Here is a 279497-nt window from a genome sequence, read left to right as displayed (position 1 = left end):
TCCACTCAATAAACATTTTTTTTTTGAGCTTCGCTCTATTGCCCAGGCTAGAGTACAGTGGCACGATCTTGGCTCACTGCAACCTCTGCCTCCTGGGTTCAAGCGATTCTCCTGCTTCAGCCTCCCAAGTAGCTGGGATTACAGGTGCCTGCCACCACGCCCAGCTAATTTTTTGTATGTTTAGTAGAGACGGGGTTTCACCACGTTGCCCAGGCTGGTTTTGAACTCCTGATCTCAAGTGATCTGCCCACCTTGGCCTCCTAAAGTGTTAGGATTACAGGCGTGAGCCACCGCACCCAGCCTCAATAAACATTTATTAGATATTCCTTGTACTTACCCACATTATAGTACTTACAGTATGATTAATAGCTTAGCATCTCATGAGCATCGAACATACAGGCATACAGTAGGTGCCTGTTAAGCAGTGGTCATTAGTATTAATGCATCAGAATGCTGTGATATAAGCCAGGCTTCTGTGAGAGTGGGGAGGAGGGAGGCGTGGCCACCAGAGAAGCAGGCACAAAAACGCACTCTAGGGGAAGGAGATCCACCTGGAAACGCAGCGTGTCTTTCTTTATTGACCCTGGAGGGCTGGACCATTGGGGATTAGGAGTGGTCGAGTGTACCATTTCAGGACCTTGTGTTACCTCCCCTTCCTCCGCTCCATCCTCCCTCAACCTTCTCTGGGGAATGACTGATAACTGATCCTCAACCAAGGTGCCAGTGACGATAACAGCCAAGTACAGGGCTCCCTGGGGGTGCAAAGTGCAACCTTACGTTGGAGAATGTGGGTATTGGTGAAGGTGAGGGGCTAGTTCTAAAGGCCTTGGGATCCCCTGCAGCCCCAGAATCCTCATGCTCTCGGCAGTTACACAGTTACTCCTGAAACAAGAGAAAAATCAGCATTATCTAGAACTTTCTCCCGTCAGAATGGAGGTAGCAGGTACGTGGAGCCCTTCTGAGATGATTTGGAGAAAGGAAGGCCCAGCCTCCAGGGACAACTCTCAGCCCACCTGGCAGGACATGGAGGAAGCCAAAAGCTGGACTGTGTGGCCCCCGCAGGGCTCAAGGAGGTGGAGGGTCTGGGGCAGCAAGTGCTTGGTGGTGGGTACCTCTGTCCTGCGTGGCATCCCTGCCATCACCCTTTGGGGCTATGGGAGAGCAAGTTGCTGCTGGCTGGCCCCCGATTACGGGCCTGGGAAAGCGAGCTAGGAGTCCTTCCTCACCGCCACTGTGTGACAGGTCTGCATGAGGACCCTGTGGGGCACAGAGAACACAGTTCCCACCAGGTCGTGGTTGGCCCACAAGCCTCGGGATCCCTCCCCAGGGTTCTCTGAAGCTCTCTCCATCCCTGGCCTGAGTAGCCAGACAGCACCTCCTCCAGGAAGCCCTCACTGATTTCCCTAGTTGGTGCCCACCCTCAGTGCCCCCTCAGTCCTCCATCTGGGCATGGGTGGTTCTGGATCTCCACTGCTGCTCACTTGTCTGTCTCTGGCCCTCAGCTGATCCATCTTAGAACCCCAGCCCTGGACCCACTCGACGTATCTCTGGCGCCTTGCACGTAATATGAGCTGAGTGGCTATGCAGCAACCAATGAACGAGTGAATGAGCGAGTGAATGAATGAGTCCCCTAGCTGTCAGGGCATGGATCCCCCAGCAAGGAGGGGGAGACCTGCAAGGGTTAATCAGGAGCCTGCCTGTGGTCTGAGGTAAGCAAGGAGTGTATTTGTTCAGGTAAATAAGGAAGGATTACTTATAATGGGAAATCAGGCCCTGGCCAACTCTTCATCTCGCGGCTGTCTGACTTCCTCCCAGCACATTCCTGCACTCTGCCGTGTCCACACTGCCCCACAGACCCAGTCCTCCAAGCCTGCTGCCAGCTCCCTGCAAGCCCCTCAGGTTGGGCCTTGCCACGGTGCCAGCAGGCAGCCCTGGGCTGGGGGTAGGGGACTCCCTACAGGCACGCAGCCCTGAGACCTCAGAGGGCCACCCCTTGAGGGTGGCCAGGCCCCCAGTGGCCAACCTGAGTGCTGCCTCTGCCACCAGCCCTGCTGGCCCCTGGTTCCGCTGGCCCCCCAGATGCCTGGCTGAGACACGCCAGTGGCCTCAGCTGCCCACACCTCTTCCCGGCCCCTGAAGTTGGCACTGCAGCAGACAGCTCCCTGGGCACCAGGCAGCTAACAGGTGAGTCCAACAGGAGGTGGGGGTACCCTGGCATGGGGTCTTTCCCTGCCAGCTGGGGGGTGGGCGACTGCAGGCAGGACTTGGAGGGGGCGCACTTTGCCAGCTCAGAGCTCATCTCCCAGTCATCAGTGACCCTGTGACCTGGATCCCTTTACCCTCAGAATTCCTTGCCCCCTCCTCATGCTCCCCAGACTGCCTCTCTGGGCCAACTCTACATGCTGGGTGAGCCCCCTTGCCCGGCAAGGCCTGGGGTCCCCCACACTGAGCCCAGTCTGCCCAGCCTGAGGGGAGGCCGCCGTGCAGATGCAGAGCCCCGGCCCCTGAGACCCAGCCAGTTCTGCTTGGCTGGAGAAACACAAGCGGCTTGCTGCTGCTGCCAACCCAGCTGCTCTGCTGAGGAAAGGGTCTCCCTGGTGCCAGGCCACCAGTGGGCAGGGGCTTGCTGGAGCTTGATGGGTCAGGGCTAAGTCTAAGGCCGGGTCCAGTTCGGGACAGGGGAGACAGGTCCAGAGCCCAGTAGCTGGGCTGGGCAGGGATGGGCACAGGAACCAGGGGGCTGGGGTCACCGCTGAGCACACACTCTGAGCCCTTGGACACTGGGGGAAGCTGAGAGCCTTGGGTCCTGGTCTTGGCACACAAGGAAAGCAACAGTAGCAGTACCTCGAAGGTGCTCATTTCTAAGATTTGCCAGATTTCTGCGGTGGAGAGAGGAAGTGGGTGGTGGGATGACAGGGTGGGAAGCTGAAGGGCCTGGGCGACTGGGTGCCCCTGAGGCTGGTGGAGGTGTGTGCGTGCGTGTGTGTGCGCGGAAGTATGTGTGTGTGTGGTGTGTGCATGTGCGCGTGCGTGTTGCATGTGCATGTGTGTGTGCGTGTGTGTGCATGTTGGGGAGGGGCAGGCCAAGATCCCTCACCTCACCTATCAGCTGGGGCCGCCCAGCAGCCCACACCCAGGCCATGAGCCCCGCGTAGCCTGTGTCCTTTATGATGGCCATGGGCTTTCTCCTCCTCCTCGGCCAGGGCTGGGACTTGCCTCATTTCCTGCCGCAACCTCCCCAATAAAGCTGCATCTCCCCATCACCAGCTGCTCAGCTGAGTAACAAAGCAAACAGGCGTCCAGGCTGCCCCAGGCCCAAGCTGGTGGGCAGGGATGGGGAGGAGACGCCCCACCAGACGGGCAGGCCCAGGCCATGGTTCAGCCAGGCCAGTTGGGCTGAGCTTCCCTCCACCCACCTGCAAGAGGGGCCAGAGCCAAGGACCCCCAGCTTGGAGTCCCACCACCCCAAACTCACAGACAAATGGTGGGGGGCATTCTCGGAGCTCCCAGGCAGGTGGGGCTGTGTGGAGGAGGTGGTCTCACTGCGTAGGGGACCCACCCTCGCCTTTGAGAGGCTGACAGTGCATGTACAAGCATTTCCTCTGAGTGAGGCCCCGTGGGGGTATCCAGAGCTGAAAACTACCAGACTTGCTTATTGCACACTGTCAGTTGTAAAACACTTTGGTTTTCACAAGGACCCTCTGAATTCGATAGGGCTTCTCTGTCAACCAAGTCTGAGGGAATAGGGCTGCACTCAGTAGGTGCTCAGTCGATGCTCAGAAAGTGTGATGCTGGCAGGAAGTGCAAAAACCGGGAGAACCCACTTTTTACCACTGAGGTCGTTGTGAGTATAAAGTGAATAGCCCTGAAACCGTTAGAGCAGTTTTGTGCTAAATGACTTGTTGCAGCCTGAGTATAACCCGGGGAAGTTAATTTAGTCTGACAGGGGGACACAGACCCTCAAGGTGGAGGGCAAGAAGGAACAGGTGAGGTCCCGCCATGTGGGACCGTGGGCGGGTCACTTTTCCTCACTGTACTTGCAACACCTTGTCTGTGAAACAAGGTTAGACAAGGCTATTGCCTGTTAAAGCAGGCTTCACGGAGGAGACAGCCTGGAGCAGGACCTTGAAGGCTGTGTAGGAGTTGGATTTGCCAGCCGGTCTCCTGGGCGTTGGGGGGTGGTGGCGGGTGCGGGGGCCGGGGGGAAGTGGGTGGGGCAGGAATTCTTGGTTCTGGTTCCTCCTAGAGGGCAGGGAGGGTGGGTGAAGCCTGCAGCTGCCTGGACTGGGCTAGAGAACAGGACAGGGCCCCAGCCTCCCTCACCACCATCCTCAGCTCCCCCCAGACTCCACTCTCTCGCCCACTCCCTCTACTCCCCATCACCTTCCGCTTCTTCCTTTGCTCCCCGGCTTCCTCACCCCATTCCCTCTCTCTTTCCTCTTCTCCAGCTGATCCCCTCACCTGTGCCCAGGGCCCCCCTCATGTACACTCAACCCATCATAAATGATTTCCATTCACCCTCCATCTCAATCTCCACAACCCCTTTAAGACATACTCTTGACAGCCCATTTAACAGACAAGAAAAATGAGCCTCAGAGGGGGCTGAGTCACTGGCCCCAGCCCCAGAGCTAGAGAGCAGAGAGTCAGGGATCAAACCTTTTCTGGGACCCTCCCCTGGTCCCCACCCCCACCCCGTTCATGCCCCACCCTGTGCCCCCAGCCAAGCGAGTGGCCTGTCAGGTGGAACAACTCTTCCCAAAGCAAACTTTGCACAAGCCGAGTTGCCCTGGGCTCTTCCTGACATTTAATGCCAAGCTCCTTCTCCTGGCTAGTTTGCATGTTTTCAGCCTGGGAGGTGCCCCCTGCCAGATTCTGCTCTCCCACCTCTCAGCAGCCGGGGTTGGGGGTGGGTAGAAAGGGGCCTCCAGACTTGGGGAGGGAGAGGCTCATCCTTCCTCCCCAGCCAGGGACCTTAGTGTGACTCTGCTGGGGGTCGGATGGGACCGGGACCTCCCCAGGATTATGACGGCGCACCACCAGGATAAAGACCCCCCTCCTTCTCCCTCTAGCTCTGGCACAGGGGAGACGTGGCTGGAGGGACTGCCCAGCCCGGGGCTCCAGCGCCTGAGACTGGTTGCGGGGCAAGGCCCAGGCCTCTCTGCTCCTGGGGTAGCAAGTTGCTTTGAGGGCTGCTGGGACCTAGCTCCTCCTGCCCCACCCTACCCTCTGTGCCAGGACAAAAGGGGGATGTGTCTCTGCTGACACTTCACAGGTGGGAACCGGTCCTGATAACCCCTTAATAACCCACTCCCACCCATCTCAACCTTGTTTGAAGCAATTTCTGTTCTTAGCCTGTCAGGACAGTTCTTTCTGGACTTTTCTCATCTGTGATGTTGGAGTCCTTCACTTTGTCCTAACACCCCTCTCCAAGCCTGGAGGTGTGCTCCAGGGCCTGAGGATCAGGGCGCAGGAATGTTTTTTCCCTTCAGCCCATCAAGATTTTACAGACCAACAACCAGGTGTGTGGAGGGCCTCTGCCTTCCCTGGCCTGTGCTGGGTCTGGAGGGGCCGCAGAAACACGGCAGATGGAGACAGCAGTCACCACTGTGGACACACACCTCTCGGGAGACAGTGAAGCCTTCTCACATCGCTGTCCTGCCTGGTGACTTCAAAATCCAGACACACAGCTGTCTTTATGAGTCCCTGTTTCACTGCTGAAGAGGCTGAGGCCAAGAGGATCGGCCAAGGGGCCTCAGGCAGGAGCAGCAGAGCTCCGGTGACATCCGTGTGTTCTCATGCCCTCAACGACCCTGCTGGGCAGGGCTGTGGGGAGCAAGAGACCCAGGAAACCTCACGACCCCTGTCCTGTGGCAAGCTGGGAGGTACGGCGTATGCGGGGCTGGAGGAGGGTAGGGAAGAGGGAAGGTACTGTGGCCGGCCCTTCAAGGAGTGTACCGGCGATTTGGGGGTGAGGACGAGACTGTGCCAGAGAGGGGCAGCCATGTGACCCGGGCTGCATCATGGCAAAGCGGGGATGTGCAGGTGGTGGGGGTATGGCAGCCTTGGTGTGGCTAAGAGGCCTGACGGGGGCACTGAGAAGTGAAATGTATTTATATACACATGGGCTCAACCAGGGCTGAAGGAAGACGTGAATGGCAATTTCTGGAAAGCCCTGAAGGTTGAGCGGAATTGTAGTTGCTATGGTGGGAAACTGGGTTCTGTCCCCGCCCCGTCAGCATGACTCACTGCAAGCCCCAGGTTTGTCTGGGCTGGGGTCCCTGCTGGCTGGAGGAGGCGGGGAGGCACTGCTGCTGGGGTGGGAGCCAGGCCTGATGGGCAGCTGGTGAGGTGCAGGACAGCCTGAAGCTGGCTCTGCTTCTTCAGAAGGGTGGGCTGAGTCTTTCAGAGCCTCCAGACATCAACTCCAGGGACAGCCACACCCCTCATCCTGCCAAAAGTGTCAGCTGTAAATGGAGTATGCCTTTGCTTACAAGGGAGCCCCAGGTGTCCACCTCTGCGTCCCCACCATCCTTCTTTAAGTCCCCAAAGCCAGGCTGATGGCAAGATGAGGGTCATGGATCGTAAAATCCAGGCAGTGCCAGGGCTAACAAAGTCCTCAGAGATGACCTGGCCTACAGAGCAGGAGACTGAGGGCTGGAGGGACCAGGGACTCACCCAGGGTCTCTCCTATGGAGGGAACAGGGCAGGGTGTCACCTGCACCTCCTGAAGTGGAGGTCTTCGTTCTTTCCAGTCCACATCCCCTTTTGGAGTAAACTCAGCCACGATGGTCCACTTGGGGCTGCGGTGGGCCTCTGTACCTCCAGGCTGCGGGCACCTGTGCTACCCACACCCCACTAAGGCAACTGCTGTGGGGCTGGGTTGGCAGGTGGCCTGAGCAGAGGCAAAGGGGATGGTCAACAGGGGCAACCTTAGGAGCTAGAAGATGCCGGGTCTGCCAGCACCAGCAGAAAGGAGGGTGGAGCCGAGTCTTGAGTTCGAGTCCCTGCTCACTCACGCATGGACAGGTGCCCCGTAGCAGGTCACAGCGCCCTTGTCCGTCAAGTGGGAATAATGCTGGCTGCCCCAGCTGGGAGGGCCCGGCAAAGCAGTTTATTCAGTTTGACCTTCCTCCTGTCCCAGAAAGCGCTGGAAGTAGTGCCAGTGAGGGTGTGTGTGGACACCCAGGCTGCCCATGCAGCAGGGCACAGAGGAGGCTTCACTGATGCAATGTGTTCCTGCTGCCCGTGGGAACTGTGGGAAGAGAAAAACCACTGGGTTCCCCTGGCGCTCCACTTTGGCTTCCAGTGCCCCGTCTTCCTGCTACGTGGCCCCGCCCCCAGCTTCCACCTGCCTCCCGCCCCACAAAGCCTCACCCACTCCCCTGTACTTCCCCCAACAGACCCCAGCTCCTGGGCCCACTAGCTGGCTCCCCAAGGTGAAACTCACACAGATCAGGGCTCCTGAAGAAGTTGTTAGGGGGACAGTTGGCCTGGACAGTTTTGTGCCCAGAGGAGGTGGGGAAAGCCCGGAGATCTAGAAGAAACCCACCTCGTCTACTCATGCTGAGTCCAAGACAGCAAGATCTCTCTCACTCAGTCACCTCCCTGCTCTCTTCTTCTGCCCTTGGAGACCCTGGGGAAGCAGGTGCTTGGAGATGGCCACAATGGGGTGCTTGAGAGAGGGCAGGAGCTGCTGGCCCGAGGTGGCAGCCTGGGCCCCCTTCCTGGGCAGCGGGGTGGTCTGTCCAGCGGGCAGAAGTGGTGCTCTGGGCAGTGAATGGAGGGCCGTAAGGAAGGGGTCTGGCACTTCTCTTGGGTCCAGCTAGTTTGAAGAGCAGTTTGAAGGGTGAGGTTGCAGCAAGGTCCTCCCTGTGGAAGGGTTGGAGGAGCAGAGAAGGGGTGGGAGGAACAGCAGGGCAAGAGAGAGGCTGGGGCCCCAAGGGGATGGGGCAGGGCAGGGGTCAGGGTGTTTGGAGAAGCCAGACATGCTACTGCGGCTGGGCCTGGTCATGGCTTTGGCTGGGACTTCCTGAGGCCTGGGTAGCCCAGCTTTTCTCCAAGGTGCTGACCAGGGCAGGCCCATGTGGCCCCTGCCCACTCTGCATGGCTCCTGGCCAAGACCTGGCCTCACCTCCACAGCCCCTGACTCCAGCCCATTTAAGGGGACCCAGGGACTTGGATGGATGGAGGGAGGGGCTGACAGACAGCTCAGTAGGCCACATGGGAAAGCCAGAGGAGGTCTGTTCCCCATCAGACCTCTTCCTCCTGCAGTGAGGCCGGCTGGGGGCTGAGCAGCAGGGCCAGAGTGGCCATCTCTGTCACTCCCTCAGTGCTCTTCTCAATGGGGACTAAAGCTGGGGTCTTGGGCTCTGGGCGGGCTGGCATTGGGTCTCAGGATTGAGGTAGGGGTGAGGATACATTTACCCCACACCACCATCTCCCCAGGAGGTAGGGCCTGAGAGCCGGGACCAAGCAGGATATGGAAGACAGGCTCCAACCCGCACAGCGACCTGGGTCCTTAGCAAACGCCTCCCAGGTGACTCCATTCCCGGAAACTGTGGTTCGGGAGCTGTCAGGGAGGGCATCTTTTGCTGATGCCAGTTGGGGTGTGGGAGTGAAAACCTGGGAGGCAAAGGGTTCAAGGGGCACATTTCTAGCCCCGAGGGGTGAGAGTAGGCAGGGTAGTGGCAGGAAAAGCTGCACTAAATCTCTCCTTTTGGGTCCCTCTGCTCACTTTCCTTAATCTTCCTTCCTGGGGGAATGGAAGGCGCTGAGAGAAGGGGCCCAAGGTGGCTAATCCCCCTGGCCGCCACCCCACCATTCTGCTCCTGTCTCTGGGCCTTGGCCTCCACCAGCTGTTACCAAACTTTCTTTGTCTGGAGTGGGATCTGGGGCCTCTGGAGCAGGAGGGAGCCAGGACACGCTGAGCCTTAATCCAGACATGTGGCTTAATCCAGAAGAGATCAACTCGAGGTTTGGGAGCTGGAGGCATCGCTCAGGAGACGGCAGCCCGTGGGACTGGCAGGCCAAGGCTGCAGGAACGCTGGGTCCTGCCATCTGAGGACCCTGGACATGGCAGACACCTGGCACGTCCCAGGACCCTTGGCCTACGGAGCAGTGGCCTGAGTGTCAGGAGGCCTCTGGTCTGGCCCTGGCTGTGCTGTGTGACTGTGGGCACCTCCCTGCCACTCTTTGAGCCTGAGCTTTTCCAGTGCACATGTGTCCCCATGGGTGGACCATCACTGATGGATTTAATCCTGGGCTGAATTGCATGGCACAGATGAGGCGAGCCTAGGAAGTCGCAGGAGGGAGCTATTAGGGAGGGCTCGCTGGGGCAGGAGGGCTTTGGGATGAATTGTGATGAGAAGGAAAGGGCATCTTAGAAAATAGCCATGTTGTGCCCACAGCACAGGGGCAGGTATGAAATGCCATTCTCATTAGAGCTTGGATTTGTGGTCACTATGTCAATCCCTGGTTCTGGTCCGGACCCTGCTGCTAATAAGCACATGAATCCCTTCCCCACTCTGGGCTTCATTGTTCCCATTCTATGAAACAATCACATAATATATGGCCCCTTCCAGCTCTGATTATCTGGGCCAGGTAGGAGGTAGACTCAGAGGTAGGCACCAGCCACTGGGATGGGGCAATGGGGAGCCATGGGAGATTCTTGAGCACAGGGGTGTCTGATGAAAGGGTGCTGCAGGGATATGAACAGTGGGGTGGAATGAAGAGCCAAGAGGTGGGGACAGACTTTAGAGCATCAAGGAGCCCAGTCAGGAGGTGGGCAGATCCCCTAGGAAGATGGGACTGGCCAGAGCATGCACCTCAGAGAGAATGTGGTCCAGTGAGCAGAACCCACACCTGGCCAGGAAGAACCCTGGACAAGCTGCACAGCCTCCCTGAGCCTCACTGTCCGCATCTATAAAGCAGGGCTCTGGAGTCCACGTCACCCTGGCTGTGGGTAGGAAAGCGGGTGATGTGGGTGAAAGCCTGGGCGTGGCACTGGTGCTCACTGCCAGGGGCTCACAGTGCCGTTCTCTCTTCTTCCCTCCTGAGGCCAGCCCAGAACCTTGAGACGCCTAGTTGCAGGTTGGGCACACCAGCCCTGGCTGCCTGACCAGTAAGCCAAGCCCCCCTACTCTAGGCCTGGGCTGCCTTGGGGACGGAGCATTCCCCACCACCCCTGATCTGCAGAGAGTCGAACCTTTCCTCCAACCACACAGTTAACCATTAACTTATTTTTCATCAGGGAAGTGTTGGAGCTAGGACCGAGGCTTGGTGGGGAGTAGATTCCTTGGCATTTAGGTATAGGGCAAGGTCAAGCTGGAATGTGGGGTATAGAGGGTGAAGGAGCCCGAGCCAGGAGTCAAAAGACCTGGATTTGGGGATTTACCTCTCTGCACCTTGACTTCCCCATTAGCAAAGTAGGGATGAGAATAAGACCTGGGCCAGATGAGGTAGCTTGTGCCTATAATCCCAGCAGTTTGGGAGGCTGAAGCAGGGGGATCACTTGAGCCCAGGAGTTCGAGACCAGCCTGGGCAACATAGTGAGACCATGTCTCTACAACAGATTTTAAAAATTAGCCAGGCATGATGGCACACACCTGTAGTCCCAGCTACTTGGGAGGTTGAAACAGGAGGATCACTTGAGCCCAGGAGGTCGAGGCTGCAGTGAGCCATGATCATGCCCCTGCACTCGACAGAGCGAGACCTTATCTCAAAAAAAGAGAGAGTAAGGCCTGTGCTGCCTTTCTCCTGGCAAGGGGATGGATGTGAGGGCTTCACATGCACTCAGCAAATGTGTCAAGGATGTGTCATTATATGCCTTCCTGGCAAAAGCTGCCACCTGCCCTGCCCATTCATCCCCACCGACCCCACACAACCATGCCTGAAACACAGCAGCTGCCTCCTGTCCTACCTGTGGCTGAGGCCAAGCAAACAGGAGGGCCACAAGGGAAGCGAGTTCTGCTTCTTGGAAAAGCTTCTGTCTCCCTGGCATGGCGCCCAGGGTGTTGGCAGAGACTGTCCTAACGTGGCAGGCATGGGGGCTCTGGGGATGTGGACGGGGCAGGAGGCAGGCAGGGGGTGATGAAGGAGGGGTGGGGGGCTGCGGGGGGGGGTCCCCAGGGGTGGAGCCACCTAGCGGGTAGGGCATGGGCACCAGGCAGGGTGGGGCCCAGGGGCAGAGCGAGCTGTTGGCACTGCCTGAGTAAATAATGTGGGCCCACAGCACACACGAGTGTTTGCACAGAAGGACTTGAAATGATTCCAGGTCTGCCCTCTGTCCCCCACATCCCCAGCCCCGCCTTGGTCTCTGCCCACCCCACCCCACCCTGACCTTTCCTTCCTTGTCACTTAAAGGAGCCCTTGAATGGGAGAGTTGAAATCAAAGGGAACACCCTTCCCTCCTGCTGGCATTTTCTCCACCACAGGAAGCTGCAGGGCTGCCATGTAACACTGGGAAGGTTGGGCACTGCACAAGGAGGGTGGGCAGAGGAAGCTGAAATTCTACCTAGGCTCCATTCGTCAAGCTATGCTATCCAGGGGGAAGGGATGTCATTTTCTGAGTTGTGTGAAATTGAATGGGCTAGCTGTGGCCCTACCGAAGTGGAGGTGTCTTCCAGACTGGGTTCTTTCCCTTGTCCCACCTGCAGAAGCAAATGCCAGCTGCATACGGAGGCTGCGCGGGTCAGTCTCACAGGGTAACTGGAGATGGATCAGGGAGCCCCCTTCCCCTCCTGCTGTCCCAGTAGGGCACCATAAATGTCACTGTTAGAGAGGATTTCAGTGCTTTGATTAAAGCCTTCCCCCCAACTGGCCAGTTACCTTTAAAGCAAAGATCCTCAAATTTGAACATGCACGAGAATCACCCAGAGGCCAGTTAAACCAGACTGCGGAGTCTCCCCCAGAGCTGCTGATTCAGTGGCTGTGAACTGCCTGAGAATTCAAGTTTCTAGCAAGCTCCGAGGTGGCGCTGGTTCTGCTGGCCCAGACGGCACATTTGGAGAACCACTGCTTGAAACTATAAATAACCCTCGAGAAAGGACACAAATTAACTTGCCCTTAACAGGTTTATCTGTTCCTTTCCTCCTCCCTAACTGGTTCTCTGTATTATTAGGAGCGTATATCTGTTGGTAATCTTCTGCCTCTGGCTTGACGTATTCTTTGTGTGTGTGTGCGTGTGTTTTGTTTTTTTTTTCGAGACGGAGTTTTGCTCTTTCACCCAGGCTGGAGTGCAGTGGCACGATCTCGGCTCACTGCAGCCGCCTCCTGGGTTCAAGTGATTCTCCTCCCTCAGCCTCCCGAGTAGCTGAGACAGGAGAATCAGGCACCCACCACCTTGCCCAGCTAATTTTTGTATTTTTAGTAGGGACAGGGTTTCACCATGTTGGCCAGGCTGGTCTCGAACTCCTGGCCTCAGGTGATCTGCCCGCCTCGGCCTCCCAAAGAGCTAGGATTACAGTCACGAGCTACTGCACTGAGCCTGTCTTGATGTATTCTTAAGTCTCAGGCCCCCACATCACTGCCATCCCAGAATGTCCTGGGGTTTCAGTGCTTGCGCACCTCTCCAGTCCCCCTTCTCACCCAAACTGTGCACTCTGCTATTGGTTTCAGGGAAAAGGGCCTGGGCAAAACCAAGCCGGGGCGGCCCGTGGGGAGCAAGGCCTCTGACTGCTTGTGTTGAGGCCAGATGGTTCCCCCGGAGGGCCTTGGGGCAGCAGTGAGGAGCAGGTGGCTGAGTTGCTAAGGGTTTTAGGTGTTCCCTGGAGCCCTGCCCCATCTCACAACCACCCTGGCTCCTCCTGGAAAGCCTGGCATGTGGCACTGCCTCCGGGTGGCCGCATGCTCCTCCAGGCATCGGGGAAAGTAGAGAGCACTGGGAGCTGGAAGGGGCCCTGGGGGCAGCACCTTCTGAGGGAGGGTAAGGGGAGGTGGGTACCATGCACCCAGCCTGGGGTATTGGGAGACACACACCTGTGAGCTCTTGCTCAGTGGCCACCTTGAGAGTGTTGAGTTTACTTAGATCCCCCAGATAGCCCTGTGGGAGGGCAAGGGCTGGCCTACTCCCCGGCGTGTGGGAGGGTTTCTACCCCGCCTTGTTCCTCTCGTCTTTCCCCTGCTGGTGAAGATGATAGCCACCTTTAGGATGGTGGCCTCTGCCTGCCACTTCCACTCCTATCCTTGTCAAAGGCAGAAGAAAAACAAGCTTTGCTATATCAGGAAAGATTTGGACACTGAGGGCCCCTTGTTCCCACCTCAGTTTGCTCATCCGCCAAATGGCGCAATCATGCCTTCCATTGTGAGGGCTGAATGAGGTCAGGAACCTCAGAAGGCTGTTTTAAGCACAGTACATGTGTGGAGCTTTGCTGCTCCCAGCCAGCCTGGCTTCCTTGGGGATTGAGGGAGCGATCTATTTCTAGTCCTGCACCCACTCCCACCTCGCTGTCTTTCCCAGCCAGAAGGCCTGTCTGCCCAACCATGTCGTGGCTGCCCAATGACCCGGAAGCCCCCAACTCTGTCCCAGGCCCAGCCCACTGTCCACAGGGCCCCTCATCCCCATAACCAGCTTAGCGGCCCCCACAGGGATGGAGAAGCAGTCAAACCTGAGTCCTCTTTCATTTCCGTAGACACAGCCGCCAGCCCAAACAGCAGCGGCATGGGCAGCGCCAGCCCGGGTCTGAGCAGCGTATCCCCCAGCCACCTCCTGCTGCCCCCCGACACGGTGTCGCGGACAGGCTTGGAGAAGGCGGCAGCGGGGGCAGTGGGTCTCGAGAGACGGGACTGGAGTCCCAGTCCACCCGCCACGCCCGAGCAGGGCCTGTCCGCCTTCTACCTCTCCTACTTTGACATGCTGTACCCTGAGGACAGCAGCTGGGCAGCCAAGGCCCCTGGGGCCAGCAGTCGGGAGGAGCCACCTGAGGAGCCTGAGCAGTGCCCGGTCATTGACAGCCAAGCCCCAGCGGGCAGCCTGGACTTGGTGCCCGGCGGGCTGACCTTGGAGGAGCACTCGCTGGAGCAGGTGCAGTCCATGGTGGTGGGCGAAGTGCTCAAGGACATCGAGACGGCCTGCAAGCTGCTCAACATCACCGCAGGTGAGCCCTCTCCATGTGCCTGCTTCCGTAAGATGGGTCACAGGCAAGGCTGAGGTCGCTGGGGTGGGTCGGGGCACTGCTGGATGGACTCTGGCCACCTCTGGCCCAGCCTCGGGCAGCTTTGGGGATGCTGGCACTTCTACACACAGTCAGCTGTGAGCCTGGGCCAGGAAGGTTTCTGTCCACCTCTAGTGTCCCAACCATGCCAGCCTAGGGTCCCCACTGGTAGGTGCTGGATGATATGAATTCAAGCTCTGTGTCCCCCACCTCCTCTTGGACTTCGCTCTCCCCTCATTCACTCTGCTCCCGCCACACTGGCCTGTTTGCTGTTCCCACAACATTTGCTACGCTGCTGCTTCTTCAGCCTAGAGCGCTCTTCCCCCAAATATCTGTGTGACTCACTTCCTTCAGGTCTTGGCTCAGATGGCACCATCCGCATGAGGCCTTCCCTGACCCCTCCATTAAAATTGCTGCCCATGAGCACAGGACATGGTAAAGAAAACAAACAAAAAAATGAAAAATAAAAGAAAGAAGAAAAATTTCTGCTCACATCCCTACCTGCTGTTCTCACCTGCTTCCTCTCATAGCACTTACACTCCTCGGACGTGCCGCACCATATCTGTTGATCTCGCTCACTCTCTGTGTCCTCCACTAGAATGTACACTCCACAAAGGCAGGGATTTTCATTTGTTTTGCTCATCAATCCATCCCCAGATGCTAGGATAGCACCTTGAATATAACTGATGCTCAATAGACAGTTGTTCAATAATAAGCATTTCTTTTTTTTTTCTTTTTCTTCTTTTTTTTTTTTTTTTTTTTTTTTTGAGATGGAGTCTTGCTCTGTTGCCCAGGCTGCAGTGCAGTGGTGCAATCTCGGCTCACTCACTGCAAGCTCTGCCTCCCGGGTTCAAGCCATTCTCCTGCCTCAGCCTCCCGAGTAGCTGGGACTACAGGCGCCCGCCACCACACCCGGCTAATTTTTGTATTTTTAGTAGAGACAGGGTTTCACCGTGTTAGCCAGGATGGTCTCGATCTCCTGACCTCGTGATCTGCCTGCCTCGGCCTCCCAAAGTGCTGGGATTACTAGCGTGAGCCACCGCGCCCAGCCTCTTCTTTTTTTTTTTTTTTTTTTTGACAGGGTCTCGCTCTATCACTGAGGCTGGAGTGCAGTGGTGTGATTTCAGCTCACTGCAACCTCTGCCTCTGGGTTCAAGCGATTCTCCTGCCTCAGCCTCCTGAGAAGCTGGGATTACAGGTGTCTGCCACCACACCCTGCTAATTTTTATATTTTTAGTAGAGACGGAGTTTTCACCATGTTGGCCAGGCTGGTCTCGAACTTCTGACCTCAGGTCATCCGTCTGCCTTGGCCTCCCAAAGTGCTGGGATTACAGGCATGAGCTACCTCTCTGGGCCGAAAAGCAGTTCCTAATATGCCAAGCCTTATTCTAGGACGGGGGAATTGAGTGGTGAACACAACACAGCCCCTGTGTTCGTAGGGCTGACATGATAGTGAGTGACACAGATCACAAATAAATAGAGAAATGTGTCACTGTTCTTGTGGGACGGAAGGCCCCGATGAGGAGGGGACCTCCTAGGGCCTGGCATACATGTGTCTGTCAGCCAGACCTGGAAGGCGTGATTATGGAGCTGATGCTGTGGGTGGCGGGGCTGCTGAGTCTCTAGTCCTCTGTCCTGCTGTCGCCTCTCCAGCTTCAGGCAGTCCTGACCCATGTCCCTCATCTTCAGGCCCTGGCATTGCAGCACTGAACTCTGTGCAGCTTTCCCTGGGAAGCAGGGGTCTTCATGCATCCCTCAGGCCCGGCCCCTGCCCCCAAAGCTGCCCCGTTGACGTCCTCATTTGAAGCTGCTCCTGCCGATGCCCCAAGTTTCCCAATGCCCATGCCAGGCCGACTCCAGGAGTTCTCCCACAGACCTCCTCCCCACCCACAGGGCTAGGGAGGGGAGGGCCCTGCTCCCTCAACAATGGGAACAGAAACAAATGGCTTTGACCTCAGGGAGGAAAATGGGCTTATTAAGTGGGGGCAGCCCAGCCTGCAGGTCACCCAGCTGGGACACTGGCTGGACCATGGTGTTCACTTGGAGGCCCCATTGTGACCATGCCCACCAGCCTATCCCCCACCTATAGGCCTATGAGGCTCACCCCAGAGCAGCACCCCAGGGGGACATCTAGGACCTAGCCAAGGGCTCCCCTCCTGGCCTCTGGGGCCTGTGGCTGCCCCATGGCCACCCTGTGCCCTGCCATTTACTTATTCAACACATGTGCCTGGAGCAGCTCCTGTGCGTCTAGCCCTTTATTCCGTGGAGGACAAGGGGATGGAGTGCCCTGTGCCTCAGTTTCCTCATCTGTAAGATACAGGGGCTGGAGAGAATGGTGGGGTTCTAAGACTAATTCCCAGGTAGGTGTTTCTCTGGTTCCTTGAGGGGTTTGGGAAAGGCAAGAAGTACCTGATGGAGAAGCCCAGGTGTTTCTGGTAGAGTGTCACTGTCCCTCTAGGGCTGAGGCTCCCTCGAAAGGTCCTTTGGAGAGGCTGGAGGGATCTGGGAGGACCCAAGGCCTGGGTGAGGCGGGCAGTACAGATGCACCAGGTTACCCTGCCCTGAACCAAGTTCATTTTTTAGGGCCCTGGTTCCTTCCTCTCGCCCCACTCTCTTCTTGGGTACCCACTTCCACAGGGGCCCTCAGGGGCCTGTCTGGGGCTGACCTATCCCCATCCCCAAGAGCACATGGTCTCAGGCCACAGGTTCCCATGGGTGCCCCATCACAGCAGGGTGGTGCTCTCAGGCCACCCCTGAGCTGAGGGGATGCCTCTTGCCCAGATCCCATGGACTGGAGCCCCAGCAATGTGCAGAAGTGGCTCCTGTGGACAGAGCACCAATACCGGCTGCCCCCCATGGGCAAGGCCTTCCAGGAGCTGGCGGGCAAGGAGCTGTGCGCCATGTCGGAGGAGCAGTTCCGCCAGCGCTCGCCCCTGGGTGGGGATGTGCTGCACGCCCACCTGGACATCTGGAAGTCAGGTAGGATGTGGCATGGCTGGGAGCAGCCCCTCCCAGGCTCCAAGCCAGGGACAGGATGCTGGCTAGGAGGTTGCCCTCTGCTAGGGCAGCAGCCCCTTGGCCCCCAACTGGACTCCACTCTGAATCTCAGCCCCAGTTTCAGCTGCCTCCTGGATCCTGGTGCACTCTTCACCCCAACCCACTCCCAGCCCTGGTCAAGGCCCCAGAGCTTTGGGACAGAGCACCTGGGAGGTTAAAAGGTAGAAGTCAGACTGTGAGGATGCAGGATGTCAGAGCTGGGGACAACCGTGGATACTAGGAAGTCCTTTTTCCTTTTAAAATTTTGTTTGTTTTTCTTTGTTTTCTTTGTTTTTTTTTATTAAAGAAGTAATAAATGTGCATGTTATAAAATAGACCACAGTGAAAAGTAGTGTACCATGAACAGTTTCCCCCTCCCGCTCCCGACCCCCAGCTTCCAATCCCCTCCCTAGAGGGAACCACTGTTACAAGTTTCTTGAGTATCTTTCCAGGGAAAGTCTATGAATACTCGAGCACATTTACATATATGCAGTTCTTATTCTTTTTTTTTTTTTTGACATAAGTAGTAGCAGAGTATTACACTGCTCTGCACACCACAGTATGTCTTGGGTATTGCCCCTGTCCGTGTCCACAGTGGCCCTGTTTTAATTTTAGTTTTTGTTTTTTGAGACAGGGTCTCACTCTATTGCCCAGGCTGGAGTACAGTGGCACAGTCACAGCTCACTATAGCCTCGACTTCCCTGTTTCATTGGATCCTCCCACCCCAATCTCCTGAGTAGCTGAGTCTACAGGTGCACCACCACACCCTGCTAATTTTTGTATTTTTTGGTAGAGACGGGTTTTCACCATGTTGGCCAGGCTGGTCTCAAACTCCTGGGCTTGAGCAATCCACCCACCTCGGCCTCCTGAAGTGCTGGGACTACAGGCATGAGCCTCCACGCCCGGCCTGCCCTAAATTTCTAATGGCTGCGTGTCAGCCCCTGAGTGTCTAAATTGTCTTGATCTCAGTGGGCACCCACTGCTGCCTGCACAGGGCCAGGTGCTTTGGAGGAGGTGGTGCCTGAGTCAAGGAGTAAGAAACAGGACCAACTCATAGGACCCTGTCAGAGACCAGTGCCCCGCCCCAGCCCAGGCAAGCCCCCATGTCAGATGTCCTCATCTGAACAAGGGGTTGCATGCAAGCCCTTTACGGCCCCTCCCAGCTCTGAAATCCTGAATTTTCTTCCAGGAAGCAGCTTCTTGTAACCAGCTTGCCTCCCCAGGTTGGCAGGAGGCAGGGAGCCACAGGGGCAACCCCCAGCCACAGAGGGGCTCCTGTGGCCCCACAGTCCCACCCAAACGCCTCCCCTCCTCCACCCTCGGGGCCTCTCCTGGGTCCCCAACCCCCTCTCCTTGCCCTGCAGCGGCCTGGATGAAAGAGCGGACTTCACCTGGGGCGATTCACTACTGTGGTGAGCCAGGCAGCGGCAGGGTGGAGGCGGGGGCTCGGGTGGGGTGGAGGGGTGGCTGCCAATGAAGCCGGGACTGGCCTCCCATTCCCACTCACCGCCACCCTCCCTGGCCACCCAGCCTCGACCAGTGAGGAGAGCTGGACCGACAGCGAGGTGGACTCATCATGCTCCGGGCAGCCCATCCACCTGTGGCAGTTCCTCAAGGAGTTGCTACTCAAGCCCCACAGCTATGGCCGCTTCATTAGGTGGCTCAACAAGGAGAAGGGTGAGCAGGGTGCCCAAGGGGCGCTGCAGGGCCAGTGAGCATGGAGGTTGTGGGGGCTTCTGCCAGGCACGGTGCATGGGGGCAGGGGCGGGCAGAGGGGTGAAGCTGATCCCCACCTTTGTCCTAGATGCCAAATATGCAGCTCTCATGGGACAGCCCTGGGGTCTGTGTGCAATCTGTGTCCACATCTGTCTCCTGCTAGACTCTGTCTCACTTAGGAGTTTTAGTACTGCACAGCACCTGGAACGAGCTCCAAATCCACTCTCCCTCCACCATCTCATATTAATTAATCCTGCCAGAGAGGGCTGCACAGGCCGAACTGCCTGAGAATAGCAAAGAGGTTGTTTCAGGCTTGGGAACTACAGAGACACCTGTAATGGGGAAGGGATGCTCTTGCCAAGTGAGCCGTGGGCACTGCTGGGAGCCACACAGGACTTTGCATTAGGTCATGCAAACCCCACACAGAAGCAGGAGTTGGCAAGGGCCAGGCCTGCAGGGCCCCAGGGAACCCACTAAGGTACACAGGCTCACCTGTACCGGGAGGTTTGTGACTCCAGAGTATTCTCTGCCATTCACTGGGGCCTGTGGCACCTGCTTTGCACACGTCTCTTTAACCTCACCGCAACTACACCTTGGGAGTAGGCATTTGGGCCCCCACACCCCGCCCCACCCGAGCAGGGGGAGGCCTCTGCACGGGGTCCCTTGGTTCGCCACGAGGCTGACCTGGTGGTCTGCGTCTTTCTCCTTCTTGCCACCTCACTCATACCACTGGCTCTCTCGGGGCCCTCCTGCTCTAGGCATCTTCAAAATTGAGGACTCAGCCCAGGTGGCCCGGCTGTGGGGCATCCGCAAGAACCGTCCCGCCATGAACTACGACAAGCTGAGCCGCTCCATCCGCCAGTATTACAAGAAGGGCATCATCCGGAAGCCAGACATCTCCCAGCGCCTCGTCTACCAGTTCGTGCACCCCATCTGAGTGCCTGGCCCAGGGCCTGAAACCCGCCCTCAGGGGCCTCTCTCCTGCCTGCCCTGCCTCAGCCAGGCCCTGAGATGGGGGAAAACGGGCAGTCTGCTCTGCTGCTCTGACCTTCCAGAGCCCAAGGTCAGGGAGGGGCAACCAACTGCCCCAGGGGGATATGGGTCCTCTGGGGCCTTCGGGACCCTGGGGCAGGGGTGCTTCCTCCTCAGGCCCAGCTGCTCCCCTGGAGGACAGAGGGAGACAGGGCTGCTCCCCAACACCTGCCTCTGACCCCAGCATTTCCAGAGCAGAGCCTACAGAAGGGCAGTGACTCGACAAAGGCCACAGGCAGTCCAGGCCTCTCTCTGCTCCATCCCCCTGCCTCCCATTCTGCACCACACCTGGCATGGTGCAGGGAGACATCTGCACCCCTGAGTTGGGCAGCCAGGAGTGCCCCCGGGAATGGATAATAAAGATACTAGAGAACTGACATGTCCCCAGTGTCTGCGCAGTGAATGGCACAGCCCCGAGGTCATCAATGGTCAAATGCGGCTGTGGTCACAGGGCCTGGAGTAGTCAAGGGAGGTTTTCTGGAGGAGGTGGCTTTGGGCTGAGCCTAAAGGGCAAGGGATAATTGATTGGTAGATGCTTCTGGGAGAGAGATAGTGAGGCTTCAAAATCAAGGAGGGGCTAGAACAGCCACCTCATCTTCCCTGTCGCTGTTCGGGCTGAGAGGCAGGCGGCAAGGCCGGTGCTAAAGAGGTGCTACATGCAGGACCGGAGTGGGGAAGGCATCTTTCGCATCCTTTTGCTCTGTTGCAGAGCAGGGCTTTGCAGCTAACAGGGTGGAAGAGAGGTTGGTTGGCTCCTGTTTATGTTTCCTGAAGGCCTCAGCAGTGCTGTCTGTGAAGATGTGAGCTCCTGTGAGTGGGTGTGAGACCCCCGTGTGTGATGGGAAGAGGGTGTGCATTGGTGTCTGTGGGCATGCTGGGGGTGACCAGGACCCACCACCCACTCTCCTGGGCAAAGCAACTCATCCAGCTTCCTCCCACTTCCCTCACATTTATCACCCGGCTCAGTGTCCTTATGGTCTACTATGGGCTAGGTGCTTTGTCATTTATCTTCCCAACAAAACTATGAAGTAGGGGCTACTCCCCCATTTTGCAGATGATGAAACCGAGGCTCAGAGTGGTTAAGTGACTTGCAGATGGTCACACAGCTGATTGACAGAATAACTCATACCTGTCTCTCCCCAAGGACAGGGCTCTCTCTGCCCCTCCAGCCCTCCGGCTTTCTGACCGCTCAGCACCCTTGGTCCTCTATCACCCTTATCCTCTGAGGCCTGGCTTCCAGGAAACAGCAGGGGAGCCAGCACTATCCAGACCACCAAGGGTTAAATGCTACCCTGTACTGCTGCCTTCTGCCCTCAGCAATTTTATTGTCTTCAGAAGAAAGTTTGCTCCTGGCAGTGAGCAAATAGCACCTTGGCATCTGTCAGCTGGGATTGTACTGCAGGGAGGAGGGGGCCCTGCCCCAGGCCTGTGCCTCGCTGGGCCCCTGCTGTGTCTCACTCCCTTGTAGGAGGAGGGTGGGGGGGAGACTGGGACCCTGGCCAGAACCAGGCTCTGCTGAACTGGTTTTGTCTCCAGCCAGCCTGCCCTGCTCCCAACTGAGTCCCTGCAGACACTTGCTTGTATGTCCCCAGCTGGGCCTGGGCCTGGAAAGGCCTCAGATCTCAGGCAGGGGTTGGACAGGAGGATAGGTATGGGGAGTAGAGGCTAGGAGTACAAAGCTGGAGCAGCTCTGGAAAGGGTAGATGTGGGGGCCTGGGTGAGGCAGCTCCCTGCCCATGAACCTTGGCAGGCACACGCCCATCCAGTGACACCTTGTGAGCTGGCAGCGATCTGCAGATCTCCCTCCTCCAAACACCTCCCCAGCAGAACCCCACCTGGCTGGGTATTCTCTGACCCTTCTCCATGGGACCCCACCCTCAGGGCTCCCCATCACTAAATGGAACAGCCTGTGCAGGTAAGACAATACAACAATCTTTTGTCTTTATTTGAAGATTTCTCTGTTTGGCTAAAAGCAGGGCTTCACATAGAGGTAAGTTTGGAGGAGTAAGGAAGATGGGGTGGCAAATAGATTCAGGAGGAGTAAGGAAGATGGGGTGGCAAATAGATTCAATCTCCATCTCAACCTTTCTCCCTGCCTGGCACACCCTGAGGTTGGGGGCAAGGGGTGTCAGGGAAGGGACAGGGGTATATTTGCCCCGAGTAATGGGCTTGTGTGACGGCCCTGCCAGGCTGCCAGGGCCAGAGGACCCTCAGAGAGACATCTCACCAGACTGGGGAAGCTGAGGCCCAGGTGAGGGTGGGAACACAGTGAGCTGACAGCGGAACTGGGACCGGCCCTGGGACTTCTGCGATACCCCGGAAGAGATCCCCTGGGGCTGGATGCAGGGGGAGTCAGGGAGCTAGAGCAAGGGCTGGGCTTGGGGCTGGCAGAACAGCCAAGAACCCAGAGCTCCGGTCCTGCCCATGCCCCTGAGAAATTCTCCCCAAGGAGCCCTCCCACGGGTCCCACACAGAAATGCATTCAGAGCCAGGCGAGACGCAGGAAGGCATGGCACAGCCCAACATCACCGCACAGGGAGCTTGGCACTGTGGACAGCCAGGAACCGTGGGCCTCAGCAGTCACTTTTAGAATTCTGCTTTAAAAAGCAAAACCTATTTGAGGACCTCATTCACTCTTGATCCATGAATGTGGAACCCTGAATGCCCCAGCTCTCCTGGTCAGGGCCTGTCACCAGGCACCCGGAACCTGAATGGGCCAGAGCTCCAGGAGCCTCCAGTATCACCCTCCCCAGTCCAGACAAGACCCAGGCCCCCGCAGGGCGAAGGGACCGGCTCTCAGTGGCCTAGTCTGTGGATGGTGGGCCAGGACAGCACCCAGTCCTGCTCGGGCACCACCCCTACCCCCCTGCATCCCAACCACAAATAGCTCTCAGAGGGCTCAGAAACCCCCAGGACTGAAGGTGCACAGACTCAAGATGACAATGCGCAGCCAGGTTGACACAGTTCTGGATTTTATCCACAGTCATACAATCACAACTGATATATATATATATTTGTATTTATATACCTTTAAATTACACAATCATGTACAAAACAGGTGCATTGCTGAGACCACAGCACTTCTCGGAGTTTCACAAGTGTCGGAACTAATGGAGTCAGGAAGCCTAGGGCGGCAGACGGCGGGCGGTGGGGCAGCCCTGGTTCCTTGCAGAACCAGGCCGCAGAATGGTGGTTAACTGGGGACAAAACACATTACTCGCCGAGCCCCACCAGGGCGGGCCCGTGCAGCATCGTGGGTGCAGGCAGGAGCTACAGGAGGAGGCCGTGGGCATGGCAAGGGGCGTGGCCCCCACACTCGGTGTTGAGTGCCCTGACACCAGCACTGGCAGGTAGGGCTGGGCCCTGGAGCTCAGGGGGACTTCCAGGTAGGAGACCCTCCCGCTCTGGGGCCCTGAGGACCTGGGGACTGAGAGAGTGGTCCCAAACAGGGCCCTGGAGGTGGCTGCTCAGGACGGAGGGGGTTTCGAGTCCCTGCCCTGGAGTGGGCAGCTAGAGTGCTAAGAGGGACAGGCTGGAGTCCAGCTGGGGCTGCAGCCCCTCCCAGGTGCTGGGAAGCCGCTGGCACAGAGAGGGGGAGCCCAGGCCCCAAGGTGCAGATTGCCAGCTTCCCACCTTTCCAAGGTAAGCGATGAGGGACAGAGGCCCCCAACCCCAACTCCTGCCTGGGGAAAGGCTGGAGAGAGAGGCTTCTGCACTGGAGCTGGGAGGACTGCAGGCTTCCAAAAGCTTGCTTCAGGCTCTGAGGAGCCCAGGACACACCTCAGGCTGCAGCCGAAGCTCGGAGACCAGACAGTGATAAGGAAGGGGGTGCTGACGGCAGGAAGGAGGTCTGCCTGTCCCCGGGGTGCCATCGCCCCTGGCCCTGAGGGAGGCCTGCCCCAGCTCAGGCCCTGCCAGAGTGTCAGGACCCTCTGTGCCCACATGAAGAAGGTCAGAGCCTTGAGGCTGGGGTCTACTACCTCCTAACAGTGGGCTGTTGGGAGAAGCAGCAGGAGCAAAGGAGGACTGAGGGGAAACAGGGCTGGGCTGGCTCTCTCTCTTTACCTGGAGGCCCAGGAGGCCAGGTGTGCAGGAGGGAGGAGGGCATCTGCGGTCCAGAGGCCTAGAAGTGGCATCCACTGTAAGCAAGTCTCACCTGGTGCTGCAGGACTTCTCAGCTCCTTGCCCCAGAGGTCCCCAAGAGACTTTTCTTCCAGCTCCCCGCCCTCATGGGGTTTTGTCCAACCCTGGTCTGCTTCCCAAGCCCCCGCACCCTCTCGTGCGGTACCTAGCACTCCGGCACCACTGCTTTCACCAACCAGCAGGTGGGCCCTTTGCTCCCACCCACCCCCAAAGGTCCTTTCACTCTGACCCAGGTTTGGAGACATGGAAGGGCTGCCAGCAGGGAGAATGTTGTTCTGGGGGCCGTGGGGACAAGGAAGAAAAACATGTGACTATCTTCTTCCTGAGGGCCAGGATTCCTCCTTTCTGCTGAACTCAGCTGCAGGCTCTCCCCTGATGTCTCAGGCTGGAGGCACCCGTGCGGCCTTCACGGGCTCCCCAGGCAGGCCAGAGAAGAGGACAGAGGAATGGTTAGGCCAAGAGCCTTGCAGGTACAAGGCTTGGCCTCATGGAGGCTGATGTGGAACCCAGTGATTTTATGGTTTTTGGATGGACATGGAGGGAGAGTGGGGGGCCAGGGGAACAAGATGATCTCCTCCCCAGCAAATGGGAGCAGGCTGCTACTGTTGCTGGCTTTGCCGTAGGTTTGGGGGTCCCCACCCTAGGCCAGGGGACTTTTGAGAGGGGACAGGTCCTCTGCAAGTTGCTGAGGGGGTTTGGATCTGCTGAAGAGCCGATGCTGAAAGTGCTGATAGCTGGAAAGAAGGGCCTGCGTAACAGCGTCTTGGTCCCTCAGATGGGCCTGGGGCTGGGAGGGCTGGCACAGCCCGGGCTGAGGGCCTGCATGCCCTTCATTCACCCTCCTGTACCCCAGTGACACCATGACTTCCTCCAGCTCACCCCTCTTTCATGTCTGGGGGACCCCTGGAAACCTCCATGGGGGAGGAGGGTGACCGTTCCTCCTCCAGTCCCACCGGTCCCAAGGGACGTGGCTAGGAGTAGAAGGGTGCTCCCCGGGGCAGAGTGGAAAACTAAAGATGGGGAAGCCTCCCTTCCAGGGGTCTGGAGAGGAGGCCTTTGAGAGCAGGGTGGTGGAGGAAGGGAAGCAGGGCAGGGGAGGAAGAAGAGGTTAGGAAACCAGGCCAGGGAATGGGGCAGGTGCCGGCAGCCTGGAGTGGAGTGGGACGGAGGGAGTGAGGCGGGGTGGAAGGGTCAGGAGACATCCATCCCTCAGGGCTCAGGAGACTCTTTGGTGGAACCCGAAGAGCAGATGTTGTGATGTTGGGCTAAGTCCTAAGACTGTTACCTACCCTGGGGCCACCCCAAGCCCCAGCACCCCAGCCTCCAGGTGGCCCTGCAAATGCTCTGTCTCTGCATACTTTGTTTTGTTCTGTTTTGACTTTTAAAAAAATAAAAGCTTGATCGGAAAATATGTCTGGAACTCTATGGCGAGGGGAAGGAGACGAGAGTGGGAGGGGAGGGGCGGCAGTGGGGAGGAGTGACGGGAGTATGGAGGGAGGGGGCCTCTAGATAGCCTCCACGTAGTTGGCAGGGTAGAGGCCCAGCTGCCCGCTGTCCAGCCGCCCACGGCACCAGCCCTGCTCATCCTCCTCGCCCAGCTTGGTGAGTTCGTCTCCTGGGAAAGAGAACACAGGGAGGGGCTCAGAGAGAAGGCTGCCCCTCCCTCAACGCACCGGCTGCTAGGGGAACCCTCCAATACCCACCTCCTGATTACTGCACTGGGTTTTAGATTCTTAGGCCCCGCCCCTGGAAACCAGCCCCAGTCCCACGCCAACATTCACGTGCCACCCTTGGCATAGGGGTCTTGGCCTACCTCAGCCATTCACCTAATCTGGGTGTCGGGTCCGTCCCCAAAACCAGACCTCGCATCCACACTATTCTCAGGTTCTGACTCCGCCCCTGGCACCAACCAATCTAAATCTTGCCCCCACTCCCATCCTGGGCCCAGGTCACGCCCACAACCCAGGCCACGCCCCATTTAGTTCCCTGCAAATCCTCGCAACCCGTCTTCAGATCCTGCCTCTACCCCACCACACACCCAATGCAGGCCCAAGCCTCTCTTTCAGGCACCACCCCTGCCCCACCACACACCCAATCCAGACCCAAGCTTCTCTCTCAGGCACCGCCCCTGCACCACCACACACCCAATCCAGACCCAAGCTTCTCTCTCAGGCACCGCCCCTGCACCACCACACACCCAATCCAGGCCCAAGCCTCTCTCAGGCACTGCCCCGCCCAGCCGTCCTACCGGCCTTAAAGCTGAGCTCGTCCTGCTCCTGGCCGTCATAGTCGTAGAGTGCCCGCACGCGCACTCCCTTGGAGTCGTCCTCAAAGGGGTTGGCGCCCCCGTTGGTCTCACTGCCCCCAAAGGGGTTCCCACTCTCGTCGTCTGACCACTCGGTGGCGTAGGGCTGGCCTCTGTCGTAGCTGCTAACACTGAGACGCGGAGGAAGGAGCCAGCTTCAATGTCTCCCCGTACCGCATCCCGAGGGCTAACCGCTCCTCCTAATCAGAGCCCTGATCCCGAATTCTACCAAGGCTAGAGCAAGGATTGGCCACATAGGAGGGGTGACCCTCATGAGCTCTTTAAACCGATGTTTAAATGCAGGACCATTTGCGTTATTATTCAGCCCTCGAGGGAGAGGGCATTGAAGGGGACCCCAGGGCACATCTGAGCCTTCATCCGGGAGGAGGAGTACCACCTAATGTTTAAGAGCAAGGATCCTGGAGTCAGACCTCCTGGGCAACATATCTGGCTCTGAGGTTTACTAACTAGCAATGTGATCTTGGGCAAGTCACTTAACCTGTCTGGGTTTCAGTTTCTCCATCTGTAAAATGGTAATATTTACGCACTTGAGCATGAATGAGTTAACATATGGAAAGTGCATAGAACCGTGCCACACACAGTAGGTGCTCTAGAAGGATATGCTACCACTATCTTTTAGAGAGGAGGCTTGGTTCCTGTGATCTGGACCGGGGTCCCCAACCCTGGGGCTGCAGACAGTCCGTGGCCTGTTAGGAACCAGGCAGCACAGCAGGAGGTGAGTGACAGGCGAGGGAGCATTATCGCCTGAGCTGCACCTCCTGTTAGATCAGCCGCGGCGTTAGATTCTCATAGGAGCGCAACCCCCCTATTGTGAACTGCGCATGCGAGGGATCCAGGTTGCACGTTCCTTAGGAGAATCTAACGCCTGATGATCTGAGGTGGAACAGTTTCATCCGAAAACCACCCCGCTCCCATCCGTGGAAAAATTGTCTTCCACAAAACTGGTCCCTGGTCCCAAAAAGATTGGGGACGGCTGCTTTAGAGTGATGAACTACCACTATCTTTTAGAGAGGAGACATAGTTGCTATGATCTAGACCATTTCTTGTCTTCTGAAGCAAAACTCAGCTGCCCCAGAGTGTGGGTCCCTCTTGGCCCCAGGAAGCTCCACAGGAGGCACTCACCTGCCGCGGTCCCCAGCCTGGGATGTGGACTCTACCGCCCCAGTGGCATTGGTCAGCGCCACTCCCTCTGCCTTCTTAGGCTGTTTCTCCTTCTTGGTGGTGGTGTGAGGAAGGTCTGGGTTCCACTCCTGGTGGGGCCAGTGGAGCAGTCAGGCTGGGGGACTATGCCCTGAGGCACCTTTCAGCCTCTTCAGGCTCCCCTTCCCATCCCCACATATCCTCACCTCAAACTGGGGCCAGTTCATGGGCATGCCGGGGCCACTGGTGCTGCGGAACCATCTGAGGTCTTCCTGGGCATCAGCCCCCCGGATGGCCTGCTCCAGCTCACGGTACACATGGATGTAGCTGTGCTCAGGGAGATGGGGGAGGTGGAGGGCACAGATTCAACATGGCCCCTCCTCAACCTTGGTGAGAGGCCAGAGTCCACTCAGGGAAGCAGGGTGCTGGGCATGCTGCCCAGCCAGGAATCATGTGGGCTTTGCAAGAATAAGCTCCGGGCATGCTCGGTGGACTCCTTTTCCCTCCCACCTTAGCCATTCACCCATCATCCAGCATGTGTTTCTAGAGTACCCAGTGTGCGTCAGCTTGCACTCAACAGCCCCTGTGTTTGAAGCCTCATCCTTCTTGACCCCTGCAGCTCTGCCTCCCCTTCCCGTCACTGTGATGGAGGGCTGGGATGCCCTGCATGCCAGTCACACCATCTGCTGGCTGTGCCTGTGCCCTCGGTGCCTGCCATGCCCAGGTACCTGCTGTTCTCAGCCAGGTTGAGGTGCCGTTTGATGTCCAGCAGCACCTCCTTGAGGAAGACCAGCCGCTTTTCCTCAAATTGCTGGCATTGCTCAAACACCTGCTCCATGTTCTCCATGTACTGGGGTGTGGTCTTGCCCACATCTTCCAGCACTTTCTCATACTTCTCCTGTGTCTGTGGGCACCAGAGTGGAGAGAGGGTGACACCTAGCCAGGCCTGCAGCTCCCAGCCACCACCCTCTGCAAGGGGCCCCCAGACCCCCTACTGCCATCCCTGCCCGCCAGCACCTTCTGCACATCCTGCTTGCACTTGTCCACTTTGTCCTGCAGCTTCTTTTGCTGCTCAGGTGTGACCGATTGCTCCGTCTTGCTGTTCATCTCCCGTGTCATGGCCAGCTTTTCCTCTTTGCAAGCCAAATGGTAGGCCTTCTTGGCTGCCTCCAGCTGTGGGGAGGGGGGAATAGGGAGTAGGGTTTTCATTTGTGACCAGCAGCAAACATGGTCACCCATTAACTCCTCCCCTGCCCACTCCCTGGGACCTGTGAGCCCACACTCTTAAGAGCCAGAAGGGATGCAGGCCCTGGCTCCAGGTGTTCGGGAGCAGCGCTCCTCCATTTGTGGCTGCGTCTCTGCTTGGCACTGCCTGCTCCCCTGCAGATACCCTCCTGTCAGGCAGTGCAGTGCCCGCCCCATCTGGGGACCCAGGGGCCAATGTGCTCTTCTGCCCCTGCTGGTATCTTTCCTGGGGACAGTGCCCCTTTTTGCCCATGGGTCTCCTTACCCAATGGGCACTGCCTACCCATCTGTGAATATTTTTTCCTGGAAGGCAGTGCTGCTCCCCTGTGGGCACAATCCCAGAGGGCAGTGCCCAGCCCACCCATCCATAGATGCCCTCCCTGGGATCAGCACCCTCTGATCAGACGGGCCCACCCCACCCCGCCCGTGGCAGCACCCACTGAGCACCTCCTTCATCTTCTTGGCCCAAGGCTTCTGGGCCTTGCGGAAGCCATCTTCAGCCTCCTTCGTCTCCTTGAAGCCACCCATGATCTGCTTGTGATAGGCGTCCTTCTGCCAGTTCTTCACCTTCTCCAGGTCCTCATTCAGCAGATTGTTCTTCACCTCCTGGTGCAGCTCGCTCACCTTGTCTGCCTCTGTCATTATGGCACCCCAGGCCCGCTCCAGGCTGCCATACTGTGGGCCTGAGGGAATGGCAATAGGTCACAAGAACCTCATTGCCCCTGCCCAGAGGCCCCCCCTCACATCTCCCTTCTCTGAGGCTTTCCCTTTCCTCTCATAGCAACAGAAATGCCCTCCTCTGCTCTACGTGGCCCCATCCTCTAGGGCCCACATCAGCCACCACCTCCAGGAAGCCTTCCCTGACTGCTCTGCCCTCCTGCCATGGCCAGCAGCCCTCGCTGCATTCTTCTCACAGTATCTGCGGCCATACCTCCCTCCTCCTTATCTCTCTTGTCAGCATGTGAGCCCCATGGAATGGGGTCGGAGGGGGGCAGCCTGGACCCTGTGAGCTCTGACAAGCCCAGCACAGCGCCAAGCACACAGTAGGTGCTCCAGGAATGTTAGCTGAAGCTTGTGACAGATGCCAAGAGGCCACTGGGGACCAGTCATTCCACACTGACTTGTTGTTTGTGTACTGGCACCAGCTCTGTGCAGGGCACTGTGTTAGGTGGTGCAGGCCCAGCCCCTGCTCTCATGGGGTTTAGAGTATACTGCAAGAGAATAACATGAACAAGTATATGTAAACCGCAACTTCAAACTGTTCTAGATTAAAGGAACCTGAAGACACAATGCATAGAGGCAATGTGCGACTGCACTAGATCCTGGACTAGCAAGCGCAATTGCCATGGTAAATGTGCGTATGGGTCGTATTACATGTCCCAAATTTGATAGCTGAACTCTGGTTACTTAAGCAAATGCTCTTGTTCTTAGGAGATACATGAAGAATTTAGGGGTAAACAGGGATAATGGCTCCAGCTTACTCTCAAATGGTTCAGAAAATATGCATATCAATAAACAGTCAGTGAGAAAACGTGGGGCCAGTGAGCCTGGGGGAAGGGTATGTAGGAATTCTCTGTGCTACTGTTGCAACTTTCACAAAGTTTGAATTATTTCAAGATAAAAAGTGTTTTTTTTTTTTTAATTCAACCTAAAATTGTACAAAATAGAGATGAACAGGTAGGCCTGGTTTGATCTAGGAGGGAACAGCGCCTGAAAATGTCCTGTGTCTGGTAGATGGAGGGCATGGTGCATGCAAGTAGCCGGGGCTCCTAGGACCCAGACCTAGGGGGCTCGTGACGGCCTGGGGGCGCGCACGATGTGAGCCTGGGGGAGCACCTTTCTCGATGAGCTGGCGCCAACGCTTGGCCCAGTCGGTGAGCTGCTGCCCGTACGCCTTCTCGATCTTGGCGCGCTCCTGCACGCAGTTCATCAGGTCGTTGCATAGACGGTGGCCGTCATCGATGCGCTTCACGGTCCGCTTGTAGTTCCCCACCTGGCGGCCAAGCAGCGAGCACCACTCCCGCGGGTTCCCAGCGTCCCCAGCCCCGCCCGCCGCATCCAGCACGGCCACGCCCACTGTCTTCCGCCCCGCCTCCCCGCTTACGGCCTCGCCGTCCCCGCCCCCGCCCCCGCCCCCCGCCCCGCGGCGCAGCGGCAACACCCCAGGGAAACTAACTTTCGGAGGCTCCAGCACCCTGCCTCAGGCCCCGCCGTCTACACGCACCCTCACCCCAATTTAAACATGATTTCCTTGCTGCCACAAAATGCAGAAGGATTTTTAGAATTTGGACTTGGGCTGGAATGAATTATTCATTTTGTTTTTGCGAGTTAAATCTATTATATTTATATAGAGTCATATAAGCGTTGAGTTGAGCTGCAGCTTCTTGACATAATATTATGTTTTGTCGACATCTCATTAAACGCTTATTAATTTAGGTTTGGCAGTTTTCGTCTTGGGTTTCCGGAGCCAATAGCAATTTTTTTTCTCCAGGTCTCAAATATTTCCGAAGGTTCTGAAAATGCTGGCTTCTGGCTGTGCCTCCCGCTCTGCGGCCCCGTGGGGCTCTGGGAGCTCACTCCCTCTCTCTGTGTCCGGCGCTCCACCCCTGCCCACCTCAGGATGGGGGGCGAGCGAGGGAAATAGGAACAGCTGAGAAAGGCTGTGCTGTACCTGCCTGATGGAAGTGCCACAGAGTCACAAAGGGCCTGTTCCCACATTGTGAAATGCCACAGGCTCTCTCTGGGGGCAGCTGTGGGGAGAGAGGAGCTCCTGGCTCAGTGGGCAGTGCTCTTAGCCACTTCATGGCTACCGCTGCCTGTTGGACACCCAGGGCTTTGGAGGGGCCTGGGGGACTGCGGAGTGGGGCCTGAGGTCATGGGGTGAGTGATAAGGGAGCCTGGCCTCCAAACAGCCAGGCTGTCTGGTCCCCGAACCTGGGGATCATGAGAGCCTCACCTCCCAGAAGCTGTCGGTGGTCTCCTCTGGCGCCAGTGAGGCCTCATCGTAGGAGCTGGACATGGTGTAGCCGCAGGGGGATGGACAAGTGCGGAGCTGCGGTTAGCAGGCTCGGCTGCTCATGCACTGGGAGGGCAGGAGAGAGATCCCTGGAGATGAGGGAAGGGCCTTCCACCCTTTGCCCCATTCCAGGCCTGGGTCCCCAAACCGATGGGACCCAGGGAGGCTTGCATTAGGATGCCATCTTCCTGTCCAGAGACTAACTCACCAGACTTAGGTAACCCCAAGAGTCGCCCTGTAGCACCCTCATGCCCAACTCCCCATCCCTCCTCCTTCCCCCTCCCTGGAATCCATCCTCTATCCAGTATGAGCACCTCCGTTCAGAAGCCAGCCCCAGCCCCCAGAGCTGGCTCTCTCTCCTGGACTGTTGGAGCCCAGGCTCAGCGCCTCCTCAGTTATCTGAGCCCCGGGACCCTGTAAATGCCCTTCTGTCTGCCCTTGCTCCCAACCTCAGCAGCCCCCATTAGCTTCTTACAAGTCTCCTGAGAGTCCCAAATGTGTGGTGTCCTGGCCCACAGGTCACACCACCGAGATCTATGGGAGCGTCTGGGGTGGCTGTGTCTGCCCTGGATCTGTCGGCAGGCATCAGGGTTATCCAATCTAGGCCGTGCGCTGCCCCAGGGCCGAGGTGGGTACTCCCCTCCTCCCTTCCCCCAGCCAGGCCTCACTGTTACCCCAGGCAAGAATGGCTCAGTAGTCAGGAGCCAGGACTCAGAGGGCCAAGGGCCTGGTTTTCAAAGAGGCAGCAGAGTCCAGGCTGCGCCTGGCCCTGATACAAGCTGCCAGCCTCTAGCTGGATCCCGGCACCAGGGGACACCTCCCTGCTTCTGCACTGCAGTCCCAGGACTGTGAACCCTGACAGTGTGGATGCTCAGGGAAGGCTGGCCTCTGTAAGATTCAGCCCAACCTGGGGGTCCAGCAGTTGGCTCTCAGGCTCAGGGCAGGGGCAATAACACGTAAGAATGGTTGGTGGAGGATGTCCCTCCCCCTAGGGCTCCCCATCTGTCCAGGGCCTGGGGCTCTTTCCCAGTAATAACCCAGTATTGCCTCTTGCACCCCTCAGGCATCTAAACATATTTTGTTCCCTCCCTTTTAGAAGAACCACAGACAGACTTTCCCATAAACTCACGCACAGTGCGGGTGGGTGAGAGGGAGGACGGCTGGATTTCATCAAGGGACAAAGAAATGAGTCTGAATTTTTCTTTTCTTAACTTGGCACTTTTCACTTATAAAGCAGTACTTGCTTCATAAGGAACGTTTTAAATTTAGATACAGAGAAGTGAAAAGCAGGGATGTTTAAGGAAGCATGGTCAGCCAGGTGAGATAGGTATCCCTGGGGCCACAGTCCCTTCTAGAACCCTTAATGTCACATAGAACTCTCCCGTAATGCATAGCTGCCAGGGGGCTGCTGGGGGGCGGGCAGGAGTTGGTTGGAGGCATTCCCTCATGGGAACAAAGGTAGAACCTGAGCCATTTGTCTCTCGCCCATGGTGATGGGAAAGTAACTTAATACCATACAATTGTTATTGATACAATTATGGGGTACACACCCTTCACCCGGGAACACCACTTCTAGGAATTTACTTCCAGTCAGTCAGCCAGATGATGCACAAGATTATTTACTACAGTACTACTTGTAAACGCAAAAGGCTGGAAACAGCCCAAATACCCGTCCACAGAGGGCTGGGTCAATAAGTTATGGTGCAGGCCTGTCTTGGAAGTTCTGCTCCTAAATGGAACCTTCCCCAGACCATATCACTAAAGCAAAAAGAGCAAGGTGCAGACCCATGTGGCTGGGGAAAATACATAAGTAGGGAGTGTTTTGGAGGACCACAAGAGAAACTGGTGATGGTGACCATCTTCGGGGAATGGGGTGGCCAGGGGACGCAGGGGGAGAGAGACTTTTCTCTGTAGGTCCTTTTGTGCCCTTTTAATTTTGCCTCATGTGCATGAATTTTTTAATGTGCCTCGTGTGTACATTTTTTAAACCCTCTGGCCTGTGCTGGGGGAGAGCTGAGGGAGCTGGAAACCAGGATGGAGTGTGCTGTCAGCATGGAGGGAAGGGACAGTACAGCTGAGACCTGGTATGTCAGGCCAAAATACCCAATGGCTGAGACCACTCTCTACCTCGTCCAGAAAAGGCCAGGCCCAGGGTTCTTGGAACTTGCTGGGGTCCACCCTTGGTATTGGCAGGTAACGTGTCTCTCCAGCTTCCAGATGAGGGAGCATGTGTAGTGAAACAGCTCCAACCTCAGGGTCCCTGCTCTGCTACCAACCTGCTGTGTGACCATGGGCAATTCGCAGGCCTCTCTGGGCCTTGCTGGGAAATGAGGACGAAATGACTGACTTAAGGATTAGATGAGGTGGTGAGTGTCCAGCCATGGCAGACCCTAGGCCCTCCCAACTCCAACCTCGGTTCTGACCCACACAGTGGTGGGCTCAGGAAGAAGAGCCAGGAGACAGCATGTGGACCCCCGTATCATGTGGCTAGACACACCTTCCCATCCTGCCTCTGCCTTTTCCAAACTAACCTCACACCCCCACCCTAGGGGCAGGCAGGAGGCTCAACTCTGGACAAACGCCATGTCCTTCCTGAAGGGCAGTCGGTACCTGCTGTCACTAAAAAGGCTGCATCTCTCACCATCAGAAAGGGATGTGGCTGTCACCTGGCACTCCCTGTGGGCAAACTCAACATGCTCTTGGCCTTCCTCAACCCTTCAAAGGGGCACCAGGCCCATCTGCCTTCTCTCACCAGTGGCTGTGAGGCTAGCTCAGCCCTGAAGACACTTTAGTGTCTCAATAAATGACAGCTGGCATTGATTGGGCACATACCATTCACATGTCAAGTCTACCTCCTCTAATCCTCACCACAACCTGACCAGGCAGATTCTGCTGTCACTCCCACACTGTAGCTGAGAATCCAGGGGCTCCGGGATGTAACAGGGACAGAGCTTGTCCAGGTACCACGGGAGAAGTGAGCCCAGGGCATCACAGCATCCCTGTGTGATCTTATGATTTAAGGCTATCACAGCAATGACAGTGGCCAGCAGGCAGTGAGGGCTGAATGTCCCATGCACGGTGCACAGCACTGCATGTGGGAGCTCAATGAATAGACAACGGCCAGGTGATGTGGGAACTACTGTTACACTGTTTTATAAATGAGGAAACTGAGTCACGGAGCAGCGAAGTAACCTGCCAAAGGTTGCTCAGTGTGATGATTAATTTCAGGGGTCAGCTTGATGGGATTAGGGGATACCCGGAGAGCTGGTGAAGCATTATTTCCGGGTATGCCTGTGAGGGTGTTTCGGGAAGAGGCCGGCTTTGCAATCAGTGGACTGAGGAAGGAAGATCTGCCCTCATGCAATGTGGGCGGGCACCACCCAATCGGCTGAGGGCCCAGAGAGAAGGAAAAGGCAGAGGAAAGGTGAGTTCTTGCTCTCTTCTGGAGCTGACGCTCTTCTCCTGCCCCTGGACATCAGATCTCCAGGTTCTGTGGCCTTTGGACTCGGGGACTTTGCATGAGCAGCCCCTGAGGTCCTCAGGCCTTTGGCCGCAGATTGAGAGTTACCCCATGGCCCCCCTGGTTCTCAGGCCTTTGGACCTGGAGCCATGGTACCGGCTCCCCTGGCCCAGCAGCTCACAGACAGCGTAACATGGGACTTCTTCACAATCACATGAGTCAGCTCCCCTAATAAATCCCTTCTCATCCATCTTTCTCTACCTACCTATCTATCCATCTGTCATCCATCCATCCATCCATCCACCCATCCATCCAATTGGTTCTGTCTCTCTGGGGAGCCTAATACACCCAGCTAGGGAAAGGTGCAACTGGGATTTGAGCCCAGGGTCTGGATCCAGAGCGCACACTCCTGACCACCACACTATCATTACATAGAGAGGTGTTGACATTAACATTGGCTATCACTAGCTGGCGTTTACCGAGTGCCTACTGTGTGCTGGGTACGGCTGTAGATGCTTTATGTGTGCCTTATTTTCATTTACAGATGGGGAAACTGAGGCACGGAGTGACTAAAATAGTGCACGCATGGCCTTTGAGACAGTAAACAGCGGAGCTGGTATTGAATCCTCGCTCCAGCCGAAGCCACTGCTGCGTGGCCCCTGCTGAGCCTCATTCCCCGGGACCCCTGAGGGAGAGCGGAAGCAAGGCTTACTGAGCACTTCCTCAGGACAGGCCCTCACACCCAGCACCTCGTTCATTCTCACAGCAATCCTCACAGAGAGGGGCTTCCTCTTTTTCTTCTTGCGGAGACCAAGACTCAGAGAGGTAAGCCAAGATCGCGCAGCTACAGGTGGCAGAGTAAGGACTTGACCCTGGGGCCTGTGCAGCGCAGAGTAGGATTACATCCCAGACTCTGGAGCCAAATAATCTGGATTCAAACCCTGGCTCTCTCATGTATGGGCTGTGAGACCGTGTGTGGCTCTCTCCCTCTTCCCAGGCCTCGGCGTCCGCATCTGTAAAATGGGCTGTTGCAAGGATTAAACGGAGCACTAGACCTCGGGCCACTGGACCGCGCCTGACACACGGCGAGCTCTCCACAGGTGTCGGCGCTTACTATCCATCCACCACCGCCGTTGCCTGTAGTGGAGCAACAGCTCCATCTCAGGGGTGGCCCTCTCTCTCTGTGGAGCCAGGAAGGGTCTTGCCTTTCTTGTCCATGAGGATGATGCAGCCTGTGAAGTGCAGACTGGGGGGTGCAGGGCTCTGGAGCCAGCTCACCCAACTACTACCAGTGAGATGTGGGCCAAGTCTGTAATGGCGGCCTCAGTGACAAAGGAGCCCCAGCGTGGAGGGCATCTCTCCTCAGGCCCAGGCATCTCCTGAAAGCTGCCTCTAGGAGACCCTGGAGGGCAGGGCCCTCAGCTGTGTTCCATCTACTCCTGGCTTGAGGAAGGGACAGAGGAATTAAGAGCAGGAGCCTGGAGAGGCCAGGCCTCGTGTGGACCAAGGCGCCGTGTGGATTCCTACCTCAGTGGTCACCAATCACAGGCCTGGGAGTCACCCAGCTGCTCCCAGCCACCAGCAGGTCCTGAGCCCCCACCTCCTCCCTGTCCTCTCCGTATTATTCTTCACAGCCCTCGTCACCACCGGACACGGCATCCACAGCACGGCATTCATCACGTTGCGTGTCCTCCTTCCCACAGGAATGTCACTTAGTCCAGTCAGCGGTGTTTATCTGTCTGGTTATCTGCCGTATTTCCAGCATCCAGTGCAGTGCCGGCAACATAGTAAGTGCGCAGTGCACTTTTGTTGAATGAATGAATGAATAAATGCCAAGGACCTTCTAACATTCACTTAATAAACAGCAGAAATGATGAATTTTCTATCCCAGAGCCAGACACAGTTACCTGCACACAGTGGGCGCCCAGCCAATGTTGACGATGATGATGATGACACAACCAGAACCAGGAGCCAGGAGCCAGGAGGGGGTCCCGAGTCCCACCCGCCCTCTGTCTCCAAGCCGGGCTTCTCCTGGAGAGCCCTTCCCTCCTCTTGGTCAGCCCTCAGGGCCCGGTTCCAGGGTCTCCTCCTCCCTGTGGTCCCAGGACCATCCTGCCCTCAGCATGGCTTCCTCCGTCCTCAGGGGTACTGCAGCACGCAGGCGGCATCAACAACACAACCATTTTTGAGCGCCTACTGTGTGCCATTGTGAGCGCCTCCTCACATGCTTTATCTCCAAACCTCACAGCCCACTGAGATGGCTGTTGCCTTCCCTGTTCTAGAGATGAGTACCTGAGACTCAGAGAAGTTAGATAACTTGTCCAAGGTCACACAGCAGGAAGGAGGCAGAGCCAGACTCAGACCCAGGGGTGGGTCCTTCCCCTGCCCCTGCTCCTGGCTGTCTGTGGGTGTCACTCCAGCCCTCCTGGCCTAAGGCCTTCTCCCCACGGAACAGGCTCAGCTCAGGGACAGGGACATGGGGAAACCAGAGCTGCCTGCCTATCCCCCAGGGTCTCAGGTCCTACAAATATTCCCAGCAGTGCCCCCCAACCCACTCCTCGCCTTACCCAGAGATAGACCGACAGGCTCACAGCGCCTGGCTTGGGGCCACACAGGGACTGACCCATCTCTGCTGGGGCTCCCAATGCAGCGGGGAGGATTTGAGTCAGCTGAGATGCACCGTGTCCACTAGAGCCTCTGCCCCTTTGCTCATGTCTCCCCACAACCCAGGCTAGGGCACATGCCATCCTCCCTCCCATCACTCACCCCTCCCCAAAAAACCTCTGCTTCCCTTCAAGGGCCAGCTCAGTCCCTGTCCCTCCAAGAAGTCTTCCCCAAATACCCCAGCCCTCGCCTACCCCTCCCCTCATCTGACACCAACACTGTGGTGCCATTCTTAGGCATGCCCTCCCCTAAACAGTCTTGCTGGTTCAGGAGTGGCAACCTGCTGTCCCAAAAAGCTGATTAGCACAATAGCTAACAGCACCAAGAGGCCAGACAGAATATCTGCAGATGAGGTTCAAATCCCTGCTCTGCCACTGACCTTGGCAAGTTAGTTAAACTCTCTGTGCCTCGGTTTCCTCATCTGCAAAAGGAGGTGATGATAGCACCTACCCCATGGGATAGCACCTACCCCCATGATAGCACCTACCCCCATGGGGTGTAGGAGGAAATGAGTGCCCAGTGCACAGAAGGCCCAGAGTTCACCTGCAGTATTATGGGTGTTAACAGCTACAGAGCCTTCATGACAGGAGCCTCATCTCTCTGGATCACCTGGCTCCCCTTCTCCCCTCCTCAGCTAATACCCCCAGAGCCCTTCCAGGACTGTTGGGCCTCACCTGGGACCTTCAGGTCTCCAGGTCCCCCATGAAAGGAAGATCTCAGGCCTGGCTTCCTCTTGCTTTCTCTTTGGGTCTGAAAACCAGTCCCCTGGACCTCCATCCCCTCTAACCTGGGGTGTTCCAGGCAGTCCCCAGGGAGCCTGCTCATTAGAAATGATGATCCCAAGTTGAGGAGGAAGGAGGAGGATGGAAACACAAATGGGGAGACTCAGGGAGGCAGAGCTCAAACCTTACTCAAGGCTGGAGGGCCCCAGAGAGGCCCAGGGCAGAGGGGACCAGCTGGGCTCATCCCAGCTAGGAAGGGGCCCAAGGCACCCCTTGGTGGCCCACCTGTGAGAACAGGCGAGCCTCAGACACAGCCTCAGGCACCCCAGCCTCTGTGGCTGGCCCCTCCTCCTCCCTAGCCCACTCCTGGTCTGACCTTTCACCCTTCACCACCCCTGTGCTCTCCCTTCCTCCTCCGGCCACCCTCTTAAGAGCCCAGACCCTCTCTCTCTCCTCCAGAAAATCACCCCAAAAGGCCCACATCCCTCCCCTGCTCTCAAGCCAAGTAGACAAGACACCATTTTGCACAGCCCACATCTTTAGAGGGCCTCTAAGCCTGTTTCAGGTGGGGCAGGCTCATCAGGGAGTAAGACCAGCCCTTCCCTCATGGAGCTTACATTCCAGCATGGGCAAAAAGCCAAGAAGAAAATACAATAAATATCACCACATTAGGTGGTGACAACAGTTCAGAGAAAATTCAGCCAGCGTGAGGGACAGGGCAAAGGGTGGTGGAGAGCCACTGGAAGGTGGCGTTTACATACCCCAGCTCCCCTGCCCTCCTGGACTGAGTCAAAGGTGTGTTCAAAACCCCTCCCAGAGCTCTCCAGCGGGAGTGAGCTGAATTGCCCGCAGTGGTAACTTGCTTGGTAAAGCACCCTTTTTTGTCTCCCTGTGTCATTTTCCCACCCTCAGTGTTTCTGTGGGCCACCTCCTAAATGAATCATATCCTTGTCTTGGGGTTGGCTTCTCGGGGAGCCCAAAGTGAGATGCCCACAGATGGGGAGGCAGAGACAGGAGCTTGTTGGGAAGGCAGGGCCCCCTCCTGTCTGCTCTGGGGCATCTCTTTTCTCAACACCAGTCAGCACACACTTGGCCACTCTGCAGGGGTCCGTCTGTCTGTCCTGAGCCCACTGCCTCTGTGGCCACCTGGAGAGCAGGGGCCAGGCTGCCTCCTCTGTGGGCAACACTCCTGGTGGGAGTGCGCAGCACGTTTTTGCAACACAGGGAACTCAAGGATGAGTTCTGACCAGGAAGAAGGGGCCGTGGCCCTCCCGCTTCAGTGGCTTGGGGTGGGATGCATGCAGCTTGCCCTCTTCCGGGGCCTGGCCGGGCAGAGCAGCTCTGGTCACAGCTGGATTGGAGAAAAGGAAGATGTGTGGACCCAGTGCAGGCCCAGTGTCCTGTCCAACCCAATGTCCCTGAGGCAATGGCTCAGGTAGGTGGGCATCATCTTCCCCTGTGAGGACAGAATCATAGGCCCCCACGACAGCACAGATGCTGAGCCAGCCCCCGAGGGAGACACTCCTGGCTTTACACTGCAGCCCTGATTCTCAGGGTGCAGAGCTGGGCTACAGCAGTGAACAAGACAGAAAACCCCCTCCCTTGTGGGGCTGACATTCTAGAGAGGCTGAGCAGGCAAGAAACGAGATAAATAAGTGGTAATCAAGGATGTTAGAAGGTGATAAGGGCTGTAAAGGAAAGCAAGGCAGGGGAGGGGACAGGGAGGGAAGATGGGGGCGAGGAGTTGTGCTTTTTTATGGAGGATGGTCAGAGAAGGTCATTCTGAGCAGGTGGCCTTGGAGCAAAGGCCTGAGGAAGGTGGAGAGGGAGCCAGGCAGAGCACTCAGGCAGCCTGAACAGCCCATGCAAAGGCCCTGGGGCAGAAGCCGGCTGCCAGGCTTGAGGAGCAAGGGGGTCATGTGGCCTGCGCAGATGAGGGAAGGGGAGGGGTGAGGCTGGAGAGGTTGGGGGAGGGAACTGGGGAGGGCCTTGTAGGTCAGAGGGAGGCCTTTAGCTTTTTCTGAGTGAGATGGGAGCCATTGCAGGGTTTGGGAAGAGGTGGGATGTGATCTGGCTTCTGTTTTAAAGGATCTGTGGCTGCTGGGGGAAGAGCAGACCATGGTGGGGCAGAGTGGGCAGGGAAGCTCTAGGAGGTGGCTGCAGTCCCCCAGGTGAGGGAAGATGGGGGCTCAGAATGAGGAGGTAATGTTAGAAGGAGCGGGAAGAGGCTGGAGTCTGGAAGTGCTGTGGCATTCCAGCCAACAGGATCTGCCGATGGTTTGGATGTGGCGGTGAGATGAGAAGTCAAGGATGGCTCCTGCCAGAGCAGCTGGCAGACAGAGCTGCTGTTTGCTGAGCTGGGGATACCGAGGGAGGAACGGCGTTGGGGGGATGGGAGCTCAGTTCTGGAGCCCTGAGATGCCCATGGACAGCCAGCTGGAGATACCTCCTCACCCTTGCCAGCTCCTGCACGGGGGTCAAGGGCAGTGAGGAGGGGCCAGCCGGGAGCCAGATTGTTCCTGTGTCCCAGGCCCCAGCCCCTGCTGAGCTCCAGGCCTCTCAGTGCTCCTGGGGCCTCCCTCAAGCTCCCTTTCACATGAGAAGGTCTGCCAGGGGAGGTCAAGTCTCAATCCGGCTTCCAGGCAGGTGCCCTGGGCTGTGGGCACGTTGTGTGCAATGAATTGGGCCAGGGAAATGTGTCCCAGAAGCCCATCCTGGCAGCCCCGAGCCAACCTGTGAAGCAGCAACCTGACAGGGAGGGGCCCGGGCCTAGAGGAGGCAGGCCAGGGGCTGGAGGTCGGGGCCAGGCCTGGAGGGCCTGCTGAGTGGACAGACGTTCCTTCAGCTCTCACCCAAAGAACCTGCCCTCCAGGCCTCACCAGCCCCTGCTCCAGTGGAGGTGGGGGCGGCCGCTGACGGGCAACTGAGGCCAGCAGGCCTGGCTGCAGGAGGTGAGGCAGGGCAGATATCAGCTCCCACCCTGGTCAGGAAGGAGGAGAGTGCGGGGTTCGGAGGAGCAGGGGCAGGCAGTGTCAGTGCGCACAGGCGAATCTGCATCCCGTTTCTGCCATCCCCGAGACCTGCCCTTCTCCCTCCTAGGCCCTTGATCCCAAAGTGGGAGCCCCTGAGTCCAGCACTCTGTGAATGTGCGTCTAACGTTTGCAGAAATGAGCAGAGCCACGCCAGCTTCTCAGCGTGTATGCCCCTACCCATCATGTGACCCCTCCTCAGCCCCTGCACCAGGCCCTCTGACCCGAGTGCCCATGGGAAGGGGACACCCCACACTGTGGTCCAGTGAAAGACCCAGCTGGGCTCTCAGGGGGTGCGGGAGAGAAAGCAGGTGGAGAAGGGCAGGACCTTAAGCACGCCCATAGTTGCACACATCAACCTTCTGCCCCTTGCAGGCTAGCATCTCCTCCCTATGCCACCCAAGGTGGCTCAGCTCCATTCAGGGCAAAACTGGACCAGGTGTGCCCCACCGTGAACTCCTGTGGGCCCCCTCCAGCCCCCTCCCTGCCCAGAGTTGGGGCAGAGGGCCCAGCTCCTCCCCTGCACCCCACCCTGCCCCCTCCTGAGCAGCTGGCAGAGGCTCCTCCGCAGTGGCAGTGCCCAAGAGCTCCCCCAGCAGCAGCGAGTCTGTCCCCAGGAGCAATGCAGCAGAGGGACAGGGAGCGCAGGAGGGAGGGCCACAGGCACTCCCACCCCATCAGAGGCCTGCTCCCTGGTACCCCAACTTGGAGACCCTGGGCTTGCTGGGGATGGGCATGGGGGTCCTTTGGGAGATCTGGGATTGGGGACAGTTCACTAAGTCTCCAGGGAGAACGAGGAAGGGGAAGGGCCTGAGGTTGGGGCAGGAGGTAGATGCCTCTGACCTGACCAGGGGGCTCTAAGCCCAGTGCCTGAGACCATCCAGGGCCAGCAGGGAGGCTCTGGTGTCATCGGGGGTGGGAGGAGAGTCTGCTTATCCCAAATGGCCAGAGCCTAGCAGTGCCTTGAGTGGGGCAGGGGCATCCTTACTCCTCCCTGCCCTCTGCCGCATACCCTGTCTAGCTTCAGACTGTGGGTCCCTGGAGGCTCCAGCCTCCCTCGGCCTGCTGCCCCAAGGAGGGGGCATGGCTACAAAGTCAGGACCTGTGGCAGTGGTGGAGACAAGAGGTACAGAGGAGGAAAGGCAACAGGGACAGTCCCCCTGATGAGGAGGATCAAGGTTCTGACGGTTCTGACAAGACCTCTCAGGATGCTGGCTGCGCCCCACACCCCGCTCCCCAGCCTGGTCCCTGGCCCGGCCCCTCCAGCTGGCCTGTTTGGCTCCTATCAGGTGCCGCTGGTAGGAAGGCAGGGCAGCCCCGTTCCCCACTCTCCACACAGCCTCTTCCAGCCATCGAAATGCCTACCTGGGCCCGTGTGGGCACCAAGCTGGGGGCAAGTAGGAGCTTACTGCCCCCGCTGGGCCAGGCCAGGGCTGGAGGGGCTGGCTGTCCTCCTTCTCCTCCGTGGTGGCGGGCGGAGAGGGGGCCTGCTGCCGGGCTGGGGGCTCTGTCCTCTAGGGTTCCCTCCACCGCTCACTCAGGAAGGCAGCAGCGCCAGAACTGCAGGAGCCAGCTCCCTCCACCGCTGCCTCCTCCCCACTCCCCGATCCCGACCCGCCTCCTTCTCCAGCCACCCACCTCCTTCTGCTCGTTTCTATGGCAACTGGGCAATGCTCTGCACAGACAGCCTCCCTCCCATGTACAGCAGGGGATGCCCGCCTCCCGCACGGCGCCGCATCAACATGGGCACGCATGCATACACTTCACGGCCACAGAGACGCTGGTGGGGACACAGGCTCGGCCGCCGCCCTCGACTGGGAAGCCCTGCTCCATCCCCTTTCTTCCCTTTCTCCCCAAGATCCCACCTCCCAATCGTCCTTCCAGACAGCTGCACCTTTCCATGCACTTTGCTTGGGTCCTTAAAATCTAAGCGCTTGCTGCTGGGTGAAGCATTTCTATTTGTTTAATCATTTATTCTCTCATTTGATGAAAATTCAAAATTTTGAGTTTTTTCTAGGCCAGGCTGAGTGTGAGAGATGCTCATGCACAACCTCGTGCCATAAGGCTTCATACCCATTTGACAGATTGGAAGCTGAGGGCCACAGCTGTAAAAGAATTGGAGAGTCCAAGGTTCCTGGGCTAGCTGTCGGCACCGAGACCTTGTGATGCCAGTTCCGACACTTCTCCCACAGGCCATGGCTGCCACACACCACTCAAGCGCACACATGGGTGGCCCTAAGCACTCGTGTGTCCAGGACATGTGCACCCCAACAACACACTTACAGATACAAACGCCCATTACATATATTTGCACACATGCATTTCCACAAGTCTGTGTATCTTCCTACAGTGCACCTATAACACACACACACGTAACTGTGACACTAATATCAGCATACGCACATCTTTAAGACACGTGCACACACATCTACATGGATTCAGAACCTGTAACACACAAGCCCTTCCTACACAAACTCAGTGCGGCACACACAAGCCCTGGTGCTAGCCTCATGAGCAGGGTTCAGGGATGGGAGTAGAAGTGTCAGGATCAAGGGGCTGAATAATGAGTGGCCTCCCAGGGGAGGATTTGCCTGTCTGCTCCGCCCCACCTGGGGATCAGGCACTAATCTGATCTCAGCAGTGTCTCAGCTCTGCTGCTGAAGGGGGATGGGGTGGGGTTGGAGACAGGGCCCACCCTCCCTCACTCTCATTCTGGAAAACCACACTAGATCCCCCCTAGAGCCCCCTCAGCCTAGGGGGCTCACACATATCCCTACTCACCCCTCTAGCATCGGTACTTGGAGTTATGACAGGGCACAGTAAAATGACTCTCCCAGAGAGGAGAATTCCAAGCTTCACACAGGCTTCTAGACTTCTGCCACCCCCAGGAGGGACAGTGTGGGTGGTGGGTGGCAGGAGACCAGAGTGGGGACTGGGGCCCAGGACACACAGCATGCCCCACAGGACATGCTATTCCCAGCCCAGCACCACTGCAGGGCCTCGGGCAAGGGTCACTGCAGCCCCTGTGCCCCAGGGTAATTCTCAGGGACCCCACACTCCCCAGAGAGGGAAGATACAACAGAAAGGAACCAGAAGCCACCACAAATTAAGCAAAAGGCCCTCTTGTAATAATGATAGCTCTTCCGTATTCATCACTTCCAAGACCCCTCTCAATCACAAGGCTGCTGCCAGTGAAACTCAAACATAGCTGCATGAAGCATTCCAGTATTAGAGATGCCAAGAGATAAGAGAAAAATCATCTTGAGATGCAGAAATGGGGCATTTCATCCATTCAACAGACACTGACTAGGCACCTACCATGGGTCAGAGATGGTTCTAGACACTGAGATACAGCTGTGGGCAAAACAGAGTCCCTGCCCTTGAGGAGATGATGAGCTAGTGGGTTCTCGGAAAGCCCAGGCCTGTCTCAAGGGCTCTCCTGCAGTCTTTGGCTGTCACAGGGCCTTGCATGGTGAGGCTACTGGACTGATTAGGAAATAGGCTCTGAGAGATGGAGCAGTTTGTCCACAATGACAAAGGCAGCCAGTGGATAGGCTGGGATTCGAGCCCTCGGTCTGCCAAGCCTTTTCCAGTGCCTCACATTGATTCCATTAAGAAAGATCTGATTGGGAAACACGGCACCAGCCACCCAGTTTCTAAAAGTTTCATAGTCAAGTTCGCTTCTATCCTTAGATCAAAGGCAGGATGAGATCGTAAGTACTCAAAGTCCCAGTCAAGTGGTGGGCACGAGGACCCCACAATCAACCTCAGAAGTGACTTCCAGCCTTGCGTTCCTTGGGCCAGAAGCCTGATGTCAGCCATTCCCAGGCCTGGAGGTCCTTGGCAGGGAGTTCAGGTCAAGGCCTAGGCCAGGAGGGTGGGGACTCCCGGCGCCCAAGAGCAGAGGCTTCCTAGAGAGTGAGGAGGCCTCAGCTGGGGGACAGGGAGGGATTGAGTTCCCAGGTGCTGTAAGCAGAGCCCCCTGCCCACCTGCCGGCCCCCAGCCCTGGATCATCTTTCTCTTAAAGAGCCGGGCTCCATCCAAGGATACCAAAGACAGCTGCCCTCCCACCCACCCCTCCGTCAGCCTGATCCAGCCCCATCTGCTGCCAGGCAGACCCCACGTCCTGTCCTCCCACACTCAATGGATTCCAGACAGGCCCTGTGGAAGAAGCTGACCCCTTCTGTCTCCCCCTCCTTCCCCAGCACAGAGAGCATCCACCCTCAGCCCACCCCCACTGTCAGCCTAATCTGGCCCCAACTGCTGCTGGGAATGAAGGCCCTCTACTCTCCCACTTGCAGGTCCCACGCTGGCACAGGGACACCCCCTACATCATGTACACACACACACAGGCACACACATACACACACACATGCACATACGCATACACACACACACACTCCATGCCCAACCTCAGCTCCTGTTCCTGGACCTTAGCCATGTTCCTGTCCCACAGGTGAGATCAGAGGAGGGTGTCTGGCCCACACCACAGGGCAGCGGCCCTCATGCCCCTAGGAGATGCCTACTCCTTCTGTCAGCCCCCTCCTTGCCTCCTTATCCAGCTCCCCAACAGCATTCATTGCCCCCTCTCCCCAGCTCAGCACAGTTATCCCACGTGTTCCCCAGAGCCAGGGAAAATGCAATCAGTGCTCATTAGCTGCTGCTTTGCATCTCATCTGCATAATATTCCCATGACTGTCAAAATGCCAGAATCCTCCCCAACCCCAGCCCACAACAGGCAGGGCTGGCCAGCTCTAGAGAAAGAAAATGGAAAGGCTTTAGTGGGATTCTGTGTAGGTGGCTAAGCATGTGGGGTGGGTACTTGGGAGGGGGAAGATCGGGGGTAGAAAATGTCCAGTGGCCCTGGCAGGCACCCGGAGGAGGAGCAACAAATATTACAATCACTGAGTCCCTGCTACATCTAGGCACTGTGCATGGTGCTTTATACCGTATCCAGTGTTTTTTCATAAAGAGCCATTATACAGGTGTGGAAACTGAGGCTCTGGGCAGTTAAGGCCTCGCTATCCAAGGCCCAGCAGCCTGGGCACCACCTGGAAGCTGGTCAGAAATGTGGCATTTCAGGTCCCACCCCAGACTTCCCACATCAGAATCTGCATTTTCACAGGATCCCAGGTGATCAGAGTGTGAGACTCCTAGGTTAAGGGGCTCGCCCCATACTGTAATACACAGCTGCAAAATGAAGCTGGTGTCAATACTGAGGTGTCTGACTAAATCCCATGCTAGTTTCTTCATGCATTTAACAAGCATTTCTTGACTGCAACTATGTGCAGCACTGCTCTAGGGTGGAACACGGTAGATAAACAGATGATGTCCATAACCTCAGGGAGATTTCATGCCAAAGGGAGACACATCATAAATATGTTCAAATGATGAGCAGTGCTACCAAGAAAAATAATGTGGGCTCAGTGCGGTGGCTCACACCTGTAATCCCAGCACTTTGGGAGGCCGAGGCGAGCAGATTGCCTGAGTTCAGGAGTTCGCGACCAGCCTGGGCAACACGGTGAAACCCTGTCTCTACTAAAATACAAAAAATTAGCTGGGCATGGCGGCATGTGCCTGTAGTCCCAGCTACTCGGGAGGCTGAGGCAGGAGAATTGCCTGAACCCAGGAGGCGGAGGTTGCAGTGAGCCGTGATCGCATCACTGCACTCCAACCTAGGTGAGAGCGAGACTCTGTCTCAAAATAACAATAATAATAACGTGGGTTAAAGAGACAGAGAGTATGAGGCAGGAACATTTTAGAATCCTCCTTTGAAGAGATGACATTTGAACAGAGATCTAAAAAGAGGGAGAAAGGGAGGTATGTGATGATTTGAAGGAAGAGTGTTTCTGGCAGAGGGAACAGCAAGGGCAAATGTCCTAGAGGTGGGAGTAAGCTGAGCGCATTGAAAGCAGCCCACAGCTGAATGGTTGGGTGGGTGGATGGGAGGGCGGATGAATGGATGGTAGGTAGAGCAAGCCAGACAGAGAGAGGTGGCAAACGAGGTAGTGATAAAGAAGAGGCAGGCAGGGGCTGGCTCCCAGAGGCCCTTGTAGGCCATGGTGAGGACTCTGAATTTTATTCTAAGTATGAAGGGAAGCCATTGGTATTTTTTAGCACGGGGAGAAAGGGATCCAAACTATGTTTTCAGAAGATCACAGTGGTTTTTACGTGGAGAAGTGATTAGGAGACCGGGGTGGAGGCAAGGAGACCAGTTAAGAAGCTTTTGCGATATTTAGGGCTAACAGCCGTGAAAACGCACGTCCAAGAATGTTCATAGAAGCTTCGTTCTTAACATCTCCAAATTGGAAGCAACCCAAATGCCCACCCACAGAGGGGCTGCAAAACAAATTGTGCAGTTTACTGCATATAGTTGAGGTAGTTTGCTGTGTAGGATATCATTGTATAAATTCTACCGTGTGGTTTGTTCACATAGTGGAATACTACACAGCAATGAAAAAGATCCCACTACACATAATCACATGGATAAATCTCAAGACATCAAGCTGATTCTGTACACTAATAACAAAGAATTTCTGACAAATTCTGAAAGTTTTCTAAAATTTCTGAATTTCTGAAAAAAATTTAAGAACCCAATTCTATTTATAATAACATCAAAAAAGAATAAAATATTTAGGAATAAAGTTAACCTAGGAGATGAAATACTTGTAAACTGAAAACTATAAAAAATTGATGAAAGAAATTAAAGAAGATACAAACAAACAAAAACATCTCATGTTCATGAATTGGAAGACTTAATATTCTTAAAATATCCATACTACTCAAAGCAATCTACAGACTCAATGTAATCCCTCTTAAAATCTCAATGGCATTTTTATAGCAATAGAAAAAAAAATCTTAAAATCATAGGAACCACAAAGGTCCCCAAAATAGCCAAAAAATATTGAGAAGAACAAAGCTGGAGGCCCCATACTTCCTGATTTCAAAACATATTACTAAGTTGCAGTAATTAAAACAGCATGGTACTGTCATAAAAACAGACATATATGCATATTATGGTCACCAGCAATACATAAATAAATAAAGACATACAGACCAATGGAACAGAATGAAGATCCCAGAAATAAACCCATACATATATGATCAACAGATCTTCAGTGAGGGTGCCAAGAATACACAGTGGGGAAATGATACGAAGGATAGTTCTTCTTCAACAAATGGTGATGGGAAAACTGCTTTCTACATGCAAAAGAATGAATTTGAATCATTATCTTACACCATAGACAAAAATCAGCTCAAAGTGGATTAAAAACTTAAACATAAAACCAGAAACCATAAAATTCCTAGAAGAAAATATAGGGAAAAACTTCAGGACATTGGCCTTGGCAATGATTTCTTAGATCTGACATCAAAAGCACAGGCAACAAAAACAAAAATAGACAAATGGGACTACATATCAAACTAAAAAGCCTAAGCACTGCAAAGGAAACAGCAGAGTGAAAACGTAACCTGCTGAATGGGGGAAAAAAATTGCAAACCACATATCTAACAAGGGACTAGGATCCAAAATACATAAGAAACTCCTATAACTGGATAGCTTAAAAAAAATTTAAAAATGAGCAAAGGGCTTGAACAGACATTTCTCCAAAGAAGGCATACAAATGAACAACTGGTATATTAAAAAATGCTCAACATCACTAATCATTGTGGAAAGGCAAATCAAAACCACAATGAGATATCACCTCATACCTGTCAGGATGGCCATTATTTAAAAAGTAATAATAATAAAATAAGTGTTGGCAAGGATGTGGATAAATTTGAACACTTGTGCCCTGTTGGTGGGAATGTGTAATGGTGCAGCTGCTATAAAAAACAGTAAAAAGGTTTTTCAAAAAATTAAAAATAGGCTGGGCACAGTGACTCACGCCTCTAATCCCAGCACTTTGGATGGCAGAGGCAAGAGGATTGCTTGAGCTCAGGAGTTCAAGATCAGCCTGGATAACATAGCGAGACCTCGTCTCTACTAAAAATAAATATAAAAATAAAGAAAATTTAAAAAATAACTACTGCTGGGCACGGTGGCTCACACCTGTAATCCCAGCACTTTGGAAGGCTGAGGCGGGTGGGTCACCTGAGGTCAGGAGTTCGAGAACAGCCTGGCCAACATGGTGAAACCCCATCTCTACTAAGAATACAAAAAATTGGCCAGGTGTGGTGGCGCATGTCTGTAATCCCAGCTAATTGGGAGGCTGAGGCAGGAGAATTGCTTGAACCCAGGAAGTGGAGGTTGCAGTGAGCTGAGATTGCGCCATTGGACTCCAGCTGGGGCAACAAGAGCGAAACTCCGTCTCAAACAAACAAACAAACAAAAAAAGAACTACCATACGATCCATCAATACCACTTCTGGGTATTTACCCAAAGGAATTGAAGTCAGGGTCTCAAAGACAAATTTGTACTCCTGTGTTCATCGCAGCATTATTCACAGTTACCAAGATGTGGAAACAATCTAAATATCCATCAATGGATGAATGGATAAAGAAAATGTGGTATATACACACAGTGGAATAATATTTAGCCTTAAAAAAGGAAATCCTATCCCAAGCCACAACATGGGTGAACCTTGAGGATATTATGATAACTTAAATAAGTCAGTCATAGAAGGACAAATACTGCATTATTCCACTTACATGAGGTATCTAAAATAGTCAAATCCACAGAAACAGGAAGGAGAATGGTGGTTGCCAGAGGCTGAGGGGAGGAAGAAATGGGGAGCTGCTATTCGATGGGTATAAAGCTTCATCTTTGTAAGATGAGAAAGTTCCAGAGATCTGCTGCACAACATTGGGCCTGTAGTTAATATTGTACATTTAAGATTCTGTTAGAAGGGTAGATCTCATGTTATGTGGGTTTTTTTTTTTTACAATAAAAGTTTTTTTGAAAAGACATCATGCCGAGCAAGAGAAGCCAAACTTAAAAGAGCACACACAGTAGATTCTATTTATGTGAAGTTCAAGAATAGATCAATCTGGACTTCTGATTCTGAACAAGATGGAGTATACACACTTCTCCCCATTCCTCCTGCTAAAACCACCCCTATATATAAAACAAACAGAAGAAGACTCTTAAAGGCAGAGAGAAGACAGACTGACTAGAGATCTCAAGACCAAACAGTGACAGAGCAGTGAGTTCCCTGGGTTTTCTTTTTGCCCAATATATGCCAGATTTGGAGCTGGAAGAAGTCAGCAACCCAGAAATACCAATAAACATAGACAAAAACAGCCCCAAGAAAAACCTGCTCTTTGCTTCCTGCTGATAGGTCTAAAACATAATAAAAAAGAATAAAACAAAAACAAAAAATAGAAAAAACCTGCTCTCTTTAGCCAAAGGATCAGCAGAGACCCAGCCTAGCAAGACAAAAACCTTTAAAACAATGACGTCCCTACTGTAGCCAAACACCATGGAAGAAACTACAGCCCCAGGCCCATGCTCCCCTGTGAGGAAAGGCCGGGTGGGGAGCCTTGCCTGGCCGTAACTAGGAGCCCCATCCCCCACCGCCAGGGTGACAACAGTGAAGAATGAGGGAGAGCCAGGACTTCCACTGCACCCAGCAATAACAAGGTGCCCCTCCCTCTCCATGCTGGGTTGACCTTCACCCCCACCCAAGAGTAATCAGGTCAGTGGAGACCACATAGGAGCAGTAACAAGGCACCCTCCCTTCCCACGCAGGGAGGGATCACTGGTGCCAGAACTCCCACCACTGCCCAGAAGTAAGGAGGCACCCCTGACCCCCACCAGGGTGTCAACCAAGGTCAAGTAGGGGACCTGGATTTCTACCCCCACCTGGCATTAATAAGGCCCAGGGTTAAAGGAGGCCTGCTGAAACAGATTTCAAGAAGATCCGGCATCTCATAACATAATACCCCAAGTGTCCAGGGTATAATACAAAAATAATCTGTGGCCATGAGCAATGGCTCACGCCTGCAATTCTAGCACTTTAGGAGACCAAGGCAGGAGGATCACTTGAGGCCAGGAGTTTGAGACCAGCCTTGGCAATATAGTGAGACCCTGTCTCTACAAAATGAAAAAATTAGCCTGGTATGGTGGTGCATGGCTGCAGTCCCAGACACTTAAAGGCTTAGGTGGGAGGATTGCTTGAGCCCAGTAGGTCGAGGCAGCAATGAACTGTGATTGTGCCATTGCACTCCAGCCTGGGCAACAGAGCAAGATTCTGTCTCAAAAAAATAAAAAAGGAAAAATTTTGTCACACCAAGAACCAGGAAAATCTCAACTTTAATGAGAAAAGGCAACCAACAGATGCCAACAACACCAAGACACAAATACTGGAATTATCTGACAAGGATTTTTAAAGCTGCCATCGTAAAAATGCTTCAGCACGCAATTATGAACATGTTTGAAACAAATGAAAAATAGAAAGCCTAAGCAATTATGTAGAAACTACAAAGAAGAACCAAACTGATAGAATTTTAGAAAGCTCACTGGATGGGCTCAACGTCCAGTGAGCTTTCTAAATAGAATGGAGGCTGGGTGTGGTGCCTCACACCTGTAATCCCAGCACTTTGGAAGTCCAAGACAGGCAGATCACTTGAGGCCAGGAGTTCGAGACCAGCCTGGGCAACATAGTGAAACCCCATCTCTACTAAAATTACAAAATCAGCCAGGCATGTTGGTGCACACCTGTAATCCCAGCTACCGGGGAGGCTGAGATACAAAATCGCTTGAACCAGGCAGGCAGAGGTTGCAGTGAGCCGAGATTGTGCCACTGTACTCCAGCCTGGTGGGTGAGAGAGTGAGACTCCATCTCAAAAAAAAAAAAAAAAAGTATGGAGGTAAGAGATAAAAAAAAGTAATTGAACTTGAAGATAGAACAATAGAAATTACCCAATCTGAACAACAGAGAGAAAATGGCTTGAAAAAAAAAAAAAGAAAGAAAAGGACAGAACCTCAGGAACCTGTGGAACTAAAATAGAAGCTCTAACATTCATGTTTTTAGAGTCCAAGAGGAAGGGGAGAAAGAGTCGGGGCTGAAAAAACATTCAAAGAAATAGTAGCTGAAAACAATCCTGAACTTGGCAAAAGACAAACAATGGATTTAAGAAGTTAAGTGAACTCCAGACAGGTAAAACCCCAAGAAATCCACTCCAAGGCACATCATGGTCAAACTCTTGAAAACTAAAGACAATGAAAAAATCTTGAAAACAGAGAAAGAGAGAAATGACACTTTATTTAAAAGGGAAAAACAGGCCGAGCAACATAGCAAGACCCTATCTCTACAAAAAAAAATTTTTAAATCAGCTGGGTGTGGTGGCGTGCACTTGTAGTCCTGACTATTTGGGAGGCTGAGGCCTCCTGGGGCCAAGGATTACTTGAGCCCAAGAGCTCAAGGCTGCAGTGAACTATGATTGTGCCACGACACTCCAACAGAGACCTCATTCCTAAAAAAAAATCTAAAATAATAATAATAATAATAATAACAGGGAAAAACAAATTACAGCAGATTTTTAAAATCAGAAACCACAGAAGCCAGAAAGAAGTGGCAAAACAGTTTTCAAATGCTGAAAGAAAAGAACTGCCAGCCCAGAACCATATATCCAGAGAAAATATCCTTCAAGAATGAAGGAAAATCAAGGTATTCTCAGATAAAGGAAACTAAGAATTTTTTATTAGCAGACCTACCCTAAAAGAATAGTTAAAGGAAGTTCTTGAAACCGAAAGGAAAGATACAAGAAGGAATCCTCCTGGAACACTGGGGAGGAGGAAAGAAAAATGGAAAGAGTAAAAATACGGGTAAATATGATCAACTTTCCTTCTCTTGAGCTTTCCAAATTATGTTTGAGGGTTGAAGCAAAAATTATAACATTACGGCCTGTTGTGTGGCTCACGCCTGCAATCCCAGCACTTGGGGAAGCCGAGGCAGGTGGATCACTTGAGGTCAGGAGTTCGAGATCAGCCAAGCCAACAGGGCGAAACCCTGTCTCTACTAAAAATACAAAAATTATCTGGGTGCGGTGTTGGGCACCTGTAATCCTAGCTACTCGGGAGTCTGAGGCAGGAGAATTGCTTGAACCCGGAGGCAGAGGTTGCAGTGAGCCTAGATCGCACCACTGCACTCCAGCCTGGGTGACAAAAGCAAAACTCCGTTTAAAAAAAAAAAAAAAAAAATATATATATATATATATATACACACACACACACACACACACACATAACATTGTCTGATGTGCTTCTCAAAACATGCAGAGGAAATATTGATGACAATTAGATTATAAATGGGAGGGTAAAGAAACTTAAGGGAAGTAAGTTTTCTGCACTTCACTTGAACTGGTAAAACACTGACACCAGCAGGCTGTGAATGGATGGATGGATGGGTAGATGGACATGGATATAGACAAATAGATATAGGTATGTAGATATATATGGTAATACCTAGAGCAACTACTAAAAAAAATCTATACAAAAAGATACACTCAAAAACACTACAGATAAATCCAGGACAGGCAAATCTAAATTCATAGAGATTGAGGTCAGAACAGCAGTTGCTTCTGGGAGATGTCAACAGGCAGGAGCACACCTCTGGGGCACTGGAAATATTTTCTATTCTGATCCGGGTGGCAGTATTCACAGGTGTAAAGTTCATTGAATTGCATGGCTAACATGTGTTATACTTCAATTTTAAAAATATAACATTATAAGTTACACTTCAATTAAAAACAACAAAAAAGAGGCTGTTGCAACAGTCCGTGAGAGCAATGATAGTACAGTGGCAAAGGGTCGATTCAGGGCACCCTCCGGAGATGGAACCACAGGGCTTGCTGTAAGGTGGACTGAGTGACTTCTGTGAGCACCCCTAGCCCACATTCTCACCTCTGGTACCTGAGGGGAATTAAATAGGGCAAGGGTACTCGCAACCACAGTCCAACATAGCAGCCTGCACCAGGCTGGGCATGCAGCAGTGTTCAATGCATGCTCCAGTGTGGCTAACGGTGCTGACGATACTCACTCTGACTTCCATCTGGTGTTTCCGATTCACAAAGCACTTTCCTCCCCATTGCTCTCTGGAGTCTTTACTCATCTCACACAAAGCATTGGAGTATGAAAGATGCTAAGGAATTGTCCAAAGTCACATAGCTCCTGGGAATTTCAATCAGGCTTTTTTTTTCTTTTTCTTTTTCTTTTTTTTTTTTTTGACAGGATCTCGCTCTGATGCTGAGGCTGGAGTGCAGTGGCACAATCATAGCTCACTGCAGCCTTAAACTCCTGGCCTCAGGCAATCCTCCTACGGACAGCCTCCAGAGTAGCTGGGACTACAGGTGCAGGCCACCATGCCGGGCTAATTTTTGGGTTTGTTTTTTTGTAGTGATAGTGTCTCACTATGTTGCCCTGTGCCTGGCCTGAATCAAGCTTTTGGATTCCAAATGCAGTGCCCCTTCCAGGGGTCTTCAGACTTTAGTAAGCATCGGGACCAACGGGAGGTTTGTACAAAATGGAGATTCAGGCCACAGCCACAGAGATTCTGATTCAGCAGGGGTTTCAGTTGTCTATTGCTGCCTAGCAAAGCTCACCAGATTTTAGTGACTTAGAACAATGATGATTTATGATGACTCTGTGGATTGACTGGGCTCAGCTGGGTGGCTCTTCTCTTCCACATGCCCTCAGCTGGGGCTAAAATGTCCAAGATGGCTTCTTCGGCCAGGCGCGGTGGCTCACGCCTGTGATCCCAGCACTTTGGGAGGCCGAGGTGGGCAGATCACAAGGTCAGGAGATCGAGACCATCCTGGCTAACACGGTGAAACCCCGTCTCTACTAAAAAATGCAAAAAATTAGCGGGGTGTCATGGTGGGCGCCTGTAGTCCCAGCTACTCTGGAGGCTGAGGCAGGAGAATGGCGTGAGCCCAGGAGGCGGAACTTGTAGTGAGCCGAGATCACGCCACTGCACTCCAGCCTAGGCCACAGAGCCAGACTCCGTCTCAAAAAAAAAAAAAAAAAAAAAAAGATGGCTTCTTCATTTACATGACTTATCCTCAGCTGGGATGGCTGCAGTAGCTGGCAGTTGGCTGGATGCTTGTCCCTGTCCCTTCCCCTGTTTCCCTCTGTTTCTCCTTCATTGTGGTCTCTCCAGCACAATAGCTGGACCCACTTAGATGGTAACTCAGGGCTCCAAAAGTGAGCATTCCAAAGGACAAGTTCCAGTGTGTGAGCATTTCTCTGTCAAACCTCTACCTGTGTCATGCTTGCCAATGTCTTACTGGCAAGACCAAGTCATATTGCCAAGCCTAGTGTCACTGTGGAAAACGCTGCACCAGGGTGTGAATACCAGGAGATAGTGTTCACAGGTGGGTGTGAGAAACACCAATGTACTTCTCCATCCCAGCAAGTTTGTAGTGGGCCCCAATAATTTGCTTTTTTTTTTTTTTTTTTTTTGAGACAGAGTCTTGCACTGTCTCCTGGGCTGGAGTGCAATGGTGTGATCTCAGCTCACTGCAACCTCTGCCTCCTGGGTTCAAGAGACTCTTCTGCCTCAGCCTCCCGAATAGCTGGGATTACAGTTGTGCGCCACCACACCTGGCTAATTTTTTTTGTATTTTTAGTAGAGATGGGGTTTCACCATGTTAGCCAGGATGGCCTCGATCTCCTGACCTCTTGATCCACCCTCCTCGGCCTCCCAAAGTGCTGGATTACAGGCGTGAGCCACCGCACCCAGCCAAATTAGCATTTTTTAATAACCTACCTTTCTGAAAGTTCCCCATGCTGATATTGGTGTTCTATTGACTACACCTTGAGAACAGGTCCTATCTTATCACGCCACCATCAAAGAGACTTTTAAACCTCCCCACCTGTTCTGGTCACTGATCAAAAAAAATGCTAAAGACACTGTCACCATCCTGGGGGAGCTGACAGCTTGGGGCAGACATGCACACATTGGGACCCAAGAAACCTGCCCAGAACTGGCTTCTTCAACAAGCCCGGGTCCTGGCTTCTAGCCCTGACCTCGTCTGCTCCTAGCTAGGCTGCCTGGTCCAGGTGCCTCCCCTCTCTGGGTGTAGGTCTGCTCCCCTCAAACTGAGGGGGTTGGACCAGATTAGCAATTTCTAACCCCTTCACCACCATGGGACCCTTTAGGTATTTCTTCACCCAAGGAATCCCCTGTCTTGAAAAAAGATTTTTGTCTACCAAACTATACACGCTAAGTAATTTTTTTAAAAATTGGAGGCCAGCCTCAGTGGCTCATGCCTGTAATCCCAGCACTTTGGGAAGTGGAGGCACCCAGGCTGGAGTGCAGCCAAGTGTTAATGCAAAGAAAAAGTTCTTGAAGGAAATTAGAAGTGTTCCTCCAGTGAACACACAAATGATAAGAAAACAAAACAGCCTTATTGCTGACAGGGAGAAGGTTTTAGTAGTCTAAATAGAAGATGAAAACAGCTACAACATTCCCTTAAGCCAAAGCCTAATCCAAGACTGCAATGCTTTTCAGTTCTATGAAGTCTGAGAGGGGTGAAGAAGCTGCAGAAGAAAAGGTTGAAGCTAGCAGAGGTTGGTTCATGAGGCTTAAGGAGAGGAGCCATTTCCATAACAGCAAAGTGCACGTTGAAACAGCAAGTGCTGATGTAGAAGCTGCAGCAAGTTATCCAGATCTAGCTAAGATCACTGTGGAAGGTGGCTACACTAAACAACAGATTTTTCCATGTCCATGAAATAGTCTTCTACTGGAAGTAGATGCCATCTTGGACTTTCATAGCTAGAGAGAAGTCAATGCCTGGCTTCAGTGCTTCAAAGGACAGGCTGACTCTCTTGTTAGGGGCTAAAGCAGCTGGTGATTTTAAGTTGAAGCCAGTGCTCATTTACCATTCCTGAAATTCTAAGGCCCTTGAGAATTATGCTAAATCTATTCTGCCTGCGTCTGTAAATGGAACAACAAAGCCTGGAAGCCTGGATGACAGCACATCCAAGTTGACGGCACAGTTTACTGAATGTTTTAAGCCTACTGTTGAGACCTACTGCTCAGAAAAAAAGATTCCTTTCAAAATATTGCTGCTTATTGACAATTCCACAGTGGCTGTACCAGTTTACATTCCCATCAGCAATATACAAGTGTTTCAATTCCTACACTTCCCTGCAACACTCGTTTTTTAATTTAATTTTATTATTTTTATTTGCGAATCAGGCAGCCTCCCAAACCAGAGTAGGCTCAGAGACTCCCAACACTTGTTATTTTCTGTTTTTATAATGGCCATCATAATGGGTGTGAAGTGGTATCTCGTGTTTTTTATTTGCATTTCCCTAATGATCAGAGATGTTGAACATCTTTTCCTGTGCTTATTGACCAACTGTATATCTTCTTTGGAGAAAAGTCCTTTACCTGTTTTTTAACTGGGTTGTTTGTCTTTTTTGCTATTGAGTTGTAGAAGTTCTATACATAGTCTGGATATTAACCCCTCATTAGACATAGGATTTGCAAATATTTTCTCCCATTTTGTGGGCTGCTTTTCACCCTTTTGATAGTGTCCTCTGATGTACAAAAGTTTTAAATTTTAATGAAGTTCAATTTATTTTTTTCCTTTTGTTGCCTGTGCTTTTGGTGTTATATCCAAGAAACTATTGCCAAATCCAGTGTCATAAAGATTCTTCCCTATATTTTCTTTTTCTTTTTTTTTTTATTGAGACGAAGTTTCACTGTGTCGCCCAGGCTGGAGTGCAGTGGCACCGTCTCAGCTCACTGCAACCTCCACTTCCCGGGTTCAAGCAATTCTCCTGCCTCAGCCTCCTGAGTACCTGGGATTACAGGTGCCCGTCACCATGCCTGCATAATTTTTTTGTATTTTTAGTAGGGATGGGGTTTCACCATGTTGGCCAGGCTGGTCTCAAACTCCTGACCTCAAGTGATCTTTCCGCCTCAGCCTCCCAAAGTGCTGGGATTACAGGCGTGAGCCACTGGGTCTAGCCTGTCCCTATATATTCTTCCAAGAATTTAAAAAATTTAGTTCTTATATTTATGTCTTTGATTCATTTTTGAGTTAATTTTTGTATCTAGTATAACAGGAGTCCCCAACCCCTGGGCCACAGATTGCTACTGGTCTGTGGCCTGTTAGAAACCAGGCTGCACACCAGGAGGTAAGTGGTGAGCAAGGAACCTTGTATTTAGCCACTCCCCCTCACTCACATTACCGCCTAAGCTCTGCCTCCTGTCTGGCAACATTAGATTCTGATGGGAGCGCAAATCCTACTGTGAACTTGTGAATGCGAGGGATCTAGGTTGCACACTCCTTATGAGAATCTAATGCCTGATGATCTGTCACTGTCTCCCATCACCCCCAGATGGGACTGTCTAGTTGTAGGAAAAGCTCTGGGCTCCCACTGATTCTATATTATGGCCAGTTGTATAATTATTTCATTATATATTATAATGTAATAATAATGGAAACAAAGTACCCTATAATTGTAATGTGCTTGAATCATCCCCCAACCCTCCCCTAACCCTGGTCTGTGGAAAACCACCCCCCAACCCCAGTCTGTGGAAAAACTGTCTTCCACGAAACCAGTCCCCGGTGCCAAAAACGCTGGGGCCCACTGTGGTACAAGGTATGGATCCAATTTCATTCTTTTGAATGTGGATATCCAGTTTTCTTACCTGGGACACTTTTTTTTTTTTTTTTTTTTTGAGACAAAGTCTTGCTTTGTGGCCTAGGCTGGGGTGCAGTGGTGCAATCACAGCTCACTGCAGCCATGACCTTCCCGGGCTCAGGTGATCCTCCCACCTCAGCCTCCAGAGTACTTGGGACTACAGGTGTGTGCAACCATGCCTAATTTTTTTGTGTATTTAGTCAAGACAAGGTTTTGCCATGTTGCCCAGACTGGTCTTAAACTCCTGGGCTCAAGCAATCCACCTGCCTCGGCCTCCCAAAGTGCTGGGATTACAGGTGTGAGCCACTGTGCCCAGCCGGGACACTTTTAAAACTCCTCAAGACCAGGCTGCTGCATGGGAAAAAGTACTTGCAAATCATATATCTGATGAGGGATTAATATTCAGAATATATACAGAACTTCTACAACTCAATAACAAAATACCAAACAACCCAGTTAAAAAACAGGCAAAAGGGCCGGGCGCGGTGGCTCGTGCCTGTAATCCTAGCACTTTGGGAGGCTGAAGCGGGTGGATCACAAGGTCAGGAGATCGAGACCAGCCTGGCCAATATGGTGAAACTCCGTTTCTACTAAAAATACAAAAATTAGCCAGGCGTGGCGGCGCGCACCTGTAGTCCCAGCTACTTGGGAGGCTGAGGCAGAAAAATCACTTGAACCCGGGAGGCAGAGGTTGCAATGAGCCGAGATCGTGCCACTGCACTCCAGCCTGGTGACAGAGGGAGACCACGTCTCAAAACAAACAAACAAACAAACAAACAAAACAAACAAAAAACAGGCAAAGGACTTTTCTGCACCCCAGAATCTCTGTGGTGGGGCACAGGCATCAGAACTCAAGGTTCTCCAGGTGATTCCCATGGGCAGCCTGGAATGAAACCGTTGTCTACTACACTGAAATCTTAGTCCCAATTGTATTAGTCTCTGTATTCTCAGTTTCTAGCATGAGGCGTGGCCCATGGACACATAGAATAGGGTATACACTGGGCCCAGTGGGGACTTTGGGAGATTCTAGCCCTAGAAATTCTCAAATAAATGGGCCTCCCAGCACCATGCCATGCCCATTGCTTTGACAGGTGCATTCAAGAAGATGAACAAGAACTGACCATGGGTTCAGCCCCAGCAGAGCGTGGGAGGGATCGAGAGAGACCACAGAGTCGGATGGCAACAGAGTGATGGACAGTGTGGGGCAGGTTGTCTGTTCACAGAATCAGAGAGGTGTGGCTGCCTGGGGGCAGGGCTGGGGCACGCACACCCTTGGAGGGGATTCCAAGAAGGAGGAAGAGCTCAAGGTGAGCCTGCGAGGAGCCTCGTTGGAGAAGCTTCCCAATTGTTGCAGCAGCTGACTTCTGCGGAAAGCCTATCTGCCCAAGCTTTCCACGGTGCCTCCTCATCTTTAACCGCGGATGATAGCAGCACCTACCTCACAGGGCAACTGGGAGGATACCTGGGCTAAGGCATGAAAAGTACCTGGAACAGTGCCTGACACACAGGAAGCACTCAATAATGTCAGTTATATATTCCATCATTATCTCCTTTAATCTCAACAACCCTAAGAGATGCACACCATTGGCTGGGCGCGGGGCTCAGCCGGTAATCCCAGCACTTTGGGAGGCTGAAGCAGGAGGATCACCTGAGCTCAGGAGTTCGAAACCAGCCTGGCCAACATGGTGATACCCTGTCTGTACTAAAAATAAAAAAAATCAGCCAGGTGCGGTGGTGGGCGCCTGTATTCCCAGCTACTTGGGAGGCTGAACCATGAGAATTGCTTGAACCCGGGAGGTGGAGGATGCAGTGAGCCGAGATTGCACCATTGCACTCCAGCCTGGGTGACAGAGCAAGATGAGACTCTGTCTCAAAAAAAAAAAAAAAAAAAAGAGAGAGAGAGAAAGAGATGCATATCATTATCTCTATTTTTTTTTTAAGTTGAAACTGGAGCTCAGAGAGGTAAAGTCAATTGTCTAATGTCACACAGCAGGAATGAGCCAGGATTCACTCTATTGTATCCAGCTCCAAAGCCTATGCACAAATCTTCCACAAAACTTGGGGACCACAGGCTGGAGTCCTGGAATCCAGGAATCCAGAGTTGGAAGGGGCCACCCAAAGCCATTTTGTCTGGTCTAACCATTTCATTTGTACAGAAAGATGACCAGAGAAGGGAGCATGTCAGATGGAGTAGGGTGTGCAGCTGAGGCTTCTAAACAGACTCACAGACAGGACAAGCCACGGCCTCAGCCTCAGCATCAGTCTTCCCACGAGTCAGCAAGCTCTGCCTCTCCCGTCTCCAGCCAGCGCAGCTGAAGGAGCACTAAGGAGCTGGGGTACCATCCAGCAGGAGGAGGCCGAGCAGCCTCTGCGCCAAGAGCTCACCCATGTGCCTCCCGCCTCAGGCTGGCAGAGATCACCCCAGAAGACCTCAGCCCCCACCCCCCTCAGCCTGGGCCTGCAGCCCAGTGACCCTCTGACAGGCCCCCACCGTAGCCTCCTCCCCACTGTAGGGAGGAAATCAGGCAATTACAGATGACCTTTGCAGGAGAGCAGAATGTAAACTAGAATCCATTTGCCTGTGCAATCTTCATAATTACCGCAGCAATTATCCCCAATGAGCCATTGTGACCAAGGCTTCACTCAGCCCAGGTGCTGGGCCTCTCCAGCCAGGTTTTGGTCCCTCACCCTCCCCACCATAGGCTGCCTTTAGTCCTATGGCACAATCACCTGCATCTGCACAACTTGCTGCCTCTCTGCTCTCCAGCTACAACCACACAGGGGAGCAGCAGGCAGCTGGCTTCATCCCTGTTGTAGGGATGGGGAAACTGAGGCTCAGCTTCACCAAGGATAAGGGGCCTGTAAACAGTTGAGTTCTGATAGGAGTTAGACCTTAACACCTCTCCTATGCCCCATTTCTTCCCACTCTACATTCTCCTGGGCCTGGGCGAGACAGAGGGACCCTTTGAGTAATCTCTCCTTTAGAAACGGGGGAGATGGAAACACAACTGGTATGATTTAGGGAAGTAGTTTCTAAACCTGTGTGTGCAACAAAATATCCTTTAAAAAATACACATTCCTGGCTGGGCACGGTGGCTCACGCCTGTAATCCCAGCACTTTAGGAGGCCGAGGTGGGCGGGTCACCTGAGATCAGGAGTTCAAGACCAGCCTGGCCAACAGGGTGAAACCCTGTCTCTACTAAAAATCCAAAAATTAGCTGGGTGTGGTGGCGCGCGCCTGTAATCCCAGCTACTCAGGAGGCTGAGGCAGGGGAATTACTTGAACCCGGGAGGTGGAGGCTGCAGTGAGCCAAGATAGTGCCACTGCACTTTAGCCTGGGTGACAGAGTGAGACTCCGTCTGGAAAAAAAAAAAAAAAAGGATATTCCTGATCCCCACGTTGGAGATTCTGATTCTGCTGATCTAGGGTAAAATCCAACTGTCCCTGTTTTAGTTTTGACTTGTAAAGTTCCTTCATGTGATTCCAATCATTAGCCCATATATGGGAAATGTTAGGTGGTAAAGGAAAGAATTCCTGAATATTTCTTGTTCTTTCCCTCACTGTCACCATTTCCAACAACCAAAAGCTCCTTTTGCACATCTAAATAACCACTGGGAGAGTTAAGGGAAGAGATGTGAGTCATTCACACCTTAGTATAAATAAGCGCACTCAGCTAGCTTTTTGCCTAATGCCTAGCTGAGATCCTGCCCATTTTGGAGGAGGAGAGGGTAGGAATTAGGAGTGTTGATGGAGGAGGAAAGACAAGCGAGCTGGCAGAGGGAGGGAATAGAGGTGCTTCTGAGAGAGGTGTTAAGAGTGAGGCGCCTTGAACTGAGCCAAATGACTTGAATGGTAAATACCATAATGGGAAAACCAGAGAGAGGCTTGGACTTACAGTAACTAGCACTGGTGCCAGAGTTCAGACAGCAACCAACCAGTGTTTGCCTGAGCTCTGAGGGAGAGGATGAGCACAGCATAAAAACCTGCCTATACAGCCGATAGCTGGGGAAGTGATCTAATGCCTCGATACTCAAAGTATGGTCCAAGGACCAGCAGCACTGGCATGACCTGGGAGTTTGTTAGAAATGCAGGCTGTGGCTGGGCTTGGTGGCTCATAGCCTAGCACTTTGGGAGGCCAAGGTAGGAGGATTGCTTGAGCCCAGAAGTTCAAGAGCAGCCCGGGCAACACAGCCAGACACCATCTCTACAAAAAATTTAAAAATTAGCCAGGCATGGGGGGTGCACAACTGTGGTTCCACCTACTTGGGAGGCTGAGGTAGGAGGATTGCTGGAGCCCAAGATGTTGAGGCTGCAGTGAGCTATGAATGCGTCACTGCACTCAGGCCTGGGCAACACAGCAAGACTCTGTCTCAAAAAAGAACAAAGAAAAGAAATGCAGGCTCTTAGGACCACCAGACCTACTGAATCAGAATCTTTTTAAAAGGCCCCCAGAAGACACCTGTGTGCATTAAACTTGGAGAAGCTCTGGTCTAACATTTAAGCACAGAGAGCTCTGGGAATGACCTGCTTCTAAGAGGACATTGATGAGCAAGAGGTAGGGGCATACCATGAAACAAAGAATGGGGATGGGCACTGGGGAACTGGGCAGAGCAGGGTAACTCTACCAAGGAGCCAGCCTGAGTTGCTTTCTAAAGGAAGGGGAGGGTAAGATAGGCCAATAAAACTAACAAGTAGGTAAATTTTGTGTCCCAGACTTGGAATCTACAGCTTGGTTTCAGGCTCACTTTTACTGATTTCTGTGTGACTTTGCCCAAGTAACTGGCCTCAGTTTTGTCTTCTGTCAAATAGAGCTGATATTCTGTTCTCTTGCTGCCTTTAGAGCTATTATGAGAACCAAAGGAGCTAAGATGAGAAAGTGCATTGGAGGCCATGAAATGCTGGACAGGGCAAGTCAAAGCAGCTGCTTCCTAGTGTCCACAGAAGCCTGGCCTTCCAGGCAGCGAAGCTTACCCCTGCTCCCTTCCCACATCTGATAGCTGGAATCCCATGCTGAAAGGAGCTGGACAAGCCTGGGCACTTGAGGATGTTACGATCTGATAATACTCTAATGTGTCTGCCAGGATTTGGTTTTGAAGACCCTTGGTATTAGAATCAGGTAGTCAAGTGGGGGTGGTCCAAGGGCTCCCCACATCTCACGTCCTCCTACCCATTGGGGAGCACTGGTTCCCCACCAGGGTTCACAACAGAATCAGTGATGTCTGGACCATCAGGGTGGCTAAAATGAAAAGACAGATAATATCAAGTGTTGGCGAGGATGCAGAGTAATCACAACTCTCAAACACTGCTGGTGGGATTGTAAAATGGGATCAGCCATGTTGAAAACTATGCAGCAATCTCTACTGAAGTTTGGCACACATATCCCTTAGACCAGCACTTCCACCGTTGGGTTTACATGCAGCAGAAATGAGTGCCCAGGCCACCAAAAGACACGCACATGAATGCTTGCAGCAACCATATTCATAGTAGCCCCCAAACAACCTACGTGTCCACCAATAGCTGAAAGACTAAGCAGATATACTGTGTACAATGTTATGCCCTGTGCCACCCCAAAGTCCAGCATCAGGGTGAAGACACTCCATCCCCCAGCTGCAGGGGATATTCACTGCTGACAATTCTGAGAGTTCTTTTCCAAGAATTGCCCTCCTCTTGCTGGCCCCCTCCCAGGGGCAACTCATATCCAACAAGTGCTTGACCCAGGCCTGGATCCCTTGCTTGATTTGGGACAACTCTGAAGTGTCCTCCCAGCCCCAGCGCTCCATATGGGATCAACTGAGGCCTGTGTTAAAAGGGCATCTTAGCTCACCCTCTCCCACTCTTCTGCCCTGTTCCACTTCCCTATGCTCTTTTCTCATGTGTGTGGTTTTTATTTATTTCTAACTTTTATTTTAGATACAGGAGTACACGTGCAGGTTTGTTACATGGGTATATATTGCACCCAGGTAGTGAGCATACTATCCAGTAGGTAGTTTCATGACCCACAGCTCCCTCCTTCCCTCCTCTAGAAGTCCATGGTGTCTACTATTCCCATGTTTATATCCTTGGGTGCTCAATGTTTAGCTCCCACTTACAAATGAGCACGCACTATTTGGTTTTCCGTTCATGCATTAATTCACTAGAATTATGGCCTCCAGGCCGGGCGTAGTGGCTCATGCCTGTAATCCCAGCACTTTGGGAGGCTGAGGTGGGTGGATCACTTGAGGTCAGGAGTTCGAGACCAGCCTGACCAACATGGCAAAACCCCATGTCTACAAAAATACAAAATTAGCTGGGCATGGTAGCACGTGCCTGTAATCCCAGCTACTCGGGAGGCTGAGGCAGGAGAATCGCTTGAACCTAGGAGGCAGAGGTTGTGGTGAGCTGAGATCGTGCCATTGCACTCCAGCCTGGGCAACAAGAGCGAAACTCTGTCTCAAAAAAAAATAAAAATAAATAAAAATTAGCTGGGCATGGTGATGCGTGCCTGTAGCTACAGCTACTAGGGAGGCTGAGGCAGGAGAATTGCCTGAACCCAAGAGGCAGGAGGCAGAGGTTGCAATGAGCAGAAATTGTGTCACTGCACTCCAGCCTGGGCAACAGAGTGAGATTTTGCCTCAAAAAAAAAAAAAAAAAAAAAAAAGGTCAAAAAAGAACAGATGCAGGCAAGGCTGCAGACAAAAGGGAACACATATACACTGTTGGTGGGAATGTAAATGATTTCAGCCACTATGGAGAGCAGTTTAGAAATTTCTGAAAGAACTGAAAACAGAATTGCCATTTGACCCGCAATCCCATTACTGGGGTATATACCCGGAGAAAAACACATCATTCCACCAAAAAGAACATGCACTTGTATGTTCATCTTTACACTAGTCACAATAGCAAAAAAAGGGAATCAATGTGGTGGATTAAAGAAAATGTGGGGGCCGGGCGCGGTGGTTCACATCTGTAATCCCAGCACTTTGGGAGGCTGAGGCGGGTGGATCACCTGAGGTCAGAACTTCAAGACCAGCCTGGTCAACATGGTGAAACCCCGTCTCTACTAAATATACAAAAATTAGCTGGGCATGTTGGCGGGTGCCTGTAATCCCAGCTATTCGGGAAGCTGAGGCAGGAGAATCACTTGAATCCAGGAGGCGGAGGTTGCAGTGAGCCGAGATCACGTCGTTGCACTCCAGCCTGGGCAACAAGAGCGAAACTTCGCCTCAAAAAAAAAAAAAGAAAAGAAAATGTGGTGCATTTACACCATGGAGCACACAGCCCTCTCCTCTTATACGTGGTGTTCTAAGGGGCACTTCCCAGCAGCGACCCTCCTGCACACAAGTCTCCAAGTCAGAACCTAACCTACCCCAGTTGGTGTCAGGACTGATTCTAGGAAGCAGCCTCTGAACACTGGGACCCAGAAGCTGGGTCGCCCACTGTCACTGGTGCTAGGAGAGCTGGAACCCAGCAGGTAGCAGGGAAGGGACCGCACTGCAGGGACAAGAGCTCCCGAATTGGAGAGGCTGGGGGAGTGGTAATTAATTATAAAGCCTGTGGAAGGAGACGGCTGTGCTGGGGCCCGCGTGCACTAGAGAAAGACAACGCAAGGCTGAGTGTGACTCATCACTAATTTAAGGCCAAGTGAGAAAGCCAAGGGCCTCTTTAGCAGCAAATAGATCCTCCTCTCCTGCAGCTGGAGAGGAAAAAGCTGAGGAGCGGGCCCAGGGCGCAGTTATGAGGGGAGCGTAAAACAGAAGAAGTTCAATGCTCAGCCCACGATGAGTCGGCTGCGTCAAGGTCAGAACCTGCTTGGGAAAGAGTGAGGTGCAGAAGTGACCCCCGGCGAGCACTCCCCCTGCTCGAAGACTATGCAGAGGATCAGGGGCTGGCCCAAGGGCGGGGGTGGGACATCAAGTGGGATAAAATAGAGTCAATCCCATAATACGAGAATTAACACCCTGGCAAGAGGGCCTTAACATGCTGCTTGGAGAAAACGAAAGCCCACAGTAGAAGCAGAAACGCCAGGGCTGCCGTGTCAGGCAGTGGAAGAAAGGATCCAAAGGCCTGGAGAAGGGGGGCATGCTTGGGTTTCCGCCATGTCTGGCCAGAAACCCACTCACTATCTGTCTTCTTCAGGAAGGCCGGGCAGGCACCTCATTTACCAGGGCCAACGGGAAAGCCCCTAAGAAGCTCAGGTGAATGTCCTCTGAAGACCTGCTAGTTGGAGCTGCAGTTACAGAACTGGGTGCCCTGACAACAGTGCGGATGACAGGATCCTGAAGGAAGAGGCCAGGTGGCGGCGCTCGGTCATCAGAAGGGCAGGCTCAGGAGTCATGAGATGGAGGCAGTTACCACCGCTAGCAGCTGGGTCAGAGCTGCCAGACCCGCCAAGCCATGGAAATGGTTCATAGACTCTGTGTCCCAGGGCAAGCCAGAAGGGCAGCAAACAAGGACACTGCCCACTTGATGCAATCAAAAGAGTCCAAGAGCTGGGCATGGTGGCTGACACTTGTAATCCTGGCACTTTGGGAGGCGTAAGTGGGAGGATCCCTTGGGCCTAGGAGTTCAAGATCAGCCTGGGCAACATAGGGAGACCCTGTCTCTACAAAAAAAAAAAAAAAAAAAAAGTTTTTAAATTAGCCAGGTGTGGTGGTGCATGCCTGTTGTCCCAGCTACTCAAGAGGCTGGGGTGGGAAGCTCACTTGAACCCAGAGGTCGAGGCTGCCATCAGTGAGCCCTGATCACACTACTGTACTCCAGCCTGGGTGACAAAAAAAAAACAAGAGAGAACATCCAAGGCTTCATGATGGGGGTTAAGGGCAGCAACCCAATGGAAAGTCCTGGTCCTTTGAGAAGTTTCCAGATCTGAGTAAGGTTTCAGATCCAACTGACTGAAGGAGAGACCAGGTCCCCAGAAGGAAGGACCCTGCAACCCCAGAATCAGCACATGTGATGATGATTCCATCAGTCCCTCCCAAGAAGGGCTTACACGCTTTTTATGTGAGTAACTATATGTGGGAGAAAGATGAATACCCAGGCATTTCAAAGACTGTCAGACATAGGGTCCACATGGACATTGGTCTGGGGACCCAAAGAGGCATCGTGGCCCCCTGTTAGGGCGGAAGCATATGGGGGCAGGTGATGAGTGGAGTCCTGGCCCAGCTTCGGCTCACAGGGAGTCCAGTGGATCCACAGGACATCCAGTGGTAGTCTCACTGGTCCCTGAGTGTATAACTGGAATAGACACACATTGCAGAACCCCCACACTGGTGCTTTGGCCTGCGGGGCAAGAGCTACTATGATAGCTCTTGGAAGCCTCTGAAACTGTCTGCCTCTGAAACTACCTGCCATTGAAGGAGGTGTGGCTGTGGGTTTTCGACGTGGAGGCCTGCGGGTCTCACCATACACCGCACCACCCAGCACTGCTGCTGGATGGGGTGATGCAACAGCCTTTTGGATGCAGCTGACCAAGAGCTCTACTGTACAGGATGGTGGCTGTAATTCATGACAACGTGCTGTATTGTTGAGCATTGCTACAAGAATAGATTTTAAGTATTCTCACCATAAAAATATGTGAGGTCATGCATATGTTAATTAGCTTGATTTAGACATTCCACAATTTCAAAACATCATGTTGCACACCATAAAAATATACTTTTTTTTTTTTTTTGAGACAAACTCTCACTCTATCACCCAGGCTGGTGTGCAGCAGTGGCACCAACTCGGCTCACTACAACCTCCACCTCCCTGGCTCAAGCGATCCTCCTGCCTCAGCCCCCCAAGTAGCTGGAACTACAGGGGCATGCCGCCACACCTGGCTAATTTTTGTATTTTTAGTAGAGACAGGGTTTCACCATGTTGCCCAGGCTGGTCTCGAACTTCTGGGCTCAAGTGATCCACCTGCCTCGGCCTCCCAAAGTATTAGGATTACGGGTGTGAGCCACTGCGCACAGCCAATATAGTCAATTTTTATTTGTCACTTTAAAAAATAATAGGCCGGGTGAGGTGGCTCACGCCTGTAATCCCAGCATTTTGGGAGGCAAAGGAGGGAGGATTGCTTGAGCCCAGGAGCTCAAGACCAGCCTGGGCAACAAATCAATCAATCAAATAAATAATAATAAAAAGATGCAGATGAGGTGCCAGCTTGGAGCTGATCTCCTGCAAGGATGGTGAGCTGTCTTCTGGAACATGGCACACACTCTAATGACTACTGTATGGTGCTGAGTCCCTAATGGGACTAGAATACATGCATCTAAGAACTATGGGGTAGAAGTAGGAGCAGCCCCATTCACCACCACACCCAGGGACAACTCTGGGCACTGCAAGTTTAGAAATCCTGGTTCCCAAAGGGGAAATAGTTCCACCAAGAGACAGCAAGAGTCACATTAAACTTTCAGCTGTAACTGCCACCACTTCCCTTCAGGCCCCTTGTGGCAAGAAACCAGCAGGGAAAAAACAACAACACAGAGTCACCATCCTGGCAGGAATAACTGGCCCTGATCATCCACTTGGGCCTTCTGTACAAGCCTCACACTGTTTGTATGGCAAGGGGCAGGGAAGAATAATAGCCTTGGCAGCCAGGTAATTCCCTGGGACATCTCTTGGTGCTCCCTTGCCTGGTATTGATGGGAAATGGGAAAGGGCAATGGTCAGGGTCTGAGGAGAGCAGGATGGCCAGAGACTCAGACTCCCTCAGACATGAGGGGCCAGGTCCCCTCAAAAGGGAAGCCACCCAGACCAACAGAGGTGCTGGCCAAGGTCAGGGTCATTGAAGAGGGAGAGTGCAAGTGTCTGTTGTGGCCCAGAGTCCTGCTGCAGCAGCGGGACTGTGGCTTATCTCACTGACCTTCCCCTTATAAGCCTCCCCAGGAAAAGAGACCAACCAGGACCCTGAAGAAGCTGTTCCCAGGTGGGATGAATTATTATAAGGGCTCAGATTTCCAAGTAGCATGAGGGGCAGGCTGCAGTGGATGCTGTAGGTTTGCCACCTTCCCAGGGTGAGGTCACTTTTGACCCCAGCTGTTGGGAGTGTTGCCTGCTCATGGTCCACGGCTGAGTCCCTCTCTGGGCATTGCCCTTGGCTGAAGGGAGCCACCTCGTCAAAGGTTATGCCTCCTCCCCAGAGACAGCCTGCGTCCAGTGACTGGTCAATGCGAGGGTGCAAAGCCCTGGCCCCTTGTCTTAATATGGTATGATGTTCAAGAGTCACCCCAGCTTCAGGGTTCCATGTGGGGTCAGCTGAGGCCTCTACTGTGACTTCTCCTTCAGTCCAGTCCTCCATCCTTCAATCCTGTTGATTCCGAGAGCAACCTCCTGCATCCAAACCTCCTGCATCCAAACCTTCAGCTCAGAGTATTTTCCAGAAACTAGACCTACGCCAACTACACAGTGGTAGAGAAGGGAAAACCACTCAGCCCACCGGAGCACGGGGGACTCTCACAGACAGAGCACTGAGCACCAAACAGCACATTCCACGTGATTCCATGTCTGTGAAGTTCCATAACAGGCAAACCTGATCCTGACAGTCAGAAGACTGGTTACCAGGGGCAGACATTAACTGGGAAGGAGCAGGAGGGAACCTTCCAGGATGCGGGAAGTGTTCTATATCTTGTTCTGTGTAGTGGCTCATGTTCACTGACGTGCACTTTGTACTTTAATTAATTGATTAACTGATTGACTGATTGAGACAGGGTCTCACTCCATCACCCAGGCTGGAGTGCAGTGGTGCAATCATAGCTCACTGCAGCCTCAACCTCCCTGGGCTCGGCTGATCCTCCCACCTCAGCCTCCTAAGCAGCTGGGATTACAGGCATGCACGACCACGGCCACCTAATTTTTTTTTTTTTTTTGGTAGAGATGGGGTTTCGCCATGTTGCCCACGCTGGTCTCAAACTCCTGAGTTCAAGTAAGTTGGCTGCCTCAGCCTCCCAAAGTGCTGGGATTATAGGCGTGAGCCACCACACCCAACTATATCTCAATTTAAAACAGGCCCCAGCCCAGTTAAATCAGAAAATTCTAATGTGCAGCCAGGGTCCAGAAGACCCTAGGCTGGGGTCTACTGAAGTGGGGAAGAGGCACTGTCCCAACTCGCAGAGCAACTGAACCAAGGCTCCAAGGCAGGAGGAAAGAGAGGGGCCCACGGAGGAGGGCCCCGGAAGGCAGCCCTGCAGGGGTGACAGGAGTAGGGGTGGGAACAGAGTGGCCCAGGTGTGTTGTGCCCATAGAGCTTAGGGGAGGGAGGAAGAGGACCAGCGATGGCAACGTCACCTTTTTGCTGTCTGGCCTTGGGACATCACTTTCCCTGTCTGGACCCCAGTGTCCTCCCTGCTAGTGCAGCACTGGACTGAAATGGGAAGCGGGAGGGGCAGGATGTAGTTGAATCCCAGTTCCATACCCCGTGGCCTCCAGGCCCCGTTCAAACCTCAGTCCTGCCCTAGCTGGCAACTTACCTGGCCCCCTTCCTGTTTTCTCATCTTCAAAGCGGGGATGATGGCACCTACTTCACCCCATGGCTGTGAGAACCACATTGGAGACAAATATTTTACAACACCTCCTCCTCCCTCCCTCTCAGCTGACAGCTGTGCTCTGAGAAAAAGGGAGGCACCTAGAGACACTGTGGCCCCAAACCCACCTCACCCCACCCCTAGGCCCTGCCTCCCTCTCCCTGGGTTCCCAGGCCCCCTGTCCCTCCACCCCTCACCCCCTAGTCTGGGCACTCCTGCTGCAGGGCTGGGATGTGCTCTCCCCTCTCCTGAATGATCGGTTTTCCCTCACATGAGAATCTTTCCCACCCAGAGAGAATCATGCTGTTGTTTCTCTCATTTAAGAGAAAGTCAAAAGGGCCCCCTAGACCACCCAGTGCCGCCCACGTTGCGGGCCCATGTGTCTCCTCCCTCTGGTGGCAGAGGACACTCCTGGAAAGGCCTGTCCATCCTCCCCATCTCCACTCCCTCCGAAGCCTTTCCAGTTGGCCTCTGGCCCTCCCCAGCCACTGCTGACCCCCATGGCCAGTCTCCAATCCTCCTCCTTGGCAGCATGCTGTCCGCCTCTGGGCTCCTCAGACACCACACTCCCACTCTGTGTCACAACTCCTTCTCCCTGGGTGGGCCCTCACAGGGCCAGGGCTCAGGTCTGGGACCTCTTCTCTTCTCCACTCAACGTCTACTCCCTCTGGGATCTCATCGGGGCCGTGGCCTTAGAGTCCCCTGAACTCCAGCCTCACAAATCTACCCACCTCCTCAACGGCCCCACCTGGATATGGGACAGGCCACATGTCCCCAGATGACTGCCCCCTAGCCTGCTCCAACGCTGGCCTTTGCCATCTCAGGACACAACACCACTGTTCACCCAAGAACTCAGGAATCTCCCTCACCCCACACCCCGCTGACTCTCCCTTCAAAATATACCCAGAATCCAGCCACCTCTCACCTGTCGGCCACAGATGCCAGGGTCTGCCCCAGCCCCCTGTCCCACTCGGAGGGCTACGTGGCCTCCTAATGAGCCCTCCTGCTTCCACCCTCACCCCCTACTGTCTATCTGCCAGACGGCAGCTGCAGTCATCTTTTTAAAACATAAATAATGTCACTAAAGTTGATACACAACCCCCCACTGCTCAATTTGACTGGCTTTTTTTAAAATTGAAAAATAAAAACATAAATATAATTTTGACACATCACACACCTGCTGAAACCCTCCAGCGAGTGACTCACCAATCTGAGAACAGGATCGCTGTGCCTTTGGGCCCCAACCTGTTGACTCATCCTCACCTCCAACCACTCCCCACGCCTCACTCCACTCCAGACCCCCTGTGCTTCCTCTTCCCTGAGTCGGGGCTAGCACCTGCGGCTTCCTGTCCCAAGATGCTCCTCCCTTGACATCTGCAGGGCGCATTTCCTTTGCTTTAAGTCTCTGATTCATGATCCTGACCCCCACTTTCGCCCCATCCAGAACAGCCAGCCCATGCCCCTCACCCCTTACTTAAACCCTCACCCCTGCTTTATTTTTCCTTTGTAACACTTATCACTTCCTAATATATATGTGTGTATGTGGATATATATATATTTTTTAATTAATAGATTTTATTTTTTAGAGCAGTTTTAGGCTCCTAGAAAAATTGACCAGAAAATACAGAGAGTTCCCATACACCCTCTCCCACCCACATAGTAGCCACCCTTATTGTCCATACCGTGCATCTCTGTGGTACATTTGTTAGCACTGATGAACCTACACTGACACATCATTATCACCCAGAGTCCATAGTTTACATTAGGGTTCACTCTTGGTGGTGTATATTCTATAGGTTTTGACTCATGTTGATGACATGTATCTACCATCATAGTATCATACAGAAAAGTTGCCTGCCCTAAAAATCCTCTGTGCTTTCTACCTGTTTACCTCTCCCTGCCCCACCCCAATCTCTGATAACTACTGATCTTTTTACCATCTCCACAGTTTTTCCTTTTCCAGAATGTTATCTAGTTGGAATCATACAGTGTGAGGCCTTTTCATATTGGCTTCTTTCACTTAGTAAAATGCATTTAAGGTTCCTCCTTGCCTTTTCATGGCTTGATAGCTCATTTATTTTGAACACTGAATAATATTCCATTGCCAGGATGTGCCACAGTTTATATAACCATTTGCCTATTGAAGGACATCTTGATTGCTTCTAAATGTTGGCAATGAAATGTCTTGACATTCACAGGACACAGCAGCATGTTAAAGGCCCTGATGAGGCCTACCCTAAAGAGCACCCTTTACCTGGGTTGAACCCAAAAGTAAATTTCCCAAATTTGACCATGGACAATCTGTCCAGGTGCCACCTCCCACCTCCTGGGTGCCACAGGAGCTCATACTAGGAGGACAAGTCCCCTCTCTCAGCTGGGGCAGCCCATAAAGTCCTTGAAGGGGCTGAGCGCGGTGGCTAACACCTGTAATCCCAACACTTTGGGAGGCCGAGGCAGGTGGATCACCTGAGGTTGGGAGTTCGAGACCAGCCTGGCCAACATGGAGAAACCCTGTCTCTACTAAAAATACAAAATTAGCCGGGCATGGTGGCACATGCCTGTAATCAATCCCAGCTACTCGGGAGGTTGAGGCAGGAGAATCATGTGAACCCGGGAGGCGGAGGTTGCAGTGAGCCAAGATTGCACCATTGCACTCCAGCCTGGGCAACAAGAGTGAAGCTCTGTCTCAAAAAAAAAAAAAAAAAAAAAAAAAAAGTCCTTGAAGGAGAGAGACTGTGGCTAAGAGCCACAGAGCCAGGCGCCAGAAACCACGTAAAGGGAGCGGTGGAGTTTGGAGGTTTGGAGCTCATGTGCCCAGCTGGGGTGAGGACCCCTAGAGGAGCAGTAGGAACTGAACTGGGACCCAACTCTGGTGCCCACCGGCTACGTGGCCCTGCGCAAGCCACTCCCCTCCTCTGTCCCACAGCATTACAGTAAGATGAAGGGACTGGGCAAGGTTGGTCCTACATCCCAAGGTCCTTTGTCCAGAGCTTCAGAGACTATTGGATGGGACCTTAGGTTGACTTCTAGAATTCAAAAAGTCTGGGCCGGGCGTGGTGGCTCACGCCTGTAATCCCAGCACTTTGGGAGACCAAGGTGGGCAGATCACTTGAGCCCAGGAGTTCAAGATCAGCCTAGATAACATGGCAAAACTCCGTATCTACTAAAAATACAAAACATTAGCCAGGCGTGGTTGCTCACGCCTGTAGTCCCAGCTACTTGGGAGGCTGAGGTGGGAGGATCACTTGAGCCCAGGAAGTCGAGGCTGCAGTGAGCCATGATCGTGCCACTGCACTCCAGCCTGGGCACCAAGAGTGAGACCTTGTTTCAAAAAAAAAAAAAAAAAAAAGTTAAACATGGAGTTGGCTGGGCGCAGTGGCTAACATCTGTAATCCCAGCACTTTGGGAAGCCAAAGTGGGCAGACCACCTGAGGTCAGGAGTTCAAGACCAGCCTGGCCAACATGGTGAAACCCCGTCTCTACTAAAAAAAATACAAAAATTAGCTGGGTGTGGCGGCAGGCGCCTGTAATCCCAGCTACTCAGGAGGCTGAGGTAGGGAGAATTTATTGAACCCGGGAGGTGGGGAAGGTTGCAGTGAGCCGATATCATGCCATTGCTTTCCAGCCTGGGCAACAGAGTGAGACTCTGTCTCAAAAAAAAAAAAACAAAAACAAAAACATAGAGTTACCATATGACCCAGCAATTCTACTCCTAGGTATATATCCAAGAGAAATGAAAACATATGTTCACACAAAAACATGCATATAAATGTTCTTAGAAGTATTATTCATAAAAACCCAAAAAAGTGGAAACAACTCAAATGTCCATCAATGGATGAGTGGATAAACAAAATGTAGTATATTCATGCAATGGAATATGATTCAGCCATAAAAAGGAATGCACTAGTTACTTGCTACAAAGGGGGATGAACCTTAAAAACATTATACTAAGTGAAAGAAGCCAAGGCTGGGCGCAGTGGCTCACACCTGTAATCCCAGCACTTTGGGAGGCCGAGGCAGGCAGATCAGCTGAGGTCAGGGGTTCAAGACTAGCCTGCCCAACATGGTGAAACCCCATCTCTACTAAAAACACAAAATTAGCTGGGCATGGTGGCTGGCGCCTATAATCCCAGCTACTCAGGAGGCTGAGGCAGGAGAATCGCTTGAATCCAAGAGGCAGAGATTGCGGTGAGCCGAGGTCACGCCATTGCACTCCAGCCTGGGCAACAAGAGTGAAACTCCATCTCAAAACAAAAAACAAAAAACAAAAAACAAAAAAACAAAAAAAGAAGCCAGTCACAAAAGGCTTATATGATTCAATTTATATGAATCTTCCAGAATAAGCAAATTTATAGAGACAGAAGGTTGTTTGGTGATTTCCAGAGCTGAGGGAGGGGGAATTGGGAAGTAGCTGTTAATGGATATGGAGTTTCTTTTTGGAGTTATGGAATATTCTGGAATTAGATAGCGGTTACCCAACTTTGTAAATATACTAAAAGCCACTGACATGTACATTTGAAAAGAGTAAATATTATGGTATATGAATCGTATTTCAATAAAAAATGTGTTTATATAAAAGATCCACAGCTCCTTGGAGAGCTGGCTGAGTCCAGCTCTGAGGAACGTAGAACATCTTCACACCAGAAAGCAAGGGTATTTTCTTTTTTCTTTTTTTTTTTTTTAGATGGAGTCTTGCTCTGTCGCCCAGGCTGGAGTGCAGTGGCACGATCTCGGCTCACTGCAAGCTCCACCTCCCGGGTTCACACCATTCTCTTGCCTCAGCCTCCCTGGTAGCTGGGACTACAGGCGCTCGCCACCACGCCTGGCTAATTTTTTTGTATTTTTAGTAGAGATGGGTTTCATTGTTGTCTCAATCTCCTGACCTCGTGATCCTCCCGCCTCGGCCTCCCTAAGTGCTGGGATTACAGGCGTGAGCCACCGCACCCGGCCAAGCAAGGGCATTTTCAAAAACCCGTGTGAACGTATGAAAAAGATGTCAGAAGCCAGGCGCGGTGGCTTGCACATGTAATCCCAGCACTTTGGGAAGCCAAGGAGGCTGGATCACTTGAGATCAGGAGTTTGAGACCAGCCTGGCCAACATTGTGAAATCCCATCTAAAGATACTAAAGAAACAAAAATTAGCCAGGCATGGTGATGCATGCCTGTAGTCCCAGCTCTCGGGGGGCTGAGGCAGAAGAATCACTTGAACCCAGGGAGGTGGAGGTTGCAGTGAGCCGTGATCACACCACTGCACTCCAGCCTGGGCAACAGAGTGAGACCTTGTCTAAAAAAAGAAGAGTCCACTTGAAGAAGTTCCCACTGGCCAAAGATGAGACAATTTGAGCATTACTGAGAATAATGACTGCAAGTGCTAAAACACATCAAATTTATAAAAATCCATAATGATAATGAAAACTAAATTCTAAAAAAAAAAAAAGAAAAAAAGTCTGCTAGTAACCACATACCTGCAAGAATGTGGACCACTGGGATTCTGCACACACTGCTTTGTGCAGGTATGATTTGGTACAAGCACTCTGGAGAACAGTTTCACATTATCTATAAGATTGAAGATCACATACCCTATGACCTAGTGATTCCATTCCTTTGCATAAACCCTGGAGAACTGCATGCATATGTTTACCTGGGGATATATATAGAGCAGAAACTTTTTTTAAAGTACTTTTTATCTTATCCCTTCATGGAAGCCAGCAGAACTTTTCACAGTAGACACAAATCAGAAAAAAACCCTGATGTCTGTAAACAGACTGGACAAGTATATCATGGTTTATTTACATATTAGAAACTATTATATATGATGAAAAATGAGTCAGGTACAGTGGCTCATGCCTGTAATCCCAGCACTTTGGGAGGCCGAGGTGGGCAGATTGCTTGAGCCCGGGAGTTCAAGACCAGCCTGGGCAAAATAGGGAGCGCCCCATCTCTACAAAAAATTTAAAAATTAGCTGGGTGTGGTGGTGCACACCTGTGGTCCCAGCCACTCGAGAGGCTGAGGTGGGAGGATCATTTGAGCCTGGGAGGCAGAGGTTACACTGAGCCGTGATGGTACTACTGCACTCCAGCCTGGGTGACAGAGTGAGATCCTTTCTCAAAAAAAAAAAAAAAGAAAGAAAGAAGGAAAAGAAAATGAAAGGACTGATGCTACAAATAACAACCTGGATCCTGGTAAAAAGAAAATGTTAATTTAAAAAGAGAACAAACTTTAGTTGCCAGGAGTGGTGGCTCATGCCTGTAATCCCAGCACTTTGGGAGGCCGAGGTGGGTGGATCACCTGAGGTCAGGAGTTCGAGACCAGCCTGGCCAACACGGTGAAACCCCGTCTCCATTAAAAATACAAAAATTAGCTGGGTGTGGTGGCATATGCCTGTGGTCCCAGCTACTATGGAGGCTGAGGCAGGAAAATCACTTGAGCCCAGGAGGCGGAGGTTGCAGTGAGCTGAGATTGCACCACTGCACTCCAGCCTGGGTGACAGAGCAAGACTCTGTCTCAAAAAGTAATAATAATAATAAAATTAAAAATAAAATAAAAAACAACAGACTTTAATGAATACATAATTCATTACTTAAAATTCAAAAAAACCAAGTGTGGTGGCTCCTGCCTGTAATCCCAGCACTTTGAAAGGCTGAAGCAGGAGGATCACTTGAGCCCAGGAGTTCAAGTCCAGCCCGGGCAACAGAGGGAATCCCCATCTCTCTAAAAAATAAAATAAAATAAAAATAAATTTAAAAGATAGCTGGGCATGGTGGTGCACTCCTGTGGTCCCAGCTTCTCAGAAGGCTGAGGTGGGAGGATTGCTTGAGCCCAGGAGATTGAGCCTAAATGGGCCAAGATCGTGCCATTGCACTCCAGCCTGAGCAAGACCCTGTCTCAAAAAAGAAAGAAAGAAAGAAAAATCAGAAAATTCAAAAAGAAACAGAACTCTTTGGTTTTGGATGCATATTTACATGGTAAAACCAAAAACAAAGCAGTGAATAACCCTAACTGTTTAGAATGGTGGGTTCCAGTGGGGGAGGGAGGGGCTTGTGATGGGGAAAGGTCTGAGGGGGTCCTTTGGTGCTGTGGCAATGTTTTGATTTTTTTTTACCTACATGATGGAGACATTGGCTTTATATTAAATTTGTTAAAATGTTGCTATGGTTTGAGTGTGTCCCCTCCAAAACACATGTTGAAATCTGATTCCCAATGTGGCTGTGTTGGGAGGTAGGGCCTAGTGAGAGGTGTTTGGATTATGGGGCACTGCCCTCATGACTAGGTTAATGCCACCTTGCTGGAGTGCTGTGGGAATGGATTAGTTCCCATGAGAGCAGGCTGTTATAAAGTGAGCCCAGCCTCTCGTCTGTCTCTTTTGCACTTGCCCACTTGTTGCTCTGGCACCTCCTCTTGCCGTATTAGAATGCAGCCAGGTGGTCCTCACCAGAAGACAAGCAGACCCGGCGCCATGCTGCTTGGACTTCTCAGCCTCCAGAATTGTGAGCCAAATAAGCTCCTTGTCCTTTTAATTTACCTGGGCTCAGGTATTCTGTTATACAACACAAAAAAGACTAAGACAAATGTACAACCTATTTTATATATGTTTATATTTTTAAAAAGGAAAAAATATTCACTGGTCACCATTGGAGGTTGCTACAGCACCAACTCATTTCTTTAAAAATGGATAAATAGGCTGAGTGTGGTGGCTCATGCCTGTAATCCCAGCACTTCGGGAGGCCGAGGCAGGAGGATCACAAGGTCAGGAGTTCGAGACCAGCCTGACCAACATAGTGAAACCCCATCTTTACTAAAAATACAAAAATTAGCCAGGTGTGGTGACGCATGCCTGCAATCCCAGCTACTCAGGAGCCTGAGGCAGGAGAATCACTTGAACCCAGGAGTCGGAGGTTGAAGTGAGCCGAGATCGTGCCACTGCACTCCAGCCTGGGTGACAGAGCGAGACTCCATCTCAAAAAAAAAAAAAAAAAAAAAGAAGATAAATAGGCTCGGCGTGGTGGCTCATGCCTGTAATCCCAGCACTTTGGGAGGCCGAGGAGGGTGGATCACTAGGTCAAGAGTTCAAGACCACCCTGGCCAACATAATGAAACCCCATCTCTACTAAAAATACAAAAAATTAGCTGGGCACTGTGGGATGCGCCTGTAGTCCCAGCTACTCAGGAGGCTGAGGCAGGAGAATCGCTGGAACCCGGGAGCCGGAGGTTGCAGTAAGCCGAGATCGCGCCACTGTGCTCCAGCCTGGGCGTCAGAGCGAGACTTTGTCTCAAAAAAAAAAAAAAAAGGATAAAGGGGCTGGGCATGGTGGCTCATGCCTGTAATCCCAGCACTTTGGGAGGCTGAGGCGGGAGGATTGCTTGAGCCCAGGAGTTGAAGACCAGCCCGGGCAACATGGGAAGACCCTGTCTCTACAAAAAAAAAAAAAAAAAGATGGCCAGGCTTGGTGGCACACAGCTGTAGTCCCAGCTACTGGGGAGGCTGAGTTGTGAGGATAGCTCAAGCCCAGGAGGTTGAGGTTGCAGTAAGCCAAGATCATGCCACTGCACTCCAGCCTGGGCAACAGAGTGAGACCCTGTCTCAAAAAGCAAACAAACAAACAAAGGATAAAGTGAAGGAATGGAGCCTTTATCCTCCAGTATGCACCATGTTTCAGAATAACAAAATAGGTGAAGAGGAATAGTTCTTTGTAGAAGTCTAGCTCATAAATGCAAACAAAATGATCAAATTAGAAAAAGAAATAACCATCTGGAGAAGAGAAAATATGATGGAAATTGGACTTGAGCTTGCAGTAAAGATGAGATGGCCAGAGCCCTCAGGGGCCCTCATCTTTCTGTGCCCCTGGTCCCCCAGCTGTTGCAGGGAATGCCTGTTCCCTGCAGACCACAGCACCTCAACAGGCCACACCCACAGTGAGATGGACATGATTTTCTTTCTTTCTTTCTTCTTTTTTTCTTGATTTCTTTCTTTCTCTCTTTCTCTTTCTTTCTTTCTTCTTTTTCTTTTTTCTTTTTTTTTTAAATAGAGACAGCATCTCCCTATGTTGCCCAGGTTGGTCTTGAACTCCTGGACTCAAGCAATCCTCCCGCTTTGGCCTCCCAAAGTGCTGGGATTACAGGCATGAGCAACCATGCCCGGCCTGGACATGCTTATTTGCATATGTTTTGCAAACAAAATTCACACAAAGATTCCTGAAGTTCTGCCAACAGAGGCACAGTCCCTCAGTGCAGCCCCTGGAGGAAGCCCTCAGGGCTGAGGTTTGGAACAGAGTGCTGGCCTCCTCTGCCACAGCCCAAATGAGCAATGGTCAGAGAGGCCTGAGGGCCAGGGAACGAGGGGGTCCTAGGGAGAGAAGGGAAATCCCGAGCTGACACAGGCCTGGAGTGCCCACCCCCGAGCTACTGCCTCATAGATGCCCATTACCAAGGCAGTCCTGGGGGGTGCCCTCTCCACCCTTACATTCCTCAGGTGGCAATTTTGTGATTTGGTTGCTCCCTGTCAGGATTGTCTTGGCCCTGTTTGGCAGGAAAGTAGGAAGTCCCCTGTGATTTGCCACCCGCCCCCGGCCCTGTCCAGGGGCCCCCAAGCCAAGCCAAGCCAGCTTTGCAGCTTACCAGGCCAGCTGGTGCAAGGGGGAGGGGCCACCAACACCCAGGCCATGCTGGGGCTGGCAGAAAGGCCCACCCAGCTGTCAGGGCCAATGACAAGGGGCTGGCAAGGCGGCAGAGGCAGGGATCCTGAGCCCTGTAGTGTAGGGGAAGCCTCCTATCAGAGGTGCCCCATCTGGGGCAGGGCCAAGTGGGGCAGGTGAGATGGCGGCCAGTCATCCAACACCTGGGGAGCAGGCAGCAGTGGCAGCCCAGTGTCCGATGGAGCTGATGATAGAGGTGACACCAGATATCCTGCTGGTGGAGGGGGGAGGGAGTGTGGGGAGGGCTGGGGAAGGGGCTGCAGGAAGCAGGAGAGCCAAATTCAGCCCCATGCTTTCGAATCCCAGCTCTATCACACGCTTGGCGAGAGACATCGGCTGGGAGCTGCAAGTCCCTCTGTAGCCTCAGCTTACCCATCTGAAGATGGGGTGCTGTGAAGGTGAAGGGGAGCCTGGCACAGTGCTAGCACATAGTTCATGCTCAACAGACATCGTGTTGTCATTATGGAAGCTGGGACTCATGAGGGCTCAGTAGGGGTAACCACGGTGGTGGCGGCTAAATACTGGGCAGATCCACTGACTGGCAACTCCAGGGACAAGGACAAAGTGTGTGTCATTCACTGCTGAATGGCCTGGTGCCTAGTTCAGCACACAGCACACCACACGCAATACATATTCATTTAACATTCAAAAGGATGAATGCTTGAGAGTAAAACTACAAACCAGCAGCCACTAAGACGATTTGTCCGCTAATCAGAGGATCCTGAGTAAGAATTTGAGCTTAAATCTAACCCCTTCCTGGCTGTGCAACCTCAAGCAAGTCATTTCAGCCCTAAGAACCTCAGCTTCCTCCTCTAGGAAATGGGAATAATTATCATTAATAAATACCATCCCCACAGGCTTGTGGCAAGGCTCAAAGCAGAAATGGATATGGAAGTAGAGGGGGTACTGCCAGTGTCCTTCTATCAGGTGGGGTACCCATCTCTCAGCAGCTGTGGGTGCTGGCTGCTAGCAGCTCACAGCTGCCCCCTTCCCCTGAGAGCTGCCCTTGGCTTACAGGAGCTGCCTCATCTGGAGATGCAGGGGGAGGCTAGGCCCTTCCCCGGGAGCAGCTTGCAGACAATGACCACCAGCTAAGGGGCTACAAAGGCCTGGCCCCTTGTCTGGAGGAAGGTAACCCTGGGAGACTGGCTGTTCATAATCTAGAGCTCTCCGTGGGATCCTAGCTGTAAGCAAATCTTTTCCCGCTCTAATATGAGCATGCCTGCAATAAATCATTTGCCCGGGAATCCTTGTCTCAGCTCTGCTTCTAGAAGACCAGACTTGAGACAGGAAGTATTTTGTAAACAATGACACACTAGGCACAAATATGTGTTTTTTTAATTTTTTTTTTAATTTTAGGAAACATTGAAAGTAGAGGAGCTAGCAATGTGAGAGGAGGAGGCGGTCAGCTCTGTGGGCAGGGGTGAGGGGTAGGGGAAGCCCAGTCATGCTGCTCTGCCCCCACCCAAACCCTGCCTTCATGGAATGCTTGGGCAGGTAAGGGGGACAGACAAGAAACCAACAAGAGCATAATGTCAGGGATAAGTGCTATGAAGATGATAAAGTAGAATCAGGAGATGGGGGACAACGAGGGCTGTTTTTGATAAGGTGGTCTGGGAGGCCTCTCTGAGGGGGTGATGTGGGTGGAGATGTGAACATCATGAGCCATGTAGGCCTTTGGGGAAGAGAATTCCAGGCATAGGGAATAGGAGTGCAAAGGCCCTGGGGCAGGGTGTTTGATGGGTCCAAGAAATGACCTGGGGATCAGTGAGGCTAGGATGTATGAGAGAAGGTCTGAGGTATTGGGCAGCCGGATCACATGGGGTCTTGCAGGCAATTATAGGGCTTTTTTTTTTTTTTTTTTTTTCTGAGACAGAGTCTTGCTCTGTCACCCAGGCTGGATGCAGTGGTATGATCTCAGCTCACTGCAACCTCTGCCTCCCAGGTTTGAGGGATTCTCCTGCCTCAGGCTCCTGAGTAGCTGGGACTACAGGTGTGTGCCATCACACCTGGCTAATTTTTGTAATTTTAGTACAGATGGGGTTTCACCATGTTGGCCAGGCTGGTCTGAAACCCCTGACCTCAGGTGATCCACCTGCCTCGGCCTCCCAAAGTGCTGGGATTACAGGTGTGAGCCACTGCATCTAGCCTGTTATAGGATTCTGGGCTTTATTCTGAATGGGAGGGGAGTCATTGAAGAGCTTTAGCAGAGGAAGGATGTGATCTGATTTAAGTTTTAAAGGACCTTTGGCTGGTGAGGCAAGGACGGGGCAGGAAGACCAGGTAGAGGCTGCTGCAAAGATCTAGGAGAGGATAGTGGAGGCTCAGAAGGGAAGGCAGCAATGGAGGTGACAAGAAGTGGGTGGATTCTGGGTGTTTTGAATGTAGAATTGAAGGACTTGTTGATGACTAAATGAGGTGTCAGGGACAGACAAATGCAACTCCCAATTTACAGAGAGGACAGAAGAACATACTAAATAACACCACAGGGATGCAATCAACAAAATCCAGTCTGCAGGAAACACAGCAGGACAAACCACCTGCTTCCTCCCATAGATAAACTGCAAAAGAATAAGAAAAGATGGAGAGGAGAACTGTGGATTGAAAGAGACTAAGACATATCAACCAATCATAACGTGTGAACTTTACCTGGAACTTGATTTAAACAATTTAAAAAACAAAAAGACATGTCTGAGACAACAGGGAATGTGAATACTAAGTGAATATTTGACTATATAAAGGAATTAATACTTCTTAGGTATAATAATGGTATTGTGATTGTGTTAGAAAAAGTCCTTATCTTTTAGAGAAATATCTTGATTGAGATGAGATTGGACATGTGTTGGTATCTGTTGATGCTAAGCCATGAGTATATGACTGTTATATAACATTTTCTCTACTTCTGTAAATGCTTATAATATTTCACAATAAAAAGTTTGCAAATAAAAGACAGAAGAGGAAACAGAATCCAAGGGAGGGGGTTGAGTGGCCCTAGGCCCCTCAGTGAGTCAGTGTCAGGGCCAGGACCTCAGCCTGGACCCCCAACCCCCAGCCCTCCAGCCCTGCCTCGGCTGCCCCTCTTGTCCTCAGTGGCTGGTCAAGGCTAGACCCCGGGAACCCAGTGATGAAATGTGTGACCTCAGGGAAGGCCCAGATTAGGCAGAGTGGGGCTAAGGGATGCAGGGTCTTTGCCAGGCCCTGCAAGGAGAAGCAGCCCTGGGCCACCTGTCCCACAAGGTCCAATGAGGCTGATCATTTAAAGTGCCCTGCAGCAGCAATCCAAGCTGGCTGCCCCACCAGCCTCACGACCCATGTCCTCTCTCGTGTTCCTATGCTGATTTCCTCCCCAGCCCCTGAGACCACCACTCACATTCCAGCCTTTGCATCTTTGTCCCTGCTGTCACTCTGCCTGGAATGTACCCCCCCGCCCCCCGCCCCGTCTCTGGATCTGACCAGCCTTTCCTTCCAGGTCTGCCTTCTGCAGAAGACAACCCTCCTTCAGTCTTCCAGAACACACCTGCCTCCAGTCTCTGAGACAAGAGATTATCCCCATTCCTCGACGACAGGTGCTGAGGCAGAGAGGCTCACAAGCACAGCTTCTGGAGCCAGACTGCATGGCTGTGAATCTGGCTCAGCCACTTACTGTGTGACCTCAGGCAAGTCACTTAACTTCAGTTGCCCCATCTGTAAAATGGGGATAACCCCATGAGCTTACTAAGAGGACTAAATGAGTTATAAATATGGATAAACAAAAGAGCGCCTGGCACATGTCAGGGATCCCCGGCCCCTCCTTTGTGCCCCTACAAGACTCCCCAGTGCTACACAACCACCACTTTGCCAGATACCCCACTTCTGCCATACTCCTTCTACAGCCCTCCTGATACCCAGATGTTACCTTACCTTACCCCCTTTCCCATCCCGCCAGGTTTCAGGCACCACAGGCCTGGGAGGAGGGAGAGGGAATATAAGCCCATGAGGGGACCAGTTAGGAACCAACCACAGATAAAAACTCTCCAAACACACGTGGCAGCATGTGACTCACATGCCATCAGATTAAGGGGAATGGAGTTTACGTGCTCATTTTTTTAGGTTTCTAAGAAAAAAATTCCCAGTATCATCAAGTGCAGTTTTAATTGTTTTCTTCATGAGTAATGATATTTGTTTATAAAATGCAAACAGCACAGAATGGCTGAAATAAAGAGGACGCATTCTCCCTCCAGATCCCTGCGATAGGCCTCAGCCCAGAGGCAAGCTCTAATCACAATCAGGTATGCAGCCTTCTACACATTGTTATGTAAATATGAACAGAGAAGAACATATGTACATGTACTTTAAAAATTGTATCATACTACACACATTGTTCTTTTTTTTTTTTTTTTTTTTTTTGAGACAGAGTCTGGCTCTGTCTCCCAGGCTGGAGTGCAGTGGCCCGATCTCGGCTCACTTCAACCTCCGCCTCCTGGGCTCAAGCGATTCTCCTGCCTCAGCCTCCTGAGTAGCTGGGACTACAGGCGTCCTTCACCACACCCAGGTAATTTTTGTATTTTTAGTAGAGACAGGGGTTTCACCATATTGGCCAGGTTGGTCTCGAACTCCTGACCTTGACTACACACATTGTTCTACAAAGCCACTTGCTTTAACTTATCAGTACGTGATGACCATCTTTCCACACTGGTAATAAGCTCCGCCCCATCTTGTCTCAGTGTCCCCAAGCACCTAAAGTGGTGCCTGGCAGGCAGCGACATTCAGAGATCCATTGATTAAATCCCAGAACGAACAACTGCCCGAAATCACAGCGTACAAAGAGGTCTTGACTTTGTCACTGGTCCTCCTGACAGACATCTAGCTTTGCTACACTGACTGTCTCTGCCCAGCTAATCTTTGCACCCTGCTCAGAGTGTACCTGTGGAATAAGTCCCAAAAAGTGGAATTGCCAAGTCAAAACTGTGACCACTGTTGCCAAAAACACAGTGCTAACGTATGCTCCCCGACTGACGTGAGAGTTCTAGTTTCCCACGCCCTCCGCCAAATGAGAGCTTTCTTAGGAGGACTTTTATTTCTCAAATGGATTACCCCTATTTAGTGATTCCACCCTTGATCACCACATCTCCCTTTGTCCCACCTGCATAAATGAGAAAACTATTGTTTTATTATTTCTCAGCAGCACTAAGGAGCCAAAATCCACAAATAAGGGACTACTCTCTAGCCAGTATAGAAAGTTAACAGATGGGAAATTTGGAACATCTCACCTGTTTCTAAAAATGGATGTGTTAATGTTTTAAAACTGTCAACTTCAAACAAGTATCTATTGATTCTTCCCCCACACTCAAGAACAGAAAATTCTCACCCTCTCTCTCCACTCCTCCCTACCCCAGCCTACAGTGGCCACATTTAGTCAATAAAAATTCAGGGCCAGGCGCGGTGGCTCATGCCTGTAATCCCAGCACTTTGGGAGGCTGAGGCGGGCAGATCACTTGAGGTCAGGAGTTTGAGACCAGCCTGGCCAACATGGCGAAACCCCATCTCTACTAAAAATACAGAAAAATTAGCTGGGTGTGGTGGCCGGCACCTGTAATCTCAGCTACTCAGGAGGCTGAGGCAGGAGAATCACTTGAACCTGGGAGGCGGAGGTTGCAGTGAGCCTAGATCGCAGCCTTGCACTCAAGCCTGGGCGACAAGAGCAAAACTCCATCTCAAAAATAAATAAATAAAATAAAATAAAAATTCAGGACACCTAGTTAAATCTGAATTTCAGATAAATGACAAATACAGTTTTTTATTAAAAATATGTCCTATGCAATGTTTGGGACATACTTAGACTAAAAAACAACAAAAACACATTTGTTGTTTTTCTGAAATTTAAAATTACCTGAGTATGCTGCATTTTATATAGAAAGACTACCCTAGCCCCTACCCAGCATTTTAATATCAAGTTATTTTTAGCCTGGGCAACACAGTAAGACCCCATCTCTACAATAAAATTGAAAAATTAGCCAGGCATGGTAGCACTCAGCTACTCAGGAGGCTGAATGGGAGGATCCCTTGGGCCCGGGAGGTCGAGGCTGCAGTGAGCTATGATGGTGTCACTCACTCCAGCCTGGGTGACAGAGCAAGACCCTGCCTCTAAAAAGAAAATAATTATAACAATATCGAGTGATTTTAAAATAATAGCCAAGGTAGGCCAGGTGCGGTGGCTCACACCTGTAATCCCAGCACTTTGGGAGGCCGAGGCGGGTGGATCACGAGGTCAGGAGTTCAAGACCAGCCTGGCCAAGATAGTGAAACCCTGTCTTTACTAAAAATACAAAAATTAGCCGGGCGTGGTGGTGGGCGCCTGTAATCCCAGCTACTCAGGAGGCTGAGGCAGAGAATTGCTTGAACCCGGAGGTGGAGGTTGCAATGAGCCAAGATCGCGCCACTGCACTCCAGCCTGGGTAACAGAGTGAGACTCCGTCTCAAAAATAATAATAATAATAATAATAGCCAAGGCCTCCCCTGCCCTCCCAGTTTTCAGGTATCCTGCAGCCCCTCACACCCAAGGTTGAGGTCTTCAGAGACAGCACCCAGGGGAGGGTGGAGGGGAGCCCCCGACCCCAGTCTCCAGCCCAGCCCTCCCCTCCAGGCCACCCTGCCCCTGGCTGGAAACCAGCCACAAAGTGTCCCCAGCAGGTGGGTCTGAAGTGGCTAATAGGTTTTCTTCATTTGGCTTTCCAGTACATTCTAAATTGCTCCCCACAGACACGCTCCTTTTCTGGAAACGGCACCAGCAACTTCCCTGGCATTAGAGGTCCTGTCTCCCCAGAGCCAGCTGAGGCCAGGCTCCGGTTGATCTTGTCCCTTCAGCCCACCTCTGGGTTCCTCCCAACCCATCTTTCCTGGTGGTGAACACTACCTGTTGCCCCAGGGGGTGGGTGCTGTCAGCAGGCGACCTCAGTGGGCAGATGCTTCAGGGACTGCTGCTACCACAGAGCCACCTGCAGGAAGGCACACCCAAACCCTGTGCCTGATGGGCGCAGGATGCTGGGGTCTAGGGCCTGACTCTCACAGGCAAATGGACATGACCTGAAAGGCCACTCTAGCCCCAGGGCACCCTGTTGCCTGTTGGGCTGCATCAGAGTCCACTTCCCCTTCATCCAATCCCACTTCCTTCCCTGCTTTCCACAGTGAAGCTCCGGGACCCCTCCTCTACCTGCCTGCCAATCCTCACGGCTACTTCCTGGGACCCTGACCTGCCCGCCAAGTCCCCAGCCCAGACCTCCCCTCCGGTCCATCCTGCCCCTGGCTGGAAATCAGTTACGAAGTGCCCATGGTGGGTGGGTCTGATGTGGCTAATGGGCTTCCTTCATTCGGCTTTCTAGTACATTCTAAATTGCCCACAGCAAACCTATATTACTTTGGTAATAAGAAAAAATAATAAAAGCTATTTTTCTTTAAGAAAAATGTAAAACCAAACCAAGCAGCATCCTTCTTATCTGGTATACCCACTCGTCCCCCAACCCCTCCACCTGGTTCCCCAGGGAGGGCCCCCCAAATCAGTGAATGCCCCCACCCCTCATGTCCTCTCCTGTCCCTTCTGTCCTTCCAGACCTGTAGCCAGTTTCACTTCTCCAGGGAAGGCTTTCTACCACCAACTCATTCTTGCTGTGGGGATACGTGCAAACTTCTGAATGGGTCCCTCATCTCCTAATGGGAGACGAATGCAAAATATGTCCTGATATTGGTGAGGAGAGAAAGTAGATGATGGGACCAACAGTCACTCACTCCACAAGCCAGAGCTGGGTCTACTCTGTGCCAGGCCATGGGGCCACCGGAAACAGCACACAGACTCTGCCCCCACAGACCCCACAGCCCAGCAGGGAGAGGACACTGCATGATGGGAGGGTTCCCAGGGGAGGCAGCCAGGCTGTGGGGAGGGGATCATGGGTGGGGTTCCCAGCCCAAGCTGGGGAAGCTTCTGGAGGAAAAAGGAGTCTCAGTGGACTCCCGAGGGTGAGAGATTTGGGTGGGAAGGAAGAGGGAGAGGAGGAGACAGGAACAGCCTGTGCAAAGGCCTGCAGGTGACAGAAGCCCCACTTGCTTGAGGAACTGAAAGTAGCTCAGGGCAGCCAGGGGGCAGAGGGAGGGCAAGAAGGGAGAGTCAGCCTGGGTGTGGGAATGGTGGCAGAGCCACGTTAGGGAGACTGCATGGCTGTCAAATAGCAATGCGAGCCATTGTGGAATGAATGAATGATTGAATGACTGAATGTCAACTCTGGAAAATAGCTGGCAACCTGAGGGAGGGGGTTGAGTCCCTTCTTGGGCTTTCCCTCTATTCCCCAGGACCAAAGAGCCACCCAAACCAGACAGTTCTCTTTAGGCCCCTCCTAAGCCTGGAAATCTTGATGTCCTTCATAGACACAGGCCTGTGGCTAAGCCAGAACCCTTGTTGGCAGCCTCTTCCTCTGAAGTGGGTTTGCTCCTCCACACACTAGGGTCATGAGACCCCTGAGAGCTTGCTATGAAGACCTTAGAGGCTGAGGAAGGCCTGGCTTGGGCCTTCCCAGCTTCCCTGATGTTGACCTGGATTTTCCCAAGGGCTGGGACAGAGGCAGAGACTCTGGTCTAAAGTTGGCACCCCGGGAAGAAAGTGCCAACCCAGCGGCCTGAGGAGAGCCAGACCTTCACATCAGGCCTTCCCTCAAGCCAGGACCAGGCCTGGACACTCAAACCAGGGGCCCATAAGACCCTCTGGAGCCAGCAGGTTGCAACACTATCTCCAAAAGGCATAGCTGCCCATCAACTCCAGGCTTAGGAAGGGCCTAGCCGGGCATGATGGCTCAGGCCTGTAATCCTAGCACTTTGAGAGGCCAAGGTGGGCAGATCACCTGAGGTCAGGAGTTCGAGACCAGCCTGACCAACATGGAGAAACCCCGTCTCTACTAAAAATATAAAATTAGCCGGGTGTGGTGGTGCATGCCTGTAATTCCAGCTACTCAGGAGGCTGAGGCAGGAGAATCGCTTGAACCCGGGAGGCAGAGGTTGCGGTGAGCTGAGATCGTGCCATTGCACTCCAGCCTGGGCAACAAGAGCGAAACTCTCTCTCAAAAAAAAAAAAAAAAAAAAAAGGAAGGGCCTACTAAAGAGAACCACCTGGTTTGAGTGGAGTGGCTCTTTGGTCCTGGGGAATAGAGAGAAAGCCCAAGAAGGGGCTCGACCCCCTCCCTCAGGTTGCCAGCTATTTCCCAGAGTTTACATTCACTCATTCAATAAGTCATGCATTCCACAAGATATTTTCTTGGTGCCAAACCCTGCTTTGGTGCAGGGGCAATGACAGAGATGAATCAGATTCCCAGCCTGAAGGTACTTCTGGTCTAGAAGGAGATGAACAAGACAAATAACCCAGCCACAAGGCAGTCCAAGAACATAGGGCAGGGGGCAAGGATCTCACCTGGGGTATCAGGGAAGCTGCTGGAGGGTGATGATTTGGACTTGTGATAGAAAGGCCAGGATGGAGGATGGAAGCAAAATCACTGACAGACAGTCCTGTTTGCACCCCAGCTGTGCCAGGGGCTGGGGCAATGTGGGTTATTTATGGTTGTGCCTAGAAATAAGCGGCCATATGTGTCACTGCCTATGTGGTGCAGACCTGGGCTGTTGTGGGTAGGGGCAGCTGGGGCTTGAAGCTGGGTCTGGCCAAGCTCCCGGGTTTGCCACCATGTCTCCTACACCCTGATGACCCTTTAACCTTTTCATAGCCTCTTGTAAGGTGAAAATAAGGGGCAGAGGCAGCTCCAACAGGCAGCAAGTGGCCTGGGGCTTGCAGGGGAGGGCAGTGCCCAGCAGCCCATGGCTTCTGTATCTGCGGGGCCTTTTAGCATTATCGCCTCCTTCTTGCCTCCTCCCCCCTCCCCGCTCCCATCCCAGCTGTGGGGGAAGGGGTAGGGGACAGAAGGAAATACCTTTAACCATAAGCCAGACAGGCATCAGCTGCTGTGTTTCTCCCCAGCCCACTCTGATCCATAAATAGCCTATGCACCAAGCTGGCACCAGCCCACCCACCCCTTCTGGTAGCAGTCCAGAGACCCGGACCGCCCGGGCCCAGGCCCCAGCTTCCCAAGGAACCTATTTCCGGCGCTTTTCCTGGGGTAAGGGCCTCCGATGCCAGCTCGCTCCCCCAAGGGACCCAGCGCAGTGGCATCCTGGCACTGCCTGGGTGATGCCCGCGAACTCCGTCCCCTGAAGGCATCCCCGAACGCGCACCCGCTTCTCTCCAGGCAACTGCCCAACCCTGCCCGGGCTCTGGCCCAGGGAGATGTCAGTCCCGGCGCCCACTTCCAACACGCACTCCCTAACTGGACACCCGCACACACAACCCCCCCGCCCTCTATTCAAGGGCCAGACCTCCTACCTGGGGGCAGGAGCTCCGGGGACCATCGGCGGCGACTCGGGGCGAAGCGGGACGTCTGGGGCCCGGCCTCAAGCCCGGCCGACTTCCCGGGGGAGGAGGGGGCTGGCGCTGCCGCCGCCACCGCGTCGCTCTGGGATCTCGCCGGGGCTGCGGGAAGGAGGAAGGTCAGAGCTGAGGCGGAGAGGGGGGAAGGATGAGGAGGAGGCGTGCACCGAGCAGAGCAGATTAGAGAGGCATTTTTAGCGAGCCAATGGTAGCGCGGGCAGGGCGGCGCGGTGGCTGCGCAGGTGGACGCGCCGCGGCTGCCGGGGAGGCAGCAACCAGTTTGGCAGGCGCCGGGGGTGGCGGGTGGCGGGTGGCGGGTGGGGTCCGGCTCCCCGCTGCTTCAGCCGACCCCTGCCCCAGCAGTCTTGCCTGGCTCCCTCTTCTGGGGGCTGCCCGCGGCCCCGCGCGTGCCGGGAGCCCTCCGGTGCGCCCTCCTCCCCAGCCCTCCCAGCTGGCGCGCTCGGAGCCCGGGATGTTGCTCCCTGCCTCTCTCCCCATCTCCCCATCGCCTTGGCCTTTCCTCCTCTCCCGAGCCTCGGCGTCCCTTGGTGCGTGCGGGTGCCTGTGTGGTGGGTGTGTTGAAGACGTGCGTGTGAGCTGACTTGGGAGCGACACCCCCTGCACCACCGCCCCACTGATGCCCACCCCTGCCCGCAGCTTCTGCCCTGTGACCCCATGGGGCGGGATCGCTAACCCTCATGTCCTAGTTCCAGCAGGACCGGCTGTCGCCAAAGCAAACTCCAGGCCATGTCGTTGGAGCTCTCTAGGGGGCTTGGGGCCTAATAGGGGACCCTCAACGGCCTTCACTCTTCCGAACTTGAGCCCTGAATGCTGCCTGGAGCCTGGACGCTGCAGGGAGGAGCGGGGCACATACCTATTGAAGGCCTGTTCTGTATCAGGCACTGATGAGGGGCTGGGCTGCAGCAGAGGACAGAACAGACCAAAACTCTGCCATCTCATAGTTCACATGTGTGAGGGAAGATAGATACTCAATATCAGCAGCTAAGAGTGTTTTGTTTGGTTTTTGTTGTTGTTGTTTTGTTTTGTTTTGAGACGGAGTTTCGCTCTTGTTGCCCAGGCTGGAGTGCAATGGCACGATCTCGGCTCACCACAACCTCCGCCTCCCGGGTTCAAGCGATTCTCCTGCCTCAGCCTCCCGAGTAGCTGGGACTACAGGCGCGAGTCACCACACCCAACTAATTTTGTATTTTTAGTAGAGATGGGGTTTCTCCATGTTGGTCAGGCTGGTCTCGAACTCCCGCCCTCAGGTGATCTGCCCGCCTTGGCCTCCCAAAGTGCTGAGATTACAGGCGTGAACCACTGCGCCGGGCCAAGAGTGTATTTTAAAGTGGTATGCACAGAGTAGAAAAATAAAGCGGGAGCCAAGAGCGGTGGCTCACGCCTGTAATCCCAGCACTTTGGGAGGCCGAGGCGGGCGGAACACGAGGTCAGGAGATCGAGACCATCCTGGCTAAAACGGTGGAACCCGGTCTCTACTAAAACAAAAAATTAGCCGGGCGTGGTCGCGGGCCCCTGTAGTCCCAGCTACTCTGGAGGCTGAGGCAGGAGAATGGCGTGAACCCGGTAGGCGGAGCTTGCAGTGAGCCGAGATGGCGCCACTGCACTCCAGCCTGGGCGACAGAGCGAAACTCCATCTCAAAAAAAAAAAGGAAAGAAAAGAAAAAAATAAATAAATAAAAATAAAAATAAAGCCGGAGGAAGGGAAAAGAAGTGAGATTGCTCAGGACCAGAATGGGTCCCTGCCCTTTACATGTGTAGGGATTGCGGGGTGGGGGTGGTGGCTGAATTTGAATGTGAGCCCCTCAGGTAGGCATGCAGACTCTAGTTTGCCACAGAGCTCCCTATTGTTTGAGCCTGGGATAATCACATGTTTATATTTCCTGACTTCCCTCTCCACACACTTCACGAGAGGCACTGAAATTCATGCCCCAGTGACCCAGGGCAATGCCTGAATGCAGTATTTATTCGTGCAATAAGAATTCTCTGAGCACTGACTGCATGTTAGGTGTTGGAGCCTGGGGGAACTCAACACCTAGCTGGGGAGGCCAGATGGTAGTATGTACGTCAAGGCTGACCAGTGCGGCTAAGTGAGTGGACAATGTTCTGGAGAAGGTCAGTATAAGGCTCTGGTTTAGGCCATCCAGGAAGGCTTCCTGGAGGAGGCAGCATTCCAACAGGGTGCCAAAGGTTTACTGGGATTCTGATGAGCCAGACAGGGCAGGAGGCAGGGATGGATTGCTGGGAAAGGTCAGCAAAATGCCAGGGGACATTTGGCAAGTGGCTAGGACTGGGTCGTGGAGCACTGCTGGACACCCTCTGTGCAAGGGGTATGCTGTTTGTTTCAGGCTGGTGAAGCCCCACCCCCCACTCCCACTCCAGCAGCTCCTGGTCCTAGCTGCCCTTACCTCAACCTAGAATTTCCCAGTAGCCCCAGAAGGAGGTGTGACAAGCATGTGGGTGGGTGGGGGGAACATCGACTTCACTCAGTTGCTTGCTTGCTGGGTGAACATGGACAGGTAACTCAACCCCTTGAGATTCAGCCTTTTCATCTTAATAGCTGTGTGGCAAGTTGCTTACTTGATCTGTTCCTTGGTTCCCCGGCTTGGAAAATGGGCATGGCAACAGCACCTACCTCACAAGACAATTAGGTGAACTGCTTAGCACATACGTACTCAGTTAGTTTTGTTGTATTGATGATGATGATGATGATGATGATGATGATGGTTACACTTGCCTCATAGGGTTATTGCAATTAGACAAAGAATGTTAAGTCACCTAGTATAGTGCCTGGGACTTAGTAGGTGTGCCAAAATAATGGTATTATTATTATCATCAACTACATGCACCCCAAAATTTCTCCCTTTCTGGTCTACCACAGTGGTATGAAACACCCCTCTTTAGACAGACCTTTTTTTTTTTTCTTTTTTCAGACAGGGTCTTGCTCTTTCGACCAGGCTGGAATAAAGTGGTGCAATCACAGTTCACAGCAGCATCGACTTCCTAGGCTCAAGCAATCCTCTTTCACCTCAGTTTCCCGGATAGCTGGGACTACAGGCGCATGCCACCACACCTAGCTAATTTTTAAAAATTATTTGTAGAGACAGGGTCTCCCTATGTTGCCCAGGCTGGTCTCGAACTCTTGGGCTCAAGTGAGCCCCCCACCTCAGCCTCCCAAAGTGCAGGGATTACAGGCATGAGCCACCGTGCTTGGCCTACGAGGACTTTCTTAATGTAAAGAAGCTAATTCCCCAAGAGGCTCTTAAAAGACAATCTAGGATGGATGGACTAACAATTGGCCCCTCCCCTACTAATACATTAGCCTGGCTCAATGTGTCATCAGGAGCTTTGATGTAGACGGAATGAAGCCCAGGCCTGGAAGGTTTTGAAAAGGCAGTGAAGTCCAGAGCACAGGACACTGACTGAGAGAGGACACTCGATGTTCCTCGGCAGCAGGCATTCGGTGGAGGATGGCAAGAGCAGGAAGAGGACGTTCACAGGGGACAGGGTGTAATGCAGAGGGCACAGGGAGGACTCTGCCTTCCCAGGGGCGGAGCCACTTGGGGACAGTGTGGAAGGGCAATGGCTGGTCAGACCTGATTGGGCAGAGGTAGGGAGAGGGAGGAGGTGGGTGGGGAGAGGGGTGAGGGAGAAGACTGAGCTGGGCTTACTCCTTTAGGAGTTGAGGCTTCCCTAAAGCTGAATTCAGACCTTAGCAGCTTCAAGCCCCGAAAAAATGAGAGTGGAACACACACACACACACACACACACACACACACACACACACACACACCCCTGTCCTGTGTAATCTAAAATAAACTGTTATTTTAGGAATTGACACAACTTCCATGCTTCCTAAAATTAAACTAGCTTTCTTCTAGATTTTCTGTCGGTAAAACTTAACGTTCATCAAAGATAAACTTTCTCTCTCCCTCTCTCTCTCCTCTCACCTCTTTCTCTTATTGTTTTGTGCCCCGCTCAGAGAATAAGACTTTCTCCCTTTTGCACAGCACTTTTCACTTTTCAAAGCACTTTTCACATCTTTTTTCTCCTCAATGCACTTTTTTTTTTTTCTTTTTTCCGAGACAAAGTCTTGCTCTGTTGCCCAGGCTGGAGTGCAGTGGCACAATCTCGGCTAACAGCAGCCTCCGCCTTCCAGGTTCAAGCAATTCTCCTGCCTCAGCCTCTGGAGTAGCTGGGATTACAGGCACGCACCACCACGCTTGGCTAATTTTTGTATTTTTAGTAGAGATGGGGTTTCACCATGTTGGCCACGCTGGTCTCGAACTCCTGACCTCATGATCCGCCCACCTTGGCCTCCGAAAATGCTGGGATTACAGGCATGAGCCACTGTGCCCGGCCTCAGTGCACTTTTTCTCAGTCCCATTAAGATCTGACCAGCCTCAGTTTCCATGGTACCTTCTTTCCCACTGAGAGCTTCGAGCCCTCCCTCCATCAGAAGCCTCCTCTGTTAGGCTGTCTGTACCATAGAGGGCAATGAGGCAGGCCTACAGACCTCCCCAGAGGAGTTTTCACATGCAGATATAACTTGTGGAAAGGACAGACCAGCACTGGACAAGCCTGTGAAATCAACCAACCAAGAAATGAATAATGGATGCTAATTAATATTACATGTTTAGCCTAGGAGAACAGGAGGGTGGTGGTAGCGCTGTGGGTTCCCTTTTGTTCCATCCAACATGAAAGGCTTCAAGGAGGAGGTGGGGTTTTGAGGAGTTTCTCTATTCTTACCACATCTCTGGTTAAAAAGAAAGGACATGGATTTTTTTCCCGAATTTTGGCAGAGCAGGACTCTGAAGCCCAGAGAGGGAAAGTGACTCATTCAAGGTCACACAGCACATCCGTGACAGAGCTGGAGCCAAAAACAGATCTCCTGACTTCTGGTCAGGTGCCGTCTTTGCCACATGATTCCTCCCCTGCAAACCTGCATGGAGGTGGGCAGGTCAGAGCGTGGAAAGCAATTGGCCCAGTCACCCATTGTGGTGTTTTATTTTATGAGTTGCCTTTCAGCAGCACGCAGGGACCTGAGCAGGACACCCCTGAGGCACAAAAGTACTTTAAAAACAGTCTTACAGCTCCTTCTGCCCTTGCCTTATCCTCCCACCAGCTGGCTTCACACTTGCAAATTGAGTGCCATCACCTGCCTGGTGGACAGAGGCTGTTGCCAGCTGTGTCCTGAATCCTGAACCAGCATGTCAGGAGCCTCAGAACTGGGCCTTCCTCAGTCCATGACTCATGCCTGGGAAGTTAAAAACTCCCTGAAGATGACATCTCACCTTGACAAGGCCCTCAGTCTTGGAAGGTGCCCAGAGTTAAGACCCAGACCCAGCCTATTCACCCCAGGACATACAGACACTGTGGCAAACATAGCACTTTTCCTGGACCAGGTACTTACTTTCTTTTTTTTTTGAGACAGAGTTTCACTCTTGTTGCCCAGGCTGGAGTGCAATGGCATGATCTCAGCTCACCGCAATCTCTGCCCCCTGGGTTCAAGTGATTCTCCTGCCTCAGCCTCCCAAGTAGCTGGGATTACAGGCATGTGCCACCACGCCCAGCTAATTTTGTATTTTTAGTAGAGATGGGGTTTCTCCATGTTGGTCAGGCTGGTCTCAAACTCCCGACCTCAGGTGATCCGCCCACCTCAGTCTCCCAAAGTGCTGAGATTACAGGCATGAGCCACCGCACCCAGCCTTGGTACTTTCTAAGCTTTACACATGGAAACTACAGGGATGGGTCTGATTACCAGGCCCCATTTCACAGACAGGAAAATGGAGGCCCACAGAGTTTAGGTAACTTGCCTGAGGTCACAAAACTGGTAGGTGGTAGGAGCTGGGATTCAAACCTAGGCTGTCTTGTTCCAAAAGCCATGTTCCTAATCATACAGCTAGGAAAGAAGCAAATATTTACTAAAGGCATTACTATGCACAGGAGGAGTTTACTTACTTGCCCTCATGTAAGTACTCTTATCCTCATTTTACAACTGAGGAAACTGAGGCTCATTGGGTCCTTCAGGGGTGCCTCTCTCCAAGTATAAAAAGAGAGGACACTTGAGATTGTCCTGGGGTAACAGCTCTGGAACAAGCCTCTATGGCCTAGATACCATTGCCACCTAGTGGCGTTGTACCTTAAACGCAAGCAGAATACCTAAGTGAAGGCTGGCCGGCAGGTTCAACACTTGACAGATTTTGTAATTTTTGTTTGCTTGTTTAGGATGCCAGTTAATTTTAACTTTCTTTTCTTTTCTTTTCTTTTTGAAAAGAGGTCCTGCTCTGTCTCCTAGGCTTGAGTGCAGTGGCACAATCATGGCTTGTTGCAACCTTCGCCTTCCAGGCTCAAGCAGTCCTCCCACCTCACCCTCCCGAGTAGCTGGGACTACAGGCATGCACCACCATGCCCGGCTAATTTTTGTATTTTCAGTAGAGACGGGATTTTGCCATGTGAACCAGACTGGTCTCGAACTCCTGGCCTCAAGCCATCCACCCGCCTCAGCCTCCCAAAGTGCTGGGATTACAAGTGAGAGCCACTGCGCCTGGCTGATAATCATCTTTTATATTTAAGATGTGGTCTTGGGCAGAGTTCATCATTAGTAATGTCATCCTCAAAATTAATGGTGGGGGGCAGGCAGGGGAGAATCTGTACAAAGTATTGATTTTTCATTTTTCCAAGAGCCTCCACATGCATTGTTTCCTTTGACTTTTACCATGCCAAACATTACTTTGACTCCTACTTGTTTTTTTTTTTTTAATGAGAAAATGACTCATCCAAGGGGCATCAATTGAGCTGGTCTTTGAACCCAAGCCTGGTGGCCAGAACCGGTATCTTGTAACTGGAGAGGTCCCACTGGGTCAAGCTCCCATATCCCAGGCCCAGAGAGGCTGGGTGAGCTGCCCAAGGGTCCCAGTGAGTCCATGGCAGGCTTAGGCCTCAAGCTCTGGTCTCCAGAATTTTAGGGCTGAGTTCCTCTCCAATCCTGGGCTGTGTTTCAGCTTCTACTTCGTCCAAAGCAAATGCACCCAAGAAGAAGAGTTAAGCAGAGGCACTGCCATGAGGCCGTTGGGCTGAGCAAATGATACCCCAGAATATGACACATTGGCAGGTTAAGTACTTTGAACTAAAGGAAAGGCCTCCAAAGCAGCCTCAGAAACAAAGTCTCTTGCCCTTCTCTCGTGAGCTCCTGTCTCTCGCCCCTCTTTCTCCCCTGAGGGAAGTCATAGAAACCAGAATTTCTCTTCTCCAAGGTGAGACATAGAAACTAGAACCTCTTTCCCCCAAAGCAAGCCGTAAAACCTAGAAAAGTCACTCTCTCCCTTCTTTCCTGAAGACCCTCCTTGCGGAAAGGTCCTGCCCCAGACCCTGGGGGAAGGAAGGCTACACAGAGAGACCAAGATGAATCTGAACAGAAGGGCCTTGCTGGGCCTTGCTGGGCCTTGCTGGTGTTACAGGATCTTTGGGATGTCGATTTTCTGGCCAGACACGGTGCCTTTGCCCGAGTTCTCATCCTGCAGTACACAGACAAGTGAAGGGTGAACGAGACGAAGATGAGTGTTGCAACAGCTCAGAAGAGACCCGCAGTGGGTAGCTCCTCTCTGTAGGCAGGGCATCCCTCAGTCAAGTGTTCAGTTCTAAGCAGAGAGGAGGCCCTGGAGGGGGTGGCAGCTTTCAGCAGAGAGAGGAGTGCCTCTCTGCAGCTGGTCATCGAGTCATCTCCAGCTATCAGCAGAGAGGGTAGTTCCTCTTGTCTCCAGCTGTAAGTAGAGAGGGTAGCTCCTCTCTGCAGCTGGTTGTGTCCCATCATATCTCTACCCTCTTTGTTCTCTGGCTGTCCTCTGCCCTGCTCTGGCTGAGCCCAGGGCTTTTATGGACCTCAGAGGGGAGGAAGCGCCTGCCGATTGGTCCAAGGGTGGCCATGGGCGGGCCAGAAGAGGCACCATGAGTCCCCACTCCAGTTTGCCGGGACTGGCAGCCTGGCCTCCAGCCTTCAGGCCCTCCCTAGCCTGAAGGTAGGGCCTTACCAGGAACCTGCCCCCTTCTGCCCAGGCCTCCTGCTGCCATTCATGGCCCTAGGGCTCAGCCCCAACCCTGCTCTGAGATCAGAGGAGGTGCTGAGAGAGGAGAGAGGCCAGGCAGTGGAAGCAGCAGACACCTTCGAGCCTGCAGGGACAGGGCAAGGTTGGGGGGGCCTTCCTGGGGCCCCTGAGGGTGCAGGCTGCAGAGACTCCCAGGTCCTGTGCCTGAGAGGGCAGCAGCTGCAGCTGTACCCTGGAGCTCCCACCCCACCAACTCGGAAGGGGCGGGGCTCCTGCTTGTCCCCAGCTCCTGCCTGCTCCATGGAGTGGGAGGCCCAGGTCTGCAGCTGTTGGTCAGGGGGCTGCAGCTGCACCCAGGAGGGCAGATCTTACCTGCTCCTGACCCCCTCCAAGAGCACAGGGAGGCTGGGATCCACAGCCACAGTTTGGGTAACTGTAGCCCTGCCCAGGAGGACAAGGGCTCCTGCCTGCTCCGTAGAGCAGGAGGCCTGGGTTTGCAGCCATGGTTTGGGCAGCTGCAGTGTCACCCAGGGAACTCCCGCCCCAACTCAGAAAGGGTGGGACCCCACCAGCTCCATGGAGTGTGCAGCCCCAGCCACACCTCCCTGCTGCAGCCAGTGTGAGGGCAGCAGCCACTGTCATCACTGGGCTTCCCCTTTCAGTCTGTTACCACTAGATCATGCTCCTTTGTCCAATCCCATTTCTACATGGCTGTCCATTTTTCAACCTAAGCTTAAAAACAGACCATTTTCCAGGGGTCTTTGGCCCTTCATTTCTGAAGGCTTTGTGACTTTATGTGACAAAGTTTTATGTCACATAAAACCTTGATTAAATAAATGTGGTATGCTTTTGTCTTGTTAACCTGCCTTTTGTTATAGAGTGTTGGCATGATCCCTAGGATGGGTGAGGAAAGAGATCACACCTGTCTGCTCCTACAAGGCTCACAGCTGCAAAGCACCCCTTCCAGCCCACAATCTCTTTGCTGCTTTTCAGTCTGGGAGCACAGGGTCTTCTTTCCAGCTGGGCCTCTTTCATCATGCAGCCAAGCATTAGGCCAAGGAGGAGAAAACCACAGTTCAGGCAGATCAGCCTGCTCATGCCATGGCCCTCCTGCCTTCTGTCCCTTTTTCATGCTCCCCCTCTTCTCAGAGCCAGGAGGGCCCAGCCCAGATGACATGGAATACATCACAGAGTTTAGAGCCAAGGGCTGCATCTGATTCTTGTTCCGCCGCCAACTCACCACGTGACCTGGGATGGGACATCACCTCTCAGCCTTGGTTTCCTCACCAACGCAGTGAAGGTGGATTGCAGCATGATATGTTGGAGCTGAAGCCCGAAGACCACCTAGGGACAGGCATGGTGGCTCAGACCTGTAATTCCCAGCACTTTGGGAGGCCGAGGTGGGCAGATAACCTGAAGTCAGGAGTTCGAGACCAGCCTGGCCAACATGGTGAAACCCTGCCTCTACTAAAGATACAAAAATTGGCTGGGTGTGGTGACACACACCTATAATTAATCCCAGCTCCTCGGGATGCTGAGGCAGGAGAATTGCTTGAAACCGGGAGGCAAAGGAATTGCAGTGAGCTGAGATCATGCCATTGCACTCCAGCCTGGGCAACAAGAGTGAAACTCGGTCTCAAAAATAAATAAATTCATTAACTGATTAAATAAAAATAAAAATAACTCACTTTGGGCTGGATGTGGTGACTCATGCCTATAATCCCAGCACTTTGGGAGGCCGAGGTGGGTGGATTACCTGAGGTCAGGAGTTGGAGACCAGGCTGGTCAACATGGTAAGACACTGTCTCTACTAAGAATACAAAAATAAGCCGGGTGTGGTGGCACGCACCTGTAATCCCAGCGACTTGGGAGGCTGAGGCAAGAGAATCGCTTGAACCCAGGAGGCGGAGGTTTCAGTGAGCCAAGATTGTGCCACTGCACTCCAGCCTGGGCAACACAGTGAGACTCCGTCTCAAAAAAAAAAAAAAAAAAAGAGGAGGGTCTGTTCTCCATCCCTTTCAAGTAGGGTGCTGTGACTACTTTGACCAACAGAAGATGGCAGAGTGATGTTGTGCTGGTTCCCAGCCTAGCCCTTAACCAGCTGGCAGTTTCTGCTTCCTGCCTCATGTGGATACTCCTTTCAGCAGCCCTCTGACAGCCACCACCAACCAGCAGCTGTGACAGAGAGAGGGCTGTCCTAGACTTCCAGCCCCATCAGGCCTTCAGAGACTCCAGCCCCAGCAGTAACCTAACTGCAAAAACACAAGAGACTCCACCCAGCTGAGCTGGGTCAACCCACAGAATCAGGAGAGATACTCATACATTGTTGTTTGATGCCACTAAACTTTAGGGTGGTTTGTTACGCAGCAAGGGACAGCCCAAATGGAGGCTTTAAAGTGAAGTGACTTACTGGGCATGGTGGCTCGCACACGTAATCTCAGTTACTCAGGAGGCCGAGGTGGGAGGATCACTTGAGCCCAGGAGTTCGAGACCAGCCTGGGTAACATAATGAGATCTTGTCCCTAATTTTTTTTTTTTTTTTTTGAGACAGACTCTCACTCTATCACCCAGGCTGGAGTGCAGTGGCACGACCTCGGCTCATTGCAACCTCCGCCTCCCAGGTTCAAGCGATTATCCTGCCTCAGCCTCCTGAGTAGCTGGGACTACAGGCACACGCCACCATACCTAGCTAATTTTTGTATTTTTAGTAGAGATGGGGTTTCACCATGTTGGCCAGGATGGTCTCGATCTCCTAACATCGTAATCCACCCGCCTCGGCCTCCCAAAGTGCTGGGATTACAGGTATGAGCCACCGCACCCGGCCACCTAAATTTTTTTAAAAATGAGATCACTCATTGTGGGTCCCAGGTCTTGGCTGTGGTTCTGTTGGTTAATGGTGTTCAACTGGGCAAAATGGTGGGAGAGAAAGCAGAGACCCCAGCCAGGCTGTTCAGTGTCGGCCTCCAGCAACAACAGCTATTGTAAGGTGCTGGCTCAAATGTTGTCAAAGCTCCGCCTCCTTGTCTGTTTTGGTCTCTCCTTTTGCCCTGATGGTCTGTGTAGCGCCATTAACACCATTTCTGGTCGTACTGACAATGTTCTCTGCTGCCCTTAAGCCATAAGTCACCATTTTGTAGCATCAGTAAATCAAATACAAAAGCTGAGGCTGCTCTGCTGGCTACCTGTGTCTCCCCAGCAAAACTGGAACTCCTAGGAACTTGCCTCATCCTCAGTGTGCAGTAGGATGGCTTGGCCCCATCATTTGGGCCCTGGACCCTTCTCTGTCTGGCATTGTTTCTCTCTGTGTGTCTAAGAAGTTTCCTCGTGATTTTACCCATGGACCAACCAAGGGACAAATTCAGACCATCAGTGTTCTATTCAAGTCATTCAATTCAGTACATTCTTTTCATGTACTGAGAGCCCACTGTGTCCCAGGCACTGTTCTAAGTGCTGGGAATATGGCTATGAACAAGACAGACAAAATCCCTGCCCTCATGGGGCTCACAGACTGGGAGGAAAGAAAGATGATAAGCAGATAAACAAATAAATATAAAATAACATCAGCTGGTGATAAATGCTACAAAGCATAACAGGGGTTTGGAGAGCTAGAGAATAATAGGAGATATTCTTTAGAGGGAAGTCAGTGAATGCTCCCAAGAAATCATCAATACAACATAAAAATGACCGGAAGAGCCGGGAGCGGTGGCTCACGCCTATAACCCCAGCACTTTGGGAAGCCAAGGCAGGTGGATTGCCTCTGAGCTCAGGAATTCAAGACTAGCCTGGGCAATATGGTGAACCCTCGTCTTACTAAAATACAAAACATTAGCAGTGTGTGGTGGCACACACTTCTAGTTTGAGCTACTTGGGAAGCTGAGGGACAAGAATCGCTTGAACCTGGGAGGTGGAGGTTGCAGTGAGCCGAAGTAGCACCACTGCACTCCGGCCTGAATGACAGCACGAGACTCTGTCTCAAATAAATAAATAAATAAATAAAAACATTAAAATTGAAAATGTCCAGAAGAAAGAATTAAAACATCTCAAATTTGAATCTGCAAAATTTGATTAGAGAAATGATACCTGGTAAAAATAATAGCCACAAAAAATACTCACAGTTAGAGGAAATTTAAACAATGAAACTTGCTGTATACTCTCCCCTCAGGCCCCCCAAAAAGTCAATAAGTCACATGGGATTTTAAAATTTGTTAGAAAAGAATTGATCCCAGTGATAATAATCTCAGCAAGGTAAAAATCAAAATGGAAAAAAGTTACTGCATGCTATAGAAAATTACTTAAGGAATGATCTTGTTTAATACTATTCACTCCAGAAAATATTTTCTCAATGAAAATTGATAATGAAAATAAATCTGATTAAAATTATATATTTTTAAATGGGGTCAATAGGCAAATCCATAGAGACAGAAAGTGGATTCATAATTGCCAAGGGCTGAGGGGAGGGGTGAACGGGAAGTGACTGTGAATATGGGGTTCCTTTTGGGGGGATAGAAATATTCTGGAATTAGGTAGTGGTGATTTTTGCACAACATGATGAGTGTAATAAATGCTACTGAATCGTACACTTTTTTTTTTTGAAACAGGGCCTCACTCAATCACCCAAGCTGGAGGGCAGTGGCGCCATCGTGGCTCGCTTCAGCCTCAACATCCCTGGCTCAAGCAATCCTCCTACCTCAGCCTTCTGAGTAGCTGGAACTACAGGTGTGTGCCACTACGCCCAGCTAATTTTTCCCTAGTTTTGGTAGAGACGGGGTCTCCCTGTGTTGCCCAGGCTGGTCTCAAGCTTGTGGCCTCAAGAAGTCCTCCCCATTGGTCCCCCAAAGCACTGGGATTACAAGCGTAAGCCACCGTCCTGGAGAATTGTATGCATTTTAATTTAATTAATTTTTATTTATTTATTTATTTTTGAGATGGAGTTTCCTTTGTCGCCTTGGCTGGACTGCAGTGGCACTAATCACGGCTCACTGCAGCCTTGATTTCCTGGGCTCAAGAAATCCTCCCACCTCAGCCTCCCTAATAGATGGGACCACAGGAGCCTGCCACCATGCCTGGCTAATTTTTTTATTTTTTATTTTTGCAGATACAGGATCTCCCTTTGTTGCCCAGGCTGGTCTCAAACTCCTGGGCTCAAGTGATCCTCCTGCCTCAGCCTCCCAAAGTGCTGGAATTACATGAGCTAGTCACCACACCTGGTCCTGTAGTTTTGAAATCAGGAAGTGCGGCTGGGTGCTGTGGCTCACGCCTGTAATCCCAGCACTTTGGGAGGCCCAGGCGGGCGGATCATGAGCTCAGGAGATAGAGACCATTCTGGCTAAGAGGGTGAAACCCTGTCTCTACTAAAAATACAAAAAATTAGACGGCGTGGTGGCACATGCCTGTAGTCCCAGCTATTCAGGAAGCTGAGGCAGGAGAATCGCTTGGACCCAGGGGGCGGAGGTTGCAGTGAACCGAGATCACACCACTGCACTCCAGCCTGGGCAACAGAGCAAGACTCCATCTAAAAAAGACAAAACAACAACAAAAAAAACAAGCCAGACCAGAGGTGTGCTGTGGCTAAGTTCCCAGACCCATCAGACCCCACTGTGCTTGACTGTGCTCCCATCACAAGCACCAGGAGCAGGCTTGCAATGACAGTGTCCACCACTCCAGATGCACCTCCAGAAGTGGGGCCTCTGATTCACCCTGTTCCCACCCCATTCCTCCATGCTGTGGAGTGAGCCTCCCTCCCGAGGCCTCCCCTCCTCCATCCAGGGGGATATACTAAGAAGCACAGGGACCTCAGAGTCTAAGCATCATTCCCCAAACTCATGCAAAAAATATCCATCGGCCATCTTCACCTCTGATTGCAGTTCCCTCATTTGACAGCCTCTATCATTGCCCCTACTTTACAGAGGAGGATGCCAAGACTCAGGGAAGTAAAATGCCTTGCCCAGAATCAATACTAGTTGGCAGTGACCTGAGGCTAGAATATAAAATGACCACCCGTTTCACCTTCCTTTTTGTTAGTTCCTGTGCAGTGGGCCAGATGGTGACCCCCAAAGATGTTCATGTCCGAATCCCCAGAACCTGTGAATATGTTATGTTGCATGGTAAAAAATTTTTCCATACGTGATTAAGTGAAGGATTTTGATATGGGGATTATCCCAGATTATCGGGGTAGTGTAATCACAAGTGTAATCACAAGTGTCCTCATAAAGGGTGCAGGGGGAGATTGAGTACAGAAGAGAGTATGGCAATGTGACAACAGAAGCAGAGATTGGAGTGATGTGGCCTGTGCCCAAGGAATGCAAGAGGCCTGTAGAAGCCAGAAAGTGCAAAGAACAGATTCTTCCCTGGAGCTGTCAGAAGGAGCCAGCCCTGCTGACGCCTTGATTTTAGCCCTGTAGGACTTATTTTGGATGTCTGTCCTCCAGAACTGTAGGAGAACGAATGTATGCTGTTTCTAGCCACTAAATTTGTGGTAATTATTGTAGCAGCAGTAGGAAATTAATACACCCTGCTAGACTCTAACTCTTGCATCAGCCTTGCAAGGTAATGGTTATTTCCATCTAACAGATGGAGAAACCAAGGCTCAGGGAAGCTAAGTGGCTTTCCCAAGGTCACACAGGTGGTGAGTAACATAGCTGGGGTTTGGACACAGGCCATTCCAATAGACCTCACTGCACCCCTACTCAAGGTAAAGATGGAACCAAACCCAGGCCTCAGGATGCCGCCCAGGCTTATTGCACTTTACCAGCTTTATGGCTTGGTGTGAATTGGTTAAATTCTTTGTGTCTCAGTTTCACCATCTGTAAAATGGGATTATAACCATAACAGAGCTGGCATATAATACACAGGCAACCTGTTCTGTTATTGTTCTTAGTGTTATGCTAAACTTTCCTTAGGTTGCATTTGTTTGTACAGTTATTCCACAGGACCAGGGAGCCTCCCAGAAGGCTGTGCTCCATATACTTCTGTACCAGTGCCATCCCATGCTGCTGACACCATCCCTAGTAGCCAGGACATCAGGCAACATACCCACAGCACCTCCAGCCCCACTGCCAGTGTCCCCGACTTTCCTAAAGTAAGCCCTTGCTCTGTCTGCCAGGGAAATGGGCTAATGCAGGGTTACTTTGGAAACATCCTGGGGAAAGGCAAGTGAGTTCAGTTTGTGTCTTTCTGCAGTTTGTCATTGTCACCACCCAGTCCAGGCTGGGCTCTGAGGGACTGAGGCCCAGGACAGCATACATGGCAGGTGAGCTGGGCACCTGACCTGGGTCTGGACCCTCCTCTGACTCTGGCACCACATTGATGAGAGAACTTAGATGGGCACAGCCCCTCTCCTGGCCTCCTCCTTCCGCCTTTGGACAAAACAAAGTGCTTGATCATTATAATGATAATATATGATTGTTATCTACATTTAACCCTTACTACACTGTGGGTAAGTGCTGTTATCATCCCCATTGTGTAGATGAGAAAATTGACACACAGAAAGAACAAGTTGCTTTTCTTTTTAAAATATATATAAAACTTATTAATTAATTAATTAATTTTTTTGTTTTGTTCTTGAGACGAAGTTTTGCTCTTGTCGCACAGGCTGGAGTGCAATGGCACCATCGAGGCTCATTACGAACTCCGCCTCCTGGGTTCAAGTGATTCTCCTGCCTCAGCCTCCTGAGTAGCTGGGATTACAGGTGTGCACCACCATGCCCAGCTAATTTTGTATTTTTAGTAGAGACGGGGTTTCACCATGTAGGCCAGGCTGGTCTTGAACTCCTGACCTCAGGTGATCTGCCCGTCTTGGCCTCTCAAAGTGTTGGAATTACAGGCGTGAGCCACTGCGCCTGGCCTATTTATTATTATTATTATTATTATTATTATTATTATTTTGAGATGGAGTTTCGCTATTGTTGCTCAGGCTGGAGTACAATGGCATGATCTTGGCTCACCACAACCTCTGCCTGCCGGATTCAAGCAATTCTCCTGCCTCAGCCTCCCGAGTAGCTGGGATTCCAGGCTTGCGCCACCACGCCCAGCCAATTTTGTATTTTTAGTAGAGATGGGGTTTCTCCATGTTGGTCAGGCTGGTCTCAAACTCCCAGTCTCAGGTGATCTGCCCGCCCCAGCCTCCCAAAGTGCTGGGATTACAGGCATGAGCCGCTGCGCTTGGCCTATTTATTATTTTTTTTAATGGAGACAGGGACCTCTGTATGTTGCCCAGGTTTGGCTCAAACTCCTGGACTTGAGCAATCCTCCTGCCTCGGCCTCCCAAAGGGCTGGGATTATAGGCATGAGCCACCCGGCCACACTAGTTGCTTTTCTAGGCTGGTTTGCGTGCTAGGCAGTTTGGTTTTGGAGCTCATTTTCTTAATGCCATCAAAGACAAGAAAGGTTAAGGAATCGCCAGAGGGCTTGTTTAAAATGCAGCTTCCAGCACGCCTCTTCTCTAGGGATTAGGATTTATCAGGTCTTGGAGAAGCCCAGGAACCTGCCATTTTTTAAAGCTTCCCCCAGGTGATTCTCAGATGGGACCCAGGCTACACTTTGACAATCAGAGCTCTAAAATGTTTTCCTGTTCAAAAAAATGCAGTGACACCGAATACAGGGAGAACGGGGACTACAAGATGCCAGCAGCACAGAGCTCTTGACTTCCTCCCTCATCCTCTCTCATCTTTGCGCCCTCTGATCCGCTCTGGCTCACTGGGAGCCTGACAGCAAAAATATCTGGGGAGTTCTGGCAGGTGCAACTCCCTGTTTCTGCTTCCTAAGGATAAAAGGGACAGCCTGTGGAATTTGACCTGAGGCAGAAAGTCAAATCTCCACCTTGAAGGGAGACAGTCAGGCACAGAAGACAGCAGGAGTGAGGCTCAGCGCCTGCTCTCCAATTTGCAAAGATCCAGTTCCATGGCTGAGGAAGTGGAACCGCCATATGGCATCAGCCTTGCCAGTGCTCCTAGCCAGCCCCAGAAAAAGAGCTGAGGCATCAGAGAGGAAAATGCCTGCCCTTCGGTCCATCAGAATGTCAAGTCCCCAGGCGATGGCTCTTCCCCACATGCACCCATGCACCTCCCCCCAGCCAGGAGGGAATAAAAGAATGGCTTTTGGAGTGGCCTTGATACGTCACATTATCTGCCTTCCCACCGCAGGCTGCAGGGAGCCATTATGCCAAGCAGATTAAGACTTTCAGGCCAGGCCGGGCGCGGTGGCTCACGCCTGTAATCCCAGCACTTTGGGAGGCCGAGGCGGGCGGATCACGAGGTCAGGAGATCGAGACCATCCCGGCTAAAACGGTGAAACCCCGTCTCTACTAAAAATACAAAAAATTAGCCAGGCGTAGTGGCAGGCGCCTGTAGTCCCAGCTACTTGGGAGGCTGAGGCAGGAGAATGGCATGAACCCGGGAGGCGGAGCTTGCAGTGAGCTGAGATCCCGCCACTGCACTCCAGCCTGGGCGACAGAGCGAGACTCCGTCTCAAAAAAAAAAAAAAAAAAAAGACTTTCAGGCCAGAGACAGGGAGGGCTGAGGCCCTGACACTCCATGCTGATCAAATGGGTCTGCAGAGCTGCCACCCACACCCAGGAGCATTATTTATGGTGCCGGCCACAGGGCTGAGTTGTGCTTTCCTCCTTCTCCATCTGGCCCTCCCTGGCAGGGCTCCCGGCTTGACTTACCACCGATAGGGCCGTATGCCCTGCCAGCCCTGGGAGAGCCTGCAAGAGACAAGGGTGGAGAGGAAAGATGGGAGTTAATTCCTTTCCACATTGCCAGTCCTGTGCCAACCCCTGTGCTCCCTATAGCCCCAGGTGGAAACTCCATACCTACGTGGAATCCCGTAGTGGACACACCAGGAATCCTTTCCCTCCCTCGCCCCACCCCTTAGCAACAGCTAAGGTATAGTATTCATTTGGCCTGCAGCAAGCTTCCTAAGGGATGGCACCTGCTTGGGCTCTGGGTCAGACAAGGCTGAGCTGGCATCTCTGAAGATGACACTATACACCCCTTTCTGCCTATGTGCACCTGCGGCTCCTCCCACTGGGAGGCGGAGTCTGTGTCCCTGCCCTTGACTCTGGGCTGGTCTTGCCACTTGCTCTCAGTACCAGAAGGCAGTGGGAGTGACCGCCTGACTTTTAGGAAACCTAGAAGCTTCTGCTTTTGTGCTTTCAGGGAAAGCCACCGCCATGCTTTTAAAAAGCTCAGATTACTGCATGACAGGGAAAGCTGAGTGAAGTTTTTGTGGCCCTTCCAGCCTAACCCAATGACCAGCTGAGTGAATGAGCCTAGCCATCTCCAGAAACCACTGGACAAGGTTTATAACACAACTGGTGACAAGCTATGTCCGCAAAGCCTAAAATATGAGTGAATGAGGACAAAACACTGACAGTCACAAGACTTGTGGGGGAGGAAGGAGAGGGAGGCAACCAGGGTAGCATCAGGTGGACCTGAAAACAGGAGGATCCTAAAATAGGCAGCAGACATTCAGGAGAAAGCTGGGCAGCGAGTTTGAGAAGAGCAGCTGAAACTGGGTGCAGCCAAGCGCAGGCAGCTTGGAGGGGCTGAGGCAGCATATGGGGTTGATCAAGCTTCTCTACATCCTGAAACAGACCCTCCAGGGCTCCCTGTTCTGTGCAGACAGGACCCGGCAGAAACCGCTGGCCATGGAATAAAATTAAGTAGCAGAACGGGGACCATAGAAACGCAGGCCAGAAAGGCCAGAAAACAGTGGATGTGTCAGTTATTTATTGCCTCTCGGTTTCAACCTCTCCCTCTTCTTCCTCATATCAGATGAGCTCCCAAATAATTACATCATATATATTTCCTACTTTTTTTTTTTTTGAAACAGAGTCGCCCAGGCTGGAGTGCGACAGTGCGATCTTAGCTCACTGCAACCTCTGCCCCCCCGGGGTTCAAGTGATTCTCCTGCCTCAGTCTCCCAAGTAGCTGGGACTACAGGTGCACGCCATCACGCCCCACTAATTTTTGTATTTTTTTCGTAGAGACGGGTTTCTCCATGTTGACTAGGCTGGTCTCTAACTCCTGACTTGAGGTGATCCTCCCACCTTGGCCTCCCAAAGTGCTGAGATTACAGGCATGAGCCACCGCGCCTAGCCTATATTTCCTACTTTTGTCCACCAAAAAGGCTAACCCAATGACAGTAGCATCCTCAGAGCCTGGATTGTAGTCTTGAAATATTGTTTCAACTGGGGGCTGGGCACAGTGGCACGCCTGTAATCCCAGCACTTTGGGAGGCCCAGGTGAGAGGATTGCTTGAAGCCAGGAGTTCAAGTTTGCAGTGAGCTATAATGTCCTAAAGCCTGGGCAACAGAGCAAGATCCCATCTCTTAAGAAAAAAAAACAATCAGGGCTTCTTGGCAAAATGCTTTGCTTCAAGTCTAGAGCAGGATCACCTTTACATACCAGCTTGCAAGGCAGCTCTCAAAGACTAATAGGATAATGTCAAAAAGACTCAGAAGCCAGTTTGAAGAGGCTCCCATTAGACCATGTGAGCTTTAATAAGGACAAGAATTGCAATGAGTTCAAATCAATCAAAGAGGTTTAAATCCATGGGTTCACAATGCTGTTAAAAAACAACTGGTCACCAATATATTTATCTTGAAAACTGGTAAATAAGTGAATCAAACATTTATCCTTCCTTCCCTATATGAACTAGACTTAAATAATAGATGAAGGAAAGCATCATCTTATAAAAATATTACAGGCTGGGCACAGAGGCTCATACCTGTAATCCCAGCATTTTGGGAGGCCGAGGCGGGTGGATCACCTGAGGTCAGGAGTTCGAGACCAGCCTGACCAATATGATGAAACCCCATCTCTACTAAAAATACACAATTTAGCCAGGCGTGGTGGTGTGCACCTCTAGTGTCAGCTACTTGGGAGGGCACCTGTAGTCCCTGCTACTCACGAGGCTGAGACAGGAGAATTGCTTGTACCCGGGAGGCAGAGGTTGCAGTGAGCCAAGATCACTCCACTGCACTCCAGCCTGGGTGACAGAGCGAGACTCCATCTCAAAATAAATAAATAAATAAATAAATAAAATGAATAAAAGAAAAAGAAAGAATAGAATTAGAATACCATAATTTTGCTGCCCCTAGTTAATTAATTAATGTAGGCATTAAGTCTCAATAGCCACTAACATCACCAAAAGACAGATGCTATGTGCCTCCTGCGTGAAGACCACACACCACCACCTAAAATGTTGCTAACAGGATCCAACCTGAGCCTGATCAGATCTCTGTGTCCAGCTGCCAATTCACCAGAAATGCAGAGAACAGAGGAACATGCTGAATTGCACCGGGAGTGTACAATTAGCAAAATCCAGACTATAGGAAACTCTACAGGTTATACAGCCCAGGTACTTTGACAAATCTGTTGTAAAGAATGGAGGGAATGAAGAGTGTGACCAACACACCCTAACTGACCCCCAGTGGATCCTGCCCTTGTGTAATCCCTTCCTCTTGAGTGTGGGCAGGAACTGTGAGTTGCTCCTGGCTCACAGAGTAGGGCATATGTGATGGGATGTGACTCACGTGCTCACCTTTTTTTATAGATTTCACCTTAACCGACTGTGGGGAGAGAAGCTCCTGCTAGTCTTGAAGAAGCAAACAGCCATGCCATGACCAGCTTATGGGGAGGGCCATGCAGCAGGGAACAGTGGGTGGCTTCTAGGATTCTGGGACCTGAGGGTAGCCTCCAACCAACAGCCAGCAAACATCTGGCTGTCATCAGTCATCCAACCACAAGGAAATTCATTCTGTCAACAACCTGAATGGGTTTGGAAGTGGATTCTTCCCCTCGTGAAACCTGTAGATGAGAATGCAACCCAGATAACAGGTTAATTTCAGCCTGTAAGTTCCTGAGCAGAGGACCTAGCTAAGCTGTGCCACAGCTTTTTGACCCACGGAAGCTTTGAGATGACAATTGTGGTTTGTTTTTTTGTTTGTTTGTTTGTTTGTTTGTTTTTTGAGACGGAGTCTCGCTCTGTCGCCCAGGCTGGAGTGCAGTGGCGCGATCTCGGCTCACTGCAAGCTCCGCCTCCCGGGTTCACGCCATTCTCCTGCCTCAGCCTCCCGAGTAGCTGGGACTACAGGCGCCCGCTACCACGCCCGGCTAATTTTTTGTATTTTTAGTAGAGACGGGGTTTCACCGTGTTAGCCAGGATGGTCTCGATCTCCTGACCTCGTGATCCGCCCGCCTCGGCCTCCCAAAGTGCTGGGATTACAGGCGTGAGCCACCGCGCCCGGCCTGTTTTTTTTTTTAATTCAGACAGGGTCTCGCTCTTTTGCCCAGGCTGGTCTCCAACTCCTGGGCTCAAGAGATCCTTCCACGCAGGCCCCACAAAGTGCTGGGTTTACAGGCATGCTCGGCCTTGTGAATTTCGAAAACTTTATTTGAATGACTTTTTGTTTTTTTGTTTGTTTGTTTGTTTTGAAACAGAGTCTCTCTCTGTTGCCCAGGTTGGAGTGCAATGGTGCGATCTCGGCTCACTGCAACCTCTGCCTCCCAGGTTCAAGTGATTCTCCTGTCTCAGCTTCCTGAGCAGCTGGGATTACAGGCATGTACCCCACACCCAGACACTTTTTGTATTTTCAGTAGAGACTGTTAACCAGGCTGTCTCCAACTCCTGACCTCAGGTGATCCACCGCCTTGGCCTCCCAAAGTGCTGGGATTACAGGTGTGAGCCACTGTGCCCAGCCTGAGCTAGTTTTTAAGTTAGAGAAAAGTTGCAAGCATAGTAGAGTTTCCTTATATCTTTCAACCTGCTTGCTTAGTATTAGTATCTAGTATCTTATATAACCAAAAATAGGAAGTTAATATTAGTACGTTATTATTATTATTATTATTTGAGACAGAGTCTTGCTCTGTCACCCAGGCTAGAGTGTGGTGGTGTGATCTCAGCTCGCTGCAACCTACATCTCCCGAGTTCAAGTGATTCTCCTGCCTCAGCCTCCCGAGTAGCTGGAATTACAGACATGTGCCACCATGCCAGGCTAATTTTTGTATTTTTAGTAGAGATGGGGTTTCACCATATTGGCCAGGCTTGCCTTGAACCCCTGACCTCATGATCTGCCTGCCTTGGCCTCCCAAAGTGCTGGGATTACAGGTGTGAGCCACCGTGCCGGGCCAATATTATTATTATTATTGAAACAGGATCTCGCTCTGTCGCCCAGGCTGGAGTGCAGTGGCACGATCTCAGCCCATTGCAACCTCTACCTCTCAGGCTCAAGCCATCCTCCCATCTCGGCCTCCTGAGTAGCTGGGATTACAGGCATGTGCCACTATGCCCATATAATTTTTATATTTTTTGTAGAGATGGGCCCTCACTATGTTGTACAGGCTGGTCTCGAATTCCCAGGTTCAAGCAATCCTCCTGCCTCAGCTTCCCAAAGTGCCAGGATTACAGGCATGAACCACTTCTTCCGGCCTCAATATTATTTTTATTTTCAAGACGGGGTTGCTCTGTCGCCCAGGCTGGAGTGCACTGGTGTGATCTTGGCTCACTGCAACCTCAACCTCGTGGGCTCAAGCAATTCTCCCACCTCAGATTCTCAGGGAGCTGGGACTACAGGCACAGGCCATCGTGCCTGGCTAGTTGTTTTTTCTATTTTTTCTAAAAGAGACAGGGTTTCACCATGTTGCCCAGACTGGTCTTGAACTCCTGGACTCTAGCAATCTTCTCCCCTCATCCTCCCAAAGTGTTGAGATTATAGGCATGAGCCACTGCTCCTGGCCAACAATATGATTAATTAAACTGTAGGACTTACTTGAATTTCGTGAATTTTTTACTAATGTCCCTTTTTGGTTCCAGGATGTGATCCGGAATCCCACTTTGCATTTAGTTGTCATTCCTCATTAGTTTCCTTCAATTGTAAGTCTTTGTTTTTTAATGACACTTAGCAAGCTTTGGGTTTTTGTTTGTTTTTGTTTTGTTTTGAGCAAGCCAAAATGATTTCATGATTTCTTAAAAAGAACAAAGTTGGAAGGCTTATACCACCTGATTTCAAGACTTTCTGTAAAGTTAGTGTTAAGAAACTGTGCTATTTGACCAGACGCGGTGGCTCACACCTGTAATCCCAGCACTTTGGGAAGCTAAGGCAGGTGGATCACAAGCTCAGGAGTTCGGGACCAGCCTGACCAACATGGGGAAACCCCATCTCTACTAAAAATACAGAAATTAGCTGGGTGTGGTGGCATGCGCATGTAATCCCAGCTACTCAGGAGGCTGAGGCCAAAAATAGCTTGAACCCAGGAGGCGGAGGTTGCAGTGAGCAGAGATCACACCATTGCATTCCAGCCTGGGCAACAAGAGCAAAACTCCATCTCAAAAAAAAAAAAAAAGAAAAGAAAAAAAGAAACGGTGCTATTCGTGTAAGGATAGACCCGTAAATCAATGGAACAGAAAAGGGAGTCCAAGAAGTAGATTCACAAATTCATGGTCTGTGGTGTATTGATTTTCAACAAAAGTGCCAAGCTAACTCGATGTGGTAATTCAATGTCTTTTCAACAAATGATGCTGGAAAAACTAGGTATCCCTTTTTTTTTTTTCTTTGTTTGAGACAGAGTTTTGCTCTTATTGCCCAGCTGGAGTGCAATGGCAGGAGGCCGAGGTGGGAGGATCACTTGAGCCCTGGGAATTTGAGGCTGCAGTGAGCTGTGATTTTGCCACTGCACTCCTGCCTGGGCAACAGAGTGAGACCCTATCTCAAAAAAAACAAAATTATAATAATAAAAAATAGTAAATTTGGCGAGGCGCGGTGGCTCATGCCTGTAATCCCAGCACTTTGGGAGGTCAAGGTGGGCAGATCACAAGGTCAGGAGTTCGAGACCAGCCTGACCAACACGGTAAAAGCCCATCTGTACTAAAAATATAAAAATTAGCCAGGCATGGTGGTGCACGCCTGTAATCCCAGCTACTCAGGAGGCTGAGGCAGGAGAATCGCTTGAACCCGGGAGGTGGAGGTTGCAGTGAGCCAAGATCACACCATTGCACTCCAGCCTGGGTGACAGAGTGAGACTCCATCTACTAAATTAATAATAATAATAATAAATTAGGCTTGATCAAAATGTAAAACCCTGGTCTTCAAAAGACACTGTCAAGAAGATGAAAAGCCACAAAGTAGCAGAAAATATTCATAATACATATATCTGAAAAAAGAACGGATATCCAGATTATATAAATAACTCCTACACTCAACAAAAAGACAAATGGCCCAGTTTTTAAAATGGACAAAAGACTGAAGAGTAGGCTGGGCGCAGTGGCTCACACCTGTAATCCCAACACTTTGGGAGGCCGAGGTGGTTGGATTGCTTGAGCCCAGGAGTTCAAAACCAGCCTGGGCAACGTGGTAAAACCCTTTCTCTACAAAAAATACAAAAATAGCAGAGTGTGGTGGTATGCACCTGTAGACCCAGCCACTTGGCGGGTTGAGACAGGAAGTTTGCTTGACCCCAGGAGGTCGAGGCTGCAGTGAGCTGTGTTCATGCCACTGCACTCCATCATGGGTGACAAAGTGAGCCCCTGTCTCAGGAAATAGAATGAGAGGAAGAGAGGAAGAGAGGGAGAGGGAGAGAGGGAGAGAGAGAGAAAGAAAGAGAGAGAGAGAGAGAGAAAGACTTAAACATGATTAAGATGGTACATTTTGTTTTATTTTATTTTTATTTATTTGTTTTTTATTTTATTTTATTTTTGAGATGGAGTCTCGCTCTGTCGCCCAGGCTGGAGTGCAGTGGTGCAATCTCGGTTCACTGCAAGCTCTGCCTCCTGGGTTCACGCCATTCTCCTGCATCAGCTTCCCAAGTAGCTGGGACTACAGGCGCCCGCCTCCACGCCCGGCTAATTTTTTTTTTTTTTTGTATTTTTAGTAGAGACAGGGGTTTCACCATGTTAGTCAGGATGGTCTGGATTTCCTGACCTTGTGATCCGCCCACCTTGGCCTCCCAAAGTACGGGGATTACAGGCGTGAGCCACTGCACTCGGCCTTTATTTATTTATTTATTTATTTATTTATTTATTTATTTTGAGACAGAGTCTTGCTCTGTCGCCCTGGCTGGAGTGCAGTGGTGCGATCTCAGCTTACTGCAGTCTCCACCTCCCAGGTTCAAGTAATTCTCCTGCCTCAGCCTCCTGAGTACCTGGGATTACAGGTGCGTGCCACCACTCTAGGCTAATTTTGTATTTTTAGTAGAGACGGGGTTTCACTATGTTGGCCAGGCTGGTCTTGATCTCTTGACCTCAGGTGATCCTCCTGCCTCGGCCTCCCAAAGTGCTGGATTACAGGTATGAGCCACCGAGCCCTGGAGCTCTTATATATTGCTGGTGAGAATGTACAATGGCACAGTGTGGTGTCATTTTACATATATATGTTAATATGCATTGGCTTCCTCCATGGTTCTGGGTTTGTAACTCCCACAGCCCTTGTTACAGTCTTCTGTTATAACGATGGGTGCTGTAGGCCAGGCGCGGTGGCTCACGCCTGTAATCCCAGCACTTTGGGAGGCTGAGGCGGATGGATCATGATGTCAGGAGTTCAAGAACAGCCTGGCCAACATGGTGAAACCCCATCTCTACTAAAAATACAAAAATTAGCCAGGTGTGGTGGCAGGCATCTGTAATCCCAGCTACTCGGGAGGCTGAGGCAGAGAATTGCTTGAACCCAGGAGGTGGAGGTTGCAGTGAGCTGAGATTGCGCCACTGCACTCCAGCCTGGGTGACAGAGTGAGACTCCATCTCAAAAAATATATGTATATAAAAAAAATAATGCTGGGTGCTGTAGGCCTCAGAAGCAGGCCTTAAGAAACAGAATCTCTTTGATTTTCTCCTGCCTTCTTTCACCTGCCCCAAGGCAGAACTCTAATCTTCCTCCACCTTTCTGACTGTAGGATTTAGGACTCTCATTGCAGAGAGGGTCCGCCCTATGCCCTGGAGGCCTTCATTTCAACAAGGTTGTCTATAAAAACCCAAGAGGACAGGGTTCAGAGAGCTTCTGGGTAGCTGAACACGTAAAGATTCCTGGAAGGTGCTGCACCTGGGGAGGGCCTAGAAGCTCTGTGCACCTTCCCCCAATACCTCGCCCTATGCATCTGTGTCTGGAGTTGGTTTCTTCTGGTGGGTTCTTGGTCTTGCTGACTTCAAGAATGAAGCTGCGGACCTTCGCAGTGAGTGTTACAACTTTTACAGGTGGCATGGACCCAGAGTGAGCAGCAGCAAGATTCATTGTGAAGAGCAAAAGAACAAAGCTTCCACAGTGTGACAGTGTGGAAGGGGACCCAAGCAGGTCGCCGCTGCTGGGCGGGGGGGGGGGGGGGGGGGTGCAGGCGGAAGCAGGGCTGGCAGAGGCTGGGGGGGGGTGGCGTAGCTTTTCTTTCCTTCTTTGTCCCCACCCATGTCCTGCTCATTGGTCCATTTTACAGAGTTATTGGTCCATTTTACAGAGTGCTGATTGGTGTGTTTACAATCCTTTAGACACAGAGTGCTGATTGGTGCATTTACAATCCTTTAGCTAGACACAGAGCACTGATTGGTGTGTTTTCACAGAGTGCTGATTGGTGCATTTACAATTCTCTAGCTAGACACAGAGCACTGATTAGTGCATTTACAATCCTCCAGCTAGATGGAAAAGTTCTCCAAGTCCCCAGTCGATCTAGGAAGTCCAGCTGGCTTCACCTCTCATCTTCAGTGGTATCTTTTGTAATAGCCTTTATAATGTTACTGGAAAACCAGACTCCATAAAGTAGTTTAAAGAGGTTTGTCCTTAGCCATTATGATTGTTCCCCAGGGCCTGTGGAAAGTGAGGAAGTGTACCCAAGGTGGTCAGGTTAGTGATGATTTATACATTTTAGGGAGAGGAATTGTAGGTAAAATCATAAATCAATGCACGGAAGGTGTACATTGGTTCAGCTGAAAGAGGTGGGACGTCCTGAAGGACAGATGAGCTTACAGGTCAGTGTGTCCAGAATTGGCTCCTTCTGGTGGGTTCTTGGTCTCGCTGACTTCAAAAATGAAGCCACGGATCTTGGTGGTGAGTGTTACAGCTCTTAAAGGTAGCACAGACCAAGCGTGAGCAGCAGCAAGATTTATTGTGAAGAGAAAAAGAACTAAGTTTCCATGGCACACAAGGCAACCCAAACAGGTTGCTCCTGCTGGGGCAGAGAAAGGGAGGTTGTGGGAGGCGGGGGGGTGTTCAAGTTTTATTCCCTTATTTGTCCCCGCCCATGTCCTGCTGATTGGTCCATTTTGCAGAGAACTGATTGGTCCATTTTACAGAGCACTGATTGGTCCATATTACAGTGTGCTGATTGGCACATTTTGCAGTATACTGATTGGTGCATTTTACAAACCTCTAGCTAGCCACAGAACACTGATATGTGCGTTTTACAATCCTAGCTACAGAGTGCTGATTGGTGCATTTTACAATCCTCTTGTAAGACAGAAAAGTTCTCCAAGTCTCCACTGGACCCAGAAAGTCCAGCCAGCTTCACCTTTCATTAGGTGGATTCAAAGATTTTTCTGATTGGCAGTTGGTTGAAAGAATTAAAGCTTTGTCTAAAGACCTGAAGTTAGCAGAAGGAAATGACTGAGTTCAGATAAGGGGGATTGTGGAGGCCAAAGTTTTTGTTTTTTTTTTAATATGGAGTCTCACTCTGTTGCCCAGACTGGAGTGCAGTGGCATGCTCTTGGCTCACTGCAACCTCCACCTCCTGGGTTCACGCCATTCTCCTGCCTCAGCATCCTGTTCAGTTGGGATTACAAGCACGTGCCACCACACCCAGCTAATTTTTGTATTTTTAGTAGAGATGTGGTTTCGCCATGTTGGCCAGGCTGGTCTCGAACTCCTGATGTTAGGTGATCCTCCCACCTTGGCCTCCCAAAGTGCTGGGATTACAGGCGTGAGCCACCGCGCCAGGCCCAAACTTCTTGTTATATCAATGAAGCCTCATAGGTAGCCCCTTTCAGAAAGACTAGATGGTAAATCTCCTTTCAGAACTTAAACGTGTCAGGTTCTAATTTAATCTCTCATAGGTCCCAGAAAGGCCTAGAAAGGGAAGCCTGGCTGCATTAACGGAGATTCTCTAAAGATGCAAATTTCCCCCACAAAAAGATGGCTTCACAGAACTATTTCAAAATATATCAAAGAAATATATTTTGGGGTGAAATATTTTTATTTCCTTTAGGGTCGCTATTTGTCTCATGATGCTACACCAGAGTATGGTTGTAATTTGGTATCCTATTGCCCTGAAGAGTCTGTTCTGTCAGTATTATTTTAAGTCTTATATCCCTATTTTCATGTTAATGCTGGTCAGTTGTGCCTAAACTCTAAAAGGGAGGGAGTGTGACCTCTCTTCCAGTCTTGGTCAGGAATTCAGTTTTTCAGGTTTCTCTGGGTCCCAGAACGGGTCTGTTCAGCTGTTCAGTCAGTTGGGGAGCTTAGGATTGTATTTTTTTATTTACAGTAATAAATCAGTAAACATAAGTAAATGTTTCCCTGAGTTCTGTGAGCTGCTTCAGCAAAGTAATTGCACTCAAAGATGGGGTTGTGGGAACCCCAACATGAAGCCAGTTAGAAGTTCCTGAGGCCCAGACTTGCTACTGGTATTGAAAGACGACAGCGTGCTAGCAGCCCTCATTCATCCTCCGGGCCTCCTAGGCCTCGGCGTCCACTCTGGCTGCAACTGAGGAGCCCTTCAGCCCGCGGCTGCACTGTGGGAGCCCCTCTCTGGGCTGGCCGAGGCTGGAGCCGGCTTCCTCCGCCTGCGAGGAGGTGTGGAGGGAGAGGCACAGGCGGGAACCAGGGCTGCGCTCGGGGCTCGCGGGCCAGCGCGAATTCTGGGTGGGCGGGTGGGCACAGGTTCTGCGGGCCTCGCACTCGGAGCGGCTGGCCAGCGGCGCCACTGGCCCTGGGCAGTGAGGGGCTTAGCATCCAGGCCAGCAGCTGCGGAGGGTGCACCGGGTCCCCCAGCACTGTGCTGCTTGAATTCTTGCCAGGCCTCAGCCACCTCCCGAAGGGGCAAAGCTCGGGACCTGCAGCCCGCCATGCCCGAGGCACTCTGTGTCTAGCTCAAAGTTTATAAATACACCAATCAGCATCCTGTCACAACGGACCAATCAGCTCTCTGTAAAATGGACCAATCTGCTCTCTGTAAAATGGACCAATCAGCTCTCTGTAAAATGGGCCAATCTGCAGGATGTGGGTGGGGTCTGATACGCGAATAAAAGCAGGCTGCCTTAGCCAGCAGTTGCAAGGCGCTTGGGTCGTATTCATTATTGTGGGAGCTTTGTTCTTTCCTTGTTTGCAGTGAATCTTGCAGCTGCTTACTCTTTGGGTCTGGGCTGCGTTTATGAGCTGTAACGCCACGAAGCTCTGCAGCTTCACTGCTGAAGCCAGTGTAGACCAAGAACCCACCAGAAAGAAAAAACTCAACACATCTGAACATTGGAAGGAACAAGCTCCAGACACACTGTCTTTAAGAACTGTAACACTCACCGCAAGGGTGTGCAGCTTCATTCTTGAAGTCAGTGAGACCAAGAAGGAACAACTCCGGACGCACTGCCTTAAGAATTGTAACACTCACCATGAGGGTCTGTGGCTTCGTTCTTGAAGTCAGACCAAGAACCCACTAATTCCAGACATAGTATCTGGGGGGGTGGCAGGGGCAGTGTTGGGGAGTGAGCTCCAAAGCTCCAAGTCTGTGGAATCTGACACTAACTCCAGGTAGATAGTGTGGGAATTGGTGCCCAGTTGGTGTGTGCTGCAGAATTGATAACTTGCTTGCTGGTGAGAAGCCCCCATATGTGTTGGGATCATGGAAGTCTTCTATGTTGATTGTTGTATTGGCCCAAGAGGGGAAGAAATACTCAGTTTGAGAGTTTTTCCTGAATACACAGCCATTTTGGAAAACAGTTTGACAGTTTTGTATAAATTTTAACACATACCTCCCATAAAGCCTAGCAATCCACTCCTAGGTATTTATTTACCCAAGTGTATGTCCACCCCCAAGCATATGTCCATACAGAAGCCTGTAACCTGATGCTTCTAGCAGCTTTATTGGTGATAGCCAAAAACTGATAACAACTCAAATGTCCATCGAGGAAGAATGCATAAACTATTTTGGTATATTCATTCAGTGGAATACTTCCTGGCAATAAAAAGGAAGGCAGGCTGGGCGCGGTGGCTCATGCCTTTAATCCCAGCACTTTAGGAGGCCGAGGTGGGCAGCTCAGCTGAGGTCAGGAGTTCGAGACCAGCCTAGACAACATGGAGAAACTCCGTCTCTACTAAAAATACAAAAATTCGTCTGGTGGGGTGGCATGCGCCTGTAGTCCCAGCTACTTGGGAGGCTGAGGCAGGAAAATTGCTTGAACCCAGGAGGCGGAGGGTGCAGTGAGCCGAGATCACGCCACTGCACTCCAGCCTTGGCAACAGAGCAAGACTCCATCTCAAAAAAAAAAAAAAAAAAGGAAGGAAATATGGAACAGGGATAAATTTCAAAACTATTAGTGAAAGAAACTGTACCGAAAAGAGGATATAACATGATTTTAGTTATATAAAATTTTAGAAAAGGGAAATCTAATCTATAGCAACAAAAAGCAAATTAGTGGTTGCCTGGGCCCAGGACTAGGGGAAGGGGAGCAGGTATAAAGGGGTACAAGGGAATTTTGGGAGTGATAGAAATGTTCTTGTATCAGGATTGGTTGTTACATGATTGTCTACACCTGTCAAACTCATCAAAATTGTGTCCTTAAAATGGATAGATTTTATTAGATGTAAATTATACCTGAAGAAAGTTGTTTTTTTAAATGGGTAAGACTGAAGTATGGTGTCTAGAGATGCACTCTTGGATGAGGAACCCCGCTGGAAGCGAGTCCTATGAGTCGGGATGGTGGGCTCAGTTGGAGGGAGCCAGGGACTACACTTGGGATGTGGTACGGAAGGGCTTCTATGGGGGGAGAGTGCGGGGGATGTCAAGGTTCTAGTTCTTGACTTGGGTGGTGATTACAAGGGTGTCTGCCTTATAAAAGTTCACTAAGCTGGATGGGCATGGTGGCTGACACATGCACTCCCAGCACTTTGGAAGGCCAAGGGGGCCAGATCACCTGAGGTCAGGCATTCGAGACCAGGCTGGCCAAACATAGTGAGACCCCGTTTCTACTAAAAATACAAAAAATTGGCTGGTGGTGGTGCACGCTTGTAATCCCAGCTATCTGGGAGGCTGAAGCAGGAGAACTGCTTGAACCCGGGAGGCAGAGGTTGCAGTGAGCCAAGATTGTGCCACTGTACTCCAGCCTAAGCAACAGAGTGAGACTCCATCTCAAAAAAAGGAAAAAAAAAAAAAGCGGGGGAGGGGGTGGGCGGGGGGGCCAGGCACAGTGGCTCATGCCTGTAATCCCAACACTTTGGGATACCAAGGAGGGTGGATCACCTGAGGTCGGGAGTTTGAGGCCAGCCTGACCAACATGGAGAAACCCCATCTCTTCTAAAAATACAAAATTAGCTGGGCATGGTGGCGCATGCCTGTAATCCCAGATACTCGGAAGGCTGAGGCAGAAGATTCACTTGAACCTGGGAGGCGGAGGTTGCGGTGAGCCGAGATTGAGCCACTGCACTCCAGTCTGGGCAAGAGCAAGAGCAAAACTCTGTCTCAAAAAATAAAAAATAAAAAAAAGTTCACTAAGCTGTATCTTTGTTTTTTGTAGTTTCTCGTATCCGATTTTAGTTTATAATTAAATGTTTACAGATAAATTTTAGGCTGGGCACGGTGGCTCACGCCTGTAATCCCAGCACTTTGGGAGGCCGAGGCGGGCAGATCGCCTGAGCTCAGGAGTTCGAGATCAGCCTGGGCAACACAGTGAAACCCCCGTCTCTGCTAAAGTACAAAAAATGAGCCAGGCATGGCGGCATGTGCCTGTAGTCCCAGCTACCTGAGAGGCTGAGGCAGGAAAATTGCTTGAACCTGGGAAGTAGAGGTTGCAGTGAGCCAAGATCGCGCCTCTGCACTACAGCCTGGGCGACAGAGCAAGACTCTGCCTCCGAAAATAATAATAATAATAATAACAAAATAATAATAATAATAATTGTGGCCTGGCATGGTGGCTCATGCCTGTAATCCCAACATTTGGGAGGCCAAGGCGGGTGGATCACCTGAGGTCAGGAGTTCAAGACCAGCCTGGCCAACATGGCGAAATCCCTCTACTAAAAAAATACAAAAAATAAAATTAGCTGGGTGTGGTGGTGGGTGCCTGTAATCCCAGCTACTTGGGAGGCTGAGACAGGAGAATTGCTTGAACCCGGGAGGTAGGGTTGCAGTGAGCCGAGATCATGCCATTGCACTCCAGCCTGGGTGATAATAATAATTATTATTATCATATGTCTCAAAAGAAAAGACAGTTAAAAAGAATCCAAGAAGTAGGATAAATGCTCAGAGGTTTATACCTTGAGCATAGACATTGACAGCAACGTGATGGCCTCCAGTATAGACCACCTCCACAGCAATGTGGATCATCTCCTCAAGAGTGAGGCCCAAAGCAACAGATCCAACAGGCTATAAATATGTGACATTCCCTGGACTCTGTTTTCACTTTGACACTGGTCATAATCAAATAATTCAGGAAAATAATCACAGCAGCACTGGGAAGGTGAGGTCAGAGGAGCTGCGCCAAACCACAATAGGAAAAGAGGTGGCCCACCGAAGGGGAGGGGACATCCCATGTGGAGAGGAGCAGGTGCCATTTAGAGGAGAAAACAGCCCTTCAGCCCATGGCGTCAAGAGTGTGTGTGTGTGTGTGTGTGTGTCCGGGGATGTATCAGTAGCCATCTACCTACATCCGCAAACTCACATATGCCGTGCGAGCTACAAATGAAGATTGCAGCACAGATGGCTCTTTTGAAGGGGTTTCTGGATGAGTGGGAAGAGATAATGTTCTACAGGATTAGGAACCTATTTTAGGTGTGGTGCCAGGAGATGGGGGAAGAGGTGAGGCCCAGGGTGTCTCTTGAGGAATGTCTGTTTTAGTGTTCTTACAGTCAGTGCATTGCTGTACCGGGGCCATGAACTGGTATCCTCCACCCTATCCCCAGAGCCCAGGAAATAGAGAAATCTCCTGGCTGCAGTGCTGGCCACAGAGGGCACTACTCCTCTAGGTCTCCCTCCACCCCTGCTGTGACACCAGAGATTTTATAAAAGACCCAGGAATCTCAGAAGGCAAGGGACTGAAACTTGAAAATCTTTAGAAACCACAGTTTACTGTTTTCCAACCTGAGGAGGTCCCTAGGGTCGCTGGGGACCTAAACCCTGGCTTCCCTTGGTGTTCATAGGTTCCTCAGAGTCACTGGTTCACAACTTTGGCTGCTTTAGAGATAGTCATTTAGGCCGGGTACAGTGGCTCACACCTATAATCCCACTTTTGGAGGCCGATGTGGGAGGATCACCTGAGCCCAGGAGTTCAAGACCAGCCTAGGCAACATAGTGAGACCCATCCCACGCCCCTTGCATCTCTGTACAAAAGTTTAAAAACTAGCTGGGCATGGTGGTGCACACCTGTAGTCCCAACTGTTTGGGTGGCTAAGATAGGAAGGATCACTTGAGCCCAGAAAGTCAAGGCTGCAGTGAGCTGTGATCACACCACTGCACTCCAGTCTGGGTGAAAGAGGGAGACCCTGACTCAGAAAAAAAAGAAAAGAATAAGAAAAGGCCACGCATGGTGGCTCACGCTTGTAATCCCAACACTTTGGGAGGTCAAGAAGGGGCCGATCACCTGAGGTCAGGAATTCCAGACCAGCCTGACAAACATATAGTGAAACCCTGTCTCTACTTAAAAAAAATACAAAAATTAGCTGGGCGTGATGGCATACACCTGTAATGCCAGCTACTTGGGAAGCTGAGGCAGGAGAATCTGTTGAACCCAGAAGGCAGAGGTTGCAGTGAGCCGAGATCATGCCATTGCACTCCAGCCTAGGTGACAAGAGTGAAAGTCCATCTCAAAATAAATAAATAAATAAAAGTAATCTCTTTAAAAGATACATTGAATCCTGTCACTACTGCTTGAAACCTTTCCACGGCTTTTCGTTGCACTTTGAATAAAATCCTGATGCCTTCCTGAGGTCGATGTGCGGTCCAGCTTCACCTTGTTACCATGTCCTAATCATCCTGGCTGCCTTTCAGCTCAAGCTCTTTCCTGCATCGGGGCCCTTCAGAGGCCCTGTTCCCCCTTCCCAGTTCTCCTCTCAGTTCTCTGTAGGTTTCAGATCAAACATCACCTCCTCACTCCCCATTACTCTCCATCACCACAGGCTGATCATTTTCTCCGTAGCTCTCAGCACATGACAGAAGTATACATTGCTTGTCATGGGATCCCTGTGTGCTCATGTCCCCAGTCAGCCCCATCATCTGGCCCAGGGCTAGGGACCCAGTGCCTAAGTGCGGAATGGAATTCGGCGAACTCCATGAAGTGCTGGCATCTCAGAAGGCTTTGGTAATGGCAGAGATAGTATTATTCCCTTCCTTCCTTAGTCATTGTTGGGAGCAGGCCCCCCAAAATCTGGCCATAAACCGGCCCCAAAACTGGCCATAAACAAAATCTCTGCAGCACTGTAACATGTTCATAATGGCCCTAGCACCCACGCTGGAAGGTTGTGGGTTTACGGGAATGAGGGCAAGGAACACCTGACCCGCCCAGGGCAGAAAACCGCTTAAAGGCATTCTTAAGCCACAAACAATAGCATGAGCGATCTGTGCCTTAAGGACATGCTCCTGCTGCAGTTAACTAGCCCAACCTATTCATTTAATTTGGCCCATCACTTTGTTTCCCATAAGGGATAATTTTAGTTAATTTAATATCTATAGAAACAATGCTAATGGCTGGTTTGCTGTTAATAAATACGTGGGTAAATCTCTGTTCGGGGCTCTCAGCTCTGAAGGCTGTGAGACCCCTGATTTCCCACTTCACACCTCTATATTTCTGTGTGTGTGTCTTTAATTCCTCTAGCGCCGCTGGGTTAGGGTCTCCCCGACCAAGCTGCTCTCAGCAAGTCATCATCTTTTGTTTCCTCCACTTGCCGTGAGGTTACTGTTAATTTTGAAACATTTATTAACGAACATATGAGACACCATGCTAAATGCTAGAAAGGACACTGAGAGAGGGGAAGCCATGGTCCCTGACCTCAGGGAGGTGCCATCCAGGATGGAGACACTAAGGGAACCCTATCATTCCAGGGTGAGCTGGGCAGTGCTGTGGAGCTCCTCCTTGTCTCCTCCTCACTCCTTATCCTTTCTAGGTGACCTCAGAACCTCACAAGGTCTTAGATGATGCCCTTTCCTCATCTAACCCAGCTCTCTTCCACAGGACACATTCAGAACCCTTTATCTAAAATTATACTGTGCATTTGCACCAGTGTGTCTCATGGGAACCTCAAATGCAACAAAATCTAAAACTGAATTCATCTCTCATAAACAATTTAGTGGTATTTCAGATAAATAGAAGCATAGCTCATTGGGGAAATGGTGTTGAGATACTGGCTAACCCTTTGGAGGGAAAATGTTTTACATCAGAGAACATTCCAGGAGGATAAAAGATATATATAAAAAAAGGAAGTCAACCAAGCATGGTGGCTCACACCTGTAAACCCAGCACTTTGGGAGGCCGAGGTGGGCAGATCCATTGAGCTCAGGAGTTCAAGATCAGCCTAGGTAACATGGAGAAACCTTGTCTCTATTAAAATACCAAAAAAAAAAAAAATTTAGCTGGGCTTGGTGGCACATATGTAATCCCAGCTACTTGGGATGCTGAGGCACAATAATTGCTTAAGCTGAGATCATGCCACTGCACTCCAGCCTGGGTGACAGAGTGAGACTCTGTCAAAAAAAAAAAAAAAAAAGGACTGAGTATTTTTTCAAGTGAGCTGGGGAGCCATTAGCGGGATTTAAACAGGGAAGTGACATGGTCTGATGTTGCAGCAGGATCGCCATGGCTCTAGGAAGAGAAGAGAATCTGGGAGACCATATTTCAGTTGACTGCATCCCATCGTTGCTGCTGGGAAGTGGGCAGTCATACCTGTCTTTTCTTACTGGCTGCTTTTAAGATCTTCCCCAGAGTCATCCCCCTGGTCAGGTGCAAGGGCTCATGCTTGTAATCCCAGCATTTCGGGAGGCCAAGGTGGGAGGATCACCTAAAGTCAGGAGTTCGAGACCAGCCTGGCCAACATGGTGAAACTCTGTCACTACTAAAAATACAAAAATTAGCCAGGCATGATGGTGCATACCTGTAATCCCAGCTACTAGGGAGGCTGAGGCAGAAAAATCGCTTGAACCCCGGAGGCAGAGCTTGCAGTGAGCCAAGATTGTGCCACTGCACTCCAGCCTGGGTGACAGAGTAAGACTCTGTCTCAAAACAACAAACAAAATCAAAGTCCTCTCTCTGGTCACTGAGATAAATGCGTATCTGACTGTCTCCTTCCGAAAGGCTAATCAGAAACTCAAAAGAATGCAACCGTTTGTCTCTCACCTACCTGTGACCTGGAAGCCCCCTCCCTGCTTTGAGTTATCTCACCTTTCTGGACCGAACCAATGTTCATTTTACATATGTTGATTGATGTCTCATGTCTTCCTAAAATGTATAAAACCAAACTGTGCTCTGACCACGTTGGGCGCATGTCATCAGGACCTCCTGAGGCTGTATCATGGGCGCATCCTCAACCTTGGCAAAATAAACTTTCTAAATTAACAGACCTGTCTCAGATTTTCAGGATTCACATTGTCTTCCAATAATTCTGGAAAATACTCTGACAGTGTTTCTTTCCTTTCTCTATTATTTTCTTATAAGACTTCACCTAGACATCTATTAGACTTTCTAACTCTATCACTCATGTCTCATCCTTGCTTTCAAATATTCCATCTCTTTAGCTGGGTGTGGTGGTGTGCACCTGTAGACCAAGCTACTCGGGAGGCTGAGGCAGGAGGATGGCTTGAGCCCTGAAGGTCGGGGCTGCAGTGAGTCGTGACTGTGCCACTGCTCTCCAGCCTTGGCAAAAAAAGGGAGACCCTGTATTAAAAAAACAACAACTAAAAATCAATCAAATATTCTCTTTCAGTCTCTGGACTACATTGTGTCTATCTGTATATATATTTTCATTTCTACTTTTAATCTCACTGACTTTTCAAGTGTGTCAGTATGTCAAATCTATTGTTTAGTCTTGTTGTCTGTTTTTTTTTTTGTTTTTTTTGTTTTTTGTTTTTTTTTTTTTTTTTTTTTTAGAGAGGAGGTCTTGCTATGTTGCCCAGGCTGCTCTCCAACTCCTGGGCTCAACCGATCCTCCCACCTCAGCCTAAAGAGCTACCTTAAGTAGTTAGGACTACTACAGGTTCACAGCACACCTTACCTGGCTATTTAGTCTTTTTGTTTGTTTTTGAGACGGAGTCTCGCTCTGTCGCCCAGGCTGGAGTGCAGTGGCGCCATCTCGGCTCACTGCAAGCTCCGCCTTCCGGGTTCACACCGTTCTCCTGCCTGAGCCTTCCGAGTAGCTGGGACTACAGGCACCTGCCACCATGCCCGGCTAATTTTTTGTATTTTTAGTAGAGACGGGGTTTCCCTGTACTAGCCAGGATGGTCTCGATTTCCTGACCTCATAATTCGCCCGCCTCAACCTCCCAAAGTGCTGGGATTACAGGCGTGAGCCATGGCGCCCAGCCTTTTTGTTTGTTTTTTTGAGACGGAGTCTCACTCTGTTGCCCAGGCTGGAGTGCAGTGGCGCGATCTCGGCTCACTGCAATCTCCGCCTCCCGGGTTCACGCCATTCTCCTGCCTCAGCCTCGCGAGTAGCTGGGACTACAGGTGCCCGCCACCACACCTGGCTAATTTTTTAGTATTTTTAGTAGAGATGGGGTTTCACCGTGTTAGCTAGGATGGTCTCGATCTCCTGACCTTGTGATCCGCCTGCCTTGGCGGATCCCAAAGTGCTGAGATTACAGGCGTGAGCCACCGCGCCCGGCCTTTTTTTTTTGACAGAGTTTTGCTCTGTCACCCAGGCTGGCCAGGCAATCTCGGTTCTGCAGCCTTGACCCACGGGCTCAAGCAATCCTCAAAACTCAGATTCATGAGTAGCTGGGATTACAGTCACCCGCCACCATGTCCGGCTAATTTTTTTTTTTTTTTTTTTTTTTTTGAGACAGAATCTTGCTCTGTCACCCAGGCTGGAGTGCAGTGACGAGATCTTGACTCACTGCAACCTCTGTCTTCCAGGTTCAAGCGAATTCTCCTGCCTCAGCCTCGTGAGTAGCTGGGATTACAGGTATCCACCACTATGCCCAGCTAATTTTTGTATTTTTAGTAGAGACGGGGTTTCACTATGTTGGTCAAGCTGGTCTCGAACTCTTGACCTCCGGTGAACCGCCCACCTCGGCCTCCCAAAGTGCTGGGATTACAGGCCTGAGCCGCCGTGCCCGGTCCACTTTTCTTTTCTTTTTTTTTTTTTTGAGACGGAGTTTCGCTCTTGTCGCCCAGGCTGCAGTGCAATGGTGCAATCTCGACTCACTGCAAGCTCCACTTCCCAAGTTCAAGTGATTCTCCTGCTTCAGCCTCCCAAGTAGCTGGGATTACAGGCGCCCGCCAACATGCCTGGCTAATTTTTGTATTTTTTTTTTTAGTAGAAATCGGATTTCGCCATGTTGGCCAGGCTGGTCTCGAACGCCTGACCTCAGGTGATCCACCCGCCTCGGGCTCCCAAAGTGCTGGGATTATAGGCGTGAGCCTCTGCGCCCGGCCCCACTTTCCTTTCTTTCTTTTTAGACGGAGTGTCGCTCTGTCGCCCAAGCTCTGGAGTGCAGTGGAGTGATCTCGGCTCACTGCAACCTCCGCATACGGGGTTCAAGCGATTCTCCTGCCTCAGCCTCCTAAGTAGCTGGAATTACAGGCGCACGCCAACACACCTGGCTAATTTTTTTGTATTTTTAGTAGAGATGGGGTTTCACTATGTTGGCCAGCTGGTCTTGAACTCCTGACCTCAGGTGAACCGCCCACCCTGGCCTCCCAAAGTGCTGGGATTACAGGCTTGAACTGCCGCGCCCAGCCTCTTTTTTTTTTTTTTTTTATTTAAATAGAGCCAGGGTCTTGCTCTGTCACCCAGGCTGGACTGCAGGGGCACGAACCCGGCTCACTGCACCCTCCACTTTCCTGGCTCAAGCGATCCTCCCGCCTCAGCCTCCTCAATAACTGGGACTACAAGCGTGCACCACCACAGTCAGTTAATTAAAAAAAAAAATTGTAGAGATGAAGTCTCACCATTGCCTAGGCTAGTCTGGACCTCCTGGGCTCAAGCAGTTCTCCTGCCTCAGCCTCCCAAAATGCTGAGTCAATTTTTTTTTTTTTTTTGAGACAGAGTCTCACTGTCGCCCAGGCTGCAGTGCAGTGGCATGATCTCGGCTCACTGCAACCTCCACCTCCCGGGTTCAAGCGCTTCTCCTGCCTCAGCCTCCCGAGTAGCTGGGACTACAGGCGCCCGCCACCACGCCGGCTAATTTTTTTTGTATTTTTAGTAGAGACAGGGTTTCACCATTGGCTAGGCTGGTCTCGAACCCCTAACCTTGTGATCTGCCCACCTCGGCCTCCCAAAGTGCTGAGATTATAGGCGTGAGCCACTGTGCCCGGCCTCTGTTTTTTATTAAAAAAAAAAAAAGTCTACTTGTGTGAGTGCATATGAATTTGGAAAAGTGTATACCACAATGTTAATAGCTATTTTCTTTGGTTGATGGGATTATGTTTTTAGTCTTTTATCGTCATCTGATTTATATGTTCTCTCTCTTTTCTTGCTCCAAGAGCATATATCACTTGCATAATAGATTTTGGCCGGGAAAAAAAGAAGAAGCGTTTCTAAAACGACAGCCCAAAATAAGTGACCCTGTACTGATAGAGCACGCAAGCTCAGAAGTTCCCGGCGGCGGTTTCCTAGTGCGTGCGTGAGTCCCTCAGGCGGTCAGGCTCCGTGGTCAGATCCGCCAGTTCTTCAGGCACCGCCGAGGCCACCCCAGGCTCCCCGCGGGTCCTGGCGGGGGGCGGGTCCACGCCAGCCCGGAAGAGACGCAGCACCGCGCATGCTCCTTCCTTTCCAGCCCCGGTACCGGACCCTGCAGCCGCAGAGGTGAGTTTCTGTGGCGTTCGAGTTCCATCGGCTCCCATCCGGGCTATCCTGCCGCCTTAGCGGCTGCTTCTCCCCAGGATGCGGGCAGGGGGCCTCTCTCCCACTCCCCACACACCGATTTCTGAGTAGCGATAGGGGCTGGAGGCTTATTTTATGGGGTAGGGGGCCGCTGGTAGGCGAAGATTGTCCGAGGGAGAGGGGGAGGATGAAGCCAGTGAGTGGCGGAGACTTGCCAGGTGAGACTAGCGAGACGGTGTCCCACCGACACGCTTTTTTCTTGGGAACAGGACTCCCCCGACTGCCTCCTTGCCTGGCACTGGAGCTCTAGTTTGGGGGAGAAGTGGTAGGTAGGAGACGAGGGTGCGAAGGCCTTAGCCCTTTGGTTTGGGGTCTGCCGCCTTCAAGAAGCCGGGGCTTTACCCCTCCGGGCCTTCCCTGCGTACCTTATGGTACAGCCGCGAGATTCCGCGCTGGGTACGGTCGCTGATGGCCTCCAACTGCTCCCGATAATACAGGGTTTGCTCCTCTCCCCCCCATTGACCTTTGTAATTGATGAGAACTTAAGGAAGTTTGGCGCGAATGTGCACCACTATCCTGGTTTTAACATACTGTCAACTTTTCCACCTGAATTGTGTTTGGGGGTGGGGACTGACGGAGCTGGCCTCTGCCGAATCTGTTTTGTGGAGTTGAGTCTTCCCACCAGCATGTTGTCTACGGTTTTGTGTGGGTCACTTTAGGATCAAGAACTTGATTACCGGGCCCCGGCCTCGTTACTCAGAAGTGCTCTTGACAATCGTCTCCTTCTTGCAGATGTTGATGCCTAAGAAGAACCGGATTGCCATTTATGAACTCCTTTTTAAGGAGGGAGTCATGGTGGCCAAGAAGGATGTCCACATGCCTAAGCACCCGGAGCTGGCAGACAAGAATGTGCCCAACCTTCATGTCATGAAGGCCATGCAGGTAGGAGGGTGAGGAGGAAGATGGGATGGATCTTCCTCCCCGGGATCCCATCCCGGGATGGGATGGAATGGGATGGAGGGATCTTCCCCTAAGGTTCAAGGCAAGTTCAAAAAGGGAGGTCAGGACTGCGGGGGCTGCTTGCTAACTTGAAGGGCTGGCTGGGACTGGAGACTTGCCTAGGATGATCCAAGCTTCTACTTAACGCCTTAACAGTAGTTTTCTGCCTTACAGTCTCTCAAGTCCCGAGGCTACGTGAAGGAACAGTTTGCCTGGAGACATTTCTACTGGTACCTTACCAATGAGGGTATCCAGTATCTCCGTGATTACCTTCATCTGCCCCCGGAGATTGTGCCTGCCACCCTACGCCGTAGCCGTCCAGAGACTGGCAGGCCTCGGCCTAAAGGTATGGTTCCCACACAAATCCCTTCAGCTATTTGAAGATAGTTTCTTTTGTGTAAGGGACAAAAGCATTCTTAGCTGATGTCAGCTTTAGAGGGCTCTGGCCTGCAGGCATTTGGTCAAGTGCTAGAACCTTTGTCCCATGGCTTGGGACTTGGAATAGAACTAGACTCAGTTCTTCAGGCCATCCATGAGATGGCCTTAAGCACAGATAGTCTGTCACTTTCTTCACCCACACCTGTACAAACATCCAGATACATGTGGTATAGAATATTGAGTAACTTTTCCCGCAGAGTGCGTTGTACTATTCCCGAGAAGTCCAAAGCAAAGCCATTTACCACCTCGAAAGAAACAAGAGTGTTGTAGTTTTCTTGCCAACAGGAGAAGAAATTAGAAACTGGAGTGGAGAACGGATGGTGTATACCACGATGTGAAAGGATATGCATGCATGTGTGGTGTGAGGAGAATTATCTTCTGATTCTTGGGATCATTGCTAGCTCACAGTTGCTTTTTTTTTTTTTTTTTTTTTTTTAACGGAGTCTTGCTCTGTTGCCCAGCCTGGAGTGCGGTGGTAAGCCACCGTGCTTGGCCTGTATTTTATCTAGGTTATGGTTCTTTGTTACAAAACTCTGTAGGAGCTGCAGAGAGCATAGGTTGAGGTGAAAAAATGCGCAGATTCCTAAATGTGATCATCAGAGGGCCCAGGTTCCCCTGGAGAGTTACCTTATGGAGCTCAGGAATTCGTTATGAAAGCTCCCCAAGGGATTCTGGTGATTAGGTAGACATAATTTTTTGAGACAGAGTCTCACTCTGTTGCCGAGGCTGGAGTGCAGTGGTGCGATCTCAGCTTACTGCAACTTCCACCTCTGAGGTTCAATCAATTCTGTCTCAGCCTCCCGAGACTGGGATTATAGGCGCCCAGAGCGACACCCAGCTAATTTTTGTATTTTTAGTGGAGATGGGGTTTCACTCTGTTGGCCAGGCTGGGCTCGAACTCCTGACCTCAGGTGATCCACCACCTCAGCCTCCCAAAGTGCTGGGATTACAGGCGTTAGCCACCGCGCCCAGCCCATAATACGTCTTTTTAGCAAAAGTTGTCTACTACATCTTGGAATCTCCTGGGAGAAAAAAATACCAGTGCCTATCTGTGCTTGATATATTCTGATTTAGTTGGGCCTGACATTTGTTTTTGCCACTCATTACATGATTAATTTATTTCTGCTCTAAAAGGAGTTCATTCTGCCTGAGTGCAGTGACTCATTCCTGTAATCCCAGCACTTTAGGAGGCCAAGGCAGGAAGACTACTTGAGTCCAGGAGTTTGAGACCAGCTAAGGCAGTATAGTGAGACTCCGTCTACAAAAAAATAAATTAGCCAGGCATGGTGGTGCACACCTGTGGTTAAGCCCAGGAACTCCAGGCTGCATTGAGCTGTGATTGTGGCCATGGCACTCAGCCTGAACAACAAAGCAAGACACTGTGTCAAAAAAAAAAAAAGGAGACATAGTTCATATTCTAATCATATGGACTCCGGGTAAGTTCCAGGGTAACTGGCTAGAGAAAATACTTGATTAAATTGTTACTGATTGTGTTTGTTTGTTTGTTTATATTCTGTCACCTAGGCTGGAGTGCAGTGTCACGATCCCAATTTACTGCAACCTCTGCCTCCTGGGTTCAAGTGATTCTCCTGCCTCAGCTTCTTGGTAGCTGGGATCACAGGCGTGCACCACCACACCCGGCTAATTTTTGTAATTTTAGTAGAGACAGGGTTTTACCATGTTGGCCAGGTTGTTCTTGAACTCCTGGCCTCAAGTGATCACCTGCCTTGGCCTCCCAAAGTGCCGGGATTACAGGCATGAGCCACTGCGTCTGGCCATTTATGATAATTTTTTTAAGGTAGCTCTTAAAGTTTGTGCCTTAGGGTGTGGTGGCTCACACCTGTAATCCCAGCACTTTGGGAGGCCAAGGCGGGAGGATCACATGAGACCAGGAGTTCAAGACCAGCCTGTCTAACATGGTAAAACCCTGTCTCTACTAAAGATACCAACCAAAAAAAATTAGCCTGGGCGTGGTGGCTCGTGCCTATAATCCCATCACTTTGGAAGGCCAAGGCGGGAGGGTCACTTGAGGTCAGGAGTTGGAGACCAGCCTGGCCAACAGGTTGAAACCCCCTTTCTACTAAAAATACAAAACGTAGCCGTGCGTGGTGGCACGTGCATGTAATCCCACCTACTGGGGAGGCTGGGGTGAGAGAACTGCTTGAACCCAGGAGGCAGAGGTTGCAGTGAGCCAAGATCGCGCCACTGCACTCCAACCTGGGTGACAGAGTGAGACTCCGTCTCACAAAAAGATAATAAATAATAAAGTTTCTGCCTTAATATATATCCCACAGCCTAACAGGTATGTGAAGAAGCCCAAGAGGAACTCAACGATTCTTGGTAACCCCTAGATTATGTACTTAATATTGGAGTTGGGACTTTCAGCTTAGGATGCTTCCTTTTCTGTTTGCATATACTAAGTTTTCCACTTAACGTGGGTCAGGTTCAAAAGTTTAGCTATTCAGATGTTCATAGAAATAGCTAGATACCTAGATTGGTCCAATAATTGGAAAATAGTTTTATGTTGAAACAAAATGGAAGCCTTTTTTTTTTTTTTCAGATTTGCAGCCAAGATTGTCAATAAGTTTCTATGGAGAAATAATTATTTCTAGCTGACATTGTAGGTTTAAGGAGTTCCTGTCCCCATTAACCCATCTTAACCAAGTGGTTGCTGAGAGTGACAACAGGAGAGCAATGCCAGTTTTCTTGGCTTTAAGGGACAGAGTTCTCACATTGCCCTGTGTTCACAGTGTGGTTTGATTTACATAGGTCTGGAGGGTGAGCGACCTGCGAGACTCACAAGAGGGGAAGCTGACAGAGATACCTACAGACGGAGTGCTGTGCCACGTGAGTAAATGCATCACCTATATTAGGGGTGTTGGGGTGAAATGTCTGGATTCTCACAGCTGGCTCTGGCTGGGTGGGGCTCAGCCCTTGATGATGACAAAATGACCAGGAAAGATTCTTGGTTTCACTCTGCAGAGCATCAGAACAGCTGGAGTCCTTTGTGCTTCTTTCTTCATGCAGTGATTTCATAGATGAGAATTAGGAGGAGGCTGGGATTTTTTAAAAAACAAAACTCAGGCCGGGCTCAGTGGCTCATGTCTGTAATCCCAGCACTTTGGTTGGAGGGGGGGGGTCGAAGTGGGCAGATTACTTGAGGTCAGGAGTTCGAGACCAGCCTGGCCAACATGACGAAACCCTGTCTCTATTAAAAATACAAAAATTAGGGCGGTGTGGTGGTGGGCGTCTGTAGTCCCAGCTACTTAGGAGGCTGAGGCATGAGAATTGCTTGAACCTGGGAGGCAGAGGCCGCAGTGAGCCGAGATCATGCCATTGTATTAGATCTATGGCTCACACTGGGCACGAGGATAGGGGGAGGAAAGCAAATGCCAATAACAAATATGGTTTCAGTAATTGTTAAAGTTGTCACTCCAGCCTGGGTGACAGAGCAAGACTGTCTCAAAAAAAAAAAAAAACCTCTTCGGTAAAATGTGGAGCTTTTGTTAGTATTTTTGCAAAGGAATAATAGGATTCAACTTTTTTTTTTTTTTAATTTTCTTTCATTTTTGAGACAGTCTCGCTCTGTCACCCAGGCTGGAGTGCAGTGGCAAGATCTTAGCTCACTGCAAGCTCTGCCTCCTGGGTTCACGCCACTCTCCTGCCTCAGCCTCCCGAGTAGCTGGGACTACAGGCGACCGCCGCCATGCCCAGCTAATTTTTTTTGTATTTTTAGTAGAGATGGGGTTTCACCGTGTTAGCCAGGATGGTCTGGATATCCTGACCTCATGATCCGCCCGCCTCAGCCTGCCAAAGTGCTGGGATTACAGATGTGAGCCACCGCGCCCACCCGGATAAAGTCACTCGTTGTTGATTGTAATACAAAAGCAAGGTGTACAAGAAGAGTTTTTACTAACTTCTACCACTCTTAGCTTTTTTCTGTCATCTTTTGGAGAAGTGACCACTTGACCTGAGTACCATACAGGGTAGTAGAAGGAATGAATTTCTCCAGCCCTTGGTTCAGAGGAAGTTGGTGATACTGGAAGTTTAACGATTATGGGCCAGGCACAGTGGCTCATGCCTGTAATCCCAGCACTTTGGGAGGCCGAGGCAGGTGGATCACTTGAGGTCAGGAGTTCAAGACCAGCCTGGCCAGCATGGTAAAACCCCATCTCTACTTTAAAAAATTAGCTGGGCATGATGGTGTGTGCCTGCCTGTAATAATCTCAGCTACTCGGGAGGCTGAGGCGGGAGAATTGCTTGAACCTGGGAGGCGGAGGTTGCAGTGAGACAAGATCATGCCACTGCACTCCACCCTGGGCAACAGCAAGACCCTGTCTCAAAAGAAAAGAAAACGATTACTGAAACCATATTCGTTATTGGCATTTGCTTTCCTCCCCCTATTCTTGTACCCAATGTGAGCCATAGATCTAATACAAAATTTCCTCGTAGCCACACTTGAAAAAGCAAGTGGAAACAGGTTATTTGAGTACTAATGTCTTTTATTTAATCAAATATTTGTAAAAGTGAGTTGGGAATGGTGGTATGTGCCTATAGTCCCAGCTACTTGGAAGGCCAAGGCAAGAGGATTGTTTTGAGCCCAGGAGTTTGAGATACAGTGAGCTATGATCTTGTTGCTACATTCCAGCCTGGGCAACAGAGTGAGACCCTGCCCCCCGCACCAACTCAAATAAATCAGGGCCGGGCGCGGTGGCCCACTCCTGTAATCCCAGCACTTTGGGAGGCCGAGGCGGGCAGATCACCTGAGGTCAGGAGTTTGAGACCAGCCTGGACAACATGGTGAAACCCCGTCTCTACTTAAAATACAAAAAATTAGCCAAGCGTGGTGGTATGCACATGTAGTCCCAGCTACTCGGAGCATGAGGCAGGAGAATCGCTTGAACCCAGGAGGTGAAGGTTGCAGTGAGCTGAGATTGCATCATTGCACTCCAGCCTCAGGGACAAGAGTGAGACTTCGTCTCAAAAAAAAAAAATAAGTAAATAAATACAAATAAATCGGTTTAAAAAATATCTAAACGTGTTAATTTAACATGTAATCAGTATAAAGAGTAGTGAAATATTTTACATTCTTTTTTTCTTAAGTCTTTGTAATTGGCTGGGTGCAGTGGCTCACACCCGTAATTCCAGCACTTAGGGAGGCTGAGGCAGGCAGATCACTTGAGCTCAGGAGTTCTAGACCAGCCCGGGCAACATGGCAGAACCCCATCTCTACAAAAAATATAAAAATTAGGGCTGGGTGCGGTGGCTCATGCCTGTAATCCCAACACTTCAGGAGGCCGAGGTGGGCGGATCACTTGAGGTTGGGAGTTTGAGACCAGCCTGGAGAAACCAACATGAAGAAACCCCATCTCTACTAAAAATACAAAAAAATTAGCCATGCATGGTGGCGCATGCCTGTAATCCCAGCTACTCGGGAGGCTGAGGCAGGAGAATCGCTTGAACCTGGGAGGCGGAGGTTGCAGTGAGCCGAGATCGCGCCATTGCACTCTAGCCTGGGCAACAAGAGCGAAATTCAGTCTCAAACGAACAAAAAATATAAAAATTAGCTGCCTGTAGTCCCACCTGAGGTGGGAGGATCGCTTGAGCCCATGAGGCAGAGGTTGTAGTGAGCTGAGATCGTACCACTGCACTCCATCCTGGGTGACAGAGTAAGACCCTGTCTCAAATAAGTAAAAGAAAACTGGTGAATTTTGCACACGTCTCCATTTGAACTGTGACTGGGATATAGGACCGGGCAGCATCTTGTCTGCTTTTCTCCCATGGTGGTAATTAAGGCTTTTGTGGGCCCTTCCCTTTACATGTTAGTTCTTCCATAATTACACTCCCTTTGTTATCTAGATGCTGCTGTGAAGTGGGTAAGTCAGTCAGTGTGATAGGAAGTAGGAATCCTTTGGGAGGATTTATAGTTTGGGCTGTGAGTATTGAAGGGTGACATAAGGAAGGCTGAGAAGGGTGCCCCAGGAGAGACAAAGGTGGCTCAGAAGGTATTCCCCACCACTGGTGTAATTTGCTTATATTTAACGGAGTGGTACTTGGCTTTTCCTGCAAGATTGGAGTCAGTGAGTTGTCTTCCCTTGTTCTATAGTAGATTAGATCATATGATGATTCTAAATCGATGTTTCACTTTCTAGCTGGTGCCGACAAGAAAGCCGAGGCTGGGGCTGGGTCAGCAACCGAATTCCAGTTTGTGAGTATCTTCCTATTTGTTTTCCATGAGCCATCACTTGTTCTGGCCTCAGTCTGGTTGCTCTGCAAGTTGTGGGGATGTCATATAGTATGGGTGGGTCCTGTCAACCAGTTCCCTCCTCCCACTTTTTTCCAAATTCCAAATTTTACATTGAGTTGTAGCATGCAAACTTTTGTAAATACATAAATTACTGAAATGAGTCTCAGAAATCAGTACATGTGGCCTACTAGTATTTTCTGTTTCATTAATGCTTGACATTGAACTAAACACTGGAAGGTGGGTGGGCTTAAGAACCAAGATGGTATGAAATCAAATCCTCCATCTTTTTTCAGTTGATGTAATGTTAGGTAGGTTCCCCTCTGCCTCAGTTTCTCCATCTATAAAATAAGGTGATAATTACAGCTACTAAGGTAGTTGTGAGATTAGTTAATCCAGGCATAGTACTGGCATATCATTTTTGTCCTATGGCAGGTCCTCATAGCACACGATTGCTCTCAGATAATGTCATTTGTAAAAAGGAAGCATGTACAGTAGAAACGGTCCAATCCTGGTGCTGGATGCTTTCATAGGAGTATGTATGAACACACTCTGGGTGGGTGGCCATACTCCCACTTTACCAATGAAGAAATGGGCCTAGATGTTAGATATGGCCCCACATCCAGTAAGGGGCAGTGCTGGGATTTATAGCCTGTACTCAGCTCTCTCCCAGCTGTTTACATTTGGGGGCCTCTGGAGTTATAATGAGGCCTGAAAGTTAGCAAAACCTCCAAAGATCAAACCAGAGTGCCGCTCATGCTGATGTGATGTGCTTTCTCTTACAGAGAGGCGGATTTGGTCGTGGACGTGGTCAGCCACCTCAGTAAAATTGGAGAGGATTCTTTTGCATTGAATAAACTTACAGCCAAAAAACCTTAATCTTTTGTCCATTTTGTTTGCATTGTGCAGCCTGAACAGGAACAGTTTAAGTGTCAGAATGTAAATGGGGCAGTACAGGCTTGGTTTGGGGAGTTGTCATTGTCCTGGGTGACACCGGCTGCTGCTGTACTTGGCTTTGGCGTGTGCCCTGCTTTCTCTAGGCAGTGCCTCCCTGCAGAGTGGTGTCCCATATGGTGCTGCAGTTGGAAAACTGGGTCCCTTCTTTAGACCAGCCATGCTGCCTCAGCTCAGCATGGTGGGAAAATTGCTGGTTGGCCTGGAGTCGTGATTTGTGCCTGCTGTCAGGAACTATAAGAAGTACTGGGGAGGGAGGATGAAAGGTAACGACCAAGGAAATGGTGCACTTGGAATCCTTCAATTTATGGAGAAGAAGCACAGGAATGGTGTTTAGGCCAACGTTACTAATCTAAGTCTTCAAGGCTCAGCGTTTGTTGACAAGAATCAAGGGAGAAAACAATGCACAAAAACCACTGTTCAAAGTGGCTAACGCCTACTCAGGAGCCTGAGGCAGGATTGCTTGAGGCTAGGAGTTTGAGACCAGCCTGTGCAACATAGCAAGACCCTGTCTCAGAAAAGGACCAAAACATTTGAAAGTCATCTGAAATTCTTTTTTTTTTTTTTTTTTTTTTTTTTGTGATGAAGTCTAGCTCTTCGCCTAGGCTGGAGTGCAGTGGCGTGATCTCAGCTTATCACAACCTCCGCCTCCCAGGTTCAAGCAGTTCTGCCTCAGCCTTCCGAGTAGCTGGGATTATAGGCATCTGCCACCACGTCCAGCTAATTTTGTATTTTTAGTACAGATGGGGTTTCCCCATGTTGGTCAGGCTGGTCTTGAACTCCTGACCTCAGGTGATTCGCCCACCTTGGCCTTCCAAAGTGCTGGGATTACAGGCATGAGCCACCGTGCCCAACCAACATTTTTATGTCTTAACATAATAAGGATAAATACTGGGCAGTAGGAGCTTTGCTATCCAGGGTTCCTTTAAGGAAGGAATGAGTTGTAGTTTTCCTTGGACTCAGAGTGGTGATCCGTCATCTTATGGCATGACTAAATGGACTAGAGGTGTGTATACAGTTTTCCGGTGATCAAGTGTGATCTTACCATGGTACAGGAAAGGGACTGCAAACATATACCTGGCACAATGCCAGTGAGAGCTGTGACAATCCTGTGGACTTTTGCTGGGCAGGACACCAACCTTGGCTTGCAGATCAGTCACCATGACTATCTGCTTGCAGTAAATACAAGTTACTGGGATGGAGGTGGTTAAAGCATTTGAGATACCAGCTCTGAACCAACCAGTGGCTCAAGACAGGCCCAAGGTAATGTTTTCAGCCAGAAAAGCTGGTAGCTAATTGGAAGTGCATCTTATGGGTTCCGGGGACTTGGGAATCATATTTGTGTAGTACTGTGGGGTAAGCACTGTGTACAAATGGACAATAATTGGTTAAATGGGGCCTGGCATGGTGGTTCACACCTTTAATCCCAGCACTTTGGGAGGGCAAGATAGGCGGATCACTTGAGTCCAGGAGTTAAAGACCCGCATGGGTAACACAGTGAAACCCTGTCTCCACAAAAAAAAAAAAAAAAAAAAAAAAATCATCCATGCATGGTGGTGCTCACCTGTAGTTCCAGCTACTTGGGAGGCTGAGTCAGGAGGATCGTTTGAGTCCAGGAGGTAGAGGTTGCAGTGAGCTGAGATTGTGCCCCACTGCACTCCAGCCTAGGCGACAGAGCAAGACTCAATAATAATCACTGGTCTCATGAAGCTGAGCACCGTGGCACACACCTGTAGTCCCAGCTACTCAGGAGGCCGAGGCAGAAGGATCACTTGAGCCCAGGAGTTCGAAACCATCCATTGTGAGACCCAATCTCAAAAAAAAAAAAAAAAAAATTTAAAAAATTGGTCAAATGAGATTGATGATAATTCTAAACAACACAGAATTCTAAACCACCTTCAGTATTGATAGGCAGTTGTAATGTAGACCACGAGGTGGCAGCTGATGACAACTCCAAATATGCACTTAACTGTTAGTCCTGGGAAGTGAACTTTGGAGTCTGAGCCACCAATAAAATAGAAGCTTGCTTTGGCAGAAAGAAGCAGTGTTTGGGGAAGCTTGTTTCAGCACGGCCTTGGCTCATTTCAAAGATTGCTTTTTATCCAATTTTTCTGCTGGCTTGAGTGATGTCAAGTGGTTTGCCCATGTTCACACGCTTTGTGATTGTTTAACCTGGATTCCACTGTGAAATGTTAGTAGCTCCTGCCTTTCTGTTTCCCACTGAGGCCAGCTAGTCAATAGGTTTCCTCTACGATCTTAGTGATTTTCTGGCCCTAAAATGTTACTTTTTCAGCTAGGGCTCTTTGCCAACTTCTTTCCTCGTGATTCAAATTAGTTCCGTAATACATACTCCAAGATCACCCATGGACTCTGGGGAAACCCGAGGAATCTATAAAAGAGCATGTGAATAAAAACATGCAGGTAGAAGTGGATCTTGGTGCCTGCCAGCTCTGTCCCTACCTTGGTAGGTTAAAACATACCTTCCAATCAATAATCATTCATTAGCTGCTCAAGGATCATTGCTAATAAGAGCTCTGAGAAACAAGGCTCAAAGTTTGCCCTTAACCACCTGACAGTCGAGTTGGGAAAACAAAACCAAAGCTATACATTGAATCCAGAACAACAACTATTCCATAAGTGGTAAATCGTGTCCAGACTGAATTCTAGGGAAGTGTAGGGCAAGAGAAATGAATGAAGGCTCAAGTGGCCCAGAGGTGAGTTGTGGGGTCAGGGAGGGGTGAGACTAGTCAGGGCATCTTGAAGAAGTTTTACTGGAAAATAAAAATGTCAGGTTATGAAACTGGCTGATGTCAAAAAATTAAGTTCTTTTATTTTTTCAAGTGAAGCTAAAAAGGAACATTTCAAGTCCCACTACACGTGCCTGAGGAGGTCACTTGGAGAAGGTTAAAAGGGACAGGGGTGGCTGTATGGGCCCAGCCATCACTCAGGGAAAGCTTTGAAGAGGTTTAACCCATCTTCCAGGGTTGGTCTCCAGGTGCACCATAGCCTCGAATCTACCCACCAGCCCAATGGTTCATCAGATAATCCCGACCACCACTACTACTACCAAAGGGTTTTTCAAGGGATTTTGGAAGCTGCTGGCTGAAGATACCTTTTCCTAATTTAACAAACTTCCTGATAGGGACACAAATCCCCTTCCCTGAAAACCAGAATCCCCTTGCAGCCAGTGCCAACAACAGTTTTAAGTCTCAGTGACTTTCTTGAAGCACCACTTCTGTTTTGATTAATAAACAGACCAGGAAACAGCTATCATGTAGGCATGTTAGATGCTTGCAGACAAGATAGAGCAGCTTAAAAGATCCCATAAGAGGCCGGGCGTGGTGGCTCACGCCTGTAATCCCAGCACTTTGGGAGGCCAAGGCGGGTGGATCACCTGAGGTTGGGAGTTCGAGACCAGCCTGACCAACATGGAGAAACCTGGTCTCTACTAAAAATACAAAATTAGCTACACATGGTGGTGCATGCCTGTAATCCCAGCTACTCGGAGGCGGAGGTTGCAGTGAGCCGAGATCGCACCATTGCGCTCCAGCCTGGGTGACAGAGCAAGACTCCATCTGGTTAAAAAAAAAAAAAAAAAAAAAAATCTCCTAAGAGGCCGGGCACAGTGGCTCACGCCTATAATCCCGGCACTTTGGGAGGCCGAGGCGGGCGGATCACGAGGTCAGGAGTTCGAGACCAGCCTGGCCAGCCTGGTGAAACCCCGTCTCTACTAAAAATAGAAAAAATTAGCCAGTCATGTTGGTGCATGCCTGTAATCCCAGCTACTCAGGAGGCTGAGTCAGGAGAACCACTTGAACCCACGAGGCAGAGGTTGCAGTGAGCCGAGATCACGCCACTGCACTCCAGCCTGGGCGATGGAGTGAGAGACCCTGGCTCAAAAAAATAATAATAATAATAAATAAATAAATAAAAAATAAAGATCCCATAAGAGACTTGTTTTTGAGGAGGTAGCCCTGTAGACATGTAGCCCTGTAGACACAAGGGCTCACTAGAACACTCCTTACTTGGTGCCTGGCATGGGTGGGCCTCCTGCAGGGCAGTGTGGGCCTATTGACGCTAGGCATTGTCAGGATAGTTTGCATTTTCTAGAGTTTTATATAAATGGAATAATACGGTATGCATTCTTTTTAGTCCAACTTCTTTTGGCATAATTGTTTTGAGATTCATCAGTGCTGTGTGCATCAGTAGTTCCTTCTTAGTGCCGGGTAGCATCCCATTGTGTGGCTATACCATGATTTGCTTATCCATTTACTTATGCTTGGGCATTTGGATTGTTTCCAGTGCTTGGCTATTGTGACTAATGTTGTGAACATTTGTGTACAAGCTTTTGTGATGACATGTGTTTTCAGTTCTCTTAGGTATATACCTAGGAGTGAAGTTGCTGGGTCATGTGGTAACTCTATGGTTAACACTTAGAGGAACTGCCAAATTGCTTTCCAAAGTAGCAGCATCATTCTACGCTCCCTCCAGCAGTATGTGAGTTTCAGTTGCTTCTCATCTTCACCAACACTTGGTCTGACCAGTCTTTTCATTTTAGCCATTGTAATAGGCATGAAGAGTTTGGATTTTATCCCACAGGTGATCATGAGCCAGTGAACAATACGAAGGTGGGAGGCACACAGTGGACGGGGAAAGGGGAGATATTAGTCAACGGGTACAAAGTTTCAGTTAGATAGGAATAAGTTTTGGTGTTTGATTGCATAGCACAGTGACTCTAGTTAATAATACTGTATTGTATACTTCAAAATAGCTAAAAGAGAGGATTTTACATGTCCTTACCACAAAGAAACGATAAATATTTGAGGGGATGGACATGCTAATCAGCCTAATTTGATCATTCTGCAATATGTACATCACACTGTAACCCGTAAACATATACAATTATAAATAAAACTTAAAAGCAATATGGAGGTGAGGACTGACACAACCAAGAATGCTGGATGCTTGGGCAATACTTGACCCCACACTGCAGAATACTGTAGGCTGGATTGGGTCTGCGCAGTGATCACACCGGGGCAGCGAGTGCTCATGGGTAAGCCACTTGGTCAGTGGTGACTACAATACACATTCAGGCTGCTACCGGGAAAGGGAGGGGACAAAAATCCATCATTTGATTGCTCAGTTTTTGAAAGGGAAACTAGGACAGAATCAGGGCAGTAGGGGGGGAAATGAAAGGAATTGTTTAAGAAGTTACAGCCCATAGAAAGCAGGGAGCCCATTTCTATTGAAAAGTGCTTTATTGGAAGCCCGTGATAAATGCATGGCACCAGACCAAGAGAACAGTCACTTGAGAAATAAGCCCTGCATGGTTTACTGACATATCAAAGAGCCCATTGTGAGGAAAAGGGCATCTTTAAAAATGAAGAAATATTAAATGAGAGAGGATACCCAAGCTGAGGGAATTAAGGAGGCCTCAAAATGGGGCAAAATGTATGAAAGTTACAAATCAAATGAGAGTAAGAAATTCTGAAGAGTATCTGCAAGAAATGTCAAAGGAAATAGTTTAAGTTCTAGTTAATTTAAGTGTGTGAAAAGCAGAAGGTCAGTTTGAGAATCTACGGGCATCCATTTATTAATGTGTAAAAAGTACACTGGGAGGCTGAACAGTCAACTGACTCTTTGACATCTTTGCCTCCATCACACAGAGATTTCCCCTTCCACTAAAATAAAAAATATTTAGTATGGAAAACTTCAAACATATAAAATAAACATAAAAGTATAATAAACCAAGGTCAGGCATAGTGACTCACACCTGTAATCCCAGCACTTTGGGAGGCTGAGGGGGTGCGGATCACCTGAGGTTGGGAGTTCGAGACCATCCTGACCAACCTGGAGAAACCCCGTCTCTACTAAAAATACAAAATTAGCTGGGTGTGGTGGCACATGCCTGTAATCCCAGCTACTCGGGAGGCTGAGGCAGGAGAATCACTTGAACCCCAGAGGCGGAGGTTGAGGTGAGCCGAGATCATGCCATTGCACTCCAGCCTGGACAACAAGAGTGAAACTCTGTCTCATTAAAAAAAAAAAAAAAGTATAATAAACCATAGTGTACCCATCACTGAGCTTTAATAGTCATCAGCATTCTGCCATTCCTTTTTTGTTTGTTTTGAGATGAAGTCTCACTGTATTGCCCAGGCTGTACTCAAACTCCTCACACCTCACCCTTCCAAGTAGCTGGGACTACAGGCACGGCCTCTGCCATTCTTGTTACATTGATACCTACGTCCACTCCCCACCCCTAATTTGATTATTATTTTAAGTCAGGTTTATTGAGGTATAATTTACATACAGTAAAATTCACTTTGCTTTCTTGAGACAAAGTCTCACTCTGTCATCCAGGCTGGAGTTCAATGGCACCATCATGACTCACTGCAGCTTCTACCTCCCAGGCCCAAGTGATCCTCCCATCTCAGCCTCCCAAGTAGTTGGGACCACAGGTGTGCACCACCATGCCTGGCTAATTTTTTATTTTTATTTTTGTAGAGATAGGGCCTCTCTATGTTGCCTAGCTGGTCTCAAACTCCTGGGATCAAGTGATCCTCCCACCTTGGCCTCCCAAAGTGCTGGGATTACAGGCATGAACCATCACATCTGGCCAAAATTCACTTTTTAGATACAGAGTTCTGAGTTTTGATAAAAAGATATACATCACAGCGAAGCAATGGAGCTTTCCCATCACCCTAAAAAGTGTCACATGCTGCCCCTTTGTGGTCAACCCCCTGGCAAACACCCTTCTTGGTCTTTAGTATAATTTTGCCTTTTCTAGAATGTCAGATAAGTGGAATCATATCATATGTACTCTTGGGACTGGCTTCTGTTGCTCAGCATGGTGTTTTGAGATTCATCTATTATGTTGCATGCATCAATAGTTTGTTCCTTTTTATTGCTGAGTAGTATTATGTTATATGGATATATTACAGGGTTTTTTTGTTTGTTTGTTTGTTTGTTTGAGATGAAGTCTCACTCTAGTTCAGTGATGCGATCTCAGCTCACTGCAACCTTCGCCTCCTGGGTTCAAGTGATTCTCCTGCCTCAGCCTCCTGAGTAGCTGGGATTACAGGCTCCCGCCACCACGCCCAGCTAATTTTTGTATTTTTAGTAGAGGCAGGGTTTCACCGTGTTGGCCAGGCTGGTCTCGAACTCCTGGCCTCAAGTGATGCGCCCACCTTGGCCTCCCAAAGCGCTGGGATTACAGGCATGAGCCATTGCATCCAGCCCACAGTTTGTTGATTCTTTTTTTTTTTTTTTTTTTGAGACAGAGTCTCACTCTGTCGCTCAGGCTGTGATGGCACAGTCTTGGCTCACTGCAAACTCCACCCCCTTGGTTTGAGCAATTCTTCTGCCTCAGACTCCCAAGTAGCTGGGATTACAGGTGCCTGCCAACACGCCCAGCTAATTTTTGTACTTCTAGTAGAGACGGGTTTCACCATGTTGGCCAGGCTGGGCTCAAACTCCTGACCTCAAGTGATCCGCCCGCCTTGGCCTCCCTAAGTGCTGGGATTACAGGCGTGAGTCACCGCACCCGGTCTGTTTATTCATTTTTTATACAGGCATTTTTGAGTCAAACTGACATTGAAATACACAAATTTTAACTCTACCCTTTGATGATGGATACAACCATGTAACTCATACCCCTGAGAAAGAGAAAAGCAGCTCCTAATGTCAGGAACTGGCCTGATCCTTATAGCTAGGCCTTGGCATGTTTGAAGCTGGCCTGGTGCTTACAGCGAGGCCGTGCCATTCTCCCGTGGACATAAACAACATCATCAAACATCAACAATCAGACAAGGTCGCTTTGTGACCCTGATAAAGTGCACCAAAAACATCAAGACTGCCGGGTGTGGTGGCTTACGCCAGTAATCCCAGCACTTTGGGAGGCTGAGGCAGGTGGATCACATGAGGTTATCCAATCCAGAGCAAAGCCTCAGTCCCTAAGCCTTCCCCAAAACCACCTAACACAAGTCCAAATCCTATATCCTTCTTATCACCCTCTTTGAGACACCCTATGCTTTTCCATGATACGTATTCTCTTTCATGACAACCAGCAAAAAACCAACTTTGTTCGGCTACAGTTATGCTTCTAATCTTTGCCTGGAAGGCATTGATCACTGATGTACCTGTCAAGATACAAAATATTTCACTTTTTTTTTTTTTTTTTTTTTTGAGACAAGGTCTCACTCTGTTGCCCAGGCTGGAATGCAGTAGCATGATCTCAGCTCACTGCAACCTCTGCCTCCCGGGTTCAAGTCATTCTCCTGCCTAAGTCTCCAGGTAGCTGGGATTACAGGCACATGCCACCACACCCAGCTAATTTTGTATTTTTAGTAGAGATGGGGTTTCACCATGTTGGGCAGGCTAGTCTTGAACTACTGACCTCAAGTGATTCACCTGTCTTGGCCTCCCAAAGTGCTGGGAGTACAGGTGTGAGCCACCGCACCGGGCCAAAATATTTTACTTTCCCGTAACATTCTCTCCTCTCTCTTCTCAGTTAATCCCCCCACCATCACAGACAGACATGTATGTTGTTTGGCTACTATGAATAAAACTGCTGGCCAGGCACAGTGGCTCATGCCTGTAATCCTAGCACTTTGGGAGACTGAGGCGGGCAGATTACCTCAGGTCAGGAGTTCAAGACCAGCCTGGCCAACATGCTGAAACCCCGTCTTTACTAAAAATACAGAAAAATTAGCCAGGTGCGGTGGTGTGTGCCTGTAATCCTAGCTATTCGGGAGGCTGAGGCAGGAGAATTGCTTGAACCTGGGAGGCAGAGGTTGTGGTGAGCCAAGATCGCACCACTGCAGTCCAGCCTGGGCTACAGAGTGAGACTTTGTCTCAAAAAAAAAAACAGAAACAAAAAAACAAAAACAAAACAAAACAAGCAAAACAACAACAAAAAACCTGCTATAAACATTTTCCACATCTTTTTGTCAGCATATGTTTTCATTTTTGCTGGGTGCATTCATTTCCTATTGCTGCTGCAACAAATTATCAGAAACTTAGTGGCTTAAAACACTTATTTTTTTTTATGACAGAGTCTTGTTCTGTTGCCCAGGCTGGAGTACATGGTGTGATCACAGCTCACTGCAGCCTCAACCTCCTGGGCTCAAGCAATCCTCCCACTATAGCCTCCCAAGTGCTGGGACTATAGGCACATGCCACCATGCCTGGCTAATTTTTTAATTTTTTTGTACAGATGGGGTCTCACTATATTGCCCAGGCTGGTCTCAAACTCCTGGGCTCAAGTGATCCTCCCACCTCAGCCTCCCAAAGTGCTGGAATTACAGGCATGAGCCACCATACCCAGCCTATTACGCCATTTTAAAATTGAGTTGTCTTTATTATTATTATGTAAAAAAATTCTTTTGTGTCAGGGTCTTGCTCTGTCACCCAGGCTGGAGTGCAGTGGTGTAATCATAGCTTACTGCAGCCTCAATCTCCTGGGCTCAAGCAATCCTCCTGCCTCAGCCTCTCAAGTATATGGGACTACAGGTGTGAGCCACCATGTGTGGGCAGTTTTGTTTTTTTTTTTTGAGACGAAGTCTCGCTTTTGTCCCCCAGGCTGGAGTGCAATGGCACGATCTCGGCTCACTGCAACCTCTGCCTCCTGGGTTCAAGCAATTCTCCTGCCTCAGCCTCCCGAGTAGCTGGGGTTACAGGCGCCCGCCACCACGCCTGGCTAATTTTTGTAGTTTTAGTAGAGACGGGGTTTCACCATGTTGGCCAGGCTGGTCTCGAACTCCTGACCTCAGGTGATCCGCCCGCCTTGGTCTCCGAAAGTGCTGGGATTACAGGCATGAGCCACCGTGCCCAGCCAGTTTTTAAAATTATTAAATGGCTAAAGTCCTTTATATATTACTGGTTATAAGTCCTTTGTTAGTAATAACTCTTGTGAATGTTTCCTCAAAGTGTGACTTGTAACTTGGTTATTTATTTATGTATTTATTTTGAGATGGAGTCTCACTCTGTTGCTCAGGCTGGAGTACAGTGGCGTGATCTGAGCTTACTGCAACCTCCTTCTTCCAGGTTCAAGCGATTCTCCTGCCTCAGCCTCCCAAGTAACTGGGACTACAGGCATGTGCCACCACACCTGGCTAATTTCTGTATTTTTGGTAGAGACAGAGTTTTGCCATGTTGGCCAGGCTGGTCTTGAACTCCTGACATCAGGTGATCCACCTGCCTTGGCCTCCCAAAGTGCTGAGATTACAGGCTTGAGCCATCGCACCTGGCCTATTTGTTTTCTTAAATATATCTTTTGATTAGCAGAATTTTAAATTTTTGATAAAGTCTAATTTATCATATTTCTCTTTTTTTTTTTTTGAGACAGGATCTTGCTCTGTCACCCAGGCTGGAGTGCAGTGGTGCAATCATGGCTCACTGTAGCCTCCTGGGCTCAAGTGATCCTCCCACCTCAGCCCCCTAAGTAGATGGGACCACAAGCGTGCACCACCACACCCAGCTAATTTTTTATTTTTTGTAGAGACGGGGTTTCACCATGTTGCCCAGGCTGGTCTCAAACTCCTGGGCTCAAGCGATTCACCGATATTGGCCTCCCAAAGTTCTGGGACTACAGACGTGAGCCAACGGGCCTGGCCTAATTTATCGTATAGTTTTTTTTTTTCAAGATGGAGTTTTTGCTCTTGTTCAGGCTGGACGCCTGCAATGGCGTGATCTCGGCTCACTGCAACCTCCTTCTCCCGGGTTCAAGTGATTCTCCTGCCTCAACCTCCCGAGTAGTTGGGATTACAGGCACCCACCACCAAACCCACCTAATTTTTGTATTTTTAGTAGAGACAGGGTTTCACCATGTTGGCCAGGCTGGTCTCGAACTCCTGACCTCAGGTGATCTGCCCGCCTTGGCTTCCCAAAATGCTGGGAATACAGGCGTGAGCCACCGTGCCTGGCCCGTATTTTTTTTTTTAATTGTTATTGTTTTCTGAGTCCTGCTAAGAAATCTTTGCCTACCCCCAAGTCCTGAAAATATTCTATGGTTTCTTCCAAACTCTTCACAGTTTTGTTACAGGACCAACAGTTTTCTGTGCCCACTGTACAATAACATACCCATTCTGAGACAGCAGAAATGCAACAGAGAGAGAGCTTAATAATCACAGGGTGCCGAGGAGGAGATGGAAGCAGACGCTGAAATCCAACTCTCCAGGGAGTTCTGGGTTGGGATTTTTAAGGGGACGATGGCGGGTGAGGGGCTGAGAAACTGAGGTCGTTGATTGATCAGGGCAAGGGGATGAAATTATCAGGATGTGGAAACTGCGTTTTTTGGTGAGTCAGTTTCTCATGGGGTTCTTCAGACCAGCCGTGTCAGTAATTTCATTAGTATGCAGGACCTGAAGGAATATCTCAAAGGGAAAACTTAACATTTCTTTTTTTCTTTTTTTTTTTTGAGACAGAGTTTTACTCTGTCGCCCCGGCTGCAGTGCAGTGGTGCGATCTCGGCTCACTGCAACCTCTGCCTCCCAGGTTCAAATGATTCCCCTGTCTCAGCCTCCTGAGTAGCTGGGATTACAGGTGCACGCTGCCACACCCGGATAATTTTTTTTGTATTTTAGTAGAGACGGGGTTTCATCGTGTTGCCCAGGCTGGTCTCAAACTCCTGAGCTCAGGCAATCCGCCCACCTCGGCCTCCCAAAGTGCTAGGATTACAGGCATAAGCCACCGCGTGCACCCAGCCAGCATTTCTTAAAGTTCAAGTTGTTATCTATAGAGCAGGGGAAGGCAACTGCAATCTTGTAACAGCATCTATGTGATTCTAAGACAATAGGCACCAAATAACCATGAAGAAGCAGCTCAGAGAGCAAGCTGACCTTGTGATTAATAGTGAATGTGCGGCAAGCTTGGCTGATTTGCATTTCTCCCTCCTTCTTCTCTGATTAATTTTTTAAAGTTTAAAGGGATGTTTTCAGTTTTAACTTTTATATTTATATTTATGATCTATCCCAAATTAATTTTTGTGTATAGTGTGATGCATGAGTCAAGGTTCATTATTTTTCCACATGAATATCCAGTTGTTCTAGCACCATTTTTTGAAATAGTTTCCCTTCCTCATTGATTTGCTTTAGCATTTTTGTCAAAAATCAATTGACTATGTAAGTGTGGATCAATTTTGGACTCTATTCTGTTTCACTGATCTATAATCTATATGCCCATTCTTAGACCAATATCACATTGTCTTGATTACTACAGCTTTAGAGTAAGTCTTTTTCTTTTCATTTTGAGACAGGGTCTTGTGCTGTTGCCCAGGCTGGAGTGTGGTGGCATGATCATGGCTCACTGTAGCGTCAACCTCCTGGGCTCAAGTGATCCTCCTACCTCAGCCTCTCAAGTAGCTGAGACCACAGGCGCACACCACCACACCAGGCTAATTTTTAAATTTTTTGTAGTGACAGAGGTCTTGTGCTATGTTGCCTAGGCTGGCCTTGAACTCCTGGGCTCAAGTGATCTTCCTGCCTTGGCCTCCCAAAGTGCTGGGATTACAGGTGTGAGCCACTGTCCCTGGCCTAGAATAAGTCTTAAATACAAGTCAAGTCTCCAGCTTTGTTCTTATTGGAGATTGTTTTGGGTATTCTTTTGTTTGCGTGTGTGTGTGTGTGTGTGTGTGTGTGTGTGTGTGTGTGTGTGTGTGTGTTTTGAGACAGGGTCCTGCTCTGCCTCCCAGGCTGGAGTGCAGTGGCTCACTGCAGCCTCGACCTCCTGGGATCCCTTGAGATTAAGCGATCCTCCCTTCTCAGCCTCTTGAGTACCTGGGACTGCAGGCCCGCGCCACCACACTTGGATAATTTTTAAGTTGTTTGTAGAGACAAGTCTCACTATGTTGCCCAGGCTGGTCTTGATCTCCTGGGCTCAAGCAATCCTCCTGCCTCAGCCTCCCAAAGTGCTGGGATTACAGGTGTGAGCCACTGTGCCCATCTTCAAGTTAATTTTTATTTAAAATTTTAATTTAAATTAAATATATGTATTTTTTGAGACAGGGTCTTGCTCTGTCACCCAAGCTGGAATGAAGTGGCTCACTGTAGTTTCAAACTCCTGGGCTCAAGTGATCCCCCCATCTCAGCCTCCTGAGTAGCTGGGATTACAGATGTGCACCACCATGTCTAATTTTTTTTTGACACAGAGTCTTGCTCCGTTGCCCAGGCTGGGGTGCAGTGGTGTGATCTTGGCTTACTGCAGCCTCCATCTCCTGGGTTCAAGTGATTCTCCTGCCTCAGCCTCCCAAGTAGCTGGGATTACAGGCACCCACCACCACACTCGGCTAATTTTTGTATTTTTAGTAGAGACGGAGAGATGGGGTTTCACCATGTTGGCCAGGCTGGTCTCGAACTTCTGACCTCAAATGATCCACCTGCCTCAGGCCTCCCAAAGTGCTGGGATTACAGGTGTGAGCCACCACCTCTAGCCCCGATTTTTTTTTTTTGAGATGAGATTTTTGAGACAAGAGCTTACTCTGTCACCCAGGCTGGAGTGCAGTGGCACAATCTCAGCTCACTGCAGCCTCCAGCTCCCCTGGCTCAGGTGATCCTCCCACCTCAGCCTCCTTTTTTTTTTTTTTTTTTTGAGACAAGGTCTCTGTTGCTCAGGCTGGAGTGCAGTGGCACAGTCTCAGCTCTCTGCAATCTCTACCTCCCAGGCTGAAGCGATCCTCCTACCTCAGCCTCCCGAGTAGCTGGGACTACAGGTGCATGCCACCACACCTGGCTAATGTTTGTATTTTTTGTAGAGATGGGGTTTCACCATGTTGTCAGGTCTGGTCTCGAACTCCTGGGCTCAAGCAGTCCTCCTGCCTTGGCCTCCCCAAGTTATGGGATTACCTGTGTGAGCCCTTGGGCCTGGCCACTGATTTTTAAATTTTTAGTAGAGGTGCGTTCTTCCTATATTGCCCAGGCAAATCTTGAACTTTTGGCCTCAAGCAATCCTCCTGCCTCTGCCTCCCAAAGTGTTGGGATTAAAGGTGTGAACCACGATGCCTGGCCTCATCTACCTGTTTTTTGGAAGCAAGGTCTTTCTGTTGCCCACGCTGGAGTGCATTGCTACAATCATAGCTCACTGCCCACGCTGGAGTGTAGTGGTATGATCATAGTTCATAGCAGCCTCGACCTCCCAGGCTTGAGTGATCCTCCCACCTCAGCCTTCTGAGTAGCTGGGGACCGCAGGCATACACCACCATGGCCGACTAATTAAAAAAAAATTACTTGTAGAGACAGGGTTTTCCTATGTCCTCCTCTACCTTTTAGTCATGAAGACGGCCTATGTTTTCCACAGAAGTATTGGTTTTGGTTTTTATGTTAAAGTCTATAGTCTAAAGTCTTTAGTTTTATGTTAAAGTCTATAATCCATCTCGAATTAATCTTTGTGTATGATGTGAGGTAGGAGTCATGGTTCCTTTCTGTCCATATGGATACCCTTTATTCCAGCACCATTAGTTAAAAAGCACTTGTCTTCATTGGATTGCTCTGGTGTCTTTGTTGAAAATAACCACGAAGTGTGGGTCTATTTCTGGGTTCTCTATTCTGTTCCATTGATCAATTAATGTATACTTACACAAATGTTACACTGTCCTGGTTACCATTTTTTTTTCTTTGAGACAGAGTCTCCCTCTGTCACCCAGGCTGGAGTGTAGTAGCGCAATGTTGGCTCACTGCAACCTCCGCCTTCTGGGTTCAAGCGATTCTCGTGCCTCAGCCTCCCAAGTAGCTGGGAGGAGGCGAGTGCCACCACACACTGATTGCTGTCATCTTATATTAAATATTAAAAATAGGTTATATAAATCCTCTGACTCTGTTCTTTTTCAAGTTTTTTTTTTTTGCTATTTTACATCCTTTTCATTTTCATATGCACTTTAGAATCGTTTTGCCGACTTCTTTCCAAAAAACTGCCAGAATTTTTTTTTTTTTTAAGACAGAGTTTCTCTCTTGTCACCCAGGCTGGAGTGCAGTGGCATGATCTCTGCTCACTGCAACCGCTGCTTCCCGGGTTCAAGTGATTCTCCTGCTTCAGACTCCCAAGTAGCTGGGACTAAAGCACCTGCCACCATGCCCGGCTAATTTTTGTATTTTCAGTAGAGATGGGGTTTTACTATCTTGGTCAGGCTGGTCTCGAACTCCTGACCTCATGATCCACCCAACTCGGCCTTCCAAAGTGCTAGGATTACAGGTGTGGGCCACCGTGCCTGGCTGAGAATTTTTATAGGAATTGTGTTGAATCTATATGACAATTAGGGAGAATGGATGTCTTTTTAGTACTGAGTTACCTAAACCATGAATATAGAGTATGTCTCCATTTACTTAGGTCTTCTTGAATTTCTCTCAGCAACATTTTGTAGTTTTCAATATGCAGATCTTACACAATTTTTTTTTAATTTATTTTTTATTTATTTATTTTTTTTTGAGACAGAGTCTCGCTCTGTCCCCCAGGCTGGAGTGCAGTGGCGCGATCTCTGCTCGCTGCAAGCTCTGCCTCCCGGGTTCATGCCATTCTCTTGCCTCAGCCTCCCAAGTAGCTGGGACTACAGGTGACCGCCACCATGCCCAGCTATTTTTTTTTTTTTTTGTATTTTTAGTAGAGACGGGTTTCACCGTGTTAGCCAGGATGGTCTCCATCTCCTGACCTCATGATCTGCCCGCCTCGGCCTCCTAAAGTGCTGGGCCTTTCTAAATTTTTTTTTTGAGATGGGAGTTTTGCTTTTGTTGACTAGGCTGGAGTACAATGGCATCTCGGCTCACTGCAATCTCTGCCTCTTGGGTCCAAGCAATTCTCCTGCCTCAGCTTCCCAAGTAGCTGGGATTACAGGCGCCCACCACCATGTGTGGCTAATTTTTGTAGTTTTAGTAGAGACGGGTTTTCACCATGTTAGCCAGGCTGGTGTCGAACTCCTGACCTCAGGTGATCTGTCTGCCTTGGCCTCCCAAAGTGCCTTTTTTTTTTTTTTTTTTTTTTTTTTGAGAAGGAATTTCACTCTCGTCGCCCAGGCTGGAGTGCTACGGCACAATCTCCACTCACTGCAACCTCCGCCTCCTGGGTTCAAGCGATTCTCCAGCCTCAGCCTCCCGAGTGGCTGGGATTACAGGCGCCCACCACCATGCCCGGCTAATTTTTGTATTTTTAGTAGAGATAGGGTTTCACCATTTTGGCTAGGCTGCTCTCGAACTCCTGACCTCAAGTGCTGGGATTACAGGCATGAGCCCACCTTGGCCTCCCAAAGTGCTGGAATTACAGGCATGAGCCACCGTGCCCAGCCTTTTTTTTTTCTTTTGAGACAGAGTCAGGTGGGCACGGTGGCTCACGCCTGTAATCCCAGCACTTTGGGAGGCCGAGGTGGGTGGATCACCTGAGGTCAGGAGTTTGAGACCAGCCTGGGCAACATACGGAAACCCCATCTCTACTAAAAATACAAAAAATTAGGCCAGGCGTGGTGGCTCATGCCTGTAATCCCAGCACCTTGGGAGGCTGAGGTGGGCAGATCACCTGAGGTTGGGAGTTTGAGACCAGCCTGACCAACATGGCGAAACCCCCCGTCTCTATTAAAAATAACAAAATTGGCTAGGCGCGGTGGCTCACACCTGTAATCCCAGCAATTTGGGAGGCCGAGATGGGCGGATCACGAGGTCAGGAGATTGAGACCATCCTGGCTAACACGGTGAAACCCCGTCTCTACTAAAAAATACAAAAAAATTAGCCGGGCATGGTGGCAGGTGCCTGTAATCCCAGCTACTCGGGAGGCTGAGGCAGGAGAATGGCATGAACCTGGGAGGTGCAGCTTGCAGTGAGCTGAGATCGCGCCACTGCACTCCAGCCTGGGCAACAGAGCGAGACTCCATCTCAAAAAAAAAAAAAAAAAAAATTAGCTGGGCATGGTGGTGCATGCCTGTAATCCCAGCTACTCAGGAGGCTGAGACAGGAGAATTGCTTGAACCCAGAGGCAGAGGTTGCAGTGAGCCAAGATTGTGCCATTGCACTCCAGCTTGGGGGACAAGAGCGAAATGCCATCTCAAAAAAAAAAAAGAAGTTAAGGTGAAAGGACTCAAAGTCATACATAAAAATAAGGTATATTTGTATACACTAGCAACAAACAATTGCAAAATTAAATTTAAAACAGAATGCTATTTATAATAGTATCAAAAAATATCAAATACCTAGGAGTAAACCTAACAAGAATTGTGTAAGATCTGGCCAGGCATGGTGGCTTATGCTTGTAATCCCAGCACTTTGGGAGGCCGAGGCAGGCAGATCACCTGAGGTCAGGAGTTCAACACCAGCCTGGCGAACATGGTGAAACCCCGTCTCTACTAAAAATACAAAAATTAGCCAGGTGTGGTGGTGGTTGCCTGTAATCCCAGCTACTTGGGAGGTTGAGGCAGGAGAATCACTTGGACCCGGGAGGCAGAGGTTGCAGTGAGTCAAGATCATGCCATTGCGCTCCAGCCTGGGCAATAAGAGCAAAACTCCATTTCAAAAAAAAAAAAAAAAAAAAGTGTCTGGCTCTGTCACCCAGGCTGGAGTCCAGTGGCATGATCTCAGCTCACTGCAACCTCCACCTCCCAGGTTCAAGCCATTCTCCTGTCTCAGCCTCCCGAGTAGCTGGGATTACAGGTGCCCACCACCACGCCTGGTTACTTTTTGTAGTTTTAGTAGAGACAGGGTTTCACCATGTTGGCCAGGCTGTTCTCAAACTCCTGACCTCAGATGATCCATTCACCTTGGCCTCCCAAAGTGCTGGTATTACAGGCATGAGCCACTGCGCCCAGCCTAATTTCACTTATTAATACTACTATTTTGGGTATTTGGCTAGTACCTGCCTTTGGATTTTCTACTTAAAAAATAGGTTGTTGGCCGGGCACGGTGGCTCATTCCTGAATCTCAGCACTTTGGGAGGCTGAGGCAGGTGGGTCACCGGAGGTCAGGAGTTTGAGACCAGCCTGCCCAACATGGTGAAACCCCTTCTCTACTAAAACTACAAAAATTAGCTGGGTGCAGTGGTGCACGCCTGTGTCCCAGCTACTTGGAAGGCTGAGAAAGGAGAATCGCTTGAACTTGGGAGGTGGAGGCTGCAGTGAACCAAGATTGGGCCACTGCATTCCAGACTGGTTGATGGAGTGAGATTCTGTCTCAAAAATAAATAAATAAATAAATAAAAATAAAAAATAGGTTGTGAATAGCAACAATTTTACTTCTTTGCTAGTCTTTATGCTTTCTATTTATTTTTCTTTTTTTTTTTTAATTTATTTTTTTATTGATAATTCTTGGGTGTTTCTCACAGAGGGGGATTTGGCAGGGTCATGGGACAATAGTGGAGGGAAGGTCAGCAGATAAACAAGTGAACAAAGGTCTCTGGTTTTCCTAGGCAGAGGACCCTGCAGCCTTCCGCAGTGTTTGTGTCCCTGATTACTTGAGATTAGGGATTGGTGATGACTCTTAACGAGCATGCTGCCTTCAAGCATCTGTTTAACAAAGCACATCTTGCACCGCCCTTAATCCATTTAACCCTGAGTGGACACAGCACATGTTTCAGAGAGCACCGGGTTGGGGGTAAGGTCACAGATCAACAGGATCCCAAGGCAGAGGAATTTTTCTTAGTGCAGAACAAAATGAAAAGTCTCCCATGTCTACTTCCTTCCACACAGACACGGCAACCATCCGATTTCTCAATCTTTTCCCCACCCTTCCCGCCTTTCTATTCCACAAAGCCGCCATTGTCATCCTGGCCCGTTCTCAATGAGCCGTTGGGCACACCTCCCAGACGGGGTGGTGGCCGGGCAGAGGGGCTCCTCATTTCCCAGTAGGGGCGGCCGGGCAGAGGCGCCCCCCACCTCCCGGACGGGGCGGCTGGCCGGGCGGGGGGCCGACCCCCCAACCTCCCTCCCGGACGGGGCGGCTGGCCGGGCAGAGGGGCTCCTCACTTCCCAGTAGGGGCGGCCGGGCAGAGGTGCCCCTCACCCCCCGGACGGGGCGGCCGGCCGGGCAGGGGGGCTGACCCCCCCCACCTCCCTCCCGGACGGGGCGGCTGGCCGGGCAGGGGGGCTGACCCCCCCCACCTCCCTCCCGGACGGGGCGGCTGGCCGGGCAGGGGGCTGACACCCCCACCTCCCTCCCGGACGGGGCAGCTGGCCGGGCAGAGGGGCTCCTCACTTGCCAGTAGGGGCGGCCGGGCAGAGGCGCCCCTCACCTCCCAGACGGGGCGGCTGGCCGGGCAGAGGGCTGACCCCCCCACCTCCCTCCCGGACAGGGCGGCTGGCCGGGCGGGGGGCTGACCCCCCAACCTCCCTCCCGGACGGGGCGGCTGGCCGGGCAGAGGGGCTCCTCACTTCCCAGTAGGGGCGGCTGGGCAGAGGCGCCCCTCACCTCCCAGACGGGGCGGCTGGCCGGGTGGAGGGCTGACCCCCCCACCTCCCTCCCGGACGGGGCGGCTGGCCAGGCGGGGGGCTGACCCCCCCACCTCCCTCCCGGATGGGGTGGCTGGCCGGGCTGAGGGGCTCCTCACTTCCCAGTAGGGGCGGCCGGGCAGAGGCGCCCCTCACCTCCCGGACGGGGCGGCTGGCCGGGCGGGGGGCTGACCCCCCCATCTCCCTCCCGGATGGGGTGGCTGGCCGGGCTGAGGGGCTCCTCACTTCCCAGTAGGGGCGGCCGGGCAGAGGCGCCCCTCACCTCCCGGACGGGGCGGCTGGCCGGGCGGGGGGCTGACCCCCCCACCTCCCTCCCGGACGGCACGGCTGGCCGGGCGGGGGGCTGACCCCCCCACCTCCCTCCCGGATGGGGCGGCTGGCCGGGCGGGGGGCTGACCCCCCCCACCTCCCTCCCGGACGGGGTGGCTGCCGGGCGGAGACGCTCCTCACTTCCCAGATGGGGTGGCTGCCGGGCGGAGAGGCTCCTCACTTCTCAGACGGGGCAGCTGCCGGGCGGAGGGGCTCCTCACTTCTCAGACGGGGTGGTTGCCAGGCAGAGGGTCTCCTCACTTCTCAGACGGGGCGGCCGGGCAGAGACGCTCCTCACCTCCCAGACGGGGTCTCGGCCGGGCAGAGGCGCTCCTCACATCCCAGATGGGGCGGCGGGGCAGAGGCGCTCCCCACATCTCAGACGATGGGCGGCCGGGCAGAGACGCTCCTCACTTCCTAGATGTGATGGCGGCTGGGAAGAGGCACTCCTCACTTCCTAGATGGGATGGCGGCCGGGCGGAGATGCTCCTCACTTTCCAGACTGGGCAGCCAGGCAGAGGGGCTCCTCACATCCCAGACGATGGGCGGCCAGGCAGAGACACTCCTCACTTCCCAGACGGGGTGGCGGCCGGGCAGAGGCTGCAATTTCGGCACTTTGGGAGGCCAAGGCAGGCGGCTGCTCCTTGCCCTCGGGCCCCGCGGGGCCCGTCCGCTCCTCCAGCCGCTGCCTCCCGGGCGGCGCTCGCCGGCGCGGCGGCAAAGACTGAGACAGCTCCGCTGCCAGCTGAACTCCATCCTCCCGGCGGTCGGGCGGCGGCGGCTGCCCTGATTTTTCCTTAGGGAATCACTCTTTCCTTGTCATTAGTCCATGTGGTTCTGGAGGGATTATTTCACCTCTGACTCCAGAGGGTGCCATAGGACTCAGGAGTGGCCCATGAGATCAGTGCCTTCTATTTATTTTTCATGTCTTATTTCACTAGCTAGGATCTCTAATACAATACTTAATAATAGCAGTGAGAGGAGATATTCTTGCCTTGCTTTTGATCTTAATGGGAAAACATTTATTCTTTCACCATTTCACCTGTTGTTCATAGGTGTCCTTTATCAGGTGGTGAATGTTTGCTTCTATTCCTAGCTTGCTGAGAGTATTGACTGTGAAATAATAATTTTATTTAAAAGTCAAGTGCTTTTCTAGGATCAAGACAATCATATAGTTGTTCTCTTTTATGATGTTGATGTGGTTTATTTCACTGATTTTTGTAAAGTTAAACTAACTTTATATTCTTGTATTAAATTTTTGGTCATAATATATTTCACTGTATATATTGCTGGATTCTATTTATTGATATGTTCTTCATGATTTGTGTGTGTGTGTGTGTGTGTGTGTTCATGAAGGATACAGGTCTGTAACTTTTTTCTTGTAATTATCAGATTTTCATATCATAATTATTTCAGCTTCATAAAATAAGTTTAAAGTATTCTTTCCTCCTCTGTTTTCTGAAAAAGCTTGTGTAGAATTTGTATCCCTTCTTTCTTGGGTTTTTGATAGATTTCACCAATGCTACCACCTGGCACTGGAATTTTCTTTATGGCAAGTTTTTTTGATTAGACTTATTTTAGAATAGCTTTAGGTCTATAGAAAAGTTGTGAAGATAGTAGAGTTCCCATGTGCTCCACACCCAGTTTTCCTTATTGTTGACATCTTACATTAATATGATACATTTGTCAGTATATTATTATTATTATATTACTATTATTTTTGAGATAGGGTCTTGCTCTGTTGCCCAGGTTGGAGTGTAGTGGTGCAATCTTGGCTCACTGCAACCTCTGCTTCCAGGGCTCAAGCTCTCCTCCCACCTCAGCCTCCCAAGTAGTTGGGACTACAAGTGCACACCACCATGCTTGGCTATTTTTATTTTTTACAATTAATCTTTTCAAAGAAACAACTTTTGGCTTTGTTGTTTCTATTGTTTGATTTATATTTCATTGATTTCTTCTTTTATTAACTTCTTCCCCTACTTAATTTGGGTTTACTTTTTTCTAGCTTATTTTATTTATTAGTTTGTTTTGAGATAGGGTCTTGCTCTATTTCCCAGGCTGGAGTGCAGTGGTGTGATCTTGGCTCATTGCAACCTCTGCCTCTCAGGCTCAAGTGATCCTCCTACCTCAGCTTCCTGAGTAGCTGGGACTACTGGTGCCACCATACCCAGCTAAGTTTTGTATTTTTCATAGAAACGGGGTTTCACTATGTTGCCTAGGCTGGTCTCAAACTCCTGGGCTCAAGTGGTCTACGTGTCTCAGCCTCCTAAAGTGCTAGGATTACAGGTGTGAGCCATTGCACTCAGCCTTTTCTTGCATCTTAAGGTGGAAATTTATAATATTGATTTTAAGCTTTTCCTCCTTTCTAATACTAGTTGAATCTATTTATATCCTTCTAAGCACTGCTTTTTTTTTTTTTTTTTGCAGCGATGGGGTTTCACCATGTTGTCCAGGCTGGTCTCCAACTCCTGGACTCACGCAATCTGCCCCTCTCAGCCTCCCAAAGTGCTGGGACTACAGGTGTGAGCCATTGCGCCCAGCCTCCTTTAGTTAAGCCTCATAAATACTGATATCAGTTAGAAACATTTTATCTTTTGTGACTTTTGTTTCATGGGTTACTTAGAAGTAGATTATTTAATTTACAAATATTTGAGCCTTTTCTAGATATCCTATTATGGTGTTTTCTAATTTAAGTCCTTTTCCCCATGAACATATTCTATGCAATTTCAGTCCTTTAACATTTATTGAAGCTTATTTTATGGACATGCTTATGGTCTATGTTGACAGATGTTCTTTCAGATGTTCTTTTTTTTTTTTTTTTTTTTTTGAGATGGAGTCTCACACCGTCCACCAGGCTGGAGTGCAGTGGCACGATCTCAGCTCACTGCAACCTCTCCCTCCCGGGTTCAAGCGATTCTCCTGTCTCAGCTTCCTGAGCGGCTGGGATTACAGGCACGCACCACCACGCCCGGCTAATTTTTGTATTTTTAGTAGACACGGGGTTTCACTGTGTTGGTCAGGCTGGTCTCGAACTCCTGACCTCAGATGATCTGCCCACCTTGGCCTCCCAGAGTGCTGGGATTACAGGCTTGAGCCACTGCGCCCGGCCGAGTATAATTTTTTAAAACAAATTTAAATGTACTACTTACCCATTATCTTCAAGGAAAGGACAGAATCCCTTGGTTAATGCTCCCTGAACAAAGACAAAGTAATTATTACTCAGTCAAGGGATCTGGGAGTAATCTTGTGGGCTCTTGAAACTAAACATGCCCATAGGCTGGGAGCAGTGGCTTATGCCTGTAACCCCAGTACTTTGGGAGGCTGAGGCAGAAGGACTGCTTGAGCCCAGGAGTTCGAGGCCAGCCTGGGCAACATGGTGAAACCCTGTCTCTACAAAAACATACAAAAGTTGGCTGGACGTGGTAGCACTCCAGGCTGCATGACAGGCGCCTGTGGTCCCAGTTACTTGGGAGGCTGAGGTGGGAGCATCGCTTGAGCCCAGGAGGTCTAGGCTGCAGTTGAGCTGGCTGAGATTATGCCACTGCACTCCACCTTAATTGACACAGCAAGACCCTGTCTCCAAAAAACAATCAATCAAACAAAAAACCCCAAACAAACAAAAACATGCCCATAAAAAGTCAGGGTAAGGAATTAGAAACCAAAAGAAAACCTCCATCTATCTATTCATTCAACATTTACTGAACTCTAATTTTCTTTTCTTGAAGAGAGGAAAGTTTAATAGGCAAACAAACTATTAATAGCATCTGGTGTGCCCTGAGTGCTTGCTATGTGCCAGGGCCAAGTAGGTCTCTATTTTGCGGAAGTTAAAATATGATGTAATCGGGTGGTATGAGCATTAAAAAAAATGTAATTGAGGTTACAACCAAGGTGTATTTGCTTTCAAATCCAGATCTTTTTGACTATGCTAAATACAAGCAAATTCAAAAAGGGGAATTAGCCGGCTGCTGTGGCTCACACCAGTAATCCCAGTGCTTTGGGAGGCCGAGGGTGGATAGCTTCGAGGCCAGGAATTCCGGACCAGCCCGGGCAACAAAATGTTAAATAAAAAAATTTTAAAAAATTAAATAAAAAAATTTAAAAAACAAAAAAGGGTATTAAACAACTCACAGACAGATACTGCACAGGATTTTTGGTACGTTTAGGGCATCTGCATGGTACTTGGTTTGTTCTGGGTTGCTGAGAACATTCACAGGTCATACACCAGTTTTCCTTTCTGGAGAGCTTCTGTCTGTATATCTTTTCCTGGAGAATCTGTTTGACATCCACAACACACACTCCTCATTTATTGCCAGAAACGATGATGTTTTATGATTTACATTATGTGTGTACACACGCACGCACGCGCGCGTGTTCCTTTCTGGCCCTCTTGTTTACCATAAGAGGAAGCAATTACCTTTAGCATCAATAAAAGATTGCAGAATAAATATTTGTTCTTTGTAATGGGCGACATGCACCAGCCCCTAAGACATCCTGAGGTTCAGGCTATCAACGCAAAGTGCACACGCCTCCCATGCGCCGTTTCCTTGCAGTTCCAAATCCCAGATGTCTCAGGCTGCAGCTTCCGTTGCCTTTAACTACATCCTCCTTTTTCCAACAAACCTTCCCCCTCAACCCCTTCGAGACCGACCGGCAGGGCCCAGGGGCGGGTGGCGTGACCTTGGTTCATCCTCGGCCGCGGAGACGCGGCGTGACCTTGGCCAAGTCCCCGCTTCCCCATCCGCAGACTTGCGCGGCTGGACCGCTCGGTCTCCGCTCCGGCCGCTAGGCGTCCTGCGCCGCTGTTCTTATCTCCCCCGGCTTCCTCCGCGCACCCCACCAGTTCTACGCCTACGCTGCCGGCGTAGCGGTCGCCTGGAGTCGCGCGTCCCTCTCCTTTCAGATGCTGGTTTCCACCGCGCGAACTGGGAGGGCGCGATTCGCGAACGCGGCCTGCGCTGCGAGCGCGCGGCCGTCCCGCAGGCCGGTGCAGCCTTACGCCGCTGACGCATCGCGCCCAAGATGGCGGCGCGGTCGTCGTCGGGGGTGGCGGCGGCAGAGGGGGCGGCGGCCCTGGCGGCAGCGGAGACGGCAGCCGTGACGGTGGCAGCGGCGGCGCGGGACCTGGGCCTGGGGGAATGAGGCGGCCGCGGCGGGCCAGCGGCGGAGCCGTGTAGCGGAGAAGCTCCCCCTCCCTGCTTCCCTTGGCCGAGCCGGGGGCGCGCGCGCACGCGGCCGTCCAGAGCGGGCTCCCCACCCCTCGACTCCTGCGACCCGCACCGCACCCCCACCCGGGCCCGGAGGATGATGAAGCTCAAGTCGAACCAGACCCGCACCTACGACGGCGACGGCTACAAGAAGCGGGCCGCATGCCTGTGTTTCCGCAGCGAGAGCGAGGAGGAGGTGAGGCGGCAGGCTGGGCGGGCCGGGGTCGCCGGGTCTCCGGCCCCTTCGGGTGGAGGCGCGAGGGGCGCGGCCGCCGGAGGAGGGTGTGCCAGGGCCGCCCCGCTCGGGCGGAATGAAGTTCCGATGGAATTTCCTGAGGCGAAAAAAGGGGGAAGGAGAAAGGACGTTGGGGCTGAGGGGAAGCGGGTTTGAGTGCGGCTGCACAGGGCGCGCCGGGCGGAGGGGGTAGCCGGCTTGTGGCCGGAGCGCTTCGGTTCCGCCGCCTGTTACCGGGGAGAGCGGCCGCGGGAGAAGGCAGTGGGCTGGGAAGAGTGCGGCTTTCGGTCCAGGCCAACGGCTTTGATCCTGGAAGGGCCGCTCCGCAGTTGTCAGCCAGGCACATGTGTGCGGAGGCCGGCGTGCACGAGGCGCGGGCCGGCCTTTGTGGCAGAGAAATAGTGCACTTCATTGGCAGGTTTGGGGTTTGCCGAGGGATTATATGTCTGTGAGCCCAAAGCTGAGGGGTGGGGGTGGGGTGTCTTCGGAAGATTTAGGGCGTTGTGCATAAGCCATAGCCAGCTGTTTATTTTACAGTGCGCTGGGTAGCCTTTATGGTGTAGTCTGAGAAGAAAAGACATTTGATATAATAATCTTTGTGTGCTGAAAATGTTTCATGTTAATTGGGAAGACCAAAAGCGGTATTTAACATTTTTGCCCTGACGTTCCTCCACTGCCTTGTGGGAAGACTCTTAGGATTAAATTAGCTAGGAAAATAATGTTTTAGAATCAGTTTCTTTTTATAATAGGTAGGGTACTTTAAAAAAAAATCTCGGCTTCCCAAAGCCGTTTCTGTGGTGATGAAGGGAATTCAGAGAAGCACATGTTTTGTAAATCCACAAAAGAGTAGCTGCTTTGGAAATTCATAAGATGCCTGTGGGAATGCATTTCTCGTGTGCATGGTGGTAAAATGGCAGTTAAACTGGAAACAATGAAGGACAGTGAAATCCAATATGTTATATTGGATTCAGCAGTGGGCTATGGTGGCAGGGCCGCAGTACAGTGCAGTGTCGAAATGGGGAAAGGAACTTGACCCGTTAGTTATGAAAAGAAGCTGTGGCGAAAGAGACAGATGGATTGCCAGGAGTTGCTGTCCAGAGGTATTTAGGAGGAAGTGGGAATTTGAATTACTGCCTGAAGAAAATTAGTTAGTGAATTGTGTTGTTAAGGGATCCCATGTGTGCTCCCTTTCAGCAAAACAGAACGAAAGGAGATTTGGAAACGTATGCTTTGTATCCTACCATATATTGTAAAAGTCCCCAAAACAGATGCATTGTAATAGCTAACCAGGGCCATGCTGTAAATTATATACTGTTTTGGAATGCATATTTGAGTAAAGTAAAATTATTGGTGGTGCTTATTGCTCCAGAGCCTTTATTCTCCTCATTATCATATCATGTTATGGGAAATCAGATGGGATCACAGGCTCTTAACTGAAGGGAAAACTAATTAGCATAATAGCATGTCTTACTACACTAGTATGCATAAATCTGTGAGCACCCCAATTATAAGTATAATTTAGTTGTACGAATGATGCAAGACTGTTTGTTTTAAAAAAATCACACCAGGCCGGGCGTGGTGGCTCACGCCTGTAATCCTAGCACTTCAGGAGACCAAGGTGGTGAGGCCAAGAGTTCGAGACCAACCTGGCCAACACAGATCCCCATCTCTAAATATAAAAAAAAATAATAATAATAAATCATACTAGAAATAGAAAATGTATTTTTGATAAATTGAAAACTATAGATCATAAGCAAACTAGCAACGGCTTAATTTTCCATTTTCTGTTAAATGTTTTGTTATGCACTGACATTAGCAACATTAATGTTGAAAGCTTACTTGTCTGTTTAGGCTACCTCACGGCATCTCACAAGTCAGACCAGGCATAGGACTTGCCTTCTAGGAGCTTACTTTTTTTCTTTTTTTTTTTTGAGACCGACTCTTGCTATGTCGCCCAGGCTGGAGTGCAGTGGCCCCATCTTGGCTCACTGCAACCTCTGCCTCCCAGGTTCAGGCGATTCTAGGAGCTTGCATTTTTATTTTTAAAATTTTATTTATTTACTTATTTTTATTTATTTATTTATTTTGAGACGGAGTCTCGCTCTTTCGCCCAGGCTGGAGTGCAGTGGCGTGATCTCGGCTCATTGCAACCTCCACCTCCCGGGTTCAAGCTGTTCTCCCTGCCTCAGCCTCCCGAGTAGCTGGGATTACAGGCACCTGCCATAATGCTTGGCTAGTTTTCTGTATTTTTTTTTTTTTTTGAGACAGAGTCTTGCTCTGTCGCCCATGGTGGAGTGCAGTGGCACCATCTCGGCTCACTGCAAGCTCCGCCTCCCGGATTCACGCCATTCTCCTGCCTTAGCCTCCCGAGCAGCTGGGACTACAGGTGCCCGCGACCACGTCTGGCTAATTTTTTTGTATTTTTAGTAGAGATGGGTTGTTACCGTGTTAGCCAGGATGGTCTCAATCTCCTGACCTCATGATCCACCCGCGTTGGCCGCCCAAAGTGCTGGGATTACAGGCGTGAGCCACTGTGCCCGACCTTTATTTATTTATTTATTTATTTTGAGACAGGGTCTTACTGTGTCACCCAGGTTGGAGTGTAGTGGTGTGATCATGGCTCACTGCAGCCTCAACCTCCTATGCTCAAGCAATCCTCCCGTCTCAGCCTCCCAAGTAGCTGGGACTACATGCACAAGCCACCACATCTGGTTGATTTTTAAATTTTATGTAGAGACAGGGTGTATTAGTCCATTTTCACACTGTTATAAAGAAATACCTGAGACTGAGTAATTTATAAAGAAAGAGGTTTAATTGACTCACAGTTATACATGGCTGGGGAAGCCTCAGGAAACTTACAATCATGGCAGAAGGCAAAGGGGAAGTAAGAACCTTCTTCACAAGGCAGCAGGAGAGAGAGAAGGGAAGGAGGAACTCCCAAACACTTGTAAAACCATTGGATTTCGTGAGCATTCACTAGCATGAGAACCGCATGGGGGAAACTCCCCATGATCCAGTTACCTCCCTCACTCAACACATGGGAGGGATTACAGGTTCCCTCCCTCCACAGGTGGTGATTACAAATCGAGATGAGATTTGGGTGGGGACACAGAGCCATAGCATATCACAGGGTCTCCCTTTGTTGCCCAGGCTATTGTCAAACTCCTGGGCTCAAGAGATCCTCCCATCTCAGCCTCCCAAAATGCTGGGATTATAGGCAAGAGCCACTTTGCCAGGCCAGGAGCTTAAAATTTTAAACTGTTAAAATGAGTTTCTTTAATGCATTGAGTTTCCTTTATTGAATTTCTTTTTGAACGTTGGCTAATGAGCCGAGGAATCATGCAAAGCTTTAAATTACAGATTCAGTGGGTGTTACAGCTAAAGCCTGGGAAGAAAAATAAAATGAGTGAAATACGTCCATTTTAGATTTGTTCAGTTCAACAAACATGTATGAGAAACAACAAAAAGCATGTATTAAAGAGCCTGCTATGGCTGCAGCGCTGTGTCATGGAGAATCTAAATATTAGCATCCCTTCTTGCAGACAGAGTTGAGTAGTTTTAGATGAGATTCCTTAATTGGGAGGGATTTTGGACCACAGAATAATCTCTAGGGTGCTTTTCAACTCTCAGATTATATAATTATGTTGGAAGGGAAGTAATTTGTTAGTTCCAGGAGAACTTTTATGTTCTCAGTAGATGTGCCAGAAGCATTAGCTGCCACACATTGTGGGAATGTAAAATTCCAACCGAATAAGGCATTCAACCCAATTAAAAAAAATTTTAATGGGCACTAATGGCCTTAATCAAGATAGAATAGTTTACAGAATATTATTAGCATTAATACAGTAGTAATATAAGTATAAATAGGACCTTGATTTATAAATTTAAGCAATGTCAAGAAGCATACATGGAATGTGAAGAAAAAGAGATGAAAATACAGCCATGTGTCGCTTAACGTTGGGGATACGTACTGAGAAATGCATCATTAGGTGATTTTGTTGTTGTGTAAACATCATAGAATGTACTTACACATACCTGGATGGTATAGCCTACTGCACATGTAGGCTATATGGTATAGCCTATTGCTCCTAAGCTGCAAAACTGTACAGCATGTGACTGTACTGAATAAATAGGCAATTGTAATGCAGTAGTATTTGTGTATCTAAACATATCTAAACAAGCAAAGTACAGGAAAAATACGGTACAAAAAATAAAAAATGGTTCACCTGACCAGGACACTTATTATGACTGGAAGTTGCTCTGGGTGCATCAGTGAGTGAGCGGTGAGTAAATGCGAAGGCCTAGGGCATTACTGTACACTACAGAAACACTGTACAGCTTAGGTTGCACTAAATCAAAAAATTATTTTTCTTCGATAATAAATTAACCTTAGCTTACTGTAATTTTTTTACTTTATAAACTTTTACATTTTTTAACATTCTGACTCGTTTGTAATACTTAGCTTAAAACACATTGTACAGCTATATAACAATATTTTTCTCTTTCTTTCCTGTCATACTAAAATCACTTTTTTTTTTTTTTTTTTTTTTTAAAAAGAGATGAGATCTTGCTCTGTTCCCCAGGCTGGTCTTGAATTCCTGGGCTCAAGTGATCCTTCCACCTCAGCCTCCCAAGCAGCTAGGACAACTGGTGTATGCCGCCATGCCTGGCTAATGTTTTCTTCATTATATCTTTATTCTAGAAACTTTATTTAAAAATATTATTTAGTATTTGTTTGTTTTACTTTTTGTTCCTCTGGCTACCCATATTTTACTTTTTAAGCTTTTTCTTTGGTTGAAAACAAAGACACAAACACACATTAACCTAGGCCTACACAGGGTCAGGATCATCAGTATCACTGTCTTCCACCTCCACATCTTATCCCACTGGGAGGTCTTCAGGAGAGTAACAGGCGTGGAGCTATCATCTCCTATGATAACAATCCCTTCTTCTGAGACTGTTTTACAATTAACTTTTTAAAAAAATAGAATACACTCTACAGTTAAACAATAAAAAGTACAGTATAGTAAATACAGAAACCAGTAATAGTCATTTACTATCAAGTATTATGTACTGCACATAATTGTATGTGCTACATTTTGTTGTTGTTGTTTTGAGACAGGGTCTTACTCTGTTGCCCAGGCTGGAGTATAATGGTGTGATCACAGCTCACTGCAGCCTTGACCTTCTGGGCTTAAGCGATCCTCCCACCTCAACAAGTATCTGGGGCTCCAGGCACATGCCACCATGCCTGGCTAATTTTTGTATTTTTTTGTAGAGATAGGGTTTCGGCATGTTGCCCAGGCTGGTCTTGAACTCCTGGACTAAGGCAATCTGCATCCTCAGCCTCCCTAAGTGCTGGGATTACAGGCATGAGCCACCGTGCTCAGCTGTGCTAGACTTTTATATGACCGGCAGCACAGTAGGTTTGATTGTGTACTCACCATAAACACATGAGTAATGCATTGTGCTGTGACACCACAGCTATGATGGGATAGGAATTTCTCAACTCCATTATAATCTCTTGGGACTACTCTTGTATATGTGGTCTGTAGTTGACTGAAATGTTATATAGTCCATGACTATATTAGAAGGTAATAGATCATGGGTAGCCAAACCTATCATTCTAGGTTTTTTTTTTCCCCAGCCCCAGAAAACTTTATTTATAGACCAGCAATGAGAGGCTGAAATTCTGATCCAGGTTAGGATGTGTCAACATAGCAAATTTATTGAACACTCATTGAGTGCCAAGTTCTGTGATACTGTTATGAAGGAGACAGACATGCAGGGAGCTTAGAGTCTAATGGGAGAGATGGAAGAACAAACAGACCAAACAGCATGATGAAAATGATTACCTTTTCTTTTTCTGGCTTCTCTTCTTGTTGACAAACAAAAATTAACAGGAAAAAACTTCCCACTTAAAAAGTTGTACTGATTGTTATTGGTATGTTGATAACATCTTTAAATTGGGTATTTGTGGTAACTAACATTTATTACAGTAGTTTGAACCTGATATACAGTTTCTTAACCAACCACCACTTTAACCAGCTTGGTACACTGAATGCTTGGCTGTTACACAGCAGGCTGCTGGGTCTGGTGTACCCCAACCAGGTGGCCTCCCAGCTGCCAAATTGTGTGATTACAATTAGTTACCTCTATTCCTTTATCTGTTTATGTTCATTGTACTTGTTATTGTAATTGTGCAACTTAACCAGTGAACTTTGAGTTCAGAAAAGAACAAGGCTCAGCATGGTGGCTCACGCCTATAATCCCAGCACTTTGGGAGACCAAGGTGGGCGGATCACATGAGCCCAGGAATTTGAGACCAACCTAGGCAACATGGTGAAACCCCCTCTTTACTGAAAATACAAAACTAGCCAGGCACGGTGGTGTGCAGCCTGTAGTCCCAGCTACATGGGAGGCTGAGGCACAAGAATTGCTTGAACCCAGGAGACGGAGGTTGCAGTGAGCCAACAGCACGCCACTGCACTCCAGCCTAGGTGACAGAGTAAGAGTCTGTCTCAAAAAAAAAAAAAAAGAAATTACTGCTCACTTATATGGACAAACAAACTGAGAAGACTGGAGAGGGGATCTTAAAAGTCTAGAAGGACTCTGCACATAGATTACTTCATGAATGTTTTTAGGTTTTTGTTCTTTATAAAAACTAGGACTGGAAAACATAGGTCATTGATTATGGATGTGGCATATGAAAGAAAGACAACTTAACAATTCAAACAAACAAAACAAAACAAGATCTTGGCCCTACAAAGATTACCAAATAACTACATGTTTATATACATATAAAAGATTTATTTGCTAATAATATGTAATATGGTCTCGAACTCCCGACCTCAGGTGATCCGCCCGCCTCGGCCTCCCAAAGTGCTGGGATTATAGGCATGAGCCACTGTGCCTGGCCATATTTTTTATTTTTTGTAGAGATGAGGTCTCATGTTTCCCAGACTGGTCTGGAACTCCTGGCTCAAGTGATCCTCCCTTCTTGGCCTCCCAAAGTGTTGAGATTATAGGCATGAGCCATCACATCTGGCCTGATTATTTAATATTTTCATTTGCTTCCTCTTTGCACATAATATATAATTAGTAATATATAAAGTATGTATATATAAATGTATATTTATCTGCTAATCTTTGTTCTTAGGGCCAAGATCTTGTTTTGAGTTTTTTTTTTTTTTTTGGAGGCAGGGTCTTGCTCTGTTGACCAGGCTGGAATGCAGTAATGCGATCTCAGGTCACTGCAGCTTCCACCTCCCAGGCTCAAGTGATCCTCCCACCTCAGCCTCCCAAGTAGATGGAAGTACAAGTGCCTGCCACCTTGCCCAGCTATTTTGTGTGTGTGTGGAGACAGGGTCTCACTATGTTACTCAGGCTGGTTTTGAACTCCTGAGCTCAAGCGATCCTCCCACCTCAGCCTCCCAAAGTGCTAGGATTACATGCATGAGACACCACGCCCAACCTACATTTATATTTTTTAATCAACCGTATCCTTTACTTGATACTTTATCATACACTGTGTGGAAGACTGTAACTTCTTGAGTAAGATTTTATAATCCAAAATTGGGTAATATGATATTCATCTGTCATATTATTCAACTTTGGCCCTGCTAAAGTACTTCCAGTGAGATTATCCCTCTTCCCCCAGCCTTTCCTTTTTTAGAGCCTCTGTGAGGAGAAGTGAGAGACAGGGATGGGCTTGTTTGTACTCTTAGAAAGGCCAAATGATACAGAACATACAACAAATGACATCACAGTGCCTAGGAAAGTTAAAGCTGCTCCTAACGGGTCTGTTTTTACCCAGGGAGAAAAATGACTACTAATAGGATTGTGTGAGTTAGATTTCCCTGTGCCTTAAAGCTGTTTTAATAAAGAAAGGATGAAGCTGTTCCTAAGTTGTTAGGTTCGTTTGTTGTACTTTTCCACTAGAAGCCCTATATCTCTTGGCAAAGGGGAGCTGCTTCACATTTTCTCAGATCCTTCAGCTCACCAGGTTGGAACGGAGAGATGATTGACATTGGAGCTCTTCAGTGGGCAGAGACTGGTGGCCTGTTTGTCTGTAAAATGCCCCAGAGGAGCAGGTGGACTGACGTCTCTGCAGACTGCACCTTCCAGCAGGCTCTAGAGAAGAGAGTAAGACACAGGTAGCAATCCCAGAGGCAATAATCATGACAAAGGGCTTCCAGCAGATCCCAAGGTGGTTTGGGAGTCCTTTTGTAACACATCTTGGTCACCGTTCAATATTACATTGCTCTAAGATCATGATGGGTTCATTGATCCCGTCATGACTGGACATTTCTGCTTCTCATTTCTCAAAATCTTTCCTGGAAGCTTTTTTCCCCTGCTTTCCCTTCTGTTTGCCTAATACCAGTTAGTCATGTCTTCCATTACGTTATTTTTTGCCTCCTTCCCAAGGTGTGAATTCTGGTCTGAATTCATACTGCAGTCTCCATTCTTTTTATGTCTTTGCCCCAATCCTACTTCTTTGTTTCTGCTTTAATTCTCATTTCTCAATAAAAATAGTGCTGCACATCTACTGTGTGCTGTGTCTGAAGCAATCTATATCTTCATAGCCTAGTACAGAAAGGAAGGGCCCTTGTTCAGGAATACAATTGTTTATTCATTTCTTCAGCACACATTTTTGGAGTGTCTGTGTAAGACCTTGGGAATACATGGATAAATAAGACTGCTCAGCATTTTGGGAGGCCTACGTGGGAGGATCGCTTGAGCTGGGGATGTCTAGGATGTGGTGAGCTGTGTTTGCATCACTGCACTCCAGCCTGGGCAACAGAGTGAGAGAGACCCTGGCTCCAAAAAGAAAACACCATAAAATGAAATGATCCCTTAAATAGACTTCCTTTGTATACAATTAGTTGATCTCTTTGTTCATAAAACAGTAAAGTTTTATGAACTGCTTAGAAAATCTTTTCTTCGGCTTGGTTATTTAACATATTTCTGATGTGTTTTGTAAGAGCAGCTTAGCAATGATGAATAAAAAGGAGTATGAGCTCAGACATAGTGCTTATGCTTTTCTTAAAAGGAGGAAGGATTGTGATTTTTCTTTTTTCCTTTTTTTTTTTTTTTTTGAGATGGAGTCTTGCCCTGTCACCCAGGCTGGAGTGCAATGGCGCCATCTTGGCTCACTGCAACCTCCGCCTCCCAGGTTCAAACGATTCTCCTGCCTCAGCCTCCCGAGTAGCTGGGATTACAGGTGCCTGCCACCGCACCCAGCTAATTTTTGCAGTTTTAGTAGAGATAGGGGTTTCACCACCTTAGCCAGGCTGGTCTCGAACTCCTGACCTTGTGATCCACCCTCCTCGGCCTCCCAAAGTGCTAGGATTACAGGTGAGAACCACCGCGCCCGGCCTTTCCTTTTTTTTTTGAGACAGGGTCTTGCTCTGTCATCCAGGTTGGTGTGCTGTGATGCAGTCATGGCTAACTGCAGCCTTGACCTCCTGAGCTCAAGCGATCCTCCTTCCTCAGCCTCCCGTGTAGCTAAGATTACAGGCATGCACCACCATGCCTGGCTAATTTATTTTTAGTAGAGACAGGGTCTTGCTATGTTGCTCAGGCTGGTCTCAAACTCCTGAGCTGAAGCAGCAGCCCTCCTGCCTTGACCGAAGCAGCAGCCCTCCTGCCTTGACCTTCCAAAGTGCTGGGATTACAGGTGTGAGCCACTATACCTAACCATGATTTTTATTTGAATATTTAGAAATCCTAATAAAATATACATTAAGAAAAGTTACAAAACAAACAAAAAAAGAGAAGTTACATTGTGCTTATACTTTGAAATTTGTTTGTTTGTGTTTTGAGACAGGGTCTGGGTCTGCCACCCAGGCTGGAGTGTAGTGGTGTGATCATAGCTCAATGCAGCCCCAACCTTCCGGGCGCAAGTGATGCTCTCACCTCAGCCTCCTGAGTAGCTGGGACTACAGGCATGTGCCACCACACCCTCCTAATATATATTTTTTTTATTTTTTGTAGAGATGAGGTTTCATTATGTTGCCCAGACTGGTCTGGAACTCCTGGCTCAAGTGATCCTCCCTCCTTGCCCTCCCGAAGTGTTGGGATTACGTGCACGAGCCACCACATCTGGCCTGTTTGATTATTTAATTTTTTTTTTTTTTTTTTTTTTTTTTTGAGATAGAGTCTCGCTCTGTCGCTCAGGCTGGAGTGCAGTGGTGTGATCTTGGCTCGCTGCAACCCCCGTCTCCCGGGTTCAGGTGATTTTCCTGTGTCAGCCTCCCGAGTAGCTGGGGTTACAGGTGTCCACCACCAAGCCTGGCTAATTTTTGTATTTTTAGTACAGCTGGGGTTTCACCATGTTGGCCAGGCTGGTCTCGAACTCCTGACCTCGTGATCTGCCTGCCTCGGCCTCCCAAAGTGCTGGGATTACAGGTGTGAGCCACCGTGCCCAGCCGATTATTTAATATTTTTATTTGCTTCCTTTTTGCAGAAATGATTTGATTGCTAGGCTTATATTCAGCCATCATTAACCAAATGTGCTGAGCCCTGACTCAGGGCTTTTACATCTATCACTGTGGTATTGATTTCTTCCTAGGAGGCTTTGCAGTTTGGATAGTCTGCCTTTAATAATAGTAAGACAAAACTTTTAGATTTTATTGCCAATATGAGTTAGGAAAACAGTCCAGAGAATTTCTGTATATAATAATTGTATTTCTGTGGGTTTTTTTTTGTAGGTTCAATTATTTTAGCTGGGCACAATCATCCTTCTGCCAGGGTGTATGGGTCATTTTTTTTTCAAGAGGGAATTATTATTTTTGGTTACAAAAGTAATTGTATTGTGGTATCTATAAAGAATACTTCAAACTGAAGAGTTTTAAAATGTGTAGAATACAGAATCTGAGCTTCAGTCTACTGGCAAGATGCAATTTAGGCCGGGTGCAGTGACTCACACCTGCAATCTTAGCCCTTTGGGAAGCCGAGTGGGAGGATTGCTTGAGCTCAAGAGTTTGAGACAAGGCTGAGCAATGTAGTGGGACCTCGTCTCTATAAAAAAATTTAAAAATTAGCCTGGTGTGGTGGTGTGCGCCTGTGGTCCTAGCTACTTGGGAGGCTGTGATGGGAGGATCACTGGAGCGTGGGAGGTCAAGGCTGCAGTAAGTCATGGTTGTGCCACTGCACTTCAGCCTGGGTGACAGAGTAAGACCCTGTCTAAAAAGCAAAATAAGATGCAGTTTGGAGTGTAAAATAGAGAAGTATGGAGAGAGGTGTTTATAGGAATTGGAGAAGCCTTTGAAGAAAGATGAGCTAGAGTGTCAGGGATGACTTTATGGAGCAGGCTAGACCTGAACAGCTTGGTCGAATATGGGTAGTTGAAGAATATCCTAGGTGAAGGACACTGGGCCGTCTAAGTCAGAGGCCCAGATATGCAGCCTTTGGAAGCCTGTTTGTATTAACGTATTGTGGATAAAGAAAGCTGTTATTCCCTGCCTGTCCCCCTAATCTGTGCTGGAAGAAAGAGAGAAAGTAAGAGGCCCAGTCCAGTGTCTATGAGAGAGTGATGACCCTTTTTCTCATCCCCAAGGACATGAAAACAAAGATCTCAACAGAGAATTCTATCCATTTTGAACCCTGTAACTAACAGTGAAATCAACCAGGAAAATCCTTCATGATTTCATCTACTTTTCATTTCATGGTATGGATGCTATATACCACTAAAAATTAGTACTTTAGCTGGCTGCAGTGACTCTTGCCTATAATCTCACCTATTTGGGAGGCTGAGGCAGGAGGATTACTTGAGTCTAGGAGTTTGAGGCTGCAGTGAGCCATGGTCGTGCCACTGTACTCCAACCTGGGTGACAGAGCAAGATCCTTTCTCTTAAAAAAAAAATAAATAGGGCTGGGCGCTGTGGCTCGCGCCTGTAATCCCAGCACTTTGGGAGGCCGAGGAGGGTGGATCACCTGAGGTCAAAAGTTCAAGACCAGCTTGGTCAACATGGTGAAACCCTGTCTCTACTAAATATACAAAAATTAGCCGGGCGTGGTGGCAGGCGCCTGTAATCCCAGCTACTCGGGAGGTGGAAGTTGCAGTGAGCCGAGATCGCGCTGTTGCACTCCAGTCTGGGCAACAAGAGCGAAACTTTGTCTCAAAAAATAAATAAATAAATAAATAGATAAAAATTAGTACTTTACTGCATAAAAGAAAACTGATTTCTTTTAATATGTATTTACTATTTTTTTTTTTTAAGATGGAGTTCACTCTTGTCCATGCTGGAGTGTAATGGCTCGATCTCAGCTTGTTGCAACCTCCACCTCCCAGGTTCAAGGGATTTTCCTGCCTCCACCTCCCAAGTAGCTGGGATCACAGGCATGTGCCACCCCATCCGGCTAATTTTTAGTAGAGATGGGGTTTCACCATGTTGGCCAGGCTGATCTCGAACTCCTGACCTCAAGGGATCTGCCCACCTTGGCCTCCCAAAGTGCTGAGATTACAAGCATGAACCACCGCGCCTGGCCTAGATTTTAAAATACAATCTTTGGGCTGGTACAGTGTCTCAAGCCTGTAATCCCAGCACCCTGGGAGGACAAGGTGGGATGATCACTTGAGGCCAGGAATTCGAGACCAGCCTGGGTAACATAGCAAGACCCTGTCTGTACAAAAAAACTTCTGTGGATTACTTTTTTTTTTTGAGATGGAGTCTCTCTCTGTCGCCCAGGCTTGAGTGCAGTGGTGTGATATTGGCTCACTGCAACCTCTGCCTCCCAGGTTCAAGCGATTCTCCTGCTTCAGCCTCCCAAGTAGCTGGGATTACAGGCACCTGCTAACACGCCCAGCTAATTTTTGTATTTTTAGTGGAGATGGGGTTTCGCCATGTTGGCCAGGCTGGTTTCAAACTCCTGGCCTGAGGCGATCTGCCCACCTTGGCCTCCCAAAGTGCTGGGATTACAGGTGTGAGCCACTGTACCCCACCATGGATTACTTTTATAATAAGTCATAAAAAGTATAAAAAGTCCATACTTTTATACTATGTCACACATTTAGCAAATCTAAATTTTATTTTGAAACATTGAAAACTAAACAAATACTGATATAGGTGGACTTTTCTATTTTCCATGAGTCTATACAGATCATGGAGCTGTTGTGCTAATGAAAAGAAAACTAGAACTACGTTGCTGTGGGTGAAAGAAGAGGGGAGGTGAATTCTTCTTGGGTTTGATAAAGATGTATGACTGAGAAGGTCTTGGCATAAGACTTGATCATGGACTTGGAGGAGGGTGTGCTATGGCCAGACTGGGCAGAAGAGGCCAGGGATGGTAGAAGCAATAAGCATACACAATGGTGCCACTAGAGAAGAGTTTGGGTGGCTGTGGTGCAGGGATGCGGAGTGTATTGAATGATTGATTTTTCTGGCATAAAATTAGAAGAGTACCATTCTTTTTGGAGAATGCCCTTCTTGGAGAGAGGGAGGGACCCATCCTCCACCTAGCTCTCTTCTCTGGTGTGGCCATGTGGATGCGGGACTAAGGCTCCACCAGTTGGAGGCCTGAGGAGGCCAAAGGGATGGGTGGGGCAAGGCAGTGACTGTGTGCTGACCAGATGTTTGTGCTATAGACCCAGGCTGTGGCTTTTGCTGCCACCTCTGGAGTGCTCATAGTGTGGGCCTATCTTCTAAGATTGGTCCTATAGTCCTTGCCACTCCAATATTCTGAGCATTTGATATTTTTTCCAATAAATTCCTTTTTGGCTTCAGACAGCCAGGCTTTGTTGCTTGCAACCAAGAACTTTGCCTAATATATCACTTTGGTAGTTTTTAGGGTAGCCTCCTCAACTAATCCAGTGCACCAGAAGAAACGTATACATGTTGAGTCAGAAGTTTTTTTGTGTGTGGGAGAGCTTTTCATTTTATTTATGAAGCAAGCTTTAACATTTTTCCTTTTTTTCCCCCAAGTCAGGATCTTGCTCTGTCTCCCAGGCTGGAGTACAGTGATGTGATCATGGCTCCCTGCAGCCTCATCCTCCTGGGCGCAAGCACTTCTCCCACCTCAGCTTCCCAAGTAGCTGAGACTACAGGAATGTGCCACCTCATCTGGCTATTTTTTTTTTTTTTTGGGTAGGAGCGACAAGATCTCGCTAGGCTAGTCTCAAACTCCTGGGATCAAGCAGTCTTCCTGCCTAGATCTCCCAAAGTGCTGGGATTATAGGTGTGAGCCGCTGCACCTGGCCATTTTTCCGCTTTTTGTAGTAAAAATTTCTTCATGCTAAAGTTTGTAAAATTGATTTTAAATGGCAAAAAAGTAATTCAGTCAAATTAGAGCAAATCAGAGCACTGTAACTAACAGTAGCCTGAACGCCAGTGTTTTTATAAAATGCTTATCAGCATAGTCATGCTCTCTCCACACTTTTTTTTTTTTTTTTGAGACGGAGTCTCCCTCTGTCACCCAGGCTGGAGTGCAGTGGTGTGATCTTGGCTCACTGCCACCTCTGCCTCCCAGGGTCAAGCGATTCTCATGCCTCAGCCTCCCAAGTAGCTGGGGTTACAGGTGTGTGCCACCACACCTGGCCAATTTTTGTATTTTCAGTAGCAACGGGTTTCACCATGTTTGCCAGGCTGATCTCAAACTCCTGGCCTCAAATGATCTGTCCGTCTCAGCTTCCCAAAGTGCTGGGATTATAGGCATGAGCCACTGTGCCCTGCCCTCTCCACACTTTTTAAATTCTCTTTTTAGAATTATCCTAAATAATATTTGAGAATGTGTGAATTTTTAATGTTTTAAATGTTGGGGGTATCAAGGACCAGATTTTTTAAAATGAATTTTTAAAATCCAAGTTTATGAAAACAGTACGATGCTTCTTAAAATACATATATTGTAGTCTCCAAGTTCTGTCTTGGTTAACAAGAATTTATTGAGGCTTCACTTTTTGCAAAACACTATTCTCGGTGCAGTGATGGTTTTAAAACTGTGGACATGTCCACTGCTGTCCAGGAAGAATGCTTTTCTAAATTGATGAATTAATTAAATTACCGTTAGGCATTTCAGTACAGTTGAACAAGTGGCTGCATTATGTGCCTTGGGTGGGATCAGACAAAAATTTAAAAAGTGGGACATAAAGTACATGGAGCAGTTAGAAAAAAATGTAGGAAAGGCTGTGCTTCCGGAGTGCTTCATTTTGGATGCAAAATACAGAAGTAGTCAGTCTTGGGCTCTAAGAAGTTAATAGGATTTACGTAGAAAGGAGGGGAAAGAGTATGTTAGGAGAAGGAGACCCAGCATGATTGAGGGTGGGAATGAGTTTGTTGCATGCCAGAGACTCTGAGCATATGAACCTGGGTCTGGGATAGTGGTGTGGCAGGGTATTGATGGGGAGTGATAAGGGGTGTCAGCTGGCTGGGAGCTAAGGGTATAGAGCCTTGATTTGAGATAATGAGGAGTTTGGGTTTGATCCTACAGTGGGGAACCACAGTTGTCCTTCAAAGGGTTGTGGAAAGGTATGTGTGAGAGTAGAATGCAGGGTGAACTCAGCGGGGGCTACCAGAGGGAATGATTGGGAGAATGATGTTCTATTCTGGAAGTGAGAGCCATGGTAGCAGCAGAATGGAATGAAGTATTAAGTGACACTGTAATCAAAGGGTGGACAGGTTTGGTAACAGATGATATGTTAAAGATAAAGGAGACCATGCATGGTGGCTCACGCCTGTAATCCCAGCACTTTGGGAGGCGGAAGCAGGAGAATCACTTGAGGCCAGGAGTTCAAGACCAACCTGAGTAACATAGGGAGACCCCATCTCTACAAAAATAAAAAATTAGCTGTGCATGGTGGTGCATGCCTGTAGTCCCAGTTACTCAGGAGGCTGAGGTGGGAGGATCACTTGAGCCTGGGAGATCGAGGCTGCACTAGATGCCATTGCACTTGAGCCTGGGAGGTCAAGTGGCATGATAGTGCCACTGCACTCCAGCCTCGGTGACAGAGTGAGACCCTGTCTCAAGAAAAGAAAAAAAAAAGATGAAGGAGCTCATGGTTGAAGATGACTTTTAAATTTTGATCCTGGGTGACAGGAGAAATGGAAATTTAGAAGAGAGGTTGGTTTCGGAGAGAAGATGGAACTTTGGTTTTGTCATGTCGAATTTGAAGTGATGAACTGAATTCAACTGATGATAGTTGGAGATGTGGGACTAGAAGGGGAGTAAGAAGTTAGGACTATAGATACAGTGTGGAGTGTCAGGGACCTTGGAGAGGGAGAATAGAAAGTTAGCACAAGAGAAAGTACACAGAAAGCAAAACTGAGCGTAGGGCCTGAGCTTGGGGCATCATGGCACTCGAAGCACTGTCATAAAAGCGGAGGTGGAAGAACATTTCACAAAGATGTGATAGGTGATAGATCACACCTAGAGCCATCAATTATAATGAAGATGAGATGTAGCAACAGATTTAACGATGACTTTATAAAACTGTTAGAAGAATGGTAAGATGGACGTGTGGATTTGGGTTGATTAAATCAGGCTTTAGGAAAGAAGCACATTTTCTTCGGAGATTGGAAGGTGGATAAATGAAAAAACCCAAGAGTCTGAGTTATATTGACATGAATTCGAGAAAACTCCTTCCAGATGGATCTATTCTGAGAAGGAGAGTTATTCACCATATTTACTCTTCCAATCAATATACTGATCTGGTGATTTGAGGGGCAAGAAAAAGTCTGGCAGAGTTACTGTGGTGTGGTCAGGATTGAAGTGATAGTTTTATAAGGGGATACATTTGGAGGCTGAATGGTATTTATCCTCACAAACAATTGTGGGCCTTCTGTGTATAAAGCAGCATGTAGACTCCACGGAGGATAAACTATGAGCAGGAGAGACTGTTTTAGAACTCTGGTAACTTTTTTATTTTTTATTTTTTAATTTTTTTTTGATACAGAGTCTTACTCTGTCGCCCAGGCTGGAGTGCAATGGCACGATCTCAGCTCACTGCAACCTCTGCCTCCCCGTTTCAAGCAATTCCCCTGCCTCAGCCTCCCGAGTAGCTCGGATTACAGGCGAGCACTGTCATGCCTGGCTAATTTTTGTATTTTTTAGTAGAGATGGGGTTTCACCGTGTTGGTCAGGCTGGTCTCGAACTCCTGACCTCGGGTGATCCGCCTACCTCGGCCAAAGTGCTGGGATTACAGGCATGAGCCACAGCGCCCGGCCGAACTCTGGTAACTTATTACCTAGTGGGCTCAAAAGGAGGTGGAATTTATATTGTTTAAGTTTCATATATTTCCTTATCCCTTTGCATATAGACGCTGGAGAGGGGAAAGAGAACGGTAGAGATGTCCCAAGATTGGGGACTGATTCAAGAGCATGTTATAAGATCAGAAGAATCAGAAAGTTGACTGAGAGTCAGTTTTTTTATTTGTAAAATGGGAATAAATAATACCTAATTCTTGAAGTTGTTATGAGACTTGAATGAGGAAAGTAAAGTGCCTCCCAGATAACATAGTTGGTGCTGTAACGAAGGCAGGAACCACAGAAGGAATCACACTAGCCAAGAAATGATGATGATACAGTGAAATGAGTGCTGTAAAAGAACCCTCTCCGAATGCTTTAGAAATGGAGGAGTAGACAAATGCTGGATTGAGAAGTCAGACACAGTGCGAAAGGACTAGATCTGAGTGTTGAAGGATGAGTATAAATTTGCTGCTACTCCAATACAGATTGTGCAGGCATTAAAAAAAAAATCAGATGCTGATCATAACAGCGTCACAAAGACAGACTGATATGTGATCTAAAAAATACAAGAACTGGGAAAGAAAGGAAAGATTCACTGCAGTAAATGGTGCTCTGTGAATTTACTGTGAAAGAGCTTTTATGGAAAGAGAGGAAGACCTGAAGTTATAGAATCTTTACATTTGTGAACCTGGAAGTAAACATAGACATGATCTATCCAGCCACGTCAGTGAAATAAGGGAACTGGAACCAAAAGAGTGTTGAAATCTGTCTACTGTGATAATTCTGGTAAAATAATATGTACAAAGATAACACAGTTTTCTTCTGACAGATCCACAAAAGGAGTTAAACAAGTAGAATGCATTTTTTTTTTTTTTTTTTTTTTTTTTGAGAGGGAGCCTTGTTCTGTCGCCCAGGCTGGAGTACAGTGGCATGATCCGGGCTTGCTGCAACCTCTGCCTCCCAGGTTCAAGTGATTCTCCTGCCTCAGCCTCCCAAGTAGCTGGGACTACAGGTGCATGCCACCACACCTGGCTAATTTTTTGTATTTTTTAAGTAGAGACAGGGTTTCACCATGTTGGCCAGGCTGGTCTCAAACTCCTGACCTCAGATGATCCGCCCGCCTTGGCCTCCCAAAGTGCTGGGATTACAGGCATGAGCCACTGCGCCCAGCCGAATAAAAATATATTTCTAAAACAGACTCCCAGTACCAGTATTTAAAAGAACAAAAACAGGTGGAATGAAAGGCTGTAACACAATTATAGAAGTGTAATCTATACCAACTTCAGCAGCATCTATTGCTGTTGTCACTGTTAGCTGAAGCTGATCACGAATCCCAGCACCAGTGCGTGTGTGTTGTGGGAAGAAGCTGAATTTGTCAGAAACATGGATATTTTTGGCACATTTTGAATGCCATAAAATACTTTTTAAGGCAGTTTTAGTAGTCTTCCTTCCATTATAAAGATGTTCTACATTCACCATAGCAAATTTGGAAAATAGCCTCTTTTGAGCCCATTACGTTATAAGTTACCAGAGTTCTCTCCTGCTCATAGTTTATCCTCTGTGGTGCCTACGTGGTGCTCCATACACAATAGGCCTACAATTATTTATGAGGATAGATACCGTTCAGCCTCTAGTTTCCCCCCAAAACGTATGAAGGAAATTATTCTCTTTAATCATTCTGGCTTTAAATTTTATAACATTAAATTCACATATAATATGCAATTTATCCTAATTTGAATTCTGTATACACTTTTTTTTTTTTTTTGAGACGGAGTCTTTCTCAGTCGCCCAGGCTAGAGTGCAGTGGCGTGATCTCAGCTCACTGCAAACTCCGTCTCCTGGGTTCATGCTATTCTCCTGCCTCAGCCTCTCGAGAAGCTGGGACTACAGGCGCCTGCCACCATGCCCGGCTAATTTTTTGTATTCTTAGTAGAGATGGGGTTTCACCATGTTAGCCAGGATGGTCTCGATCTCCTGAGCTTGTGATTCGCCCGCCTCGGCTTCCCAAAGTGCTGGAATTACAGGTGTGAGCCACCGCGCCCGGCACACGCGCGTGCTCTCGCTCTCTCTCTCTCTATGTATATATATTAAAGCCTGTCAGATTTAGTGGGGGCAGGGATGAGATGGGGGGTAGATGACAATGTTAAGCCAGAAAAGAAGATAGTATTATTGACCAGTAATTGATAAATTATTGGTTTATTTTTCTCCAATCTCACAAAGTATATATATATATTTTTTAAAGATGGAGTTTTGCTCTTGTTGCCCAGGCTGGAGTGCAATGGCATGATCTGGGCCCACCACAACCTCTGCCTCCTGGGTTCAAGCGATTCTCCTGCCTCAGCCTCCCTAGTAGCTGGGATTACAGGCATGTACCACCACACCTGGCTAATTTTGTATTTTTAATACAAATGGGATTTCTCCATGTTGGTTAGGCTAGTCTCGAACTCGTGACCTCAGATGATCTCCCCACCTTGGCCTCTCAAAGTGCTGGGATTACAGGTGTGAGCAACTGCACCTGACACAAAGTACACTTAAAAAAAAAGTGACACTTGGCCATCAGAGAAACGCAAATCAAAACCACAATGAGATACCATCTCACACCAGTTAGAATAGCAATCATTAAAAAGTCAGGAAACAACAGGTGCTGGAGAGGATGTGGAGAAATAGGAACACTTTTATGCTGTTGGTGGGACTGTAAACTAGTTGAACTATTGTGGAAGACAGTGTGGCAATTCCTCAAGGATCTAGAACTAGAAATACCATTTGACCCAGCCATCCCATTACTGGGTATATACCCAAAGGATTATAAATCATGCTGCTATAAAGACACATGCACACATATGTTTATTGCAGCACTATTCACAATAGCAAAGACTTGGAACCAACCCAAATGTCTATCAGTGATAGACTGGATTAAGAAAATATGGCACATAGACACCATGGAATACTATGCAGCCATAAAAAATGATGAGTTCATGTCCTTTGTAGGGACACGGGTGAAGCTGGAAACCATCATTCTGAGCAAACGATCGCAAGGACAGAAAACCAAACACTGCGTGTTCTCACTTATAGGTGGGAATTGAACAATAAGAACACTTGGACACAGGGTGGGGAACATCACACACCGGGGCCTGTTGTAGTGTGGGGTTAGGGGAGGGATAGCATTAGGAGATATACCTAATGTAAATGAGGAGTTAATGGGTGCAGCACACCAACATGGCACATGTATACGTATGTAACAAACCTGCACGTTGTGTACATGTACTCTAGAACTTAAAGTATAATATAAAAAATAACAATAATAAAAAAATGACACTTAGCCAACCATCTTAAAGAATTATAATTCTCATCTTGCCAGTCTATTTCCCCAGTGCTCATTAATAAGAATTAGTGTGATTCTCTATTCTTCTAATCAGTGAACCACATAAACTGACTGTTACCTCTAATGGTTTCAGAAAGGATCTCGTAAGGAATCAATAACAATTTAGTAGTGATTGTTCTTTCCTGTTTCCCACGTTGAATCTGCATCTGCTGAGTATGAGACTTGCTATCTTCAAAGCATTTTTTCTTTTTTTTTTTGAGACAGAGTCTTGCTGTGTTGCCAGGCTGGAGTGCAGTGGTGCAATCTCAGCTCACTGCAACTTCCACGTCCTGGGTTCAAGCAATTCTCCTGCCTCAGCCTCCCGAGTAGCTTGGACTACCGGCACGCCACCACGCCCAGCTAATTTTTTTATTTTCAGTGGAGACGAATTCCACCATGTTGGCCAGAATGGTCTCGATCTCTTGACCTCTTGATCTGCCTGCCTCGGCCTCCCAAAGTGCTGGGATTACAGGCATGAGCTACCGCACCTGGCCCAAAGCATTTTCAGTAGCCATAAAGTTGCTTTTTAAAGACACAGCAAAGCGGTATTAGACTTTTTTTTTTCTTTTTTTGAGACGGAGTCTTGCTCTGTTGCCCAGGCTGGAGTGCAGTGGTACGATCTCGGTTCACTGCAACCTCTGCCTCCCGGGTTCAAGCGATTCTCCTGCCTTAGCCTCCCGAGTAGCTGGGATTACAGGTACGTGCCACCATGCCCTGCTAATTTTTGAATTTTTAGTAGAGACTAAAAATTTAGTTTCACCATGTTGGTTAGGCTGGTCTTGAACTCCTGACCTCAGGTGATCCACCTGCCTCGGCCTCTCAAAGTGCTGGGATTACAGGTGTGAGCCACGGCGCCTGGCCAGTATTAGACATTTTTAATGCATTTTTTATTTGTTGGTGATTGTCATCAACAGTACAACAACTATAACAAAAATCGTGTTTATGTTTTAGCCAAAGAAAATATGTGAGAATTCACCCAGAGGTGCTGGACTTCACTGGTTTGATGGTCAGCTTAGTCTAAAATTAACACCATTGTTCAGCTTGTCAAGTTCTGTCCGAGGAAGGAAGTTGGACATTGGTTTCCCATATTTGGCTCAACCAGTGTGTGACAGACACTGTTGTTTGGCTGACCCCACATCCTGAACCCTCTTTTCGCTAAATACTCATTTCCCAGTTTTCTGTGCAATTAGGAGTGGCTGTCTGACCCAGAAGCAGAAGTTTGCTGAAGAACAGATGTGACTGGCACTATTACTTCTGTCATCTGCCTTGAACGCTGAAGTTGTATCTGGAGTTGTAGCCGCCACTTTGAGGCCATGAGGAGGAATGGGAGAGTGCAAAGATACAGAGTCTGGGCCTTGATGGCATCAAGTGGTCAGACCAACTCCAGTAGCTGTCTTCCTCAGATTTCTGTTAGTGAGAAAAGTAAGTTCCTATTTATTTTAGCCAGCATTATTCAGGTTTAGATTCATAGAGCATAGTGGAGATGACTTGTAGAATGGTGCCAAGAAGGCAGCAGAAACTATCCATTAGGGCAGGTGCAAATGGTCATAAATGTTCTATGGATAATCTGTTTGGATTTTGAGTAATAACTTGCCATATTATTTGAGGAGTCACCAATTCTTAAAAATAAATCAAGAAAAATGTAGTGTTTTCTAAATATTATGTTTCAGGGCTTTATTCAAATGTAACTTTAAAAAATTTGTTTTTAGGTAATAGACATTATAAACTGCCTCTGGGAAACCTCAGATTTGTCCCCAAGATTATGAATATTATGTACCTTTCACCAGTGGCATGTGTTAGTCATACTAGGAAGAGGTCAGGATTAGGGTCTCTGGGTCCTTGGAGTTTCTACCAGCCAGCTGCCTAATATTGCCAAGTTTCCTGAGAAGACCCTCCAGGCATCTGCTCTGTTTGTGGTTTATTCAGTTATAATAAGTTATAATATTCAGTAGAATTTTAAAAAATCTTTTCATTGTACTGAAGTGACATGGTAAATGACTTTAGATCAATATGTTGATTTTTCTTAGACCAAAGGCTTCCCTGTCTTTGATGTTGCCCTCTTAAGTCACACACTGTCACATCATGGTCTTTAATTTCCTTCCTAGTACCTATCGCTGTTTGACGTTATCTTACTTACCTGTTTACAAGACCCCTCTCCTTAACTGTGACTTCATCAGAGCAGCCGTCTCCTCTGTCTTGCTTACCATTGTAGCCCCATCGCTTAGACAAAAGTCTGACACAAGTCTTAATGTTTGGAATTTTTGCCTTTGAACTTTAAGAAAACTACTGGTTTATTTCATATTTTTAGATTAATTTTGTTTCTGAATGATGAAAGAAGAGAGATTTCAGGATGCTTTTTTCAAGTATCCTTTTGTAAATAATGTTGTAGCTATGAGTAACTTAACCCCCAGTAAATAAAAAGTCAAGATGGAGATAGTCTTCATTATATATTTTTCTCTTGTGTAGTCATTTTGATGAGTTGAATTTAACTTACAGATCTGGTAGAAATTATTTTGAAAGAAATTTGCAGAATTGTATTTATGTTCCTTGTTAACATACATTTCTATACAAGTTTTTCTTCTATATCTTGTGTTCAACCAGTGGTCTATTACAGGTACCCAATAAACAGTATAGAACTAATTCAAAATCAGCTAGGCTGCTAAGGGAGTTGAACTGTGAGGAAGCTTCTCAAGATCCACTCCAGAAAACAGACAATGAATTACTTATTAAACAGAGCTACTGTTGGGCCGGGCGCGGTGGCTCACTCCTGTAATCCCAGCACTTTGGGAGGCCGAGGCAGGCGGATCATGAGGTCTGGAGATCAAGACCATCCTGGCTAACACGGTGAAACCCCGTCTCTGCTAAAAATACAAAAAATGAGCCAGGTGTGGTGGCGGGAGCCTGTAGTCTGAGCTACTCAGGAGGCTGAGGCAGGAGAATGGTGTGAACCCAGGAGGTGGAGTTTGCAGTGAACTGAGAGTGCGCCACTGCACTCCAGCCTGGGCGACAGAGTGAGACTCTGTCTCAAAAACAAAAAACACAAAACAAAAGCAGAGCTACTGTTTCGTACGTTGATGCTTAAACCTGGGAGGTTGTGAGCCACCAGTTGAAAATTGCTGTCTGAGATTCATCTATACTGTGTTTTTGTTTTTCCCCTGTACTATGTTTTGATTTGATTTAATGACAGCCAAATAAACCAGACTTTCTCTCCTCCATGCCCTGGAGCCCAGGGGATTGTATGCTGCTGCACTTCTTTGCTTTATGAGGTCTCCTGGCCTGTGCCTTTCCAGATCAGTTATTCCTCCAAGAGTTCAGGTCCCTTCTCAAGCTTGTAAAGAGATAGGCCTTCTCAGGCTCCAGCTACTTGGTAGGGAAGAAGGAGAGGAAAAAAGCAGCTTGAAGTAGTCCTAATATGAAAACATCCCAAGAAAGAAACACCTGAAAACAATATTCTTTATGGAAGATGCAGCTTTCTTTTTTCTGAGATGTAGTCTCGCTCTGTCGCCCAGGCTGGAGTGCAGTGGCACGATCTCAGCTCACTGTAACCTCTGCCTCCTGGGTTCAAGTGATTCTTCTGCCTCAGCCTCCCGAGTAGCTGGGACTACAGGCACATGCCACCACGCCGGGATAATTTTTGTATTTTTAGTAGAGACGAGGTTTCAGCATATTGGCCAGTCTGGTCTCGAACTCCTGACCTCGTGATCCGCCTGCCTCAGCCTCCCAAAGTGCTGGAATTACAGGCGTGAGCCACTGCGCCTGGCCAAGATACAGCTTTTAACCTCTCCATTCTTCTGGCAGTCCTGAGCTTTCCCCACTCCCCAAAATGGTAGCCAGTTTTGCCCATGGCACAGCTCTTCTTTCTCCATCTTTTCTTCCTTCTAGGGTATGAAGCAATGCTCTGAGCTTGCCTTAGAGCAGCAATGTCCAAATGCAAGGCTAGAAGCAAGTTTTTATTTTATGGTAAAATGAGAAAAAGAAAGCCAATGTATGTATAAGTGCATTGGAAAGTTGCCACTTGTCTTTTGTTCTGAAATTAGGTTTGTCCTAGTGTTTTTGGTACTAAAATGTTCTTTATGAACTGGATGGTCATGCTGGACGGTACTTATGTTTAATCTTTTATTTACTTACATGACAAAATATGGTAGTGGCAACTATTAGTACCTTTTATTTATTACATTTTTTTTTCTTTTTTTTTTTAATGAGATGGAGTCTCACTCTTGTCGTCCAGGCTGTAGTTCAATGGTGCGATCTCGGCTCGCTGCAACCTCCGCCTCCCAGGTTCAAGCAATTGTCTTGCTTCAGCCTCCCAAGTAGCTGGGATCGCAGGCACACGCCACCACACCCGGCTAATTTTTGTGTTAATTGTAGGGACGGGGTTTCACCATGTTGGCCAGGCTGGTCTCAAACTCCTGACCTCAGGTGATCCACTCACCTCAGCCTCCCAAAGTGCTGGTATTACAGGCGTGAGCCACTGCGCCCGGCCAATTAAAATGTTTTTAGGTCAGGCATTGTGGCTCACACCTGTAATCCCAGCATTTTGGGAGGCTGAGGCGGGTGGATTACTTGAGGAGTTCGAGACCAGCCTTGCCAACATAGCAAAATCCTGGCTCTACTAAAAATACAAAAATTAGCCAGGTATGTGCTCACCTGTAATCCCAGCTACTTGGGAGGCTGAGGCAGGAGAATCACCTGAACTCAGGAGGCAGAGGTTGCAGTGAGCTGAGATTGTGCCACTGGACTCCAGCCTAGGCGACAGAGTGAGACTGTCTCAAAAAAAATTTTTTTTTAATTGTGGTAAAATATATGTAATGTAAAATTTGCACAACTTTAGGTATTTAAAAGTGTACAGTTCAGTGGCATTAAGTACATTCACATTGTTGTGCAACTGTCACTTCTGTCCATCTCAAGAACGTTTTCATCTTCACTAACTGATACTCTGTACCTATTAAGCAGTAAGTCTCAGCCAGATATGGTGGCACACGTTGCAGTCCTAGCTGCTTGGGAGGCTGAAGGGCAAGGATTGCTTTAGCACAGGAGGTCGAGGCTGCAGTGAGCTATGATCATGCCACTGTACTCCAGCCCGGGCAACAGAGTGAGACCCTGTCTCTAAAAAACAAAACAGTAAGCTCCCATTCTGGCCTCCTCTCTGCCCCTGGCACTACCTTCTCTCCCTCCCTCCCTCCCTCCCTCCCTCCCTCCCTCCCTCCCTTCCCTCTCTCTCTTTCTCTCTCTCTCTCCTTCTCTCTCTCTTTCTCTCTCTTGCTGTTTCTCTCCTTTTCCTTTCTTTCTCTCTTTTCTTTTCTTTTTTCGACAAGGTCTTGCTCAGTCACCCACGCTAGAGTGCAGTGGCAAAATCATGACTCACTGCAGTCTCAACCTCCTCAGCTCAAGTGATTCTCCCACCCCAGCCCTCCGCAGTAGCTGGGATTATAGGCATGCATCACCATGCCCAGCTACTTTTTGTATTTTTTTTTTTTTGGTAGAGATGGGGTCTTCCTATGTTGCCCAGGCTGGTTTTGAACTCCTGGGCTCAAGTGATCTGCTGGCCTTGGTCTCCCAAAGTGCTAGGATTACAGGTGTGAGCCTGACCCATTCTACTTACTTTTTAAAAAATATTATTTATTTATTTATATATATTTTTTGAGACAGAGTCTCGCTCTGGCTCTCAGGCTAGAGTGCAGTGGCGCAATCTTGGCTCACTGCAACCTCTGCCTCCGGGGCTCAAGCAATTCTCCTGCTTCAGTCTCCTGAGTAGCTGGGATTACAGGCTTGCGCCACCACCCCTGGCTAATTTTTGTATTTTAGTAGAGACGAGCTTTCACCATGTTGGCCAGGCCAGTCTTGAACTCCTGACCTCATGTGATCCACCTGCCTTGGCCTCCCAAAGTGCTGGGAATACAGGCGTGAGCCCCGTACCCGGCCTGTATTTATTTTCAGAGATGAGTTCTTGCTGTGTGACCCAGACTCGTCTCGAACTCCTGGCCTCAAGGGATCCTCTTGCCTCAGCCTCTTGTATAGCTGGGAATACAGACATGAGCCACTATGCCCCATTCTGCTTTCTATCTCAATGAATATGACTACTCCAGGTATCTCATAAGTGGAATCATAATTTTTGTCTTTTTATGACTGGCTTATTTCACTTAGCATGATGTCTTCAAATTTTATTCATCTTGCAACATGTGTCAGAATCTCATTCCTTTTTAAGGCTAAATAATATCCCAGGACTTTATTTATTTATTTATTTTATTTATTTTTGAGACAGAGTCTTGCTCTGTTGCCAGGCTGGAGTGCAGTGGCGCGATCTTGGTTCACTGCAACCTCTGCCTCCCAGGTTCAAGTGATTCTCCTGCCTCAGTCTCCTGAGTAGCTAGGACTACAGGTCCTGCCACCATGCCTGGCTAATTTTTGTATTTTTAGTAGAGATGGGGTTTCATCATGTTGGCCAGGCTGGTCTCAGACTCCTGGCTTCAGGTGATCCACCCGCCTTGGCCTCCCAAAGTGCTGGGATTACAGGTGTGAGCCACCTTGCCTGGCCGATTTATTTTAAAAACTTGTCTGTGAAATTTTAAAAATCTGGAAATTACTTGTCAACATTGTGTCCTGGATGGACTAATATTTTACTGATTGGTTCTTTTATTTTATTTATTTATTTATTTATTTTTGAGACGAAGTCTCGCTCTGTCACCCAGGCTGAAGTGCAGTGGCATGATCTTAGCTCACTGCAAGCTCCACCTCCTGGGTTCACGCCATTCTCCTGCCTCAGCCTCCTGAGTAGCTCGGACTACAGGCACCCGCCACCGCGCCCGGCTAATTCTTTTTATTTTTAGTAGAGATGGGGTTTCACTGTGGTCTCGATCTCCTGACCTCGTGATCCGCCCGCCTCAGCCTCCCAAAGTGCTGGGATTACAGGTGTGAGCCACCGCACCCAGCTGATTGGTTCTTCTAATAATTATTTGTTGTACCTTATATACACTCTACTGGATGCTATTGGTGTGTTACATAATGGCCAGTTCTTAGGCCCTGCCTGAGTTTTTGATTTATGATGGGAGGTAAAGCTTCACTTATCAAGGTAAAGGTTGGGCAAAAGATACAGTATTTGTGAAGAATGGAGAGGATTTATGTATGACTTCCCGTTGTTTAGATTTGTTCCGTTGTTGTTGTTGTTGTTGTTTTAATATCCTAGGCCATGGCAGGCCATTGTTTAGTTTTAGAAACTGTCAGTAGCACTTGTATTTTTAAAATCAACTTATTAAAAAAAATTCTACAGAAGGCAAACAACAAGTTGAGCTGCTGTCGGATATATTGGAAATAAGGGAGTTTTATAATGCTAGAGAACAAAAGGGCTTGGCTTGTAGATGAGGACAAAACCTTAGTAAGTTTATTTATATTCAGTTATATTTACAATAATTTACCATAAGACAGCTTGTCAGCTGTTAAATGTTTCCTCCACCAATCATGTTTTCTGACTTTTTACAATCATGTTACATGTTTCTTTATTCTTAATGCCCAACAGAGGTAGATAAAAACAGCCCTTGTAATATAATAGTTTGACAGCAATAGAAAACACCAGCAGAAAAATTTGTTACTTAAAACAGATCATGGTCAAGTTTAGTCTTACTTGAGAGCTTGACACAGTCTGGTTAGTTAGCAACTAGCTTCCTTGTTAGCGTCTCTGGAATAGAGGAGAAACAGACGTTGGGCGACAACCGTGGTGAAACCCTGTCTCTACTAAAAATACAAATATTAGCTGGGCGTGGTGGTGGGTGCCTGTAATCCCAGCTACTTGGGAGGCTAAGGCAGGAGAATCGCTTAAACCTGGGAGGAGGAGGTTGCAGTGAGCTGAGATCGCGCTACTGCACTCCAGCCTGGGTGACAGAGCGAGACTATCTCAAAAAAAAAAAGAAGAAAAAGAAAAAAAATTACTGCTGGGCACTGATTATGATTATTTCTATTGTGAGGATGATTGTGGGGGTAGGAGGAACTTTTCTGACATTTCAGAAGGCTGGCTCCTTAATGTTGAACTGGACATGGGAAAGGTAGAAATGTGCAATTTCTAAAAATACATGCTGATCAGAACTCTCACCTAGCCCATGCTTAATACATCTATTTTGGGCCCTGTTTCCCACTGCCAAGACTCTCTAATCTCTCACAACTGCTGAGTTTGCTTCTTACCCTTAAGTGACAAGCCTGCTTCCCTTATTCTCCTTCATGAGTTAGGATAAAAATTCAGTTATTTTTCAGTGCTGCGGTGGATGAGCAGTTAAGTCTGCCCTTTATTTACCTTTGGTTATTTGCCGTTTCTGCTAATCTCTTTTGCATAGTTGCCTGCCTTGAGTGAAAGTGACTAAATGCCAGTACTTGTTAACTTGCAAAGGAACCCAGGTAATCTTTTATCCTTCATGAGTTGAGATATGGATCTGGAGGACCCCCAAGCTCTGCTGCCCTAGAACCCAATAAACTTTGGCGTAGCTGTTAGCATATTATGCAACCTCTCAGTTCATAAACCAGCTATGAATGTCTGATAGCTTTTGGTTACCCAGCAAAGTAGAGGGGAAAACCACGTCCTGGCAGGTTTGAGTGTTGTGCTCAATCGTTAACTGTATATTCTGAGCACATTTTACTAGTCTAAGCTGTTAGAATCCATGTGCCATACAGAACTGAAGCTACCAAAAGCTCTTTATTCGGATGCAAATTCTCAGGACTCTCATGAGGGTTAGCTCATGGTAGCTAGTGCTGCAGCAGTCAAACGGAGACAGGTGGTGTATGGAAATAATGGCTTTAGAGTCACATCTGAAGTTCAGGTCTGAATTATTCTCTTTAAACCAGTTTCCTCAAGTGTAAAACAGAAATACATCCACTAATACCATCTGATTCCTAGGGTTATTGTGAGAATTTAATTAGGTTATATTTACATGAATAGAACTTGGGGCCAGGCGCAGAGACTCACGCCTGTAATCCCAGCACTTTGGGAAGTTGAGGTGGGGGGATCACTTGAAGTCAGGAGTTTGAGACCAGCCTGGCCAATATTGTGAAACCTCGTCTCTACTAAAAATGCAAAAATTAGCTGGGCATGGTGGCAGGCCCCAGCTACTCAGGAGGCTGAGGCAGGAGAATCACTTGTTACTAATAATTTTTTGAGTTTATATTGAACCTTTAGTGATCTGTTGAGGTAATCTAGCATATAATTTAAAAATATTTTTAATCCATGAGCTAGCCCACTAGCTCATACCTGTAATCCCAGCACATTGGGAGGCCAAGGCAGGAGGATCTCTTAAGGCCAGAAGTTTGCCACCAGCCTGGGCAATGTAGCAAGACCCCATCTCTACAAAAAATAAAATTAGCCAGGTGTGGTGGCATGCTCCTGTAGTCCCAGCTACTCCGGAGGCTGAGGTGGCAGTGAGCTATGATCATGCCACTGCACTCTAGCCTGAGGTACAGAGCAGGACCTTTGTCTTTCCTTCTCTCTTTATGTGTGTGTATGTGTATATATAATGAATGTATGTTTAGTACTTTTAAAAATAGACTTTACTTTTTAGAGCAGTTTTTGGTTCATAGCAAAATTGAGTGTAAAGTACAGAGTTCCCATAGGTCCCCTGCCTCCACAGGCAATCTCCCTCACTATCAGCATCCTGAACACAGTGGTATATTTGTTACAATCAGTGAGCCTACTATGACACATGATTATCACCCAAAGCCCATACTTTACATTAGAGTTCTCTCTTGCTGGTGTACTTCCTATGGATTGGACAAATGTATGCACCAGACAGAGTAGTTTTACTGCCCTAAAAATTCTCTGTTCTTTCTCTACCTATTCATCCCTCCCTCTCTGCTCACCCCTAACAACCACTGATCTACTGTCTTCATAGTTTTGCCTTTTCCAGAATGTTATCTAGTTGGAATCTTACAGTATGTGGCCTTTTCATGTTGGCTTCTTTGATTTAGTAATATGCATTAAAGTTTCCTCTATGTCTTTTCATAGCTTGATTGAGTACTGAATAATATTCCTTTATGTGGTTGTACCACACCTTATTTATCCATTCACCTACTGAAGGACGTCATGGTTGCTTCCAAGATTTTGGCAATTATGAATAAAGCTGCTATAAACATACATGTGCAGGTTTTTGTGTCACTTAAGTTTCTGACTTTTTGGGGTAAATACCAAGAAGTATGATTGTGTTATCATAGGGTAAGAGTATATGTAGTTTTGTAAGAAACTGCCAAACTGTTTTCCAAAGTTGCTGTACCATTTTGTATTCACCCCAGTGAGCAAATGAGTTTCTGTTGCTCCACATCCCCACCAGCATTTGGTGGTGTTCAGTGTTCTGGATTTTGGCTATTCTAATAGGTGTTAAGTAGTGTCTTCTTGTTGTTTCATTCGCATTTCCCTGTTGACATATGATGTGAAACATCTTTTTATATTCATTTACCATCTGCATATGTTCTTTTAAAAATTATTTTTTAGAGACAGGGTCTCACTCTGTCACCCAGGCTAGAGTGCCAGTGGTGTGATCATAGCTCACCGTAACTGAACTCCTGGGCTCAAGTGATCCTCCCACCCCAGCTTCCCAAGTAGCTGGGACTGCAAGTGCACACCACCATGCTGGCTAATTTTTAAAATTTTTTATAGAAATGGGGTCTTGCTATGTTGCCCAGAGTGATGTCAAACTCCTGACCTCACGCAGTCCTCCTGCCTCAGCCTTTCAAAGTGCTAGGATTATAAGTATGAGCTACTGCTCCTGGCCCCATATGTATATATTTCTTCATGAGGTGTCTGTTCACATCTTTTGCTCATTTTTTAATTGGGTTTTTTTATTGTTGAATTTTAAATGTCCTGTGTATATTTTGGATGAATCCTTTATCAGATAAGTCTTGTGAAAATATTTTTTTTCCATCTTGTGGCTTGTGTCTTCTCATTCACTTGGTATGTAGTACATTTTAACTTATTTTCCAGGGGAAAAAAAAACTAGTTATTTGAGCTTTTTCTGCATGTGTGTCTGTGGCGGAGGGCGAGAGAATAAGAGTAACTTTTTCCAGTCTTACTAAATGGTCATTCTGCTTTCCTTCAAAAGTTAAGTAGTTATTATAGACAATCTTTTTTGTTTGTTTGTTTTTGAGATGGTGTCTTGCTCTGTCGCCTAGTGGCACAATCTTGATTATCTCGGCTCACGGCAACCTCCACCTCCTGGGTTCAAGTGATTCTCCTGCCTCAGCCTCCTGAGTAGCTGGGATTACAAGTGCCCACCACCATGCCTGGCTAATTTTTGTATTTTTAGTAGAGACAGGGTTTCACCATGTTGGCCAGGCTGGTCTCGAATTCCTGACCTCAGGTGATCCACCCACCTTGGCCTCCCAAAGTGCTGGGATTGCAGGTGTGAGCCACTGTGCCCGGCGTTTGTTTTGTTTTGTTTTGTTTTTGTTTTTAGCTTTTTTTTTTTTTTTTTTTTTGAGACAGGGTCTCACTCTGTTTCCCAGGCTGGAGTGCAGTGGCACAATCACCACTTACTGCAGCCTTGCAGCTTCAACCTCCCCAGGCTCAGGTGATCTTCCTTCCTCAGCCTCCTGAGTGTGTGGGACTACAGGCATGTGTCACCATGCCTGGCTAAATTCTTGTATTTTTTGTAGAGATGGGGTTTTTCTATTTTGTCAGGCTGGTCTCCAACTCCTGGACTCAAGCAATCTGCTCACTTCAGCCTCCCAGCGTATAGACATTCTTAAAACTAGTTTTAACATGTCACACCCACTAGAGTGGAAAATAACAAGTGTTAGTGAGGATGTGGAGAAATTGGATACCTCATACATTGCTGGTGGGAATGCAGAATGGCTCAGCTGCTGTGGAAGTTTAGTGGGTCCTCAGAAACTTAAATGTAGAATTATGTTTGATCCAGCAGTTTCATTTTTAGGTATGTACTTAAAGGGATTGAAAAGCTTGTACTCAAACATTTGTAGAGGAATGTTCAGCACTATTTACAATAGCTAAAAGGTAGAAACAACCAAATGTTAACCAGTAGATGAATGGATAAACACATTGTGGTATATGGTGTATACATAAATTGGAATGTTATTCAGCTATAAGGAATGAGGTGGTGATACATGCTACAATATGGATGAACTTTTCAAATATGCTAAGTGAAAGAAGACAGACGCTAAAGGTCACATATTTATTGTATGCTTCCATTTATATGAAGTATGCAGAATAAGCAAATCCATAGATACAAAAAACAAATTGATGGTTGCCAGGAAGTGGGAGGATGGGGACAGGGAATAACTGCTAAATAGGTATGAGTTTTTTTGTTTGTTTGTTTTTGTTTTTTTAGGCAGTCTTGCTCTTGTCCCCCAGGCTGGAGTGCAGTAGCACGATCTCGGCTCACTGCATCCTCCACCTCCCAGGTTCAAGCAATTATCCTGCCTCAGCCTCCCAAGTAGCTGGGACTACAGGCGCCCGCCACCACACCCGGCTAATTTTTTGTAGTTTTAGTAGAAACTGGGTTTCACCGTGTTAGCCAGGATGGTTTCGATCTCCTGACCTTGTGATCTGCCCACCTCGGCCTCCCAAAGTGCTGGGATTACAGGCATGAGCCACCGCACCTGGCCGAATTCTCAATCTTAATGTGGTCGTTACTTAGGTTTTTCTGTGATTTATTGTGATAACTCCTTATCTTCCTAAATTGAGTAAATGTTATTTCCAGTAGAATAAAACAGTCTGATGGTTAAATTTAATTCATTTCAGAACACAAAAATTTGTGACATAGTACTTGAAATTACATAAAAATATTTTCCTTGCAATAACTATCTTTCTATCTTAATTTTCTCCTATATAGTTACTGTATTATTCCTGGTCCACCATATGATTGGCTCTTTTTTTTGTTCTCATGTTTGTAAGAACGATAAACTTGAATTCATACATCCGTGAAGAGCTGTTTGTGCCCTGTCTACTCTCTGGTTATTGCTCCTCTGCCCAGTCCTAGCTCTGGCCCCCCTGTGAGGCGTGGGTTTCATATTTCATGGCTCTAGCTGGGCATCTGGCCAGGCCATCATGGTTTACAATCTGTTGGTATAAAGTAAAAATTTCTTTTTTACTTTAAAAAATAATTTCCACATAATCACTTGATTGTGCTTATGTGTGGAATTAGTATTTTAATACTAACCTGTGAAAATTTTCTGTGACTCCTTTGAAATAATAAGCCATAGGATGGAGTTAGGAACCCATTATAACAGTAACAAAAAAGAATAAACTTAAGACATAGATAAGGTCTGTGCAGAGAAAACTTTTTAAATATTATTGAAAAAACTTGAAAAAGTATCTTGCTCTTAGGTGGGAAGTTTCAACATCCTGTCGATTATTGTAAATTAATCTATAAATTCAACTTGATTCCTGTAGAAATTATAAGGGGTGTGTGTGTGTGTGTGTGTGTGTGTGTGTGTGTAAACTACTCATGCAGTTTCTGAGTTCAAATGGGTAAGAAACCTTGGAGGAAAAGCCAGTAAAACTCTGAAAAAGAAGAGTGAAGGGCAAGTATGGTGATGTTAGCCCCATGAAACCATATTGCAGACTGTGATACTTAAAATAGAATACTACTAAGCTGGATCATGAATTGGCAAATGAATCAATAGAACCGAATAGGTAGTCCAGAAGTAGACTTCAATGCATATAGGAACAACTGGCAATACCTGGAAAAAAGTATAGTTGGATTCTTTCCTCATATTTATAATCAGAATAATTTTTACATAGATGGGAAGTACAAACATTAAAAACTACGGTCATAAATTACTAGAAGAAAACCTGGGATAATTTCATTGTAATCTTGGACTGAGGCAGGACCTTCTAATTATGCTAATTCAAGTTATAGAAGAAAAGATTTGAAGGACCTACATGAATGAAAAGCTATACCTTGCTTATGGATTAGAAGACATACAGTTTTTTCTGAAATCTATTTGGTTTTATAATACTAATCAAAATCTCAGCAGGTTTCTTTTAAAAAATAATAAATTCATTCTAAAATATACGAAAGTATAAATGGCTAAGAATAACCAATGCATTAAATTTTTTTTTTTTTTTGCAGGGTGCAGGGGATATAGGGTCTTGCCCTGTCACCCAGGATGCAGTATAGTGGGATGATCACGGCTCATTGCAGCCTCAGCCTCCCAGGCTCAGGCGCTCCTCCCACCTCAGCCTCCCTAGTATTGCTGAGACTACAGGTGCTCACTACCATGCCCCGCTAATTTTTTAGTTTTTAGAAAGATAAGGTTTTGCCCTGTTGTCCAGGCTGGTCTGGAACTCCTGGGCTCAAGCGGTCCACCTGGCCTCCCAAAGTGCTAGGATTACAGGCATGAGGCACCATGCCTGGCCTAAAAAAAAACCTTTTATTATGGAAAACTTAAAACCTCTCCCAAAGTGGACTGAATAGTATAGTGAACCCCCATGTACTCCTCAGTCAGCTTCAACTGTTATCAGCTCGTGGCCAATTTTGTAGGATGTATATTCGTAATCACTCCTCCCCCTCCACTATTATTTTGGGTCAAATCTCAAACACTGTATGATTTTATCTGTAATTTTTCAGTAAGTACTTCTAAAACAGAATACTGTCTTTAAAAAATAACCACAATTTGGCCGGGCGTGGTGGTTCACGCCTGTAATCCCAGCACTTTGGGAGGCCGAGGCAGGCGGATCACGAGGTCAGGAGATCGAGACCATCCTGGCTAACACGGTGAAACCCTGTTTCTACTAAAAATACAAAAAATTAGCCGGGCATGGTGGCGGGCGCCTGTAGTCCCAGCTACTCAGGAGGCTGAGGCAGGAGAATGGCATGGACCTGTAAGGCGGAGCTTGCAGTGAGCCAAGATTGCGCCACTGCACTCCAGCCTGGGCAACAGAGCGAGACTCCGTCAAAAGAAAACAAAAAAAACCCCCACAATTCCATAATTATACCTAAAAATAATTATATAGAAAACACAAAATAAATGATTGATTTTTTTTTCCCCCTCAGTTTGTCATTATTCCCCAAATTAGTGAGTTGGTTCATTGGCATCCTTCAGTGGTTACCAGTTCTGTTTTTATTTCTTAAAAATTATTAGTATAAACTCATGGATTTAAATATATTTGATATTCTAGTCTGTTGCTGTTATTCTTACTGGCCCATTTTTGACCAGTGTGAGCCTTTTCAAGTTAACTCCTGAATCCTTTTGATACAGTCCTAGTGGGTTTTGATAGCTTCTTCAGTATCTGATTTGACAAGATGTTTTAGACTTATATTGTATATTTCCTGTTGGTCATGGAATCAGCCGTATCAGGAATGAAAGTATTCTGTAGAAAGAATCAGTATTGGTTTTACAGATATCGAAAGGATAATAAGGGAATATTGTGAACAACTATAAGGCAATCAAATCAGTATTTTCAATGAAATGGGCAAATTTCTTTTTTAAATGTAATTTTTAATTTTTGTGGGTACGTAAGATATTTTGATATAGGCATACTATGAGTAACAATAACATCAGGGTAAATGGGGTACCTATTACCTCAGGCATTTATCCTTTCTTTCCAGGGCCTTCTTACATTGTTAAGTATCTGGTTCCTAAGATGTCCAGTATCACAGACACAGCCAGGAACTGTGTGTCCTGCATTTAAAATACACAGTCCCTTCGTGGCTCCTGTCATGCTTTCTCTCTTGAGATTGTCCCATTCTACTCCTAAACAGGGTCTTATGTTTACTGGTTTATTATAAAGGACATTGCAAAGGATACAGATGAAGAGATGCATAGGGGAGGTATGGGGGAAGGGGACCGAGCTTCCATGCCTTCCCTGGGCACACCACCCTCTAGGGACCTTCACATGTTCAGCTATCTGGAAGTTCCCCAAACCCTTTCCTCTTGAGTTTTTATCCAAATTTCTTGAAAGATACAAACTACTAAAGCTTCTTTAAGAATAAATAAATAAGCCTATGTCTATTAAAGAAATTGAATTTGTAGTTAAACCCTCCCCCCACCCCCCACCCCCCCAAAAAAACAGCTGTAGGGCCAGGTGGCTTTGCTGGTGAATTCTAAAGATATTTAAGAAGTAGTATCATTCTACACAATTTCTTTACTTTTTAGAAAATAAAAGAAGTATAATTTCTTTATTTTTTAGAAAAGAAGAGGGAATGTTTGCCTATTTTATAAAGCCAGTATTACCTTGATACCAAGATGGTACATTACAAGAAAAGAGAACATCAGACACTGTATCCTTCGTGAACAGAGACCCCAACCCTAAACTAGACATTAGCAACTTGCATCCAGCAATATACCAAAAGAATAATACATCGTGACTAACTGTGATTTATTCCAAAAATACAAGGCTGGTTTAACATTTAAAAACTGGTCAGTGTAATTTACCACACTGACAGACTAAAAAAAAGAACCACCATATCATCGTATCAATAGATTCAGAAAAAGCATTTGACAAAATCCAATGTCCATTTATAATAATAATTAAAAAACAATCTCAGCACTAGGAATGGAACTTCCTTAACCTAATAAAGGGCATCTACCCCAAACAGCTAATATCATACTTAATATTGAAATAATGAATACATTCCTCCTAATACTGGGAATAGATAAGGTTGTCTGCTCTTACCACTTCTATTCAACATTATTCTGGAAGCCCCAGCCAGTTCAGTAAGGCATGAATGAGAAATAAAAGAAATATAAATTAGAGGGGAAGAGGCAAAACTATCTTTATTTGCTGTTAACATGATCATCTATATAGAAAATCCTAAGGAATCCACCAAAAAGCTACTAGAACAAATGAACAAATAAGTGAATTTAGTATGGCATAGAATATAAAGTATACAAATATAAAATAAAATATAAGTATACAAATATAAAATAAATATATAAAATACAAATATAAAATATAAAGTATACAAATATAAAATAAATACAAATATAAAGTAAATAAATATATATATATATATACTTTTTCCCCCCCGAGATAGAGTCTTGCTCTGTCGCCCAGGCTGGAGTGCAGTGGTGCCATCTCAGCTCACTGCAACCTCCGCCTCCCGGGTTCAAGAAATTCTCCTGCCTCAACCTCCCAAGTAGTTGGAACTACAGGTGCCTGCCACCACGCCTGGCTAATTTTTGTGTTTTTAGTAGAGATGGGGTTTCACCATGTTGGCCAGGCTGGTCTCGAGCTCCTGACCTCAAGAAATCCATCTGCCTCGGCCTCCCAGAGTGTTGAGATTACAGGCGTGAGCCACTGTGCCCGGCCAAGAGTGTGTATGTGTGTGTGTGTGTGTGTGTGTGTGTGTGTGTGTTTAATGAAATCTCACTATACTGCCCAGCTGGAGTGCAATGGCTGTTCATAGGATGATCATAGAGCACTGCAGCCTCAAACTCCTGGCCAGGCCCAGTGGCTCATGCCTGTAATCCCAGCACTTTGGCAGGTTAAGGTGGGTGGATCCCGTGAGTCCAGGAGTTCTAGACTAGCCTGGGACCAGGCGCAGTGGCTCACGCCTGTAATCCCAGCACTTTGGGAAGCCGAGGCGGGCGGGTCACCTGAGGTCAGGAGTTTGAGACCAGCCTGGCCAACATGGTGAAACCCTGTCTCTACTAAAAATATAAAAATTAGCCGGGCTTGATGGTGGGTGCCTGTATTCCCAGCTACTTGGGGGACTGAGGCAGGAGAATCTGAGGCAGGAGAATCGCTTGAACCCAGGAGGCAGAGGTTGCAGTGAGCCGAGACCATGCCATTGCACTCCAGCTTGGGCAACTCTGTCTCAAAAAAAAAAGAAAAAGACTAGCCTGGGCAACATGGCGAAACCCTGTCTCTACAAACAAGTATTAGCCGGGTATGGTAGCAGGCGCCTGTAGTCCCAGCCACTCAGGAGGCTGAGGTGGGAGGATTGCCTGAACCCGGGAGGTCAAGGCTTCAGTGAGCTATGATGCACCACTGCACTCCAGCCTGGGTGACAGAACGAGATCCTGTCTTAAAAACAAAAACAAAAGCAAGGCTGGGTGTGGCTCATGCCTGTAATCCTAGCACTTTGGGAGGCCAAGGCAGGCGGATCACTTGAGGTCAGGAGTTTGAGACCAGCCTGGCCAACATGGTGAAACCCTGTCTCTACCAAAAAAATAGAAAAATTAGCTGGATGTGATGGCACGCACCTTTAATCCCAGCTACTCGGGAGGCTGAGGTAAGAGAATCGTTTGAACCCCGGAGTTGGAGGTTGTAGTGAACAAGACTCTTGTCTCAAAAAAAAAAAAAAAAATACTTGGGAGTTGTGTATAGGTAAGTAAAACAAGATTGGCAAACATTGATAGTTATTGAAGCTGGACAGTGACTACTTAGGAATTCATTATATTTTCTCTCTGCTTTTATGCATGTTTGAAATTTGTGTATAACAAATAATAAGTTTTAAAAACATACCCTGTGGTTATTTAAAAAAAGGAAGGGGCTCTCAGAATGTACTGATAAAATGATCTCCAGGATTTAAGTGAAAAGGCAAAGTAGAACAATGTGTATAATGGGTTACTATTGGGGTTGACAAAGGGGAAAGAAAAGAATAAATATGTATTTGTTTATACTCATATGTTAGAATATCTCTAGAAGTCTTCACAAGAAGTGCCTCTTGGGACAGAGTTAAGAGAAAAGGCTTGCTTTTCATTATGTTTTTTTATACCCTTTGAATATATACATTATGTACTATTAAAAAAATAGATGTTTGAAAAGAGTAGAATTAGGAAGACGAATTCTAGACACATATACCTCTATCAGTTTAGAACAACAGAATATTAATGCTGAAAGAATTTTAGATTTGGACCATCTCATTTTAAAACTAAAAAAGCTGAAGTCTAGAGAGAGATAATTTTTTCATTGCATTTATGTGACTGGTGTCAGAGGCAGACCTGTAACCCAAAGTCTCCTGACTGTCCTCCTCTATAAAGATGACAGTGTACATTTGTGGTTTAAACTTTGACATCTTAAATTAGACTGAATTGTGGTTAATAAGTTCATGCTACCTTGGGAACACAATACCTGCCCTTGAGTTTACAGTGAATGTCTTCTGTTTGAGCATGTATTATGGAGGCTATCATTTGGTACATGGCTTGGCAAAATCAGCATATTGATGAGCAGGGATTTTACAGTGTATTCCTGTAGTTCTAAGACTGTGGGAAAGTTATGCAATTCATGGATGTCAGGAAATGTTGCTGTGGCTTTGTTTATTAAAATAAGCTCAAGGCCCAGGGATGGTGGCTCATGCCTGTAATTCCAGCACTTTGAGAGGCTGAAACAGATGGATTGTTTGAGCTCAGGAGTTTGAGACCAGCCTGTGGAACGCGGTGAAACCCTGTCTCTACAAATAATGCAAAAATTACCCAGGTGTGGTGGTGCACACCTGTAGTCCCAGCTGCTGGAGTGGGTGGGGGGTGTTGAGAGGATTGCTTGAGCCCGGGAAGTTGAGGCTGCAGTGAGCCAAGATGGCACCAGTGCAGTCCAGCATGGGCGACAGAGTGAGACCCTGTCTCAAAAAATAATGATATAATAAAATAACCTAAAGAAACTGGAGCATTTTAAATATTTCATTCACTTTATTTGGCTTTCAGAATTTTCCTAGGAAATAATGTTTGGGATTCTTCTTGGCCAATTATAAGTTTTTTTTTGTTTTTTGTTTTTTTTGTGGAGACAGGACCTCGCCATGTTGCCCATGTGGGTCTTGAACTCCTGGGCTCCCACAGTGCTGGGATTACAGGTGTGAGCCACCATGCCCACCTCCATTTATACATCTTAAATATTTGTTCTAAAATATTCAAGCCATACTCAAGGTTTTAAAGTAAAGCACCTCATCCTTAGCACTGCCAATTGCACTGTACAGAGGCAATCTCTGTACACCCTGGGGACTCACTTAAGAATGATACATCTGTGTGTATGTATATTTTTTCTATTTCTTTTTTTTTTTTTTTTTTTTTGAGACAGAGTTTGACTCTTGTCGCACAGGCTGGAATGCAATGGTGCGATCTCGGCTCACTGCAACCTCCACCTCCTGGGTCCAAGCAATTCTCCTCCTTCAGTCTCCCGATAGCTGGGATTACAAGCGCCCACGACCACGCCCAGCTAATTTTTGTATTTTTAGTAGAGTCAGGGTTTCACCATGTTGGCCAGGCTGGTCTCGAACTCCTGACCTCAGGTGACATGCCCGCCTTGGCCTCCCAAAGTGCTAGGATTACAGGCATGAGCCACCGCGCCTGGCCCTCTAATTTTTTTTTTTTTAAAGACATGGTCTTGCCTTATTGCCTAGGATGGAGTGCAGTGCACAATCATAGCTCACTGTAATCTCAATCTCCTGAGCTCAGATGATCCTCCTGCCTCAGCCAGCCACTAGGTCTGGCTAATTTTTTTTGTAGAGACAGGTCTCTCCATATTGCCCAGACTGGTCTTGAACGCCTGGCCTCAAAAGATCTTCCCATCTTGGCCTCCCAAAGTGTTTTTTTTTTTTTTTTTTTTTTTTTTTTAGGCAGGGGAGTGTAGAGACGAGGTCTCAATGTGTTGCCCAGGCTGGTCTGAAACTCCTAGGCTCAAGTGATACCCCCACCTCAGCCTCCCAGAGTGCTGGGATTACAGGGGTGAGCCACCGCGCCTGGCCACCAAAGTGTTCTTTTTTCCTTTTTTAAATTTCTGTCAGTGCGCATCCCAAAGTGTTGAGATTACAGATGTGAGCCACTGCGCCTGGCGCCGATATCTGTGTAATAGTTTGTATCTGTGGAAACCTTTTCATATTGTTCTTAAAATAATCTTGTTGCTCCCAAGATAAAAACTGTCAGAATATCTGTTCATAGCACAGTATGGTGTTTCTTTGTACTAGGCAGGGAATTTCCTCTTTGATTAAATAAGCAGCCTGATAAGCTAACTAAGGTGAAGCAATGTTTATAAGGCATTTTGTAAATTGACTGTTTATGTCTAGGGGTTCCTCCTTTTAGCATTTTTTTTAGTTCCTCTGTAGCTAAAAAAAATAGTTTTAAATTTTTAAAATAACTATTAAAAATAGTAGAATGGCTTTAAAGCTCTAGAAACTGAAACTTCTGTGCTTGGCCCTGTGATAATTTATTGATTTACTTTCAGCAAGTTATTTAACCTCATACTCAGCTTTACTCATCTTTTAAACATTTTATGGGATCATCATGCACAAGACTTTGTGACAGCTGTTCTTTAAAACACTGTGTAAAATATAGTATACGTCCATTTATCTGGAATCCAAACAAGTACAGATAATTACTCACTTTCATCTTGGCCTTATTTTTATGAAGGGACACATAAATTATTTAAAGGGCTCATCTGAAGATGCAATTTGCAGAGCATATCACAAATTTGATAGGATCTGGTCCTGGTGCCATCTGGGGTACCAGCAGAGCACTCTGGCAGTATTGGCAGTGCTAAGGGGCTTGTCAGATGTCAAGGGAATTGCATTGTTGGAAACAAGATCATGTTGAGTGCTTTACTGTATGCAACTGATTCTCCAGAAATCAGTAATATGTCCAGTCATGTAGTTTGTTAATCAAGATTTCCTATGGCATAGATTATCACCATAGATAATCTAATTTCTTTTCTTTTTTTTCTTTTTTTTTGAGACGGAGTTTCGCTCTGTCGCCCAGGCTGGAGTGCAGTGGCGCGATCTCGGCTCACTGCAAGCTCCACCCCCCGGATTCACGCCATTCTCCTGCCTAGCCTCCCGAGTAGCTGGGACTACAGGCACCCGCTACCACGCCTGGCTCATTTTTTGTGTTTTTAGTAGAGACGGGGTTTCACCGTTTTAACCAGGATGGTCTCGATCTCCTGACCTTGTGATCCGCCCGCCTCAGCCTCCCAAAGTGCTGGGATTACAGGCGTGAGCCACCGTGCCTGGCCTAGATAATCTAATTTATTTAAGGAGAGTATTTCCAGAACTTTAACCTAGGATCTCTGGAGTATATCTATGCCCACTATACCCTTGGCAGTAGGAATGGAGACTTGTCTGATACCAAGGTGGATAGTGGGTGGATAGGGAGAAAGGGGTCAGATCCTCTGGCCAGAGCTTTGCAAATGCCCATGTTCCCCTTCCGTTAGTCTCATTCTGGCTGGAAGATTCTGATACCATTGTTTCCAAAATCACCGTCGGTTTCCCTCTTAACTCCAGTCCCACATTCATATAATTTCTCACTAGAAATACTCATTAGATGTCTCACTGAACCCTCAAATTCATATGTTCAGAGGATGATTTCACAACTCCTCCCTGTGGTTCCCTCCTCCACTGACGCCTCCATATTCTCCTTGGAAGGCTGCTACACCATTGACCCAGCCCATATCCAAGGAGTCATATTCCCACGTCCTGTCAGTCACTTGGTCTTATAGACTCTTCTTTCTATGTATCTGGAAACCTATCACTTCCTTCTACTTCTGCCTCCTACTGTCTTAATCATTTCTCAACCTGAATTACTGCAGGAACCTGCTCCATTAGCATGCTGTCCCATCTCCAACATATGTCAAAGTAACCTTTCTAAAACTCAAATTGGGTTTTAGAGGCCAACTCAGGAGGATCCCTTGAGCCCAGGAGTTCAAGACCAGTCTAGACAACATGGCAAAACACCGTCTCTACAAAGTAAAAATAAAAAATATTAACCAGGCTTGGTGGTTAATAAATATATTATTTTAAAAATAAAAAATATTAACCATGCCTGTTGTCCCAGTTACTTGGGAGGCTGAGACAGGAGGATCACTTGAGCTCAGGAGTCCAAGGCTGCAGTAAGCCACGATTGCACCACTGCGCTCTAGCCTGGGCAAAAGAGCGAGATCCTGTCTAAAAAAAAAAAAAGAGAAACCTTCCCATATCATTTCTCCATTATGATGCATCCCCTACTCCCCAAGTCTGACTTGTTCTTTTGTTTCTTTCTATTTTTTTTTTGAGACGGAGTCTTGCGCTGTCACCCAGGCTGGAGTACAGTGGCGCGATCTTGGCTCACTGCAAGCTCCGCCTCCCGGGTTCACACCATTCTCCTGCCTCAGCCTCCTGAGTAGCTGGGACTACAGGCGCCCGCCACCACGCCCGGCTAATTTTTGTATTTTTAGTAGAGACGGGGTTTCACTGTGTTAGCCAGGATGGTCTCGATCTCCTGACCTCATGATCCACCCGCCTCGGCCTGCCAGAGTGCTGGGATTACAGGTGTGAGCCACCGCTCCCAGCCTGTTTCTTTTTTTTGAGACAGGGTCTTGCTCTGTCACTCAGGCTGGAGTGCAGTAGTGGGATCATAGCTCACTGCAGCCTCGACCTCCTGGGCTCAAGCAATCGTCCCAACTCAGCCTCCCCAGTAGCTGGAACTGTAAATATGCACCACCACGCCTGGCTATTTTTTTTTTGGTGGGGGGCGGTTTCTGTTGTTGCTTTTGTTTTTTTGAGACAGGGTTTCATTCCCATTGCCCAGGCTGGAATGCAGTCATGTAATCTTGGGTCACTGCAACCTCCTCCTCCTGGGCTTTAGCGATTCTCCTGCCTCACCCTCCTGCATAGCTGGGACTACAGGCTCACACCATCGTGCCCAGCTAATTTTTTTGTTTTTGTTTTTGTTTTGTAGAGACGGGGTCTTGAACTCCTGAGCTCAAGTGATCTGCCCGCCTCAGCCTCCCAAAGTGCTAGGATTACAGGCATGAGCCACTGCACCTGGCCTAATTTTTTATTTTTATTTATTTATTTATTTATTTATTTTTTTGGTAGACATGGGGGTTTCAGTATGTTGCCCAGGCTGGTCTTGAACTCCTGGCAAGTGCACCTCCTACCTCAGCCTCCCAAGTAACTAGGACTACTGGGTTTACAGGTATGAGCCAGTACGTCCGGGCAGGTATCTCTTTTCATTATCACTGTGGTATCCTCAAGCTAAGTATTTCTCACTCCGTATAATTACTCTTTTTTTGGTCTTTCACTAGATACTCAGTTCCTATAGGGCAGGGACTATGGGTTTCTTTTATATTTTAAAAATTTGTATTAAGCACTATTTAGCAAAAAACCCCACAACAATTTGTAAGAAATAAAACAATGGTGTTCCTGCTGTATTTCTCCCTCCCTTCATTAGGTTTATCATTCCCACAGATTTATCATTTCACTGCACACATGTCACTAATCAATAAAATGTTTTTTCTTCTGTGCCCATGTGGAAAACAAGTTGTCACTGCACCACCTGTTGATTTCTGCCTGCTCTGCAGAGCCACCTATATCATGAATCCAAGAGTCTATCTATGGATGGGTGTGTTCTGTGGGTCTCTCTATCCACTTCTGCGTAGATATCACCTGTCTCAATGACTAAAGCTTCAAAAAGGTCTGATACCTGGTCAGCTGGTTTCCCATTTTGATCTGCCTGCAAACTGCAGTGCAGTTAATCTCTTCCTCTCCAGTTCCTGGCTCATGATGTTACTTAATGAACGTTTGTTGAGTAGGTAATTTTTCCCCTTAGTGTATTATTTTTGAAATCTTTTTGGAGCTTTTGCACTTAATTTCTTTTCAGATAATTGTATATGTCAAAATCAAACTTCAGAATAAGAATTTACTGAACAGAACACCATTTAGTACTTTATATGATAGGAAGGAGTAAAACCACTGGCTAAAGTAAAAAATTTTTGTGGGTGGGCACAGTGGCTCATGCCTGTGATCCTAGCACATTGGGAGGCCAAGGCAGGAGGATTGCTTGAGGTCAGGAGTTCAAGACCAACCTGGCCAACATAGTGAGACCCCCATCTCTAAAAAATGAAGTTTAAAAAATTTAAAAATTAGCCGAGCATGGTGGTGTGTGCCTGTAGTCCCAGCTACTCGGGAGGCTGAAGCTGGAGGATCTCTACCGCCAAGGAGTTTGAGGCTGCAGTGAACTTTGATCCTGCCACGGCGCTTCAGCCTGGGCAACAGAATGAGACCCTGTCTCTACAAAAAGCAGAAACAGAAACTTTTTTTTTTTTTGTAGTAAATTTTCAATAGGTTGTCAAGGAAACTTACCGAGGAGAGCTATTTACCAGTAACAGTGTTTGCTTTGAAGTGTGGCTACAAACTAATGAGGCTTGCTTCCTTCAGCCTCATTATTGTAGTCCTAGTTCATATAGTCATGGCTGACTGTGCAAAGCAATAACACTTGCTAGATTTACTAATTAGTATTTCACATTGATTGAAATTTAGAAATTGAATGCTTATCTTTTGTCAGAGGTTTCCTTTTCTTTGCTTTATCTTTGAAATATTCCTGTAAAGGTTTTTCTTTTGGACTGTAACTTCATTGGATGGCCTTAGTCAGCCTTTGAAGCAATGCTTAGGTTTATAATGGCTGGCAAACACTTTACCGGGAAGTAAGGGAAGAAAGACTACGTGTTGTTATTTATACAACAAGTCACTGGAGGATTAACCCATTTTACTACTTTTTCTTCTTGAATCTTTTTGTAGTTGGATAAATATGACTTAAATGCTTTTGTCTACAGTCTTTGGAGGCCTTTTTTTTTAACCTTGTAATTCGAATTAACTTACATGCTTATATTTGGGTTTATTTTCTTTTGATAAAGAATGTTGTAAAATGTAAGATTGGTCACAGTTATTGAAGAGAATGAGTGTGGCAGTAGTTTTATGATTTAGTAATATAAAACTTGGCCGGGCGCGGTGGCTCACACCTGTAATCCCAACACTTTGGGAGGCCAAGGCGGGCGGATGACCTGAGTTCGGGAGTTCGAGACCAGCCTGACCAACATGGAGAAACCCCATCTCTACTAAAAATACAAAAATCGGCCGGGCGTGGTGGTGCATTCCTGTAATCCCAGCTACTCGGGAGGCTGAGGCAGGAGCATTGCTTGAACCCGGGAGGCAGCGGTTGCGGTGAGCCAAGATCATGCCATTGCACTCCAGCCTGGGCAACAAGAGCAAAACTCCGTCTCAAAACAAAACAAAACAAAACAAAAGTAAGGATAACCTTCTGGAAGGTTACTCCATTGAGGTGTAGACTCTGGGGGAAAAAAGTAGTAGCACTGAGTCCCTTCAGCTTTTTTTTTTTTTTTTTTGGGACGGAGTCTCGCTCTGTCGCCCATGCTAGACTGCCGTGGCGCAATCTCGGTTCACTGCCAGCTCCACCTCCCGGGTTCACGCCATTCTCCTGCCTCAGCCTCCTGAGTAGCTGGGACTACAGGTGCCTGCCACCACACCCGGTTCATTTTTTGTATTTTTAGTAGAGATGGGGTTTCACCGTGTTAGCCAGGATGGTCTCGATCTCCTGACCTTGTGATCTGCCCGCCTCGACCTCCCTAAGTGCTGGGATTACAGCCGTGAGCTACCACGCCCAGCCGACTCCCTTCAGCTTTTAAAAAATGACAGTGATCAGCTGGGCATGGTCGCACACCTACAATCCCATCACTTTGAGAGGCCGAGGCAGGTGGATCACCTGAGGTCAGGAGTTCAAGACCAGCCTGGCCAACACGGTGAAACCCCGTCTCTACTAAAAATACAAAAAATTAGCTGGACGTGGTCGTGGGCACCTGTAATCCCAGCTACTCGGGAGGCTGAGGCAGGAGAATCACTTGAACCCGGGAGGCAGAGATTGCAGTGAGCCAAAGTTGCACCACTGTACTCCAGCCTGGGCAACAAGAACAAAACTCCGTCTCAAAGAAACAAAACAAAACAAAACAAAAAACTGTGATTGCAAAACTAGTTTTCTTTTTTTTTAATCAAAATGGAATTCATGTAACATACCATTAGCCATTTTAAAATGAACAATTCAGCCTGGCGCAGTGGCTCACGCCTGTAATCCCAGCACTTTGGCAGGCCGAGGTGGGTGGATCATGAGGTCAGGAGATCGAGACCATCCTGGCTAACACGGTGAAACCTCATCTCTACTAAAAACACAAAAAATTAACTGGGCGTGGTGACAGGTGCCTGTAGTCCCAGCTACTCGGGAGGCTGAGGCAGGAGAATGGCGTGAACCCAGGAAGCAGAGCTTGCAGTGAGCCAAGATTGCACCACTGCACTCCAGCCTGGGCAACAGAGGGAGACTCCATCGGAAAAAAAAAAAGAACAATTCATTGGCATTTGGCAATCACCATTTCATATCTACTTTCTGAATACTTTCATTTTCCCCAAATAAAACCCTGTGCCTGTTATGCAGTTGCTGCTCATTTTCCCCTTCCCCCAGTTCCTGGTAACCACCAATCTGGTTTCTGTTTCTCTGGATTTGCTTATTCTGCTTATTCTGCGTATTTCATATTCATGGAATCATACAATATGTGGCCTTCTGTGCCTGGCTTCCTTCCCTTAGCATGTTTTCAAGGTTCATCCATGTTGTAGCATCTATCAGTAATTCATTTTTTTAATGGCTGAATAATATTCCATTGTGTGTATAGGCCACATTTTGTTTATTCATTCACTCTTATTGGATATTTGAGTTGTTTTTACCTTTTGGCTATTGTAAATAATGCTGCTATAAACATTTGTATGGAAGTGTCTGTTTGAGTACCTGTTTTTAGTTCTTTTGGTTGTATACCTAGCAGTGGAGTTACTAGATCTGATGGTAATTTTATGTTTAACTTACTGAGGAACAACCAAATTGTTTCCCACAGTGGCTGAATGAACCATTGTACATTCCTATCAGCAATGTATGAGGGTTCCATTTTCTCTATATCCTTGCCAGCACTTCTTATGCTGTTTGGTTGATTGAATTATAGCTATCCTAGTGGGTGTGAAGTAGTATCTCATTTTGGTTTTACTTTGCATTTCCCTAATGACTAATGATGTTGAGCATCTTTTCATGTGCTTATTAGCCATTTGTATGTCTTCTCTGTAGAAATACTGTTTATCTTTTTATTGTTTTAGATACTGGACCTGTATTAAATATATAATTTGCAGATATTTCCTCCCATTGTGTAGGTTGTCTTTTCACATTCCTGATTATGTCCTTTGTTACACAGAAGTTTTTAATTTCAATAAATTCCAGTTTATCTTGTTTGCCCTTTTGTTGCTCATGCTTCATATCTAAGAATTTGGCATATCTTGCCAAATTCAAGATCATGACATTTTACCCCTGTGTTTTCTTCTAAATGTGCTATAGTTTTAGCTCTTACATTTAGGTTGTTGGTCCATTTTGATTTTGTATAAGGTCTGAGACAGTCCAATGAGAGGATTTTTTTTTTTTTGAGATGGGGGTCTCACTCTGTGGCCTAGGCTGGAATACAGTGGCTTGATCATAGCTCGCTGCAGTCTCAAACTCCTGGGCTCAAGCAGTCCTCCCAAGTAACTGAGACCACAGGTGTGCACCACTAAGCCTGGCTAATTTTTTTTTTTTTTTTTTGTAGAGACGAGGTCTCATCATGTTGCCCAGGCTGGTCTTGACCTCCTGGGCTCAGGCAGTCCTCCTGCCTTGGCCTCCCGAAGTGCTGGGATTACAGGTGTGAGCCATCACACCTGGCTCTTGTAGTATCTTTTAACTGAGTATATATACATATCAACCAAAAACTACTGTGGATTTCATAGTATTTTAAATTATTTCACATTGTATTAATCAAAGCAGAGCTTATAAATATATTTGAAAAATAGTACTTGTAAGTTTAAGACAAGTTTTCAGTCCATGGCCTATATATTAGTGACTGAGTATGGATTCATGGATTTCCTTCCCATAACACCATGATCTTCTCTGAATCTACAGATCACATATTTTGTAGATGAGCATCAGAAGAATCTCTTATGACAGGAACAAGAGGGACTGAGGATGAAGGTAGAGTTTCCAAGGGTCCATAGCTGCAGAGACCTCAGGGAAGAGGCTGGGGATGACTGGAATGTTAGTAACTAGAAGGCAGTGGTGGAATCTATAAGGGCCAGAGAAGGAAGTAGCATTTCATTTGAGGCAACAAGGATGGTTGCAGAGTTTGGTTTGTAGGCTCACAGGTCATCATCAGAAAGTAATGGTTTAGGGAGCAGTTGAAGATTCCTTTAGTTTTGGAAATAATGCCAACTCAACTCAGCCTCCAAACAGGGAGTCTAACTGACTTTGTTTAGCATCTTTCCTACAGAGAGGGGTAAGTAAGGAAAAGGAACTAGGCAAATTCTAGATTTTTATTTCAACTCTGACCAGAATGCTGGCTAAGTCTTTTAAAAAAGTCCAGTTTTAGTTTAGCTGAAAATGTGATGAAAGGAATTTTTCTACTTCTCATGTGGCCAAGAGAATTAGGGTCCCTTAGAGTCTAGGGTGGTGTATTGTATTGGCCTGTGGCCATCTGATGGAGCAGGAACTGGGATACAGCTCCCAGTTCATGGGTGAGAAACTTGGAGGGAAAGTGTTGGACCATGATGGCAATCATGGCCAAGGGCCTTTTGTCTTCTGGCCAGCTTTTTCAGTGCTGACAGGCTCATCAGTGACAATCCTCTTTTTTTTTTTTTTTTTTTTTTTTTGAAGTCTTCTATTCACCTTGTCAGGTCTGTGTTCAAAGGGCTCTAGCAAAAGGAACAAGGAGGGGATAAATAGAGCAGGTGATTGAGCATCTGAGGGGAGTGTAGAGATAATGGCCTTCAGATGCCCTTCTGCTTTTACTAGCTGATGCCTACTTTTTCAAATAGAAACGAAAGCTACTTTGCAAGAAGTGATTTGGGAAGGCATAAACAAAGAATGGGTCTTGGTTACTTTGATGTTTGTGGTGTTTAAACTCTGAATTTGTGTGGATGTGTCTTTGAATTTTTAACCCCCCCATGCAACCTTTGTGACTTAACAGGTGCTACTCGTGAGCAGTAGTCGCCATCCAGACAGATGGATTGTCCCTGGAGGAGGCATGGAGCCCGAGGAGGAGCCAAGTGTGGCAGCAGTTCGTGAAGTCTGTGAGGAGGTATGCATGGAGAAGAGAGGGCACAGCTGTGCCTCGTCATCATGAACCTGTCCTATCTGTGTAGTTCTTTAATATGTCAGCACTCACTGAATAAATATACAGTCACAGAAAAAGGGCAATGAATGGTTATCCGGTCCCTCCTTTATTACCGGGTGATGGAGTTGTGACATGGTAATGTTAACCGGCACTCTGTGCCAGACTTCCCATGACTTTTTATGCCAGACTTTTGTTACTTCCCATGGATTTCTTCCAACACTGCCTGTTACCTGTGGCACAAAATCAAGAAGCAAATAGTTCCTGACCTCTAAGGAGTAAGAGGAACAGGCAGCATTAGTATAAATGACTCATTGTCATTAAGCTTTGGAGGAGGCCCTTGTTTTCCTGTGCTTACTGCATCCTAGCCATGGAACTGTGGCTAAAGGAGTGATTATGTTAGCCAGATACTGTTAATGGTACAACTTGAGAGAGAATAGTATCTTCTTTTTTATTTAGTCACATGATGTTCCACATACATGTGTTGAGTTCCTGGGCCATGATATCCTACTAGATACTCCAGAATAAATAAAAGAAGTAAAGTCATGGACTCTTAGTTCTCTTATTTCAAGAATTTACAGCCTGGGGGAAACTGAGAAACAGATTGCAATTGAAAACCCAGAGAAACGAACTATTATTTTTCCATAGCCTCTTGTGGTGACACCATGCTCTGCTTTTCTTGTTATCTCATTTAGGACTCATAACTCAGTTGTGTAAGCTTTATCGCCCCAGTTTACTCGCCCTGGCCACATAGGTAGTGCTTTTGAAATCCATTTCCTTGTTCCAGAGGGAATATAAGATTGATTCTAAGAACATATAAAAAAGCACTTACAACAAGTCTAATTCCTATGTTTCTTTTGGATCCAGCTTTTGATGAAGTGCTCTTAGAATAATCTTACCCTTGGAATATCCAAGGAATTCTTTCCTCACTCTGAATTCCTACACTTACATTGGCTTATGTCACTCTCATTGTAGCATCTATCTTATACCCATAACTAGATTGTTCTCTCTGAGGGCAAAAATCACGTTTCCCATCAAAAATCCTTACTTTCCATGCCTAGTACACAGCTAGGTGAACAGAAAGTAATTAATACATGCTTCTTTGATAGATGGAACAATGGTTGGAACAATGCAGATGCTGAAGAAATACCCTAAATGGAAATTGTCAGAGTATAGAAAGTGATAAACATTGACAGAGAGGATGTGAGAAGGCATTCTTACAGTGGGTGGTAAGGAGGCTAACCCGGGTAGAACCAAATGGAATCAAGAGAGGGTGTAATGAAAAGAACATTGACGTGGGAATCCTGGTTTCTGTTACTGTCAGTTAATAGCTGCGTGACCTATGAGAAAATAACTTTAAACACCCTGGACTTTTGTCCTTCATTTGAATATCTTCCTTTTTACTCCATCATGGAGGGAGGGGAGGGGAATATGAGGTTCAAACGAGAACATGAGTATGAATGTCCTTTGTGAATTATGTATCACTCTACCACTTAGGATGTATGCAGCTGAAAATAATATTATGCCCCTTACTGTTCTGTAACAGGCTTATTATATCGCATAATAAGAAGTCCCAGGTTGGCTGACTCAGCAGTATTAAGAGCCCAAGTGCTTCCCTTCTTTCTCTTCTGCCATCCTTGGCTTTTGTTTGCGGGCTTGTCTCCTTGTAGTGACAAGATGGTTATCACAGCTCTATCCTTACACATTCTTTTCAAATGCAGGACACACAGTTTCACCTCATGGGTCTCTTTATTTGAGAGAAAAGAAATTTTCCCCAAAGGGTCCCCCAGCAGACTCTTTATGTCGGTGTTTCAGAGTTGCTTTGTATGCTTATGCTTAAACTTCCTGGCAAAGGGAATGTCGGTTCCATGTTTAAACTACTAAGCCGTCACCGTCTAGGATTTGACTTTGAGAAACCTCTTAGACTTTAAAGCAATTTAAAAGCATGGCCAATAAGAGAAGATAAAATGTTTATTTTGTTAGAAATTTAGCTTACATTGGAATGTGCCAATATATGTTTACTCTAAAAAAGAATGGATAGATAATATGTAATTTTAGAGTGAGAAAAAATTTATTATACAGGCCATACAATCTCTGTCACAGCTATTTAACTCTGCCATTATAGGGCAAAAGTAGCCATAGACAGTACAATACATAAACAAATGGGCCTGGCTATGTTCCAGTGAAGCCTTATTTATAAAAACGGTGGTGAACCATAGATAATCCCTGGTTTAAGCTCTTGCTACTCAGAGTGTAATTGATGGACCAGCAACATCAGCATCAGCCAGGAGCTTGTTAGAAATGGAAAATCTCAGACCCCAACCCAGATCTACTGTATCAGAATCTGATTTTAATAGGACCTCTGGTGATTTTGAGATACTACTGCAGTAGAGTATTGAATTGTTACCAGTGAGTGTTCTGAGAATTTCTCCTGATGGATCTTGTGGAGAGAAATGCTCTTTGAGGGATGGACTGTGGTTTGGTGGTCTCCACACCCATTCCAATACTCTTCTGACATGGAGAGACTAGAAAGTTAAAAAGCACTTTTCCTAAACTCAGGTAAGGAATGCAACTAAGTCTCCTTGATGATATTTAGATATCCCCAATACAAAGCACTTGAACAAGATTGCTTTAGTCACAAGGAGGGCGTGTTCTGAGAGCAGCAGGCCCATCTGTTTTGGTGGCACACATTTAGACAAAGGAGATAATGGTTTTGGAATTGGCAGCTATAGTGTTAACTTCCTGATTTGGCTGGTGGCTTTTATTTGGCATCTTCCTGATCCACCCCAGAGACAGCAACTCCCTTGGCAGTCCAGTTCTGCAATGTGGTTTTAAGAATTGTTCTTGGAACCTTGGCCTGTGTTTCTTGAGCTCTCCTAGTGATTCTGTAAACTATTTTTATCCCTTAATAAATCATTATCTTAAACTAATCAAGTTGGATTCTGTTGTCTGCAATTAAGAATTTTGACCCAACCAGATTCCCTGTGAATGATAACAGCTGCTTTAGTTGTATCAGACATTCTCCTCTGCCTGGCTGTGCTAACCCATCAAGGAATTGAGATGTCTTTGCAAAGCATCCCCCTCTAGAGAAGAGTGTCCAGTGGCTTGTGAGAGAGCTGTCTGATCTACAGTGTGTCAGTAGTTTAATCAGGCAGACCTGTTTCTGTGGGAAAGTGAAGCTGTGACAGAATCCAGTTCAGAGTCTGCACCTTCCTCATAGCTGTTTACTGATTGAATGTTATTTGTCCGTTCAGCAAATATTGAGTGCCCATCCATCTTGCACAAAACACTGGGCCACAAATTGGGGATACAGAAATTTGGGTTTTGCCATCATCACATAAGCTTAACATCTCACCAAGAATACAGAGTTAATAGGAAACTATAATTTGAAAATTAAACTTTGAGGGAACAGTTTGTACGGCATGCCGGGGGCTTGTTGGCAGAGTAGCTAACTCTGGCACAAAAGACTGGCTCCTAGGAGAATGTCTGGATGGTTATAGACCTGCTCATTTAAGATTTTCCCATTTTGGAGGGACTTTGGGGATGCAGTAGGTAGTGTGATGATGGTCTTATATATGTTATCCCCACATAAGGGAGACTAGATAGAGGAGGGATGAAGTAGCTAGTGAGCTTTTCTTTACTCTGAAGCAGAATTGGTTTCCCACTTTCCTGTCAGACCTGGGATAATGTGGAATTAGAAGGGTGTAGGCACACCCTGAAGGGCAGGTATGATTGTGTACTTTGCATCCCTAGGCCTGAGGGCACCAGAACCTTTGCCTGACTCTTTCTGTAGGAACTGAGAGTTTGACTGTTCAAATAAGTGTGGTAGGGCCAGTTGGTGGGCCTAAACTGAATAATTTTGATTTAAATCCAGTTGGCTTCTGTAGGTTCTAAGGTGCTTAAGGCAAAAATGGTGTTTGAGAGTGACCATGCAGTTGTGTATTCAGACAGATTATTACAAGACCTGAAATGGAGTGATGGTTCTGGAATAGAGAGAGAGGAAAAAGTTCAAAGACCTTGTGCAAAGACTTGATACTTGGTTTTGGGAGTTGTGGTTGGAATATCTCTGGCAGTTCTACTTTTGTAGAGCACATTTGGAATTTGTGTCTGTTTCAGGAAAGCTCACCTTATTTGTTGTCACTGTTGCTGTTCTGTTTTTGAGTGTTACAGTTGAGTTGTCCCTGGGTTATACAAGTGCAGCTAAGATATAGAAAACCAGATGTTTGCAACAGGAAATGCATTGAGGGAGTAGGAAGGATATAGGGTATTGTACTTTTGTTTCCTGGAAATTGCATACTATCCTTCTATAGGTAAAAGGGAGAATAGTGTGAAATAGGAGTAAAATAATCTTGAAGCAAGGAAGTGAAAGATCCAGCACAGATAATTAAACTACACTCCTCATGTTTAGTATCTTACCTAGCTCCTGTCTTGAAGGAATCCTGATCGTGAAACTTTATTCTCTTAATAATACTGGAATAAAGTATGGGATATGATGATGTGATTCTTTTCTGACTGCAGGCATGCTCTGCCTGCCGTTCTCAGCCTTAAAGAATCCTTCCTGACTTTGAGCTAATTTTTTTTCTGCAGTCAGAGGAGAATCATATCATCATATCTCATATTTTATTCCAGCATTATTGAGAGGATAAAGAAATGTCTGTGAACTGCTTTGAACTTTAGAATAAGTATCCAAATAAAATGTACAAACAATAAAAATAAGAGAACATGTCATTACAGAAACAGTTCAGTGGCTTCCATCAAAACAGAATGAAAGAAGTGGATTTTCCAGTTTTATCAACAGAGAATTAGACTTGAAATCGGAGACTTGAAATGTTGATAGATGTTTTTTATTGTCCTTGAAGGGAAGCTTTTGTAAACAAAGCACTGTTTAGAGATTCACTTAGTTTTCAAGATGTTTATGCTTTCAGATCTGATTTTTTATTTGTAAATGTAGGAGATTTTAATAGCCACTTTTTGAGGGGCTCTGTGGATAATACCTCTATACCAATTAGTTGAAAACCTTCAGATGTTTCAGATTGCATTTATACGTTTAATATATTTGATTTTTTTTTTAAAGAACTTCAGTTGTCCTACTTAAAAAAAAAACTTTATAAAGCTCTTCAATGAAAAAAAGTCTTGTGAAAAACTACTACAAGTAAACACAGGGGGAAGCACTTTAGGACATTGGTCTGGACAAAGATTTTATAGGTAAGACCTCAAAAGCACAGGTAACAAAAGCAAATTTAGACAGATTGGATTGTATCAAACTAAAAACCTTCCGCACAGCAAAGGAAACAATCAACAGTGAAGAGACAGTCTACAGAATGGGAGAAAATATATGCAAAATACTCATTCAACAAGGGATTACTATTCAGTATATACAAAGAATTCAACAGCAAAAAAAAGAATCTAGTATTAAATGTGCAAATGATGTGAATAAACTTTTCTCAAAAGAAGACAAATGGCCAAAAAATACATTGAACAAGGCAGGGATTAGGAGCAGCAACACCCCTCCCAAACTCCCCCACCCCACTCAAATGTGTATATAACCTTTTGTTTGTTTGTTTGTTTGTTTGTTTTGAGATGGAGTCTCGCTCTGTCATCCAGGCTGGAGTGCTCACTGCAACCTCCGCCTCTGGGTTTCAAGCGATTCTCCTGCCTCAGCCTCCCAAGTAGCGGGGATTACAGATGCCCACCACCATGCCCAGCTAATTTTTGTATTTTTAGTAGAGACGGGGTTTCATCATGTTGGCCAGGCTGGTCTAAAACTCCTGACCTTAGGCAGTCCACCCGCCTCGGCCTCCCAAAATGCTGGGATTACAGCCATATTATACCCAACCAGATTTATCATTATATATTGTATACATGTAGCAAAATGTCACTGTACTCCATAAATACTTAAAATTATTATGTGTCAATAAAAATTAATAATAAAAACATTTATAGCCAGGCCTGGTGGTATGGGCCTGTAGTCCCAGCTACTGGGGAGGCTGAGGCAGGAGGATCACGTGAGCCCAGGAGTTTAAGACCAGCCAGGGCAACGTAGCAAGACCTCATCTTAAAAAACAAAAAAAAAAAACACAGCATTTTCAAAGAAAAAAACACTTTTTTTTTTTACAAACTCCTGTAAGTCTCACATATTACACTTAGAAATAAGATGTTTTAGAGTCTTTAAATATTCCCATGCTATATATAAGCTTCTTAAGATTTTTAACTTAAAATCATGAGTCAGAAATAAATTATTCAACTATATTTTTAAAATTTGAGGCCACAAGACTGCCAGCCAGAATAAGTAACATTCTTGTAAGCATTACAAAATCTTAGATTATGTTTGGTCTCCTTAACACAAAAATACTTCTGTGGTAATAAACATTATAATATTTAAGACGTAAAATATTATAAATTATAAAATATTTATTGATTCCCTTAAACATTTTTATATTTAATTCTAAATGTTTCTAGGATTGAAAGATGCTTACCTGTTGAAGAAACTGAGCCTTCCTATTAAATGAGGCCACGACTCTTAGGTGACCTGATAGGCCACACTGACCCCGTTCACTTTTGCTTCATCAAAACTCCATAACATCACAAGGCTGGGGGTCATGGAGTTCACACAGCATGAATCAACATAGCAAATTTAGTCCATCAACATGAAGGTTACTTCATTCATGAAATCTTTGTGATTCCTTCTAGTAGGTTCACTCATGCTGTATGTTTCCATTGCAGTCTGTATTTCTAGTACTGTGGTATTGTTCATGCTTTATTGATGTTGCTTGTTTAATTACTGTCTTTTGTGCTAGACTTTATACTCTGTGTAGTCTTCCTTCCTTCCTCTCTCTCTCTTCTCTCTCTTTCTTTCTCTCCCTCTTTCTCTCTCTTTCCTCTTTTCCTTTTCCTTTTTTTTTTTCTTTTTCTTTTCTTCTCAGGCTAGAGTGCAGTGATATGGTCATAGTTCACTGTAACCTCAAACTCCTGGGCTCAAGCAATCTTCCTTCCTCAGCCCCCTGAGTAGCTGGGACTACCGGTGCATGCCACCATGCCTGGCTAATTTATTATTATTATTTATTAGAGACAGTGTCTTGCTATGTTGCCGAGGGTCTCCTAGCTTCCAGCCCCTCCTCCCTCAGCTTCCCAAAGTGCTGGGATTACAGGTGTAGGCCGTTGTACTTGGTCCCCATTTTTTCTTTTTTCTTTTTTTGAGATGGAGTTTCACTGTTGTCGCCCATGCTGGAGTGCACGATCTTGGCTCACTGCAACCTCCGCCTCCTGGGTTCAAATGATTCTCCTGCCTCAGCCTCCCAGATAGCTGGGATTATAGGTGTGCACTACCATGCCCGGCTAGTTTCGTATTTTTAGTAGAGACGGGGTTTCACCATGTTGGTCAGGCTGGTCTCTTAACTCCTCACCTCAGGTGATCCACCTGCCTCGGCCTCCCAAAGTGCTGGGATTACAGGTGTGAGCCACCGCCCCTGGTCCCATTTTTTCTTGCTCATTGTCGAATCTCCAGTGCTCAACACATATCTCAAGTGCTTAATAGAGTGCTACAATTATTGACCTCACTGTTAGAACAGCTACAGAAATGCAACTGCAATGTGCCCTTTTAGGTTGTCAGAAATAGACATACTCTCCAAATGCCTCAGTTAAGTGAGGAAGAACATGACATTGTCACAGCAACTGCCCAGCCAAGGCTGTACAAAGCTGGAAACTTGGGTCACAGTGCACCGGCAGGCATCACTCGTGACAGGTGGAACAACAGTGGAAATGCAGAGTGGCTCAAGGAGCCTGGTCACGCGCCAATGGCTCAGCCCCCCTCTTCCACTGCGGAGGACCTGCCTATCTCATCTCTTCTCAGCCTCTTAGCTTACTGCTTTTATTTTGTGTTTTTCCTGTCTTATGCAAAACTTACGTGTCTGTTGACTCTGTATTCAGCCTTCCTAAGAGAGGACCTGATTGGTTTTGCCTAGTGACAACTTCATGTAGTATGCCCCTTTGGGCAGAGCTGCCAGGTCACATCATCAGCTTCTGGCTATTTTGAAAATGTCTACCTTACCTTTGCATCAGTTGCTGATTTTTAATTCTCTTAGCTGTGCTCAGAGTAGTGAAGTCATGTGCTATAAAAGCATGGCAACCCATGGTTAAGTACCATCTGCAGCACCTTTTCCAAAGGTCCTGTGTATGTAGTAGGAACTGTTATTATCTACATTTTACAGGAGAGAAAAGGCTGAGGTTGAGTGATTTGCCCCAACAAGTTGGGTCCAGCCTAATATGCTCAAGGTAAGATTTGAATCCAGGACATCTTTCGTCCCCGACACTCCTAATGCTATGGCTCCTTGAAAGATGTCCACCAAAATGTTTGCAGTGGTTATCTTTGTTAGTTCATAGGTTATCAAGTTCTCTGCATTGAGTGTATGTTTCTTTTGTTACTAGAAAAAGTTTTTATATAAACATGAAAGGATTGAGATTATTCAGTAGTTTATCATGGCATTGTCAGTCCTAGGTCTCATTAAATTCCACCTGTTCTAAAGCTTTGTTCAGCCCAGCTTAAAAATTTTAGCATATTGGCTGAATTTCAGAAACAGATAAATCTGAAGCATTTGACACATTAGCAATCACATGTAAGGGGAGGGCTAAAATATTCCCTTTTGCAAATTAGCTTCCTTTTTTTAGCTGCTTGTGGTCAAAATCCTTTTAGAGTGACCCCTTACAGGGTTAGGGGAACAGGCTTGCTCCCATGGCCTGCCATGGGCTTTAGTAACAGTGCCTCTTTAGACTAGGGCAGCAGAAGCTGTGTGAGCCAGCCATGTGATAGTCTTTCTGTAATAAAAAAGAAAAGCACCTCTTTGTATGATCTCAGAGCTATTCTTTCTTGCTAATTCAGTGGGAAAGGTAAAACTCTTGTCTGACAGGGGAAAAAAGGGAAGCTGTGTCTGAAACCGTTCTGTCTTCTCTTCGTCTTACATTCCCATTTCCTTTACCTTTTCTCACCTCAGCCATCCCAAGAGTATTATCACAAGAATAGAGAACATCCAAAAACAGAAACAGGAGGAGAAAATTATGTGCCTACAGTATAGCCATTCCTTGGTATTGGTTTCAGGACCCCTGATGGATATAAAAATCTGCCGATGCTCAAGCGCCTTATATAAAGTGGCAGAGTATTTGCATATGACCTACACATATCCTCCCATATACTTTAGATCATTTGTAGATTGCTTATGCTACCTCATGCAATGTAAACACTATGTAAATACAGTTGACCCTTAAACAACAGGGGATTGAACTGCACGGGTTCATTTATATGTGGATTTTTTTCCAGTAAAAGTTACACCATTATACTGAGTGTGCCTGCCTTTCCTGCTTCCTCTTTTACCTCCTTCACTTCTGCCTCTGAGGTGGCCCCTGAGACAGCAAGACCAACCCCTCCTCTTCCTCCTCCTCTTCCTTAGCCTACTCAATGTGAAGATGACGAGGAAAAAACCTTTACTGGGCTCCACTTCCACCTAATGAACAGTAAATATATTTTCTCTTCCTTATGGTTTTCTTAATAACATTTTCTTTTTCTAGCTTTAATATAAGAGTATAGTAAATAATACACACAACATACAGAATATATGTTAATCAACTGTTATTGGTAAGGCTGCTGGTCAGTAGTAGATTATTAGTAGTTAAGTTTTGGGAGAGTCAAAAATTATATACCCACCGGACATGGTGGCTAGAGGTTAGGAGTTTGAGAACAGCCTGGGCAACATAGTGAGACCGTATCACTACAAAAAACAAAAAATTTTAAAAAAAATTAGTTGGGCGTGTTGACACATACCTGTAGTCCCAGTTACTTGGGAGGCTGAGGAGGGAGGATTGCTTGAGCCCAGCATCAAGGCTGCAGTGAGCCATGATTGTGCCAGTGCATTCCAGCCTGGGTGACAGATCAAGACCCTGTCTGTTAACAAAAAAAAAGTATACACAGATGTTTGACTGCGTGGGAGTTGGCACCCTACCAACTTGTTCAAGGATCAACATTATTCAAGGATCAACTGTAGTTATACTATATTGTTTAGGAAATACAAGGGAACAAAGTCGGTACGTGTTCAGTACAGATACAATTTTTAAAAAAATTCTTGATCTGCAGTTGGTTGAATCCACAGACGTGTAGTGCACAAATACGGAGGGCCGACTGTATTTGTAGTCACCCTGATAGTTTGTGACACAGCCATTGCTTTTTTAAAAAGTGTGGTTAGTTCTCTGTGACTTCCTCACTTCTATCCTAATAGTACTTCTGTGCTACTCCTCTGGCTCATGCCACCTGTTGCTTTGCCATAGAAACAGTCCATCTTCAGGTTGGTGATATCTGCTTAGATTTCCCTGTATCTTTGCTGCCCTCCTTCAAGTTTTTGTACAAGTTAGTATGTACAGTGTCATACATAAAATAAAAATTCCACAGCATGTTTTACTTAATTAACCTTCATTAAAGAAAGTTGTAAAAGAAAAAAGAAAAATCCAGCAGGTCATGGACAACTTAAAAAGAAAGTTTGGAAAAAAAAAAAAAAAAGAAAGTTTGAAAGTCTAAATACCTTAATGTAGAATAATTGAGGTTGCCTTCCTAATGGCACCGCAAGAGTTCAGAGCTGCTCAATTATCTCTAGCCTTGTTAATCTATCCGCAGTCTATCAAGAAGTTATTTTAGGCCAGGTGCGGTGGCTCACCCTTATTATCCCAGCACTTTGGGAGCCCAAGGTGGGTGGATCACTTGAGGTCAGGAGTTCGAGACTAGCCTGGCCAATATGGTGAAACCCCATCTCTACTAAAAGTACAAAAATTAGCTGGGCGTGGTAGCATGTGCCTGTAGTCCCAGCTACTCAGGAGGCTGAGGCAGGAGAATTGCTTGAACCTGGAAAGCAGAGGTTGCAGTGAGCCAAGATCGTGCCATTGCACTCCAGCCTGGGCATCACAGTGAAACTCCATCTCAAAAAAAAGAAGTTATTTTAACTCCTCTTGATTCCATTTGTATTTTCTTTTCTTTTTCTTTTTTTCTTTTTGGAGACAGAGTCTTGCTCTGTTGCTTAGGTTGGAGTGCAGTGGTGTGATCTCAGCTCACTGCCACCTCCACCTCCCTGGCTCAAGTGATCCTCGCACCTTGGCCTCCTGAGTAGCTGGGACTACAAGTAAGCATGCACCACCACACCCAGCTAATTTTTGTATTTTTTGTAGAGCTGGGGTTCCACCATGTTGCCCAGGCTGGTCTCAAACTCCTGAATTCAAGCAATCTGTCCACCTTGGCCTCCAAAAGTGCTAGGATTATAGGCACGAGCCACCATGCCCAGCACCATTTTTATTTTCTAATAAGAATATGGAAAATGCCATAGTGAACTTTATTTAAAAAATGTGTATCTTCTACATTTACGCAGCCAACAGACACATGAAAAAATGCTCATCATCACTGGCCATCAGAGAAATGCAAATCAAAACCACAATGAGGTACCATCTCACACCAGTTAGAATGGCGATCATCAAAAAGTCAGGAAACAACAGGTACTAGAGAGGATGTGGTGAAATAGGAACACTTTTACACTGTTGGTGGGACTGTAAATTAGTTTAACCATTGTGGAAGACAGCATGGTGATTCTTCAAGGATCTAGAACTAGAAATACCATTTGATCCAGCCATCCCATTACTGGGTATATACCCAAAGGATTATAAATCATGCTGCTATAAAGACACATGCACACGTATGTTTATTGCAGCACTATTCACAATAGCAAAGACTTGGAACCAATCCAAATGTCCGTCAATGATAGACTGGATTAAGAAAATGTGGCACATAGGCACTGTGGAATACTATGCAGCCATAAAAAAGGATGAGTTCATGTCCTTTGTAGGGACATGGATGAAGCTGGAAACCATCATTCTGAGCAAACTGTCACAAGGACAGAAAACCAAACACCACATGTTATCACTCATGGGTGGGAATTGAACAATGAGAACACTTGGACACAGGGTGCGGAACATCACACACCAGGGCCTGCCATGGGGTGGGGTTGGGGGAGGGATAGCATTAGGAGATATACCTAATGTAAATGAGGAGTTAATGGGTGCAGCACACCAACATGGCACATGTATACATATGTAACAAACCTGCAAGTTGTGCACATGTACCCTAGAACTTAAAGTATAATAAAAAAAAATTTTTTTTTAAGTATCTTCTCATCCTAATTCCTGTACCATGTATTCCCTGTCCCTGCAAAAGAATGGTTGTTCTTGACTGGGCACGGTGGTTCACGCCTGTAATCTCAGCACTTTGGGAGGCCAAGGCAGGCGGATCACCTGAGGTCAGGAGTTCGTGACCAGCCTGGCCAACATGGTGAAACCCCATCTCTACTAAAAATACAAAAATTAGCCAGGCGTGGTGGCAGGCGCCTGTAATCCCAGCTACTCGGGAGGCTGAGGCAGGAGAATCGCTTGAACCCGGGCAGTGGAAGTTGCAGTGAGCTGAGATCGCGCCATTGCACCCCAGCCTGGGGGATAAGAGCGAGACTTCATCTCAAAAAAAAATGGTTGTTCTCTTTTTTATATATATATTTGTGTATATGTGTGTATATCTATGTATATATGTATTTTTATGTATATCTCTCTATATATATACACAACACACACAGAGCAACCAGAAGGCTCCATATGGTATCTCAGAACAGTCTCTAACAGGAAAGCAGAATTTCATGTTTCATGTTATACAAGAGTAGAACACTTAAAAAATCTGTGACTACTTGGGAGTAATTTAAGATATTCATTGTCACCAGTTTTTTAGTTCATTAATGTTTGGCTCTGGAGTGGGGGAAAAAAAGTGAAGGCACAGTATGACTGTGTTGTATTTTCATCTGTACCTTTTACCCAGCCTGAGCAGTTGTGAATAGAAAGTGGAGTGTAGGCTATCATAGGATTTATCAGAGAAATAACATGCATTTTTAAAACCCAGAACTTTAATCACAAAATTATATATCATTTAGTAGCAAAACTTTATGAATAATATATTAAGGATACTTTTGATCATTTCAACATAAGTATAGCAGTTTGGGGAATTATGAGGAATTAATATGGTCAGGGGTCTCCGGCTCATAAACTTGTCAGGAAGGGGACAGGCAGTTGACAGTAAGTACACCTCTGACAAGGTGGGTACAGCTGTAGTCCCAGCTACTTGGGAGGCAGAGGAGGGAGGATTGCTTGAGCCTAGCATCAAGGCTGCAGTGAGCTGTGATTGCACCAGTGCATTCCAGCCTGGGTTACAGATCAAGACCTTGTTAACAACAAAAAAAGTATACACAGATGCTTGAATTAGGATAATATGCAATCTTCTTTGTACTTTCCGTTTTTTCATTCTACTAGGAACATGTATTATTTTTATAATCAGAAAAAAATGGTAAGCTATAGTGGAGTGGGCGCTAGCTTAATCAAGTGATAAAACTTGGCTACACTAATACACTAGTGGTAGTTAAGTCCCAATGTGTATACATACATCAAAACGTCATGCAGTACACCGTAAATGTATATAATTTTTATTTGTCAGTTAGACCTAAATAAAGATGGGGGTAAGGGGAAGACCCAGTGTGATCAGATCCTCTGATGTTTCAAGAGAAACTTGAAAGCTGGATTCTTGGCCGGGCGTGGTGGTTCACTGTGGGCGGAAGATTACCCAGGTGCCGAGGCAAGAGACTGAAGGCACAAACTGTTTCAGTATAATAAAGAAAGTAGTTAGAATAAGAATAGTTATCATACAAATTAGATATAGAGATGATCATGGACATTATCAATCATTAGCATAAACATTATTAATCATTAGCTTTTAATATTACTCTTTGTTGTATTACTAATATAACCAAGGAATAACTGGCAGGTACAGGGTCAGGTGCTGAAGGGACATCGTGAGCAGTGACCAAGAAGGCAAGAGGTGAGCCCTCTGTCACACCCACATAAGGGCCGCTTGAGGGCTCCTTGGTCAAGCGGTAATGCCAGCGCCTGGGAAGACACCAGTTACTTAGCAGACTGTGAAAGGAAGTCTCCCTTTCCTTGGAGGAGTCAGGGAACACTCTGCTTCACCTGCTTCTTGTGGGAGGTTGGATATTATCCAGGCCTGCCCACAGTCATCTGGAAGCTTAAACCCCTCTCTGTAGTGCTGTGCTTCAGTGGTCACGCTCCTTGTCCACTTTCATGTTCCTCCCATACTCCTGGTTCCTTTTTGAAGTTCTTAGAAGATAGCGGTAAAAGAAATAGTTAAAGTCTTAAAATCTTTGATCTTTCTTTCTTTTTTTTTTTTTTTTGAGGCGGAGTCTCGCCCTATTGCTAGGCTGGAGTGCAGTGGCACGATCTCAGCTCACTGCAACCTCCACCTCCCAGGTTCAAGCGATTTTCCTGTCTCAGCCTCCCAAGTAGCTGGGAATACAGGTGCGCACTACCATGCCCAGCTAATTTTTTGTATTTTTAGTAGAGACAGGGTTTCACCATGTTGGCCAGGATGGTCTCGATCTCTTGACCTCGTGATCCACCCGCCTCGGCCTCCCAAAGTGCTGGGATTACAGGTGAGCCACCGCGCCCGGCCTGTCTTTGATCTTTCTGATAAGTGCGTAGAAGAAAACGCTGACGTATGCTGCCTTCCCTCTCTGTTTCGGCTACCTATAAGGGAAGGGCCCCCTGTCCTATGATCATGTGACTTGCTTGACCTTATCAATCATTTGGATGACTCACCCTCCTTACCCTGCCCCCTTGTTTTGTATACAATAAATATCAGTGCACCCAGCCATTCAGGGCCACTACCGGTCTCCGCGTCTTGGTGGTAGTAGTCCCCCCGGGCCCAGCTGTTTTCTCTTTATCTCTTTGTCCTGTGTCTTTATTTCGTACGATCTCTCTCTCGTCTCCACACACGGGGAGAACACCCGTCAAGCCCCGTAGGGCGGGACCCTACATTTCACGCCTGTAATCCCAGCACTTTGGGAGGCCACGGCGGGTGGATCACCTGAGGTTAGGGGTTCGAAACCAGCCTGACCAACATGGTGAAACCCTGTCTCTACTAAAAACACGAAAATTAGCTGGGCATGGTGGCGGGTGCCTATAATCCCAGTTAGTCGGGAGGCTGAGGCAGGAGAATTGCTTGAACCTAGGAGGCAGAGGTTGCAGTGAGCTGAGATCACGCCACTGCACTCCAGCCTGGGCAGCAGAGCAAGACTCCGTGTCAAAAAAAAGAAAAAAAAAAAGCTGGATTATCATGTAAGATCTTCTGATCTTTCAATGTGGGCAACTAATTTGAAAAATTGGCTTTTAAAAATGTTAGAGTAATGTCTGCATATGGATTAAAAAGACCAACAGTAGTAGGACTGAAAGGCTCATAGTGAAAAACAACCAAAGTATGTGTTAATTAAATGAATGAGCTGTGTTCCGAATTTTAACTTTATTTTAAACTGTAAATTGATAAACTCCAACCTCTTAGAAGATAGTTTTTGTTTTTTTGTCTCCGAAAGCAAATAAAGGTTTTTAACCTTGGGAATATTTTACTGTTAAATAAAAATGTTAAAATTAGAAAGTGTAGCTAGATGTAGTTTGCTAAAATTATCTAGATGTAAATTCTTAAAATTAGAAAGTGTATCTAGATGTAAAAAGTCAGGAGAGACCATGAGTTGCTCCCGTTTGTTTAAAAGCAGGCTTTATGTAGATGGCATTCTCGAACTTCCATTATTTAATTTTTTAAGGATTTTAAATCACATGAACATGAATTCCTAATAACAATGTACATGTATGGCCTATGGCCTATGGCTTTATCTTTAAAATCAGAACTAAAATAGGCAAATAATTTTTCTGTATGTTTGACATTTTTCAAAATGAAAAGTTGAGAAAATAAGCGTAAGTACTTATTATATATATACCAGCTATATTCAAGTTCCTGAGCTGGAAGCTACAAAGGACGGTGATGTGACAGATGCCACTTTCCCTAAGACAGATTGTATGTTTGTCAACATTGCCATGTCTGTCAGCACTACCGTGTCTTTATTTTTACTTGATAAGAAGACAGATATTTTTATCTCCTTTGGTCACAGCACTACAATATATAAGAATCATCATGTCTTAGTACATTATATGTGAGGATCTTATTCTGATAATTTATTCTTTTTAAAGGATTTAGTGGGAAATGTGGCTCCGTAGTAAAAATTTCAGGAAAACCTTTGTTCACCTAACATGAACATATATTTTTGTGTGAGGAAGCATCTTTATTCCGCCCTCCTAGGAAAACTCATACACAAAAATACAGCAAAAGAAGTTAAAAGCTTATCCTTAGCAAAATAATTTTGTCTGGGTGCAGTGGCTCACGCCTATAATCCCAGCACTTTGAGAAGCCCAGGTGGGAGGATCACTTGAGCCCAGGAATTTGAGACCAGCCTAGGCAACAAAGGGAGACCTTATCTCTACAAAAAGTTTTTAAAAAGGAACCAGACATGGTGGCTTGCACTTATAGTTCCATCTACTCAGGAGGCTGAGGAGGGAGGATCGCTTAAGCCCAGGAGTTTGAGGCTGCAGCAAGCTATGGGCAACAGATCGAGACCCTGTCTCTTTAAAAAAGAAAAAAGAAAAAAAAATTCATTATATAAAGTAATCAGTGAAAGCATATCATGTTTTAATGTAGAAGGTGGTGTGAGGCAGTTTTACATTAGAAGACAGAATGAATCCCATAGATCTCTGGCATTACCTTTCAGGCCCTTAAGTAAATCGGTATTGAATCTCCTGTTTCTGGCAGCTGAGAACTTAGAAAGGGCCTTCCTTCTCAGTTACAGTTCGGGGATGAAGGCAAGCCTTGGCATAGACATAGCCTCCAGTGAAGGGCCTGGCTGAGTTGCAATTGTGATGATTCCTGTGCTCAGCTTTTGCTCTGTGCTCACGTGGCCGAGTGTAATTCAACACTGGCCCCACAGCCATATTCCTAGTAGAACCGCCTCTCTCTCTTTTCAGAGAAGCGTCTCTGCTCTGAGGCTGTTACTAAATGGTAAATGGCTGCCTCTGGGTTATTACCTTGATTACTTCTAGAGTCATCCTTAAGATGATTGACTTTTTAGTGGCTCTGTCATTCTGGTGTTTGCAAAAATTCATGGTAGATACTATTGACTATATAAAAAGTGGTATTCATAATGTTATTACATATTTGTGTTAGTGACCATTTTAGTTTTAAATATATAGGTGCTTTTGACTAAGACCATTAGAGTGATTTGTAAAGTTTTAACCCTAAAAATGGAGACATGCTGGGTGCAGTGGCTTATGCCTGTAATCCCAATACTTTGGGAGGCCAAGGCAGGAGGATCACTTGAGGCCAGGAAGTCAAGATTACAGTGAGCTATGATCATGCCACTGCACTCTGTCCTGGGCACAAGTGAGACCCTATCTCAAAAACAGCAACAATAACAATTATATGATCTAAACAAGGCTCTTATTCTGAAGGCTTTTTTTTTTTTTTGGAAGCGTAGTCTTGCTCTGTCGCCCATGCTGGAGTGCAGTGGTGTGATCTCAGCTCACTGCAACCTCTGCCTCCTGGGTTCAAGCCATTCTTCTGCCTCACAGTCTCCTGAGTAGCTGGGATTAGAGGTGTGTGCCACCATGCCAGGTTAATTTTGTATCTTTAGTAGAGACGGGGTTTCCCGTGTTGGCCAGGCTGGTCTCAAACTCCTGACCTCAGGTGATCTGTGCACCTCCACCTCCCAAAATACTGGGATTACAGGCATGAACCACCACGCCCAGCCCATTCTGAAGGCTTTTAAGTGCTCCTGGTAAGCACTTAGTGATGCTATTAGTGTATTAGTGTAGCCAAGTTTGATCACTTGATTAAGCTAGTGCCCACTATAGCTTACCATTTTTTTCTGTTCATAAAAATAATACGTGTTCCTAGTAGAATGAAAAGACAGCGCAAAGAAGATTATATATTACCCTAATTCCATGGCTAATTATTTTTCTGAACTTTTCAGTCATGAAAATTTTCAAGCATACAAGAAAAATTCAAAAATAGTACAATAAACACTATACCTTCTTCTAAATACAACATCTTTTGACCTTTTGCGTACTCGCTTTATCTTTCTATATTGTTACTTTTTTGGCTATTCCATTTGAATGTAAAGTTGTAGATAGTGTGACACATCACTCCTAAATTCTATTCTTTAGCATGTATTTCTTTTCCTTTTCTCTTTTTTCTCTTCTCTTCGCTTCGCTTCGCTTCTCTTCTTTGTTTCTTGTTTCTTTTCTCTTTTTTTTTGAGACAGGATCTCCTTGTGTTACCCAGGCTGGAGTACAGTGGTGCAATCTCTGCTTACTGTCACGTCTACCGCCCAGGCTCAAGCAGTCCTCCCACGTTAACCTCCTGAGTAGCTGGGACTACAGGCACAAGCCACCACACCCAGCTAATTTTTGTATTTTTTGTAGAGATGGAGTTTCACCATGTTTCCCAGGCTGGTCTTGAAATCCTGGGTTCAAGAGATACACATGCCTTGGCCTCCCAAAGTGCTGGGATTATGGGCCACTGTGCCCAGCCCGTCTTTCTTTGTGCCCGCCCACCCTTCCTCCCTCTCTTTCCTTCTTTCCATTTTAAAATTTAGATTTGGGGGATACATGTGCACATGGGTATATTGCATGTTGCTGAGGTTTTGGCTTCTAATGACCCTGTCACCCAAATAGCAAACATAATACCTGATGGGTTGTTTTTCAACTTCCCCCCTCCCCACTTTTAGAATCCCCAGTGTTTATTGTTCCCATCTTTGTGTACATGTGTACCCAGTGTTTAACTCCCACTCATAAGTGAGAACATGCAGTATTTGGTTTTCTGTTTCTGTGTTAATTTGCTTAGGATAATGGGCTCCAGCTGTAACCATGTTGCTGCAAAGGACATTATTTCGTTCTTTGTTATGGCTGCATAGTATTCCATTTTGTATATGTACACTTTCTTTATCCAGTCCACTATTGATGGGCACTTGGGTTGATTCCACCTCTTTGCTATTGTGAATAGTAGCATGCATCTCTTTGGAATAAGGCCAGTCTCCTACATAACCACATACCATTGTCACATCTAAAGAAATTTGTAATAATTCCATGATATTATCCAGTATTGACTCTATATTCAAATGTCCCCAGTTATCATGAAATGTTTGTTATATTTGTTTCCTCACTAGGCCTTAACCTAGGTTCACACATTACTGTTGCTTGTATGTCTTTTTAGGCTGTTTTATCATAGAACTGTATTTCCATTCTTCCCATATGCCTGTCCCCAAAGATACTGACTGTTTTATAAGAGTCCAGTGACCGGGCGCAGTGGCTCATGCCTGTAGTCCCAGTACTTTGGGAGGCCAAGGTGGGCGGATCACAAGGTCAGGAGATCAAGACCATCCTGGCTAACACAGTGAAACCCCGTCTCTACTAAAAATACAAAAAATTAGCTGTGCGTGGTGGCGGGTGCCTATAGCCCAGCTACTCGGGAGGCTGAGGCAGGAGAATGGCGTGAACCCGGGAGGCGGAGGTTGCAGTGAGCTGAAATCGTGCCACTGCACTCCAGCCTGGGCGACAGAGCGAAACTCCATCTCAAAAAAAAAAAAAAGAGTCCAGGGTAGTTGTCTTATAAAATGCCTCACATCCTGGTTTTGTTTGATTGTTTCTTCCTGGTTTCCTTTAACTTGTTTCCCCATCCTCTGTATTTCCAGCAACTTAGTCTAAAACAGTGCCATCCAATAGAACTTTCTGAAGTGAAGGAAAAGTTCTATATCTTCGTTGTTCCGTATGGCATCCACTAGCTGCCTTACGTGGCTAGTTAAACTAATTAAGGCTTTCTGGGCACACTGCCTATGGGATAGTTCTGCTTCACAAGAAGCGGTAAAACAACAACAACAAAAACAAACTAATTAAAATTAAATAAATACAAAATTCAGTTTCTTAGTTACACTAGCCACATTTCAAGTGCTCAGTAGCTACATGTATATCATGTTCACCGTTTTGAACAGCCCAGGTTTGGAGGCTTGATTAGATTTAGGATAAATATTTTTGGTGAGTTGCACATAGGTATGCTGTGTGCTTCCTGATGCTCATGTCACTTGAGGAGGTTCTAGTACCTGGGCGCCTTGGTGAGAGTGTAGTACTGCTCAGTGACTTGCATACCCATGGAATGGATTGGGAAAGATAGTGGTGGTCGATCTTCCCTGAGATTTGCCACTTCTAAGCAGAGAAGAAATAATAAGCGAAAAATATATATATTATACCTCACTGATTATCAGATGAATGCAAATTAAAGCAAGCTGGTATCTTGCTCTTACTACATTAGCCAAGATTTTAAAACTAATTCTATTAATGATGAAGGAGACAACACGTTATTATTATTATTTTATTATTATTATTATTTTTGAGATGGAGTCTCGCTCTGTTGCCCAGGCTGGAGTGCAGTGGTACGATCTCGGCTCACTGCAATCTCTGCCTCCCAGGTTCAAGCGATTCTCCTGTCTCAGCCTCTTGAGTAGCTGGGATTACAGGTGCGCACCACCACGCCCAGCTAGTGTTTTGTATTTTAGTAGAGATGGGGTTTCACTGTGTTGCCCAGGCTGGTCTTGAACTCCTGAGCTCAGGCAATCCACCTGCCTCGGCCTCCCAGAGTGCTAGGTTCACATGCGTGAGCCACCGTGCCTGGCCTGAGACAACACATATTATAACCTTAAGGATGTCTGTGCTATCTTGGACCCTATGTGCCAGTCATTCTAACTGCTTTCCAGGACCCCACACATCTGACATAATGCATGCGGTTCCCTCCTGTCCCTCCTGCTAGAAACCGTGCCCTATCCTTTTGCCACCTAGAGACGCCTCTTTGGGTTTTCAGCTTAGTCACTACATTTTATCAAAGCTTTTATGACTTTCCATGCTGATATGTAAGTGCTTTTTTCACCATCTCATTGTAATGTAAATTTCAAGTGTGTTTTTCCTGTATATTTAATGTGGACTATTTATTTATTTATTTTGAGACAGGGTCTCACTTTGTCCAAGCTCGAATGGAGTGGTGTGATCATAGCTCACTGCAGCCTCGACCTCCTGAGCTCAGGTGATCCTCCCACCTCAGCCTCCTGAGTAGCTGGGACCACAAGTGCATGCCACCACGCCTGGCTAATTTTCTTGTATTTTTTGTAGAAATGGGGTTTCACCATGTTGACCGGGCTGGTCTCGAACTCCGGGCTCAAGAAATCCACCCACTTTGGCCTCCCAGGGTGCTGAGATTACAGGCGTTAAGTCACTGTGCCCAGCCTAGTGTGAACATTTTAAAAGCAGAAAAGTAGGCTGGGTGCAGTGGCTCACGCCTGTAATCCCAGCACTTTGGGAGGCCAAGGTGGGCGGATCACGAGGTTAGGAGTTTGAGACTAGCCTGGCCAACATGGTGAAACCCTATCTCTAAAAATACAAAAATCAGCTGGGCGTGGTGGCAGGCGCCAGTAATCCCAGTTACTTGGGAGCCTGAAGCAGGAGAATCGCTTTAAACCCGGGAGGCGGAGGTTGCAGTGAGCCGAGATCACAGCACTGCACTCCAGCCCAGGCAACCATACGAGACTCCGTCTCCAAAAAAAAAAGAGCAGAAAAGTAAAAAGAACAAAATTTAAAATTTTCATACTCGCCACTAGTAACATTTTGATATATTTCCTTTTGTGTGAGTTTTCGCCTATTAACAGCCCTCCTTCTTGACTGTGGGCTTTTCAAGAGTATTTTCAAATATTGGATACAGAAGTGAACTAGGAGGTTCATGTAAATTATTAAAAAGGAGACAGAAGTTTCTCTTTACTGTTGTGATATTGACACATATATATAGATGTTTTCGTCTCAGGTTCCTGGCTCCTAACTGTCATAGCCTTTTGGAGTTAACAGTCTTTTGTTATAATGTTGGAGCACTTTAGGCCTCAGGAGCAGGCCTCAGAAAACAGAATCTCTGTCTCTGACTTTCTCCTGCCCTCCTTTTACCTGCCCAAGGCAGGACTCTAATCTTTCCCCGCCTTTATGATGATGGGTCACAAGATCCTCATTCCAGAGAAGGTCATACCCCATATGTTAGAGGAAGAAATCCTGCACAGAAAGGCCAAGAAGAATCTGAACAAACAGGCCTTGCTAGGTTTTCCTACTCAGTCGATTAGTATTAACTCATACCCTTTGTGTTCAATCACATTTCAACATGGTTGTCCAATCATGCCTATCCAATGAAGTCTCCATAAAAGGCCTAAGAGGACAGAGTTCAGGGAGCTTCTGGGTAACTGAACACGTGGAGGTTCCTAGAGAACAGCACACCCAGGGAAGCCATGGAAGCTCTGTGCAGCTTCCCCCAACCTCGCCCTGTGCATCTCTTAATCTGTATGGCTTATATTCATTGTAATATACTGGTAAATGTGAGTTTCCCTGAGTTATGTGAGCTGCTTTAGCAATTGAGCCCAAATAGGGGGTCATGGAAATCCCAACTTGAAGCTAGTTGGTCAGAAGTTCTAGAGGCCTGGACTTGTGACTGGTAGGAAGGAGGGTGTTGTGGGACTGAGCCCTCAACCTTGGTTTCTGGGGCTGTCTTCCGGTAGATAGATTCAGAATTGAGTTGGATGACAACCTGCTGGCATCCACTGCAGAACTGATCCCTGCTTGGTGTGGGAGAGGAAAACCTCCACACATTTTGTTACAGAAGCCTTCTGTGTTGATTGTTTGGTGTGAGAGCACAGAAAAAACATGGTTTGAGTTTTCCCTGCCTTACAGCTGTCATTTTCTACCATCCCAGCCCTTTTTTTTTTTTACTGTCCCAGCTCTGTTTTCCTAGAAAAGCCCTATCTCTCCTCTCTTGCCACAGGCTTGGACACATTGACTAAATCTTCTAACTTTCTGTGTCTTTTGGTTATATCTCACCCTAGCACTTTCACTTCTAAGCATATGCTGAGAAGTGCTTATTTATGAGCACAAAGAAGCATGTACAGGCTGGGCATGGTGGCTCACACCTATAATCCCAGCACTTTGGGAGGCCATGGTGGGAGGATCATTTGAGTCCAGGAGTTTGAGGCCAGCCTAGGCAACATAGCGAGACTTCATCTCCAGTTAAAAAAAAAATTTTTTTTAAAGAAACATGTACAAGAGGTTCATCACAACTTTATTTGTAATAGCAAAAAATTAGAAACAGTCTAAATGTCCACCGATAGGAGAATGGTTGTGTCAAATATGACACATTTGTATTTTTTATTACCATCCAGCAGTTTAAAAATAATATAGGAAATCTTTATATCCCAACATAGAGCGTCCTGTAAGACACATAGTTAAATGTTTGTTGAAGATAAGGTTAGTTGGCAAGCATGATCCCATCTGGGTAAAATAAAATGTACAAAAACGTATTTGTGTGTGTTCATATATATGTAAATATATAGAGTGGAATCTGGCAGGGAAAATATTAAACTGATTAGAGTGATTACCTCTGGGGAAGGAATTGGGACTGGAAGGAAGCCATGGAAACTTTTACTTTATCTAAAGTTTAAAAAATTTTTTTACAACCCCATCATCTTTTCCAGAGTCTGGGCAGAAATGTGAAGCAATCGAGCAATTGTAAAAGTTAGTATTTAAAGTGCTTAAGGATACAGCCATCCTTTCCCCCAAGAATTCTAAAGGGATATATTTGAGCTTAGAAAAGTTAAAATTAGAATTGCTGAAATTCCGTTCTATATTGTCTTCTCCTTGGGTACAAGGAAATGAAAGCAAAGATGTCTCTGGGGGCAGATGGCAGAGCTTCAGTTAGGTTTTTGCTTTTGATGCAAGTTTATTTTCAGCTTTTAAACCTGACCTTGCTATTCTTAGAGTTTTAATTTTTTTAATTTAAATTAAAATGTTTTGTTTGTGAGGATAAGATGAGTTGGGAAAGAGATGGTTCACATGGAGATCATTGAGATAGCTGAGTATGTTTCCAGAGGACTGGGTTAATCTTTAAAGGGTTAAAAGACACTTTGACTAGAAGTAATCCATGAAGAACTATCAGATGTGTTAATCAGCCTGAGAGCTAGAGAATATTGCTCTTGTATATATTTATGTGACTTATGTTGGTGATGCTGACTTTTATGTATTGAAAAATGATGAGTTATCTGTTGCTACCTAATAAAACTTAAAATAAGGATAATCATTTGTTATCTCATGCTTTCTGTCAGACATGAATTCAGACAAGGTACAGCCATGTACCATGTTGTCTAGGGCCTCAGCTAAAAGAATCAAAGGCTGAGAGCAAAATACTGTTGGGGGGGTGGGAGAAAAGCTTGAATACCTTTTTCCAGCAGGCTTCCAGTAGGTTTTTCTCCTACATCTGAGTTGTCTTTGCTCATTTTTCCCTCTCTCTCCACCTCTTAACATTAGATGCCTTGGGATTCAGTCCTTGGTCTTTTTTTTTTCTTTGTCTGCTTCTCATTTATTCCTTGGTGATCTCTCCCAATCTGGAGGCTTTAAATACAGTAGGTAGGTGGTTGGATTAGTGGGTAGGTAGGTAGTTGTGTGGATGGGTGAGTAATCTATCCCTAACCACTGCTATTCTTAACCTGCCTACTTGGTATTTCCATTTGAATGTTCAGTAGCCATCTGAAACTCAGTATGTATAAGCCTTGATTCTACTGCCTTCCCCCAAACCTGCTTCGCCAGCAGTCTTCCCCATCTCAGTAGTGGCAGTCCATCCTTTAAGTTACTTAACCCAAAACCTAGAAGTCATCCTTGATTTTTGTTCTTTTCTTACACCTAATATCTAGTTCATCAGCAAATCCTGTTGGCTCTACCTTCAGAATACGTGTGTCTAGATTTCAGCCACTTCTCACTATCCCCCTGGTCCAAGCCACCATCACCACTCACCTCAATTCCTTAGCTACACCCCCTGCACCCTTGCCTTCTTCAGTCTACTACTTTCAACACAGTAGGCAAAATTATCCTGTAAAAAGAAACCAGATCAGATCATGTCACTCAAAGGCTTTCTAAGCTGAAGCCCTCAGATTGGCCTATGATCTGTCTCCCTCTGGGACCTCAGCTCTCACTCCCCTCTCTTTCTCACTGTGCTCCAGCAATACTGGTAGCCCCCTTGCTGCTCCTCTAATACCAGGCCTTTTCCCTCTCAGTGCCCTTGTAATTGCTGTTCCCTCTGCCTAAATCACCATGGTTGGAAATACAATCTTACATTAAACCTGGAGGAGAGAGACTTCATCCTGTTGCTTTTTTAAGTGCCTTTTATTGGTGAAGAAATGCCATGGTACTGAGGATGGGAAATTAAGTTTCAAATAACAGAATGTGTTTATACTAGAAGTAGCAAGTCCAAGCATTCACACCTATGCCAGATGAAATACTGTTTTTCATCCACCTACCTGCCATTCTTGCTCATTTATATCTCTTCTATATGAAGCAGTCCTGTCCTTTAGATGAGGTGGGAATTTCTAGGAGACTCTCTAATGCCACTAAAGTGTTCATTTCATTTGGCTCCATTTTTGTTCCTCTTTACTACCTTTTGTGATTGAGGGTGAATTAGAGGGCAGTCTGGGATGCCATCTGAATAACTGATTCTGTCAGTTAAGAGACTTGGTAGGGGTCCACATCAGGCCCTAAAATAGATACGGTTTTAGTTTCAAAATAAGCCATAAAAACACTCTCAAAAGAGCCAAGCTTTTGGGCCAGGTGTGGTGACTCACACCTGTAATCCCAGTGCTTTGGGAGACTGAGGTGGGAGGATTGCTTGAGATCAGGAGTTCAAGACCAGCCAGGGCAACGGAGAGACCTGTCTCTACGAAACAAAGTGAAAAGAGCCAGGCTTTTGAAGTGGGTTTCTAGAGTGGCGAGTAAGGCAGTCAAAAAGGGGAAGAGGTTGTTTTTAACCAGGATGACGAGAGCTCCTCCATGACATGCTTTATCGGAGATTTATGAAAGCAGGAAGAAAGACGATCAGCTATTTATGGCCATGTGACTAGCAAAGCTCTGGGTGTAAAACTGAATGAGGACATCACTTAGAAAATCCTTAAACTTGAGAAGTCTAAGGTAGTATGCCTGTTGTGTATAGAGACTGTGATATTAAGTGGAATTTATTTTTATGGGGTCATAGAATCACATTGTTGAAAGGATGTCAAGAGGTTATCTAGTTTAAATCTATACTTTTGGTCACACAGAAACCTATAACTGCAGGCCTTCAGTTTTTTCTTTTGAATACATATTTATAACAGATATGTCTGTACATGATCTAAATGAGTAAACTTTTTTTGAAACAGGGTTGTGCTCTGTCTTAAAAAAATTTAATGAAATAAATTACCTTTAATGCCATTGAATAGTGAGATGCCACTACATACCTATTAGAATGTCTAAAGTAAAAAATGATGTCATTTAGCAGATTGAGAATAAGAAAGGTAGATGCAGCTTATTGCAGCTTTCAAATAAACCGTTCATCTCTGGTGAGTGAATAGAATAGATGTGATATTAAATGTTTCAGAAAGAACAAGACCACCTTTGTAGTGGTATTTGGCAAAGTTGAATTTTTTTGTCATTTCAAACTGAAACTGGCAGTTCTGCCTTTAAAATGAAAGCTAGAAAATTGAGGAGGCTTTCAGGTAATAAGAGAACCAGAATCACTTAAGAATTCAAAACCAGTTTTTCTTAAGTGTTTGTTCCCCCCACTCCCTTTTTAAACCTGGTCCTTAATGTGGATTTTTCAGGTAGTCTAAAAGGCAAAAGATTTATGTAATACCCCTGTAGTAACTGCAAATTCAAAAAATAATTTAATGTTCCATTTAAATAAACTTATCTCCCCTGCAGAAGGTGTCCTGATTTATTTTCCCAGCGGCAGAGATCAGGAGGTTGATACGTGTATATGCTTTAAAATCAGAGGCACCTAGGTTCTAATCCTGGTGCTGATGTTTAACTGCATAGTATTGGCAAATTATTTATCATCTCTAGATATCAATTTTCTTGTCCGGAGCATAGATATCATGATATAATATCTGCTTCACAGGTAGACATTTAGTAAGAACTCAAATGCTAGGTATTATTATTACTAGAAAAACAGACTAATTTGCCCCGAATCACACAGTGACTTATGACCTGAACCCTCAGGAGTGTCTCCCAAAGCCCTGGGCTTTCATCTTCTCTTTTCTCCTCCCATCACCCTATTACCGTTGTTAGGAGGATGCTAGTTAAGTTAATGAAGTATATAAATAATTTTAGGTTCCTTTATGTAGTTAGGAAAGAAACTACTTTTGGCATTAGGGTTTAATTTTTTTTTTTTTTTTTGAGACAGAGTCTCACTCTGTTGCCCAGGCTGGAATGCAGTGGCTGGATCTTGGTTCACTGCAGCACCCACCTTCCAGGTTCAAGTGATTCTTCTGCCTCAGCCTCCCGAGTAGCTGGGACTGCAGGCGCATACCACCAGGCCTGGGTAATTTTTTTTTTTTTTTTTTTAGTAGAGACAGGGTTATGCCATGTTGACCAGGCTGGTTTCAAACAGCTGACCTCAGGTCGTCCACCCACCTCGGCCTTCCAAAGTGCTGGGATTACAGGTGTGAGCCACTGCGCCCGGCCTTATATTTTCAGTAGAGATGGGGTTTTGCCATATTGGCCAGGTTGGTCTCAAACTCCTGGCCTCAAGTGATCCACCCGCCTTGGCCTCCCAAAATGCTGGGATTATAGGCATGAGCCACCGCCCCCAGCCAAGGTTTATTTAATTTTTTTATGCTCAGAATTTTTTTTTTTTTGAGACGGAGTTTCACCCTTATTGCCCAGGCTGGAGTGCAATGGTGCAATCTTGGCTCACCACATCCTCCGCCTCCTGGGTTCAAGTGATTCTCTTGCCTCAGCCTCCCGAGTAGCTGGGATTACAGGCATGTGCCACCACGCCTGGCTAATTTTGTATTTTTAGTAGAGACGGGGTTTCTCCATGTTGGTCAGGCTGGTCTCGAACTCCCAGCCTCAGATGATCCACCCGCCTGGGCCTCCCAAAGTGCTGGGATTACAAGCGTGAGCCACCGCGCTTGGCCTAATTTTTTGTATTTTTAGTAGAGATAGGGTTTCACTGTGTTAGCCAGGATGGTCTCGATCTCCTGACCTCGTGATCTGCCCGCCTCAGCCTCCCAAAGTGTTGGAATTACAGGCGTGAGCCACTGCGCCCGGCCTTAACTTTTTTTTTTTTAAGCCGTTTTAGATTCACAGCAAAATTGAGTGCAAACCACACAGAGTTCCCATATACCCACCGACCCTACGTGTGCATAGCCCCCATTATCAACATCTCACACCACAGCAGTACATTTGCTACGGTCAATGTACCAACACTGACACATCATAATCACCCCGAATCCCTCGTTTTCATAAGGTTCCCTCTTGGTGTTGTACTTTCTTTGGATTTGTAGAAAGGCATAATGACATGTATCCAGAATTATAGTATCACACAGAATAGTTTCACTGCCCTATAAAAATCCTCTGTGCTCTGTGTATCATCCCTCCCTCCCCTAAACTCCTGACAACCACTGATCTTTTACTGTTTTCATACTTTTGCTTCTCCTAGAATGTCTTATAGTTGGAATATACAGTATGTAGCCTTTTCAGATTGACTTCTTCCACTTAGTAATACGCATTTAAGATTCCTCCATGTCTTTATTTTATTTTTCTGGTTTTTTTTTCAGAGACAAGGTCTCGCTCTGTCACCCAGGCCGGAGTGCAGTGGTGCAGTCTCAGCTCACTGCAAGCTTTGCCTCCCAGGCTCAAGCAGTTCTCTTACCTCAGCCTCCCTGGTGTCTGGGAGTACAGGCCTGTAGTCGTGCGCCACCATGCCCAGCTAATTTTTGTAGTTTTAGTAGAGAGGGGGTTTCGCCATGTTGGCCAGGCTGGTCTCAAACTCCTGACCTCAGGTGATCCACCCACCTCAGCCTCCCAAAGTGGTGGGATTATAGACGTGAGCCACCATGCCTGGCCCTCTCCATGTCCTTACATACATAACTTGATAGTTCATTTCTTTGAGCACCGAATAATAATCCTTTGTGTAAATGTACCACACCTTATTTATCCATTCACCTACTGAAGGACATCGTGGACTCGGACGTTGCTTCCGAGTTTTGGCAGTTATTAATAAAGCTGCTATACAGTAATCAGGACAGTGTGGTTTTAGTAAGAGACATATAAATAAATGGAACAATAGTGAGCCCAGAAATAGACCCACATTGATATGCAAGTTTTTGCATGGACATAAGCTTTCACCTCCTAATTTAGGTAAACACCAAGGAGTGCAATTGCTTTATGTGGTAATGGTATGTATAGTTTTGTAAGAAACTGCCAATGTCGCTGTATCATTTTGCATTCTTTCCAGAGAGCAAATAAGAGTTCCTGTTGTTCCACATCCTCACCAGCATCTGGTGTTGTCAGTGTTTTAGATTTTAGCTATCTTTTTTTTTTTTTTTTGGTGATGAGTCTCACTTTGTTGCCCAGGCTGGAGTGCAGTGGCAAGATCACAGCTCACTGCAACCTCCACCTCCCAGGTTCAAGCGATTTTCCTGCCTCAGTCTCCCAAGTAGCTGGAATTATAGGCGCGCACCACCACACTCGGCTAATTTTTGTATTTTTAGTAGAGACGGGGTTTTGGCATGTTGGCCAGGCTGGTCTTGAACTCCTGACCTCAAGTGATCCGCCCACCTCAGCCTCCCAAAGTACTGGGATTACAGGTGTGAGCCACCCACACCCTGCCAATTTTAGCTATCCTAATAGGTGTTTTCTATTTTAATGAAGTTCATCTTATCAATTTTTTCTTTCAGGTATTCTGCCTTTGGTGTTGCATCTAAAAATTCATTGCCAAACCAACGATCACCTATATTTTCCCTTGTGTTACCTTCTGGGAGTATTATAGTTTTGCGTTTTACATTTAGGTCTGTGATCCATTTTGAGTTAATTTTTTTTAAGGGTACAAAGTTTGTGTCTAGATTGATTTTTCTGCATGTGGATGGCCAGGCAAAAATGCCAGCATCATATGTAGAAAAGACAATTTTTTTCTCCATTGTATCGTTCTTATTCCTTTGTCAAAGATTTGTGTATTGTATTGATGTAGGTCTATTTCTGGGCTTGCTATTGTTCCATCTATTTATTTATTTGTCTCTTGCTAAAACCACACTGTCTTGATTACTGTAGCATTATAGTAAGTCTTGAAGTTGGGTATCCGTTCTCCAACTTTGTTCTCCTTTCTTAACGAGTTGACTGTCTGGGCTTTTGCATCTCCTTATAAACTTTAGGATCACTTTTTCAATATTCACAAAATAATTTTCTGGGATTTTAATTGGGATTGTGTTGAATCTGTAAATCAAGTTGGGAAGAACTGACATATTAATAATGTTGAGTCTTCCTATTCATTAACATGGATTGTTGCCATTTATTTAGTTTTTCTTTGATATCTGAAAGTTTTGTGGTTTTTTTATATAGATCTTGTACATGTGTGTTTTAAATTTATACCTAATTATTTCACTTTAGGAGGTGCTAATGTAAATTAAATGATATGTTTTTAATTTGAAATTCTACTTGTTTATTCTTGGGATGTAGAAAAGCAATTGACTTTTGTACATTACCCTTGTATCTTGCAGCCTAAAAACAAGCTAATTGTTTTAATTTCACAATTTTTTTGTCAATCCTTTTGGATTTTTAAAAAATTAAAATCATGTCATCTGCAAACGAATACAGTTTTGTTTTATTCTAGTTTCTCACCATTAAGCTTCTGGTTTCTCACCATTAAGCATGATGTTAGCGATAGTTTTTTGTACTTACTCTGTATCAAATTGAGGAAGTCTTCCTCTGTTCCTAGTTTGTCGAGAGTTTTTTTTTTTTTTTCCTTCTGTGTCCAACTGTGATTGGAGGTTGAGAGTTTCTTTTATCATGAGTAGGTATAATTTCGTTACATGCTTTTTCTGCATCTATACCTGATCATGTGACTTTTAGCTTGTTGATGCGATGGAATACATTAATTGATTATTGAACATCGAACCAGCCTTGGGAGAGATAAATCCCACTTGGTTTTAGGTGTAATTATTTTTACACATTGTTGGATTTGATTTACTACAAGATATTGGTCTGTAGTTTTCTTGTGATGTATTTGTCCTGTTTTGGTATGAGGGTAACGCTGGCCTCATAGACTAAGTTAGGAAGTATTCTTTCTTCTAAAAGAAATTGTAGAGAATTGGTGTAATTTTTTCCTTAACTTGTAGAATTCACCAGTGGCCCATCTGGGCTTGGTGTTTTCTGTTTTGGAAGGTTATTATGGTGGTGGTGGTGGTGGTGGATGTTGTTGTTATTTGAGACAGAGTCTCACTCTGTTGCCCAGGCTGGAGTGCAGTGGCATGATCTCAGCTCACTGCAACCTCCGCTTCCCAGTTCAAGTGATTCTCCCGCCTCAGCCTCCAGAGTAACTGGAATTACAGGCATGTACCACCGCGCCCGGCTAATTTTTGTATTTTTAGTAGACACAGGGTTTCACTGTGTTGGCCAGGCTGGTCCTGAACTCATGACCTCAAGTGATCCTCCTGCCTCGGCCTCCCAAAGTTCTGGGATTACAGGCGTGAGCCACCATACCCTGCTTTTGTTATTATTTTTGAGACAGGGTCTTGCTCTGTCACCCAGGCTGGCGTGCAGTGGTACAAACATAGCTCACTGGAGCCTCAAACTCCTGGGCCCAAGCAGTCTTCCAGCCTCAGCCTCCTGAGTAGCCGAGACTACATGAACAGACCACTATGCTCAGCTCATTTTTTTATTTTTTGCAGAGATGGGTCTCACTGGTTTTGCTCCTCCTTGTCTCAAACTTCTGGCCTCAAGCAGTCCTCCCACCTCAGCGTCCCAAAGTGCTAGGATTACAGGCATGCACCACCGCACCCAGCCAGTTATTAATTATTGATTTAATTTCTCTAATAGGTACAGGCTTATTGAGATTGTTTTTTCTTACGTGAGTTTTGACAGATTCTACCTTTCCAGGAATTGGTCATTTCATGTAGGTTGTGAAATCCATGGGCACAGGGTTGTTCATAGTTTTCTTTTATTTTCCTCTTTTTTGTTCATGGCATCTTTAATGATGTCTCCTCTTTCATGTCTAATATTAGTAATTTGTGTCTTCTTTTTTTCTTAATTAGCGTGGCTGAAGACTTATCAATTTTTATATGATTTTATTTTTATTACATATTTTAAACATACGTTTGTATACTTTTAGGCTTTTTAATTTTACTGACCTTTTAAATAACCAGTTTTGGGTTATGTTCATCCTCTCAATTGATTTTCTTTCTCAACTTCTTTGATTTCTGTTCTAATTTTTAATTATTTTCTTATGCTTACTTGGATTTAATTTGCTCTTTTTCTAGTTTCCTAAGGTAAAAGCTTAGATTATTAATTTTAGATCTTTCTTTTCTAATATATGCATTTAGCCTAAAGTTTTCCTCTAAGCACCACTCTCACTGCATCCCACAAATTTTGATGTTATATTTTTATTTTTATTCAAAAATTTTCTTGAGATTTCTGCTTTAATTCATATGTTATTTAGAAGTGTGTTGTTTAATCTCCAAATATTAGAGGATTTTCCAGCAATCTTTCAGTTATTGACTTCTTTCTTTTTTTTCTTTTTTTTGAGATAGGGTTTCATTATGCTGCCCAGGCTGGTCCCGAACTCCTGAGCTCAAGTGATCCTCCCATCTTGGCCTCCCAAAATGCTGGGATTACAGGTGTGAGCCACTGTCCCCAGCCAAATTGATTGATTTCTTAACTCCATTGTGGTCTGAGAGCATACATTTTAATGATTACTATTCTTTCAGATTTGTTAAGGTGTGTCTTGTAGTTCAGAATGTGGTCTGTCTTGTTGAATGTTCCATGTGAGCTTGAGAATAATGTGTATTCTGCTGTTGTTGGATGAAGTGGTCTATAGAGGTCACTTATGTCAATTTGATTTTCTGCCACCTAGATCTGCCTGTTTCGATAGAGGGGTATTGAAGTCCCCAACAGTAATAATGGATTCATCTACTTCTCCTTGCAGTTCTGTCAGTTTTTGCTTCATGTATTTTGATGTTCTGTTGTTAGGCATATACACATTAAGGATTATTATGTCATCTTGTAGAACTGACCCCTTTATCATTGTGTAATGTTTCTCTATTCCTGACAGCTTTCAAGCTCTGAAGTCTGCTTTTTCTGAGATTAGTGTAGTTAGTTACTCCTGCTTGCATTTGATTAGTGTTAGCACGGTATGTATCACTCTCCATCCCTTTACTTTCAAGGTATGTGTTTTTATACTTAAAGTGGTTTTCTTGTAGACAACATATTAAACATATTGGATGACTCTTGTTTTGTGATGCACTCTGACAGTCTCAGTATTTTTTTTTTTTTTTTTTGAGAGACGATCTCACGCTGTCTCCCAGGCTGGAGTGCAGTGGTGCAATCAGTGCTCACTGCAGTCTCGACCTCCCAGCCTCAAGTTGTCCACCCATCTCAGCTTCTTGAGTAGCTGTGATTACATGTAGGCACACACCACTATGCCTAGCTAATTATTTATTTCTTGTAGAGAGAGGGTGTCCCTATGTTGACCAGGCTGATCTCAAATTTCTAGGCTCAAGTGATCCTCCCACCTCCGCCTCCCTAAGTGCTGGGATTACTGGTGTGAGCCACCTGGCACCTGGCCTATCTTTTTTTTTTTTTTTTTTTTTTTTTTTTTTTTTTTTTTTTTTTTTTTTTTGAGACAGAGTTTCTCTGTGTCTCCCAGCTGGAGTGCAGTGGCACGATCTTGGTTCACCGCAACCTCTGCCTCCTAGGTTCAAGCGATACTCCTGCCTCAGCCTCCTGAGTAGCTGGGATTACAGGCATGTGCCACCATGCCCAGCTAATTTTTTTGTATTTTTAGGAGAGATGGGGTTTCACCATGTTGGCTAGGCTGGTCTCAAACTCCTGACCTCAAGTGATCCATCTGCCTCAGCCGCCCAAAGTGCTGAGATTACAGGCATGAGCCCCTGCACCCAACCCTGTCTTTTAATTGATGTATTTAGACCATTGATGTTTAAAGTGTAGTTGGATTAATATCTCCCATGTTTGATAGCTTTCTGTCCATTGCCCTTTGTTCTCTGTTCCTGTTCTTCCATTCTTTCTCTGCCTTTTGTGGTTTTAATTGAGCATCTTATATTATTTCATTTTTCTCTTTTGTTCTTATCCTTCATTTTAATGGGTTCCTTGGAAGAAGAGATAATATACGTAGTTGACCACTGCATTTCTTGTTAAAATTTTTAGAGACAGGTTCTCCCACTGTTGCCCAGACTGGAGAGCAGTGGTGCAGTCATAGCTCACTGCAGGCTCAACCTCCTGGGCTCAAGCGATCCTCCCATCTCACCCTCCTGAGTAGCTAAGACTACAGGCGTGCCACCATGCCTGGCTAATTTTTTTATTTTTGTAGAGATGGGGTCTCGCTTTGTTTCCCAGGCTGGTCTCGAACTCCTGGCCTCAAGCCATCGTCTTGCCTCGACCTCCAAAAGTGCTGGCATTGCAGGCATGAGCCACCACACCTGGCCTCAACTTTTTTTAAAGTTTTAGAATTATTATTTTTTATTATTGTTATTATTTTTAGAGACAGGGTCTTGATATGTTGCCCACGCTGGTCTTGAACTCCTGGGCTCATGCAGTCCTGCTACCCAGCCTCCCAAGTGGCTGGGATTACAGTTGTGTACCATCACACCCAATGTTTCAGAATTATATCTCTTTTTTCTCCTTTGACTTGAAAATAATGATATAAATGTTTTTGCTTCTCTAAGATACTGCACAGGAGTATCTTGCTTTTAATAGACTCCTCTTCACAAATTGCGCATAGGCCACATTGTTGTAAATACACTCATTTCTGTGTATAATTTATCTCAAAAGCTAGTAGCGTTTAAAAAAGAATTGCTCCTTAGTCGAGGAACTGATATTTTAAATTGACTAATTTAAAGGTATTTTGCTGTTAGCACACTTTTAGTACAAATAACTACTCTAAATTACTTTTTAACCACTTTTTAACAACTGGAATTAAAGATATCTTTTTACTCAGTTTAGTGGTCTGTGTTATAATACATTGAATGGTACCCATTGACAAATATTAAGTTTAGTGGCTAAGTGTACAGATTAGAATATGCCCTGTTAGAGAGAATATAGTACTGTATTTGAGCTGGTTTGTGTTGGAACCCTGAATAGAGGTGGAATTACTGGGACAGGAGCCAGTCGCCTTCTGCGAAATGAAATGAGTCCAGAAGAGTCTTCCAAAACAGTTGTGTTTGCTTTTCCATCCAGCTCCACATTCCAGGAAAGGATTTTTAGTCATTAGGAAATATATCCACAGCTTACTTTCCATTGACTTCAATATAATTAACAGTGGTTTCAGCAAACACTAAATGCAACCCTTGCCTCTGGAGATTCCACAATCGTTAAACTACCAACAGCTGCTGGATTTAGACAAATGTAACTTATCCGGCCTTGTTGCCACTTAACAGCTTTCTCTTAATTCCATGGACTTATGAATACAAGCTGCTTATCACAAAGCTTGCTACACAGGAAGTAAATGTAAGGACTGCCAAGACAGTATGGTAGTCATGAACTTAATGTACACCTAGTAAACCTCCATCAATATAAAGTAAAAATTATCAGAGTTACGGGGAAAGTCAACTCAATAGCCATATTGAAGACTTCAAAACATCTCATTTTGTGCTTGATAGTCCCTATGAAGAACAATAAAATCTCATTTAGAAAGTGATTGAAAAGTGGCAAACAGAAAAATAGAGGTTAAATAACACCATTAACAAGATTGAGCACATAGATATGTTGAGAGAGAAGCTTCCACCCAACAAAGAATACGTAATTTTTTCAAGCATGCATGGAAGGATAAGAACATAACCACATGTTAAGTTGTACAGGAATGGTTAAAAATTCCAGAGCATCATCAGTATTATAGACTGTATATACTCTGATAGAATGCAGTAGAATTAGAAACCAACAACAGAGCCAGCTTGAAAGAGAGAGAAACACAGGTTTGGAAACAAAAAAATGTTCTAAATAATCCATGAGTTAAAGCACAAATCATCATAGAAATAAGCAAATAGAGCAGAAGAGCTGTGAAAGCACTTCACATCATGACTTACGGGATACAGCTCAGTCAGTTCTTTGATGCTTAGATGCTTATATTAGAAAGTTAAATGGACGTTAAGTAAATTGAGCAATCAACTCAAGAAGCTGGAAAAAACAAGAGCAAGCCCAAAGGAAGTAAAGGGACAGAAATAACAAGGAAAGGGGTAGAAATTAATAGAAAAATAGAAATGACCAACAAAACCAAAAGTGGGTTATTTTTATTTGTCTAATAAAATAGATAAACTTCTGGCAAGACTGATAAATAGGAAGACAGAAATAAATGAAGAACAAAAAAGGGAAATAACCACAGATTTATAATAGAGGTTTTTAAATTATAAGAATGTTACAAAGAGCTACAAACAGAAAGATCTGAAAACTTTCATAGAAATTTTCCAGAAAATCCTACCCAAATTTACTTTTAAAATAATTCAGGCTGGGCGTGGTGGCTCACACGCCTATAATCCCAGCACTTTGGGAGGCCAAGGCGAGTGGATCACTTGAAGTCAGGAGTTCGAGACCAGCCTGCCAACATGGTAAAACCCCATCTCTACTAAAAATTAAAAAATTAGCCAGGCATGGTGGCACGTGCCTGTAGTCCCAGCTACTAGGGAGACTGAGGCAGGAGAACTGATTGAACCTGGAAGATGGAGGTTGCAGTGAGCCAGTATCACGCCATTGCTCTCCTGCCTGGGTGACAGAGCAAGACTCTGTCTCAAAAAAAAAAAAAAAAAAAAAAAAATTCAGACCGGGCACAGTGGCTCATGCCTATAATCCCAGCACTTTGGGAGGCGAGGGCAGGAGGATCACTTGAGCCCAGGAGTTCAAGACCAACCTGGGCAATATAGTGAGACCTCATCTCTACCAAAAAAAAAAAAAAAAAGTTTTTAATTAGCTGGGCATGATGGTGCACCCTGTTGTCCCAGCTACTCAGGAGGCTGAGGTGGGAGGATTGCTTCAGCCTGGGTAGTCAAGGCTGCAGTGAGCCATGATCTGCGCCACTGCACTCCAGACTGGGAGACAGAGTAAGAGCCTTTCTCCAAAAAAACAAAAAAAAAAAGGAAAAAGAAAAATTTGAAAACCTACACATAGATCATTAGTCCTTAAATTAAGTAGTAATCACCTTCCTTCCTGCCAAAAAATACCAAGATCAGACTAGATTAATTTTACTAAAATTTTAAAATATGTATATTCTTGAAGACTATTTAGAGGAGGATAGTTACATACCTTTTGTAAGACTGGTAAGATCTTGATTAATGATTAGCAAACTCTTCCTTTCCTTTTTCCTTTCTTTTCCTTTCCTTTCCTTTCCTTCTTTCGATATGGGGTCTCACTATGTTGCCCAGGCTGGTCTTGAACTCCTGGGCTCACAGTCTTTCCACCTTAGCCTCCCAAAGTGCTAGGATTACAGGTATGAGCCACCATGCCCAGCGATAGCAAACTTTCTTTTTTTTTTTTTTTTTTTTGAGACAGAGTTTCACTCTTGTCACCCAGGCTGGAGTACAGTGGCGTAATCAGCTCACTGCAACCTCTGCATCCCAGGTTCAAGTGGTTCTCCTCCTTCAGCCTCCCGAGTAGCTGGGATTACAGGCATGCGCCACGACACCCAGCTGATTTTGTACTTTTAGTAGAGATGGGGGTTTCACCATGTTGGCCAGGCTACTCTCGAACTCCTGACCTCTGGTAATCCACCTGCCTCGGCTTTCCAGAGTGCTGAGATCACAGGCATGAGCCACTGCGCCTGGCCTCGTAGCAGACTTTCTATAAAGGGCCAGATAGTAAATGTTTTAGGCTTTAGAATTCATATGGTATCTGTTTTAGCCACTCAGCTCTCCTATTGTGATGTGAAAGCAGCCGTAGACAATACTTAAACGAATGACACAGCTATGTTCCAGTAAAACTTTATTTACAAAAACTGATGGCAGGATGGATTTGGCCTGTAAGCTGTAGTTTGCTGACCCCTGATCTCGATAATTAAACTAGAAAAGAACAGTAAATTGTCATTTATGAATGAGAATTTGCACAAATTCTAAGTAAAAATTTATTAAAATTCAGCATCTATTCATTATAAAAACTGTTAGCAAGCTAAAAACAAAAGGAACTTCCTTAACCTGATAGAGTATCTAATAAAACCAATAGCAAACATCGTATTTTTGAAATGTTCAAAGCATTCCCATGACAGATAAGAATAAGACAGTTATGCTTGCTATTATGCTAACATTTAATATTGAACTGTGATCCTAGCCACTGCAATTAAGACAAGAAAAATAAATACAAATTGTAAAGATTCCAGAGACAAAATTGTCCTTATTTACAGAAGATGTGATTATTAACTTAGAAAACGAAAGAAAAACAACAGGAACTATTATTAATAGAATTAGTGAACACATTTAGAAGGACTGCAAGAGATAAGATTGATATCTAAGAAAACCAGCTGAATATTTCTGGTTCTGACTAGCCTGGGCAACATAATGAGAACCCCAATTCTACAAAAAAAAAAAAAAAAAAAAAAAAAAAAAATTGCCAGGTATGGTGACACGCATCTGTGATCCGCGTTACTCAGGAGGCCGAGGAGGGAGGATCACTTGAGCCCAGCAGGTCAAGGCTGCAGTAAGCTGTGTTTGCACCACTGCCAAAATATCTGAAAAAACTGATTTTTGGCATTTATATGGATGGATAAAGGTACAAAAATGGCTTAGAAGTTTTTGTTAAAGAAGAGCAGAGAAGGGTATTCCAAGTATTAAGATAAAGTTGTATTAGTTAAAATCATATGCATATGCTATTAGTACATAAATTAACAACTAAATTAGTAAAACAGTAATATCTGTGGCTCTATTCTGGAGTCTCTAGACCATTGGCTATTTGGAAATAAATTACAGATGGATCGTACGATAAAACTCTCAGATAATTAGAAAAGATATGTGACTGTAATTTTATGCCATAGGAATAGGGATGTGTTTTTTTGTTTTTTGTTTTGTTTTTTTGAGACGGAGTCTCTCGCTCTGTCACCCAGGCTGGAGTGCAGTGGCGCAATCTTGGCTCACTGCAATCTCCGCCTCCCAGGTTCAAGCAATTCTCCTGCCTCAGCCTCCCGAGTAACTGGGACTACAGGCACACGCCACCATGCTCGGCTAATTTTTTGTATTTTAGTAGAGACTGGTTTCACCATATTGCCCAGGCTGGTCTGAAACTCCTGAGCTGAGGCAATCTGCCCACCTCGGCCTCCCAAAGTGCTGGGATTACAGGCATGAGCCACCGCACCCGGCCATGGATGTGTTTCTTAAACAAGATAACTAACACAAAAGGTAAAGATAAGTAAAATAAACTGTGTCTAATAAAATATGCTCAGCAAAGAACATTGAAAACAAGGGTAAAAGACAAGTGCCAGATTGGGAGAAAATATTTGCCACAGAGCATAAGTATCAAGAAGGAAGCTGAAATGGAAGAATTGCCTGAGCCCAGCAGTTTGAGACCAGCCTGGGCAACATGGCAAAACCTCATCTCTACCAAAAAAAAAAAAAAGCCAGTTGTGATGGCACGTGCCTGTAGTCCCAGCTACTCAGGAGGCTGAGGCAGGAGGATCGCTTGAGCCTGGGAGGTCAAGGCTGCAGTGAGCCATGATTGCACCACTGTACTCCTGCCTGGGCTACAGAGACTGGTCTCAAAATAAATAAATAAATAAATAAAGATACAAAGAACTGCAGATTCATTATGATGGTCACTTGTCAAATAAGGCTGTGAATATATAATGCCCCTAAGAGGAAATCTGAATGTTCACTGAAGTAGGAAAAAGTGCACAATTTCAGTTAAAAAATAATGTAATGCAATTTCACACTCATATTGACCCAGAAGTGGGGAGGGAAAATGGCTAACAACAAATACTAAATATTGAAGAGGAACAAGAGTGATGGCAACTCATACACTGCCTGTGTACTTTGGAGAGTGTATCAGTTTGCTGTATAACAAACTATTCCAAAATGCAGTGGCTTAAAATAGTACTTATTACTCCTTACAAGCCAAGGTCAACTTCTGGTGTCAGCTGGACTATTCAGATGTCTGCAGCTAGCTCTGAGTTGAGTAGGCAACTCTGCTGATCTTGGCTATGCTCTCACACAGTTTGGAGGTTAGCTGGCTGTAGGCCACTCAGCCTAGACAGCTGTGGTCTTTCATCCTTTAGGAGCCTAAGCTCAGGCTTATTCATATGCCGATGGCAGAGTTCCAGGAGGAAAAGTGGAAACTACAAGGCCTCTTGAGGCCTAGGCTTGGACCTGGTAAACCATTCTTCTACATTCTGTTGGCCGAAGACACAAGGCAAGTCTAGATATAGGGATGGGTAAGTAGATTCTATCCCTTGATGGGAAGAGCTGCAGAATTAATGTCAAAGGATATGGATGTAGGGAGAGGTGGAGAATGGTCACTATCTCTGCAGTTGATCTACCAAAAGAGACCAACTTGAAAATATCTGGAGGTACTTATCCTCTGTGACTGAGAAATTTGACTTTTAGTATAAATCTTCGAGAAACTCTTTCACTTGGTAACAAGGAGATAGATTAGATCTACAAGTAAACTGACAAGGGAGTAGATTAATAAATTATGGTAAATTCCTAAAATAGATAACTGTTCAACAATTAAAATGAATTACCTAGAACTACATGTGTCAATATAGCTAAAACTCTGAAACATAATATTGAGGGAAAAAGTTATAGAAGGTAAAATACCTTTTTTAAATTCAGTAGAGAAACTTGCAGCAAATACTGTTAATAGTGGATACATACCCAAGTAGTAAAAGTATAAAAACATGCAAGAGAATAATAAACACCATTTTCAGGTGAGTAGTTGTCTCTTGCAGGGAGTGGGGAATACAGTTCTTGGTCTTCTCAGAGAGCTGCCTTTTAAATCAAGGGAAGAAGTAGCAGGAACCTTTCAGCTACGAATAATAACAGAACACCTGACTAAAAGTGGCTTCAGCATCATCAGTTATGTGGGAAACATGAAAGCCCCAGACACTGGCCATTATTACTTCATTGCTTCACAGCATCAGGGCACTGGGTCAGCTTCTTACTAGATTTCTTTGGCCTTCCCCTTATGATCAGATGATGGTAGCAGCTCCAGCTTTCACATCCCCACTTGACAAGGAAGTACAGGGTTTCTTTTTGTGCAGTCTTTTTATCGTGGTGGGAAATCTTTTCCAGAAGTCCCTGAGAGACAGCCTCTAAGGAGCTGTTGAACATACAGCACCTCTGAACTAGTCCCTGCAGAGGGGAGCAGAATTTCCTGTGCCTTGCTTAGGCATACCATCTCAAAGTACACCACAACCCCCACCTGGACAGAATCTGGGTCTCCCTGGTAGCAGCAAGGGAAGGGGAATGCCTGTGGGCTGGGCAAACCTCATTGTCGGTCAAAATGTCCACTGTAGAGTGAAAAGCTGGTTTCAGAAGATGACGGTCCACTTGTGCCAACAAAGTCAGGATTCCTTGTGGTAGATTGTTTTAGGCACAGGTTCAAAGGGCCATCACCCACATTAGTGCCTCTACCTAAGCTTTTGTACATACACAGGGAGACTGCCACAGAGCAAGATCGGATCCAGCCCTTTCCAGAGAAATACCTCAATCCCAGTAGAACACCTCATAGGAAAAGAGACACTTGTGTTTTTTTCTCTTAAAAAAGCAGGGCCGGGCAGGTGGCTCACACCTGTAATCCCAGCAGTTTGGGAGACCAAGGTGGGAGGATTGCTTGAGACCAGGATATCAAGACCAGCCTGGGTGACACAGCGAAACCCTGTCTCTCAAAAATAAAAAAAATATTTTTTTTTTTTTTGAGACAGTCTCACTGTGTCACCCAGGCTGGAGTGCAGTGTCACAATCTTGGCTCACTGCAGTGTCTGCCTCCTGGGTTCAAGTGATTCTCCTGCCTCACCCACCTGAATAGCTGGGATTATGGGCACCCACCACGCCCGGGTAATTTTTGTGTTTTTAGTAGAGATGGGGTTTTGCCGTGTTGGCCAGGCTGGTCTTGAACTCCTGACCTCAGGTGATCCACCTGCCTCAGTCTCCCAAAGTGCTGGGATTATAGGCGTGAGTCACCACACCTGGACTTTAAAAAAAAAAAAAAAAAAAATTCAAGAAAATACCCGGTCTTGGTGGCACATGCCTATAGCCCCAGCTACTTGGGAGGCTAAGACAGGAGGATCACTTGAGCCCAGGAGTTCAAGGCTGCAGTGAGCTATGACCATGCGCCCTAGCCTGGGCGACAGAGTGAGACCCTGTCTCTTAAAAAAAAGAAAAAGGGTAGGCAATTGTTCAGATTATTTTTGTTAACCAGGCCTAAAGTACTAGAAAAGGGTGAAAGAATTATCTCTACTAAGATGGACTTTTAAATAAAGACTCCCTCTCTAGATTAGTGGCTTTTGACATATAGATTGAAATTGTAACTGCTTTCGTATAATTTTGCAAAAGACAGATCCATACCAGCATCCTGATGGGACCAAATTTAATATACCCTTGAATTCAATCTTATCCCCAAATGTGTGAGCCAAATATCTGTCAGATGTGGCCCTGACACATATCCCGACCTGCATGCAGGAATCATGTGACAGATAAAAATAACCCACTCTCAGATTGCTTGTGGCAGCATTTGAGAAAAAACTAGGAGATGAAAGTTGGACTCTGAGTCTGGGAAAATTGTGAAAAAGTAAGATAGTTAAGGTAAGCTGTCTGGGAGAACCTTTGCCTGTGAGAAATTTTTCTTTTTTGTCAGCACTATGACTTTAAAGAACTGAAATCCTTTTACTAAAGGGGGGACCTCTTCCTGAGAAAAGTGCTGAATTCCAATTTTTAAAATTGGTAAATAGGGAAATATTTATTTGCTTTATACTATAGAATTATTGGTAAGATCACATTAAATAGAATTCTGCTAATTAGATCCCATAAATATTATGAAAGAAAGGCTAAGGGACAAATAAAAAGTATCATTAGCCATGTGTGGTGGCATGCACCTGTAATCCCAGCTACTCAGGAGGCTGAGGCAGGAGAATTGCTTGATCCCAGGAGTTTGAGGCCGGCTGGGCAACATAGACACCATCTCTTTAAACAAACAAACATCATTAGTTTCTACATTCTACAAGGTGAAAGACTAATTAGAAGTGAAAAATACCACTGAAATGTTGGTGTACAAATGGCAGCATAATTTGATTTACACTAGATTTTACACATTTGTGTCTATTTCAAATAGGTACTTTTACATTTTTCTTAACTGCATCTGACACAGAGTGAATCACAGATATATGTTGGTGTCGAAAGCAGAGGTTACTATTATTAAACGAAATTTTGTGTTTTGAAGTTATTTTGTTTTGTTTTTTTGAGACAAGATGTCTCTGTTGCCCAGGCTGGAAGTACAGTGGTGCAGTCATGGCTCACTGCAGCCTTGACTTCCTGAGCTGGGGTGATCCTCCCACTTCAGCCTCCTGAGTAGCTGGGACTATGGGCATGTGCCACCATCCCCAGCTAATTTTTTGTATTTTGTAGAGATGGGGTTTCACCTTATTGCCCAGGCTGGTCTCGAACTCTTGGGCTCAAGCAGTCCACCTACCTCGGCCTCCCAAAGTGCTGGGATTACAGGCTTGAGCCACCGTGCCCAGCCAAACAAGTTTTAAATTAATTATATTGAGTTGTCATAATGTTAAGTTGATTTGTGCCCTAAAAGTTTGGAGATTGTTTCATAAACTTCTAGTTTAAGAAAAAAATATTGGATAGTAGCTGCTAAAGAGACTACTTTCTCCTTTGTGGAGGAGAAAGGTGAATGATGGCCTCTTAAATCTTTTCTTGGGCCGGGTGCAGTGGCTCACACCTGTAATCCCAGCACTTTGGGAGGCTGAGGCGGGCAGATCATGAGGTCAGGAGTTCAAGACCAGCCTGGCCAATATGATGAAACCCCGTCTCTACTAAAAAAAAAAAAAAAATTATATATATATATATATATATATATATATTTTTTTTTTTTTACATTAGCCGGGTGTAGTGATGTGCACCTGTAGGACACCTGTGGTGCCAGCTACTCAGGAGGCTGAGGCAAGAGAATCGCTTGAACCTGGGAGACGGAGGTTGTAGTGAGCCGAGATCATGCCACTGCACTCCAGCCTGGGCGACAAGAGTTAAAAAAAAAAAAAAAACAATGACTTTTCTTACCTCTGTCCCCCAAGGCTCTCATCTGCCCCAACAGCTCTCCTTCCAGACCCTCAGTGGAGGCTTGTGGCAGGAGCACAGGTGACATGTCTCAGGAGATGAGCAGAGTGTGTTCAGGCTGCCTGGGATCAGAGTACAGAACTGCCTTTCCAACCCAGGCTGGCCTGGCAGCTTGTCCCACTTGTCAGGCAGCTTCACTGGTTAATTCATGAAGTATAAGCTAGCTAGTTTTAGCTGGCTGTGGAGGGCAGTTATTTATAAAAATGTAGAGAAGCAAGTTACTGTTTTCTTATTTAAGAAAAGGCAGGCCAGGCGCGGTGACTCACGCCTGTAATCCCAGCACTTTGGGAGACTGAGATGGGCGGATCACGAGGTCAGGAGATCGAGACCATCCTGGCTAACATGGTGAAACCCTGTCTCTACTAAAAAATAGAAAAAATTAGCCGGGCGTGGTGGCGGGCACCTGTAGTCCCAGCTACTTGGGAGGCTGAGGTGGGAGAATCGCTTGAACCCGGGAGATGGATGTTGCAGTGAGCCAAAATCACACCACTGCACTCCAGCCTGGGTGACAGAGCGAGACTGTCTCAAAAAAAAAAAAAAAAGGTCTAACCACTGAAGTTATCCCTCTTCCTGCCACTCCTTGTCATCACATCACTCTGTGTATTTCTGTCATGATACTTACCCGTAGCAGAATTACCATGTTTATGTTCTTGTTCATCTAGGCTTTCTTGAGTTCTTGCAGGGTGCCAAACTCTCTTCCACCATATTGTATACAGACAGCCAAGTCAGAGCAGGGTCTTAATCCCATGGGATCTTGCGTTCTAGCCTATTCACTGTTACATCGCTGGCACATATACTGTTTTCTGGTTCAAATTAGGCATTTAGTATGTATTTGTTGAATGAATAAGTGAATGAAGTAATCTATGTATGTATGTATGCGTGTATGTATGTATGTATGTATTTACCGACAGGGTCTGGCTCTGTCACCCAGGCTGGAGTGCAGTGGTGTGATCTCGGCTCACTGCAGCCTCCACCTCCTGGACCCAAACAACCCTCCCACCTCAGCCTCCCGAGTAGCTGGGACTACAGGCATGCACCATCACACCCAACTAATTTTTGTATTTTTTGTAGAGACAGGGTTTCACCATGTTGCCCAGCCTGGTCTCGAACTCCTGAGCTCAAGTGATCCACCCGCCTCAGCTTCCCAAAGTGCTGGGATTACAGGCATGAGCCATAGTACCCAACCAATTAATTAATTTATTTATTTTTGAGACATGGTCTCACTTTGTCACCCAGGCTGGAGTGCAGTGGTGCAATCATAGCTCATTGCAACCTTGAACTCCTGGGCTCAGGTGATCCTCTCACCTTAGCCTCCCCAGTAGCTGGGACTATAGCCACATGCTGCCATGACTGGCTAATTTAAAAACAAATTTTTAGAGGCAGGATCTTGCTATGTTGACCAAACTGATCTTGAACTCTTATCCTCAAGCGATCCTCCCAATTCAGCCTCCCAGAGTGGCAGTGCCTGGCCTGAAGTAATCAATACCTCAGAATATTTTTGGTGTGGTGGCTTCATGGCCTGATGATCTTGCTCTGCTTGGCTAGCTTTGCAGTAGGGAGAGAGACCAGAAGAAATGAAAGGCATTCTAACTTCCCAGAGCATACACAGCTGTTAGCAGGTTAGTAGTCGGTGACACACAGGAAACACTGGTATCACTTCACAGATCGTGGAGTCTGCCCAAGCTGTGTCCTCTTGTTTTTTGTTTCTATTTTATAAACTGCTTAAGAAGACTCAGAATGAGACCAGCAATATAATACTATCAGTGCATTAATTGTTCTTTTCACTTTCTAGGCTGGAGTAAAAGGGACATTGGGAAGATTAGTTGGAATTTTTGAGGTAAGTCTGTTAAAATCTTTGGTACAAATGATATGTATTAATAACCACACAGATATTAACATAGGAAAAATGCCATTTCTGTTTCAGCGAGTTTTTTTTTTTTTAGTTATTTTTAACTTTTTGAGACAAGGTCTCACTCTCGCCCAGGCTGGAGTGCAGTGGCACAGTCATAGCTCACTGCAGCCTTGAACTCCTGGGCTCAAGCAGTCTTCTGCATCAGCCTCCCAGGTAGGTGAGACTACATGGATACACCACCATCCTTCTAAATTTTTAAATTTTTTGTAGAGACAGGGTCTTGCCATGTTGCCCAGGCTGGTCTCAAACTCCTGCGTTTAAGCGATCCTCCTGCCTCAGCCTCCCAAAATGCCAGGATTACAGGCTTCAGCCACCATGCCCAACCTCGGTGAGTTTTTTAAAGAAAGCAACACCAACAGAGAATAACATGCTTTAAAAAAAAAAGAAAGAAAGAAGGAAATCCCATAGTCTTGTCCCCTAAACTACTAGAATTATTTTTAAATATTATTTTACCCCATTCCTACTTTTCTTTGTCTCCTACCAAGGTAGGAGGAAAGGTAGCTAAGTGTAGAGAGAGAGAAGAAAAATAGAAGATAAGTAACTATAACAAAGAGAGGAAAAACAAGGAAATAAGCTGTGATACAAATTTGAAAGAAGGCAGGGAAAAGTGAGAAATCAGGAGAAATCAAGATGAGCAGATGCTGGGCGTGGTGGCTCACACCTATAATCCCAGCGTTTTGGGAAGCTGACACAGGAAGATCTCTTGAGGGTAGAAGTTCAAGACCAACCTGAGCAACAGAGTGAGACTCTATCTCTACAAAAAGTTTACAAAATAAAAATGTCAGAAGAAAGGTCTCTGATGAAAAAATAGATATGTAAATAAATCTTTTTTTTTTTTTTGAGACAGAGTCTTGCTCTGTCACCCAGGCTGGAGTGCAATGGTGCGATGTCGGCTCACCACAACCTCCGCCTCCCAGGTTCAAGTGATTCTCCTGCCTCAGTCTCCCAAGTAGCTGAGATTACAAGTGCCCGCCACCACATCTGGCCAGTTTTTGTATTTTTAGTAGAGACAGGTTTCACCATGTTGGCCAGGCTGGTCTGGAACTCCTGACCTCAGGTGATCCACCCACCTTGGCCTCCCATAGTGCTGGAATTACAAGCATGAGCCACCGCCCCTGGCAATAAATAAATTTTTTTAAAAGGTGGCTGGGCACTGTGGCTCATGCCTGTAATCCCAGCATTTTGGGAGGCCAAAGTGGGAGGATCACTTGAGCCTAGGAGTTTAAGACCAGCCTGGGCAACATGGTGAAATCCTGTCTCTACAAAAAAATACAAAAATTGGCTGGGTGTGGTGGCTCACATATGTAATCCCAGCACTTTCCCAGGCCTAGGCATGCGGATCACTTGAGGTCAGGAGTTTGAGACCAGCCTGGCCAACATGGTGAAACCCTGTCTCTACTAAAAATACAAAAATTAGCAGGGCATGGTGATGTGCACCTGTACCAGCTACTCAAGAAGCTGAGGTGAGAAGATCACCTAAGCTCAGGAAGGTCAAGGCTGTGGTGAGCCATGATCATGCCACTGCGCTCTACCGTAGGTGACAAAGTAAGGCTCTCTCTCAAAAAATAAGGTAAGTGGGGTTAGTGGGAAAAGGGGTGTGGGTGGGAAGAGGGGTGTGGGTGGGTGTGTGTGTGTGTCACACTCAGCTTGTTTGCCTTGCTGGGGTCACTGAAGTTTGAGACCTCTGTGGTAGCCCACCCATCCACAGTCCTCTCCCTGGTGGTCTAGCTAGTTAAATTTACATGATGCCTTTTTCTTCTCATAGTATTCCTGTTAAGTTGTATTTAGGGGAAGGGGAGGAAAAACCAATATAATTACTTGGTTTTAGAAGTCCAGCCAAAGAGCACACCCTCAAATTCAAGTGTGGCCTGCTTTAAATCATGTAGCTATAACTGTAGGACCATAAAAAGTAAAAGTTTAGAATCTTTGTGTCTGAGCTCTCTGGACATATGCATAAGAGTGTGTTTCATTTAAGTAATTCCAGCTTTCTAAGGAAAAACTCTCTCTATCCTTCTCTCTTTGCCCTTCAGAACCAGGAGAGGAAGCACAGGACGTATGTCTATGTGCTCATTGTCACTGAAGTGCTGGAAGACTGGGAAGATTCAGTTAACATTGGTAAGCCATCTCCAGACAGCCTGGAAAGGGTTCCTCACAACCAGCCCTTGCCATGCCACAGGTCATGACCAGAACCAGAAACAAGAGCGTACCAGGCTCAGTGGCTCACACCTATAACCCCAGTACTTTGGAAGGCCAACACAGGAGGATCACCTGAGCCCAGAGTTCTAGACCAGTCTTGGCAACCTAGTAAGACCTCATCTCTACAAAAATCAGAAGACTTAGCTCGGCGTGGTGGCACATGCCTGTGGTCGCAGCTTCTCAGGAGGCTGAAGCAGGAAGATCATTTGTGCTTGGGAGTTTGAGGTCACATTGAGCCATAATCATGCCACTGCACTCCAGCCTAGGCAACAGAGTGAGACTCTGTCTCAAAAACAAACAAAAAAACAGAACAACAAGAGCTGGATAAAGAATAGAAATAATTGAAGGATGTGTATAATAAAACAAGCATGTACATTTTGAACCTGATAGTATTTTGAAATGTTTAAATGGAATCTGAAGTGAGTACATGGTCCACAAATAGAAGCATGACCCCTAAAAATAAGAAATGTTGCTTCTAAAATCAAACTGGGTCCTTGCCAAAAGGGCTATACTTCTGCACCTCCTGAGCAGATACTGATTGAGGGCCTCCGCCATGCCAGGCTCACTGCTGGCCATGGGGACCATAAGTGAGAGCAGGACCCTGGTCTTGTTCCTCATGACATTTATATTGTTGAGAAAACTGTTGGTTTGGTGGTGTGAGTCCCTCCAGAAATCATTTAGTAGATACAGAATAGTGCAGGTGGTTTCTAGTTTTATTCTTATAAAATATGAATATATCTATAATATATATTTTTATATTTTTTCATATTTTATATGAATATAAAAATGATAAAATTTATGAACTTTTACAAAAGGTGCTGTGTGTACCCTTTAGGTACACCCAACTTTCTCCCAAAGGAGCCATTTTCTTTGATCTCAGATGGCTGTTACGTTTACATCTTTGGAACTATAAACTGTGGTGGTACAAAGGTTGGTTCATGGTTTGATTGTTTACTTCTGAAGGAAAGTGTATTCTAGAAAGGAGAACACTAATTTCCATTACAAATTGGCAGACAGATAAAATTTATTTGCCAACATTCTCACTTTAATGTTAGTGTTTGCCTTGCCGCCATGCCCCTCACATTGTTACTCTGGGCAGTTCGTAGCCCTTTGGCTCTTGATGGCTTTGTGTCTAGTAATAATGCAGGGTGCTCAAGGAAATAAATTCAGTGTGGATATACTGAAAACAGACTCCCTAACAGGTGTGCTAGAGCTTGAAAAGGAGACTGCGGTGGATGTGTGGTGTGGCCCTATCCTCAGAGCACTCTCTGTCAGGCAGGAGTCATACACTTGTGATACTAATTTTTTTAGGTACCATTGCTCTATTAATATTCAAACAAGCCTTTCACCTTGTACTCCCACTTCTGAGAATTGACCCTAATGAAATAATCTAAAATATGACAAGCTATGGAGCCTTCCTTCAGATGATCTTACTACCATTATTCTTACTGGTTAAAATTTGCATCTTAAATGTATAACTCAATGAATGACAAATCAATGAATGACATGTGTCCGATGGAATGTTATACAGCTGTTAAACACCATAGTTTAACACCACCCTGTTAAACTGCAGTTGCAGTGGCTCACGCCTGTAATCCCAGCGCTTTGGGAGGCTGAGGCAGGCGAATCACTTGAGGTCAGGAGTTCGAGACCAGCCTGGCCAACATGGTGAAACCCCATCTCTACTAAAAATACAAAAATTAGCCAGGCATGGTGGCACACACCTGTAATTTCAGCTACTCAGGAAGCTGAGGCAGGAGAATAACTTGAACCTAGGAGGTGGAGGTTGCAGTGAGCCAAGAATACACCAATGCACTCCAGCCTGGGCAACAGATAAGACTGTTTCAAAAAAAAAAATTTTTGTCAATGTTAAAGAAAAGCTAATATTGGCAGGAATGTGGTGAGACTGACATCCTGACATACACAAGCAGGACTGGGGATCAGTGTCGCCTTTCTGTAAAGCACTTTTGCAGTATAAATCAGGAGCCCTTGAAAGTTCAGAAGCTCTATTTTTGTAGTTCTTGTGCTAGATATCTTTCCCTAGAAGGTTAAAAAGAAAGAAAAAACGGGGAACGTTTTAAAAAAATAGCATTATTTATAATAATTAAAATCACTGGGCATGGTGGATCACGTTTGTAATCCCAGCACTTTGGGAGGCCAAGGCGGGTGAATCACTTGAGGTCAGGAGTTCGAGACCAGCCTGTCCAACATGCTGAAACCCCATCTCTACTAAAAATACAAAAATTAGCTGGGCGTGGTGGTGTGCACCTGTAGTCCCAGCTACTTGGGGGCTGAGGCAGGAGAATTGCTTGAACCCGGGAGGCGGAGATTGCAGTGAGCTAAGATAACGCCACTGCACTCCAGCCTGCATGACGGAGTGAGCCTCCGTCTCAATAAATAAACAAAAATTAGCTGGGTGTGGTTGTGGGCGCCTGTAATCCCAGCTACTTGAGAGGCTGAGCCATGAGAATTGCTTGAGCCTGGGAGGCAGAGGTTGCAGTGAGCCGGGATCACATCGCTGTACTCCAGCCTGGGTGACAGACTGAGACTCTGTCTCAATAATAATAATAATAATAATCACAGACAATTGATGTCCAGTGATATGGAAATGCTTAAGTGAATGATAATACATCCATACTAGATACTATGACATAATGCAGCCATAAATGTCTTAAAAAAAAAGACAGTCTCACTCTGTTGTCCAGACTGGAGTACAGTGGCATGATCACAGCTCACTGCAGCCTCAACCTCCTGGGTTCAAGCAGTCCTCCTGCCTTAGCCTTTCTAGCAATGGCAATGTCTCATATTTTTTTCATAATATAGATTGCTTAAGAAATAGTGTGACATAGGACAGGTGTGGTGGCTCATGCCTGTAATTCCAAGTACTTTGGGAGGCTAAGGCAGGAGGATCACTTGAGGCCAGGAATTTGAGACCTCATTTATACCAAAAAAAAAAAAAAAAAAAAAAGAAGCAGCAGCAGGTGTGGCACGTGCTTGTAGTCCTAGCTACTTGGAAGGCTGGGGCAGGAAGATCCCTCGTGTTCGGGAGCTTGAGTTTGCAGTGAACTATGATCATACCACTGCAATCCAGCCTGTGAGATCCTATCTCTGGAAAAAAAAAAAAGAGAGAAAGAAAAAGAAAAGAAAAAATAACATGAAGTAAAAACCAGTAACAAAAATTAAAAAGCAAATTCAGCAGCACATTCTTTTAGCAGCCAGTTACTCTTCAGGTGCTTTCCATACTAATAGTCATAACAGACTTGTGAGATAGGCCCTATTTATTGTCTGTTTTATAGATGAGGAAAATGGAGCAGGAACACAGCTACCTGAGGCTGCACAGCTCATTGGAGCCATTTATGTGATTGGAGCCCAGCACTTTGGCTTCAGAGTCCTTGTTCCTGACCATAACACTCTAGCAGAGCTGGTCAGGATTCAGAGTACCTGAAAGCATGATCCAATTTTGGTTGTCTCAAGATTGTTTCTTTTTCAAGTATATGAAAAAAGGGCAGTTGTGCTAGGGTATTGAGAGTGGTTTTTTCTGGTTTATAAGATTATGGGTAGTTATTACTTTTATAAGATAAAAAATATAAAGGATTTTAAAGCATGGACTAGAAAAGAGTAAGAAAATAGACTGAAAAATAAAAGTGTGATTGTATTGAGATTATTTTTACTTCTTTTAAGAAATATTTTCTATTATGTAGATAAATTCACTCTTATAAGAAAACTTTTAAATGAATTACTGATTACAAACCAGCCATCCTAGTAATTCTGGAAGCTGATGCTCGTGTTGATTTTTCCCCCCTTGGGACAGGGTCTCACTCTGTCACCCTGCTGGAGTGCAGTGGCGCGATGACAGCTCACTGCAGCCGCGACCTTCCGGGCTCAGGTGATCCTCCCACCTCAGCCTCCTGGGTAGCTGGGAGTACAGGCACATGCTACCATGCCCAGCTAATTTTTGTATTTTTTGTAGAGACAGAGTTTTGCCATGTTGCTCAGGCCAGTCTCAAACTCCTGGGCTCAAGCGATCCGCCCACCTTAGCCTCCTAAAGTGCTGGGATTGTAGGCGTGAGCCACCTCATCCGGCCCTCATGTCAGTTTTTACAGGAGATGGGGATGCTGCTGGGCTTTGATCCCTATGTATGTGCAAGCAAGGAAAGCTCAGAGACGCAGGAGGGCAGGAGGAAAACACTAGCCGTAGTTCTCTCTGGAGGGCAGGTTTTACACAATTACTCTTAGCTCTTTGGTTTTCAGGTTTCTCACCTTTCTGCATTAGACATTGATATAATATTTGAAGCATATGAAGTGTGCTTGAGTTATTTTTGTAAGGAAAAAAAGTGTTAAGAAACATTGCTTTAATGTTTTCTATATTTTCTCAAAAGTTCTAGGCTCAGAAACCTTATTACTCTTGTACTAGTTTCTTTTCTCTCTGCCTCCACAGGAAGGAAGAGGGAATGGTTTAAAATAGAAGACGCCATAAAAGTGCTGCAGTATCACAAACCCGTGCAGGCATCATATTTTGAAACATTGAGGCAAGGCTACTCAGCCAACAATGGCACCCCAGTCGTGGCCACCACATACTCGGTTTCTGCTCAGAGCTCGATGTCAGGCATCAGATGACTGAAGACTTCCTGTAAGAGAAATGGAAATTGGAAACTAGACTGAAGTGCAAATCTTCCCTCTCACCCTGGCTCTTTCCACTTCTCACAGGCCTCCTCTTTCAAATAAGGCATGGTGGGCAGCAAAGAAAGGGTGTATTGATAATGTTGCTGTTTGGTGTTAAGTGATGGGGCTTTTTCTTCTGTTTTTATTGAGGGTGGGGGTTGGGTGTGTAATTTGTAAGTACTTTTGTGCATGATCTGTCCCTCCCTCTTCCCACCCCTGCAGTCCTCTGAAGAGAGGCCAACAGCCTTCCCCTGCCTTGGATTCTGAAGTGTTCCTGTTTGTCTTATCCTGGCCCTGGCCAGACGTTTTCTTTGATTTTTAATTTTTTTTTTTTATTAAAAGATACCAGTATGAGATGAAAACTTCCAATAATTTGTCCTATAATGTGCTGTACAGTTCAGTAGAGTGGTCACTTTCACTGCAGTATACATTTATCTACACATTATATATCGGACATATAATATGTAAATAAATGACTTCTAGAAAGAGAAATTTGTTTAATTTTTCAAGGTTTTTTTCTCTTTTAATTTGGGCATTTCTAGAATTGAGAGCCTCACAATTAACATACCTTTTTGTTTTCGATGCTAGTGGCTGGGCAGGTTGCCCTGTCCTTTCTCTATTTCCCAGTCATTGACTGTAGATATGGGAAGAGTTTAGCTACCTTCATAGTGCTCCCAGGACTCATGGCCTTTCCTTCTTTAAGCTGTATTTCCCTGCCCAGAAAGAAACAGGAAGAAACCTTTTTTTATTTTTTTATTTTTTTTTAACCAAGCAAGGAGCAAATGGCCTCAGCCCAGATCTGTAAAAACAATGATAGAAATTGAATTCTGCCCCACATGTTGACAGTAGAGTTGGAACTGGATTCTTGGGATTACTTATCTAAAAAACTGGAGCATCAGGTCCATTTCTGTTCTGCTGGTTTGGAATCTTTTCCGTAATGCTATTTATTGCCAACAATGGCCTCTCTTTGTGTCCATATATGCCTTACACCGTGCTGACCTGGGTATCATCCATGTGCTCTGAAGCATCCAACTTTACTTTGCAGGTGCATCAATGTAGTCCTGTCCCTGAACTGAGTAACCGTGTTCCTGAAAAGTACACTAGGGAAATTCACCTGCTTGCTTGTCTTTGTATTGGCATGGCACTTGTGATTGCACCATGGAGCATGCTCAGAGCTATTAAATTGGTCTCCCATCTCCCACCAGGATATGAAAGGTCCATATGGGAGGCCACGTAATCACTTATTACAGTGGTTACATAATACACTGGCTCACTGCAGACTCTCTTGTTTTTTGATACAGTTTCGTGCTGGCTTCATTTGCCAATTGTGTTGTTTAGTTCGGAAGTAAGAGGGTCTTGAGATTGAGGGGTAGGGAGGGCTACACTGACTGATCCGTGGCTTAAGACAGGAGATTATCTCTGTACTCCAGTGGCATCTCCTTAGCCAAGATGTGAAATTAAAATCATAGTTCGCCTCATTTAAAAATTCTAATAAAGCACTCAAACTTTGAAAAGCTTTTACTTTTCCCTCCTACTAAAAGAAATGTATGTACCTCATAGCCCTGTGTCATTTAGTGTTCAGCACTTTTGGGAACATCAGTTGGTGAACTTTAAATTTTGCTGTCTACTCACTGGGCACGGTGGCTCACACCTGTAATCCCAGCACTTTGGGAGGCTGAGGCAGGTGGATCACCTGAGGTCAGGAGTTTGAGACCAGCCTGACCAACATGGTGAAACCCCGTCTCTACTAAAAATGCAGAAATTAGGTGGGCGCCTGTAATCCCAGCTACTTGGGAGGCTGAGGCGAGATAATCGCTTGAACCTGGGAGGCAGAGGTTGCAGTGAGCCGAGATTGCACCACTGTCGTCCAGCCTGGGTGATAAGAGTGAAACTCCATCTCAAAAAAAAAAAAAAAAAATTTTTTTTTTTTTTTTTGCTATATACTCTTAGTTTACATCCTCTCCCCCAATCTTCACACACAGAGCCAAAGAGCAGTTATATTCTTGGGATACCATGATACCTCTGGGAAAGGAATTATATTCCCAAGGAGAGGTCCCATTGGATAAGAACAATACCATGGGACTTGAGTCTGAATGCCAACTTACTATTCACACATCCTTCTTAAAAACGAACACACTGTTTCTTTTCCTGACCTAGAGCATTCTAAAGTTCTGTTCAAATAAATAAAGGGCAAAATAAAGTAGATTTAACCAAGTGCCAGGTGGAATTCAAAAAACACATTCTTCCAGATAAATTCTACCTTTATGGTATGGATTTGAAAGTACTTTGCAGGAAAACAGTCAGTACTCTTTAAAAAGGGACTGCAGGGCTGGGTGTAGTGGCTCACACCTGTAATCCCAGCACTTTGGGAGGCCAAGGCAGGTGGGTCACTTGAGGCCAGGAGTTTGAGACCAGCCTGACCAACATGGCAAAACCCCATCTCTACTAAAATACAAAAATTAGCTGGGCATGATGGTGCACTCCTGTAATCCCAGCTACTTGGTAGGCTGAAGCATGAGAATTGCTTAAACCTGGGAGGCAGAGGTTGCAGTAAGCCAAGATCATGCCACTGCACTCCAGCCTGGGCAACAGAGTAAGACTCTGTCTTAATAAATAAATAAGAAAATAAAACGGAACTGCAGTGCTAACAGTAATTTATACATTTTTAAATGTTCTGAGTATGTTTTGACTGGGCTAGTGTAACAATATACTACCCTGAAAGTGCAGTTTTGATTGTTGTTGGTGTCTTTGGGTCAGGAAAGTGAACTGTGCCAAGAAGTATTTTTCAGTGACATGAATGGATTCCTGTTAATGCAATTGACTGAGAGATTGTGCTTACGCTTTCTTAACTGACAAAAAGAGGCTTTGTCCAACATCAGAATTGTTGAAACTGGTGCTGTTTTCTGTTGCACTGGGATTCTGATGATCTGGGATTTTCCCTCCTTGGCACAGTAAACACCATGACTGTCTTTATTGAGAATGTCGTCACAGTCCTTTAGTGATAGATTAGTTAGACCCATGGTTGCAATACCTTTATCTCCCCAAAGAAAATAATCAAAAGAAAGCACAAAAGCTACCCTGTTTGCAGAATATTTCACTGACATTGATTTGTCATTAATTCTACCAGAGCTGACCTCATTCAGGCTTGATAGAAACAGGTTCCTATGTTTAGGGCAGATCCCTAGCCTCTCGCTCACAGTGAGTCTGCATGTCCTAGATTCTGGTTATTGCTGGAGCATCCATTAAAGTCTACCAAACTCAGGACAGAAGAAGATAGCAGTGGATTTGTAAAAATTTTTAGTTTATAAATTACAGTCATTGGGGAAACACTAGTAAGGTCATGTGATCTTTTGGACCAGGATTTTCTCTCTGTCTTCTCTCTGGGTGTGTGTGTGTGTATGTACAGAAGGGCTACCAGGAAGTGTCAACCATGTTAGATTTTCTGTAGTCTTCCAGAAACAGTGCAGCCCATACAACAGGAATCTTAATTTTCCTCACAGCAAATATAACAGGATGGAACAGTTAGTGTTTTGTTTTCACAAGTGTCCACCACTCCATCTGCCCTGCATGGAGAGGGCTCTCTCACTGCTAGATCTAGGCTGAGCCATCTGGAAGGATCAAAGGGTGTGGGAGTATCACCCCCTCTCAGGCTGCAGAAGGTCTCGAGGGTGGCGTCACAGCAGGATTTCCGCCTTCTGCATTGCACTGCACAGCCCCATGGAACATGAGGCACTTGAGGCCTTGCTTCTTGGAGCCTCTGGGGAGCAGAGTAGGTCACTGCCCTCTGGGAGTGTTTTGCAGTAGTTTTGTAAATGTGTTGCTACATAGTCAAGTTCCTTTGTGGCAAAGAAATATTTTGTTTTGATATTAGGAGCCAGCCCATGTAATGCCTCTCAGGCTTGCTTGCTTAGAAGAAAAAAGTCACCCTTTGTGGTTTTTAAGAAAAAAATTCTGTGCAGATCTGTTCCTCCTCCTGCTCCTTCCCTTTTCTCTACATACAGTGCTCATTGGAGGCTCCTGCTAAACCTTCTTAACCAGAGAAATAATAGGTATTTGTTAGACCTGAGTGTACATTTCACATGTTATCCTTCACATATTTCTCATTTTCATCTAGTACTTTCTTAATGCCTTTGTTGGAGTCCGCATCCTCATCTTTAAAAAAAAAAAAAAAAAAACAGCTTAGCCTAAGCCACATTCACTTTTTTTAGTTCACAAAAAGGATTTAATAGCCACAATGTGATTTTTGCCACAACTGTGTGATTTTAATATTCTCTAATATCAAGGGCGGATTTAGAATTGCAGGAAATACCTGGAGAAATCACAGTGGAATGAATTTTTGCTTTAAGAGAAATGAGAGTTGGCTGTCTCTGTAATTGATAATACAGCTTCATCCTAGTCCCATCTGCATTTCAGAAAATAACCCTCATCTTTACAAAACACAGGACACTTGTGGGACAGTTAACTCAAGCAGCTATGGGGAGGGAGGAGATTATTGAATGGTGATTAAATAATGCAAATGGCTCTTCTGTTTCTTAAAGACTGTGGAAGAGGTCAGACTGCCCAGTTGAGGTGGGCAGTTCATACTGCTCAGTTGAGGTGGCAGTCATTTATTCTGAGTCCTGTTGGATAGAGCCTATCTCCTCAAGGCTACAGAGGCTTCCAGGATATGGAGCTGTGCATGTTAATGGCTCAGCCTTGCCTCCATCAGGGCACCTGCCTAACTTGGAGCAAGTGGGAGAGCACCCTAGAGTCATCCTCTGTGCTGTTTCGTGAGTTTTGCAGCGGAGACTTCACCATCCGGAGGAGCTGTGTTTCTGTGTCACTTGGGATATCACCTAAAAATGAAACATTTGATATTTTAAGGTATAAAAAAAAAGTAAATTGGGGAACATTGGCTGCAGTCCCTAAAAGATACTGTTGTCTGTGCATCAGGTTAGCTTGAGGTCACCACAGGTCCTGGGAGCCCAGAGAGTTTAGGCATACTCTCCTTTGGAGGCCAGCAGCCTTTCACAAACCCTGCCTCTAAAAGGGCGGTTTCACATTTGACCATGTTTTTGCATTAGCCTCAGAAACTCTTGTCTTTAGCTGATAACCTTTGAGGGATGTGAGAAGCCTAGTTGGAGCATCTGAGAAAATGATACCTCTCACCTTCAAATTAATCAAATAGTTTGTCCTTCTAGTCCCCTTATAAATTAATAAATGGAGGGCTGGTCATGGTGGCTCACGCCTGTAATCCCAGCACTTTGGGAGGCCGAGGCGGGTGGATCACAAGGTCAGGAGTTCAAGACCAGCCTGACCAATATGGTGAAACCCCATCTCTACTAAAAATACAAAAATTAGCCAGGTGTAGTGGCACGCTCCTGTAGTCCCAGCTACTCGGGAGGCTGAGGCAGGAGAATCGCTTGAACCCAGGAGGTGGATGTTGCAGTGAGCCGAGATCCCGCCACTGCACTGCAGCCTAGGCGACAGAGCAAGACTCCGTCTCAAAAAAAAAAAAAAAAAAAAGAAAAGGGAAGGGAATCCCATTTTGTGATGATTTGGGCACACTACTTGAGCTGAGGCTAGCAGTCACATGATTTTGGCTGTCTCTGACCTGAAGCTTTTGAAGTAAGGTTATGTCTCTTCCCTGAAGCTTTGTTTATAGTGGTAATTTGGTGAGTTTGAGCTTTGAGCTTGTCTTAGAAAATAAGACTGTCCACCTGGGGAGGGGAGCTTATAGGGAACCCGTGTTAACTCAGAATGCTGAAGAAAGTGCTTTTAGCCAACAAAAGTAAGATTACTATCTAGAAGGTGGAAAGAAGTCATTGCTTCTGTTCCTCCAGCAGTCAGTTGACTCTAGGTTTCCTTTGGTTTATATCCCCAGTTCTTAATACTAAAACTTATTTGACTTCCTATCAGGAAGCACACAAAAAAAGCGTCATTTAAAACCCTGGATATAGGCTTTAAAGGATACAAAAACAGCAGCATTGTCGTTTTGCCAGGTTCATCACCATTTTGATGTGCTACCCATCCTTCCACCCTCCCTTTCCTGCCCCCAAGCCTCCCAGCCAGGCCAGATGTGAAGATTCTATTAATCACTGTTTCAGAGAACATTAATTCTTGTATAGAATAATTATCTACTAAATTGCTTATTATCTGTGACTACCTTGCAGAGAACATCTCAACAGTGCAGTAAAATAGCTCTCCTAGACTTGAGCTTCCAGCCAGGCATTTAGATCACTCTTAAGCCTTTGTGGAATTCTGAGGAAAAAAAGCAAGATGCCTCAATGCCAATGCTGGGCCATAAGATTCTACTCCCCTCCCTGTAGGGTGGGGCGCGTGGCTCAGCTTTGGAAAATCATTTTGCCAGTAATATTGCCTGTGAATCCCTTTAAGAAGTCGTCCTGATCTGAGCCTGTCTTTCTGAGCACTTTGGTGCTGAATTGAAAATGGTAAGCTAAAGCAGTGACAGATCCACGTAGCCTCTTTAACCTCTTTATTATCTTGCCAAAAAAAAAGTTTCTCAGGTTAAACCTTTGTCTTTAACCTCCCTTTGTTGTGGAGAAAATGTGTCACTAATCAGTGGTCCAAGGGATATCTAGCTTTGGTTACTCAGTTCCTGCAGCATAACAGATATGACTTATGCCAGGGAAGGTAGAGGCTGATTATGGAGACACCCAGGAACAGGAATAAGAAGGGATAGGTCTGCTCCACGTAGAACCTCCCCAGATCGGAAGTTAAGTCTTGGAGAGTTTCCAAAGTGCTGAAGTAAAAAGGAGACTTGGAGGGCCTTTGCTTAATGAGCAAGAGGCTTGTGTCCTCCCAAGAACATGAGGGAGTTCAGAAGGGAGCTATAGCTCACAGACAGAAACCTGCCCGCTCACCCCATCCCTCGTGACTGGGAGCATGTTTGCTCAGAATTTTCTAAGAGGACTCTCCCTTCAAAAATCCAATTTGCTCCCAGAATGTTGTTTAGCCTCTGAGAATCTCACTCTTTCATTTCCATCTGTGAATGGACATAGATGTGTTGCTCAGGGATCAGAAACATCAGAGTCCAGGGCCCAGTGGCATGGTGTTGCATTAGTAGTTAGAAAAGTAATTGGTCAGCTCTACTGTAAAAGAAATAAGTATGTAGTACAGTTTTGTAAATGTCAGGTCTGTTCTATTGTTTTGTGATCTGAAGACTGTCAAACTGGTTGATAATCAAAGAAAAGGTTGGTGGTTAGAATAAGTAAAATTTCAGTTAGAAAGATATAGCTTACCAGTTTTCCATGTGCTTAAGGAAGTCAAGAATATTTCAGGTTGTTGAGAACTGTTGTAAAATGGAATTGAAGCTAGTGTCTCTCACCTTCTTAGGTGTATCAGAGAGAGGAAGTGGAAGGCCAGTAGTAGCATCTTCATACTTACTTTTGCCAGCCCAGCCTCCATTTCAAAGACTTTGTCTTCCATCCTATCCAATGACATGGTCAGGGATGGGCTCTGAGGAGGCAGTGAGGCCCCACCTTGGTTTGCTCCACTGTGGTGTGTAGTCTCCAAACAGCTTAAGGGTTTTTAAGTTTTCTCACGATTACCTCCACTCCACTCATCTACTATCAGCATCAGAAAGGTTAACATCCCTGGGACCATTCTACTTATAAAAGAGATGAACTAGTGTGCTTTCTCCCCTTTTCCAGGTGTGCCATCCATATACAATCTCCTCTTGGCCAAGTTCAACAAATGTTTCCAGGGAACCCCGTGGGTTGAGGCAAAGTAGCCAAGATGTATTGAGTTAAGTTTTTCTAGAGGACAAAAGTATTTCTTGTCCCTTTTCCCTCATGCTCATATGTTTTAGCTGAGGCGTAAATGGCCAAGTTGAGTAATATCTGTGGAACTGAGACAGAGAGCCAGGGACCCATGTACCCAGGGACCAGTCCCCTGGGGAATCACACAGTGGCTCAGACTAGACTGCTCTATCCCACCAGAACTCTGCTGCTGTTCATTTCCATCAGGACCACCCAGGAAAGCAAATAAGTTAGCCTTCTCATCATTAGGTCACCTAATCTCTTGGGTTGCAGGATGAGAGCATATATAGATCTCCTGTTTAGAGAGTGTGTTCATAATTGTAGAAAGGGATAGAAAATGGAATAACCAAGAGGCTGTGTCATTTTTTAAGAGGATGGCAAGGATGACCTCAAATGAGCTCAACAAAACTGGGAATCCAAGGAATGGTGCTTGTAGGGAAAGAGAGGTCAGTTGTGGTCCTTAAACCTCTTGGCACCTTGTGCGGGTTATAAAACAAGGAGCTGGAGTAAAATTGCCCTTACCCCCAATCCAAATGCTGTCCAGGATTTAGGAGCTACCCAACCTGTGGTTATATGGTGTTGGTTTCCATTTTTTGTTTGTTTGCTTGTTTCCAAAATAGCCTTGCTTGGTACTGCATGGAAAGTTCAAGCTTTTCTTCTTGCCCGCTCAGGGCTGGCCTCTTCCCCGTGTCTTCACAGCGTCCCTAAGGAAGATTTTTGCAGCACTCTCTGGAGCTGAGGGGAGTGAAATTTGGTCCAGAGAAGGCGGAAGGAAATAGTTTTCCTGTTTCCTTTTCTCGAGGTGGATGTCCTCAGGCTTCCTTCACACCTCCTTCTCATGGGTGCGGCTGGCAGTACAGTCAGGCTGTGGAGGAGGGCTGAGAAGAAAGGGGCACTGGTCCAGCCCCAGGTTTGGTCTGAGACAGGTACACAGCAGATACCATCCCACCTTCCTCTCTAAAGAACAGGCCAGCCACACATATAACCCTTTCCCTACTTTACTAATGTATCCCTTATGTGGTACCAGCAATGGAGGACAGGCAGACTTACCCCCTGCCATCTAGAGAGAATGTTGTTATTACCCGTAAAACTTGACCACCCCCATATCCCACTCCTTTTTGTAAAAACAAATGCTTAAACCTGTGAGCCTGCCGTTCCTTTCTATGTGTTAATCAGTTTCCTTCCATTTGAGCTGTGTGGGAGGGAAGGGCATTGAAATTGTAGGTTGTAATCTTGTGCCAACCAATAAAAACCAGTATTTCACACACATCCCTTTTAGTGTCTGGTCTCTTCTTTCCAGAGGCTTCCCTTGAGTCCTTCATGTCAGCCTTTTGGTTTCCCCCACTCCTCTGCTAGATTCTTGGGAATTGCCCTAGAGGTCAAGGGTGACCCCATGGAAGATTTGGTGTGCAGGGCATTCAGGTGAGAAACGCAGTGGAGAAAGCCAGAGGCTATTAAAATCAGCATGTTGTTGTATCTTGCCGTCCTTGCTACCAGGTGCCGAGACAGAGCCCTGGTTAGACGGTCAGTGCCCACTGCTGAGGAGAGGGCCTGTACCCCTTAGCCAGGGAGGCTTTCTAGGGGACCCAAAGGAGTTGGAAGGGGTAAGAGGTGAGCCACATCCAGAATAAGGAAGCATCACAAGAAGTTGCTTTCTTCTGTGTGGGGTGGAATCAGGAAGGGCGGAGCCATTTTTGAAGCTGTGAGTGGTAGGGCTTGCAGGCCGAGAATGGGTGGGCATCATCAGTGGGAGAGCAGCATTAAGTGAGCTCTGTTCCCTGGTCCCAAAATGGAAGGAACAGTTTGAGCTGTAATGGAAAACAAAAACTGATGAGATCAAATTATGGAAAGCAACAAAAGCCAGTCCAGAGAGTTTGGTTTTATGCATGGGCGTGGTCCTGAACAGGGCAATCATGTGGTATCAACCATGTCTGAGCAGGAGCCAGCAGGAGAGTTTGGAGTGGAGCAGTCTGGAAGCTGTTGTGATACCATGCTTGAGGCTCTGCAGACGCAAGGAGTGCAGTGGAAGTGCAGAGGGGGATATAGAAACAAGAATGAACAGCGTATCACAGAGAAACACCCATCCTCCGAGACAAGCTGGCTTCTCTAGGATGGGACTCTGTTGGCATCACCACTGGTCAAGTATTTTAAGCCAAGAAACCTGATGGGATCAGTGGGAGAGAGTCAATTCCAGGAACAAGACTCACAAATCTAATTCATAAGAGACTAATGTATGTGCCCAGATGCTAATCGGTTCATTTATATGATGATAAACATCAAAGTTACCTGGTTTGTGTACTGGCTGGCTGTATGGGAAGCAAAAAATAGGCAG

The 279497-nt window shown here is 47.3% G+C and overlaps 5 protein-coding genes across 13 annotated transcripts, besides 29 other annotated features; 4 read left to right on the top strand and 1 right to left on the bottom strand.

Moving 5' to 3' along the window:
- Nucleotides 1–1783: 1783 nt before the first annotated feature.
- On the top strand, nucleotides 1784–20311 carry SPDEF (SAM pointed domain containing ETS transcription factor). 4 transcript variants are annotated; one of them, NM_012391.3, is made up of 6 exons: nucleotides 1784–2184; nucleotides 13629–14093; nucleotides 16932–17129; nucleotides 18551–18598; nucleotides 18717–18863; nucleotides 19661–20311. In NM_012391.3, the coding sequence occupies exons 2-6, from the start codon at nucleotides 13658–13660 to the stop codon at nucleotides 19837–19839; spliced, it is 1008 nt and encodes a 335-aa protein (NP_036523.1). In that variant the 5' UTR covers nucleotides 1784–2184; nucleotides 13629–13657; the 3' UTR covers nucleotides 19840–20311. The 4 variants fall into 4 exon arrangements, with proteins under 4 accessions (NP_036523.1, NP_001239223.1, XP_011512759.1 ...); XM_005248988.6 differs by lacking the exon at nucleotides 1784–2184 and adding an exon at nucleotides 4783–5882; NM_001252294.2 differs by lacking the exon at nucleotides 18551–18598.
- Nucleotides 2680–3196: an enhancer, noted in NCBI's record as "H3K27ac-H3K4me1 hESC enhancer chr6:34522694-34523210 (GRCh37/hg19 assembly coordinates)". NCBI's record gives its function as "activates a minimal SCP1, AML or CMV promoter by ChIP-STARR-seq in naive H9 embryonic stem cells {active_cell/tissue: H9 hESC(naive)}" and the evidence as "EXISTENCE:reporter gene assay evidence [ECO:0000049][PMID:30033119]".
- Nucleotides 6544–7538: an enhancer, noted in NCBI's record as "H3K4me1 hESC enhancer chr6:34518352-34519346 (GRCh37/hg19 assembly coordinates)". NCBI's record gives its function as "activates a minimal SCP1, AML or CMV promoter by ChIP-STARR-seq in naive H9 embryonic stem cells {active_cell/tissue: H9 hESC(naive)}" and the evidence as "EXISTENCE:reporter gene assay evidence [ECO:0000049][PMID:30033119]".
- Nucleotides 20308–20514: a silencer, noted in NCBI's record as "fragment chr6:34505376-34505582 (GRCh37/hg19 assembly coordinates)". NCBI's record gives its function as "represses an EF-1alpha promoter that drives an FKBP-Casp9 reporter gene in an ReSE screen in K562 erythroleukemia cells {active_cell/tissue: K562}" and the evidence as "EXISTENCE:reporter gene assay evidence [ECO:0000049][PMID:32094911]".
- PACSIN1 (protein kinase C and casein kinase substrate in neurons 1) lies at nucleotides 22890–92037 on the bottom strand. 4 transcript variants are annotated; one of them, NM_020804.5, is made up of 10 exons: nucleotides 91843–92037; nucleotides 31745–31870; nucleotides 30625–30781; nucleotides 29236–29471; nucleotides 28561–28716; nucleotides 28272–28447; nucleotides 27750–27870; nucleotides 27526–27653; nucleotides 26326–26513; nucleotides 22890–25692 (listed from the first exon to the last, which is right to left on the bottom strand). In NM_020804.5, exons 2-10 carry the CDS (start codon nucleotides 31805–31807, stop codon nucleotides 25583–25585), a joined length of 1335 nt encoding a protein of 444 aa, NP_065855.1. In that variant the 5' UTR covers nucleotides 31808–31870; nucleotides 91843–92037; the 3' UTR covers nucleotides 22890–25582. The 4 variants fall into 4 exon arrangements, with proteins under 4 accessions (NP_065855.1, XP_011512843.1, XP_047274645.1 ...); XM_011514541.2 differs by lacking the exon at nucleotides 91843–92037 and adding an exon at nucleotides 72969–73100; XM_047418689.1 differs by lacking the exon at nucleotides 91843–92037 and adding an exon at nucleotides 72940–73061.
- Nucleotides 23076–23575: an enhancer, noted in NCBI's record as "H3K4me1 hESC enhancer chr6:34502315-34502814 (GRCh37/hg19 assembly coordinates)". NCBI's record gives its function as "activates a minimal SCP1, AML or CMV promoter by ChIP-STARR-seq in naive H9 embryonic stem cells {active_cell/tissue: H9 hESC(naive)}" and the evidence as "EXISTENCE:reporter gene assay evidence [ECO:0000049][PMID:30033119]".
- Nucleotides 25927–26221: an enhancer, noted in NCBI's record as "tiled region #1455; K562 Activating non-DNase unmatched - State 8:EnhW". NCBI's record gives its function as "activates a minimal TATA promoter and a strong SV40 promoter by Sharpr-MPRA in K562 cells {active_cell/tissue: K562}" and the evidence as "EXISTENCE:reporter gene assay evidence [ECO:0000049][PMID:27701403]".
- Nucleotides 29234–30215: an enhancer, noted in NCBI's record as "H3K4me1 hESC enhancer chr6:34495675-34496656 (GRCh37/hg19 assembly coordinates)". NCBI's record gives its function as "activates a minimal SCP1, AML or CMV promoter by ChIP-STARR-seq in primed H9 embryonic stem cells {active_cell/tissue: H9 hESC(primed)}" and the evidence as "EXISTENCE:reporter gene assay evidence [ECO:0000049][PMID:30033119]".
- Nucleotides 30830–31029: a silencer, noted in NCBI's record as "silent region_17079". NCBI's record gives its function as "represses an Ori minimal core promoter by ATAC-STARR-seq in GM12878 lymphoblastoid cells {active_cell/tissue: GM12878}" and the evidence as "EXISTENCE:reporter gene assay evidence [ECO:0000049][PMID:35858748]".
- Nucleotides 40237–41139: an enhancer, noted in NCBI's record as "H3K4me1 hESC enhancer chr6:34484751-34485653 (GRCh37/hg19 assembly coordinates)". NCBI's record gives its function as "activates a minimal SCP1, AML or CMV promoter by ChIP-STARR-seq in naive H9 embryonic stem cells {active_cell/tissue: H9 hESC(naive)}" and the evidence as "EXISTENCE:reporter gene assay evidence [ECO:0000049][PMID:30033119]".
- Nucleotides 43287–43581: a silencer, noted in NCBI's record as "tiled region #11676; HepG2 Repressive DNase matched - State 20:ReprD, and K562 Repressive non-DNase unmatched - State 8:EnhW". NCBI's record gives its function as "represses a minimal TATA promoter and a strong SV40 promoter by Sharpr-MPRA in HepG2 and K562 cells {active_cell/tissue: HepG2 | K562}" and the evidence as "EXISTENCE:reporter gene assay evidence [ECO:0000049][PMID:27701403]".
- Nucleotides 43848–44751: an enhancer, noted in NCBI's record as "H3K4me1 hESC enhancer chr6:34481139-34482042 (GRCh37/hg19 assembly coordinates)". NCBI's record gives its function as "activates a minimal SCP1, AML or CMV promoter by ChIP-STARR-seq in naive H9 embryonic stem cells {active_cell/tissue: H9 hESC(naive)}" and the evidence as "EXISTENCE:reporter gene assay evidence [ECO:0000049][PMID:30033119]".
- Nucleotides 68189–68693: an enhancer, noted in NCBI's record as "H3K27ac-H3K4me1 hESC enhancer chr6:34457197-34457701 (GRCh37/hg19 assembly coordinates)". NCBI's record gives its function as "activates a minimal SCP1, AML or CMV promoter by ChIP-STARR-seq in naive and primed H9 embryonic stem cells {active_cell/tissue: H9 hESC(naive and primed)}" and the evidence as "EXISTENCE:reporter gene assay evidence [ECO:0000049][PMID:30033119]".
- Nucleotides 72925–72984: an enhancer, noted in NCBI's record as "active region_24383". NCBI's record gives its function as "activates an Ori minimal core promoter by ATAC-STARR-seq in GM12878 lymphoblastoid cells {active_cell/tissue: GM12878}" and the evidence as "EXISTENCE:reporter gene assay evidence [ECO:0000049][PMID:35858748]".
- Nucleotides 84398–85156: an enhancer, noted in NCBI's record as "H3K4me1 hESC enhancer chr6:34440734-34441492 (GRCh37/hg19 assembly coordinates)". NCBI's record gives its function as "activates a minimal SCP1, AML or CMV promoter by ChIP-STARR-seq in naive H9 embryonic stem cells {active_cell/tissue: H9 hESC(naive)}" and the evidence as "EXISTENCE:reporter gene assay evidence [ECO:0000049][PMID:30033119]".
- Nucleotides 89800–89849: an enhancer, noted in NCBI's record as "active region_24382". NCBI's record gives its function as "activates an Ori minimal core promoter by ATAC-STARR-seq in GM12878 lymphoblastoid cells {active_cell/tissue: GM12878}" and the evidence as "EXISTENCE:reporter gene assay evidence [ECO:0000049][PMID:35858748]".
- Nucleotides 92123–92172: a silencer, noted in NCBI's record as "silent region_17078". NCBI's record gives its function as "represses an Ori minimal core promoter by ATAC-STARR-seq in GM12878 lymphoblastoid cells {active_cell/tissue: GM12878}" and the evidence as "EXISTENCE:reporter gene assay evidence [ECO:0000049][PMID:35858748]".
- Nucleotides 101930–101979: a silencer, noted in NCBI's record as "silent region_17077". NCBI's record gives its function as "represses an Ori minimal core promoter by ATAC-STARR-seq in GM12878 lymphoblastoid cells {active_cell/tissue: GM12878}" and the evidence as "EXISTENCE:reporter gene assay evidence [ECO:0000049][PMID:35858748]".
- Nucleotides 131796–132115: a silencer, noted in NCBI's record as "silent region_17076". NCBI's record gives its function as "represses an Ori minimal core promoter by ATAC-STARR-seq in GM12878 lymphoblastoid cells {active_cell/tissue: GM12878}" and the evidence as "EXISTENCE:reporter gene assay evidence [ECO:0000049][PMID:35858748]".
- Nucleotides 131796–132605: a biological region, named in NCBI's record as "NANOG-H3K27ac-H3K4me1 hESC enhancer GRCh37_chr6:34393285-34393989".
- Nucleotides 131901–132605: an enhancer, noted in NCBI's record as "NANOG-H3K27ac-H3K4me1 hESC enhancer chr6:34393285-34393989 (GRCh37/hg19 assembly coordinates)". NCBI's record gives its function as "activates a minimal SCP1, AML or CMV promoter by ChIP-STARR-seq in naive H9 embryonic stem cells {active_cell/tissue: H9 hESC(naive)}" and the evidence as "EXISTENCE:reporter gene assay evidence [ECO:0000049][PMID:30033119]".
- Nucleotides 132044–140659, top strand: RPS10 (ribosomal protein S10). Of its 3 annotated transcripts, none has more exons than NM_001014.5 (6): nucleotides 132044–132081; nucleotides 132892–133041; nucleotides 133273–133444; nucleotides 136306–136383; nucleotides 139689–139744; nucleotides 140566–140659. In NM_001014.5, the coding sequence occupies exons 2-6, from the start codon at nucleotides 132892–132894 to the stop codon at nucleotides 140605–140607; spliced, it is 498 nt and encodes a 165-aa protein (NP_001005.1). In that variant the 5' UTR covers nucleotides 132044–132081; the 3' UTR covers nucleotides 140608–140659. The 3 variants fall into 3 exon arrangements, with proteins under 3 accessions (NP_001005.1, NP_001191020.1, NP_001190174.1); NM_001204091.2 differs by having other exon boundaries at nucleotides 132044–132085; NM_001203245.3 differs by having other exon boundaries at nucleotides 132044–132317.
- On the top strand, nucleotides 132044–270919 carry RPS10-NUDT3 (RPS10-NUDT3 readthrough). The gene is made up of 9 exons (NM_001202470.3): nucleotides 132044–132081; nucleotides 132892–133041; nucleotides 133273–133444; nucleotides 136306–136383; nucleotides 139689–139744; nucleotides 216141–216251; nucleotides 262428–262472; nucleotides 264578–264662; nucleotides 269182–270919. Exons 2-9 carry the CDS (start codon nucleotides 132892–132894, stop codon nucleotides 269358–269360), a joined length of 876 nt encoding a protein of 291 aa, NP_001189399.1. The 5' UTR covers nucleotides 132044–132081; the 3' UTR covers nucleotides 269361–270919.
- Nucleotides 165427–165836: a silencer, noted in NCBI's record as "silent region_17075". NCBI's record gives its function as "represses an Ori minimal core promoter by ATAC-STARR-seq in GM12878 lymphoblastoid cells {active_cell/tissue: GM12878}" and the evidence as "EXISTENCE:reporter gene assay evidence [ECO:0000049][PMID:35858748]".
- Nucleotides 165444–278434, top strand: NUDT3 (nudix hydrolase 3). The gene is made up of 5 exons (NM_006703.4): nucleotides 165444–165849; nucleotides 216141–216251; nucleotides 262428–262472; nucleotides 264578–264662; nucleotides 269182–278434. Exons 1-5 carry the CDS (start codon nucleotides 165751–165753, stop codon nucleotides 269358–269360), a joined length of 519 nt encoding a protein of 172 aa, NP_006694.1. The 5' UTR covers nucleotides 165444–165750; the 3' UTR covers nucleotides 269361–278434.
- Nucleotides 165847–166046: a silencer, noted in NCBI's record as "silent region_17074". NCBI's record gives its function as "represses an Ori minimal core promoter by ATAC-STARR-seq in GM12878 lymphoblastoid cells {active_cell/tissue: GM12878}" and the evidence as "EXISTENCE:reporter gene assay evidence [ECO:0000049][PMID:35858748]".
- Nucleotides 166367–166446: a silencer, noted in NCBI's record as "silent region_17073". NCBI's record gives its function as "represses an Ori minimal core promoter by ATAC-STARR-seq in GM12878 lymphoblastoid cells {active_cell/tissue: GM12878}" and the evidence as "EXISTENCE:reporter gene assay evidence [ECO:0000049][PMID:35858748]".
- Nucleotides 195145–195194: a silencer, noted in NCBI's record as "silent region_17072". NCBI's record gives its function as "represses an Ori minimal core promoter by ATAC-STARR-seq in GM12878 lymphoblastoid cells {active_cell/tissue: GM12878}" and the evidence as "EXISTENCE:reporter gene assay evidence [ECO:0000049][PMID:35858748]".
- Nucleotides 195967–196261: a silencer, noted in NCBI's record as "tiled region #13549; HepG2 Repressive non-DNase unmatched - State 19:H4K20". NCBI's record gives its function as "represses a minimal TATA promoter and a strong SV40 promoter by Sharpr-MPRA in HepG2 cells {active_cell/tissue: HepG2}" and the evidence as "EXISTENCE:reporter gene assay evidence [ECO:0000049][PMID:27701403]".
- Nucleotides 203380–203879: an enhancer, noted in NCBI's record as "H3K4me1 hESC enhancer chr6:34322011-34322510 (GRCh37/hg19 assembly coordinates)". NCBI's record gives its function as "activates a minimal SCP1, AML or CMV promoter by ChIP-STARR-seq in naive H9 embryonic stem cells {active_cell/tissue: H9 hESC(naive)}" and the evidence as "EXISTENCE:reporter gene assay evidence [ECO:0000049][PMID:30033119]".
- Nucleotides 211406–211485: an enhancer, noted in NCBI's record as "active region_24381". NCBI's record gives its function as "activates an Ori minimal core promoter by ATAC-STARR-seq in GM12878 lymphoblastoid cells {active_cell/tissue: GM12878}" and the evidence as "EXISTENCE:reporter gene assay evidence [ECO:0000049][PMID:35858748]".
- Nucleotides 230091–230900: an enhancer, noted in NCBI's record as "H3K27ac hESC enhancer chr6:34294990-34295799 (GRCh37/hg19 assembly coordinates)". NCBI's record gives its function as "activates a minimal SCP1, AML or CMV promoter by ChIP-STARR-seq in naive H9 embryonic stem cells {active_cell/tissue: H9 hESC(naive)}" and the evidence as "EXISTENCE:reporter gene assay evidence [ECO:0000049][PMID:30033119]".
- Nucleotides 232990–233631: an enhancer, noted in NCBI's record as "H3K27ac hESC enhancer chr6:34292259-34292900 (GRCh37/hg19 assembly coordinates)". NCBI's record gives its function as "activates a minimal SCP1, AML or CMV promoter by ChIP-STARR-seq in naive H9 embryonic stem cells {active_cell/tissue: H9 hESC(naive)}" and the evidence as "EXISTENCE:reporter gene assay evidence [ECO:0000049][PMID:30033119]".
- Nucleotides 257638–257777: an enhancer, noted in NCBI's record as "active region_24380". NCBI's record gives its function as "activates an Ori minimal core promoter by ATAC-STARR-seq in GM12878 lymphoblastoid cells {active_cell/tissue: GM12878}" and the evidence as "EXISTENCE:reporter gene assay evidence [ECO:0000049][PMID:35858748]".
- Nucleotides 278435–279497: the final 1063 nt, after the last annotated feature.

This window comes from Homo sapiens, chromosome 6, assembly GCF_000001405.40.
Source record: "Homo sapiens chromosome 6, GRCh38.p14 Primary Assembly".
Classification (NCBI taxonomy): domain Eukaryota; kingdom Metazoa; phylum Chordata; class Mammalia; order Primates; family Hominidae; genus Homo; species Homo sapiens.
The sequence above is the reverse complement of the archived record's forward strand: the minus strand, read 5'-3'. Positions and strand labels throughout refer to the sequence as shown.

What these genes read in the sequence shown, in the direction of transcription:
- PACSIN1 (NM_020804.5), bottom strand. Translation starts at nt 31,807, where the DNA reads ATGTCCAGCTCCTACGATGAGGCCTCACTGGCGCCAGAGGAGACCACC. An exon ending in GGGCCAAGAAGATGAAGGAG is followed by an intron (nt 28,717 to 29,235) that starts GTGCTCAGTGGG and finishes CCCTCCCCACAG; the next exon opens with CTGGAGGCAGCCAAGAAGGC. An exon ending in AACCTGGCTGAGAACAGCAG is followed by an intron (nt 27,871 to 28,271) that starts GTACCTGGGCAT and finishes CCCTGAGCACAG; the next exon opens with CTACATCCATGTGTACCGTG.
- RPS10 (NM_001014.5), top strand. Translation starts at nt 132,892, where the DNA reads ATGTTGATGCCTAAGAAGAACCGGATTGCCATTTATGAACTCCTTTTT. An exon ending in TGGCAGGCCTCGGCCTAAAG is followed by an intron (nt 133,445 to 136,305) that starts GTATGGTTCCCA and finishes TGATTTACATAG; the next exon opens with GTCTGGAGGGTGAGCGACCT. An exon ending in CAGCAACCGAATTCCAGTTT is followed by an intron (nt 139,745 to 140,565) that starts GTGAGTATCTTC and finishes TTTCTCTTACAG; the next exon opens with AGAGGCGGATTTGGTCGTGG.
- SPDEF (XM_005248988.6), top strand. Translation starts at nt 5,696, where the DNA reads ATGAGTCCCTGTTTCACTGCTGAAGAGGCTGAGGCCAAGAGGATCGGC. An exon ending in CCTGGACATCTGGAAGTCAG is followed by an intron (nt 17,130 to 18,550) that starts GTAGGATGTGGC and finishes CTTGCCCTGCAG; the next exon opens with CGGCCTGGATGAAAGAGCGG. An exon ending in TGGGGCGATTCACTACTGTG is followed by an intron (nt 18,599 to 18,716) that starts GTGAGCCAGGCA and finishes CTGGCCACCCAG; the next exon opens with CCTCGACCAGTGAGGAGAGC.
- RPS10-NUDT3 (NM_001202470.3), top strand. Translation starts at nt 132,892, where the DNA reads ATGTTGATGCCTAAGAAGAACCGGATTGCCATTTATGAACTCCTTTTT. An exon ending in ATGTCATGAAGGCCATGCAG is followed by an intron (nt 133,042 to 133,272) that starts GTAGGAGGGTGA and finishes TCTGCCTTACAG; the next exon opens with TCTCTCAAGTCCCGAGGCTA. An exon ending in GATTAGTTGGAATTTTTGAG is followed by an intron (nt 262,473 to 264,577) that starts GTAAGTCTGTTA and finishes TTTGCCCTTCAG; the next exon opens with AACCAGGAGAGGAAGCACAG.
- NUDT3 (NM_006703.4), top strand. Translation starts at nt 165,751, where the DNA reads ATGATGAAGCTCAAGTCGAACCAGACCCGCACCTACGACGGCGACGGC. An exon ending in GCAGCGAGAGCGAGGAGGAG is followed by an intron (nt 165,850 to 216,140) that starts GTGAGGCGGCAG and finishes GTGACTTAACAG; the next exon opens with GTGCTACTCGTGAGCAGTAG. An exon ending in GGAAGATTCAGTTAACATTG is followed by an intron (nt 264,663 to 269,181) that starts GTAAGCCATCTC and finishes CTGCCTCCACAG; the next exon opens with GAAGGAAGAGGGAATGGTTT.